We start from the raw sequence: 288,358 nt of genomic DNA on the forward strand, positions 1-288,358 counted from the left end.
AAGGCCAGAGGACAACTTAAAGGACACAGAATACTTTGGGTAGGGACAGAGGGTGGGAAGAAGAAGGGGCTTTCTCCTGAAGATAAGAAAACAGACTGGGGGAAAAAAAAGATAGCTGTTCCAGTTCATGAGAGCCAACTGCTGCATTTTCAGAAATTTTGTGGCCTAGTTGTTGTACACAACATTATGAAAAATTAAATTGTATGAATCTACAATTAAATAAATAATATTTAGAAACAAAGTTATTAAATACACAAAACTCATCAGTTCCTAATTCCTTTACTACATTTTACCTTAATCTCTGCTCTTGAGGTCATGTACATCTAGTATACCTATATGCGGAGAATTCTACGTAACAGTGTGCCGCCACACATCTTTCCCAGTTCTGCATTCAGGCTGGACTAGAAGCTCCAAGAGACCAAGGTTAAGTGTGTCTGCCCCTGTGATAGTCTCACCACCTAGCACAGTGTCTGACACATAGTAGGTGCTCAGTAATGTGTTTAATGAATAGCTAGAGAAGCTTTATTTCTCTGAAACTGTTTCCTCATTTATACATGGCAATAATGCCCACTTCACAGGACTGTTGTGAGGATTAAGTCAAATAACCCATGTTAAAGCCTTAGCATGCTGTCTTGTCTCTGATAGACACAACAAATGTTTGTTGAATGACTAGAAGCACTAAAGCTTCTAAGATGGCACCTCTTTAAATCTGTCTAATATAAGGTCTAGGTTAATAATTAGCACCTGTGAAGGTTTCTTTATTAGGTGATTAATTTAATTTAAACCTTGTGTGTTGAGGCTAAGGGATTACTAAGACATGCTGTTGATTGACATTTGCTGGGCAAGGACAGTGGCCTGGTGCCAGACTGGCACACACAGCAAGGTTGTCCCCTGGGATGGGTTCACAGTCAGAAGGAAAGCTACAGTATAGAGCTGGGAAATTCAAGGAGAATTCTGGGGTGTGGATAAAGGCACGAAGATGCTTCCAGGCTGGTAATGTCAGCCTAGGACTCAAAGAAAAGACCTCTGCTGTGCTCTTAGTAAGTTACTAGGTGTTGTACTCAATCACAGCAAGAGACTAAACCCAAAGACAGAAGGACATGAGATCAAGGACACAGTTGCTCAAACACAGGACATGAGAGACTAGAATTCCCAGGAAATGGGAAAACCCAGGAAGATACTTGACCGGCCCGCCTGCATGGCCACCGCCTGGCCAGGTTGGAGGGCTCTGGCAGAGATGCCAACGGTGGAAAAGGCGGAGGTGAGAGACTCGGATGGGAGGATCTTACTGAGAGATGTTTACAGTTCTGACTGGAACAGTAACTGGAGTTGGGAGGAAACTTGGTGCCAGGCATTTAGGAAGCCAAGCAAAGAAAAAAATGAAGTAGTTATGAGCTCTGTGGGTGCAGGCAGGGGATGGGGGACTGAGAAGTAGTAAAAGGAAGCGAATATAATCCTAACACATTATATAATTCAGTTGAGAATGACAGAATATTTTGAGGAATATTTGTAACAGCTATATAACAAAAATACTGACCTCTAACACACCCAAAAATGGTGCTATAACTAACTAGAGAAAGGGAAGGGGGATTGCATAAATGAAGAAGGCACCATAAGTGATCTAAGTCCTTATTTTAAGGGCAACAAACTCAATAGATAATAAATAAATAGTAATAGATGTATACAAGAATAAACAATAGAAAAAGTCAGAAAAGCTTTTTAAGCTTGTTATTGAGAAATACGGAGATAAAGACGAGAAGCAGCAACTGAAAGAACTGAAGTGCAAGGCTGGGAACAGTGACTGGCGTGCATTTTAATCCTGTAGCACTATCTGAATTTTTAGCCTATAAACATGTATTTCTTTAATTAAAAAATAAAGTAAGTTTAAAAGAAACAAATAAAGAGGTGTGGTATACTGTTAACAGTGTTCGAGTGATTTTTTTTAATTTCTGTTATTCTCAAAAATCTTGTTAAAATGCCCACCTTTATATTTTATACAGAAGAAATATAAAATCAGATTTCAAAGAACTAAAAGAACATCAGACATAAACAGAGAGAAAAATCAGAAAGATAGCCTGGCGAGAACTTGGGCAGGGGAAAGGAGATTCGCCTGGATGGGGTGGGGCGTGGGGCTGAGCCTCGGCTTGTTCACCTCGGTCATGCGTTTGGCATCCTCCCAGAAGAACCCCTTCCTTTCTCCCACATCCCCACCAGCCGCTGCCCCCATTCCCAAATCACGTTAGCATCCAGGTCCCCACACGACAGGGCCCCAAGTCCCTCACTATGTCCCCGGCAGAATCCGAGGGTAAGGCGTGGTGTGTGTGTGTTTCCTTTATTTCTGACCTGTTGTCATCAGCCAGAGTCACAGCACACACTGCACCTGTGTCGGTCTCCTCTACAGCTCCCAGCACAGGGCACTGGCAGATGGACACTGAAATATTTAAAGAGCATTCAGAGGAACGGGAGCAAAACTGCACGCTTAAGCACGTGGGCTGTGGAGTCTCGGAGACCTGATTCAAACCCTAGTTCTCCACCTACAGCTCGTGGCTGTGGAGCCCTGGGCAAGTTGCTGGGTTTCCTCGTCTATAAAACCGGGAGAGTAAAAGAATCCACGTCACAGGCTTGTTGTGAGAATTAATTGAGATAATGCAGGGGGCGTGGCCTGCCTTAAATGCCCCATAAATGCCAGCTGTTTCCTTCATCTGCACTTAGGATATGCCATCCAGGCAAGCCACACACCACTGACACACTTGACCCCATTTTTGCTGACTAATATTTATTTGGATTTTCAACATTAGTTAATGGTACTACAAGGATTACAGAAAGAAAACAGCGGGGCAAGTCCCTGCTCCCCCTGCTCTCACCTCCCAAGTCCTGACGGTAGAAGCAAACACGTTCACCGCTTTTGGTGTTTCTTCTGGTATTTGTATCCATATTTCTACGTATTGTACAAAAACTACTATTCTTTGACATTGTGGTAAATAATATAGACGTAACACTCTTACGCCCCACCACCTCTACCCCTTCCTCCAAACGTCTCAGTTTTGGGTTAAATCAGTAATCAGTGTTTGTACATTAAGGACTGTGGGCATATTTGTTACTCACCAATTAGTCAAGTAATGCACCATGATGGCATTTCCTTTTTTGAATGCCTTTGTGTTTTTCCAGGGGTTAACAATCACCTCGTATAGGTTTTATTTGTTTTCATGTTGGAATTTCATCAGTAGCGATTCTTGTCTTTCTATAATGAAGACTGAGGTCCTATAAAACTGATTAGAACTCTGGGTTCTGTGAGGGCCTGACTGGTGGGCATCCCAGAAACCAAGCAGGTGGAGAGCTGCCTCTTCCCTGGGGAGTTCTCAGACATAAGGATCTGGGGCTGTTTTATCCTGGACAAGTCCGTTTCCCCAGAAGGAACCTTCCAGTCTTCTGCCTGGGGCAGGGTGTAGGGGCTGATCAAAGCCTGGCTGCATTCCTATTCGTAGACTCACGTTTCTTCCTTGCTTTCGGGATGGTATCTCAACCTGCACTGAGTTGTCTGTAGGTCTCCCCCACCCAGCAGAGGGTGTAGGCAACGAAGTCTCCTGCATGACATGGGGGAAAAAAAGGCCTGAGCATGCACATTCTCCTTTGACTTCCAACAAATTCCCGTGTTTACGTCTACTTACTGTAGTCCCTGCTATCTCCAAGTTTCTTTGTTCTGCACAATAATGCAGCTCTGTCTCTCACTGGTACAACCCACACCCCTGCAGTCACTTAGGTTATTGCTTTCTCCACCCTGGTAAGTCAATGACCACTTCTCCATTAGTCTTCCATTTTCTAAAAATTTCTCGAAATCTCTCATTCATTGATGTCTCTTTTCCCTCTTTCTCTTGGTACTTGTCTATACTTTTTTTAAAAATTGAGGCAAAATTTGCATAACCTAAAAATTCACCATTTTAACCATTTTAAAGCATACAATTTAGTGACATTTAGGCATTCACAATGTTGTACAACCATCACCTCTGTCTAGTTCCAAATCATTTTCATCACCCCAAAAGGAAATCTCATACCCATTAAATGGTTCTTCCCCATAGCTGGACTCCTCTCTACCCCACCACCCCCCAGGTAGCCCCTGGAAACTACTGATTTGCTTTCACATTATGGAATTGTCTATTGTGGATTTTTCATACAAATGGAATCATACAATATATGAACTTTTGTTCCTGGCATAGTGTTTTTGAGGTTCATCTATGTTATTTTATATATGTGTGTGTGTGTGTGTGTGTGTATCAGTGCTTCATTCCTTTTATGGCTAAATAATATTCCATTATATGCTATGCCACATTTTATTTGTCTATTCATCAGTTGATGGATGTGTTTCTACTCTTTTATTCATTTCCTGTCATGAGGGTAGAGTAGGGTTGGGAAGGGGAGATGAAAAATGTGAATGATCAGGAAGCAGACTTGGCCCAGTGGATAGGGCATCTGCCTACCACATGGGAGGACCGCGGTTCAAACCCTGGGCCTCCTTGACCCGTGTGGAGCTGGCCCATGCGCAGTGCTGATGTGCGCAAGGAGTGCCCTGCCACGCAGGGGTGTCCCCCACCTAGGGGTGCCCCACGCACAAGGAGTGCGCCCTGTAAGGAGAGCCCCCCAGCACAAAAGAAAGTTCAGCCTGCCCAAGAATAGTGCCGCACACACGGAGAGCTGACACAATAAGATGACGCAACTAAAAGAGATACAGATTCCCGTGCCACTGACAACAACAGAAGCAGACAAAGAAGATGATGCAGCAAATAGACACAGAGAACAGACAACTGGTAGAAATCTCTTCTTCCCTGGCCTGAGGTCCCTCAGCCAACTGAGAAGAAAACTTCCAAAAACTGGTGCTTGAGAAGGCAATCCCAAATTGTTTGGAATGCTAGGATGTTTTCTTTTTGGGAAAGTGTGTATTGACCCCATGAATATTTAGAATTAAGTATAGAACTGACAAGTATTGAAACCGGAATAATATTTTTTCATTAAAGAATAGCTCTTGTGTAGTTAGCATTTTAAGGACCTATAATCTAGTATACATCCTAGAATTGGAGCCAGGTAATTTTAAGACACAGGCAATGACCCACTGGCATGAAGAGATAAGTGTTCTTAGATGTTACTACTCATTTTCAGAATATCCTGGGTGACTACCAGGTTGCCTACAGAAGAAAGTAAAATATAAAGGGTTACTATGCACTGCTGTGTTGCAGTGTGCTGAAGAGATTGATTCCCAGGTCAAGACCTAGAAAGAGAAAGTCTGGGCAAGTTGGGTTGCAGTCCCCATCTTAGACTCTTGAATTTCTTAAAAATATAAGATCTGAACTCCTCCAGAGGAGGGTGGGGCATACTTTCCAAAAGTCCAGCCAGTAGGAGTCATGGGAAAACACAGCCCTTAGAAGAGCTTGAGGCAAATTCTTAATTTAATTCAACTTTAACTTTTAACATCTGGAGAAGCATCCCTAACCCGCCTTTGTCTTGATCATGGTAAAAGTCTTTTCTCCACAGCTTACTTGGGATCCCCACTCCAATGGACTGAGTTCTCCCCAGGGGTTCTCTGAGATCACGTGGGAAGCAGAGCTGACGGCAGATTTCCTGGCACATGTATTGCAAGCTCTTCTGCCTGGCAAGGTTTGGGGATTCACCCCAAGTCTGCACAAGCATGTGAGTGTTCTCCTGACGACATCTACTCTCTCATGACAGGAAAGGCAGAAGCCTCATCTTGCATAAGGCTCAGGAGACCACACCGTAGGTTTGTAGCCCTCTGCCCACAGTCCTCAAGACTGAGAGGCAGGTTCCTTGACATAATGACCAAAGAGACCAGATGAGTGTCCCCGCAGAGACCAGAGCTCCAGTCTGTCTGATGGGCCCATGTACAAGCAAGCACAGCACCAGGGCTTATAGAAAGACACAGGCTCATGAGCACCAGAAGCCAGCATACCAGCAAAACAGATCAGCGAGGCAGAGGCCAGGAAGGCAGGCAAGATGGGACCAGTCAATCAGCACTTTTGACAGGTGGCTAAGGGAACAGCTCTCAGCAAAGGCAAGTGTACTTATGGATGATGTAGTTCAGGCAGGAACTGTAGAAAGGTTTCCATTTCCAATCTTATCCATCACCCCCAGTGTGACCATCCCTGTCACCACCATCATATCATCACCATCACTGCCACCATCAGGGCCAATAAAACTTGAATAATTGCCGATGTGTACGTCATGCTGGGGTACTCTGTAAAATGAAAGAAAAAAAATTAGACACATTCCAGTCCTCTAGGAATGCATTATTATTGTTATTAGTTAAAATGTGTTGTATGCTTCCTATGTACCAAGTACTATGTAAGGATTAAACCTTATAATACTCTATGAAAGTTTTTTTTTCTGAGTTACAGTCAGATATTTATTAAAATCTGATTTGCCAACTTAGCATTTCCACCAACTCGAGGCAGAGACCTTCACAGGCTTCACAATCTTTGGTTTAAGTGCTGCCTTTGTGGGAGCCTTAGCAGCAGCCATTGCTGTCTTTTTAGATGCCTGCATAGCCTTTTTCACTTCTTTGGCAGCCTTGATAGCTTGTTTTCATTGAGCCTTTCTAACTTTGGTTTTCTGATTCTTCTTGGCCATACTATCAGCAAGCCATGCACCAGTGAGAGCTCCTGGAATTTGACAGCATGGTGAGTTCTCTTTTTTTAATTTCTTCCGACTGTCCCTTTTTATGCTTTTTTCTGTAGAAGACAGTCCAGTTTATCTGCTGAGGGTTCCTCTTGGCAAGGAGTGCTGATTTGCATTTTGCATTAAGAAACTAGAAACCTTCCCGTCAGTCCTGGCATAGCACCTCCCTAGTCCAGGATAGATCTTGTACCCGCTAAAACTGCAGAGCTTGGTCTTGATGGCTGCAGGTGCCAGGGAACAAGGAAGATGGTGAAGAACCTATGAAGTATTAGCACCCTTATATTACAGATGAGAAAACAAATTAAGAGAGGTTGAGTGATGTGTCCCACACAGCTAGGGAGCAGTGGAATTGGGATTTGAACCCACATTCCTAACTATTATATAATAATTGCCTCCCATAGCCTTCCTGGTGGTTTCCAAACTGGAGTACATGCAAGAGAATCTACTGAGGCAGGAAATGTTAGAACCGCTATTCATTTTTACTTCTCATTTCATTTTTCTTAGTTTCTCTTTTACATGTGTTTTATAATATACTTAATTTATCAGCATCATGGGACACATAAACCATTTAGAAATAATTCATATTATGGTCACATGCTTAATTATCTGCTGATAGAGGTGTGCATTCTTAAAAGTTTGGCGACTACTGATCTGGACTGACCCTGTAGCTAGGCAAATGGAAAATTATGTAACTTGGATGTAAGCTTACCTCCGAAGCAATACATTCAATGTATATAACCTGTAAAGTGATAATGATTGTGTTCTGCAGAATTAAAGTCTTGGTTTCAGTGACTAAAAACTGATATGTCTTTTTTCCTGAATCCTCTTTGAGTTTATCTAATAAATTGAGTTCACCTGCCTATGTACAACAGTATGATCCTATTACTAACATACCTGTATTAGAAACAATAAATATGGATTAGATGTCTAATACGTTTTTTCATCATAGAGCTATTGTTTCCATTCCATTCTAAGTTCCCTTTGAAAATTCCCCCAACTTTTCTTCATTTAAAAAGTCAACAACAGTTTTAAAGGCATGCTTATATTTTAGAGATGCACAATACAACACTTATGTATAAAAGATATAATGTCTGAGATTTTGCTCCAAAATAATCTGGAGTCAGGGAGTAGATGGGGGGTGAGAAGAGGCAGAACTGGCCAATGGTCAGTCATTGTTAAGGCTCACAGATAGATATCTAGGGCACATTATGTTCTTCTGTCAACTTCTTTGTATGTTTTAAGTTTTCCATAAAATAACCAAAAATAAAATGTAAAAAAACAGTTGCAAGTTGATTTTCTTCCATTGAGCACTGAAAACCCACATTTCATTTGAAAAAAGAGAACAATGAAGGTGGATTTTATGCCCTTTTATATTTGGGATATCATAGTTTTATCTAGCAAATGTTCACCATTGCTTGGTATTGTGTTAGAATCAGTCATATACTAGAAATACAAAGAGGAAGGGAAAAAGGAGTATCGGATAAAAATAAATAAATTTATCTCTACAGGGAAAAACTCTGAAAGGAAACAAACTTTGTGTATTACTAAAACGAATGTTCTTTGACAATATCTTCCAGATTATGTTATTGGTGTGGGTTCCAGTGGTATGACTTTCCCCCCACAGGGTCATGGATAATCTCTGCCCCCTACTGGGGTTCTGAAGGTGAGAACATCTGACTTAGAATCTGGTTGGAATCTGAGTGTCATCATTCAGAGGGGCACGAAGCCATTTAAAGGAAAGCCATTTAAAGATACATTTCAAGAGTAATCCACTGAGGCACAGACCTGAGTTCCCCTTGGGACAAGGAGAAGCAACAAACAGGGAACCCGCAACCATCAGAACTAAACCATGGAGCAATTCAACCACACACTCATCAAATAATCCGGAGAAGGCAGCAACGGTGGTGTTCGCCATGGCCCATAGCTACTGAAAAAGCAAATCACTCCCGAAAGAAACACCCACCTTTTGGCCATACCAAGTCTCTAAGAAGCAAGAGCTGGCCCAGCCAACAGGCCTCGGGGGAGAGTCCTGCCAGAGCTCAGCCTACGCGACGCCTCAGTCCTATGTTCTGAGTAAGAATTTCCACACTGAGAGCTCAATTCCAATTACAGCCCAAGATAGTATCGAAAGGATAGGTAAAAATAGGCCTGGCTTTCTGACGGAGCAGCCAACGCACACAGTGCCACAGGGAGAAAACGGCCTGATCCAGATCTCTCACGGCAATGACGTCTCCTCGGAGTGCAGCTGAGGACGCCGGAGAGCAGTGCCCATCAGCCTGTGCTACCAAGAAACTCTGGGGAGAGGCACAGCAGAGCTCATTGGGACGTGCCTTTCCCTGGAAGTGAAAGGGTGGGCCCACCTCCCAGTGACTTTGGGGATGGAGCAAAAGAAAGGGAAGAGGCACAAGGCTGGCATGGGAAAGCTGAAGGCCACCATCCAGCAGGTGGTCTGGACAGTGGCAGAGTCCTGGAGTCACAAAAAAAGCAGAGGTGGAAGAGGTTTAAAAGTTTCCCAGGTGGCAGAGCCAAGTGGTGGTTGGGGTTTTTAGACTCTTTCATCTCCATCAGCAAACCACAAGTCACCCAAAGAAACACATAAACTAAAGAGAAAACAGTGCTTGCTCAGCACCTGCTGCTTCAAGGAAAACTTCTGTGTCCCTTGTAAGAGCTCACCCTAGCCTCTCCTATACAGGAATTTTGGAAACACTGTGACTCTTCCTACCCACCCCTAGATATTCAATGCTGGACTCTACCCTACAAGTGGTCAACATCTTTAGATCTACAGCTTCATTGCTCCCTGACAGCACCCACCCATCTATGAATGGCTGTATCTAAAATTATCCCCAGCCATTTGGAAATAGAGATTATGAGCCTGAAAATGTCTCTTTCTTTTTGAACCAGTAATTAATTTCTTGAATCTGCACAAAGGAAATGTTCTTTAATAGGAAACAATTCCTATACAAAACTTTGTTTTTCATAAAGTGCTTTTTTTCCCTTATTTATTTTTATTTATTTATTCCCACTCCCCCACCCCCACCCCCAATGCTTGTACCTCACTGTCTGCTCTCTGTGTGTGTTCGTTGTGTGCCATGCTCTTTGTCTGCTCATCCTCTCTCTAGGAGGCACTGGGAACTGAACCCAGGATCTCCCATGTGGGAGGGAAAAGCTCAATCTCTTGAGCCACCTCCAAACCCTGTCTTTGTGTCTCCCCTTGAGTTTCCTCACTGTATCATCTCACTGCATCACCTTGGGTCATCTTGTTGCATCATCCTGCTGCATCGGCTTGCCATCCTGCTCAATTCCCTAGACGGTACCAGGAACCAAACCCAGGACCTCCCATAAGGCAGGCGGATGCCCACCTGCCCAAGCCACATTTGCGTCCCCATAATGTGTGTGTTTTTTTTAAAATTTTTATTTAATTGTCTTTTTTAAAAAAGTATAATGTGCTTTAAATAATCAAAATTTGGAAGCAATGGAAAAAGAATAATGGACGATATATTCACTCAATTTAATAGTGTTCAATTAAAGTAATGTTCATATAGAGAATGGAGTAATATGAAAAGATGCTTACAAAGTTAAAATATTAAGAAAATATGGGAAACTAAATTCAATACTCATTAGGCTAAATCCATTTTTTAAAATCCATAAAAAGTGATGAGAAGGAAATAAACAAAAAGTTAGCAGCTTTATTTGGGTAAAAGAACTTCATGTGTTGTTTTGTTTTCCCCCATCTAGTTTTCTGAATTCTCTAAAATATATTCAAGGAATATAATTAGTTATCATGGAAAATTCAATAAACCTTATTTTACAAAATAAATGTCAACAAAATATTAAATGCAACTATGTCTAGTGTCTTTCTACAAGTTTTCAGAGCAATCATAATGCACTTTCCTCACTTAAGTACTTTGCCCTGCCTTATTCCCTGCCCATTTTACAAAGGAGGAAACTGAGGCTCAGAGAGGGTAAGTGATCTCCCAGAATTACACAGTGCATTGGCAGTGGCGACTCTGACGTAATGACTATTGTAATCTCAGACCATTTTTACCCAAATCATCAGGATCAAACTGTTTTGCCTCACAAAGCTGGTCAAGACACGGAGAAAAGGTGCATCCATTAGCTGGAATTTCAACTATCCTTTACCTTCCATGAATTTTCCAGCTCTGCTGAGAAAGAAACAACTGATTTTAAAATACACACACATAGTTATCCGGGATTTAATCCAAAAATTACAATTTCCCAATGGAACCGAAAGCCAGCCGATATTCAGCTAACTTCCTGCACTCTCTGCTTCTCCGGAGAAGACCCCTGCGGCTGGTAATTCTGACTCATGAAGGACTCAGTTATGTTCAAGAGATAGGACACCCTGGTAGGAAACTTAGGCTCATCTCTTTTGGAGTGGTTATTTACAGCAAGGGCTATTAATGACTTAATTTCAGTTTTGTTCATTTTCATCAAGTAGATTATTATGCTGCCTGAAACATCCATTCCTCCCACATTCTAGTTGTTGTTTTTTTTTTGTAATTATTATTTTAAATAAATCTGCAGAGAATCAAGAAGACTTGTGTCAAAGGATCTGAACACAGCAATAACTATTTAAGACAAATTTCTCATAGGTTGATGCTTGAGGTCCCGCTTTGCAGGCAGGTCGCCATTCACTCTAATTTGCACCTAATTTTCATCTGACCTGATGGTCAGCTCAGTGACCTCTGTGCTCACAAAGAATGAAAAATGTCAGAGACAAGAAATATTCATGAGCCCTTTGCTAAGTCCATTGAAACAAAGGCAAGCAATTTAGATATCCAGCACCTAGTAATTAAGGAACAACGCCTCATTAGTAATAGAAGTAATATGGAGCCATGAGTCTCAGCGAGCACTCCTGCCTAGCCTAGAGAACCAGCTTGGTCAGTAGAAGAAACAAATAGATACCAGTGAGTCAGTCAAGGTTAGTAGGCACTGAAAGCTGTCAAGTACAGAGGACATCTGTGACCCAACACGAAATTGTCCATTAGGTTTCCAAGTTCTATGGAAGTCACCACAATAAGACGGGACTCCTCAGGAGTAAGAAACTATAGAGAATGAATGGCAAAAGGTGGAATCAGGAAGAAGGAATGGGTTTCAGCAGATTGAGGGAAGCTGCAGGAACGCTGCATTGAGAAGGATCCAAGGTTTCGATCACATCCAGCAGGAAAAAGGATGTCATCTCCAAGAGCAGGGGAAGCAGGGGTGGGTGGCAGCAACCATACCAGGCCTTTGCCATCCCTGGCCCAAACTTCATGAAAATTACTTTTCCAGAAGGAGGCTGCTCAGGCAACACTGATCTTAAGCAAGATTGAGAGGAAGGTGAAGTTTGCTTTTTGCAAAACAAGTTTCCCCCTAAGATTCCACCTCTCTTGGTCTCCAGCACCCTAATAATTTTCTGGGTAATTACTTTCTCTTTGCTCCTCCATTTCCTCCAAAGAGCTAGTGGCAAATAACAGTTGAAAGGATTTATATTTTACATTTTATCAAAATATCCATCTAAAGAACTAATCCTGGGAAGCGGATTTGGCCCAGTGGATAGGGTATCCGCCTACCACATGGGAGGTCCACGGTTCAAACCCTGGGCCTCCTTGACCTGTGTGGAACTGGCCCATGCACAGTGCTGATGTGCGCAAGGAGTGCTGTGCCACGCAGGGGTGTCCCCCGTGTAGGGGAGCCCCACGCGCAAGGAGTTGCGCCTCGTAAGGAGAGCCGCCCAGCGGAAAGAAAGTACAACCTGCCCAAGAATGGCATGGCACACATGGAGAGCTGATGCAGCAAGATGACGCAACAAAATGAGACACAGATTCCCTGTGCCACTGATAAGAATAGAAGCACACAGAAGAATACAGCAAATGGACACAGAGAGCAGACAACTGGGAGGAGGGGGAGAGTAGAGAAATAAATAACAAATAAATCCTAAAAAAAATAAAGACCTAATACATGGTAATTGGGAGCACTAGTTCTGGGAAGGAGGAGAGGAAAAGAATTCTCCTGACACCTGAACTCACCCCTTACCCCACAGGTGGTGGTAAGCTCTGGCTCCTTTAGAAGGAAATTCTTGAATCTGAAAAAAAAGAAGAAATGAGCATTCCCTCTGCTCATTTCCACTAGCCCTAATTCTGACTTCCTTCCTCTGTTACAAGCACCAAGATAAAGACTCTTTCAGGAGCCCTGGAGGAACTAGGGGACGAGCCCCAGCATCCACATAAGCTGAAATAGAAGCATCGCATGGGGACAAGTGATGTGGTCTTTATTCAGGTTGGTTGGTGGCCTTCCTCCAAATAGCTATGACCTCTTCACCCAAACAGTCCTTTCTCTCACCCCTACCCTGGGCTCCAGGTGCCAATGAGGATGGGAGGTCCCAGAAGGAGAAATCCAAACTATGGGAGAAAAATGGGCATGGTGCAGCAGACTTAGACACCAGCCTTCCAAGGCACGTGTTCATTTTGGTTCTGTCCTCCATAGAGATGCCCCGACAATCTCTCTTCCTCCTCAAAGTCCCAAGGATGCCATTCCTAGGGGACAGTTTGGTCGAGGCCCCAGAAGCCCAAGACGCACACAGGTGTATCTGGGGGTGAGAGAAGGGAAGACATGCAGAAGAACAGGGGACAGACACCCAGACATCATCTTTCTTCCTTCCTCAAGGTGGAAGCTTGGACAGGAAGCAGAACTTAGAAACTCTCCCACTCATGCCTGGAGTATCATGGCTGGCCCCAAGACAAGACTCAAGGTCATTGCAATGAAAACTAGATCCTACCGGAGCAGCGGTGAGCTCAGCGGAGGACAGCACCATCTCTATTTTTGCCGCACAGGCACATTCTATTCAGGAAACTGACCCAAGGGCACCTGACAGCCCTTTTCATTCTCTTCTGAACCAAAGGTGTTTGGAGGCTCAGCTTGGAAAATCTTTAGGTGCCTGGAACTACTTCTCTGCTCCCGAACATAGCTAAGACATTTACTAAATGATAAATAAATGACAAATATGAGTGAATGGACAAACAGCTGACTCCGGTCCTTCAAAGCAATAAAGATAGCCCCAGGATAGATCTCTCTGAGTAAAGAGAATAAAAGGCCGGTCCTCCCAAACTCTCCGTGGAGGCAGCAGCTGTCACCAAGCTTCCCTCCAGCTAAATCAGGCTCACAGAGAAGGTCCCTGTTACCTATGAGCCCTTTCTAGTCCACCCAGTTAGGAAATGGTACCTTTTACTAGGTTTCAATTAACTCTGACTTTGCCAACCTGTCTACGCCCTCCTTCCCATACCCACCCATGAGAGAAGGGCAGGTACATGGCACGTGTGAAGAGCAAGGAATTCAGACCAGGCAGGCTCTGCTTTGGATCCCCATGCAGTCGTTTTTGGCTAACAAGTTCTGAGCAAGTTACTTAATCCCTCTGTGTCTCCTTCTCCCAGACTGTCACGGGGGAATAGTCCCTCTTACCTTGTTGGTATTGTTACCTCCACTGGGATGGGAGCTCCACAAAGAGGGGCTGCCAGGCTGCTCAACTCCGAGGCACTCCATCTGAAACGTACCCCATGTGTGTGGTGTGCCACGAAGTTGTATATTATTAATTGCAGATTGTAGCCCTGCCTGCTACAATCCTAGACAAGGGTCTTGTCGGTCATGTCCCTTGATCTACCTTAAATGTCTGGAATAGTGCCTGACCCATAATAGGAACACAATAAATGTGTGCTGAATGAGTGAGTAGGACCTTTGTAAGGACTTAAGTAAATGCTCAATAAATAGTAGTAGTTATTACTGTGGATGATGAAGTCACTTGTACAAGGGGGAAAACCCTTTTCTCCTGCATGGCTCTTATAAAGCCATGGGGGCCACTGAGGGGTGTTCTCCACCAAGCCTTCAACTTCTGACCAGAGTTGCTTTTCTCACATCCTTCTACTAGGTTGCTGAGAAGCCACCATTCTCCCCAGCTTGGCCTGGCCTGTCCGCTTCCTGCCACAGCCCAGCTCTGACCCCAGTCTAACCCCAAGGCTGCTGCAGAACAGGGCTGCCATCTGGCTGGCGCAGCCGGCTCATCTCCACATAAAAGTCAGAACTTTCCTCTCCTCTGCCTTTACTTGGCTCCCTCATTTGGCACCAGGGCGCCTATTCAGTGGCCATGGCTCCTTCTTAGAAACAGCACAGACCTGAACACAAGGGGCCCAAACACCCCTGCCACCTGGGACATTGCACAATGACTGCACCATGTTCCAAGTGAAGGGAACCCATTTTCAGAGAGAAGAGTAGGAACCACTCCCCACATTCAGGGAGGCTGCAAGGATTTTTAAATCATTTCTCATTCAAAGGAAACTATTTGGTTTTGAGATTCAGATAACCCTGGCTTCAGCCTGGAGATGTCACTCCCCACCCTCTCCCACCACACCCACAGGGACAACCTCCTTTAGGGGGACAATAGGTGGCTGCCACCTTTGTATAATATCAGTAGTCTCAGGAAGGAGCCCACCCCAGAAATATGACCTCCCTGAATGCTTGGGATTCTACTATTAGTGATTCACTCCTTTGGCCTCAGCACCACCCACTCCCTGGATGCCTTGGAAAAAACAAATTGTCCTGGGATGGGTAACATATTATTGAGTTCCTAACACTTTGAGTGAATAAATTCATTAGATGTTTCTTTTCCTCCTGATAGAAGAGCCATCTGAGTGCTTAGCCCATGGGGTGAAGTGGGTCTCACAGGAATCTAAGAGGAAGGGAGACTGAAGTCAAGCTTTGTTAGTGTCACCAGGCCTCCTAGAGCCAGGCCTGCCTACACCCTCCAAAGATGACTGACTCTGGAGTTGTTTATTTGCATGAGTTAATCAACAAAGGATTAAATAAGGAAACACACACAAAGGGCTTACCTCAGTACCCCACATGTAATAGATACGCCACAAACATCAGCCCTTCACATCCCTTTCAATGGATGGAGGGAAAATATTTATACTGGGGGAGAGGCCTGGTCCACACCTATCCCCCTCGTCATGGAGAGGGCAGGTCAAAGAAATCAGGTTTCTCCTCTACTGCCCCATAGAGTATGGGTAGTCCTCTACCCAGCTAACCACTTGGGTCCATGGCTCCTTTACCACCCCTGTGGGAGAGAGAGAAAGAGAAAACTGCTCTGTGGGTACCCAGTTCATTGAGGCTATGAGAGTCTGAAGAGCCTCGTGTTTAGTGTTGATTCTGCCTTGCAAAATCCTTCTGGAAAACTCAAGATGAAGAGTGGGGCATTTCATGTTCCCTCTCCTAGTTCCCCATGCCTAAATTGGAGGCCCCACCAGTGCCCATCATGAATTTCTTCTTAAAGTACCATTTATTATCCTGAATTCTAATGGCTTACTTGCTTTCTGTCTGTCTCACTTATCAACGAGTGTCCAAATTTTGTAACTGTTCTTTCCTCGAACAGAAAGTCCCAAGTGGGATATGCCAGAAGCAGAGCATGAGATGAGGATGTATGTGGACCTGGTTTCTTGGGGAAGTGTTCCAGGAAATTAGAGGAGTAAGGCAGGGAAGGGGAGGAGACAAAGTAAAAGGCACACTAGCAGGCAAAGTCCCACAGAGGGGGGCTTCACCCCGAGCCCTCAGAGTTGTGCTGCATGGAACCAAAGGAGCTGGGATTTCTCATTCCTGCTCCTGCCAGCCATTGGGTAAGGTCAGCCCCAGGAACATCTGTGGATGCAGGCAAAGTGGGCCCCAGAAGTCCAAGGTCGAACAGTCCCGTGACAAAGATCCTCCGTTCCTAGCTGCTGGAAGTGAAAGCAAACGAAAGCCAGAGGGTACACAGAAATGGCAATAGAGTCATCCAAGAAGATATGGGCAGAGCTTCAGCTCTGAACTTCATGCCTACTTCAAACCAGATATTTCCAAGTAAAGTTGGCCAAAATTGGGGAAGATACCTTGTCCATGGTATTTTTAAGTTGACATTCATGGAGACATGCATATAACTGTCTCTCCTGGTCATTGGTAGCTGGCCTCATCTTCTGCTATCTGAAATTTTACCATGACCTCAATTGGCAGTACCATATGGTCATTCTTTGTGGTGAATTTCTCTCATTTTGATAGTTCTCTGTATTGGAAGTCTTACCTTCCAAATAAAGAATTGGGAAAAATAAAAAACCTACATCACAGCCTTCCTTGCTGCTAAGGTTCAGACGAGTGGTTTAAGTTCGACCCATTATGTAAGAGGCAGCCTTGGAATTGAGTTATGTGGGGAAATGAAGCTAATCGTGAGGCTTCTCTTTTGCACATCCAGCAGAGAGTGTGATTCTGGAGTGAGCAGCAGCTTCCTGGTGGGACAGGTTCCTGACGGTGGCCAAGGCAGTGTGATGTGAGAGTCCTTCCCAGATACTCAGTCTGGAGTCTGTACCTTTAGCCATCCCAATAATCATGTGAGCACTCTTAGATTCCTTATAAATCCCTTTCAACCTAAATTATCTCACGAGTAGTGGCTCCCAATTTTACATCTCCAGGTTGGAACACTCCTCTGAACTACAGGCTCATGTATCAACTGCCTACCTGACAGTTCCACTTATACTCTATCAGACACAGTCACCATGTCCAAAACTGAAGTCCTGATCTTCCCCCGTGCTGGTTATTCTCTATCTGTCCTTTGCCTTTCCTTGTCCTGCTCTGTGTCTCAAGAGGTTGACCTCTGTGGACTACATGGCCAATCGCTTTTGCCCTCGGTTCTAGTTACTCTCAAACAATGGGAAGCACCTGCAGGGGGCTGAAGGATAGGAGGAGAGAAATGTAAGCCATTTATTTCCTCTGCTCCCTCCTGCTGAGCTAGGTTTGGCAGTAGCTATATCCCCGAGCTATGGCCATGGCTCCAGTCAACTCTGCCCTCTCCCCTGGCTCCAACACCCACTGGGTTCATCTACCTAGGGGTGGTGCAGGCTTCCTCCTACTTGTCCCTGGGTGCTCTACTGTCTCTTACTGGTTGTCATGCCTTTACTTCCCACCCACCAGGGTTGCTGTAGAGACCAAATAAAATTACAGATGCAGCTTCTTCACAAATACCTGCCAAAAAATGGAATGTCCATGAGAAAAAGCCTCCCTCTGGGAGAAGCCTAGTAGGTTAGGACCAAAATTAGCCCTCTGCTCCATCCACAGTAACATTTCATCTATCTGCAGCATAGGAATTTTAAGGAAAAATTATCCTCTCTTATGGTCATTTTAGTCACCTCTCTGGGCAATAAGCATTTCCCGTGGAAGTCTCCATGTTGGCCGAATCAATGATTATTTACTCAAATATGAATTAAACTTTCTCAAAGATGGGCAAAAAAGTAAATAAATAGAAACAAGCTTATCCCATTTAACCATTTAAGCTCTTTCTTTTTTAAAATTATCTGAGTCATACCTTGAACCAGAATACCCGTTGTTCTCCCAATCCAGGAGCCTATGATGACAAAAATAATAAGTGAGAGTTAAAAGGACCTAAAGAGTACAAAATTGGGTGCAAGTCTCCTGTTTCCAGACGGGGAAACAGAAGCCCAGAAGTGGGAAAGATCTTCCCAAGGTCACACCAGTGGCAAAGACTGGACAGAAAAAAAACAGTCACTTGGCCTGCAGAGTCAGCTGCCTTCCCTTATCTCCAAGAACATGGGCAGCTCAGCTCTCCTTTACCCAGTGGAATCCGTATTCTACTGAAATTACTTGTAAACTCTGAAAAGGCAGATGCCACATTTTGTTACTTGTTTTATTCCAGTTTCTCTTTCTCTTTATGGAGCACCAATTCTTTCTTGAATTAATGAATATTCTATGTGAAGATCTGTATGTTGTCAGATGTTGGACATTTTAAAACATGTCCACTTCCACCAGCCCTTTTTTGCAGCATCAATTAAGGAGCCATTCAAAGTTACAACCCCTTAGAAAGAGCCCCAGGGAGGCACACCTTGTGCAAACCCCTCAATGGGGGGCCACACCCCTGAATTTCTGGGTCACATTTCCTGCCCAGAATCCCAAGAAGCACTGAAAAAATAATAAATGGACAGAGATGGCTTCAAAGACCACTTTGATTAGTCTGTTTTCATGGAGGGCAGCTCTGTTCAGTGATGACTAGTTATTCATGACTGACATTTATTGAGTACTTACTACCTACCAAGCCTGTGTTGCATCTCTACAATGAACCATACTTTTTTTTTTTTTTTTTTGAGACAAGTGGAAATCTGAACATTTATTAGATGCCTGATGTTCAGGATTATTGCTAATATATTTTTTAGATGTGACAGTCGTGAGGTCATCTTTGTGACATAGAGAAGAAATGAGGCGATGCCTGCGGTCCACTTCAAAATAACAAAGGAGGGGTCGGGATGGCTCCTGGATGGCGGTGGTCAGGCCCCCGTACGGGGGACACTGCGATTCATTGTTCGTAGATGCTGTGTGTGTGCGAAATTCTTCCTAATTCAAAAGTGGAGAGACTTCTCGCTCCCTGACAGTCCCACCCCAAATCTCGTCCGCATGGGCCGGCCCTATGCTTTGGGGAGCACTCGCGTACCGTCCGCGCTCCCCAGCTCGCCAAGCTACACGTCAGGCGCGAGCGAAATGCTTTATCGGAGGTCCCGCCGGCAGCGTCGCCCTCCTCAGCGGCTCAGCGACTGGCGGCCCTTGCGCATGCGGCGAACGATGACCTGGACGCCGGCCGGCGTGCGCAGGCGCCGGATCCAGCCGGGCGGGGCCTTGCGGTTGATGTTGCTCGGCTGAAACTCTTTCCCGCGCGCCTTGCCGCCCGCCTGCTGCAGGGCGGGGAAGCCCCAGGCGTCCGGGAGCCCCGGCCAGGCCCGGGGCTGGAGCCACCTGCGCCCCAGCAGCGCAGCCGACCTACCGCCGGGCGGCACAGGCGACCCAGACATTCCCTGAACCATCCTTATAACAATCCTACAAGTTAAATATTATGTTCCCTGATTTATAAATGAGTAAAATCAGACTCAGAGAGGGTAAGCAACTCACCAAGGGTCACTCTGCTACTACCAGACGTCCATTTCTGTGCTTGTTCCACTACATGACAGTTCCCTTTCCAAGAATACCTTGGATTTTCTTAGAACATCAGTGTGTAATGTCACCTGCATTTCCCTTCCCCTCACCCACACAACTTCAGCCCTAAGATGACCTAGGGGCGAGGAGGAGATGCTGGCAAAGTGCAGCGTTCAAGGCAGTCAATCTGCTTTGCTCTAAATGAGGTGACTTTGAGCCAACCAGTAGGTTGGGGTAGGGGGGGAAAGGGGATAACTTGCAAGAAATGGTATGAGTCCAGCCCTCTGAATCCTCTTTTTCTAGTTCCTACCTCCTTGTCTATTAAAACACTATGTGGGCTCATAATAACAGCTCATACAAAAGGCTTTCAATTTATTATATCATTTGAGCTGCTCAACAAACCTGCGGTGAGGAGCGATTACTATCACCATTTTAAGATGAGGGAACAGCCGCTCTGAGAGGCTAAGTGACTTGCTCAAGGTCACGTAACTAGTAAGTGAAGGAGACAAATTCAAACCCAAGTCTTCTTGTACCAGGATGAGTACTCATTCCCCCACACTGAGCCTTGAGGAAAGAAATGAGAGGGGCATGGATGAGATAAAGCAAAAGTATCCTTGGCATTCACCCAACTTGCTTGTAACCACAAGGTCAGCCTTCACCACTAACCTTCGTTGGATGACTTACTCTTTGTTAACTCCAAGCAAGATGGCTGCCAAGCTCAGGCCACACCTGGTTGTTCCACGCCTCTGACAGCCAAAGGGTATTCTGGGAAAGGCAGGCAGTGTTAGTTGGCAGGTTTTGAGGCTGAGCATAGCTCCCTTCTGGCAATAGAAAGTCCTGAGGTGCTCAAGTTGGCCACACGGCAGAAGTCGGGCAACGCTATACCAGCTTGAGGAACCCAAGGCCAAGCGTGCACACAGCACCCTGCATTGTTGAGGTCAATACTGTAATGTCCCACTGGTCCTGGATGTCTGGAGGACACAGAGGAGACAAAGAGTAGGAAATTGAGGCGACAGATAAATTCCATTTTACAACTCCTCCAGCGTTCAGTCTGGTTAAGAGAAAGAGTAATGTTTAGACTCAAATCCCAACAACACCATCTCCCAGATCTGACCAGTCTTTTCTGCTTCCTCTTCTGAAAATGGTGGTAGTAACACCTTCTTCCTAGGGTTGTTGGGCTGACCTAAGGTAGTGTGCGTGCATGTGTCTTTGAAAACTTACTATAGTCCAGGCATTCTACAAAGCTACATATTGATTACCTCTTTTAATCTTCGTCAGGACTCTGTGAGGTAGAAATTGTTTTATCCCCATTTTACTAGGAGAACACTGACTGAGAGAAGTTAGGAGCTTACCCAGGGCACACGGCCAAAATACGCTGGGGCAAGGGTAATAAACACTGGCTAGTATTATCAATCTTAGCTCCAGCCCGTGAGCTCCAGGAAGGTAGGCATCGGGATTTAGGCTGATTTTTTTATTTTATGATTTTTAAATTATGAAGTGTTTCTAACTTACAGAAGTATGTAATTTTACAAATACCCATGTAACAGACGCTCAGCCTAAGAAATGAAACGTTAACATTGAAGTCTCTGCACACCTCCCTGATCATTTACCTCCTCACCCTCTCCAGAAAGAACTCGTTGTTCATTCATTCAACATTGTTCACCCATTCATTATTGATTCCCTAGTGGTTTCCAGATGCTGAATCGTTTTAAGTATTTTCCTAAATAGGGGTTGATCATTCCCGTACATGTTTTTATACTTTTACCATTTGTTTAGGTATCCACTAACAATATTGGCATTTGTTGCATGTTTTGAAACTTTATCTAAATAGTGAAACATTTATAAATCCTACTGCAACATCAGGTCTTGATAATCTTTTTCCCTGTGAAACAGAGAAACAGACAGTGATGGAAAGAGAGAAAGAGAGACACAGGGAGGGAAGACCCTAACACTGTATTAGACACAGTACATTATTAAATACGGGTTGAGTAAAATTGCAAAAGCACACCCCTTCCCAAGAAAAGAAAAGATAGGAGTTTCTTGCCTTATCTGTGAACCATATCGTTTTAAAAGGGTTTCTTAATATTTTGGTGACACTATTGCAAAGGGTTATTGAAGCTGATACTGCTACCTGTTCTGATAAAAATTCAAGCTAAGATCATAATGAAAATGATCATGGTTATAATATAGCTGCGCATTTGGATAACGTTTTGCTATTTTAAAAGGCATTTTCATGAGTATTACTATGTCAGTGGGGAGAGATTCCAGAAATCACCCAGACCAGAGGATTTCAGAGATCATTTTAACAGCAGAATACATTTTTTCCCCCAAACCAAATCTTACTTTGGATGGCCCTAATTTAAAACAAGAGTCAAGACTCCAGAGCCTTCCCCTCAACTCAGCATCCTCCTCATCATTTCTAAGCCTTGCCGCAACTTCAGAGCCTTGTAGGCTTCAGAGACAGATCTGGTCCAAACACTCTGCTTTATAGATAGAGGGAGTACAATGGAAAAAAAGGAGCTTGGTTCCATGGACTGTCTACCATGAGCCTCACGTATTTTCTCATCTAACCCTCCCAGCACAGGTGCCCAAGATCACACAAGTTGTGTGTATGAACTTGCTTAATTTCTAGACTCAGCAAAATGTCTTGGTTCTTTTGCCAACCATTACCTCCTTCCCTCTGCCCCTGAAGCACTCAGGGGAGACACTATAATCCCACTTTATATAACAAGAAATTAAGGCTCAGGGAATTACACAGCCTGCCCAGCATCTCACAACCAGTAAGTATGTGGCAGAGCCAGGGTTCAAAATCAGTCTTCAGACTCAAGTGCAGAGCTGCAGACTTCGAGCCAGGAAAGAATAGTCAAACATTCCACTTCGGCCTCACTTCTCTTCACTACAGGTTAGCTAGATAGGTATTACTGAGTTTATCTTCCAAACGTGGGCTCGGCCCAAAGAGACATGTGTGACTTTGTTGGATGAAGTTGAGTAAAGATGTAGATGCCCAGGCTCCCTATCAACTCAAGCTCTTGGCAAAGAAAGGATGCCCCCTTCTCCTATTCCCTGCACCAGATACTTGGTGAGTGATAAGCCATTTATTCTATTAAATCACTGAAATTTCAGGGATGTTTATTACTGCAGCATAGCAGAATTTATCCTGATTAATACATTGGGTAAGATGACAGTTGAATAAAGTGTACTGAATATGACTGCTGGAACTGATTTCCCATTCCCTGTACCTCAGGATCTAGAAAACAAAGCTCAACATTTCTCAGGCATCTTTGAAGGCATGGTTCTGGAAGAAAATTAGGTTTCTCCAATAATATCCTTGTATGGAGCAGCAATATAAATAGAGACATGAGTTTTTAGGGGCACATGAGCAGCTGGATCCTCATTCCAGTGTCCACTTACCAGCTTCACGAGTGGTGAAACCAGTGGGCAGCAGCTTCTTGTTCCTTGGGTCACATCTACAGTGGTATGACTTCGAAATAGTGCAGGGCTACCCCACCAAATTTCACACTGCCAGCCTTTACAACAGTTCTCTAAACTCCTAATTCTCTGCATTGAATCCCTTTCAGCTTAAAATACCTAGAGTAGTGTCTATTTCCTTCAGTGAACTCTGACTGAATTCATATTGTTAGAAAAAGTTTGAAACCATGGTAAAAAAGATAACATAGCAATGATTTAAATTATGTGGTATATTCTCTGACCTGGAAAAAGGTAGAAACTCTGAGACATCAGAAGTTTGGATAAAAATTGTTCTGGATGAATTTTCGCAAAACCATGAATCCATTTTAAACATAACATCAATGATGGAATGCAAATCCCCCACATCAGAGTGGAAGATGTGGAAGAGCCCCAGGGAATCCAAATTCCTTCCCTGAGGTGGACCAGCAGGCAGAGCTACAGTCTAAAATGAGATCCCTGAGACTCTGACCAACGTTCCTTCGGTCATATAATGCCAGTTTTGAATCTTGGTAGATGTTACAGATTGAATCACACCCCCGACAAATACATGCTCAAGTTCTAACCCCTAGTCCTTTGGATGGGAACTCATTTGTAAATAGGATCTTTGAAGATTCTGTTAGGATAGGATAGTTAAGATGAGGTCAAACTGAATCAGAGTGAGCCTTAATCCAACCAGACTGGAGTCCTTATAAGCAGAGGAAATTTGACCACAGAGAGGACAAGACAGAAGGAGACAGATGGCCATGTGATGGAGGCAGATTGAGCTAAGGATTGCCAGCAAGTTACCAGCAGAACATTGCGGGTGTCTGAGAAAGCATGATCCCACTGATACCTTGATTGTAGGCTTCTAGACTCCAAACCTGTAAGACAATAAACTCCTGTTGTTTAAGGCAAATAGGGTGTACTATTTCTTACAGCAGCCCTGACAATTGAGAAGGGAAGGTCTCTGATGGTTCAGGAAGTTAACCTAAGAGGACTGTAGAACCAGCTACTCAGAGCAGGGGAGTGTCTGTCACATCCCCAACAGCATTTAGAGATGATGAAAGACATGCTTGAAATGAAGTCTAATGACCGGTATTCACTTTTATGGCAGGGTTTATAAAAATATATAGTCCTCATAAAGGGCAGTCATTGCCATTCAAAAGCCTGTTAAGTGCCTAGAGATTTTATTCCAGAGCCAACAACCTGAGCTCCTCACATGTCCCCACTAATGATGCCCCCACATGACCTCAAGGTTCTGGCTTGAACTTCTTGTACCTCATTTTCTCTGTCTGTAAAAGGGAGATAATGACACTAGCCACTGGCCTGTGTGGGTAACATGCATCCCAGATCAAAGGTGCCCAGCCTGGACCAAACAAGATGATGAGGGGGCTCACCATCATTAGTGTTGTTATGATTATCCTTGTTGTTTGGGGTGGCCATGCTGCAGCCAGGAAGGAAGGCATGACTTCCATGCTGATTCACACCAGAAGAGACCAAGGAAGCATTTTAGCTCCAGAAACATTGATAGTAACGTTTGCCCCTTCATTGATATCACATGACAGTACATTCCTAGAATCCCCAGGTGGTGCCAGGCATCCTTCTCCCTCGAGGTAGGACATGCCTCCAGCATCTCTACGAGATAAACATCTGTTACTGGGAGAAGGAGGCCAGGAGGAAGACTCCATTACTTCTTTGGCAATATGGTCTCCAACATCACACTGCCAGCTACAGAACCCTGGGATCACAGCTGGGAAATTCTTTTTTTTTTTTTTTTTTTTGGTCTTTATTTATTTTTTTAATATTACATTAAAAAAATATTAGGTCCCCATATACCCCCCACCCCCTTGACCCCACTCCTCCCCCCGTAACAACAATCTCCTCCATCATCATGAGACATTCATTGCATTTGGTGAATACATCTCTGAGCACTGCTGCACCTCATGGTCAATGGTCCACATCATAGCCCACACTCTCCCACGTTCCATCCAGTGGGCCATGGGAGGACACACAATGTCCAGTAACTGTCCCTGCAGCATCACCCAGGACAACTCCAAGTCCCAAAAACGCCCCCACATCTCATCTCTTCCTCCCATTCCCCACACCCAGCAGCCACCATGGCCACTTTCTCCACACCAATGCCACATTTTCTTCGATTACTAATCACAATAGTTCATAAATAGAATATCAGTAAGTCCACTCTCATCCATACTCTATTCCTCCATCCTGTGGACCTTGGAATGGTTGTGTCCACTCCACATCTATATCAAGAGGGGGCTTAGATTCCACATGGATGCTGGATGCAATCCTCCTGCTTTCAGTTGTAGGCACTCTTGGCTCCATGGTGTGGTGGTTGACCTTCTTCAACTCCATGTTAGCTGAGTGGGGTAAGTCCAACAAACCAGAGTGTAGGAGCTAAGTTAAGTGCCAGCACTGTCAGCTCAAGCTGTGCAGACTTGAGCAGTCTGTCATTTCTCAGGATCTCCATTCCCTCATTGTAAAATAAGGCATTTCATAAAGTGAACCCCCTGGTTTCCTAGTTCTGATATTCAGAGTTACCTTTTCATTCCTCTGAAAATCACAACAGGGGTTTCTGCCCATGGGAGGTCTGACCCAGCACATTTCTCCCTGGTTTAGCAGCAGTATCAGTCGTTCCCATTGCTCTTCCAGAACAGCCTGTTGGTCCCTTGCCCACATTTGAGCAGTAATGTTCTAGGTCTGGGACAAGGAAACGTACTGAACTTGTTTTGAAATTTACCAGCAAACTGGGGACTCAGAATAGAAAGCCAAATTCTAGGTACTGGTAAACATTTATTGATTTGTCAGTGATTTTCAAAGTATACTCCTGCAGGACCATCCCCTGCCTTTCTGTGGCCTATGTACAAAAGGTGCCCCAGCTGGGTGGGTGAATTTGAAAAGAAACCTCCTCTGGGTGAAGGCTTTTCTGTGGGCACATGGTTTATAAAAAGAATGCACTTCTGTGCAAAGAAGAAGGCAATCCTTTCCTGATGGGCACGACTCTGTGCCAGACCCCAAGACTAAATGAGCAATACATGGGCTGGATTTCTACCCTCAAAGGATCCCTTGGTCACTACTGGCAGCCTTGGATCTGTTGAACCTCAGGAGTTTCATGCAGCCCCATCATGAACTTCAGGGGGTTTGTGAGAAGCCTTCTCCCCACCCCCCTGGCTGCTTTTTACTTACTTTATGTAATATTAGTGATTCTTAGAGTTTTTGTTTAAACAAAATGGGATTTTAAAAAGTTTGGTAACCACTGTGCATGTATAACATAGAAATAAATAAAATGTGGGTTTTGTTTGGACATTGCAAAGGCTCAATTCTGAAAAGGATGTTTCCTGAAGAATGGAAGTTTAGAGAAGTATAGTCATCAAGAACTTTCACAATCACATAACCTTTATTTCTCCCACCTTTCTTTCTAATTGAATGTTTCTGTCTGCAACCCCTATTCTAATCAGTGCAGAATAATTAGCCTAGCTACTTTTAAGTAAACTAAGTCAAAATAAGTAGTTTTCTCACCATTTTAACTCAGTATGTGTGGGTGACAGGTGTGTGCATGATGTGTGACTTGTATGATGAGAACATCACCCCTATGTACAGTAAGAGGAAGCGGCTACCTCTCTATCTTCACCTGTCTTGTCCCTTGCTGGTCTCTAGTTTCAAATCTATCCCACCTGGCCCTAGGCCATGCCTCAGGCTGGCAAATCTCCACCAGAGGATCGGAAGTCAGTGATGGGGAGGAGGAACTGACCACATCTATTTCTCAAATCTTGCTGTCTTACATCTGGACCCTCAGCACTTGACCTTGAAAGAAAAACATTTGCCATCTCTCTTCTGAAGTTTCAACATGCCTTGAATAGGGAAAGTTCCTCAGGATGCAATCAAGTGGAATATGGAAGGGGTGGCAACACATGTATTAACTTATCATCTGTCATCCTGCCACAAGCTAGCACTTGTGGACAGAGAGAAGGAAGTTACAGGTGGGACACCATTAGTGCCCTGTGAATGAGATCACTTGGGAGTGGAATGAGAGTCAAACAATGTGACTAAGACAAAAAGCTGGGTGGGAAGTCTATGTAAAGATATGTATCAGAAGACTTTTAGCAATGTGCATCCCCTACAATGCAGCAATTCCATTTCTAGAGAGTTACCTTAAGATAATAAGACAAATATACAATGATTATCTACAGAGATGTTCCATGTAGCATTGTGTGCAATGGGAAAAAATGGCAATAATCTACATGTTTCATAATAAGGAACAAGTGCATAAATAACTATGCCCCTCCAGTGGAATATTATGTAACCATTTAAAATGGATACTCTAAAACTGTATTTATTGGAAGGGAATATATTAAAGTATCTGGCTAAGTGAAAGGATGGGTTACTAAACAAAAAGTACGGCATAATCACACCTTTATTATACATAACAATATATATAAACATTAGCAGCAGCTACTCTGGTATGATATGTATTCCAATTTATTTATCTGTATTTCTACTAAGAGCAAGTATTACTTATGTAATAAAAAAGTAATGAAAAACGTTCTGGTTGTATTCAGAAGACAAGTTATATGGTTTGGAGAAAATAGGGAAAAGCCATTCATAGGCAAAACAAAGATCTACCATTTCAGGAAATTTGTTGACAAGACCAGTGTGCCCAGCTTCAGGGAATAGCTATTCTCTGTCCTTGCCCTCCACTAAGGAACAGGAACAGTGTGTCAGTGTTCTTCATTGCAAACAACAGAGCACACTGTGGCTAGATTCAGCAGACACAATAATAACTATACTTATTAAAGGATAGTAGGACTTCTGCATCTAGAAAGATGATGCAGACATACTTTTTAATATTTTTCTCACTGAGTACAACTAAAAACCATAGACATGCATAAAGAAGCATAAGACGACCAGCTGGGCCTTACAACTCAAAGAACAGCATGGTGATGAGTTTCCTGAGTTTTCTTTTTGCATCATATAAACCCGACTTCTGGTCGATGAAGCCCACAGTTCAGAAACACTAATAAAAAAAAGACAGGAAAAAAAAAACAAAAGCCTATTCTCTCTAGCCAAAGGACCAGGATAAGGGCAGTACAGCAAGGCAGAAAACTTTTAGACAATAACTCCTCTACTCCAGCCAAACATCACAAATAAATCTGTGCCTGAATGGGAAACCAAGACTTCCAACTCAGCAAGCTATAACAAGGCTCCTCAGCTATCGTCCTCTACCAGATGGTGTCAACTAGGGAACTGGGACTTTAATCTCCAGCAAACAGTCAGTGGAGATCACATGAGGAGCCTGGACTTCAACCCCCACCTAGCAGTAATGAGGGGCCCTGTCCCATCCACATCATGGTGATATCAGAGGAGCCCTAGGGGAGGTAGGACCTCACCACCACCCAGTGCTAACAAGGCCACCTCCTTTCTCTGTGATGTCAGTAGAGGTCACACGGGGGCCCTCCAGTCAGTTGAAGGCCTAGTGGAACCAAAACTCCCACCTCCATGCAGCAGTAATGAGGACCCCTTCCCCTCCTCAGATGTCACTGAAAGCCAGTGGAGAACCTAAACTTCTACCACCATCTGGCAGTAATAAGGCAATGTCCCCCACCTTCTCTTGATAGAGCAGTGTCAGAAAAAGCCACCTAAAACAGGTTTAAATAAGGTCCAGAGTATCATAATATAACACTCAAAATGTTCAGATTCCAATAGAAAATAACTCTTCATACCAAGAACAAAGAAACTTCTAACGTGGCTGAAAGAGAGACATTTAATAGATGTCAATACTGAGATGACAGATTGGTAGAATTATCTAACAAAGACTTAAAAGCAGCTATCACAAAAATATGTTAAAATTATAAATATGCTTGAAACAAAAAAAATATGAAGTTTCAACAAAGAAGTAGAAAGTCTCAGCAAATAAATAAAATAAAAGATATAAAGTAGAACCAAATGGAAACTTTAGAACTGAAAATTATGGTAACCAAAATAAAAAACTCAGTGGATGCACTGAAAAATGGAATGGAGGGGATAGAGGAATGAATCAGTGGACTTGAATTTGGCAAGAGCCATAAACATACAGATTAAAGAAGTTGAGCAGCAAATCCCAAACAGGGTATATTTCACAAGGAAATCCATTCAAAGACTCATCATAGTCAAAATTCTGAAAACAAAGGACAATTTTTTTTTTTAAAATCTTAAAAGCAGTGAGAGAAATAGCACCTTCCCTATAATGGAAAAACAATTCAAATTACAGCAGGTTTCTTATTAGAAATTCCTCAGTCCAGAAGAAAGTGGGAAAACCATATTCAAGTGATGAAAGAACTGTCAACTCAAAATACAATATCCAGCAAAAAAGTACATTCTCAGATGAAGGAAATGAAGAAACTACATCAACAGCAGACCCTCTCTAAAAGAATGGCTAAAGGAAGTTCTCTTAACAGAAATAAAATGTTAAAAATAAGGAATCTTGGAACATCAGGAAAAAGGAACACAGTAAGAACCAACATGTAGGTAAATACAATTGCCTTTCCTTCTCCTCTTCAGTGTTCTAAATTATATTTTAAGGTTGAAGCAAAAATTATAACACTACCTTATAATTCTAAATATATGTGGAGAAATATTTAAGTCAATTATATTATAAATGGGGACTGGTAAAGGACCATAAAGCGAGATAAGTTTTCTACACTTCACTCAAATTGGTAAAATCTCAACACCAGCAGAAATTATGTATATATAAAATGTTGTAAGTTCTGTATACTCAATGTGATATCTATAGCAATTACTTAAAAAATTATCAAACAGATAATTTAAAAACAGCGTAGATAAATCAAAATGCAATTCTAAAAATTGTTCAAGTAACCCTACAAAAAGAAAGATGCAAAGAAAATGGAGAAGTGAAAAACAAAAACAGAAAGAAAAAAAAAAAAAGAAGATTTAGTCCTAACATATGAATAATTACATTAAAAATAAATGGTCTAAATACACCAATTAAAAGACAGAGATTGCCAGAGTGGATTTATGTACATGCCATAACTCAATGCTCTCTCAAGTCAAATAAAATGTTTAAGTAGATTGAAAGTAAAAGGCTGGAAAAAATAAATGATGCAAACTTTAAACAAAAGAAAGCAGGGTCACTATATTAATTTCAGATAAAGTAAATTTCAGAACAAAGAAAATTACCAGAGGCTGAGAAGGACATTACATAATGCTAAAAAGAATCAATCCACCAGGAAGACATAGCAAACCTAAATGGTATGCACAAAACATTGTAGCTGCAAAATATGTGAACTGAAAACTGCTAGTACTATATGTTTGGAGGATATAGAATGTGTTAGATAGAATTAATTTTTTTTTAAAACTGATAGAACTGAAAAGACAAAATCTACAATTTTGGTTGAACACTTTAATACCCCCTCACAATAATTGATAAAACAACTAAACAGTTTATCAACAAGAATACATAACTCAAAAACACCATCAACATATGTAGTACAATCAGCATTTATAGGAAACCACCCAGAAATTGGAAAATGCATATTCTTTACAAGCAGCCTTGGAACATATGCCATGATAGACCATATCTTAGACTATTAAACAAACTTCAGCAAATATAAAGGCAATCAGGTAGCTCACAAATCTCCAGAAGAGTCAAGGAGTCAGACCTGGAAGTTCTAAATTCAAGAATAATCTCAATTTAAAAAAAAAAAAAAGGAGAACCTCAAGCCAAAGCACAGGCCTGCTGCCACAATGATTCCACTGCCACCACCACTGGCCCCTGAGGACACAAATTGCACCACTGACTCTGCCAGGACCATAACCATTGCTGTCCCTGAAAATGGATCCCTTGCAGAACCAGTGTCCTCATATGAACTAATTCAAAATTAAAATCTGTTTTGGAGATGTCTCATTGAAGGAGCCTAATTCACAATCCTCACTGAGGTATAAGGGAGGTTGAGAAAGCAGGTATCTGGCTCATCCACCAGGGAGTCAAGACTCAGAATGCAGTATCCAAAGAAGCTAGGTGGCCACAAACATGGGAAATATCCACTACAGAATGAGTGGTCCCCAAAACCTGCACCAGCAACCCCACTCACTCTCTGCTCCTGGCCCAGGGTTTGGGATCCTCAGCATTTGCATTGGGAAGTCCTAGGCTCTCCCTAGAGGTCTTGACTGCTTTTCCAGCTGCCCCCTGCACACCTCTGCAGACTGAGACTCACTTCTCACACATAAGAACTCTTGGCTGCAATAAGTCACCAGTTAAAATGAACTCATTTCAAGCTGCACATTATCTCACACTGCAATCTTGCTTGAGTGAATTCTTATCTTCAAGTTGGGATTGTTTTTCCCTAGAAATGAATCAAACTTGGGCACAGGACCAGCTATCTGTCAGGAGGAGCAAGTAAGAGCAGGCAAACACGCATGTGTACACGTACATTCACACAAGACAGGGCTGTTCCTGTCAAACTGAGAGAGAGGGAGACAAGTGACTTCTTTAACACACTGCCCAAGACGTACTGTGCAGGATTACCCCTGGTCCCAGATTTAAGAGATACGAGGGCACGTAGCTTGGGCAGAGAGAAAATATAACTAGAGAAGTTCCCCTTCTCACACAAATAGAACAAGTTCCTACCCAACCACTTCAGACTTCAGGACAAAGGATAAGTAGGGCAAAGAGAGAAGTGGGAAGGCACAAGGGATAATGGCTAAGAGTTTTGGTGTCAAACTGACCTGGGTTCAAGTCCTAGCTCAGCCACATCTTAGTTACGTGTCTTTGAGCAAGTTAATTTCTCCACGTGTTTTTTTTTTGTTTTATGTGATTTTTAAAAATATAATAAACTTTATTATTTTTACACTTTTTAAATTAAAGTTAATAGATCACAAAGAATGCTACATTAAAAAATATAAAAAATCATAAGAGGGTCCCATATACCCCCTCCCCACCCACCCCCACTCCATCATTTTTGTAAATTGTAATTTTTTTTGTTCAGCCACAGAAATGTAATAATCAAGCCTGAGCCTTTAAAATTGTCCACAGGATTAAAATCAGAGGATGTTTATAAAGTTTGGCACATAGCAAGTACTCAGTAAATCATTGCGCTCTTGTTATTAAGGCAGATATATTTTTAAGTAGAGAACATAAAGGGCAGAAAGAAGGCCCTTTAAGGGGAAACCAGAGTCTCCCTCCCCCCCAAACAGTAAGCCCCAGGTGCATAGTGGAGGATGCAACACAGCACCCAGGTTAGAATGCTTCACCAGCATCAACCAATCTCTCCAGGGCAAGAGCAGTGCTGGGGTCCCTGCTTGGCCAGAGACCCACAGGCGTCCTCCAGCCATCCAGGGCAGGATCTGAATCCAGCTGCCAAATCCAAGGGCTGGGAAGAGACGACCTACAGAGGCACGTGCTGCCCAAGAAAGAGCGGAGGAAGCATAGGCGACCCACCTGCTCCTGCAGTGGGTCCTCCCACCTCATTAACGGAGCGCAGTGACCTCTGCCCTGGGGCTTTGAGGGGTGGCGGGGCAGAGGGCCTGAGAGCCCAGCTGAGTGAGCGAATCAGGGCCAAGTTAAACAACACCAATTCCTTGGAAGCCTACAAGCCGGAAGGAGTAAGAGCCCTCTCAGTTTCTCTCCGAAACGCCGCAAGCCGGCAACAATTGTTGCCTCAAAATTAAGTGGAATAAGAGGCAGTGAATGTTTCCCACGGAACCCCTCCCGTGGCAGCTGCTAATCCATCGCAGGTCAGGAGGCACAAAGAGCACAACATCTTCCTGCAAATTCTGCCGAGGGGCTTCTGGGTCTGACCACGAGGATCAAGTCCCGGATCCACCATGACTAGCTGTGTGCCTTAGGCGAGTTGTTGAAATGACCCATACCACGGGTTTCCATCTGCAAAAACAGGGAGAGTATCCCAACCGTACCGGGCGTGACCGAGCTTAAATGAGATAATAGATGTCAAGTTCTTGCAACATGGTCTGGAATATACTGACACCTTGGAACACAGTGTTCAGTCGATGTTAGTTATAATTACAGTTATGACTACTAGTATCAGTGTTAGTGCCCCTCTCCTCCCAACGCGGCTGCCAAGGATCCAGCCTTGGAAACCACCCTCTTCTGACTTCTGTGAGACCTAGCGAGTGAGGCTGAAATCCTGAAGGAAGGGAGCAAGTGAACCAAAAAACACCTAGATGACCTCATTTCTCAGGGTCAACAGGACATACATAATGAGGCCCGGGCGAAAGGGCAGAGCTTTCAGGTCAGACAGACCTTGGTTCAAAGTCTGACCTCAGCACCTGCTATGACAGTGGGCCTGTTGCTTAACTTTTCTGAGCTTCTGCATCCTCATGTCCAAAGCAGAGATAGAAATGTATAACACCTCCCTGGGAGATTCCTTCCTGGGTATGAAATAGGACATACAAAAGAGGCTTTGCACATAATAGGTCCCTGGTAAAAATAAGTTCCTTTTTCCCTATTCCCAATATACAACTGCACAGCTCTGGCTTAAGTGCAATGGGTCTGAGTACAACTTCCAAAGTAATAAGAAAAGCCTTCCCCACTCCCATGCCATCTTTTCTATCCTCACATCAGAATTCTGAACATCTAGTAATACAATGCTGACCTCTCAGTGTGAGGCCTGAGCTCACAGGCCAGCTCCTTCTTTGACTGTGTAACAGTGAACATGTTACCTTGCTTTTCTGGTCTTCAGTGAGCTCATTTATAAACTAGGGATAAAAATCTACAAGATCTGATTGGCTGATACAGATCTATGGATCAAATCACATTATATTTATATATATATTGCCTGAGCCTAGCAATTGGTGCATAATTGGTGCCCCATACACTTCACATACATTATATTATTTCATCTTCACGACCATCCTATATCCTCAATTTCTCAGCCTGAAACCAGGGCTCAGAGAGGTTATGCCACTAATCCAAAGTCACACAGCTACCTCCACTGCCCTTCCTGGCTCAAAGAGACTCAGGCTTTGGGGCAGCCAGATAGAGAAAAAGCCTTGACAGCCTCTTGTGGGACTGCTAATCCAAGAAACCCAAGTGAGGGCTCTGAGCCCTCCCAGAGGCTGTCCTACTGCCAGCAGCTTTCCCCTCCGGGTGTCAGAGCGGCCCCAGCTCTCAGGGGCACATCGACCACGTGGGGCCTCTGTCTCTCCAGGCATCAGTGTTCACGGCTCATTTTCAGAAACAGGTGCTTGCCAGTTTCACAAGGAGATTGCTGGCAGGTACTGTGGTCTCTGTTACTAGAGACTGAATTGCCAGTGAAAGAGGCCCATTGTGCGTCCTCTGAATGAAGAATACCCTATTTAGAGAAAGAATTCAACTGTTTTTTGGTTGTTGTTGTTTTTTTTTTCCACAGAGAAAGAAGACAGCCCCAGTGAAAAGAGAGAACAATGCAGATCATTCACCACCTTTTCACTTCACATCAAAGCCAGGTGACCAGCCAGGTTAAGGGCCAGCAGCTCCGAGCACGGCTGAGGCCACGGGGGTAGAGAAGCCAGGGCACTGGCCCAAGAGTCAGGTGACAGAGGCCCAAACCCAGCGCAGCCGCCGTCCACCTCGCTGATTCAGCCCCCTGGGCTCCAGGACTCTCGTGGATAAAACAAAGGGGCTGGACTGGCTCCAGGTTTCAGCCAGGTGGGTTCAGGGGAAATACTTTAGCTCACTAGATTGCCTATGCTCAGCTGGTTCTCAAATGGAGCTGCTCATTGACATCACCTGGAGAGGTTATAAAACTATTGATGCTTGTTTCCCACTGCCAGGGATTCTTATTTCATCGGAATGAGGTATAGCCTGGGCATCGGGATTTTTTAAAAACTTCCTGGGCGATTTTAATGAGCAGCAAGGTTGAGAATCGCTGAGCCTCCGGAGCAGAGTCTGTGTTTCATCCACAGCAACATTCAGAGCCAAACCTCGGGTCTGGCCTACATTTAGTGCCCAGTATCTACTGTGGGGGCGAATGGGTGCACAGGCTGCTGCAGGAAGTTTGGGAGAACCCGCCCAGCCCTAGCTTCAACGCGGCAGCGCTGCGCTTAGCCCCGCGTCCTGTTGGGAGCTGGCACACGCTTTCGCTGTTCTAAAGGACTGTCTGCTTTAAACCCTTCCCCCCTTTTTTTTTCTGTAAAGTATTGGGCCATAAAACCTCTGAGATTCTTTCCAACTCCAAAGCACGCTGATTCCGAAACCATAAATCCCTTCTTGCCCTTTGCGAGCAATGATGTTTTTCAGGTAAGTTATCAGGGCAGTAAGTCCCAGGAAGGGCCCCTGTGAGGTGGCTCTGGGCCCCGTCTGCTCGGGCGGAGGACTCGGCCCAGATGGCTGCCCTCTCGTATCTCCGTGTCGACCCCTTCCTCAGTGAGCCCCTCGTCGCCGGTGTTTTCCATCGCTCCACTCTTGTTCCTCCTCTCCTGTCACTTCACACACATTCCCTCAGTGAACTCAGCCACTTCCACAGTTGCCACTCATTTATAAGGTGGTGACCTTCCAAGTCAGTACGCCTAGCCCTGCCCTTTCTTCCGAGCTTGACCCATCCATCCAACTGCCTTGGGTACCTCTGCCTCAGTTTCTCTGAGCACCTCAACTTTACCCTGCCCCAGAAATGAACTCATCACCTTCGCGGATCTAAACCTGCTCCTGCTCCAGGCTCCCCTACTCGGTGAACATACCCACCCAGCGGCCAAACCAGGACGTCGTTCCAAGTCATCTTGGACCTCTCCCTCTCCCTCGCCTCACACCCCACTCCCTCACTTCTGCCTCGAAAGGAACTGAGCCATGGACCCAGCCTTCTCTCTTCCGCTGCTAATTTCTGAAGACTCCATAGCACAGCCAGAGTGTCTTTCTAACACCCAGATCCAAAGATGTCACTAAACATAAAGTTCTGGTTCCTTAGCACGGCAGGCAAGATACATCCATGTCCTCTGCAGTCATTCCTCATTGCTTGTTATGTCTTCTCAGCATTGCATTCTGACCACACTGCCTGACATAAATATACGCCATAATACACATAATATAATAATATCATATTTGCCACTTATTTTGCATCTTCTGAGTCCTGGGTCCTGGCCAGTTACCTGAACATGTGGTCTTTCACCCTCATTCTTCCAACTAAAATGCCCCGCCCCTCTCCTCATGCCAAACATCGACTTTTTCTTCATGACCAAGCTCAGTTGGCACCAGTCTTCAAAGTTTGCCTTATGCCTTACAGGGCATGCTTGTTCACAGAGATTCTTAAATAGTAAAGAGCAAACCCTTGCACAGCATTTGTTATATGCTAGGCACTTTTCTAAGCACCTTCCATATTTAAACTAATTTAATTCTCACAACAGCCCTGTGAGACAGGTACTGTCATTATCCCACTTTACAAATGAGGAAACTGAGGTACATAGAGGTAAAGGGATTGGCCCAGGAACTGCCTTAGCCAACTCTCCTAATCACTGCCTTCTGAGAACGCATATCTGGATACTCACATTACTTGCCATAAGAGAACCACGGCCACACCTTTTAGCAGATATCTCCTTCCTCAGACAAAATCTTACCCTGAAGCTCAACCTGTTGCACAGAAAACAGGGGACTGAACGTGGTAAGTGGAGTCCTGCTCCACCCAGGACTAATCCTTGAGGGAACGGGAGGGAACCCCAGGGTTCCAAAGAGGAGAAATTGAAAAGCAATGTCTGAAGACATCTTTCATTTATCATTCCCTTTATTGGCAAGATGCCCTCCATACCCAAAAGTAGTTCTGAGATGGCAAGTCCTCCTCCAGACCTCAGCTAAGGTTTCTGTGCTAATTGTGCCTAAAGTAAAAACAAATAGGCTCTGAATGAGAAACAGAGAAGCGTTCCCCTTAGTAAAAGGAATGTCCTTTAGCACAATGACTCTGCAGCTTCTCTCTTGAGGTCTTCAGAAGTCTTTTCCCCTGCTCTCCATTCGGTTAACATTTACTAAGAGCTTGTTCGGTACCAAAAACCTGCACTGGGTGCTGAGGATGAAAAGATGAATAAAGTGTGGTTCCTGCCTTCAAAGAATTGCCAGTTTAGAAGAAGAGAGCATGGAGACAGAAGCGATGATACTACCATGCTGTAAGTCCTGTGACAATGGCATCTATGAGGCACAAAAAGCACTTAACTCTGCCTTGGGGATTTGCTGTAGTCAGAGAGGTCTTCCCAGAGGAGATGGCATGTGATTTAACACCTGAAACGTCTATCCATAGGAGTTCCCCCACCTGACCCACAGCAAAGGCTGGGGAGAGTGTGTGCTGGCCAAGGCACCAGCAAACAAAGGCAAGAACAAATGAGAGAGCCTGAGGAGTCCAGGGAACTCCAGATGGGTTGGTGAGGCTGAGATATGTGTGCGTTTGTGAGAAGGGATGGGAATGGCAGCTGAATCTGAAAAGAAAATTGGGCAAGTAAATTGCTAATATATTTTAAATGCTTGAAGGAAAGATAATGCAAAGTTTCCAGGACAGATTAATCATTGACTTTTTTTTTTAAGATTTATTTTATTTATTTCCCTCCCCTCTTCCCCTCCCCACTATTGTCTGCTCTCTTGTGTCCATTCGCTGTGTGTTCTTCTGTGTCCACTTGCATTCTCGGTGGCACTGGGAATCTGTGTCTTTTTTGTTGCGTCATCTTGCTGCATCAGCTCGCCGTGTGTGCAGCACCACTCCTGGGCAGGCTGCACTTTTCACATGGGGCAGCTCTCTTTGCTAGGCGCACTCCTCGCCCTTGGGGCTCCCTATGCGGGGACACCACTGGGTGGCATGGCACTCCTTGCGCACATCAGCACTGCACATGGGCAGCTCACCACATGGTCCAGGAGGCCCTGTGTTTGAACCCTGGACCTCCTATATGGTAGGTGGATGCTCTATCAGTTGAGCCACATCCACTTCCCAATATTTGACTTTATCATGCCAAGTTAATTTGCAGTGATGGGAAAAAAGAAATAATAAAGTGACACTGAGCAATTACCACTTGCCAGACACCACTGTAAGTGGTTTGCAGATATAATCTCCTTTAATTCTCCCAACAATGAGGTGGGAACTAATATTACATTTATAAATGAGAAAACTGAGGCAAGGAGAGGACCCAGGCCGAGTGAAAAAGCAACAATCTGACTACAGAGGTGCAGTATTGTTGTTCCCGGCATTGAAGCAACTGAGCTGATGAGGTCCAGGCTGTGAAGAAGGAAAGGAGACAGGAAGAAAGAGGAAGAGCAAGGTTGTAAGCAAGAGTGAGTGAGAGACAGAGCGACAGCGTGGGAGAGAAGGGGGGAAGATGGAGACATTGCCATCGTTGCCTGTGGGAGACCCCCTGAGCGAAGATCCAGGGCTGGAGGCGCCACTCTTGGAAGGTTCTCTGGCTAAAGCCAAGGGAGAGTGCAGCAAGCCCAGGATTCGCATGGGCAGGGTCAAGGGCACTGGCATGTAGGTGAGAGAAAAGCTACACGCAGCCAAAGCAACGGGCATGGGACCGAAACAGGAGCCAGCCTTCCACCTCCACAACCCAGGAGCCAGTCAGAGGAGACAGGGCCACGGAACTCGGGGCTGGAGGACAGGCCTTGCAGCCCCATTTCACACGTGATGTAACCGAAGTACGTGCTTTTTCCCCACTTGCCTAAAACTACCCAGCTGGTAGGGGTGGAGGCAGGACTAAAACCCAGGTTTCCTGATCACCACAAACCCTTCCTACCTACTGGGTTAATTTCTCAGCCAAGGTCTGGAAAGTAGAAGACTAGGAGACTCACGGAAGAGCTATTACTCCAGGGTTAGGGCTCCAAGGGCAGGAGCAAAGGGAGTTAGAGGCATCGTCAGAGTAGCTGACCTTGGCCACACTCCAGAGGAAGTTACTTCCTCTGTCAAGTACAAGATGAGCATCAATGTTGTTTCTCACTTTTTTCTTGAATAATTTGGACTGTCATTGACTGAGCGATAGGAAGAGAGGCTTCTGGAAAAATATGTGGGAAAGGCTGGAAACTAGAAGAAAACCATTTGTAAAGATAATGCGCCATAGAGGGAAACAGACTTGGCCCAGTGGTTAGGGCATCCGTCTACCACATGGGAGGTCTGCAGTTCAAACCCCGGGCCTCCTTGACCCGTGTGCAGCTGGCCCACGCGCAGTGCTGATGTGCACAAGGAGTGCCCTGCCACGCAGGGGTGTCCCCCGCATAGGGGAGCCCCACGTGCAAGGAGTGCGCCCCGTAAGGAGAGCCACCCAGTGCGAAAGAAAGTGCAGCCTGCCCAGGAATGGTGCCGCACACATGGAGAGCTGATGCAGCAAGATGACACAACAAAAAGAGACAGATTCCGTGCTGCTGACAACAACAGAAGCAGACAAGAGAACACGCAGCAAATAGACACAGAGAACAGACAACTGGGGGGGAGGGGGAAGAAATAAATAAAAATAAATCTTTAAAAAAAAAGGTAATGCACCATATTTGGTCAAGGAATGAATAGCTACCAGGGGGTCTCAAAAAAGCTTTCTACACTGCACCCCGCACAGTAGCCACTGTGCCATTCAGAAGCATCTTCTAGTCTGGTTGTTAGAATTTGGTTGATCAATAGATGCTGTCTCCCAACCCTCTGTTGTTCCCTGCCTCCCTGATCCCTACCCATGGGGTGCCCTGGGCTTCCCCTTGGGTCAAGAACTAAGGATTGCTGGTACATCAGGGGGCCTCCAGAACCTCTGGGTTAAGTTCCTATCGATCAGTGGTTGTACAAGTATCGTTTGTTAAATATTTTTAATATGGCCCCTCTGTACAACAAACTCTGCAGTTCAGTTTAACTAAGTTATGCAAAATTAATGATACATTATATTCTTTCCAACAACCCAACACAGATGTCTATTAAGAATAGAGCAGAACGGATGTAGCTCAAGTGGTTGAGTGCCTGCTTCCCATGGATGAGGTCCTGGGTTCAATCCCCCGCTACCTCCTAAAAGCCAAGCTTTGCCCAAGCCCCAGAAGACAACAGGGAAGAAAACCAGACATGGTTCAGTGAAGGGTTTGTGGAACTTCCAATTTAGTGGGGGACACAACTCTGCCCAGTAGTTAAATGAGGAGACCTCCTAGAGACATGCCGAACCCCATAGCAGCTAGTGGTCCTCAAGGAGGGATGGTGCTGTCCCCTACAGGACATTTTCCATTGCTCCAATAAAAGGAGAATGCTACTGGCTTTTAGTATTAATGTAATGCACAATATCAAAAAGGAGAATTGTCCCGCCAAAAATGCTAATTTGATTTGATAGCGAGAAAATTATGAATAATCAACACTGAAACACTGTTAGACAAAATGTTCTGTGTGACAAACTACACAGCCTTTCAGAGTATACATAATGCATGCCATTCAACAGTTGGGAAGAATCTAAGGGGTAAATGTTCTGTTTACAGAATCTTGTACAGTCAAAATGTTGCCTATAACCCACGTTCCTCCACCTAGTGTCAGGCAAAGGGTCTTATATTCTGAACATTACACCTGCAGTACTAAATATGTATTTATTGAAAGCTATACCACAACCAGCCAAGGACTGTGGGCCATGAATACTGAACTTCAGCCCAGGTACGTAAAGGGTTAAGTCCCTAGCCATGTTCATGTTTAAAAAAAAAAAAAAACAACCTACAATTTACCTCCTAATCCTTGTGGTTTCATTCCTTACCAGCCAGAAAGCATTGTCTGAGCCCACACACTTCTCCCTTAAGCTTCTTTACAGTCCCTTCTAATTGAGAAAGAGCAGAAACAGGAGTATTATTTTCACCCTTGGCATTCCCCTAAAATGAAGCAAAAAAATCTCTTGTCCCTATTAGCAGGGCTGGGAGCTGGTAAAGTAAATTCTGGTGAAGAAGTAAATAGTCTAGAATGCTAATCCATCATTCAGCCTAAACTACAAAATATTTTCCCCACATTGATCCTGATTCCCACATGACCATGGGACCTGTAGTACTTTATACATAGTAGACAGGTAATGAATATCTGTGGAGTGAAGGAATAAAATGATGGAAAGTATACAATGGTTTGCTGTGAGGGCCAGATACTATTTCAAGTCATGAAGGTCAACCCCATGTGAGACTCAGAGGCTGGAACCTAAAACTCCAATCTATCTCTTATTACCAAAACATTTTTATTGGCATAATAGTAACAACAGCTAACGGTTACTGCATTTTCATATGGGCCAGTCATACAAAATGCTGTAGCTAGATCATATTATTTAATCTTCACAGCAACCCAAAGTAGTAAGATTCATCATTATCCCACTTCAAAGATAAGGAGAGTGAGGTCATGAGAAACTAAGCTTCAGCTAGGAAGTGATGGAGCAGCTTTCAAATCCCAGTCTCATATCTTCAGAGTTAGCCAACCTGCTTTACAGGAAGGAGGGAGAGTCAGTTGCTGATTTCCCATTAGCTGGAGCCTACAGAATTCATTCCAACATTCCTATTTGGTGCATAGTTTTTAGAGGCTATCCGAGAGAAATGGGGGTTGAAGAAGCTGTGCCTGAATCCTGAAGCATCACCATCAATATTTCAAGACCACTGTGCTAAACATTATGCCAAAACTTAATTAACCAAAGGATGTATAAAGAGTTCCGGAAGCTCCAAGGCTGTAGGAACTAAACAGGCCTTGGTGAGAGAGTGGGGTCAGGGATGGGTTCACAGAGAAGGTAACATTTGATCGCCTAGGAAGAAGATTGGAGTTTGGAGAAAGGAGAGATGTATGCAGGGAAGAACATTACTGATCACGGGAATAGCTTATTTGAGTGCAAAACTCTGATATCGCCACTTTCTGCTAAAAGAAAGAAGAGCCAACAACCTCAGAGGAAGAATTTTATCCTCCTGGCTCCTCATTCCTGCTGTTAAGATCAAAGAGCCAGGTCTAAAAGTGCTAAAAGTAACCAACATGAGCCCAGGACCAAATCTCTGGAGGAATCCTTAGGAAGGCAATCCAAGTGTGTTAGGAAAGAGTCTGCAGCTGGTCACCAAAATGGGAGGGATTTTGTTCATACTAAGAACCCAAGGAGCAAGAGTAGGTATGCACAGGTGTTCAGATCAGGAGAGGCTACCCCTCTGCCCTTTGAATTTAGGGGATTATACATTAAAAGCGTACTATCACTCTAGAGGTTCAGCTTTCATGGGATCTTTTAATCACTCCAAATTGGCACTGTGGCCCATTTTATTTATTCATGCATACTCTAGAGTTTCTCACACAACTCCTCAGAAGCACCCAGGAAAACTTGGTTCCATTCAAGATGAGTCACTCAGGAGCTCCAAGGGGTTTCTCTGAGTTGAATGAGTTCTGCCCTCTGCAAGGAAATGTATAGGAGGGTTATGCTGGAGCCAGGGCAGCCTGGGAAACATCAGGGACAATCAATAGAAGGAAGAAGGCATAAATACCTGATGAAGGTGCCTAGATCATCAAAGGGCTGGCATTTGAAATGTGCTCATTAGTAATAATTGATGGATAGACTCCTCAAGATATTCTTAGGGAAGTTGGATTAGCAATATCCTTCTATTTTTATAGCACTGAATGTTTTTCAAAGACTAGTTTCCCAGACTGCACATGCCAAGAATATTGATCATGACTATTCTGATTGCAGGTGACAGAAACCCAACTCTAAACAGCTTTTTAAAAAATGGGAAGATGATGGAGTAAGAAACTTCAGGGCTCTGTCACCCCACAGAAGCTTTGAACAACCAGTAAGAACTAGCAGAAACATCTTTCTCAAAGCTCCAGAAAACAGTTAAAGCATTGCAGTAACAGGGACAGTATCAAATCAAGAAAAAGACTAAAAGTCATAGGATCTCATGGCACCCTGGCTAGTCCCCAAAGCCCCCCACAGGCTTGGTGCAGGGCTGGCCCATGCCCCCAGTGTGGGTCCCTGGTCCTGGTCCAAGAGGAAGCAGAACAAACCATGAGCACACATTAGGAGCATGTATGCCTGGCTCAATCCCTCTACTGGTGGCCTGAGAAACTTGATGTCCCAGAACTTGCCCTGCATCTAGAAGGCAGCTCACAGAGCTCTTCTATAGAATACTGTGGGAGAGCAGTCAAGTGGATGCCTGGGGCAAGAGATTGATGGCTGTAGGACATACAGAGCACTGCCCCATGCAGTGAGGAAACTGTTTCCTAGGGAAGAGGGGCATTCATATCTACGTAAACTTCTGGAGGAATTCCTAGAGTCAAATTTGCACACCTAGGATAAGATGCAAGTACAAAAAGGACAAGAGAGGTCCCTATACTTTGGCCTGGAGCTATTATCTAAACTTATGGTATAAATAAACCCTGAAGGAGAGCATTCCCATGGGTCAGTCTTCAAAGACTAGGAAAGTTGTTTTCTTTTACCCTTTTTTTTCTTTGTTAGATCTTGGCATTCAAGGAAAGTGCTGTTGTAACACTAGCTGGATACAAGCTTAAGAAACAGATAAATCAGAGTCTAAATTCTAGTGACAACATGCTAAAATATCGAAATGTCCAAGTTTCAACAAAAGGTTATGAAATATAGAAAGAAACAGGAAGCAATTGCCCAGACAAATGACAAGACTATAGTATTAGAAACCGTCAGTGAGAAGGATGAGACCTGAGACAAAATAAAGACTCTTAAAAATGGTCCTAAATATACTCAAAGACCTAAAGGAAAACATGGACAAAGAACTAAAGAAAATCAGGAAAACAATAGATGAACACAAAGAGAATATCAATAGAGATACGGAAATCATGAAAAGGAACAAATAGAGCTGAAGGCCACAGTACCAGAAATTAAAATTTCCCTAGACAGCTTCAACCACTGATTGGAGCTGGTAGAAGAAAGAATTAGTGAAAAACAAGAAAATTGAAATCATTCAGTCTGAGGGGCAGAAAGAGGAAAGAATAAAGAAAAGTGAACAGAGCTTGAGGAAACCATGGGACATCACCAAGCATACCAATATATACATTGTGGGAATCACAGAAGGAGAAAAAAGAAGGAAAAGAAGAGAGAGATATTCAAAGAAATAATGGCTGAAAAATTCTCACATTTAATGAAAGACTTGTATACACACATCCAAGATGCTCAATGAAATCCAAACAGGATAAACCCAAATAGACCCACACCATGCCATGCTATAATCAAACTGCCAAAAGCCAACGATAAAGACAGAATTCTGAAAGCTGCAAGAGAGAAGCAACATGTCACATCCAATAAAGTTAAGTACCAGTTTCTCATTGGAAACCATGGAAGCAAGAAAGCCGTGGGAAAACATGTTTGAAGTGCTGGAAAAAAAATTGTCAAACAAGAATTCTGTACCAGCAAAACTTCTTTCAAATATGAGGGAGGGATTAAGACATTCCCAGATAAACAAAAGCTGAGGAACTTGGTCAATTAGACTGGCCCTACAAGAAATGTTAATGGGTGTTCTGCAGGTTGAAAGGAAAGAACACTAGAAAGTTGAGTGCAGCCATATGAAAAAATAAAGATCTCTGGGAAAGATAATGACATGGATAAATATAAATGCCAATACTATCGTATTTTTTATTTGTATCTACACTTTTGACCCCCTACAAAACCTAAAAGGGAAATGCATAAAATGTAATGATAAATCAGTGGGTTTGGACTCAAAATGTATCAGTACGTAATTTGTGACAAGAACTACATAAAGGTGGGGGACAGAGATATATCCTATTTGTGTATACTACTGAAGTTAAATTGGTATCAAAGCAAACAAGATTGTTATTGATCTAAGATGTTAAATTTAAGCCCCCATTATAACTACAAAGAAGATATCAGAGAATATGCAAGCTTAAAGAGGCAGAAATTGGAGTACAGGTTGCCAAGGGAAGGGACCAGGGGAATAGGTAGTTAATGTGTAATGGGTATAGGAATTCAATGGAAGGTCATGTGGGTACTGCAATGTTGTGAATGTGAATAATCCCATTGAGTGGTATGCTTTAGTATGCTTGAAATGGGAAAGTTTATATTGTATATATGTTCCCATAATTTTAAAAAAGAAACAAAAAAGGTACAACTAAAGAGATAATGACAATTCAATTCATGATCCTAGATGGGATTTAGCAAGGGGGAAAAAAAGGCTCAAAGAGTCATTATTGAGGGAAGCAGATACAGTTCAAGCAATTGGGCTCCCATCTACCATATAGGAGGTCCAGGGTTTGATACCCAGGGCCTCTTGGTGAAGGCAAGCTGGCCCATGTGGCGAGCTGGCCCACGCAGAGTGCTGGCCTGAACAGAGTTTTGCCTCACACAGGAGTGTTGCCCTGTGCAGGAGTGCTGGCCCACGCGGAGAGCTGGTGCAGCAAGATGACATAACAAAAAGAGACACAGAAGAGAGACAATAAGAGACACAGCAGACCAGGGAGCTGAGGTGGCACAAGAGAATAATCACCTTTCTCCCACTCTGGAAGGTTCCAGGATCAGTTCCCAGAGCTGCCTAATGAGAAAACAAGCAGACACAGAAGAATACAAAGTGAATGGACACAGAGAGCAGACATTGGAGGGAGGGGAGAGAAGTAAATAAATAAAATCTTTAAAAAAAAGTCATTATTGGGACATACAAAAACATTGGAATATTGACTGTAAGTTTTGTATCAATGTTAAATTTGTTGAACTTGACAACTGTACTTGGTGGTTATATAAATGAATATTCTTGTTTTAGGAAATGTACAAGGCTGTATTAACTCTTCAAAGAGAATGATATATACAACCTATGGTCACATGTTTAAAAATGCATTTATAAGTAGATAGACAGGCGATAGATGGATGGATGGGTAGATAGAATGATATGGAAAATGTGGCAAAAAAATCAAAATTGGTGGATCTGGGTATCTGGAAGAATGTTAGATTTCTCAGTATGGGTTTTGTATTATTTTTGCAACTATCCCATGCATTTCCAAATTTAAAGTTTTTTAAAAATTAACAGGGATCCCCTATACTATCTGTTGGCTACTTGCCCTGGGGCAGAAGGCAAGAATCTAAAAGCTAGGCTCTGTCTTTCTGGAACCAAGATTTCATTGCAAATGACAGTTCCATGACCACACCCTACCCCGCCTCCATGCCTTACTCTGAACAATGTTGCCACCTCTGTGAGGCCTCACCTGGTTCCCCCAGGTCAAAGGTAAGCATCCTTCCCACCTGTATTAAGAACTTACTATGTGGCAAGGACTGTGCTAAGCACTTTACTTGAATGGCCTCATCCAATCCTCACATCTCCATGAAATAGATGCTATTATTGCCTTCCTGCTTCCTACTTTGCCAGGGCTGCTATGACAAACCCCACATGCTGGGAGTTTATTGTCTTGTGGTTTTGAAAGCTGGAAGCCCAAAATCAAAGTCTCGACAGGCCATGCTTTCTCCCAGAGCCTGTACCATTCTGAAGCTGGTTTGCCGCAGTGCTTGGGGTTCCTCCGCTTATATCTCTGCCGCCATCACGTAGGATCTGCCTTGTGTCTGCCTCTCTTGTTCCCTCTGATTTTTGACTTCCACTGCCTGCATCCAAATTTCCTTTGTTTCCAAGGACTACAGTCACATAGATTAAGGCCCACCCTGATTCAATTTGATCTCCTCTAAATAGGATCTTTAAAGATCCTATTCACAAATGAGTCCAGGCCTTAACTAACAATATTTACAAAGTGGCTTCACATGCATAGGACCAGAGGTTAAGATTTGAACATGTCTTTTGTGGAGCACATGAGTCAATCTCCAACACATGTTTCTTTCGTTTTTCGCATGAGGAAACTTGAGTCTCAGAGGATTTGAGTAATTAGCCAGGGCACTCATCCAGTAGCACTGATGCCTGGGGTCTTAAAAACTCCAGTCTGCCTCTATCCTTGTCCTTCTCCAGAAGTCTCATCTCTCTTCAGGACAGTCATCACTGTTTGCTTTGTGACCACTGTTTCAAGGATTTGTGTATATTTGCATCACCCTTTCACATTGTAATTTCCATAAAAGCGGGAATTGATCATATTTATTTCCATTTCCCAATGCCTGACACCTAGCAAGTGCACAGTCAGTGTCTCCCTGATTAATAGAAATGAACATGAAGGTCAAGGGTAAAAGCTAATCCCTGTTCTTTATAGATCATTTCATTTATCAAACAGGGAAGGCTTATCTTGGAGAGTTAATAAAAACCTTTCAGTTGTCTCTCTGGTTTCATTCATTCATTCCTTTTGCAATTACCTAATAAGCCCTTCCTACAAATTGAGCCCAGTGGTAGGCACTGAGGCAATACATAAATCAGATATAGCCCACATCCCCTTAGAGTTTGTAATCTGGTGGACAGGACACATGAATGAATAAATCACTGTGATACAATGTCTTGAAGGTACATTTCTTTCTCAGGTAAAGCCTGTCTTGGTGTCAGGAGTCCTCAGAAAAATAATGAAGGCAGGCAAGGTAGGGCTCACACAACTTCTAAGAAGTTGAAGAAGAGAGCCAATAATCCAGGACTATCATAAAATAAATGATAACATAAGAGGACACCAGCAAATAATTTTCCCCTCTTCTGTCTTGGTAAAGAGCCAGACTGAAATGAGCATGCATGATAAACTCTACCCTACCCCTACGTCTGGCTAAACTAGTAGGCCATAGGTTTCAAACATGGGTTTCAAATCCAAACAGAACTAGGTTCAAATACAAGTTCTGCTACTCATTAGCTGTATACAGTTAAGCAAACATCCTAACCTTTATATCTTAGATTCTTCATCAATAAAATGGGGATAATGATGCCAATTGACCAGGTTGCATTACAGATTAAATGAAATAAGCAGAATATACCCTAAAGTGTTGACAGCTCTGTAAATGTAATCAAAGAAGGTTCTGGACATACCAGGCCTAAGTTTGAATCCAGCTCTGCTCTAGTGCCACATTGAGAAGCTACTAGCACTCTCAAAATCTCAGGTCCCACTTTTGTAAAATAGGGAACACAATAATTCTCCTCACAGAGTTGTAGTGGCGATTCATAAAATGAATATACTGTATAAAGGTATATGTTAGGTACATATGGTATATATATATATGTTAGCACATTCCCAGACATGTAGTTACATGCTCAGTAATTTGAATAGTTGTTCTGTTATTCTCGTCTGTGTAGTCCTTTGACTCCCCTATTAACTTCTGTTCATTTCTCTCCTTCTTGCATAGAATTCCTAAAAGAGTTCAAACCATTTCTTTGTCAACTCAAGTCCATTTGTTTTTCCCTCCTCCATTCCAGGGAACCACCTCCCCCCAATGGAAACAGAGGGATACAACAACCCAGCGAGTATGGGGAAAATAAACACAAAATGTTTTTTTCCTGATTACAAAAGCAATGCCTACTCCTTAGTATGAGATAGGACGCTTGGTGATCGCTCAATATCCTTCCGAAGGCCACATCCTCAGCCATGGCCCCTTGGAGGAGAGATGTGCTTCCTGCAGGAAATGCCTTTACTAAACTTTGCATTCCATAGGGTGGGGCAGTGCTGAAGCAACAAGCAGCCAGTACCCAACATTTACTCCAACTGATCCCATCGCAAACCCACAAGTCCATATTTGCTATGGTTGCCGCTTTTTCTAGATCCAAAGTTGAAAACATCCTCCTGCTCTCTTTGGTTGGGTCATAAATCTCTCCCTAATCCTATTCATATTAAAAATCATAAAAACATGTTGTGGGTGTTGAAGCCACTCCTTCATGCTAATAAGCTTGGCATCCTGGTCCTGGCCCCACCCCCGGAGCCTCTGCACATCACTGGTTCACTGGAGCTCTGGGACAACTCTACTCTTCATGGTGGGGAGAGCCCCTGAACTGCCCAGCCCCCATGAGCCACTATCAAAGAGATCAGGCAGTGGTGTTTGTAATGGTGAAAAACTGGAATAATCAAAATATCTAACATGAAGAAACGAGTTAAATAAATTACAGCACATGCATAAGACAGAAAAGGTACAAGGCATTAAAATTACGTTGAAGAGAAGTGGTAATAGCAATAACTCTCATTTTCTAAGTGCCAAATGTATCCCCTTTTTCCAGAAGAGGAAACTTACAGCTCAAAGAGGTTCCCTGGACATAGCTAGTGAGAGAGGAAAATTTTCCCTAGTTGTTCCCATTCTCAAGCTCACTCCCAAAGCCCCTTCCCTGCTGGCCACACAAGTAAGACTTCAGAATGTACAAGGTAGCCTTCAAGACTATTTTGTCCAACTTCTCTCCTGCTTGCCCATTGCACAAACACTCTAGTGAGTAAATTTTGTTGAAAAATTGGATCACAGTCATGTAAGAAATGCCCCTAGGACTACTGCTAGCAAATGACAGATACTGATGTGGAAGATTGTAGTTGCCAGACCATGGAGGCAACATTTGAACCTTGTGCAATTAACTTTTGGTTATGATTTTCTGCCTACATTATCTTTGCTCCATTAGTAGCTGAATTTTGTGTTTTACAACTCCTCTGTTAAAGCAGAAGGGTGATTATAAGTAGGTCACAACAGCTGTTAAAATCTGGGCCACATGAATGAGGATGGACCATTGATACACCCTTGATACTGAGGACTTTACTTATGACCATTTACTTTTGAAATTGAAACTTAGCCTAGTATTATAAGGTGCCTAAGAGTTACCTCCTGAAAGCCTCCTTGTTGCTCAAATGTGGCCTTCTCTAAGGCAAACTCAGCATATAAATGTATTACCTTCTCCCCAGTGTGGGACATGACACCCAGGGGTGAACGTCCTGGGCACCTAGGGATTATTACTAAGCACCAACTAGCAATGCAACTGGAAAAAGACCATGACCAAAATGGGGAAAAGGTAAAGACAAATGAGTACATATGACTAAGAGACTTCAAAGTGAGTTGGTAGGTCATCCCAGAGGTTATGCTTATGCACATCTCAGCAGAATCTCATTGACAGCCAAAGTAAATACTACCTCAAATAGTGGAGCCCCTGGTGCTCTGGAGACATCCAGACACTCACTATAGGCAGGGAAGACAGCTCAGGAGTTTGGTGTCCTGCCAGTGGGCCCTACTTTGGAATTTATGCTCCCCAGTATGACAGAGTTGGACTCAATTGTGGTTTCCCTACACATGGCTCTTCTGCCCCTTCTATTTGAACCTATAATCAGTACTAGAGTTGATAGGTGTACATCCAAGAGACTTAAATCTTTGGACTTTCCATGTGCAAACTGGGTTCTAAATCTCAACAGAGTTGCAATACCTACTTTACAGTTCTTTGGACTCACCCAGGACAACTAGGAGATGATGGACAGCGCCCATCCCAAGGGACAGAGAGAGTCTACAACTGCAAGCAAGTTAGTCCCATCTATCTGCTCTATGGGATTGAAGTTCCCTCTCAGTTAGAGGTGGAATGGGCATCACCATCCCAGAATCCTCAGTATTGGTGAATGAACTATAGACTAAAGTAGACTTACTGGTATTCTACTATAGACTTATTGTGATTCTAGCAATGGAAGACTTAAATCATTGATATGAAGGCAGTGGCCACTGGAGAGTCTGAGGGGAAGGAGAGGAAAAATAGGTGTAATATGTGAGCATTCTTGGGACTTGGGAATTTCCCTGAATGACATTGCAATGACAGATACTGGCCACCATGTATCTTGCTATAACCTACAAAATTGTACAGCAGAGAGTGTAAACTACAATGTATACTATAATCCATGCTTCATGCAATGCTCCAAAATTTGTTCATCAATTGTAATGAATGCACCATACTAATGAAGGATGTTGTTAACGTGGGAAAATGTGGGAGAGCTAGGGAGCAGGACATATGGGAATTTCCTATGTTTCTTATGTAAAGTTTATGTAATCTAAGTATCTTTAAAAAAAAAAAAAAAGGACCAGTCCCTCAAAAAAATAGTGCTCAGCTGTTACTTGCTGAGTTACATATCCCATGTATGAAATACAATTCTTGAGAAGCCTCCATTTCTGCACATTAGCCTGTTATAAAATTATCTATTTTTACCTTTAAATTCTGAACTGACTGAAAGCAGGGAATGATGTGGAGTTTATCTCTAGTGCATAGTCAATGGCATCCTTGGCACACAGCAGTCACTTGATAAATGTCATAAAATAAAATAATAATTCTTCCATTTAAAAAAATGAAGCAAAACCAAAAAATAAAAAATCATTTTGAAGAACAAAATGGAATGGGAAGGTGTTCAGAAAACCCCATATTTGTAAAAATTTTTATTATTATTACTATTTTAATAAAAGCTTACCTATTGCAAGGGTACTTCCTGCTCCTGCATATATATATATATAATTTATTTTATTCTATCTTTTTAGGAGGTATCAGGGATTGAACTGGGACCTTATACCACTCAAACCACTGAGCTACACCCACTGCCCTATATATATATATTTTAACACATGCACACACACACATTTACACAAAACTTGGGTGAAGTAGAATTACAGGTGACTTTTTCTTCTTTGAGTTTGTCTGCATTTTCTACAAAGAATACGTATTACTTGATGCATTTGTTTCCTGAGCCCATCATTATAAATTACCACAAACTTAGTGCCCTAAAACAACAGAAATTTATTGGCTCACAGTTCTGGCAGCCGGAAGTCTGGAATGGAAGTATCTGCAGGGCCATGCTCCCCGCAGAGGCTCTAGGGGATGTTCTGTTTCTTGCTTCTTCTGGCTTCTGGTGGCTGCTGGCATTCCTTGGCTTGAGGCTGCATCACTCCAATCTGCCCCCATCTTCACATCATGGTCTCCTCTCCTCTCCATGCCTGTCTCTAAACTCTCTCTGTGCCTCCTCTTATAAGGACACATTGTGGCATTTAGTACCCAACACAGAAAATGGAAACATTTTCTCAAGACCCTTAGCTTACTCACAACTTTTGCCATATAAAGTATTCACAGGTTCCAGGGTTAAGACATGGACATACCTCTGAGCGGCGGGGGAGGGGGGAGGGGGCACCATTTAGCCTGCCACATTTTGTAATCCAGAAAAAGAAGTTTTATGTTTTCCATTTTTATGTGTTATTTTAGCCTCAGTGCCCAGAGCCCAGCTCATGATAGAGACACAGCAAACACTTGTTGAAAGGATGAATGAGCTCCCCAGAGTAGTTACTTTGTTCAGGATGAGAAATTATAGGTAACTTTTTTCCTTTTTATTTTTTTCTTTGTTATTTTTGTTACTATAGTTTGTAGATGCCACTAAAATCTATTGCCTTCTTTTTCACCCATATTCAAGTATTTGATCCTCTGGAGTTAGTACACTAAAACCTTCTTCTAATCAATTATTATGGCACGGAGGGATTCAAGATGCCATGACTTGGGCTTTCTCCTAAATGGTTGAAGGACTGAAGGACCCCCACCCTCACTCCCAGTTCCCTCAGGCAGCAATTTCTTTCCTGCCGCCACCCTAGGCAATGTAAAGCCAGAGAAAGACATTTTTAAAAAGGCTCTGTCCAATCACTTTGCCTTCCTGCCTGCCATTTGGCACTGGGAACACTGACCAGACCCACACCCAGAGCAGGACACCTGAGACCAAGATATATTACCAAGTCTCCTACCTGAGAACTACCACGACCCTACACTCAACATGATCCCATTCAAACCGGGAACACTGAACCTCTACAGGGTCTAGCCCAAGAATAGCAAATAGGTGTGTCTCTGCTCTGCTTGCCACAAATACACACATCCACACACCCATCGAGGAAACCTCGCTAATGGATTGTGGCACTTGTCCCATACAGCATGAGGATCCTTCTCAACACAGCTCCTCGGCAGCCATCAGCCAATCAGTCTAAACTGGCACTGAGATAAAAACCATTAGCCATCCTTCATCTAGCCAATGGTAAGAATATATCTTTATCATTGACAAACACTTATTGTGCTCCTAATGTGTGCAAGGGGGGTACAATCTAGGGGTAGATTTAGGGAGGATACAAAAATGAGATACAAGGCAATGACGTTTAGCCTGGGCTAAGGACCAAATACGCGATGCAATCAACATCTTTGGAGGAGTTCGGAGGTGGGCCCAGGTCCATAAGGACTCAGAAGGCTGCTGGAGGACGTTAGACTAGAGGGGACTGTTGGAGGGAAAATCAGATAAGTAGAAAAAAATAGAGAGAAAAATCCACACTTTAAAAAGAATATGACCTAAAGCGCAGAGGTGGGCAAGAACACCTGGAATGTCTTCAGGGAGCAAAGAGCAAGCCAAGGAAGGTAGCACTGAGGGCATTCAGGCCCCTGCTCAAATGTCCCTTCTGAGAAAGGCCTTCCCTGTGCTGTCCAGCCCAAAGAGCCCCTCCCCATCACTCTCTATTCCCTTACCTGATTACCTCTTTCTTCATGGAACTTATCACTGCTCATCTATAATGTGAGCTCCATGAGGGCAGGGACTTTGTCCATTTGAACAGGTCCTGGCACATAGTAGGTTCTCAGAAAATATTTACAGAATGAATAAATGGACAGGAGTTCCTATTGGGAATCTTGTGGGAGCTCAATTGGGGCTGGGGCTCCCCGTGTCACTGTCTTGAAATATCAAACTAAGAACCTTGGTCTATTGAAGAGTATTTCCAAAGTGTTTCCCTTCGAATGCCATATGATGTACTAGACCAAAACCAGAATTTCCATGTTCAAATGCATGGCTGGAACACTGGGTTTCTTTTTCTGTAGTTCTTTCTAACACATCTACCTTATCATTGCGAATATCCAGGTGGTCTCCAAGTATTAACCCATTGAATGCTTTTTCCCTTTTTTTTTTTAATGTATCACACTGTATTAGTGTTCCCCTGAAGACACATTGGATAATGGAGTTGAAGAACATGGGAAGCTTTAAATATGTAGGAGCGGAAGTTTTATATATATACGATGTTTTAGGAGGATTAATTTGGTAGAATAATTTAGAAAAGGGAAAGAGTTGAAACTAGGAGCCCAATTTGGAGGCATAGCAGGAGTCATTTCCTCAACCATTATCCAACAAATACTATGTGCCAGACCCAGTTCTAGGCACTGGGGATAAACTAAAGTCCACTGCTCATGGACAGGACAACCGTATGTTTCCGTATGCCCAGGACAGTCCCAGTTTCTGTTTGCTCTCCCGCATAACTATTAAATGGTGCCATTTTTATTCTTCAAATTGCCCTGTCACTCTCTTCATGGAGCTTACAGGTATGCATGAGACTGGGAGGCTAGTCCCATACGGCACCATTGTGCAAATTAGACAAGGCTTCCCGTCTGGGTGGACACAGCCAGCAAATACACAGTTGAACGAACAGATCTCACTCTTGGGCAAACTAAAAAAGACATCAGGACACTGAACTTGGCAGGCAATGCTGCATTTGGATTTCTGCCTCCACTCCCCACTGTATGCAAAGATTACAATCTAGAAATGGATTCAGGAAAGATTGAGAAAAGAGAACTCAGGCAATGCCTGGCCCAGCCCCCTTGTACAGTGAACAACCTGCGCAACAATTACCTCATGTCCTGGAGAGGATCAATAAACAAATAAATGAATATACTAATAAATATAACGTCAAGCAATGAAAAGTACTGGAATAAAAATAAAACAAGGTAAGGGGATTGAGAGTTGTGGGGCAGCCACATTGCACAGCTCTGGCAAGCACCATTCACAGCGGAGTCTGTGTAAACACCACCTCCTGGAGTTGAGCAACAGGGTACTATTTTAGGCAGATGGTCAGGAAAGACCTCTCCGTGGAGATGGTAGATAATTTAATACTAATCTTAAGACAAGAGGAATAGATGTGAGAGAAACATCACTGGGTAGGAGGGGAATCAAAATGACATGGTGGCTGCCTTCATGCAAGGGGTTTGGGGGAAAAGTAGTAAAAATGATTCAAGTTTTCACATATCATTCAATTTGATCATTGATGTGGTGCTTAAGTTCTGCCCAGCTCACTAAGCATTTACACCCATCGTGTGTCATTGGCACAGAGAACACACGGGTGAAAGAGGCACAGTCCCTTCTCTTAGGAGTTGACAGCCAGGAATAGGATTTCCCAACATGTCTGATGGAACACTAGCTGGATGGTATGCTAATTGGGGCGACCAGGAAAAAAAGTTGCTCAAATCAGGTTGAGAAGTGCTGGGTTAGGCAAAATTAAGCAGGTCTCTTTACTAGAAGACTTCTCAAGTATTTTTTTTTAAGATTTATTTTATTTTATTTATTTCTCTCTCCACCCCCACCCCCCCGCCCCCGTCCCAGTTGCCTGTTCTCTGTATCCATTTTGCAGCGTATTCTTCTTTTTGTCCACTTCTTTTGTTGTCAGCAGCACGGGAATCTGTGTTTCTTTTTGTTGCGTCATCTTGTTGTGTCAGCTCTCCGTGTGTGCGGCACCATTCCTGGGCAGGCTGCACTTTCTTTCATGCTGGGCGGCTCTCCCAACGGGGCACACTCCTTGCCCATGGGGCTCCCCTATGTGGGGGACACCCCTGTGTGGCAGGGCATCCCTGGGTGGCGCGACACTCCTTGCGTGCATCAGCCCTGCACATGGGCCAGCTCCACACGGGTCAAGGAGGCCCGGGGTTTGAACCGAGGACCTCCCATGTGGTAGACGGACGCCCTAACCACTGGGCCAAGTCCGCTTCCCTCAGGTATTTTAATAGTCTCATATGCTTTGATCAAGCAGGGGATATGGACGGCAGCCTCTCCAAATTTAACTGCCCAAGAAAATCTTTCTTCACCCAGTATTTCAGGAGACTTCCATTTCAACGGGGGGTAACTGTGCTCCAGACAAATGCCCAAACACCAGAATAGAAAGCAGAGCCAGCTACCCGGTAAGGGGAGAGTGACAAGGGGCCGCCATGGAGCCTTTTGCACAGCCCCAAAGAGGGTAGGCCTCCACGGCTGTGGGCTCACAACTGGTATCGGGGAGATCTGCCCGAGGCCGTCCCCACAGGTCTGGCTTCACCCAAGCTCCAGTGGTAACGTCTGAGTCAGCCCCCCTCAGGGCTAAGTTTAGCCTCTGACTGACTGGCTAAAGTGGTTGTCTGACCTCCCTGGGCCTCCACTTACCCTTCTATAAAATGGGCACAAAAACACTACCCTCCCTCTCCTGGGTGGCATGGTAATTACTATTGGGCAGGGGAGCTGAGGTGCTGACAAGCCCCGTCTGACACATTTCTCCTCGGCTCCTCCGAAGCCGCACCTGTCTCCACAGGAGAGCGTGGACCCGGGCGGCAGCACCCTGAGGTGTGCTCAGACCTCAGCGACGACCAGCCTTCCGGGTGCCCGTCTCACCAAGACTCGCCTAGCCCTCTGCTGACCCCGGGGCATTGTGGAGGTGGGAGACCCCGCTGCCGGCTGCCATTCCCGGGTCCGGCCACACCTGGGAGGCTGCTCCGGGCCGGGACACCCAGAGCAGGCATCTCCTGCCTGGAGGCAGCCATGCCATGTCCTCGCTGAGGAGGGCGGGCTCGCCCAACCAGGGCCGTCCTGGGGCAGGGCGATGACAACGTCGGAGGACCCGAGCCCAGCCCAGCATGGCGGGACCAGTGAGCTGAGGTGAGTGCTGCTTGCACCTGAGTGTGCAGAGAAGAGATTGGGCCGGTGGGAGGTTGCCTGGAGTCCACCAGCAGAGCTGACCTGGCTCCAATCCCTCCACCAGAGAAAAGGGGGAAAAAGTGCCAAGGAAACCTGGAGGTGCCTCTGCACACAGCCTGTGAACCAGCCCCTCATCACCACTCATAAGAAGCTCATTGGGCTTTCGTAGCTACCTGTCCCTTCCAGCGTGCCTGTGAGATGTATTCTACCTAATTTCACCTGGACAGGGAATGGCAGGGAGTCAGCGAAGCGGCACATGGCATGCTTTACCTTAGGAGGGAGCCCCTTGGGGGCAGCTCAACAGATGGCCAAAGCAATGCCTGCTCCCAAATAGAAGGACAGAAAAGGGGTGGCATGTGGGGTCTCCCTGTGTGTCTTTGAAATGCCAGTATGCTCACTGCAGAATGGAATCAGAATGTTGAGTTCTTTCAATTGACTGGTATAAGAACTCATTGCTGTTTATTGGGCATTTTATGGTGATCCAATTGTTAAATATTGATGCACACCCTGCTTATTTGTACAGTGGCGGCTTCTGATCAGGCCATTTGTTCTCATTCTGGGCTACATTCAGCTGCTATACGTGTCTAACACAGAGCGAGCCCATGCCAATTTCCCATCCAAATCGCCAGCCCCTTGGCTTTGAATGCCAGTTTAGATTCTGGAGATCTCTTGAAATCCCTGAAAATTGGGGGGAGGGGGTAACCTCAAGTAAAGCACGATTGGAGGGTCTTGTCTGACTCAGCTTCCAGCTCCTGGGTTCTTTAAAAGCTGTCCCTGTCTTTAGACCTAGCATATTACCGACTGCCTTGTCAATGTCAGAGGAGTCATGCAAAGAATCTCCGGCATGTCGTTAGCCTCGTTCCAACATGTAATTAGCCTAAAAGGCCCCCTCGCTGCCTCCATTCAGCGTTACATCATAAAGAATCAACTATTTTACTATTTGCAGGAGACCATGAAGACTTTAAAGAGTTAATTATGGCTCACTGGAGCCTGTCCCAAGAGCCCCACATCCAGGAATTAAACTGTTTATTTCCAAGTGTCAGTCGTCAAGATGGCATTCAAGGCTACTTCCTCCACGGAATCTGAGACTGGCACTAGTTTGATAGTATAGCCACCGGGATATGCAGGAGTGGGTGGAGGAGGTAATTTGACTGCTCCAATGTGGGCCACGTATTTTCAGCGCTCTCATCATCCATCCAGCCTCAGAGAGAGAGAGAAAGGAGCCAAGGAGAGCTGGAATTCTGCTTCCCCTCCTCCTTTGGTAATCTCTGAGCTGGAGAGCCCGCAGTGTGGCCAGAGTTCAAAGGGAGTTCAGCCCTAATCTGGAGGTTACAATCTGAACCAATCTAACCATGCAGGCTCCGAGGACATTATTATCAGTCAAGTGTAATTATAGATAAAATAGTTTTATTAATCAGCTTCCTACAGGGAATGTGTTTATCTGATGGGTGTGTGTATAATGGGAGCCTGGGGAGGGGGCACGGTGTATCTGTAGCGAGGGGGGCTGGTCTACGTGGCGGCAAGGCAGGGTGTCTGGCAGAGGAGAGAGGAGCTGGAGGAGGGAGTGTGGCTGGGAGTTCTACTCAGGGGCTCCGTGCCCCCAGCCGGGGGCGGGAGCGCGCGTGACGGCCCTGATGGCGAGCACGGGGGGCGTGCGAGTGCACATTTGCCCGTGGTATACAGCTGCACTTGAAATTGGGCCTTTTTCACCACTATTCCTCGGATCTGTCATAACCCTTTTCCCAAAAAACAAATAGGCCTTTCCACATTTGTGCTTAGCTGGAAAGTATAGAGCTTCCAACTGCAGAGTCCACCCGCCGGTGCCCTCTTTGGCCACTAATTGTCAGCCAAATTTTCAAATCTTCTCTCCAGCCCTATTGGGACATGTCTTAGGTGTCCACCGCCTTAAAGAGGTTTGCCAGTTGCAGGGGCCTCCTGAAAGTGCCGCACCCCTCCTAAGCGTCACCGCACCTGACCTGCGGTCCACTCCATCCTTCTCCGGGGAAATGACCTTCTTGGGGCCCCCTACTCAAGACCTCCTCCATAAAGTTTCCAGTTGCAATTCAGTCTCAGTGGTGTGGTGGGTGTCAGGTAACGCTCCGAGGCTGCATTCCACTTAAGTGAGCCGGTGGCTTGAGCAATTCCCCAGAGACTGTGGACCAGCCCCCAGAGCCAGCCCGGCCATCTCAGCCCTTCCCCCGCCATCTACGTGCAGCATCAAGTATCTGAATTGGCCCCTCTCATGACACAGCCCATGTCTGCTGGCCGGTTGTGCAACTCTCCGCTTGCTTTGGCTGGAACACTTGACCTGAGACGATTATTTCTCTCCTCAGAGGGCCTTGTGCAAAAATCTGCTCTTGGCCTTTAATGCAGGGGTGGCAACTGAACTTTGCCCAAAGTAACACGGGGTTCAACACCACATGACAGCCAGGCGGGCTGAGAAGCTGTGCTCCCTGGAGGTAAGGCAGGTGGCCTCCAGAATGCGAGAAGGCCCACGTGCAGGCCTGTGAGAGTTTGACTGCTTTTATAGAAAGATGTGAATTGTGCCAGGTGCGACTTGCATTGCTGCACAGCAGACCCATCAGCCGCTCTGTAAATTAAACTTTTGGGATTAATGGAGCCAGAAAGGCACATTGGAGCCTCCCCTCACCCAAATCAGAGTGAGGGAATGAACATTTTAGAAAACTATTGCTCCATTGAAGGTCATTAAGGGTCATTGGCCAGATGCAGTGGCCTTCTTCTAATTCCTGGGCTGATACATTTTTAACTTTTTGTTTCATTTTAAAAAACTTCATTGAGTATACCATTCATACCTGAACATACATAAACAATAAGTGAATAGTAGAAGTTGTGAACTTGTGAAACAAACATGCATATCTTCATACAGGGCTTGCATACATCGCCCACCACCACCACCTTGCATTGTTGTGGAATATTTGTTACAAACTATCAAAGAGCATCACAACATTACAATTAACTATCCAGGGCTGATAAATTTTGATGAAGGTCAGATAGACCGAAAAATGAACAAATGGATGAATGAATACTATATGCTAGATATCTACATCTGTACTATATCAATTAAACTAGTGAGTAGCTAATACTATTCTTATTTTACTGTTCAAACTGGGGCTTGGATAGCTTTAATAATAATAATAATAGCCATCTTTTACAGAGTATTTAATATGTGCCGGGCATAGGGCTACATTATACATTACATCATTTAATTCTCACCAAAATTCTATGAGGCTCCATGAGGTAACTATTTATTTATCAGCTTTTCAGATGAAGAAGCTGAGGCTTAAGGAGATAAGTCACTTAGCTACTGAGTGATAGAACTGAGATTTGAACCCACATATATCAGACTCAGAACACAGTGCTGTCTCACTTTCTGGTTTTTCTTTTTTTTTTTTTTCTGCCTTCTCTTTTTTTTTGAAGTACCAGGGCTGGAGATGGAACTCAGGACCTCGATACGTGGGAAGCAAACTGGCACCCAACCACTGAGCCCCACGTTTTGTTTGTTTTTGTTTTTAGGAGGTACCAGAGATCAAACCTGGGACCTTGTACATGAGCAGCAGGCATGTACCCACTTGAGCCACATCTGCTCCCTCATTTGGCTTTTGCTCTCAGCGCCATTGTCATCGGTTTAGTTATTGCGTCACCTGAAAATGGTCAGCCAAATCCCATTATCTCACTGGTTCCTTGGAACCAAAAGGCTAGCTGACAACTCAAAACGAAACTGAATCCTGCCCATCAGCCTTCACAAATTGAGAATGAATTGAAGCACATTTTTGTGAAAGGGGATGTGGGTGAGAGTGATATTCAGGATGGTAGAAAACACCTGTCTTCATTCGCACTCCAATAGCTCAGTGATGACTTCCAAAAACACCAGCCACAGGGGCTCCCCTTGGGGAAGGACAAGTTCCTAAGAGGATTGAACAAGAGCTCAGCGAGCCCCGTGGTGATGAGCCCGCAGGCCTCTTGGTGAGGCTGGCAGCTTGCCAGCTTTGAGGGCTCACCCCTAAGATTTCTCCATTACCAGGAGTCCTGTGGCTTCAACTGGCACACAGTGACAAACTCGGTAATAAAGTGAAAACTCGGGAGACTTCATGCTACCGATAGAGGGAAGTTTTGTTAAAAGCACAAGGCCTGCTTATTCCACGATTCTGGGTTTACAACAAAGACGCTCTCTAACTTAGTTCCTGAACAGAAACGAACTTGGGAAATTTCAGTGTGTAATTCAGACCCTGTTGCTTTTTAATGGCAAATGAAACTGCATGAGAGAGTAAAGTGTTGCCAACACATGACGAAGAGGGAAATTATTTCAGAGTTGATGAAAGAAGGAATCCCAAGCAAAAACCTCCGAATGAAACAACAGCATGACTCCTGGAAAACATGTGGCAAGGAGAGAAAGAAAAAATCAAAGCTTGTGACCAAGTCTCTCCTTTCTGCCATACCTAAATTTGCCCCTGAACAGCAGGCAAATTCCAAGGCCTCCTGAAACCGAAGTCCCTGTCAGCTGGCCAGAGGCCCTCTTGTTCTAAGGGGCCAACAAGCAAATCAAGGCTTGCCTAGAACTGCATGCGGGGACGTATGTCAGGCTGAGCCGGCTGTTTGTGGGTGCTCTTGGGTTACCCCATACTCATTCTGTACTCCCACTCACCTCCTTGTGGCACCTCGATTGAAAGAGCTTCCCCTTCTAGCCATCCCAGACCCTGCAGTGCAGAGTGGTCAGAGGCTAGGCCTCCATTCAGGCGATCCAGGAATGGAGTCCTGGCTCTGCCACTTGTCAGCTGTGTGACTTTGGGCAAATTACTGAAGCTCTTTGAGCCTCAGTTTCCTCTTCTGTGAAATGGGGGTAATAATAGTCCTTACTCCTACACTTGTTGTACTTGACGTATAATAAGCATCCAGTATCAAAAGGTCAGCCCAGTTCTTCATGGCCCAGCTCAAATGCTGCCTCCCAGTGAACATTTTTTCTTATAGTCTAGACCTTACTGACCTCCCACTCACTTTGAAGTCCTACCTTGGCTTGGAATTGTATGCAGCTTCTTGGTGTTTCCTCTTGGAATTCTCTGTTAGGGTGTCTATTCCTTGAGGGCCACAAATCACTCTGACTTTTTTATATTCCTGAAAATAGTGGCCTATTATATTTATTGATTTTTATTACTATATTTGCCAAATTAATTCTTTAACATTTCTGAAATCAGGATACATTTTATAATCTATATGCACATTTAACATAGTGTTTTTCCCCCAAAACAATGATTTAAATCAGTGACATATCTTATAACCAATAGCATCTGAAGAATAAGGTTTGGCTGATTGGTGAGGATGGATTTGCATGGATCCAATCATACATTTCCCCAGTTCACCTTCATCCTCCATCCTCACACCCTTCTACTCGATCCCTTGACCAAACATGCCTTTGAATGACAACTGGCTGAAGTGAGTTCACAGAAACCAGTCAAACACATTGTCATGTATGTTCATTCCCACCTGGCATGTGAAGAAACTGAGGTTCAGGAAATTAAGTTCACCTAGCAAGTCAGATATTAGCTCACCTATAGGAACATTAAGTTCTTAATGATCAATTGGTTGAGTGAGTGAGTGATTGTCAGTTTTCGACCCTTCATTAGTGCAGTTCCCAGATTAATCCAGTCAATCAGCTGTAACTGGGGCTTCTGGCCCATTCAATACCCACGATTTCAATGGCAGCACCAAGTAGCAACACTCTGTCTTCCAACCAATGGCGTGGATTGTTTTGTAACCCAGTTTTCAAATTTCCACCTCCAACAACTCTCTCAGAAAAGCAAGCCCTCATGCCTGCCAGGCACTGATGTTTGGTAAGAAAGCAATGAAAGGAAATTCATCGTCAAGGTCCCCTCCTTTGAGAATGGGTTTGTTTCCTTGGCTGGGCCTCTCAGAACTGTGCCTCTGTACAGCCATTAATGCTTCAGATTCATCTGGCTGACCCAAAACATGGGAACCTGGTTAGATTGACTTCCAATGTCTTTACTGGAAGTAGGGAGGCTAGATGCAGCCATGCAGTTTGTGTCAACTGGTTCACAGACATCAACAAAACTAAACCTTCTGGGAAGCGGACTTGGCCCAGTGGTTAGGGCGTCTGTCTACCACATGGGAGGTCTGTGGTTCAAACCCCGGGCCTCCTTGACCCTTGTGGAGCTGGCCCACGTGCAGTGCTGATGCGCGCAAGGAGTGCCCTGCCACACAGGGGTGTCCCTGTGTAGGGGAGCCCCACGCGCAAGGAGTGTGCCCCGTAAGGAGAGCCGCCCAGCGTGAAAGAAAGTGCTCAAGAAAGAAAGTGCACACACGGAGAGCTGACACAAAATGACACAACAAAAAGAAACACAGATTCCCGTCCCGCTGACAACAACAGAAGTGGACAAAGAAGAACACGCAGCTAATAGACACAGAGAACAGACAACTGAGGGGGGGAAGAGTAGAGAATTTTTTTAAAAAAAACACTAAACCTTCTAATTCCCCTATCATTTCCACAATGCCTCTGCTACCATAGACTTAGCCATTGTTTTGCCTCCTTGATGGCTTCAGATGACACAGAGATCCATTACGTCCATGAGGCTCATAGCCAAGGAAGGGTTATTGGAGGAACCACCTCCCTGTTGCTATCACCTGAATTGGGGTACCTGACAGCATGAAGCTCTAAAGGATGAGATGGGAATAGAAGAATGAGTAAATATATCTAAAGAGAAATAAAGCAGAGAATAAAACCTGAGAATACACAATAGACCAACAAAAGTTGCTTGACTACAGTGGTCAAAACAGCATGGTATTAGCATAAAGGTAGACACATTGATCAATGGAATCAAATTGAGAGTTCAGAAATAGACCCTCATCTCTATGGTCAACTGATTTTTGCTAAGCCCACCAAGTCAACTGTAACGGGGACAGAAGAGTCTCCTCAATAAATTGTGCTGGGAGAACTGGATATCCATAACCAAAAGAATGAAGGAGTACCCCTATATCACTCACTATATAAGAATCAACTCAAAATGGTTTCAAAACCTAAACATAAAAGCCAGGACCATGAAACTCCTAGAAGATAATGTAGGGAAACATCTACAAGAACTTGCAGTAGGCGAGGGTGTCTTAAACCTTACACCCAAAGCATAGGCAACAAAAGAAAAAATAGGTAAATGGGACCTCCTCAAAATTACACTTCTATACCTCAAAGGACTTTGTGAAGAGGGTAGAAAGGAAGCCTACTGAAAGAGAGAAAATATTTGGAAATCACAGATCTGACAAGGGTCTAAAATCCATGATATATAAAGAGATCCCACAACTCAACAATAAAAAGATAAATGACCCAACTGAAAAATGGGCAAAAGACTTAAATAGACATTTTTCTAAGGAAGAAATACAAATGGCCAAAAAACACATGAAAAAAAATGCTCAGCATCACTGGATATTAGGGAAATGTAAATCAAAGTTACAATGAGATATCATTTCACACTTACAAGAAAGGCCACTATTAACAAAACAGAAAATTCTGAGAGGATGTGGAGAGATAGGAACGCTTATTCACTGCTGGTGGGAATGTAGAATGGTACAGCCACTGTGGAAGTCTATTCGGCAGCTCCTAAGAAAGTTAGATATAGCTCTACCTTGTGGCCAGCAATACTGCTATTAGGTATATACCCAGAAGAAATGAGAGCAGTGACACAAACAGATATGTGCACTCCATTGCTCACAGCAGCATTAGTCACAATTGTCAAAAGATGGAGACCACCCAGGTGCCCATTAATCGATGAATGGATAAGCAAACCGTGGTGCGTGCACTCGATGGAATGCTATTCAGCTGTAAGAAGAAATGAAGTCATGAAGCATATGGCAACTTGGATGAACTTGGAGGACCTGATGTTGAGTAAGGCAAGCCAGGCACAATAGGACGAATATTGTATAACTTTGCTCATCAAGCCCATCATAGTATTTGTAATTACTAGTGCTTACATGTGGGTATGATAGTGGTTTGTTGTGTTCAAGCAATGAAAATATTATAATATTGATTGAAGTGATGAATGCACAACTTGGTGATTATACCAAATGATATTGATTGTACACTTTAGATAAATTGTATGGTTTATGAACAAAAAAATAATAGGATGGGTTGGAGGAAAAATAGACCAAATGTAAAATATGGACTATAGATAGTAGTCATACTTTTATGATGCTCTTTTATAGTTTGTAACAAATGTTGCACAACAATGCAAGGTGTCGATGGTGGGGTGAGGTGTGGGAGCCCTGTACGATGATATGCATGTTTGTTCTGCAAGTTCACAACTTTTGCTATTCACTTATTGTTTATGTATGTTTATGTATGAATGATATACTTCAATTAATTGTTTTTTAAATGAAAAAGAAATTGCTTGAGCACTTACTTGTGCTCAAGTGCATATTGGGTGCCTTAAGGGAATCTAGGTAAACAACTCTTACTCCTTGCTATCAAGGATCCTTCCAGCAATCAAGAGGTGCCGCAGAAAACTGGTATGCCTTCCATCTGTATTCTGCCTTCCCCAGCAGCATCAAGTAATAGCCTAATGGTGAAGCTGGCGGACTCTGGTGCCATCCTGCCCATGCTCAGATTCTGCTTGGTGTCCTACTGGCTGTGATATTGGCAAGTTATGTGAATTCTCTATACCTCAGTTTCTTCATCAGTAAATTATAGATGATAATAATGGTACCTACATCATAGGAATGACATAGGATTAAAAGTCTTAATACTCATAGCATGCCTAGATGGTATCTGGCACCAGTAAATTCCTAACAAATGGTAACAATTAGGATTATTCATTGTAGAAAGGCAACATTATCCTACATGATACAGTAATGCCCTAAGGTCAGGGATCTCAATCAATATCTGCATGTCTCCTCATAGCCCATTACAACAGCCACCACTTGCTGCATTCTCACCAGGCACTGGGTACATCTCAGATGAGGAAACTGACACCCTGAAAGGTCGGTGCCTCATCTAATGTCTCTCAGATGGCAGGTGCCAGAAACAGGAGTCTGAGCCCAAAGTCTGAAACACTCATGCATTTCACCATCCCCCACTGCAAATCCTCTCCTTTTAGCAGCAGCCTCTATGAATTTACCTAAGCTTATTCTTTTTTTTTTTTTAATTTTTTTATTTTTTATTGACTTTATAATAATATTACATTAAAAATATATATGTGAGGTCCCATTCAACCCCATCCCCCCACCCCCCCTCTTCCCCCCCCAACAACACTCGTTCCCATCATCATGACACATCCATTGGATTTTGTACCTAAGCTTATTCTTGAACTCACTTTTGTTCTCAGCATATGCTGTTCTTGGGTGGTGGTGAAGTGGAAGGTTAGGGGAGAAAAGAACTGGCATAAAGAAATGTTGGCCTTGGGAAGCAGATGTGGCTCAACTGACAGAGCATCCACCTACCATAAAGGAGGTCCAAGGTTCAAACCCAGGGCCTCCTGACCTGTGTGGTAAACTGGCCCATGCGCAGTGCTGCCGCGTGCAAGGAATGCCATGCCACACAGGGATGGCCCCTGCATAGGGATTTCCCATGCGCAAAGAGCCCCCAAGAGGCTCCCCACGAGAAGAGCCCCACCCCCGCATGAAAAGCACAACCTGCCCGGGAGTGGCACACACAGAGAGCTCATGCAGCAAGATGACACAACAAAAAAGGGACAGATTTCTGGTTCTGCCAAGAATGCAAGGAGACACAGAAGAACACACAGAGAATGGACACAAAAAAGCAGACAAGCGGGTGTTGGGGGGAAGGGGAGAGAAATAAATAAGTTAAAAAAAAAAAAGAAATGTTGGCCTAGATTAAAGAGGGCAGGTTCTAGGAAAAGCAGTTAAGACATGGAGCCAGTAATAGCTGACAAATTGGGCAGCTTCTCATCAGGTGATTTGTCCCTTAATTCACTTGCATGTACTGAGGGTCATCTTTGTCCCAAGAACCATCCTAGGCCCTGGGCATTCAAAACTTCCAGTCGACAGTGAGAGACAGGCTGTGTGAGCAATGGCCATAGCACCCAGGGCTCTTGAGCCAACAGAGAGGGAAGGGCTCCCTCGGGGCCAGTGCTGAGCCCAGACCAAAACGAAGGAGGCCAGCTTGCGCTCCCTTGTCTATTGGGTGGTTCTAAGGGTAGGCAAGCCTGAGGTCAGCCCGAGCCTGGCCACCAGCCAGCTGGTGACAAGCACCAGGGAAGGCGCCTGTTTCCTCATCTTAAAAGGAGTAGTGACAGCTACCTCCCAGGGTTACTGGAAAAGATCACCAAGTAAGACAGGTGAGCGAGCCCACTGCAACGCTTAGCACATGGCAGATGCTCCATGAGTGTGATTCCCTCCTCCCTTCCGCAGAGAACCACACATAAGCACCCAGGGAGCAGTTAGCACAGCAATTAAGAAAACAGAGCCAGGCAACCTGGTCAAAAATATTTGCCCTTTCACTTAGCTGTGTGACCATGAGTGAGTTACTTAACCTCTCTGTACCTCAGTTTCCTCATCTGTAAAATAGGGATAATAAGTAACTCCCTCATAGAACGTTTGAGAGGATTTAAGGCGAGTGATGAAAGTAACAGGACTGGCACGGAGACAAGAGAGTTCATTGTTAGGGCTCTCCGCACTTGGCAGGTTTTAATTCATCTCATTCACACAGCAGCCCTATATGAGCTGTATGCTTTGTGCCCCATTTTACAGGTACAGTAACTGAGATGCAAGGATGTTCATTAACCTTCCCAGGCCTACCTAGCTACCAAATAGCAGAGTGAGGTTTCAAACCTAGGAAGTCTTCCAGAATCTGTTCTCTTAGCTACTATGTGACCATTTAAAGCCCAATTAGTGTTGCCTGTTATTACAATGTGATTGGGACACCTGAAGGAGAAGAGGCTGGGAATTCTAAAATGTTCCATTCCTTTTTCTGTCTCCACTTTCCTTATCCTCAGTCCTTCTTTTGTGCCTCCTACTTCCCCATCCTCAAACCTCAGCTCTTGTCTTCCAGCAGACATTCATAATAGTCTTTATAAGCTTAGTGTTTGATATCATCCAAGATCACCACTCCAATTACATTTAGGTTAAATGTGATGGCTAAGCTTAATTAGAGTCAAATTCCTCTTTTATTTAGGTTTAATCTTAATCATCTCTTTTATCCACTGGTCCAGAAGCCTGTAATTTCATGCACAGGCACCCGAAGATGCTATATTATACATTCGGGTCAATAAGACAAACAGAGTTTGTTGTCATACACACCCACTGCCAGAAAATACTCATTCTTAAATATTTGCGCCAATAGAGCATAGAAAAATGTAATTACTCCAATGAATCCTATTCTAAAAATAATATCAGAATAAAGCTTTCCTTGAAAACATCTCCACTGAGCAGAGGGGTATGTCAGACACAAACCGTAGAAGCATTGCAGAAACCAGAGACAAGATGGGAAAGCATCCAACACCAGGGAACACGGTGTGTAGGACCAAGGAGGAAGAGGAGAAATCACAGAATTTTAGAGCTTAAAGGAATCTCAAAGAGCATCTAATCCAGTTATTTGCAAACTCTTTTGAAGTGCAGATTCTTTTGTTCAAATGAAATCTAAAGCAGGAGGTTTATATAAAAGCTGAGATGCTCTTATGGAATCAGGGAGGAGGGGTCCGCCGCCTAACCCACCCTGCCCCCATCCTCTCACCCTCAACAGCCCCAGTGAGGGTTCCAGGGAACCCCTGGGGTTCCTCCAAGCACAGCTTGAAAATCACTATTCTAAACCAACCTCCCCCTTTTATCGCCGGGGAAAAGGAAGCCCCAAGAAACGACCTGATTTGCCTGAGGTTGTCCAGCAGGTCAGGGGCATAGACAGTCCCTTATCTTCCACAACTGTTCCATGATGACACCCTGAATCCTCTAATGAACTGCCTTTTGTTTCCCCAGACTGCACACACGTTTGTATTCCTGTGCTTGTACTCATGCCCAGGGTTCCCAAGAAAACCTAACCAACCAGTCCCTGCTTTCGCTTCAAAGCTTGAGCCTGTAGTTTGAACCCAAAATCTTGGCTGCCCAAAAGGGCTGGAAACACAGTGCGAAAGGCAGTGGGTTATAACTACTACCCCCTAGAAGACGTGGGGATGCTGCCTGCCACAGCCTGAGCTAGATGGAGTTTCTGCTCGTCATGGGGAAGTAGTCAAAGACGGAAGGCTTCGGCGAAGCACCGAGAGCTGGTGTCTGAGCGCGTCCTCCGGGCCAACTGGCCTTGGACACCTGACTGCCTGCTAGGCCTCTCAGTTTCTCCCCCCAGAAATAGGGGAGGGGAAAGGGAGAAAGCCACCCCAAGGCTCATGGCGCCCAAAGACGTGAGAGGCTGAGTATGTTAATGCGTCCAATGTCTTGATAGTGCCTGGAGTGAAAAGGTGGAAGAAAGGCCCAACATGGGTTCAGTAAGCTGACTGATGCCTTCCTCTGGTTTGAAGGTTGGAAGGCACTTTCTGATTCCTGAGCTTTACCAAGGATCATAATAGCTGATGAAGGGCTTGCACATGTTTTACGTACATTAGTTCTAAGCCTCACGGCAGTGCCGTCCATCAGTACTACTATTTGCCAAAATGAGGCTCAGAAGCACTACTTAAGTTGTTGGAGGTGATCCAGCTAGAAAATGGAGAACCCAGGATTCGAATCCAAAGCCACCTGGTTGTCAAGCCTGTGTCCTCACCCACTGCCCCACACCGCCTGCCCTTCCTGCTGGCCGCACGGGAAGAAGGGGTAAGGACGTGATCTACAAAAGTGCAGAACTCGGGCAGCCCAGGAGGGAGACCGCCTCGTCCAGCGCCAGGGTTGCTGGGGGGCTGAGTTCCTCCTCCAGCCCGCACAAAAGAGAACTCCCCAGCAAACGCACAATCCCGCAAAGCTCCAGAGGCAAGAATTCTTGGCTTGTTTACCGAGCCCCCCGGGCCACAAGGCTGGTGAGCTGGGCGCAAAAGCAGGATAAAGGTAAACTTTCTGCATGTGAGAACCATTCCCCCCCCTCCAAGGAGCCGTGTCACACTGCATGTCACCGTCATCAAAGGGGCTGTGCGTAAACCTGAAAAACTCCACGGACCTGTCTGTAGGTGTTACTTATATCACACGGCTCCAGGTGCCTTTATTTCCACTGGGCGCCGGTGCCGGGAGCCCCTGCCTTCTCTTGCCCTGAAAGCCTCCGCTTTGGACCTAGCCACTGCTGTCCTCACGTAAGCACCTTTTCTTTGCTTTTTTGGCTGAATTGTAAGGGCTGTCAGGGCTCAGAGGCTCGGGCTGGGACCTGGAGAGGGCCCCACTGCGGAGTCCGCCTCCGGGAGCAGTTGGACCGGCTTTAGCTGCTTGCCTGGGAGACATTGTTGCCTTTTCGGGTTGCGTGGTCACCCCAGCCCTCACCCCTCCCTCTCTCCGAATCACTGACTAACCCGGGGGAATCTAAAAGGGAATGCGAACAGGCACTCAGTTCTCTGCCCTGCCAGGTGTCGTGAGGAAAGACAGCCGGATTTCACCCTGAAAGATACTCTGCTACAGGAAACCCAACGCCCTGGCTTGACTCTTTTTTTCTATTGGCCTGACTGCTGCCCCCTTGATACAGAAAAAAAACAGCTGCCTTATTATAGTTTGGGGCATTCTTGAGGAGTTTGTGCAAAAGAAACCCTTGTTGTCCTCTCATACCACCTCAGAATAGAATTCTTCCAGAAAAGCAATGGTTAGGGGTTTTCCACTGTGTTCTCAGCCCTTATCGAAGGCTGCGGTGCTTGGGCTTCCTGTGGGTCTGCCCCCCGCTGGCAGGAACAGGTAGCGCATACCCCCGTCTCAAACGGAAGCTGCGGGCCGCGTGAGGATGCGGTGAGGATTTTACAAGCAGAAAAGGATGTCCGATATCATTAGGTACAACCTCTTCATTTTACAGATGAGGAAAGTGAGGCGCCGAAAAGTCAGCTGAGTTCAGGAGTCAGCTGGTTTTAGTTCAAAGACCCAGGGAGAAGGTTTGTTTGTGCATCTGAGGGAGAGCTTAATTATTTTGTCCTCACATTCTCCGTGAGAATGTTTTTCACGGTTCAAGGTATTCTTACAGGAGTTTTCCCCATTTGATTGCCTTCTTTTCTCAGAAGCCACCAGAGTGGCAACCTTTGAAATTGAGTGACAATGGTTATTTTTCCCTGTTAATGCAGGGAATTATTATGTTGATAAACAGGAATATCTAGGAATTATCCTAGATATTGCCATCACTCCTCTGCATATGCTATCTATTTTATTAAATCTCCTGGACATTCTGATGAGGAAACTGGAGCTCAGAGAGGGTCACGAATTTTTATATACCATACCATAACATATGGAAAAAAATAGAATTTCAGTAGGAGGATGAGTTAAGAAATTTGTCCCAGGTCACTTGCCTTATGGATGGCAGAGGTGGCATTTAACCCAGATATGTCTAATCCAAAGCTGGTGAGCTTTGCATTGCGCCCACAGTGTGGCACACCTCCTACCAGTCTTAGCTGTGCCTTCAGAAAAGGAACTAAAAGCAAACAAACTCCCTCAGCGAGCTCAAGGAGATGAAGACTCACTTGAGAAGACATCAGCAAGTCCATTCTCACAGCTGCTTTGGTTTCTCCCAGAAGAACAGACACTAAGCACCCAACCTACAAACCTGGGACAGCAAGTGTGGAAATACTCCTTTGGGTTTTCTTCAGTGTGTCCCTTCTTAGGGAGGTCCCAAGGCTGAGAATAGAATCTGCCTGTTCCCACAGGGACCCAGGGCTCGGGACCCAGTGGGCAGTCCCAGGCCTGGTATCACTGAGGCTTTGTAGGAGGAAAAAATAGTTTTCTTCTCAATTATACCGCCCTGATGGCGAGAACACGGAAAGCTTTTCTTGGCCCACCCTTCCATGTTTTCCATCCTCACAGTCTTATTCTGCCCTGTGATGTTTTGGTGCATAAACCGCCCATGTGTAGATGCTTAATTGGGTGGACTTTTGGTCCCACGCCCAGAGTGAAGTTGATGATCCCCGCCAGGGTCAGGAAGGAATTTTCCTCCTCGGGCAGCCTGGCCAAGGCTGGGTGGTTTGCTCCTTCCCCTCTCTCTGGAAGGCTGAGCAGCGGTGCCTGGCTGCCCAGGCCATGGCCACAGCACCTGCCATTGCTGCCTCTGAGCGGGGTGTGGGCGAGAAGCCCACAAGCCTGTCCCTCTGACTGGGTGGACCTCTCCCTGGGCACGCGTGGTGAGTGAGCCGGCTCTGAGAAGGGTTAGGAAGTTGCCGAGGTGTCTGGAGACCTCAGCTGGGCATGCCATGGCTGTCTCAGTCCCCAGGGGCGGCTGTAGCCAGCCCGTCTTGTGCGTAGAAGGGAACCTACCTGATTCCTCCAACCGTGTCTTAGTTATATTTGAGCCTTTCCTACTTACTGGGTAGCTGGAAAGGTAACCACATTTTGGGGAAACTGACTCCAACCCTCTTGAGTAGACAGTGATTAAGGGTCCAGAATGCTGAAGGGACCTGGCTAGCTCAGGCAAAGAATGCCCGCATACTCCTGCCCTCCCAGAGCCCACACTTGGCTGGAGTAGAAGCTAATTGGTGTAGGAGGTATGGGAGAAGAAGGAATCAGTAGACTTTTTCGGAGCTTAATTTAATGTGTTTGTACTGGCTGGGTTTTGCTGCAATTTGGTGAGCTTGCTTGTCTACAGTATCCAAATACAATGAATATACATGCATATGTGTATGTGTGCATATCTCTGGAGGTGTTGGCCCTATAGGGTGGATACCTGCGGAAAAACATGGAGTTAGGGCAGGCCTTGCAGTGTATCTTGTCAGCGTCCCCATTTGGTATATTAGTAGACGGAAAACTGAGGCTTGTAGCTGTGCAAGAGGCCAGACCGTGACTCCCTACCCAGGGCTCTTTACTTGATGGCAAACCAACCAGCCCCTCGAAAAATAAAAGTATGGCTAATAACAGCAGGCCAAGGACCCTTCCCAGACACCTAGTCCTTATCCTATTGCAGACTCTAGGTCTAACAGTGCTGCTTCCCACCTTGTTTTCTGTCACTCCCCTAATGAGCATGTTTAGACATTTTTCCCCTAATCCTACCCCTCATAAAAAGTTGATACCGCAGATATACTGTATAGCTGCTTACATGCTGTGGCCCTTTGTGGGGCCACAAAATACTTAGTATTTAAGTTTTTTCCTTTTAACCCTAAGAACCAAATGTGGCCTGCTAGGGCGCAATATTACTTGCATCGAGACGGTACGATTTCACCTTAGGCAAATGGCTTTGTATCCCTGGGACTCAACATCCTCACTGAGAAATGGGACCCAAACTGCTGCTTCTTCCCACCCACCCTCTTCTACCTACATTAAAGAAATCTTTAAGAGTTAAAGTGTTCAGTGATGGCCAAGCCCTTAGAGGGCCTAAGAAGAGGAGCTCCCGAACACAAAGCAGCCGTTCTCCTGAGCTCTCACACCCAGTGTGTGCTGGCAAAGTGGCAAGGCCCTTTGTGGGGAGCCCAAAGTCAATAATAGCCCCTTCTACTGTCAAAGGGGGAAAAAAAGACTGCCTTTATAAAGGACATTTTCCCAAAAGGTAAGAAATAATTACAGAAGGAAAATAGCACCCTGTACACCTGAGAGAGCCCTTTAAGAAAACTTGGTGGATATAATTTGCCATAGAAGGACTTACCAAAGGGAATCAGATACAGCCTTGTATACAGCACTAAGGAGATTACAGATCAAATGAGTGGGCTGGGATAAAGAGGGGGAAAATCCCTTAAATATCATATTGATCAAAAATATTTCTAGTCTTTATATAATCAAATTCAATTTGCCCAATGATTTTTGAGAGCTATTTGTCAGGCGCAAATGGGAACGCGCTCACGCCTACTGCCGAGCCTTGAACTTGGAGAATGGCTTGGTGATCCTGAAGGCCTGGGCTCTGTTTCCTGCGGTCTGCCTTCTTGGGGTCTGCCTCTCCTTTCTCCAAACCCAGCCAGCGAAGGTCGTGTCCGCCCTGCCATCCTCTTCCTCAGTTTTCTGAGCCTCTGTCCCAGAGAGGAAGGGGGCTCTTTGACCCAAGCCCCAGGCAGGAGAGCTTTTCTGCAATCCAGTCCGAAACAGAAGCAACTGTGGGTGCCAGGCCTTCTTTCCTCCCTCATAACCTCCCACGCTGCTTCTTCCGCCTGCCTCCAACTCAGGATCTGTGGAAAAATCAGAGCCAAAGCCGGGCAGCCCTGAGCTCTGTCGGAAAGGTCTCCGGCTCCCAGGGGAGATCCATGGCTGTGATAACCTGCCGGGCATGACCCCTCTCCAGGTGCTTCCTCGTGCGGGCTGGTCGTTCTGGGGTGGTGGCCCAGAAAGGCCACCGAAGCGTGAGAATTCAAACTTGGTTACTTGTTTATGTCCGGAGCGTGCTTCTCATGCAGGATCGATGCTGAGGATGGTGGTGGATTTAAAGGCACCCCCGAAGAACTGGTCTTTGGTCCTAGAACCATGTAACCCTAGCCCTTCTTAGTAATGAGGTCTCACTTAATATCCAAGTATGCCTGGGAGGGGCATGTGGGTACATATGACTGTGAGGGTTTCGAGAAAGGAAAGCAGAAGGGCCAAGAGCTGGAAAACTTGGGACCTCTCCACATCTTGGCTCTGTCATCCAACGGCTCTGTGACCTTGAGCAAGAGTCACATTCCCAAAAGCAAAAAAAAAAAGAGTCACATTCCCTAGGCCTTAACTTTCTCGTCTACAAAATGTCAGGAGGAAGGGGAGAGACTGAACTAACTCAGTATTTTCCAACATGTCATACTCACACTGCTGGTGATGTACAAAATGAATCAGGTCAGGGGTTGGCAAAGTTCTTAAACGACCAGACGGTAAATATATTAGGGTTTACAGGCCAAAAGGCAAAATCGAGGATATTACGTCAGTACTTATAGCCACTTAAGATTAATCTTTAAAAATGTGAACTCATTTTTGTGATAGGCTATACAAAAACAGGTAGTGGACTGGATTTAGCCCATGGCGTGTTGCTTACTGACCCAATCTAGGTGTACACACGGATGAATAATTTTTATTTAAATGTTCATATACTTATTTTTATGTATGTCAAAAGAATATTGATTTTCCATGTATAATAGTGATATAAAGCTTTCCTTTATATCACTATATATCCTAAATGAATGTATTTATGTTAAAACAAAAAGGGATTTTTTAAATGTGTTGAGTAAATAAGAGTGCTCAGTTATCATGGTAACAGACAAATGACTGAGGTTTGAGAAGCATGAGATTAGATGATTGCTAAACACCTGACCATCTTAAAATTCCATGCTTTTACTCTCCCAAGACCCAAGTCTGGTTTCTGTGCCAATGCTCACCAGCTGTACCGTCCTGAGCCACTGTGTCCTCCTGTGCAAGTGGCAGTAGAACCACCCTATCTCATTTCATTACTGTGAGAAGTGAAAAGGATAAATTGAATAAACAGATTTTTTTTCAACTACCAAACATAGATTTTTTTTTTTTTTTTTCCTGAATTGTGGGAATGGGGGAAGCAACAAAAAGATGATTTGAAGGATGAGACTGGCCAGGCTGAGTGAGCCAGGGCCCGATCCCATCTTCTCCTGCCCTCTTTCTAGCCTCAGCCTGACATGGTCCCCCCAATGTTTCCTCATTGCCAATGGGCATGGGGAGGGGAGTAGAAAACAGTGATTGGGGATGATGGGCTTTTGAAACAGACAAACCTGAATTATCACCCAAACTCTACCACCTTCCAGCTGGGGGGTTTTGCACTTTACCTGGGGTTTCAGCGTCCATCCTTCACCTATAAAATGGGACCATCCCAATACCTACCTCAAGCGGTTGTTCAAGAGGCCATGATAATGAACATGAAGGATAAAGTGCTCAGCACAGAGTCCACAGCCTGGTGAGCGCCCTGTGAGTGTTAGTTCTAATTATCACAAGTCCACACGCTCTTATCCAAAATCCTGGGGCCTAATGGGTGCAGAAATCAGAATTCTCCAGATCCTCAGAAGAGGATACTGCAGATGCCACAGAATACAGAACACCCCTGCAGGGTCTAGGACACCTCAAATACATTAATGTTCCTGCAGTGCATCATATGAATATTGGCTGAGTGGGAAAAATGAAAGTATAACTATAGTTATAAAACCATATAACATATATAGAAATAGTATGTAAAACTGTGTAACATAAGTATCAATCCAGGACTGGGTATTTTTTGCTTCTAAGTAAATTTGCACTGAACACACACATATAGTTTCAGTTTTCAGAACGTTCAGATTTCAGAATTGCAGATAAGGGTCTGCAGGTATATTCATACTGAGCAATTCTCGCTGCTTCCTGAAGCGTACTGCGATAAGGCAAAATTCAGGCGGTCAGGTGAGAGTGAAAACAAAAAGTAAACAAACCAGCAGCCTGGCATCGGAAGAGCTCAATCCACTCCTAGCTCTGCCATTTACTGGTTTACAACTTTGGGCAATTGTCTCAACCACTCCATGCTTCAGTTTTCTCACCTGTACAACGTCACAGCATGTGGCGAGGATTAAAGAATATCCTGCGCAGACTGCCCTGACTAAGCGTTGGCTATTGTAGTTCAGAACCACGCGTCGCCCCGCAGGGCGCCTGCGAGGCGTTGCTCCCGGCGCCCGCGCCTCCTCACAGCCTCTCCCACCGTTGCAGGGTGATGTTGGACTCCGTGACCCACAGCACCTTCCTGCCCAACACGTCCTTCTGTGACCCCCTGATGTCGTGGACTGATCTGTTCAGCAACGAAGAGTATTATCCTGCCTTTGAGCATCCAACAGGTGCGTAGCTCGGCAGTTCTGCTGAGGGCACCTGGGACGGGATTGGAGGAGGTGGTGCTGGCCTAGGGGGACGGCAAGGCAGTGCTTAGAGCCTGGAAATGCCAGTGTCTGGGGCAGAGGCCAGTGGAGGCCTGGGCAGCCGGCAGGGCAGCTCTGCAGAGAGGACGGCCCTGGGCTCCTCAGGGCAGCCTCCTCCCAGCAGCGTGGCCACGGGGCTCAGCCAGCCGCTCAGAGCCTCATTTGCTAGTAGGTGAGATGGAGGTGATAATGCCAATATCTTGGGGTTATTGTGATAATTAAACAATGTAGTGGAAAGAAAGTCCTTAGCCCAGTGCCTAGAACACTATGAGTGCTTGGTCATCGTGGTATCAGCTAACATTTATTGAACCCTAGCTACTTGCCAGACACCGTGGCAAGCACCCATCTCATCCTTACAGAAGTGCCATGAGAAAGGAATGATGATTATTCCCATTTTAGTATAAAAGAAACTGACACAGAAAGGTTTAGTGACTTGCCCAAGAACACACAGTTCAGTAAGTTCCAAGTTGACCTCAGCACCTGGACTCAATACCCATCCTACATGGTCACCTTTACAAATGATGTGACGCTGTGGTTAGTGCTGTTAATATTATCTTTATTCTCTGAGCTTCTATTTCTCCCACTCTGAAGCAGGGATGATCAGCTTCACTCTGAGGATTAACAGGGAGCCAATGTGTGTAAAAAATATAGACTGGCATAGAGCAAAGGCTCAGTAACTAGCAATCGCTGTCTCCAGGCCTCCCCCGCTCATCTTTCCTCCTCTCTGTTGGCCCAGGTTTCTCCATCTGAGAAGGAGGCACAGTACTCTGTGCAGATCCCAGGGCAGAGGAGGGCAGCTGAGCTTTGCCCCGGAACCCCTCCGAGGGCCTCTGTCCCGAGGTGCTTGGGTGACAGCACATCATGGCAAACCTGGCTGCCTGCCGGGCCCGCAGGTGCACATCGCATGGGTGGTGATGCAAGTGCTAATCGAGCAGCACCTGAGCCTGTGCACCCAGGCCTGGTGGAGCCCACCCTGAGGGAGCAGGCAGGCAGCCAGGCTCCCAGGACGCTGTGAAAGGTCTGCCACCCCAAAGAAACCGAAAGCGGGGGCTGCACAGCCACAGGCCACTGCACCATCACCACCACCCAACCACACGCACAGGGACGTCTCACGCCCTCTTCTGAAGTGTCCCGAAAATTGCATTTGGACTTATGTCAGGCAGCATATATATTGCAATTCCCCATTAGGCCTACAAAGCCCCTTGCTTCCAGACAGACAATGAGAAACATCCTCAATCTCTTCCCCTTGCAATCTGGCTACAGGCTAAATCTGAAGGAGGAAAATGAAGGCTTTGATGTCCCAGGTACCCGCCCATGACCCAAGATTGTGGGGGCCCAGGTCCCCATCCTTCTCCGCACTGGTGCAAATGGCCCCGGCCTCTCCTAACCCAGACCTGCCATCCTGGGGAGCCCCTCCTTCTGCCTACCCTGCTGGGCAGCAGTCGGGGTGGTGGGGAGGAGGGATGGGCTTGACCGCCCAGCTGCACCCCGAATGGCCCAGACATTGGAGAAGCAGCTCCTTAGGGTCCAAAGCTTAGACTTTGGAACCAGATGGCCCAGTGCACAGTCTGGCTTTGACACTCGCTGGCTGGACCTTCATAACCTCTCCTGCCCCTCTTTTCTCATCTGTAAAATGGGGATAATGATAAGAATGCCTACCTTGTCGGGTGGTTATGAGGATGAAATGAGTTAATTAAGTCTAATGTGTTTGGGACACAATCTGGCACATGAGAAACACACAAGCGTTTCAAAATGAAGAGCCTAACAGAAGTGAGTTCCAGAAGTGTTGCCAGTGTGGTTTAAAAATCCAGCACAGTCTTAGAGATATAGACACAGCTTTGCCCATCTAAGGCAAGGCTTCTTAACCTTTTTTGTTCCATGGACCCCTTTGCCAGTCAGGTGAAAACCACAGACCCCTTACTAAGTCTACATTATACTGTGTATTATTAATAACTACATCACACCTGCACCAATACATCTCCACAAGAATAATGTTTTTTTGAATTTCAATTCAAGCTCATGGACCCCTTGTTAATGTTTCTTGGTCTAAGGCCTCCACATTTCCTTCAGTGTAAGGAGGAGATTGGACCAGGTCATTTTTAGGATACTTTCCAGAATCTTCTCTAAGTCCTGCATCAGCCAACATCACAGGTTTAGCCCTCTTCTCCACCACCCCTTGAGAGGATAGAAATTCCCAGCAAGGCTTGAGGCCAGTGAAAATAAAATATCCTCCAGGAGTTCCCAGAGTCCTCTCATTCTCTTAGGACGAGCCAGGCTTTTGCCCTGCCACGGGCCTCTGGTGTTCAGAAGACACTGTATGTCTCTGACCTTCTGAAGGGCATGAAATTTAGTCTTGAGTGAGCGCCTCCTTCAGAGCTGCCCCGGGCACTGGCAAGCCTCTTAATTCCCTGGCTCCCAGGCCCACTGGTGCCTTCTGTCTTTTTTGGACAGGGGCGCTGCCACTCAGAGAGGTAGTGCATGGACTCTCTGCAAAAGCCCTCTCTGCCCAGAGTGCATGAGGCTGGCGGCTCGGTGTAAGGTGGACTCAGAAACTTCTCCTCCGGTCCTGGCCTGCACCTCCTGGGAGGCTTCATCTTGAATTCGGGGCCCCCTTAGGGGGTCTTCTGATGGCAGTTTCCTGTTGGAGTGTGGGTTCGAGTGCTGGCGCTGCCGCAGCCTAGCATGTTACCTCAGGCAGGTGTTTTCCTAAGGTCTCATCCACTTTCCTCAGCTCTAACAGCCTCTGCCTCCTCGAGTGGAGAGGCTTAAATGAGACTCAGCAGACAAAGCGGTTGGCAGAACGCCCGGCTCCTGGCAGGGGCCGTGGCAGCCAGAACACCTCGCACCCCCTGGCAAGGCCGGAACTCAGTCTTCTCTTGCCTCTCTTCATTTTTCATATTGAACAAAAGCAATGCAGGTCTCAGTTTCAACCTGTCCAATTCAGACTTTTTGACAGCTGAGATACTTTTAGACCAATGGGAGGGAAAGGGAAGAAGAAAGGAGGTGTCCGTTAGACAAATCCTAACCACAGGAAGGTAGGAAAGATCACTTTAACCCTGTTAGGAAAACCAGCTGTCCTCCAACCTCTTCGAATGGCTCTAGCAGAGTGCTGCTGAGTCTGTGCCTTTGACATGCTGCCCGGTGCTCTGCTGGCTGCACTGCAGGCTGGGAGGTGGACTGTCACAGATTGCAAAGAGCAATAGAAGTGCATTCACTCACCCTGGCCTTCCCTTCAGCTGTTTCAAAATAAAGAAACATGAACCCTGGAAAATGTACCAAAGTGGGGTGACGGCCTAGGTTTCACATACATACGAGGTTTTTTTTTCAGAAAGGTTACTTCTCCAATGGAGTTCCAGAAGCCAACATCTGAAAGGTCATGAGGGCCCTGACCTCACCCCTACCTTCTGGAGCTCCAGCCTGCACCTCCACAAACCTTTCCCCCCAATGTCGAGATGGCCATCCCAACACACAGTGCCTCCTTTGCTTTGGAATCTTGTTTAACTTTGTCGCAGCAGAAATTTCTAAATTGGGACCGCTTTAGGGGTTCTTGGGAGACCCCTCAGCGGCCACCGTAGAAAGGGTGGGTGACAGTTGAGAAGGCTGGACTCCACCCCGCCCCAAGCCCTCAGGCGTGGCTCTTCCACTTGATCTCTTGGGATGGTTTAGCACAGTGATTATTAAGGCTTGGGAAGCTAAAAGACACCTATGTGACCCACTCCTAGCTCTGCCACTTATTTGCTTTGACCTTGAAAAGAGATTGCATTCCTCCATGCCTTATATTCTTCACTCATACGCTGGAGGGTGTGTTAAATGACCTCAGAGCACTGTGCTGAGGATAACACGAGAAAACACGAAGCATTTAGCACAGCGACTGGCACATGTGCAGCACTCGATAAATATGTTAGCTATTATCGTACACTGCATTTTCTAGCAAGATTTTATTCAAAGAAAGGGCTTTTTTTTTTTTAAGGTGCAAAACTCGCTGATCTTGGGTACTAATATCCAAAATACCAGGGAGAGTGATTTGGGTCCCACATGGGGTTTTCTCAGATCCATGCCCTGGGTGTAGAAGATTGACAACAGGTGCAGAGGAAAGAGGTTAAGCATTTCTAAATCAAAACCAGATAAACAAATATAAAATTGCTTGGGAGTCAGCAGGGAGTCCTGTGGCCACAGTCAAATGCCGGGAGCACCCCCGGGGTGGAGCCCTCCCACCAGCCACCTCCCCTGTCCCCTGCAGGTGACAGGGAGCTTTGTTCTCTGCCTAACTCTACACTCCCAAGGCCACGCGTCTCTGCAGATAGCCAGCCTGCCCTTCTCGTGTTTTCTCCATCCGGTTACTTATACTTCTCCTGTTTTTATTTTTCCATTTCATGGTCTAAATCATTCTACAGGCTTCGAAGGAAAGCCAAGCAGGGCTATTCAGACCAGCTCCCAAGGAAACTGGAAACAATTTATCATTTCAGATTTTCACCCGTAAAGTCCTTCCTGTTAGAGACAAATCTACAATTGATGGTGCTGCTTGGTCCACTCGCCCACTCTCTTAAATGCTGCCCCAGGCAAAAGACTTTCCCAACTCCCTATGCTAATAAATCATGCTAATTATGGTCCAAAATTGTCTAATTCAAGCCTCCTCTGACCCAGACTGTCTGCCTCCTCCTAGCCAGAGTCTGGGTCTTGTTGTTCGACCAATGCCCCAGTGAAGGTTTCATTTGTCTGAGAAGCAGCGTAGTCCTAGATAGTAGCTAATAACAGCGCACTTACACGGGAAGTTTACTGTCTTCCAGGTCGTGGGGTAACTATTTTACATGCATCATTTCATTTCCTTTTCACATACACAAAAAAACCTCCTAAGAGGTAAGGTACTATTATTATTCCCATTTTACAGATGAAGGCAGCTGAGGCTCAGAGAGGTTAGGACACCTGGTTAGGATTACACAGCTAATACGTTAAAGAGCCAGGCCTTCAAATATGAAAGGTCTATCTGTGCTCCAAGTTCAGTTACACCATGCAGACCTGCGGCTCTCATCAGAAGGTGCCTTCTTCTCCAGGAGGCCAGATGGCAGAGTCGTGGAATGGAGGGATGGAACAACAGTTTGATTAAATCTCTGTAGCTGGCAGGTTCATCTAACTGATCAGACTTTCCCATCAGTGCTCCCCGATCAGCAGAGGAGAAGAAGACACAGACTGTCTGCCTCTTTCTTCCTAGCCAAATCCTGGGCTTGGGCCAGAGAGTATAGGGACGTAACTCAAAGCTCTAAGCTCAAACTACTTTTTCCGCAAGTCTGCATGTTTTGCATTCTGTGGCATATCTATTTTGTTGTCATGTCAAAATCAAAATTTCCCTTAAAATCCTCACTTCAAGTGAGGCCCCAAGAGAATGAACAGTGTTGGGTCTAGAATTTCTATACAAGAAGGGCTTCGGGACAGCAACCCAGGAGGAAGGGATGGCCAGGGGACTTATTTTTTTAAAGAGAATTTTGCGTAAGACTGAGAATATGTCCTTTGTCTATCGCAAAGAATGGAGGTGGAAATCAGGGGACGCGCCTTCTGGCATTTCTCCTGAAGAGTGCAATGACAGGCATCTGGCTTCACTTATCCCCGGCACTCTCTGTACACACTGGGGGGTACAGCCCCTGCCCAACTTCAGAAGCATAGGCCTAGTGTGCATCGCGATTATCAAGCACTTCGCAAAGTCACACAGAATCACGCCTGTCCCCACTGGTTGAACTATAGAGGACAGCATTGACCACCTAATACAAGCTGGCAATACAAGCGTGGTTTCTAATACAATTTCCTTATTTTTCACAAAGAAAATAAGGCCAAAGCTCTGGAAAGGAACAAAGCTAGGAGGCCAATGTGGCTCAGTGGTTTGAGTGCTGGCTTCCCATATATGAGGTCCCGAGTTCAAACTCTGGCCCCAGTACCTAAAAATAAATAAATAATAATGACTCAGCAACAAAGCTGCTGGCCTTAGAATATACTGAAAGTATTTGAGGAAATGCAATTAAGGTGGTGGTGTAGGAAACCCAGCACATAACCCCAATCTTAACAAGTATAAATAGATGGTATTAAATGAGCACTTACTACATGCCCAGCCCTATTCTAAGAACTTTGCATGTATTAATCTACTTAGTCCTTTTACCAGGATATGAGGTAGGTCTTATTATTCCTGTTTTGCTGGTGAGTCCCAAGGAGGCAGGACCACTACGTGTGAGACCACACATTCTTTCAACTTTGAGGGGGATTCAAAACCAGAAACCCTGGGTTCAAGGTCTAGAACAGTGACTTTTCAAGGAGCCTCCTGGAGCTAAGGAGGCAAAGCCAACTAGCACCTTACCCTCACTCCCAACAAAACAGCTCTGTTTTTGTTCTGGATAAGTTTTAATTTGAAGAAGATACTTTTCAACTAAAAACAACAAAAAGTCCTAGCATGTCCACTCTAAACAATAATTTCAAAAGAGACAACTGTCCAAAAGCATGTGGAATGCTACATTTTAAAGTGGCAACCAGGAGTTTTTGATTGACCCTCAGAGTTGTTGTTGTTATTAAATAAGTTGCCAGCACTTCAAAACCAAAGTCAGGAGATTTCAAATAACAATCTGGGCCTGGCAACACAGGGTCTAGCATCCTGCGTGGCAGCAGTCAGTTGGAATTGGGCAGCCACTGTCCACTTTGGCACGAGCTTTCCAGTCCTCCCCAACCCCATCTGGGGCATCTTGAGGCATAGGTGCCACCCACTGGCCCTGCGAGCATTGAAGGGCACCAGTCCTGCCCGAAAAGCTAAATCTCTCCTTCTAAATTTAAATAATTCCCGATGATAGCATCACCCATGAGAATTTACCCCAGAATTGCTGAAAACTCCCTCTAGCTCCCCAACACTCCTTCCCAATGTGTCTGGCCCTTAGAGGAAGTGTCCTGACCTACTTCAGACTTCAAAGGAGCCGGCAAAGCCTGCTGCTTAATAGCGACCCATGAACATTTGGATTGGGCCTGTGGGCGTGGGATGCTGTCCTCAAGTGGTCTGCAAAATGGCCAGCTCAGCTTCCCCAAAAAGTTTCAATTATTTTATGAGTAGATGTATTAAGGGAGGCACTTCCAGACAATGCATAAAGATAATATGTTCTGTAGGCGCTCTTCCTCTTCTCTTATTTGCTTAGAATTCGTGTTTTCCAAGTAGCTAAAGAGTCTTCTTCATGTCATTCACTGGAGTTGCAAACACTGTCATCATTGGTCTCTCCATCCTCTTTCTGATTTTCCAAACCTAGAAAATATAGGTAATGTGTATACATGTGCGTATGTCAGTAGGCATAGATACAGATATGGACATAGATATAGAGAGAGATATATCTTCTTCCCAGTCTTGTTTCAGTCAGTCTTTGGGACATCTGCCCAACTGAGGCCTCCTCAACCAAGAAAGGTTAAAGCATGATATCACGCAAAGACGGAAGAGTTGGTTTGGGGCCTAACTCCCTTACTGACTAACTGTGTGACCTTAGCAATGTCACGTAACCTCTCAGAACCTCCGCTGTCTCCCCTGTTAAGGGGAGATCATAATCCGTCATTTGGTCAGTCAGTCACCATCACCAAGCCCCTGGAATGTGCTGGACTTGGTTCGAAGCACTCCTGATCCAAGTTGAGCAAAACTAGCTGGGTGGGCCTCAGGGTTCCTCATGGTCCAGGGAGGAAGGCAGCCATGAACCCTTTCTGAGAAGGACACAAGGGGGACTGGGGGTGGGAGGCTACTCTCTGAGAAGGGGTAAGAGAACTGTGATCTTAAGGATGAGCAGGAATTAGTTAGATGGCAGGTGGGAAAATACATCCAAGACAAAGGAAGCCCTTGTTGAAAGGCTCTGAGACAACAGGTAGTCTTGAGGGAAGGCCAAAATGGCAGGAGCTTAGGGTTGACAGGGGAGAGTGGAGAGGTGAGGACAGGCTGGGTGAGGTAGGCCTTCTCAGCCTCACCTCTGCTGCCTTCCTCATGGTGGTTTTTATGAAGCACAAAATCAGATAGGGCTGTGGAAACACACCACAACCAAGAAGCACCCCATGGATGTTGACTTTTGTTACCCTCCTTGTTGCTGAGGGCATCCATTTTGTTTTCAGCTCTGGGGCTTGTGGGAAAGGCTTTCCTGATGAATAGAGAATGCCACCACTTGGCTCTGGCTCCCGGCTTCCCTCCAGGAGCCAGAGCTGCACACAAAGCCTGCTCTGTGGGCAAGCTTCAAAGGAGAAAGTGAGGAGAAGAGATTCTGTGCCAGCAACACCTTCCCAGTGTCGGTGCCCACTTGCTACCCCAGGCATTTCTCTGAATCCTGAAGGTCCTCTTGGCTTCCAGAAACAATATGGCCCTCTTCAAACACCAAAGAAAATAACGAGGGGGTAGAAGTGGAGGGGGGAGGGGACGGAAACTTGGCAAAGCCTTTCCATGGAAAGGAATAAATTGTGGCCTCCGACCGCAGCCCACTGATAGCCATCTCAGTCAGGGCCCAGCTCAGAACCAGTGACTGAAGAATTTCAAGGCTTATAACCATCTTTCATCAGAATACCAGGAAAGTCCAAAAGCTCCCTGGGTTTATTCAAGCCAGAAATCAGTAGATGTAACCACAGATCAGGCACAGGAATGGCCACCCCATTTTTCCCAGGAGTCCCTGCTTAGTCACAAAACAGCCACCATGGGCCAGTGCAAAGCTCCAGCCAGTGGCCGGTGGGCAAGAAGAGAAGCAACCGGCCTTGTCTGCCCCCTCGCGCTCCTCATCCACAAGGTAGAGACAGCAACAGTGGCCTCCACCGGCTCGTTAAAATATCGACTCTTTGATCTAGGAACATATAGAATTCCAACTTAAAATCTAAAAAAATGAAAATGAATCCATTGTTAAAGCGATGCCTCCCCTCAATTCACTCCAGGGTTGAAAAAAAATTTCTGGAAGGCTCTGAGTGTTAGGGAGCCTGTTAGTGAAATGGCCTGATCACACCTACTGGATAATTGCTGGAGGATATGAGAAAATGAGAATATGTAGCCAAGGACCGTGGGCCCGTGGCGGGCACGTGGTGGGTCTTTGATCAGGAGTGCCTGACAGGGTAGAGAAGCCAGGTCCTGCCTTGCTCCCGGGATTGGAGGCGCTATGTCTCTGTCAGAGGCAGTGGCAGCAAATAGAGTATTTAAAGGGGGATAGTAAAAGACAAATTGTGGATTTACAGAACAATCATGCATAAAATACAGGATTCCCATATGCCACCCTATTACTAATACCTTGCATCAGTGTGGTCCATTTGTACAATTGACCAAAGCATATTTTTATAATTGTACTACTAACTATAGTCCATGGTTTAACATAGGGTTCACTAATTGTGTAGAGAAGAAGTTCCATGGGTTTTATTTTATTTTATTCTATTGCCATATATATGACCTAACATTTCTCCTTTTAACCACATTCAAAAATATATGTATTTCAGTGCTATTGGTTACATTTACAATGTTGTGCTACGATCATGACCATCCATTATTATTAAAGCATTTCCATCATTTCATACAGAACTCCACACATTTTAAGCCTTAACTCTCCATTTCCTATCCCTTCCCACCCCCTGGTAACCTGTGTTCTAGACTCTGGATCTATGTGTTTGTTTATTCCAATCATTTCATATCAGTCAGATCACACAGCATTTGTCCTTTTGTGTCTGACTTACTTCATTCAACGTGATGTCGTCAGGGTTCATCCATGTTGTTGTATCAGGACTGGAGGGAATATTATTCAGCTGTAGAAAGAAATGAAGTCCAACTCCTGAGTGACACTTTCTGTGCTCCACTCAGCCTAAACGAAGCACATGTGTACTCTCCTCTCTGCCTTTCTCCTAGGGCATTCTCGTTCTCTCTAGCTCTCCTTCTGCCTCTGTCCCTGTCTCCGTGTTCATCTCTTCTCTGTGCTGACCCTCTGAGGACCAGTATGATGGAATGGAAAGAGCAATGGCTTTCAAGTTCAGACTGGGGTTCAAATCCCAGCTCAACCACATACTGACTGTGGGATCTTGGGCGAGTCCTCCATGACCCTCTAGGTCCTCATCTGTCACTCCTGGGATAGGGACCAAATTTTAGTCACCGTGAATCCTTGGTACCAAATTTATTGCTTCATACATAGTAGGTTTTCAATAATGTTGAATTTAGCATTAAAATCATAAGGCTCTGTTTTAAGTGTGTTTGTGTGTGTGTGTGTGTGTGTGTGTATAATTTAATTCACAAAACAACCTTATGATTTAGGGGCTACCAGGATCCCCGTTTTACCATAGAGGAAGCTGAAGTCCTCCTTTGCTGAATGAGTGAATGATTGAACGAATGAATGGATGAACACCATGGTGGTTGCAGGAATTATTTGTGTCTGTTGAAGAGCCTAACCAAGTACCTGACACCCCACCTTTGCCATACCCTGTGTCTGCCACCTTTTCTGTTTCTCCTGGCATTGGGGAGGGCTGTTGAGGACCCACTCTCTGCCCCTGGGCCAGGAAGAGCCACTTCCCAGCCCCAAGGCAGGGTGGTACCCACCTCTGTGTGCTTACAGGATCCCTCTGAAGGTATGAAGGGCACTCCCCTCAAAGGTAGAAATTTCTCAAAATACCCAAAAAACTCTCAACAATGATACAACCAAGGCTCCCTTCCCCCCTTCCTCCAGAGGAGCCTGCTTTGGTGATCCAAGGTCTGCCAGACCCTGGGCCTTGGCACACGATGATGGGAGGCTGGGCACAAACCAATAGCCAGCCCGTGTCGGGCGGCTTTCCACACAAGCAGAGGGACTCCAGCAGGCTTCAGACGCCTGGCACACAGCAGGCGTTTAATAACTATGGAATTGATGTTTATGGGTACTGGGCAGTCCACTAGACCTTAGTCCTAAACTCCATAGCAGCTCTGTGAGTTGAACAAGTTATCCCCATTTCACAGATGAGGAAACTGAGGTTGAAATGTTTGAGGCTATGACCCTAATGGAGAGCGGCAGAACCAGGATCTGAGCCCAGGCCCTTCAGATTCCAAGGCCTCTGCCCCTCACACCATGTTTCCTAAAGCTAAATAAGTGAAGGAACTTTTCCTTTCCTTCTCCACTAACCCACCTCTTTCTAAGCACCAGAGCCAGGCCTGGGCACACCCAAGTCACAACCGAGTCCTCATCCTTCTCACCCTTCTCCATCCCCAAAGTCCGCCCTAGCATCCAGCCCCTCTGGTTTTCCCTGCGGAACAGAAGGCGGCCTGGAGGCCCTTGCAGCTCACTGGACAAAGGGTCCTAAGAGGGAGGGGTGTGACCATGACCAGCGCCTCCCTCAGAGGGCCCGTCACCCCCTCTCCTCCCTCCTCCGCTACAGCCTGCGACTCCTACTGGACCTCCGTCCACCCCGAGTACTGGACCAAGCGCCACGTCTGGGAATGGCTCCAGTTCTGCTGCGACCAGTACAAGCTGGACGCCAACTGCATCTCCTTCTGCCACTTCAACATCAGCGGCCTGCAGCTGTGCAGCATGACGCAGGAGGAGTTCATCGAGGCCGCGGGCATCTGCGGGGAGTACCTCTACTTCATCCTCCAGAACATCCGCACGCAAGGTCGGTGTCCCCGGGGCTGAGGCCAGAGGCCAGGCCTGGTGCAGGGGCCGGGGACAGGGCGGGAGGGAGCGGGGGTGCTGCGGGGGGGATTCCTGCTGTAGGGCGGGGAAAACCACGGAGGGCCCTTCCAGGCTCCGACTCTCCCACCTCTCGCCCGGTGCCCCCTCCTCACGAGTGCTGAGGCAGGACAGCTAAGGGTGGTGGCCCTCGAGTACGGCTTAGTTTGTGCCTGGAGGCCACGCACTCTGAGGGTGAAGGGGCCGACAGGCCTGCCTTCCCTGGCCCCCAGTCCCTGCTTGGTTGCGTGCATGACAGTGGCCTGCCAAGAGCTGGGAGCAGTGGCCTGGGCCTACGGCCCTTCACCAGAGTGGGTGCTTCCTTGAGAAGGAGCAGCTCAGGGAGGCTCAAGGCTCCATTCCCAGCCCTCCCAAGGGAATGCCCTTGCACTAGAATCCCAGGAAAGAAGGAATTCCGTCATGCAAGCATCAGCTTGGCATTGCCAGAGCATGTCTCCAGGCTGTGGGCAGCCCCTCTGCTGGGGCACTCACCCACAGGCACCTGCCTTCTTCAGCAACTGTCACATGAAATAGCAAAGGCTCCAGTATCTCGGGGCTCTGTGCAAGACTAACTAAACTTAAAACCAACTCTTTTTTCAAAGACCATGAATTGCCTCTTCTTATCGTAAGAAATCCCTGGGGTCCAAAGCCACGAGCAATGGTGAAACTCCAGGCTGTCTGTCAGGCCTGAGGGAGTGCTGTTTTGAGTAAAACTGTCTTTTCCACTCATCTGTTCCATCTGAATTCCCCCTTTAATGTTCCTCGAGTGTGACCAAAGTTACAGAATGTCCCAATTCTCCCAGGACAAATCCTATTTTCACCTGTTATACTGGAGTGTATTATTAAAGATCAATATTATTAATTATGATTAATGTAATGCTGCTGCCGTCCATCCTCAAAAGAGTCTCTGTTTGGACAGTGAATTACCGAGTTTAGGCCTTATGTTGCCCCACCAAAAGGGCTCTGACGGGGTAGGACACAAACGTGTGGACGGCGGGAGCTGGGGGCATTCCAGGCCCAGCATGCTGGGCTGGCACGTGGGGTTTTAGGGCTCATGCTGCTACCAGGGGACACTTGATCTAAAACTCTTCCTTCAGCTCCACTCCGCAGAGGAGGAGCCGAGGCCCTGACAGTCTTCCAACTCCTCGTTAGGCTTGGCCTTCGTAGAGGTGCTTGCACTTAGAGTGGCCTCGTGTTCGCTTTCCCTCTGACCAGCACGCGGTAGGCATCCAAAGCACAGAGGTCAACTAGCCCAGAGACTGAGTGGGCCAGTGGCCACATGGGGCCAGTGGCCAGCCCAGCTCAGAAGCCAGCCCTTCCAGGTCCTGGGCCCAGCCTCACTCCCCACTTGCCCACTCAGAGAATCCACGGAGGCCGCAAGATACCTGGCCCCAGGTGCCAAGTGACCTTCAAAAACGAGGAGAGCGTCACCCCTCGAGTGTGTCTCCAGGGTGGCCATGTAAGGGCCCGGGGGTCTCCAAGTTTCCTTCTGAAGTGAAACTACCCCTCGATGGGACAGTCGCTGCCTTTCTCCCCAACACGTCCTTTTTTGGCCTGGTAGAGGAAACTGGGCCTGCATGGCATGGCTGGTGGATCTCTTTCTCTTTCCCAGGTTACTCCTTTTTTAATGACACTGAAGAGACCAAGGCTGCCATCAAAGACTGTAAGTAACCAATGTCGGGAGCGTTGCCTTGATCCCTCTTTTAGGACCACACTAAAGGTTGATCAACTGAGATAACCACAAACTTGCAGAAGACAGCACAGATAAAAGTGGTGGAAAGAGCAAGGAAGGGGCTTGGAATCCGACAGGTCTGAGGCTGCCCCCTGGCTTCACAGGTTACTTATCCCCCCCGTGACTCAGTTTCCCTGCATATAAATGGTGTGACCTTTGCTGGGTAGTGGCAAGAAACAATGCATCCAAGTGGCTGGCATGTGCCAGCAGTACAGATGCTCTCCAAACTGCCAGCCATTAGCAATAATAAAAACCACTAAAGGTCAGAGGCCTTGCGGCTGATAATGTTTATGAAGAATTGAGCTCACTAAGCAGGTCGAGTTTATAATTCTAAGGGGATCAAGGATCTCAAATGCCCATGTTGATTCTGAATGTTAACCCTCACTGTTTCACTTCTGCCAGTGGAGAAGGTTTAGAAAAGGGAGCCTGGTAGCTTTTATTTTTTAAAGATGATCATTACTGTTGCTATCATTTTGGGCTCACATGCACAGGCCCTGTCCTGCTGGACAGGAGGACATGCATCCCGGACAGATCTCCTCCCTCCACGGACTTCAGCTCATTCAGCTGCAAAGAGAGGGCAGGGATCTCTAAGGCTTCTGAGAGGTGTAAGCGTGAGGGGCAGGGACAGAGGGATTGTTTCTTAAGATTTAGCTTTGCTTTCCTTAAAATAAAGTCCCAAACAATCAGCTGAGGATTCGGGTTTAGGGACTCCATAGTTAATGAAGGTTTTATTGTCTGGAGTTTTAGCACAGGGATAGCCAAGTCCATGAATCACATCCTGCAGGTTTTAACGGGTGCTCCCGGCCCCTCCGACCCCAGCTGCCCCTCACAAGAGCCACTCTGCCTCCTGAGAGGTTTCCTACCCACTGGCCCGCAGGGCTTGCACCTCCTCCCGTGGGTCAGCAAAGCTCCCACACCATTTCCTGGTTCTGGTGAAATCCCCTTTTATGCTTTCGCCATAGCCTGGGGATGCAACCCCGGGTTTTCACCACCCAGTCCAACCAGGCTAAGCTCCCAGGAAAAATGAGCCTTCCCAGGCCCTGGCGCCATTACTGCGCCTCTGTCCACCCGGCAGGGTGGCTGAGGCCCGGCGTTTGCTCTTAGTCTCTAAGTAGTGGTGAGTTTGACCTGACCAACATTTTTTCCAGATGTCAGCATCTTCACTTCGTATCAATGGGAATCACTCACCGGCCGGCCTTCCTCGTGGCATAAGGAAGATAATGAGCTAGGAAGAGATATTCTGTCCCTTAAGTTCTTTATTTTACTGTCTTTTTAAATTAAAGATAACTTAAGCTCTTTAGAAGTAGGTGTTACCTGAATATATAACTAGCTACAATAGATTCAATGCTATAATAATAATAAGAGCAACAACAATGATGGACACTGTCTAAAGTAGCCCTCCCACTAACACTATGAGACAAGGACCAGCCCCTTCCCTTTCCACGGGTGTAGGAGGTAAGGCTTCAGTGTTAAAGGTGACATGGTTAGAAGGTGGCAGATGACCCAGGTGTGTCCAAATCCGAAGTCCTTAATCCTTTTGCTCTCCTCATCAATTTCTTTCTGTATTCATTCATTCATTCATTCAACAAACTTTTATTGAACACCTACTATGTGTCAAGCCCAGAACTAGGTCCGGTGGCTGCAATGATGAGGCAAATTAGATCCTGCTGTCATGGAGAAAGGCGGGCGGGGGAGAGAAACACTAAACAAATATCACAATACTAAATATGTACATACAAACCATGATATTACAAAGAAGGGCAGAGTGGTTTGTGTGTAATGGAGGAAAGATCACAATTTACCTGGGGTCTGGGGAAGACTTCTTGGAGAAAGGGATATTTCAATCAAGCCTAAAGCATGAGCAGAAATCAGCCAGGAAGAGATGGGGGCAAAGGTGACAAGGAATGGCAAGTGCAAAGCACCTGAGGCAGGAACCAACTTGGGACTTTGAGCAAGAGCCAAAAAAAGACCAGAGGATTGAAGAGCTGTATTGTCCAATTCGGTAGCCGCTAGCCATGCATGGCTATTTAAAGTAATTACAATTAAATAAAAATTCAACTCAGCCACCCTAACCACTCTTCAAGTGTTGCGGAGCCACATGTCATTAGTGGTTTCCATATTGGACATGTTGAGCTCTCTTTACGTCATGACAGAGTCGGACAGCGTAGATCGAGCATCAGCAGAGTGCGCAGTGGGAGCCGAGGCCAAGAACAGGCCAAGGCAGATCCTGCACAGCTTTATGGGCAGCTGAGCTTGCAGTTCATTCAGAGTATGCTAGGAAGCCACTAGAAGGTTGTAAGCATGGAAATGACAAGATCCAGTCTACATTTTAAGAAGATCCCTCTGGCTGCTGTGTCTGGATCAGAAGGGAGTCTAGCGAGGAGGCTACTTATTCAGCAGAGTCCTGATGGTGTCGTGGGCCAAGAAGTAGGGAGGGGATGGAGAGAAGCTGTTGCAGGTAGAATTGGCATCTCTGAAGCATGCAATCATACAGACAGACCTACTGACGGAGGCTGCCCTAGGCACCCTGGTGTGGGCACTGTCCGTCTCCTGTGACTGAAAGAGGCACACTTTCTAGCCTGAACTCAGGCTAAGGCATCTGGTGAGTCCACCTGAAAGCCAGTCCCTCAGGCTCTGTCATCTTCCAGCTTCTGCTGCCAGTAGCTCCAGGACACCATGGCCATCTCATGGGCACCTGAGGCCAGTCTCTGACTCTCCCAGACCTGATGGCCACACTTTCCCAAAATTGAAGCCCTCACATGTAGTTCAATGGACACGAGGGTAGATATGAAGATGGCAGATTGGTAAATTACGTGAGTCCATCCTAGAAAGCCCAGAACGTAGGGTCAGCACGCCTAAGGCTCCAAGTCAGGCAGATGATGCGTCACGGTCTCAGACACCCCCCTGGCCCAGAACCAAGAGGCCAGCCAGAGGCGAAGGCCTGGCCAATCGAGGACAAAGTCTGCCAAAAGGGGCCGATGCAAAATACCAAAATCTGTTGGCTTTATAAAGGGTATTTGGCATAAAAAGCTTACAGTTACAAGGCTGTAAAAAGTCCACCTCAAGGTTGCTTTCTCACCAAAATCAGCTGCAACGTGCTGAAGCAAGCTGGTGGCTGAGCTCTGGCTGGTCTCTGCCTTGCCCCCGGGCTTCCTCTTCCTCTTGAGGCTTCGCTCCTCTGCTTGCTCCTGACTTCAGCTGCAGTTGGCACAGGGCTTCCTGTATCAGCCTCAGCTGTTCTCCCCAGTCTCGGCTGTAAACTAACAGGCAAAATGACTCATCTCTCCCCAGGGCTTCAGCTGTTGGAAACTTCTTCTTTCTGTCACATTGCCAGATAAAAAATGACAGACCTCTCTCTCTTCCTGTGTGCGTGTGGGTCTGTGTGGATGTCCATTTATATCAGACGCACCCAGGGGACTGGGACCCAACCTGAGTCACACCTGACTGGCATGGTCAAATCAAAAAGCCCTCAAAGCAATCTTAACGGGTGATCTAATCAAAGACACCTCAACTGAGTTTAATGCAATCAAAGAGTATCACACCCAGGGGAATAGATTAGTTTACAAACATAATCTTTCTTTTTGGGGGATTCATAAATAATCTCAAATGGCCACAGACTCCCTGGGTTTCAAGCAGTGTTCCCATTGGGTTTCTAATGGAAATTAATGGCTATTTTTACCATTTATTAAGTACCTACTATGTGCCAGTACAGTGCCAAGTACTGTGATTACACTAAATCATTTACTGCTCATCACAACTCCATTGGATAGGATTGTTATCCTCATTTGCTTCTGAGGAAACCTGAGGCATAGGTGCAGTAACTTGCAAGTAAGTACAGAGCTGGGATTCCAAATCATTTTCTCAAAAACTATGCTCTTAAACCTTGTGCAACCCACGTGTATGCACATGCACACACATGCACACGGAGTACACACACACTGCCAGACCCTTCTGTCCACTCTGTTGCCCACTCAGATTACAGCCAAGGGCTGGGGACACTTCTAGCTCTGCGCCCAGCTCCACCATGATTCAGAGGTCAGGATGATTTGCACCTTAGTACCTGCTGACAAGTGCCCAGGTCCAAAGAGCCATGGACCGGTCAGAACAGGCCTAAGTGAAGCACACCAGCCCCTTTCTACTTCATCTCTTCTCTCTATCAGTCCCACACACACCTCCACAGAAGAAACGCCAATGGAGACCAAGACTGAAAGCAAAGGCTGCAGTCCTGGATTCCCTGCAGAACCCTCCATACTTCCGAGCCCCAGAGCTTCCCTGCGCCTTCCTGACCTGGGGGTGCTGACTGGGCCAGCAGCACCAGGATGGGACATGGTGAGCTTGTTCAGGAGAGCCTGCCAATCAGGCCCCCCAGTCCTGCTTCTGGAGGACAGTCGATCATGATTTCAATCAACAACTGAGAATATAGCCTTCAGCCATATTTAAAAAGTCTTGGTTCTTGGGGCCAACCAAACCTCTCCAAATCACACGGACAACAGAGAGCCGAGGGCCACGACCCCACCAGGCTGCAGGCACTCATTAGAGATGAGGACAGTTGGGAGCAAGGAAGAAGGCTGCCCCCAGAGAAGCACTCACAGGAGGAATTCGTGGGTTCAGGATGCCACTGGTGCCTCCAGCCACCCTTGACGGAGGTTTTGATCTGGGAACCTGCCTCAACATCGACACTGAGCTCATGACTTCAGCCCCTTCTGCCCCCCACTCCACCACCAACACCACCAGCCAAGCAAGGCTGCAAATCTAGTGCTTTCAAACCAACATGGCAGAACTAGGAACAGATAAACCATCACCTGCAAGGAGAAACTCCCTCCGTCCCCATAACCCCACCCGCCTCTGACCCAATCTGGGCTGGTCCTGTCAAGCCAAATAGCCTTCAACCAAAACACATGGGGAAATTACAAACATTAAGTCTTTTTTCTTCCTACTTTGTTCCATTTTAGCATTTCAATGAAAGCTTATTGTCTGTTCACAGGTTAATCATTCATCTTCTTTTATTTCTATGACTCCATTTGTTTTCACTCTTTAAAAAAAAACAAACAGATAGGTCTGCTGTGCAGTTGATGCAGTGTAGCAAGGCATTCAATCAGACAAAAGGACAAAATTCTTTACCAGGATGAGACACTATCAGCCCTTCCCATCTGACTCACCTCTCTCTACCCGGGGGCAGTCTCCTTTTGCAACTGATTTTACTTGGGCTGGCATTTGTGGTTGCACACACTACCTGTTTATCCACATCAGTTCCTCATTATAATATATGAAGGTCCGAGAAGTGGCAGAAGGACCCCAGAATCCAAAGGCATGCATTCAGGTCAGCATACACCCCAGTGGGCCGGACAGTACCTCATTAGCACCGAAGGGGCTGACCTCAGAATGACTGGCAGCACCTCATCTCCACCTCCCGGCAGGCACGCGATGTGCTGGGGCTTCCCACACACACCCCCAGGCTCAGGCCTGTCCTGCTTCAGGCGTCTCTCCATCAGAGAAGCCTTCCCTTGGTCCTACTCCACAACAGACCTTCACCACCCCCTGCAGCATCACTCTCTCTCCCCCCACCCTGCTTTATTATTCTCCATAGCACTTAATACCAACTGCAATATTGCCTATTTGTTTGTTTGTTGACTGTTCCTACCTACTTGGATGTAAGACCCTGAGAGTAGAGACTTGGTTTTGTTTCCTGCTGTGTCTCCAGTGCCTAGAAAAATCAGGCATAAATAATTATGAATGAACGTGTGAATGACCTATAGTGAGCTGCCTAACCATGCAATGCCTTGGTTTTCTTACATGTAAAATGGGCATAATAAAATAAGTGTGCATCGAAAGGGTGGTGAGATTAAGTACGTGCCCAGCAATGTAAATGCTCAATAAATCTTAACTAATAATAATAATATCAATTCATTCGTTATATAGCTATTGAACATCTATTATGAAAAACACAATAGAGTAGTAATTATGGACAATAGCTTTGGAATGGGACTATTAAGGGTTCGATTCCTGGCTCCGCCACTTTGGATGAAATTCTTAAACTCTGGGCTTCAGTTTCCTCCTAATAACAATAGAACTGAATACACAGAGTTGTTGTCATGAGATACTATATGTGAAGAACATTTACATTTAGTAAATGTTCCATGAATATCACTTGTTAGTAGAGGGGAAAAAGAGGCAAGATGAATCTTGACGGTAGAGTGGGACCAGTGCTGTGATTCCAAAGAACACACAGGTGCTGGGGGGTGGAGAGGGCTCTAATTCAGACAGAAAGTTCAGAGAAGGCCTCCTGAAGAGGCCTTGGGAGAGTGTGAGTTGGCCAGGTGGAAATGAGAGGGGAGAGAGTCTGTGCAAAGGCCCTGAGGCAGGAGAAAGCCAAGCCCCAATGAGAGAACTGGTCCTGTTGGGACCATCTTGCCCAGAGGAAGGGAAGAAGTTGGAGAGCAGCAAGAGATAAGGCTGGACAGCTTGGTGGGGTCAGTTTGTGAAGGTCTAGCATGGCCACCTTCAACCTGACACCACAGGGAGCCACTGCAGCATGGTAAGCCCAGAGAGACAGGGCCCAATTGCTCTGCGCTGGGTCACCCTGGGCAGGGCTGAGGTGCACAGGACTCACAGTCCACGCCATTCCTTCCCTTGACAACACATTCACTCCTTCACTCATTCCACTACTACTTACTAAACACCTACTACATGGCAGGCACCGTGCTAGGTGCTGGGTGGATACGCTGGAAACACAGATCCCTCTGCTGTCATGAGAACAAACAATGAACTAAGTAAATAAGGAGGTTACGCACGATGCTCAAAGGTGATGAATGTTACAGCCAAGAAAACAGAGTAAAGGAAATGGACTTGGAGTACTGGGTAGGGGTGAGTGTGGGCAACTTGGGTAGTCAGAAGGTGATTGTGAGCAAAGACTGAGGTGAGGGTGGAAATACTGCAGACAACAAAGGCGAGAGCCTCCTCGGTTTAGGGACCCCTGAGGTGAAATGTGCCTGCGTGTTTCAGGAAAAAACCGGAGGAGTGAGGCAGATAAGAGAGCCGAGATTTGACATGGGGCAGCGGAGAGGAGACCCGGTACCCCCTTTTTGTTTTATATCACACTACAGGCATCTCAGATGGTTATTTACAGCCTGAGTTATTATTGAACGTAGAATTAAGCTCACACCTCGCTGTCTACTGTTCCTAAGTTCTAGTCCTTTTGCTTTTTCTGGGTCCCTTCCATTCTGTTCACAACACAGTAGCCAGATGTATCTTTTTAAAATGTGGATCATGTCAAATTCCAAAGTCTTCCCTTTACACCTTGAGCAAAACCCTAAGACAAGGAAGGCCCTCCTTGACCTGCGAGCAGCCCCTCCCAGCATCCTCACCTACCACTGTCCCCAGGTGCCCGCACGCCTGCCCCACCTGTACGCTCAGCTGGCAGGGCTTTGCGTGCGCCGTTCCTTCAACCTGGAACGCTCTCCCCCCTCCTCATCTCTACCATCCCATCCAAAGTCGGCCCTCTTCCCCACCCTCATTCTCTGACAAATTGTTTCTTTCTTTGCACTTCAAACAATGAGTGATTCGCTTGTGTCCCCTCATCCCCCTTAGTCCTTTAATTCCTTGTCAGCAGAAACCATGGTGAATTAACTTGGTACACAGTCCGTGGTGGACGTTGAATCCACATCCTTTTTAAGGCAAACACTGTGTCTTAGGCGTCTCTGCATCTCCATCTACTAACTACCCCAAAAGTGCCTAGCACAGAGCTTTCCCACAGCGAAGGCAGCCAATGAATATTTGGTTACTTTTCAGTGTGATTTGAGGCCCTAATGTGGCCTCCACAATCCTTTCTACCAGTATAAATCATTCTATTTCAGATGCTGATTCCAGTTGCTTGAAAACAAGTGGCATCAAGAGTCAAGACTGTCACAGTCATAGTCGAACAAGTAAGGGCAAAGATGCTATTTTTCATTCCCAACTTCTCCAAACCATTCATGGACTGAGTAATCTACTTTAGTAAGCTTGGAAACTAAACATCTGCCTGGGACCAGTTAATTAAGGAAGATAGTGGAGAAAGAGATGGTTACTTTAAAAAAATATTATTAAATTCAAATTTACTTCTTTTCACTTGGAAATGGTATGATACCAGTTAAAGTGAAGAAGTAAGACAAATATTCAACCCATGTTGCATTTCTGAATAAGTGCTTATTTTTCTTGGGTTAAAAGTCTACTGTGGGTCCTTTTCACTGAAGTACTCAGAGGAGGGTAGTAAAGAAACCACAGAGAGCAGGCAATGCTGCTAGCCTTTCCTAACACAAAGGCAGGCCTGCAATTTCACAAATTTGGTGTGTGTAGAGAATGCTTTCTATCATATGCTTCAGCATAATCACTTGATATATATGGAATCACTAAATCTTCACACCTATCCTATGAGATAGGTACTCTCATTATCCCCATTTTACAGGCGAGGTAACTAGAAAGACTAAGTAACTTGTCAAAGTTAAGGGTTAGGAAGAGGCAGATTCAGAACCCAAGGCCAGTCTTAAACACTCTATAATAGAACAAGAGAAATATCAGCTTTTCATCAAAAGCATAATTGTGGGATTGGTCTGCCCAGACAGTTGTGGCTATGAAATCTTAGTACAGCCACACTACCTTCAGAAAGAAAAGTGAGAAGACCATCTGACCATCATTTCTTCAATTCCTTAAGAATCAGTTCCATAGTTCCAGAGAGAAAGGAAGGCCTGTGAGCCACGATGTTGCCAATCAATGTAAATTACAACTACTGTGATGGAAGGAAGCCATTTCCTGGCTCCAGAAGGTTCCAGGTAGAATGTTTGTTGATAACTACAGGCAATATCCCCACGTGGCAGTAGTTCCCACAGGTTAACGAGAACTTGCACAGTTCTTCTCTTAAAAATAAAAAGAATTCAAGTAACTAACTTTCTCCCCTTCTCAAAAGGCCTCCAAAGCTCTCATCTATGGGAGTTTGTGCGAGACCTGCTTCTATCTCCTGAAGAGAACTGTGGCATTCTGGAATGGGAAGACAGGGAACAAGGCATTTTTCGGGTGGTTAAATCAGAAGCCCTGGCAAAGATGTGGGGACAAAGGAAGAAAAATGACAGAATGACGTATGAAAAGTTGAGCAGAGCTCTGAGGTAAGTTAATCTCACGAAACACCACAAGCCTTCAAGCAGTTATATAAAATGGCCGGCCATACAAAATTACAGTGTTTTCACAGCTTTTTACTTGATAATCAGAAGGTCATGAGACAAAAACAGGCAGGATTATGGTTTGTGAAGTGACACGCCCCCCTTTTCGTGCTTGGCCGTGATCCCTGGGGATCACTCTGAATCCAGGCCACCTCACACAGCCACACACAAAACACGTTCTGAACCGAGCACAGCCAGGTTCGGCCTTCAGGGTGTCTGGGAAAGGTTTAAGTGTAAGTTGATAACAGGGTGTGAAAATTCCAGCCTAACCCAAGAACAGTCCTGTCACCTGAGAGGAAAGGGGCGAGGGAGTGTTTATGGTTCTGTTGTTTTGCCGGGGTGCAAGCCCTCCCCACATTTCACTTCTACTGTCTCCCACAGATACTACTATAAAACAGGAATTTTGGAGCGGGTCGACCGAAGGTTAGTGTACAAATTTGGAAAAAACGCACACGGGTGGCAAGAAGACAAGCTATGATCTGCTCCCTGCATCAAGCTCATTTTATGGATGTCTGCCTTTTACAACAATCAGATTGCAATAGACATTTGAAAGTTTTGTGTACTTTTTTTTAACTTGTAAACATGCTTACATTTGGATTCAGAGTTGTTGCTATCTACTTGAGGTGATGGTAGCAACCCTTAAGAAGTCCTTTTTTTTTAAAGGGAGGAGAGGATGATCTGTTATGGTACCTTGATCAAATATATTTCCTTAGCCAAGAATTGCAGAGCCACAACAACCAATATCATTGGTGCTGCTCAAAGAAAAAGGATCCAATTCCGCCATTAGAGACTCATCCAGTGCCTCTATCCCAAAGGTTCAAAAGTTTTCAAGTGTTTACCTGTGGCAGCTCACAAAGGGAAAAAAGTGATTAGTTGGTAGCTAATAGAGTAGAAGAGGGTGAGATGTAGGTAAGACACACATACTTTAGATTTTAAATTGTCAAAGTCAGATTCCACAGAAAAGTGTCTTTAACGAATGAACTAAGCCATCAAGCTGGGACACTAATTGGATTTAGCACAGCTGGTTAGAACGTTTCTGAACCAGAACATCTTTCAGGCCACTCAGCTAAACACCACGGCCATCCTTCTGGAGTCAGACTCGTCCCATTAGTCTCGTTAATATTTGTTACTGCACTTCTTCTCCCTTTCCTAACTGGTGGCCGGCATCAGCTATGCAGTCAACAGACACTTGCATCAATTTCAAAATCACCGCTCTTTCTATAAATCAAGCCACCCTGGTAAAATCATAATTCATTAATTCTGTCTCTGGCCAAGATATAATTGGAAATGTCCCAAAACTCTGTAATGGCCAATGAAATTGCATGTCCATTTTCTTCTGTTTTCCCCCCTACTGGGTACTCGCACTCTAAAACATACTTCCTTGACAAAAAGTGACAGTGAATCGACACCAATAAACGTTCACGGGTTAAAGTCTGCACTGACATTTTCTCATCAGTCCCTGGTTTGTAAGTCACCGACGACCTCCAGCCAGGTGGACTGCCCTCTGGCTTCTACTTCCTCGGAGCAGGAAGAGTCAAGTGAGAGGCACTGAACCGCGATACAGGCCGGAGACTTCAATGCTTAGAGTTTGACTTCAAAAGCTGACTTCTTTTAAAATAATGTGAATTGCTGTAAAATAACCTATTTTTGGATTCCTGTGTTTTCCAAGTGGATAGAGTTTGTAAACAATGTGAATAAAATATTTAACAGGCTCAACTGTCTCTGTATTGTTAAATTCAGCAAGGCAGACTCAGCAAAACATTGAGAGCGGGCAAGAGCTTTGATAACCCTTCTGTTTCCTAGTGGTTAGGGAGATTGTTAAAGAGTCCAAAGATTCAAGAGATTCATGGATTGGTCCTACCTACCACCTTTCCATCATACATCAGGGGTCCCCATCACAAATCAGGACCCCTCAGCCAGCAAGGTCAACAGGTATGTTTGGTGTACACATTTTTTTGTTTTCTTTTTGCTTGTTGTGAAGTTTTGTTTCTTACTATGAATTAAGTGTCTTCTTTAAAAATCAGGAAATTTATCTAAAAATCCAAATTTCCATCTTCTCTTTAAAAATCTAAAGATCTGGCAACCCTAGTTTTCAGTCACTTGTGGCCTAATTTCTTGGAGCTAAGTAGAAGCTGCCTTTGGATAGAGCAACTCTCTGGTAACCGCCTTCTATTCCCTTCCTGGCATGCAGGCTGCCCACTGCCATCCAGCTTGGTTTCATTTTATTTTGTTTTTCAAACATCCAGAATGCTTTTACATTCTGAATTTGGGATCCCCATCCTGGTCATCTGAAGAGGTAAGTACCAAGTTCATGAGATGGACTTCAAACCCTGCAATCCTGGTTGAAAGAAGAGATTTTCCAGGACAGTGGATATTAGCCGACAGGAAGAGAACTGGAGGGTTCGGGCAAAGGCCTTGGCAGTGAAGGAGAAGCAGAACCAAGAAGCTCAGGGGAATGGCAGGGCCTGAATGGTTCCAGAACAGGCAGAATCGGGGGCAGAGTGGACTGGCTGGACTGAGAAGTAGGACACCGCAGAGACACGCTGCTCCCCCCACTGCCCACGCCCCACTCCCCATCTCTGGGGCATCAGGCAATTCAGAGAACAAGAAATTATCAACAAGTTTTCATTTTGCAGAATCATTAAACCAGCATCCTCTTCCTATCAGTTTCCGAGGGCTGCCATGATGAGTTGCCAACACACTTGGTGGCTTAAAACAACAGAAGCAGTATTCTCTCCTGGTCCTGGAGGCCAGGGGACCGAAATCAGTGTGTGGGCAGGGTCACGCCCGCTCAGAAGACCCTGGAAGGGGATGCTTCCTCACCGCTTCCAGGCTGCCCCACTCCAACCTTTCCCACCGTCTTCTCATGACCTGCTCCTTCTCCCCTGTGTTTCTTATAAGGACCCTTCACTGGAAGTAGGACCTACCTGGAAAATCTAAAATGATCTCATCTTGAGATCCTTAACTTAATTACATCTGCAAAGACCCTTTTTGGCAAATAGGATCACATTTACAGGTTACAGGGGTTAGGATGTGGACCTGGAAACCACCATGCAACCACTGCAGTCTTTAAAATGGGAGTTTTACTAAAACTCATGGCTTCATAACACAGTTCATTCAAGGGCAGAAAATATAAACAGCTGTTTAAAATACACTTTAACAATACCAAAAGCAAAACAACAAAAAGTAAAAACAACAGACAAGCAAAATTCACCTATCAAACACTCAAACAAGGGAATAAATCTTTCCTTTGTAGAAAGGATTCACAAGAGAGCTTTCCATAGCGAACTATTTTAGTATATTAATATGTGATTGTTTAAAATTTTCAAAAATTCAAAATGATAAAAGAATATTTGGAGCATACCTCTTCTAACCCTGGACATATTTCAAAGCACTGATGGGGATTTTAAAGCATTCAATTTGTTTTATAGAAAGCTTAGAGCTGAATTTAACCCTTTGCCCTTTAGTAACACCATGAACCCAGAGGCCAAGAAATGGGCCGAGTAGCTTTCTTATTGCTTTTCTTTGGTAGTAAAAAAGATAAGGACTTTATCAATTATTCTTTTCTCAATGAAATAAGAAGCAGTTGAGAAGGAAAGGAAAAGGCAAGTGGGAGAGGGTACTGTGAAAGGAAAGACAGGTGGATTCTAAGCAGCGCTGAAGCCCCACTCACGGGTTGTGATAAAAAAAATTTAGAGAGCAAAGTCAGCAGGACGGTGTTTTGCTCCAACAATGTTCATCTTCTCCAATGCATGACGTGAGCTGGTGAGAGGCAGATTTTATGAAGCCTGGGTTTTGGAGTAATTAACCTTATGAACTACCTAAAATCTAGAGACTAGTGAAAATGTGGTTGGGCCAACGGATTGAACATTCTACTAGTATTGAAGAAATGATAGGAAGTGTACTCTACGGTAGGCTCTTTTCAGGTATATTCACACACGCACATGCTATCTCCATGGGCATGATATATTTCCTTGTCCTCTGACTTTGGGCTTAGCCATGTGACTTGGTTTGGCCAATGACATATTGGTGGGTATATTAGCCAAAGAGGTGCTGATGCAAAGTACCAGAAAGCTGTTGGTTTTTATAAAGGAGATTTATTTGGGGTAAAAGCTTACAGCTACAAGGCCCTAAAAAGTCCAACTCAAAGTACCATAAGAGGTATTTCCTCACCAGAGTCTGTTGCCACATTTTGAATCAAGATGTAGAGGGACCTCTGTAAGGCTTCAACCTGCCTCTTTCTCTTAAGCCTCTGTGGGCCCAGCTTCTTCCAATCTCAGCTGTAGGCTCGAGGGCTCATTTCTTTCAGGCCTTCTCAGCTGCTCAGAGGCCTCTGGTCTCTTCAAATGCAAACAATCAGGCAAATGGCTCTCCCCCGGGGTTTTAACTGTTTGAACCTTCTCCTTTCTGTCACATGGCTGGACCAAAATGACCACATTCTCTCCTCTTGCATGAGTGTCTGTTTATATATCCCACCAAGGGGGCAGGGAATTAACCCTGAGTTACACCCTACTGATGTGGTGGAATCAAAGCCCTAATCTTCACATAATTTAGTCAAAGGCATCTCAGCTGAATCTAATACAGTCCAAGGGGATCATGCCCAGAGGAACAGATCAGTTTACAAACATCATCTCTCTTTTTGGAATTCATAATCTCAAACTGCCACAGTGGGTATGAGGTGAACACAGGATTGAAAAATCCTTTGCAATTGGGCTTGTGCTCTTGCACTTCTACCATCTCCGTGGGATTAGTCATCACCTTCTCTCATCCAAGGAGGATGAGAGACACGTGACATAGAGCTGCACCAGCCACCCCGCCCCAGCTAAGACCAGGCAAGAGCAGCCAACCCCCAGCTGACTCAGACACATGAGTGATGGAAGTGATGGTTATTTTTTAAGCCACCGAGTTGTGAGATGGTTAGTTACCAAGCAAAAGCTGACCAGGATTGGGCCCAGGGAAGATTGGGCTAGAAAAGTGTGGGGGTCAGAGTCAAGTATACTGAATAATCAGCACAAACCCCAAAAAGGCAAGAAAAGTTATTGCTGCACTTTATAGATAAGGAAATTAGTACTCGGAGGGGTGAAACAACTTGCTCAAGTTCCCACAGGTAGAAAATGACAGACCTTGGATTTGAATCCAGGTCTGTCTGGTTCTAAAACCACTATAAAATACTGCCTTTCACTAATTTTATCCTCCTTATAAATTTGATTCAGAAACTCTTAGGATGTATCTTAATGTCATTTAAGAAGAACATAATTACATACTCCCTCCCAGGAAGTAAAATCTAACTGGGGTAAGTTAATGCCTTTAATATTTATCTTTGAAAATGACAATAAGAGGTCTCCAGTGCAAAACTGGGACACTTCTATGTGTCAAATTTTTGTATATGGGAAACATTTAGATAGTGGGATTGTTAACTATCAACTTATTTTAGATTGCAGAAAAGAACGAAGCAGAAAATCTCAAAACTCTCTTTACTTATATAACCAGTATCCCCCATTGTCAAATTATATTAATTTTTATGCATTAGTTTTATATATTTAACACTAAAAAGTTACTGTAGGGGAGTGGATATGGTTCAAGTGGTTGAGCACCTGCTTCCCATATGGGATGTCCTGGGTTCAGTCCCCAGTGCCTCGAATAAAAAAAAACAACAGGTAAAACAAATGAAAAAACCAACTCAGAAGCTGATGTGGCAAAGTGGTTGAGTGCCAGCTTCCTGCATACATGGTCCCGGGTTCAATCCCCAGCCCTACTACCTAAAAAAAAAAAGTTACATTAACTAAAGTGTTGTTTTATTATTGAGTATAAATGGATAACTTATTTTCTATGTCTGCAAATACAAGTTTTCAAAGCACACTTGAATACAGCAGGAATTTAGACAGGAGAGTTTGAGCCAAAAGACCGAGAGCTCAAAATTGTCTCGTAGTGGTCTAATGTTTTCCTGAAGTTCAAGATTTCAGGAAATTCCTAAGAGTAAGTGCAAACTGGTTTTGAAGATCTGAGATGAAGGGAACAGGGATTTTCAAGGAAAACAACTTTTTATTTAGTATTCAGAATTGCCACCACCTTTAAGTCTTCCCATGAATCAAGCACAAAAGGCAGCAAATATGGTTTTTGTTGTTGTTTGTTCTGGTTTCTTGCACTTGGCATAATTTTTTTTGTTTTGTTTTGCCTGATACTAACATCCATATCATTAACATACTTTTGTTCAGTTTGAAAAAAAACAGTCCTAGATATGCAATATTACCCATATTCATATTTCACATGAAGTTTTACTATGCTATACCATCCCATTATACATGTTTTAGCTCTCCTTCTAGTAACATACATGACCTTAGACTTTCCCTTTCAACCATTGTCATGGCCATATAATAGCACCGTTAGTTACAAACACTCTGTTGTGCTTTCATCTTTTCTATTCATTTCCAAAGATTAACAAACAACCTTTCTACCAACTCTCTTCACAACTTAACCCTCAGTTTTCCATTCTCTACCCTCATTCTATTTTCTGGTGATCCATATTCTAGTCCATGAGTTTACACAAGATATTTAGTTCATAACAGTGCAATCAAACAGTATTTGTCCTTTTGTGCCTGGCTTGCTTCACTCAACATAATGTCCTCCAGCTTCACCCATGTTGTCATGTGCTTGACAACTTCGTTTCTTCTTACACTGCATAATATTCCATCATGTGTATGCACCACAGTTTATCCATTCATCAGTTGAGGGACACCTGTGTTGTTCCCATCTTTTGGAAATTGTGAATAACACCACTATGAACATTGGTGGGCAGATGTCTTGTTCATGTCACTGATCTCAGTTCTTCTGGGTATATACCCAGTAGCGGTATTGCCAGGTCATGCGGCAAATCTATATTCAACTTCTTTAGGAATTGCCAAACAGTTCTCCACAATGGTTGTACCATTCTATATTTCCACTAACAGTGAATGTGTTTTTATCTCTTCATATCCTCTCCAATATTTGTAGTTTAATGTTTTTTTAATAGCAGTCATTCTAATGTGAAACGGTATCTCAGTGTAGCTTTGATTTGCATTTCCCTAATCACTAGTGTAGTTGAATATTTTTTCATGTGATTTTTAATAAGGTTTTTTAAAATTTATTTTCCCTCTTTCCCTCCGCCTCCCCCACCCTGCTATTTTTGCTATGTCCATTCACTGTGTGATCTTCTGTATCTTTTTCTCTTTTTTGTCTTCTTTTCTCCTCCAGGATTTACCGGGATTCGATCCTGGAGACCTCTGATGTGGAGAGAGGTGCCCTGTCAGCTGCGCCACCTCAGTTCCTGGTTTCTGCTGCGCTTCACCTTGACTCTCCCCTTCATTTCTCTTTTTGTTGTGTCATCGTCTTGCTGAGTGACTCACTTGCATGGGCACTGGCTCACCACATGGGCACTCACACAGGCACTCGGCTCACCACACGGGCCCTTGGCTCACTATGTGGGCACTTGACTCACCTTGCAGGCACTCATGTGGGCACTCGGCTCACTACACAGGCATTTAGCTCACCACACGAGCACTGGCTCGCTGCGCAGGTATGCTTTCTCTTCTTCTTTTCTCACCAGGATGCCCTAGGGATCAAACCCAGGTCCTCCTAGATGGTAGGTGGAAGCCCTATCACTTGTGCCACATCCACTTCCCTTTTCATGTGTTTTATTTTGTCATTTGTACTTTACCTTAGGACAACCTGTCTATTCAAGTATTTTGCCCATTTTTAATTCGGTTATTTTTCTTTTTATTGTTGAGTTGTAGCATGTCTTCATATATCATAGATACTAAACCCTTATCAGATACGTGATTTCCAAATATTTTCTCCCACTGAGTCGGCTGCCTTTTCATCCTTTGACCAAGTTCTTTGAAGGTGCAAAAATGTTTAATTTTGAGGAGGTCTCATTTACCTGTTTTGGTTTTTTTTTTCTTTTATTGTTTGTGCTTTGGGTGTAAGATCCAAGAAACCACCACCTATACCACAAGATCTTTAGGATGTTTCCCTAAATTTTTTTCTCGTAGTTTTATGGTCCTGGCTTTTATGTTTAGGTCTTTGTTCCATTTTGAGTTGATTCTTGTGTAGGGAGTGAGATAGGGCTCCTCTTTCATTCTTTCGGTTATGGATATCCGGGTCTCACAGCTCCATCTGTTGAAGAGCCTGTTTTGTCCCATTAATGTGGACTTGGTAGGTTGTCAAAAGCCAGCTGACCTTAGAGAAGAGGGTTTATTTCTGGACTCTCAATTCCATTCCACTGATCAACATATCTATCTTTATGCTGTTTTGACCACTGTAGCTTTGTGGTATGTTTCAAGGTCAAGAAGTGAGAGTCCTCCCACATTATCTGTCTTTTTCAGAATCCTTTTAGCTATTCAGGTGCACTTTCCCTTCCAAATTAATTTGGTAATTGCCTTTTCTAGTTCTGTAAAGTAAGCTGTCAGAATTTTGACTAGTATTGCAATGAATCTATAAATTAGTTTGGGTAAGATTAATATATTCATGATATTTAGTCTTTCAATCCATGAACACAGAATGCCTTTCCATTTTTTATGTTTTCATTGATTTCTTTCGGCATTGTTTATTGTTTTCTGAATATAGGTCCTGTACTTCTTTGGTTAAATTGATTTCTAGGTATTTGAGTCTCTTTGTTGTTATTGTAAATGGAATTTTTTTCCTGATTTACTCCTCAGATTGTTCCATACTTGTATACAGAAATGTTATTGATTTTTGTGTGTTGATCTTATATCCTGCCACTTTGCTGAACTCATATATTAGCTCAAGTATTTTTGCCATAGGCATTTCAGAATTTTCGAAATACAGCATCAAGTCATCTGCAATTAGTGAGAGTTTTGCTTCTTCTTTTCCTATCTGGATACCTTTTTTTTTTTCTTGTCTAATTGCTCCAGGTAGAACTTCTAACACGATATTAAATAAGAGAGGTGACAGTGGGCATCCTTGTTCCTGATCTTAGAGGGAAAGCTTTCAAACTTTCCCCATTGTGTATGGATGCTGGCTATGAGGTTTTTTTTATATACCCTTTATCATATTGAGGAATTTTCCTTCTATTCTCATCTTTCAAAGTGTTTTTATCAGGAAAGGATGCTGGACTTTGTCAAATGCCTCTTATGTATTGATTGAGATGATCATATGGATTTTTTCCCTTCAATTTGTTAATGTGCTGTATTACATTAATTGATTTTCTTATTTTGAACTCCCTTGCACACCAGGAATAAATTCCACTTGGTCATAGTGTATAATTCATTTGATATGCTGTTGGATTCTATTTGCAGTATTTTGTTGAGAATTTTTGCATCTATGTTCATTAGAGAGATTGGTCTGTAATTTTCTTTTCCGGTAGCATCTTTATCTGGCTTTGGTATCAGGGTGATATTGGCTTCATAAATTGTGTTAGGTAATTTTCCATCCTCTTCAATTTTTTTGGAAGAGTTTAAACAGGATTGATGTTAACTCTTCTCAGAATGCTTGGTAGAATTCATTTGCGAAGCTACCTGGTCCTGGGTTTTTCATTCTTGGGAGATTTTTGACGACAGATTCAATCTCTCTAAATGTGATTGGTTTGTTAAGTTCTTATATTTCTTATAGCATCAGTGTAGGTTGTTTGTGCCTTTCTAGGAATTTGTCCATTTCATCTAATTTGTCTAGTTTGTTGGCATACAGTTTCTCATAATATCCTCTTATGACTCTTTTTATTTCTGTGGGGTCAGTCCTAACTTCCCCCTTTCATTTCTGATTATATTTATTTGCATTGTCTCTCCTTTTTCTTTGTTAGTCTAGCTAGAGGGTTGTCAATTTTATTGATCTTTTCAAAGAACCAGATTTTGGTTTTGTTGATTTTCTCTATTGTTTTTTTGTTCCCAATTGCATTTATTTCTGCTCTATTATTTCCTTCCTTTTGCTTGCTTTGGGAATGTTTTGCTGTTCTTTTTCTAGTTTCTCTGGTTGTTCAGTTACATCTTCGATTTTAGTGCTTTCTTCTTTTTTAATACAGTCGTTTAGGGCTATAAATTTCCCTTTCATCACTGCCTTCACTGTAGCCAATAAGGTTTGAAAAGTTGTGTTCTCGTTTTCATTCATCTTAATACATTAATTAATTTCACTTACGATTTCTTCTTTGACACACTTTAGGAGTGTGTTGTTTAGCCTCCACACATTTGTTAATTTTTCCCTTTCCCAACTAGTATTGATTTCCAGTTTCAGTCCATTATGATCTGAGATGTTTTGTATAATTTCAATCTTTTTATGTTTTTTGAGACCTGCCTTGTGACCTAACATGTGGTCTATCCTGGAGAAAGATCCATGGGAATTGGAGAAGAATGTATAATCATGAGTTGGGATGCAACATTCTGCGTATGTCTGCTCGCTTGTTTATCATATTGTTCAGTTTCTCTGTTTCCTTGTTGAACTTCTGTATAGTTGTTCTACCTAGTGACGTGAGTGGCATATTAAAGCTTCCAACTATTATTGTAGAGATATCTATTTCTCCCTTCGGTTTTGCCAGAGTTTGCCTCATGTATTTTGGGGCACCCTGGTTAGGTCATAGATATTTATGTCTCTTAATTCCTCTTGATGGACTGTCCCTTTTATTAATATAAAATGGCCTTCTCTTACAACTTTTTTGCATTTGAAGTCTGTTTTATCTGATGTTAATATAGATACCCCTGCTCTATTTTGGTTACTGTTGTGTGGAGCCTCTTTCTCCAGCCTTTCACTTTCAGCTGATTTGTATCCCTGGGTCTAATGTGAGTTCTCTTGTAGGAAGTATAGAGATGGCTTATGGGGTTTTTTGGTTGTTGCTTTTTGTTTTGTTTTGTTTTTAATCCTTTTTGTTTTGGGGGAGTTTAATCCATTCACATTCAGTGATATTACTGTAAATGCATTATTTACTTTCACGATTTTTCTTTGGTTTTCACATGTCATATCTTATTTTCATCTGTCTTGCCCTTTTTTGGTTGTCCTTTCTGCTATTCTTGCCTTCTACTACACTCTCCCCCAAGCCTCTCTCCTGTCTTTTTTCTTTTAGGCTATAAGTCTCCCTTTAATACTCCCTGCAAAGGCAGATTTTTTTTTTATAAACTCTCTTAGGTTCTGTTTATTTTTTAATATTTTAAACTCACCTTCATATTTGAAGGACAGTTTTGTTGGATAAGGAATTCTTGACTGGCAATTTCTCTTTTTCAGTATCCTAATTATATCATACCACTGTCTTCTCACCTCCATGGTTTCTGATAAGAAATTCACACTAAGTCTTACTGGACATCCCTTGTATGTGATGGTTTGCTTCTCCCTTGCTGCTCTTGGAATGTTCTCTTTATCTTTGATGTTTGACATTCTGAGTAGGATGTGTCTTGGAGAAGGTCTGTTCAGATTTATTCTGATTAGTATACACTGCATTTCTTGGACATGTAAACTCATTTCTTTCATGAGATTTGGGAAATTTGCAGCCATTATTTCCTCAAATACTCTTTCTACCCTTTTTCCTTCTCCTTCTGGAACTCCCATGACATGTAAGTTGTTGCACTTTGTGTTATCAATTAAACTCCCTGAACCTTTGCTCAATCTTTTCCATTCTTTTCTCTCTGTTCTTTTTTCTTCCATTTCAGCTGTTCTGTCTTCTGTATCACTTATTCTTTCTTCTTTAATTTTGAGTCTGCTGTTTGTATGCCTCTAATGTGTTTTTGAACTAACCTATCATGTCTTTCATTCCCATTAGCTGTTTTATTTTATTCAGGTTTTCAAATTCTTCTTTGTGCTTGCTCAGTGTCTTCTTGATATAATTTACCACTTTGGCCATATTGTCTTTCAACTATTAATTTGGTTTTGGAAATTTGTGTAAACCTGATTGATTAGTTGTCTTTAATCCTGGTCTCATCTGGGGCTTTTATATATTCCTTTGCTTGGGCCATTTCTTCTCTCTTATTTACTTTTAATTTCCTCACATGCACTTCCTTGGTCCATCAGCAAGTGACACTCTTCAGCAGCCCTCTCATTTCAGAGCCTGGTCAGAGCGTTTTTGCTGCAACACAGACTAGATCAATGTGATAGAGGATCCTACTTGGAGGATAAAAGCTAGCAATTTAAACCTTCTCAGAGGCTGTTCTCCAAACTTTGCTGGCAGCCGCCACCCTCTTCCTGGGTAGGAAATAATTCTGCTCCTCTCCGCATCCTCAACAACCAGTCCAGGTCAGTAAGGAGGGCAAGTGAGCAGAGCAGATCTCTTTAGTCCCCTACCTGTTCCCAGGGCAAACAATGGTGCAGCCCATCCAGACTGGAAGGGCTCGTGGGACACTGGAGACCAAATTGTTGGCCAAAAGCTGAATCAACCTTAGGCTGTGTCCCTCTCTCTCCCTATCTGTAGCTGCTGGCCTGAGGCCCAAGAATTTTTAATTGTCTCTCGTAGGGCAGGGGAAGGGTGCCAGCAGCTCCAGATGCAGTTTCTACTCATGGTCTTTCTGTCAAGAATTTTTTCTTGTGCTCTCCTCTCTTCTGGGTGGTGACCAGACTTCCCCTGGTGTCCTAAACCCTAGAATATTTTTTCCTCAGGCCATTTCTGCCTTTCCTCTAGCTATTTTTCTGGGAGAGAAAAAAATTCCTTGTCTTTCTAATCTACCATCTTTCTGGAAGTCAAATACGGGTTTTAAAAAGGAAAAAAAAAAAAAAAGGAAAATAACTAGTAGTTCTGAGCTCTTACTAATAAAACACAGTCAGGTAAGTAAGCAATAAGAGAGTAGTCACATTCAAAGTATGGAGTTTGCTATTTTCCCAACATAAAGTTCTGGTCTTCTGTGTTTCAAAGGCTGTCCAAAAGCTATTAGTTTAAACAAATGACCTACGATTCTCGAGATATTGGTATTTTAAGAGTAAACATCTGAAAATGTTTTTGGCAATATGGCAGGGGAGGGTTACTGGTTTAGGGTGTTGGATGTGGGGAGCATTCAGGACAGGGCTCACCTGGGGCAGGCTTCTAGGGAGTATGTGAGTGTTCATCTTGTCATAGTATGTTTTATCAGTGGGTGGAGACACACATAATGAGAAGCTACTGGACTCCCATCCTGGGGAGTCCTGTTATATTCTCAAATTGAGGGGCACGAGTCTTGTGAGAGCATAAGCAGTGCCCAATAGGGGAGGACAGGCCATTATGTCAAGCCCTCAATGTTGTTGCAAGTAACTATGAATCTTGTTCTTCAAGGAGTGAAGCTTGATGAACAAGGGGAGGGAGATGGAGGAATAGAATAGATGGAATATGGGGTATTGTGGGGACAATGGAAGTGTTCTACATGATCTTGCAATGATGGAAACAGGCCATGTTAAATTTCATTAAAATTTATAAAAGTATATGGTCCAAAATGTAAACCATAATGTAAATTTTGACCATGGTTAGTAGCAATGTTTCAATATTTATACACCTATTTTAACAAATGTACCATGCACTTGTAAAATGTTTTTTTTTTAAGATTTATTTATTTATTTCTTTTCCCTTCCCCCCACTCCCACCCCAGTTGTCTGTCCTCTGTGTCTATTTGCTGCGTCGTCTTCTTTGTCCGCTTCTGTTGTTGTCAGCAGCACAGGAATCTCTGTTTCTTTTTGTTGTGTCATCTTGTTGTGTCAGCTCTCTGTGTGTGCAGCACCATTCTTGGGCAGGCTGGGTGGCTTTCTTTTGTGCTGGGTGGCTCTCCTTACAGGGCGCACTCCTTGGGCGTGGGGCTCCTCTACGCGGGGGACACCCCTATGTGGCAGGGCACTCCTTGCACGCATCAGCACTGCGCATGGGCCAGCTCCACATGGGTCAAGGAGGCCCGGGGTTTGAACCGCCGACTTCCCATGTGGTAGACGGATGCCCTAACCACTGGGCCAAGTCCGCTTCCCATAAAATGTTATTATTAAGAGTAAACATCTGAAAATGTTTTTGGCAGTATGGCAGGGAAGGGTTACTGGCATCAAGGGATTACTAACAAGCACCAACTAGCAATGCAAGTGGAAAAAGATCTTGACCAAAAAGAGGAAAGAGTAAAGGCAAATGAGTTTATATGGCTGTAGCAGTTTGATGTTATTGATGAATAAAAAGAAATATTGATTATGTTTGTAAACTGGTCTGTTCCTCTGGACTAGTGATACCCTTGGATTGTTTGGAATTCAGAGGTTTCAGTTTTACTTGATTAAGTTATGACTAGGGCTTGGATTGGGCCATGTCAGCAGGATGTCGAGTCTCCACCCCCTTGATCGGTGGGGACGCACAGATAAAATGACAAGTAGAGGAGACAGTTGGAGTTTTAAAGCTGGAGCCCCGGGAAGTAAATACACAGAGAAGCAGGTATGTGAGGAAAGAGAGAAGGCTCCATTAGACATGGCAGAGATTCCAGGAAGAGAGACAAGCCATTCGCCTGGTAGTTTACAACTGGCCTTGTAGACAGAGCAGAGCAGCTGAGCCCAGAGAGAAATGAGCCCCAGGAGAGAGATGAGACTTATCGCAGCCTATAGCTGATATTGGAAGAAGCTGGGACCACAGAGCTTTAAGAGGAAGAGGAAGTCTGAACCTTTGCAGGTATTGGCAGCCATCTTGTTCCAACATGTGGCAACAGACTCTGGTGAGAGAAGTAACTTATGCTTTATGGCCTTGTGAATGTAGCTTATATCCCAAATAAATACCCTTTATAAAAGTCAACAGAGTCCTGGTATTTTGCATCAGTACCCCTTTGGCTGACTAACACAATGGCTAAGAGACTTCAAAGTGAGTTGGGAGGTCATTCCAGAGGTTACGCTTATGCACGTCTCAGTAGGATCTCATTGACTGCCAAAGTAAATATTGTCTCAACCAGTGGGAGACATCCAGACACTATAGGCAGGGCAGACAGCTCAGGAGTTTGGTGCCTTGCCAGTGGGCCCTACTTGGGAATTTATGCTCCCCAGCATGACAGAGTTGGAGTTACGTGTGGTTTCCCTACACATGGCTCTCCTACCCCTTCTACATGAATCTATAGTTAGTGCTAGAGCTGATAGGTATATGTCCAAGACACTTAAATCTTTGGGCTGTCCATGTGCCAGCAGGGCCCTGAATCTCAACAGAGTTGCAACACCTACTCTCCAGTTCACTGGACTCACCCAGGACAACTAACAAGGAGATAATGATGGACAACGACCATCCCAAGAAACAGAGAGAGTCTGCAACTGCAAGCCCTATCCATCTGCCTGAAGGGATCTAAGGCCCCTCTCAATTAGAGGTGGAGTGGGCATCACCATCCCAGAATCCTCAGGATTGGGGAATGAATAATGGACTAGAGTAGACTTACTGGTATTCTACTATAGACTTATTGCGATTCCAGCAATGGAAGAAATTATATCATTGATGAGGAGGCAGTGGCCACTGGAGGCTCTGAGGGGAGGGAAAGGGAAAAACAGGTGTAATATGGGGACATTTTTGGGACTTGGGAATTGCTCTGAATGACACTGCAATGACAGATACAAGCCATTATATATTTTGTCATAACTTACAAAATTGTGTGGGAGTATAAACTACAATGTAATCCTCACTTAGTGGCAATGCTCCAAAATGTGTTCACCAATTGTAACAAATGTAAAACCACACTAATGAAGGATGTTGTTAATGTGGGAAAATGTGGAACGGATTGGGAGTGGGGCAAAAGGGAATCCCCTATATTTTCTATGTAACATTTATCTAATCTAAGTATCTTTTTTAAAAAATTAGAAAACATATTTAAAAAAAAAAAGAGTAAACATCTAAAAATAGGTGATGTCCAGATTAAGAGTCTGGTGGCCCATTCCAAGTTACATACGGAGCAGAAAGAAATCAAATACCATTTCTTCTATTCTTAAGTATTAATACAGATTATTTTATTGTAAAAATGTAAGCACTTACAAATCAGTCTGTGACAATATCAGTGCTACATCAGCATCAAAGTAATTCCAAAAGAAAGAAATAATGGATCAATTCCAAGCAGGAATAAACTTACACCATGTTAGTGCTAAAGTTATTTTCAGATGACAAGGATGAATGAAATGTGTTTTTCTTACAAGGAACTTAGAAAAATAAAAAATTCTGGGTGGATTATCTTTTTTATTTCTCCTTGTATGATTATAGCCATGTTTTTATGTAATAGGCCATAAGGTAATATGTAAACATACCCATTTCCCCAAGATGTTTTCTTTCAAATAAAATCATATTTCTGCTAGAAATTTTCCTTCCAGCTGTTTTAAATGAATAATCCATCAAAAGCAAACACATTTCTTTCAAACAAGCATTAAGCCCTAACTTTCATTTTCCCCTCAGCAGATAGTATTAAAAGTTATTAATGGATTACTTCCTATAGAAACCTGGATTATAATTTTAAAGACATTAGCTTGTATTTGCTCAACTAGCATAGAAAAACCCTCTCTCCTGAGATGAGTGGTTGTGTGAGTAGACAAAAACGCTTTGCTTCGGCGGTAGTCCCAGACCCTCAGAGATTGGCTTTTTCCCTGGAAGCCACATGAGACCCATGCTGCATATAGGTGTGAACCGCATTCTGTTTTAAAAGAAAAAAACAGCAGGTTAATTAAGTCACTCAGCGGCAACAATGCCACATTTATCCTAGCTTTCATTTAGGCTCAAATGAAAATAACAAGTCAGCATTCACTCACTTTGAACTGTCTTAAACTGTCCATGGGTGAAGAGTATGTGTTTTACAGGTGAATTCTTTTATCTCAAATGAGTTTCTTAATGGCAGCTAGCAAGTCCAGCAGCTGCAGGTAATGGCCCCTGAGGAGAACAATGCTAAACGGAAACCAGACTTCGCCTTATCTAATCAGGACACTCATCCCTTGCCATGACCAGGCTGCCCTGGCTCACCTTAGGCTTCTCAGCATTGTATTTGTCCAAAAGAGCCTGTACACGGGCCCCGTAGTCAGGATGGACATCACTGAAGTTCTTGACCTGAAACCAAATGAAAATAAATGTGAAATCACCCCAAATCCCCACTAAGCCACTCCCCAGTGTCTCTGTTTCACAGTGCTTATTTGATGGGGGCAGAGGTAGTCTGACAACACAAACCTCAGACTAGGTAGGACTTGAGGGTCCGGTGAAAACCATATCGTATACCGGCAGAGCAACTTTGGCTCACTTTGCCTGCTCCACTCCATAAAATGAGTGAAAACAGAATACTGTGAGAAAGATATATATAAGGTGAACTGCATTTACTACATATGAAGAGCTAAGAGCAAGTATAAAACAAGTTATAGTGCTTTGTATTAAGAAATGGGCTCAGACACTGAACTTAAAATGAAGCATACAAAAACACTGCCACCTGCTGGGTCAAGCAGGAATTTCCAGCCACCGTCTGGGCCCGCCATCATGAGCCCAGATGAGCCCTTACCCTTTTAGCACTGGTGAGTGAAGAATGCCAAGGGTCTGAGCCTGGTTCTGTACCTACAAGCTACTTTACCCATTCTCATCAGTGAAACAAGGTAAGACCTGCCCAGTCTACCTCACAAGCAATTACCAGGCTCTCCGCTGGAGAGAGAGATAAGTAAACAGTGCTACTTTAAAGGATTATTTTTTCACAGCCACACACACCCAGAACAGACATAGGTCTTTGCCTGCAGAGAGCCCTACTGGCACCTGTCCCTAGGCCCCCAGATGCTCCTAGGCTGGCTGCCCCCATGAACAAAAGGCAGAAGCAAAGGACAGGGGAAGTGGAATTTCCTAGCTTTACAAGAAGCCTCCTCCATGGCAGATCAGGGAGGGGCCATGGGAAACACACCAGCATGTAGCTCTCAGGGTCAGCCTGATTTTTAGAAGTAGCTGGGTTCTCAGGTCAGAGCATGTGCACGTTGCTGGTTTGCTTCTGAGGGAGGGTCAGGTGTCAGGACAGTGAGCCTTTAGACAGGCTTCGCACTACAAAAACGCAAGCTCCACTGCTCACTGTCAGTGTTTAAGGGCAAGTGTGGTTTGCTCCACATTCTGATATTGGACATCGTGCCCAGAACCTGGCTACAGGCAAATTAAACAACAAAGAAGCAAATTCACAAGGAACTCAACTAACTATTACACACTAGTCAAAGAGCTAAGGATCAATGGGTATACTATACCATATAAAACGTGGAGAGAAAATAATCAAGGATTTATGGAGGGGGTATTATTATTATTTGTTAAGTTCCCTTAGAAAAATTACAATACAAATGCCACTTTTCCTTTCAAGGGTTCTCCCACACAGCTGCATAATCTTCTCCTGCCAGTAGAGGGTGCGCTCTGGCTTACAAAGAGCATCACTCACCGCTTTCTTCTGGATGAAAAGTTGTGCATCTTTCAGATGGCCAGCGATGTTCTCACACAGGCGTTTCCTCTGCTCTTCATTCAGCACAACTTTATAGAACACTCGCACCTGCTCATTGAAAACAGGGACAGTGATGACAACAGAACAAAACTCACCCAATATGCCACTTTTTAAATCACCAAAAAGTTTTCAAAATTTAAGAATAATTTTAAATTATGGTTGAAACTGTCATTTGTTATTTGAGTCCTTCATTATTAGTAGTAGTAAGAAACGAGGAGGATTTCCGCTATTGATAATAGCTCATAACTGCCTTTTAATATTACCTTTTGTAGTCACTGCTTATTACATAGAAGGCAAGAAGGCCTACAATTTAAACCTCCCCCACCCTCAATACTGACAAATCAAGAGTGTACAAGCTATAGTCTAATATAAAGTTATCTCATGAAAAGGAATAAAACTTTTCTGCTGGTAAGAGATTATATACAAACTTATCACAATATAATCTTTGTTCAATTCACCCAAAATCATGGAGAAAAAATAACCAATTCATTGAAATACATATCCTTACTAAGAAGCCAAGATTCTTGGGCAAGACAGATACTAGCACAGTGATATTTTGCTTAGATTGTTACTGGGTTTACCTCTAGAATAAAGACCAATAGATTAACAGGAAAAACAGGAGCTTAGTATCCACTATATGAAAGAGTCCTGGTATCTATCTACTGCCCATTCCTGAAATCAACCATGTCTAGGCTGTAGCTATGATTTCAGGCTAACATTTCATTCATTAGTTGATTTTTAAAATATTTTGTGCCAGGCTCTCTTCTATGCATTGTTCTCTTACTGTGTAGAAGATAATATCTGATTATCCAAAATAACAAGTTCTTAAAATATTGAGACATTCTTAGCTTTTCTAAGCAAGTCATCAAATACCTGGCTTATATATAGTTGCATTTTTACACTCTGGGCAAAGTTTAACTCTGATACCAAAGTTTCAAAATCAGACCTTCTGAATTTAATAAGTATTAACACAGTCCAATTAAAGCACTGCCTTCTGGGGGTTTCATCATACCTATCTGCCTAGTCACTAATTTGCTCTTCGATTGTATCCAACATAATATTTAACACGTCCACTGAGTCACTATCTTTGGATTTTTATTTCAGACTGTATTCTTCCTTTCTAGAAATTTCTGTTTGGTTCTTTTTCAAATCTACTTGTTATATTTTCCCCCCATAACCTATTCTTGTCTTAGGGTCTATTCCCTTCTGTATCTCCTGAAAAGTGATTATATCCATGCTCATTTCAAAGCCCCTTTCACATTATATTATCCATGCTCTTGAGGTTATTTGTGCCTGCTATCTGTATGGACTTCTCAAGTCCACAGGATCAGAGACGTGTGATAGCTTGAAATCAGCCCTGAAGGAACAGTTCCACCATGAAAATCAACAAATGATTTCCCCCTAGAGGATTTTCTTCCCCTCCCCCGGGAGAAGCAGTTGTTAAAGATTTACTAATATGCCACTGATTAATACACATATAAAATAATTGCTCACTATTCCACGAATGTGGTTCATCTACAGTTTTAAGAGGTAAACTATGTACATGCCCATACCACACACACATAGACAGTGTACCTATTTCAGCATGTGGATAAGACTACACTGTAAATTGTATTTAATTCTTATCCTCTAACCCTTGCTTCAGCATTCACCACAGTACAGGTAGAAAGCAAGTGCGACTTGGCCCCTGAAGACTCCAAAGCAATTTCATTTGTACATTCTTAGGTCTGGTTGACAACCAGACGTAGATCAGCCGTATATGGATGTAGATCACCCGTTCACTGTGGGAGGGCATGGATTCCACAAATGTGCCCGTTGTTCTATCTTGCCAACCAGATCAGGTTTCTGAACCATTTTATAAGCTCCACACTTCAACCATAGACCCTTCATTGCAGGATCAAATTCTTTTTAAAGGAAAAGTGACATTTTTACTGGCCAATACAAAGTAAGGGAATGGCTTTTTTCCCTCCCTTTAGCAAAGCTTTTTAATTTTGGTGTAGCACGCCCACAGCAAAGGGCAAAAAACCCTAAGTGTGAAAGCTCAAGGACTTTTCAGTGAACACAACTGTGTAACCACCACCCAGAGCAAGAAACAGACTATCACACGCAACCCACCCCGTCACCATCGCCTCTCTCCTCACCAAAGGGGAATTTTTTTTACGTCTGTTGTCACAAATACATTTTGCCTCTTTTTGAAACTTATCTAAATGGAACCACACGGTTTATATCTGCTGTCTGGCTTTTTTGTTCAATGTTGCTTGTGACTTCATCCATGCTGTTCCTTGCTACAACCATATGTTACCAGTACATTTTGTGAATATATACCTATTTATTTATCCATTCTACTATTAGTGAACATTTGGGTATTTGGATTATCCCCAGTTTGGGAAAATTATGAACACATTGTACATGTCTTCTGCTATACATATGTATACATTTCCGTTGGGTACATGCTTAAGAGTGTACTTGCTAGGTCAAAGGTCATGCATATTTCAGCTTTACTAGATATTGCCAGAGTTTTCCAACCAGCTGAGTCAATTTACACTCATGAGATTTAGACCTCTCTTTTAAATTCTAGCTCTACTGGTGGGGGTGCAGTGGTATTTTTCCAAGATTTTATTTTGTATTTCCCTGAGGACTAGTAAGAGAAAGTAGTTTTTCCAAATGATTTTCAGTCATTTGGATATTCTCTTTTGTGAGCTACTTATTCAAGTCTTTTGCCCTTTTTAAAATTCAGTTGTCTTTTAATTATTGTTTTGTAGGAACTCTTCTTATATTCTGTATATGAGCCCTTTGTTAGTTAGATGATTTGCAAATATAATCTCACTCTGTGGCTTGACTTTTCAATCTCTAAATGGTGTTTCATAATGAAAAGTTTGCAATTCCCCTTGAGTCAATTTTGATAATATCTACTGCTCTCTCTCCATTTCACTACCTGCCCCTTCAGTTATATTTAAGTCCCTTTTAAACCCATCTACTGAGTTCTTAAATGCTGTTTTTGCATTTGTTAGCTTAATATATCCATTCAATTCTCTTTTTTTTTTTTACACCTTTAAGTTCTCTTATTAAATTACCCATGTGTCATCTCTTTTCCTGAGTATATAATCACAGTTATTTAAAATCTATGCCTGGCAATTCCTTTATTTGAAATTTCTGGAGGTCTCCTTCTGTTTTTCTCCGCTCGGCTTTCAGTCATTAGATCTCATGTGTGGGGCACACCTGTTACTTTATTATTTATTGTTGGACATCTGTGTATGCAAAGGTGGAGAGATAATTTGAGGTTCCATTTTCCTCCAAAGAAGACTGATGTTTGCTTCTGGCAGGCAGTTAGGATAGATGGAGCATCTTCATCCAATTGCAGCTAGAGCTGACTCAAAGCTGTATTCCAGTGGATGGGGGCAGGTTTATTTCAGATTTGCCCTTATTCTGAGGTGCAGCCCTTCAGGGATTCCAAATGAATGCGTGGGGTAATAACCAGAGGCCTTACCACCTGAGCAGACCCTGAACTCCAATTTCTGTCCCTCTAGAACCTGAGAGTGCTCTAAGCTCCGCTCAGGATCTTGGCCATTGCTTCTGAAATGATTAAAAGCCTCATGAGGAAAGGACACCGTCAAGCCAGCCTCTCTGCACTTCTTTCCGTCTGGGATCTTGGCCCCTCATATTCCTTCCTGTTCCTTTGTTACCTCTCCACAGTCTTCAAACAGGTGCTTTTTGTATTTTATCTAGCTTCCCAATCTTCTCCATGAGAAGACAGATCTCATATAAGCTACTCTGCCAGAGCCAGAAGTTGAGGTCCAAGAGAATTCTTTTTTTTTTTTTTTTTTAATGTACTGGAGCAAGGGATTGAACCCCAGACCTTGTATATGGCAAGCCCATGCTCAACCACTGAAACACATCGGCTCCCCTGAGTTGGTTTTTTCTTTTGTTTTTTACTTGTTTGTTTGTTTGTTTGTTTGTTTAGGAGCCACTGGAACCAAACCCGGGACCTCCCATGTGGGAAGGAGGTGCTCAATTCCTTGAGATACATCCACTCCACCAAATGAATCCTTTTTAAAAGCACAAATCTGGACCTTCTTGTTTCTTTCCCATGCAGCTCTGATAGTCACAAAATTATGCAATGAACCTATAACAGCATTATGACTGCTTAAAAACGTAAGTCCCATATAGTAACAAGAATAAAATAAAAATGATCATATATAAATTATAATGTGTTAGCAAAAGCCTCATGACTAAATTAAGTTGTGCAGGGGTTATATAAGCTGACTTAACCTCTGTATAAAGGTCATGCAGGCAAAATTCTTTGAGGCAGGGAGCATATTGTAAAATACTTGGTATGACAGTAAGCTCACGTGTCAACTTGGCTAGGTTATGGTGTCCAGTTGTTTGGTCAAGCAAGCACTGACCTGTTACTGTGAGGGTATTTCATGGATTAAAATCATTAGTCAGTTTTTATTGCATCTGTGGCTGATTACATCTACAATCAACAAAGGAGACCGCCTTCAGCAATGTGAGAAAGCTCATGCAATCAGTTGAAGGCCTTCATGGGAGAACTAATATTTCAAAAGTCAGAAAGAAGAATTTCTATGTCTACTTCATCCAGCCCAGCTTCACCTGGGGAATTCATCCAAACCTTCGTCAGAGTTCCCAGCTTGCAGCCTGCCCTACAGAATTCAGACTTGCCAATCCCCATGGTCACATGAGCCAATTCCTATAACAAATCTCTTAACATTTACAAATAGTATATAATATTGGTTCTGTTTCTCTGGAGAACCCTAAATCACTTGGCATCACCTGCATCACCAGGAATAATGCACTAATATAAAAGGCTCCTAGACATGTTTAAGTCCATCTAAATGTGGTTTATATCCTATAATAAAGTCCTTTCTTTTTATATATGCCTATACATGTATATTCATAAATGTCTCCCAAACAAGGATATCTTCACAGTGAATTAATGCATGTATTTAAGTATATTTTACTTGGAATTTACATTCACAAACTGAGGAATTAGAAACCGGTCCTCTCTAATTTAAATACTAAGTTTAACACCAACTAACCAAGCAGACGTCTAGGACAACTATACTTTTCAACTGTATTCTTTTCTTCTATGTGGTTTAAGTTACACTGGACACACGAATGAGGTGGCTGCACAACCACAGGTCCTTCTAAGTTAAACGGCCTCTTTCATAGAATCTACTAAAAAAAATAGCGCTTGGGCAGCCACAGGAAAGAGGATGGGCACTTGACCAAGGGGCAGGGGTCACAGGCTGGCCAAAGGCCAACAATGTAACTTGGGGTGAAAAATGAAGAGTCAATCCAACTCCCTCTCCCAGAATCTGATATAGGAAGTACTGCAAGAAGGAATGAAGGGCAGTCAAAATAATAATAATAATAATACATAAAGAGAGAAGCCATAAGACAGAGACAGACCACAGTCACAGCAAAGACACAACAATGGTGAAAACAGAGGCTATGAGGCAGAGCGGAGAAAAACAGAAGGACATGGTAAGAATTAGCAATTGGAACTGGAAAGCAGAGGCAGACAGATGCAGAGTAGCAGATTCACAGGAACAGCACACCCTGGAGAGGAAATGCCCATACTCTTGTTTGCAACTGAGGATCCTAGAGCTATTAATATTTAGTATCCAGTTCTAGGTTCCCTTGACTCTGGGCTGTACTATACTTACCCACTTCTTGAAGTTCCATGTGATCACTGCTTACCCAATGGCCCCCACCTATGTTCCTTCAATAAAACTTAGGAAGTCCCTGGTATAATTATGCAAAAATTTTGTGGGCTATCTAGGCATCCATCTTACTTTGGTTAAGCTATATGTGGTGGTTTGGAGCTGTGTGTACCCAGAAAAACATGTTCTTAAACTTAATCCATTCCCATGGGTGTGGACCCATTGTAAGTAGCACCTTTTGATGAGATAACTTCAGTTAAGGTATGGCTCAACTCAGTCAGGATGGGTTTTTATCCTGTTACTGGTGTCCTTTATAAGAGAATGAAATTCAGGCACAGGGAGAAAAAAAGCCACAGAAAGCAAAAAGATGGGAGGTCAATGGAAGCTGGAAGACAAGAGAAAGGTCAGGGGAGGCCGCCATGTGCATTGCCATGTGACAGAGAAGCCCAGGACCAAGGATCACCGGCACACAGCTCCAGAATGCCAGTCTTCAGGGAGAAAGCATCACCTTGATGACGTCTTGATTTGGACTTTCTCTTAGCATCAAAACTGTGAGCTAATGTATTCTCATTGTTTAAACCAATCCATTGCATGGCCTTTGCTTGAGCAGCCCAGGAAATTAAAACACCACATGCCTTACCACTGAGCTATCGCCTAGTAAATAAGCAGCTTTCCAGCCCTCGGGCATAAACTCTCCCAGAGCCCAAACCTGCATCTGCAGCCACCACCCACACCACCCATACCACCCACACACCTCATCCAAAACCCACAGCTAGCCCCAAATGATAAGCTAACCCTCCCCACCACCCTTGGACCCTTACTTCCTTTCCCTTTCAGCATGCATTTACTTTACACTAATCAGGCCTTGACTCCCAAGGGGAATCTATTAAACTCCACCCCTGGACCACAATAAAAGTACAAGCCCCCAGGTCCCTCTTGCTTTCTTGTGCTCCCTGTCTGCTGATCAAGCTACCTGATCCAATCTCCCACCAAGCCCTCATGGCACCTCAAGGACCCTCTGGGACCTGTGAGTGAGAAACTCTCTTTTCTTGGGTATTATAGCCCCCGTTTCCCATTGTGTTACACCTGACCTCCACCTGTACCCAAATGTAAAATCAAACTTAATCAATTTGGAACAAGTGGCACAGCGAGCATGGAGTGTTGGTTATGACCTTGGGATATGAGGCATCATGCCTTGGGGCTGCTCCTGGCTTACTAACGTGCTCTCCCAGGCAGTTAATATTAATACTATGTGGGAAGGGCCCCTGGCTTGCTGACGGCTGTCTGTGATGCTCTCTGCTGCCGCCTATCACCCCTGTTGGGTGTTGCCTAAGCATCCCACCCTAAATTGGTGATCCTGTAGATTTGAGTCCTCCCCAGGAGTCGCAAACAGCCAGCCCTAGGACAGGAAGAGGGGACCCTGTGGTTTCCCGCGCTTCCCCAAATGGGCTGACTGGCATCAGGTGACAATGACACTGAGTAACACTGACAATATAACAAAGGTCTTGGTACGGTTCTCACAGTAGAGGTCAGCAAGGCATGAGACAGGCTCCCCCTGGCGCCGTGACTCGCGAGGGAGGCAGGTAGGGCTAAAGACGTGGGGGAGCCCAGGCGCAGCTGCGAGGCTGCTGTGGAGACTCCATCATGTCAGTGGACCAGGCGATCGGGTCTTAAGCTCACTCCCAGCTCAAGGGACACCCCCACCATGGAAAGCCTAATGGCACCCGCAGGCAACAGCACTGCTGGGGGCTTGGTCCTTATGTTGCTGCTGACTCCACTGTCACTCTTCACCCCTCAGAACCATGAGATATAAAATCTAACCCCTGGCATGAGGTGCCCAGGAACCACTGGGCAAAAAAAAGAGGGGACACTAGAGGAAGGTAAAGAAATGTTAAGACCCCCATGAGATGTGCATGGCCCCACTCAGTGCTGGTGCTTCTCAGCACGACAAAGCTCTGGGGCTGCGCTCCCGTGACTATGCCTGATGATCCCACCATCACGCTAGTAAGAACCACCCCAACCCCTACGAGGTCGACTGGGACACCCTAGAGAGAGACGCAGCTGCCTGTGAGTCTGGTTGGTGGGAACTACAAATCTTCTCCATCCCCTCGTGTAGGGTCAAGCAGGGCCCCTAACACTCAGAATTTTACTTTATTGACGATTCAAATCATACTTGAAGATTTTGTTCTTCAGCGGGACAAGAAGAAAGGGGCGTAGTAGTTGCTGACTCTTTAATAAGGGGTCTGAGTTGCCACTCTCATTCCAAAACAAAGTAAATAAAGGCATCTGGCTGGAAGCACTGACTCTGAGCACCTCCCCTACTGGCAAAAAAAAAAAAAAAAAGATACAGTGACATCCTTCCATAGTGGGTATTACACCAAGGCAAATGCCTCTTGGTAGACAATTAATGATCCCGAACAATGTGCCTAAGAATTGGCACAAGAGACCATTTCCCAAGCCATGTCCCTCGTCCCTCCAGGATAGATTTTAGATTAGAGGCCTTGGCCACCTCCAAATAGGCCTCTTGGAGTCCTTGGAATAAGCTTGGCAAACAACAGCTCTCTATGGGTTTTTTTGGACTAAGAGTTTCCCTTTGTCTTCTCACCCAATATACTCCATTAAAATGGGAAATCCTGGCTGCTCCCTGAGATTTTCTAAAAATGGAGGTGTGCTTATGGGGCCACAGCTGGTCAGCCCGCACGCACACTCTCATAACCCGTGGATGAGAGAGAACTCCCAGGAGGAGGGTAGCACAGCCACCGCAGCCTCACTGCTAAAATGGCAGTGAGCTAAACCTGGCAAACCTTCTAAATTACAGGAAGATGTGGCTTCCCCATTTTCAGCCCCTTGCCCACAGATCTTGAGACACTGGTGATAGCACACCCACTGCCTACTCCTCCAGCCAAGTGGTAGAGCCCTTGGGACCAATCATCTGACATGCAACCGATGGTGATGCTATCATGGTACACAGCACAGCTTATTTTACCTGGCAATACCCTGCTTACCCCAGCTGTTTGGGATCTATAGTTAGCAGAGCTAACAGAGGGCCAGTTAGCCTCCAGGATGCTCTGAGCCACCAGCTGCCCAGTCTCCACATCTTCACTAATTCTTGGGTGGTAGCCCAAGGACTGGCAGGGGGTGTCAGACCAATGGAAACAAAATAATTTTCTCATACAAGAAAGGCGCCCATTTCTACACATGCTCGACTCACCACACTGGAGTACATGCTGAGAGGCCACCTAAAATCCATCCCTTTACTACTTTTCTGGTGGGTCGCTCAGAGACTGCCCACTCAGCCCCCCACGCTTCCCCTACCACAGCCCCTCAGGCCTCAGAGGCTCCTCCCGCCCGGGGAAGTATGCAAATAAAACTCTAGGCCCATCACTGGCCAAAAGTTACTAAAGGCTGTGACTTGTGCTCCAAAACCAAACACTGGCATCCCACATATGGGGTCACTTTCCACGGGACAGGGATAAACCCTCCCGTTGCCATATTCATAACTTGCGACCAGTTCCCATCACTGCCAGAGCCACCAGAAGTAGAGATTATAGCTCCCAAACCAAACAACAAAACAGTCTGGGTCACCTTTAGAGGTGAAGAAAAGCTAAGTCTGGTGGATGCCAGTCACATCCAAAAATGACCTGCTTTTACCCTGCCATTAGGGTCCACTAACCACACAAAGACAATGCGTGCACTGGCAAACACGACCCAGCGCAAGTCCTGAGAGGAATGCATTATGCAGCCTTACAGCAAGGAAGAAACACCAAGTCCGAATGCCAAGATCCAAGCAGCAGCCGCAGAAGCCAGTCCTCACCGAGTGGCATGATGTCAGTGTTCACCCTGGCTCTGGGTTTTAGTTATTTCACTGGCTGTATGGGTCTTAGGCTTGCTTTCCAACCTACAAAGTCTCACCTGCAGGCCCAGGAATGCTCAAACAACTTTTGGTGAATCCTGTAATTATAACCCAGGCATGGGACAGAGGGAAATGCTGCCTGTCACTCCTCAGTCACCTGCTCCCAGCATGTCACTGAGCACGGCTGAGAACCCAAAGCCATCCAACCTATGTAGCAAATGGGCACCAAGGCATAAATGATTCTCTACCTAGGAGTAATCTAAATAAAAGTCTTGGGAAGCGGATTTGGCTCAACTGACAGAGCATCCGCCTACCATATGGGAGGTCCAGGGTTCAAACCCAGGGCCTCCTGACCTGTGTGGTGAGCTGGCCCACGTGCAGTGCTGATGTGTGCAAGGAGTGCCCTGCCACACAGGGGTGTCCCCCGCGTAGAGGAGCCCCACACATGAGGAGTGCGCCCCATAAGGAGGGCCACCCCACGTGTAAAAAGCGCAGCCTGCTCAGGAGTGGCTGCCTTGCACACGGAAAGCTGACACAGCAAGATGACGCAACATAAAGAGACACAGATTTCCGGTGCTGCTGACAAGAATACAAGCGGACACAGAAGAGCACACAGCAAATGGACACAGAGAACAGACAACCGGTGTGGGGGGGTGGTAATAAATAAAAAATAAATCTTTTTAAAAAAAAGTCTCATATGGCATCAATGGCTTCACAAGTATAATCAAATCAAACCTGCATGGCTAACTGTCCTCTACCCCAGCCTGCAGGACATACTATTCTTAAGACAAGAGCTTAGATTGTGAAGAGGACCTAAAGAATTAACCCTCAATTGACATGTGAGTATGAACAAAACATAGTGGAAGGAAAGGCAGGGGTCTGCATGGTGGGAACAGGCAGCCAAAGCCTTTGCTTGGTAAGTCCTAGAAACACCCCTAAAAGTCATGGAGCTCTGTGATGACAACTGTTTTACAGAAACCTACAGAGACATCATGACTAGAGCTGCCCGAGGGTATTTAAAAGCCTCTGGCAAAATTCCCATCCTTCCTGTATTACTACTTTGGATACCCACCCTGAGGGTGGCCTCCAGCAATCACCTACTAGCCTCAGACAGCTTCACTCCAGCCCACGAGTCTGATGATAGAGAAAACATCCCCCAAGGCCACCCCTGAGGTTCACCCACTGCTGCTCCTGTCACCCTGACAAAACAGAGCCACCCCTATGTTCCAGCCAGCTGGTAAACCCAGATGCTGCCTTGAGGAATGGGGAGGAAATGGCAGGCTGCCTAACCACGGGCCCCTCTTCTTTATGGGATGCCTGTCGCCTGTCGCACTCCAAATTGTAAAGCCACCTTGCTCTCTGCCACCTCCCTTCTGGCATGCTAAATGTTTATCTTTAACATCACACAGGGAAGCAGATTTGGCTCAACTGATAGAGCATCCACCTACCATATAGGAGGTCCAGGGATCAAACCCAGGGCCTCCTGGCCTGTATGGTGAGCTGGCCCACGTGCAGTGCTGCCATGCGCAAGGAGTGCCGTGCCATGCAGGGGTGTCCCCCATGTAGGGGAGCCCCACATGCAGGGAGTGAGCCCCACAAGGAGAGCTGCTGTTTGTGAAAAAAGTGCAGTCCGCCCAGGAGTGGCGCCACACACACACAGAGCTGACCCGGCAAGATGATGCAACAAAAAGAACCACAGATTCCCAGTGCCACAGAGAATGCAAGCAGACACAGAAGAACACAGCAAACAGACACAGAGAGCAGACAGTGCGGGGGCAGGAGAAAGGGGAGAGAAATAAATAAAATAAATCTTAAGGCAAAAAAATAAATAAAAAACCATCAGACAGCAGGGACAACCTTCCAACATCTAGAGGCCCACATATGCCCTCAATTCCTTTGCCTAAGTTCTTGTCACCTACATGCTAATAATGACTAATACAACAACAAATAGTTTCTCTAGCCTTAGACTGTCCAATGGTCAAAAAAAGAGGGTGCCTGTACCATTAGCAACATTTCCTGCTGCATGCATATTAATAATTTGGGAGAAGGTCAAAATCAAGGTATAAAAGATTGGTCAAGATTTCAAAGTATTTTATAACATAACCAAGGTTTTTGCAACTAACACCTCAGACCCAAAAAAACCACCTGACATTTCTTCCTAGCTTTCCCCTGAAATGTGGGAGAAACGGCTGTGCAAAGGTTTCCAGCTATTGGTTTTACTATTTATTGATATTTTTATAATAACCAATATCTTCAAGTACCTCATGCACTGGCTCAATAATGCATGCCCCTGGCACTAAATATTTTAGCCACCCAAACTGCCACAATCCTCTAGATAAGTGATGCCAAGTTATCAAGGGATGGATTGTTAAAACTATCAAAATTTTGTGGGTGCTGCCTTAGCATCCACCTTGCTTTGGCTAAGCCCCTCACCTCTACACTGACCTCTGGCCTAGTTAACAAGCAGCTTTCCAGCGCTCGGCCACAAACTCTCCAAGCCCAAACCCGCATCTGCGGCCACTACCCACACCACCCACATACTCATCCAAAACCCACAGCTGGCCCCAAATGATAAGCTAACCTTCCCCACCCCCCTCAGACCCCCAGTCCCTTTCCCTTTCAGCACACTGTTGCCTTAAACTAACCAATCCTTGACTCCTGCAGGAAAACTACTAACTCCCACCACGGGACCCCAATAAAGGCACAAGGCCATGCACCTCTCTCACTCTGCTTGTGTGCCTCCAGGTGCTGGCGGAGCCACCCAGGCTGCTCATGCTTCCCCTCAACCCCTCATGGCACCCCACTTTCTCTGGGACCTGTGAGTAACAAATTCTCCTCGAGCATTATGGCCTTGTTTTCCCACAGTGTCACACCTGATCTCCACCTGCACCCAAATTTAAAAGCCAACTTAACCAATTTGAAACAACTCCCTTACCTTGAACTGAAAGAGCTTAGTAACACAGCTCTTCAAATCCACCCAAAAAAGGGACTGATTTTCTATAAAGATGTCTTCACTGAATTCAATATGAAACAATAGATGCTTTATGAGAGCAGAAATATGCAGACTTTTGATGCAAATTAGCAAGTGACTCCCCCAGCTGATAAAGAAGCCATTACCTGAGTGACATTATCTTCATTGGCGCTGTTGAAGCGCTGGGCGTTCCCAGAATAGTGGGAGATGTGGTCCTGGGAGAAAGCCTGTTGTTCTGGGGCACTAAAGCTGTTGGGGTAGTAATTTGGAGCACCACCTTTAAAATAAAGACATGTAGAGTCACTTAGGGAGATGAACCATGAAGGAAATCTGCAAATAATCGATGCAATACATAAATTCAAGTGGCAATAGCATAGATATCAATATACACCTAAATAAACACACATGCATTTAGTTACAGGCGAAACGAAGATTCTTCAAGAAGACTGTCATCTTCTGATTGGGGTGTCTCACCCTGATTCTTAATGAAGAGATCTCAAATTCCATTTGAACACTTAAAATAGTGTCATCTATAAAAATCTTCGGATTCTTACCAGCCCAAGGGGTAAATCTATAAACATTTTATTTGACCACCATAAAAGATTAGACCCAAAGACACAATTCAAATTTGAGGGTTTCATTTAGGCTTGGGTTCAACTCAAACACTGAATCATTACATCTTAGAAGCAACCATAAGTGACTGGCTCTGCTCCCCCAATTTACAGAAACTAAGCCTTGAGATGTTAACTGACTGTTGCAAGGTCACACTAGGTTAGTGGTAGATTTGGGACTAGAATGCTGATATTTTTGTCTCTTTCAGTCCAACATATATGCCATTCCAGGACTCTACTTCTCTTTCTTAAATATTTTTAAGATTCTCAGGGCACCTCTCCTTTACTATGATGACTTCATTCATTTCTAGATTCACTTTCACCTCTCAGCAGAAAAATTCAAAAGGGATTGTTTTAAATTGGTATTTCTCCTATGTCAGCTCTTGTTTATCTGGACTAATAAAAAAAACCCAATAAATATAATCAAAACATTTTTATGACTTCTGGAATAAATTGTGAGACTTTTTGTTATCGCAGTATATTTATTTTCCTAACTATACTTCACTTAGGCTGATACTAGATAAAATTAAATTAAACAGAAGGAGTGACCTAGAAACGTATTAAAGTGGTTCAGCAAACCAGTCTGGGTTGGACTTTTATCAAGATCCCTGCCAAGTGGATGATGCAGAGCTGCCTGCATATTACATTAGTTAAGGCACGAGTGAGTGCTGGAGGAGGGATTATTAACCGGAAAAAGCTGTTCTAAGCCCAGACGAAAAGCAAAATACTCCAACCACCATACCTTCATGATATTTTCTGTATTAAAAATTAGCCCTCTGAAATGTGCCTATTTGAATATTTTTAAATTTCTGTTTCTAAATAAGCTCTGACTTTTACTCAAAGTGGGCGTTTTCTTTAAGTCACTGCCCACTGGAAACGATTACACTCTTCTTTCATCAAGCTTCAAGAGCACAGCCAAATCTCTACATTTAAAATAATGCAAAGGGTGTGTCAAAACACATCCTGAAATTGTTTTCATACCTAGACCACTATAATGGCAAACAGGAAGCAAGCAATTATTTATTAATGAATTCCAAAATGTACATGAACCTCTCTTCTATAGCCAGCTTTAGTAACCAAAGAACCAAGGAATGTGAATGAAAACAAGAGCTGAAGAAGAAAACTAGAAGATAAAACACAAAAAGTCAGACATGGGAAGTACAAATTACACCCCATGCCTTTGTAAATTTCAGACAGCAAATATATTGCAACTTGTTAAATACATAGGAAAGGCTTTTAGAAAATGATCTTCAATGTATATAAAACATTCACTGAATAGATTGGCAAGAAATAAAGCAAAATGTAACAGTGGTGATCTTTGGGTATTAGGTATAAACAGGTTTTTCTTTTCCCTGCTCTTTTTCCCCTATATTTTCCAAATTTGTTTTGGAGCACATGTATTATTTTTACTATAGAAAAAATAAACTTTATTTATATTACATCCATATATCTATGGCAATAAATATAAATCATGAGTAAAATTTCTGAAGGGATTGATGTAAGCAACCTATAACTGAAATACATGAGTCATAAATATGTAAAGAAAAGAAAACTAAGATCTAAATTAAACTCTGGAATATTAAAAGGAGAAAACATTAAGAATTCTTGACTAATTAGAATGCATAATTAGAAATAGAAGATAGAAGATGTCTGCACATGGCACCAAAAAAAGTGATTAAAAGAAAAAAAAATTACAAATTTAGTAAATGAGCTACAAAAAAAAGCAAAAGGCAATGGAGTCCCAGCTCACCAACTAATTTACACAAATTAAACCATACTCATTTAAAAAGCAAGGTAGGGGGAAATCTCTTTATGTACCCCATTATCCCCTTTTCCTCTCTCCTTCCCCTCCAAATTCTAACTAGACTTGTTCCTCAAGGTCCCAGCAGAACTGCAGAGAAACAAAGATAGGCACTCTTGGCTTCTGCACTTCCAAGAGTTAAGTCCTGATGATTTAAGAGTGATTTAAGGACTGCCCATTATGTAAAGAGTCTTGAAAACTTAACCCCTAACTGGGCTCCTGCTCTACCACGACCAGTACCCAAGATCTTTCTCCCTGCCTTTGACTACCAGGTGAGTGGCAAGTAAAATCTGATGTAGGAATGCTCATTAAAGTATATTAAAAAGATATAAGCATGGAGAGTGTTGGGGCAGTTTAAACTTCACAGAGTACAAGGTCTGTCCCACAGGGACCGCCATGTGAAAACCACTGCCTGGCATCCATCCCGTCTGCCCTGGCGGTGCCCTCCCCTTGCAGGAGAGGGCGCCAACAGCCTTTGGCTTACCTTGATTGTCAAACATGCACATGGGGCCATCCCGCTGGTAGTTGGCCGGCCGAGCTCGGAAGGGACAGTTCACAGGTATCTGAAGATAGTTGGGTCCCAGGCGGTGACGGTGAGTGTCAGGATAGGAAAAAAGGCGGCCCTGCAGTTATAAATGAAACAGACACTGACTGTCTACAGCAACATATAAGGTAGAAATGGTCTATAAACTTCATTCTCAAATTTAAAGTACAAAGCACTTTGTACATGGACACCACAAAAGCCTGCCTATCTCATACCCTACTAAAGAACAAAGTCTCTTCTCTCCCTAACTGAACATTCCTTAATTTTCCCTGGCAAATGGCCATATAACTACAAACGTTCTAGATAAGAACTCTTCTTTTTCCCCCTATTATAACTAGTGCCCAACTTACATTATTTCCTATTCCCAAGGAAAAATAACATTGCCAAATAAATAACCTAACAGAACCCAACTGTGGTGGCTTGGAGCTATGTACCCCATGAAAACATGTTCTTAAAGTTATTCCACTTGTACAGGTGTGGACCCATTTGAAGTTGGGCATTTTGATGAGGCCCCTTCAGTTGAGATGTGGTCCACCTCACCTAATAAGTACCTCAGGATGGGTCTTAATCCTATACTGGAGTCCTTTACAAGCAAAATGAAATTCAGACGATAGAGAAAGCCACAGAGGGAGCAGCCAGAAGCTGAACATAAACGGAACCCGAAGACGAGCGAGAGGCCGGGAGAGCCACCACAGGCACTGCCACATGACAGGGGAGCCCAGGGCAGGGTCAGCAGCAGCCAGGCCAGAGCGCCAGTCGCTGGGAAGAAAGCACTGCCTTGGAATGCCCTGATCTGGACTTCTTCCTAGCCTCAAAACCAACAGCCAATAAATGCCCATTGCTTAAGTCAATGCACTGCATGGTATCTGCTTTTTCAACAAGAAAACTGAAACACCAATGAGCCAAAATCCTGAATGAATTCTGCTTCTTCTCACTCATTCACCCCAGGGGAGGGAAAACCATTTGCCCTTAACAAAAACAAGAAGGGAAGCGGACTTGGCCCAGTGGTTAGGGTGTCCGCCTACCACATGGGAGGTCCGCGGTTCAAACCCTGGGCTTCCTTGACCCGTGTGGAGCTGCCCATGTGCAGCGCTGATGCGCGCAAGGAGTGCCCTGCCATGCAGGGGTGTCCCCCGTGTAGGGGAGCTCCACGCACAAGGAGTGCACCCCGTAAGGAGAGCTGCCCAGCATGAAAGAAAGTGCAGCCTGCCCAGGAATGGTGCTGCACACATGGAGAACTGACACAACAAGATGACGCAGCAAAGAAACACAGATTCCTGTGCTGCTGGCAACAACAGAAGCGGACAAAGAAGAACACGCAGCAAATAGACACAGAGAACAGACAACTGGGGTGGATGGGGGGGGGGTGGGAAGGGGAGAGAAATAAAATAAATAAATAAATATTTTAAAAAAACAAAACAAGTAAATTCATACAAAACCAATTGTATAGGAAATTACTTAAAAAGTACCTCCCATGTTACATTCTGAATTATCTCAGATACAGCTGAAGCTCTGAAACTTTCTGGATATAAACAAAGAACTATACAATGGAGGCTTAAGATTCAAAATAATGACCCAACAATGCCAGAAATTGCTTACTTCAATTACAGTACATATTTACCATGGCAGGACAGTAAGCATTTTGAAATTTCTTTCATTTAGAACTGAAACAAAAAGTTATATGATTAACTCTGCATTAATCTTCTTATCTAATTATTTATTGCCATTATTCAAAGATCTACTCTATGAGCAATTTTTCTTTCATTGACTTTTATTGTTGGTCTTAAATCTGGAAGAGTATTTTTATATGCCTAATTTTATGAGGCAATGTAAAAACCAAGTGACTAGAGCAACCTGGCAATATTTTGTGCCAAATATTCATACCAACATGCTTACTCCAGTCCCACTGCTCTATCGATAATTCGCTCTTGGCTGAGTGACTCTACCTCCCGTAATCATAGACTCCCAAATAGTCTAAGATAATATTTAGGTGACTAGCTGTGCAAGCATGACTAAGACTCACCTCTAGCTTGGAAGCTGTTTACCTCCTTTGGTTTAAAACACTAAGCTGTGCTCTCTTGCTACCAACAGGATAGAGGTACAACTGGGCCATTAGCAGCCCCTGGGAGGTAGCCTCTATCACATGATTCTGTTCTTGTGTCACCTTATGTTTATCAGGCAACCCTACCTCGCCTGTGGAGAGACACCCACAAAGCCATTACTGGGAATGGGTACAGGGAGGCCATGCCCTGACACCCACTTGAATCTAGGCCCTGTGCCTACACTCCTCTGCAGGGCCTGGGTCAGAAAGCAGAACAAGCTCTTGCACACAAGCCACCAGTTTCTCCTACTCTTCTCAAATTCCTGGTAAATGGCAGTGTTAGGAAGTGAGGAAAGTCTGTATCTGCTCCACTGAGTAGGGCAAGGACAGTCTCTCTCTGATAACAGGTTACCCACCCTTGCACTACACTATTTTGACCATTTCACTGTGGCCTGGCTTATCACTTTGGATAACAAAGTTTTAAGATGTATTAATGTGACCTCATTGAAAGGTAACTTCAACGACACCCACAGTAACAATCCCTGCTGTGCCCTTCACAATGTCATCCCCTGGCAAATGCCATTAGCCTCTCCTTCCCCAGTTCTCCTCCCTTCAACCAGCAGGAGGGTCAGGACCCAGCAGCACACTGGCTCCACTCCCCAGGTTCAAGGCAAGCACTTCTGCTTATCCTCTCTAATCTGCTTGACTTCCCTTCTCTATTCCCAACCTCCAGTGTGGTGGCTTGGAGTTATGTACCCTAGAAAAACATGTTCTTAATGTTTTTGAGTGTGAACCATTGTAAATAGGACCTTATGATGAGGTTACTTCAGTTAAGGTATGGCCCAGCTAAATCAGGATGGATCTTAATTCAAGAAAGCTCAAATCCTGATGACCAAAGGAAATTGGACACACAGAGAGAAGCCAAGGGGAGCAGCCAGAAGCTGGAAGCCAAGAGAACCCAGAAGAGAAGGAAGACGCTATCATGTGCACTGTTGTATGAAGAAAAGCTAAGGACCAAGGATTGCTGGCAGCCAGCCCCAGAATGCCAGTTTTCGGGGAGAAAGCATCACCTAGCCGATGCCTCAGTTTTGGACTTCTCCTAGGCTCAGAACTGAACCAATAAGGTCCCACTGTTTAAGCCAACCCACTGCATGACATTTGGTTTAACAGCCGGGAAACTAAAACACCCACTTCCCTTTAATCCCATTTATCACCAACAGTGATTCCAGTTGGTATAGACCAGATATTTCTGAAAACTTTTACTTTCCTAGAAGGGACAATTGTACAAACTTCCCATTCAAAGATTTCTGGTTTCCTCTGACATATGCATATGGTACATGCCCAGTCTCACGGCTTCTAATTCAGCAAGGAGAGACCGTTTAGTTTGTTCATAAAACTTCATTCCGCCTCCCTCCAAACCGATTTCTCATTCTGATTCACAGTGGCACTCTACCTTACATTATATTTATCTTGTGTTTTTATACCCCTTATAGACCCTTCTGGTCTAGCATACACAGTAGATAGGCACTCAGTTCATACTAGATAAATTGAACTAAAAGCTATTGAAAAACCTACTTTCCATAAAAGCCTCAGATGTTCCCAATGCATTTTTTTAAAAAGTTTCATAAAACAAAACAAGGGGCTCTTAGCTTGCCCTCCATGGAAGACTGGCACCTGAACCAGAACCAGATGCTTACATAAGAAGCAACCATCAATCACTATGGCCTGATCCAGGGTATAATCTTTAGGGATAACCTTTGTTTCGTGGTCATAGTTCAAAAATATAAAAGATTGACTTATTCAGTAATTATTAAACCAATTATTTCTCTACTGATTTCTGGTCCAAGTAGACTTTTTCACTCTTTATACACCTGAATAAACATATTACAGAGCAATGCAAAACATACTGAATACATAGGAACAATAGACAGGCAAACGGGTTCAATTCACCCACTGCCTTCAGACACTGGCAACTAAATTTAGTTCATAAATATCACCTCAGAGGTCTTTTTACAGATGTAAAAGTTCAAATATCACCATGGAAGAGGAAATTAATACAGATACCATGACCAGGGAGTTACATTCAAATAACTACAGTTCCTTCAGCTAGACTCAACAAATAGTGCTTTACTCCACAAAATACCTAAAGCATTTCTAATAGTCCCTTTCTAAAGTTAAGACACTAAATGCCCAAATCTTAACATACTGAGGGACTGTGCTTTGGAATTTGGTTTAGCTTGGTTTATTCAAGTAATGCCCATCTAAGGATGACTTCACCTCAATCAGTCCCACAAGGAACCAAGAACCTGCCCTAATTAAAGTTTAAGTGCTGTACCAGTAAATTCTTCATATAAAGACAGTGCCAAATTACACTGTGTGTGCATAAGGTGTGCTCAGCGGATGCCCCCTCAGACAGTCTCAATCACAGACTTACCTGAAGCATCTTGTCAGGGCTAGGCTCAATGCCGGGAGGCATGTTGCTTGGGTCAAAGGCCAACTGTTCAACCTCAGCAAAGTAATTGACAGGATTCCGGTTTAAGACCAGTTTACCAACTGGGATAAGAGGATAGTCCTTATGAGGCCAAACCTGGAAATAACATCATATTCACAATTACCATACAACCAAAGGAAGAAAATTAAAACTACCCATCAAAATACCAGAACTCCAATCTAATGAAGCTGATGATGGCGAGTAAAAATAATTTTTTAATCCAATAAAACTTAACAACTCAAGGCAAGTACATTGACTGAATCTTGCACAAAGGTAAACAGTAAATGATACTTTTCCTGAGCAAATACACCAGTTTTTCCCTGCTAGTAACAATATATCAAGCCACGTCCCTGAACTCATCAGACATTGTCATGGAACTAAAATATTAACGTGCACCCATTCACTACTGTGTTTTGTATATACCTTCCCTACCGTTATGAATGTTTGGCTGAAAAATATTTTTTAATTACGTAAGAGTGACTTAAGAAAGAAAACAATTTCATTATTAACTGACTCACCTTGGTGACATCAAATGGGTTAAATGGAAAAGTTTCAGCCTGATTAAATGTCATGACCTGGATGTAAAAAGTCCAGGTGGGGTAGTTGCCTGTGGCAATGGCATTGAAGAGATCCCGTATGCCATAGTCAGGATCATCCCGGGAAAGCCTTGCTGCATCTTCAACAGAAAGGTTTTTGATGCCCTGGTCGGTCTACAGAATGAAAGAAAGAAGCTCAAACTGAAGCTTATTTGCAAAGGTATCCAACTTTAATCAGTAATTCATTAAAGGATTATGAAGCTCTACCATCAATTCTTCACGGATGTATCCCTCCCCCAAGACTCAATTTTCCTTGCAACAGTATCTCCAGTGCACAAATCTGACACCAAGACAAACTTATCAATAAGAAACTCTACTGGACTGTCCTGATGCTTTTAAATGTTCAGGGATAGGACATATTTAAGATTAGCCCTATCTTTCCTTTTATGAACTTTTATATTTTTTTGAACTTTTACACTCATGTTCTTTGAATCAGAGAAAAAATTAGAATGCATTTTAAAATAAGCATATGATTGATAAAATTAAAGGTCCACCCCTTATTTTTTTAATGAAGTAATTTTTTTTTAATTCCCTATCTCATGATAGTTCAAATTAATTACTGAGATTATATTCAGCTACAATGCCTTTTACCCTCACTCTCTTCCTCTTTTTTCTTTTTAAGAAGTCATAGAATCCTAATTCATAGAGCCGAAAAGAAGTTCAGAACAGCTGTCCTCTGAATATGGGCAGGCAAAATTTGTATTCTGACTTCCAAACAAGCCATTAAGCCCCACGGAGATTAAGTCACTTGAACAAGTACTCCTATTATCAGACCAGACTGCTCTTCAGTGGATTTCCCACCTTTATCTCTTTTGGAAAGATCCCAACAGGCCAAGTGCCATGGAAAGATTTTTCTTAGCAATAGCCAACTCTGGACAGCTGATCCGTGTGTACCACAGAAATCCCAACTCTCAAGCCAGTGGCAAGATATGAACCTTCTTACTACCTTACAGCAGTAAGAAGTGGCAGAAATGAAGCCACCTTCAGGATTAACAAGGGACGGTCACTATTGTCTGCTGACCACCCAGAGAGCTAATACATTAAATTGTGCAATCATATTACAATAACTCTCTGATTTAAACTAATTCCCTTGGGTTTAAGAAGGGATAATCTTAGGTTAGAAAAATCCAGACTGGTGAACCCATGCAGATCTCAGGCTACCTCAGGGCCCTCTGCTAAACAGAGTCACAAGCAATTCAATATTGCCAAGTCATGGGCAGCTGGTATCCTATGCCAGTTTTACAATGAAAACACTGGAGCTCAGAGAACTTTTAATAATGCGGACAAGGTCACAGTTATGTAAAGAGTTTAAATTGGTCTCACTCCAAAGATCCAACTGTGCTGGTCGTCCCCAGTACATTTAGTCTCGTTCTAGGTGGCCCTACGCTGCTCTTTTTGGCAATTACCAGCCAACAGGTCAACATCTCTTTAAACTGTTCCTAGTCAAAGATAATAGATTCAATTCCCAGGTATAAAGAAGGGTGACAGTTTTCCTGTTTGATATACTTACACAAGCTGTTCAGATAAATATTAAGGCAAGATAAAAGAAAACAGTCTTTTTGGATATCAAAAGGAGGACTGACTACTTGTTGTAAGCCCATTTCTGTGGGGATTGTTGCCATAATTTTTGGAAACAGAAGTTCTTAACTTCCGTTTTTAACAAACCGTCTGAAGTTCTCTGGAAATATTTTTTAATATAATAAATGTCAAGATCATACCAAGACAGGGCCATTTAAAACATTTCAATTAATTAAAAAGTTTTCAAGTGCTTCCCCACAGGTAACTATTTGATATAACTATGAAAACAATGAAAAAAATACTAGAAGAATTTTGTTGTCTGACATTTGCAATCAATCTTACTTAATTTGCCTAATTCATAATACACCCTCAATAAATGCTGATGAAGTATTTGGTTAGAAGAAATGTTTGTGGAAAGAGAGCACCACATGTTGGAAGTGATGGTGAAACTGGTATTACAGAGACGAAGACTCCAATTCTGCCTTAGTCTCCTCCAGGACCCCAAAAGATATCTATGCTCAAAACAATGACGCAGGACTAGGAAAGGCAAAGCAACAAAACATTTTGTTGTTTGCTAGAACTCGATCCCAAACTCTAGCAATGAATTCTAGAAAACTAGACTAAACCAGGTAAAAATTTCCTTCTGCCTAGACCGGAGGCCTGCATTATCTCCTTACCCTTGAGGCCAAACCAAAATCTTAGCTCTCCGCATACAGCAAGTAAAGATTCCCAGGGTGTACCGCCAGCCCCAGAAAAATTAACCAGAGAGGCAGCACCAAAAGAACGTTTTCCCAAATAACTATGGCAGAGCTCACAAATTCCAGAAGGAGAAGAAAGTTTGGGCTGTTGAGAGCAGCCAGGTACTCTCACCCTCTGGCCACATGGAAAGAAGGGACCACAGAGAAAGCACACACAGTTCTTCTAATTGGGCAGCATGAATCTCTCCCCTCAGGTGGGAACAAACAAAAAAGTTCTAATGCTGATCACCTCAATCAGTATTTCCCATCCTTTAGGGCAAAGGGTAGGGAAAGGTGGGGAAGCAGCCCAATCCTAAGGGGGGATAAGGTGAGGTGGTGGGAGTCTAGCACCTCCTGCCCTGAAGGCAACATCTACCTTATAATGGAATTTGCAATAAACTGCCTCCCCATTCACATTAACCAGCTTGAAAGTATGCGATCCATATCCATTCATGTGCCGATGTCCATCGGGAATCCCTCGATCACTGTACAAGAAAGACACCTGAGGAACAGAAATAGAAAGTCTAACATTTTTCAGTTTCAATCAAAAAACCCTGGATTTTTAAGACATTCCTAAGTCCAAAAAATTCCTTAAATGCATGGAACATACTAGCCAGTTACCCACAGGAAGGGTTACCAGGATTATTTTATTTACGGAAAAGAGCAAACAGAAGAATTTTAAAGTAGAATGATAAATAAATCATTAACAGCATGGCTCAAAAGTCAATGAAGGAACGCTAAAACAAATCTGAAAACTGGTTATTCAAGTATTTTAACAGAAAATGTGTTTAGGACTCCCTTTCCCAATACAAACACCTCATACTAGAGACCCTGATCCTTAATATTGCTAAATATCAATCTATAATGTTTCTAATTATATATCATCATCATTTAAGGACTGTGGATGGGGAAAATTAACAAAATCAGTCATTATAAAATTCTTTATTATCAAGATATGAGAAAGCCTACCCAAAAGAAAGAAGCCAATTCCCCAATAAAATAACCCAAATGAGGGAACTCCTTATGATGCATAATTAAGTCCCATCCCTGGAGATGATTATCAAACAGTGGAAAATAAATGCTCCACCTGATGCAGAGACTCGGGGCGCAGGCTCCAGAAGTCCCAGACCATGTCCGGATCCTTCAAGTGTGTCTGAGGGTTTCTCTTTTGGCTGTGGATAAAGGACGGGAACTAAATGCAAAATAAGAAAAAAATGTGTAAGTTATGTTTACGGGAATTACAGCATCTCAGGCTACACGCTGCCTATTACTAGGTTTATGGATAATTCTAAACATTATGACCCTATACTGTTAAATGGTCAAAACCCTAAATGAAATTTACCCAACAGGTACAGCTAGTGCCTGTAATACCCTAAAGCATTTCAAATACACTCAGAGATTCCGCATCTCTTTAAAGAAAAAAATGTACACACATACACACTCCCTTCCTGCTGACGCAGAGCATGTAGAGATACTCTCTACTCGTTTCTAAGGCAAAGGCCCTCTTTTTTTGTTTGTTTTTATTTTTTTAATATTACATTCAAAAAATATGAGGTCCCCATATACCCCCCACTCCCCTCACCCCACTCCTCCGCCCATAACAACAATCTCCTCCATCATCATGAGACACTCATTGCACTTGGTGAATACATCTCTGAGCACCGCTGCACCTCATGGTCAATGGTCCGCATCATGGCCCACCCTCTCCCACGTTCCATCCAGTGGGCAATGGGAGGACATACAATGTCTGGTACCTGTCCCTGCAGCACCACCCAGGCAACTCCAAGTCCCGAAAATGCCCCCACATCTCATCTCTTCCTCCTATTCCCTACCCACAGCAGCCACCACGGCCACTTTCTCCACACCAATGCTCTGCAAGAAATACTGGGCTAGGCCCATTAAGTCAATGAATCTTGAAAATGCCAAATCTAAGACTACTGGTAATTGCAGCTATTTAAGCAATAAAAAGGCATTACGCACACACACACACACACACACAAAACATGTTTAAAAAGGCAATCCATGGGAAGCAGACGTGGCTCAACTGATAGAGCATCCGTCTACCATACAGAGGGTCCACGGTTCAATTCCCGGGCCTCCTGACCCGTGTGATGAGCTGGCCCATGCACAGTGCTGCCACCCACAAGGAATGTCATGCCACACAGGGGTGCCCCACGTGCAAGGTGTGTACCTCACAAGGAGAGCCGCCCCGCATGAAAAAAGTGCAGGCTGCCCAGGAGTGGCGCTGCACACATGGAGAGATCATGCAGCAAGATGATGCAACAAAAAAGAGATGCAGTCTCCCAGTGCTGCCTGATAATGCAAGCGGCCACAGAAGAACACACAGCGAATGGACACAAAGAGCAGACAATCGGGGTGGAAGGGGAGAGAAATAAATAAAATAAATCTTAAAAAAAAAAAAAAAAAAAACAGCAATCCAGCTAACTCAAATTCCCTTCTTTCTGCCTTTCCCAGGGATTCTCCTCAAATGCCAACCTATACAGAGTATGTGAAATCAGTTCAGGCCAATAATCCTTTGCAGAGTGCAAAAGTACTATATCACCTACCAATATGGCATCCCTGATGAAGAAAATGGGTGTGTTATTTCCAACAAGATCCCAGTTACCATCTTCTGTGTAAAATTTCACTGCAAACCCACGAGGGTCACGAACGGTGTCAGCTGAGCCTGATTCTCCAGCTAGAAGATACAAATGGGGAAAATGAAGCATTAGCCAGAGTACTTTGTATCCAAAAAGCTCAATGCCAAAAAGAAACATCAGGATCTATGCTTTCTGATCCATTTTCAAAAAGTAAATTAGGTGTCTAGGTTATTATTTCTACCACCTGCCAGCTAATTGGGTCAACAAATTACACAAAAGAATTAATTGAAAGTAATAAGAGAGTACATGTAATAGCAGCCAGAAAGATTACCCACTTAACATAATAGGATAGCTTTGTTCAAACAGGTAATTGAAACAAATTAAAATAGTAGAAGAGAAAAATTACGAAGATTTAAAATTAGTGAATAAAAAGAAAAAGTGAGTTGTCAAAATTATGTGGTTAATATTAAGAAAAAGAATTAAAACACAGGTTCTCATTCTTAATTTTGGTTATTTTTGCATTCTATGGTATTTTAAAAATACAAATACACAGACCAATACAGAAACAGAATTAATCATACATTGTGGGGTGTGTCAGGATACAGTCTGATTGATCTTACACTCACCAGCTCTGTGACACAAGCAAACCCACTTAACCTCTCTGAAATGGAAATAATCCCACCTTGCAAAATAAATCTACAGTTTAGAGACAATATCTATAAAGCATCTAACCACGGTTGGCAATAAACGACAACTAGTATCATGGTTATTGACTAAGATCTCCATTCAAGCAGTTCAAGGTGATCACTTTGAAAAGGGCTTTCCAAATGTCACAGAATTGCATATGTGACCTCTGTGTAAATATCATTCCCTAAGACCTCAGCAAACAGAAACAGAAGTAACTTCCTCCATCCCTGAAAATATTTTTTTCTACTGTAAAATCTTGTTACAATCTGGAGAACTGCTTGCTCCCTATTTTCTAGGGGTTTTTCCATGAAATTAAGTTATAATGCCCCAAATAAGATAGAGAGCTGAGTTTATAAAGCAGACTAACTTACCAACAGTGGAAAATCGTACCGCAATGGGTGTCCTCTTTCCAATATGATCAAAGACCTTTGCCTTGGAGTATCTGGTAATGTCATGAGTGACCTCAAAGTAGCCGAAAGCCCCTAAGGAAAAAGACACAAAAACCCTCCCCATGAGACCATCGCTTCATCCATCAGGCCCTCAACATTTCCAGGCATCTGGGTGACCACGAGAGAAACTGAAGGCTTAGCACTTGTCTTCTGGAAGCTTCCACTATAATGAGGGAGGGGAAGATATCCAAACAAATTCACGAGAGTAAAATACAAAGGCCTCTTACCACACAGTGCTAAACTGAGCTCTGCAAGGCTGAAGCCAGGAGGTAGAGGAGTTGGCAGGCAAAGCTGACCAAAGGACCCAGGCCTGAGGGGGTCCTGCAACCCAGGCAGGACCCAGGAAAGAAGGGGAAGAACAGGGAGGAGAGGAGGAGAAATTCAGGGAAGGAAATCATAGTTGAAACAGTTAGTAAAGATGCCACAGAGCCAAACAACAAACTGAATAGCATATCAAAATCATGATGAAAAAGATGGAAGAAGATAGGAAAAAAATCTTATGTAGGAAGAAGAGATGTGGAAGTCCAAATCAGCAGACTTCAGAAAAGGATTATCTTCTTTTCTTTTATCAAGCCTTCTTTTTCCTACTGAGTTTTTAGCTTTCTCTTAAATACCAGTCTCATCTTTTGTTTCAGTTATAGAAGATACCGGTTTTTGTTTCATAGAACTTCGGACAAAAGGGAAGGAAAAATCACCCCAAATCCACCACCCTAACACAATTATCCTTAATTTTGTGCAGTTCCTTCCAGTATTTAGCCAATAAGTGCTAGGTGCAATTACAGTACGTGTGTATCTGTGTGTCTGTACTTCAATATTTTTATTTTTTCATTGAACTACATAATGGGAGAAATGTTCCTTATTACTATTTTTTATTCTGAAAAAAAAATAAACTATCTTATCCATAATATTCTATACAGAGAAATAACCATCACTTAATTACTAACTCCTTTATTGATGGACATTTTTCCTTTCTCCCAGGGATGGAGATTTGACACTTCTAGTAAAGAAACAGCAACCTTTTAGGAAATAATTTTTGACCCAGGTATTATGAAACAATCCTTTTACAACAAGTAAACATAGCTCTCACCTGCTCCTTTGGCATGCACGACTCTCTCTGGAATTCTCTCTCGGTCAAAGTGAGCCATTTCGTCAGTAAAAACCACATCCTGAACAAGAAGGGGCCCCTGGGGTCCTACTGTCATAATGTTAAGTTTGTCTCTTATGGGGTTACCAGCTCCAGTGGTCAAAACATCGGGTTTCTAAGTGAACACAAAAAGGAAAAGAACAGATGGGTCAGTACAATCAAACTTTTAATTTACATATCACAGAATACATCATTTTCCAATTTGTATACCTTCTCTAATTCTTTTAAAATTTCCTGCATCCAAAGTATTGAAGTAATACCATATATGCCATTGCTTGATTTTTATAGTGAGGTCTCAGAAATCCTTTAGAAATTCCAACACCAATCTGCTAAGAAACTTACCCTAAAGAACAGGAAGATGACTAAATAAACTGCCCACTGCTCGGCACCTCTTCCAGAAACCTGGCTCCACACAGGAAGCCCCCCAAACAGGATCACATTGAGTGTCCAATAGTGAGAAGACGGCCTTTAGGAAAGCTGTATGATTAGTGCTTTTCTCAGAACTTAAAACATGTTTTGTTCCTGCTGTGGATGTTAAAGTGTGTCACCCTGTATTCTGCATTCATCTCTCTCAGTCAATGTACATCTGCTATTTGCAACATCTCTTTTCACCTCAGAAAATTAAAAAAAAAAAAAAGGTCAATGGCCTTTATTGTCTCTGCACAGAACCTGCAGTAAGATGGACTGTAGTTTTATTTCTCTAAAGATGTCACATGTCCCTGAAATGGGATAGGTTATTTTACCTTAATAAAGAACTAGTTTTTATCCACCCAGTTCTCTAATTTCAGTTTCATCAGAAGCCCTCAGCTGTCCTTCGTGTAGGGTGAGGGCAGCATTCTTTAAGCCCCACATAATTCTGGGCAGCTCTTCATCACTCTATTTTTATCCACTGTCTTCCCTTAGCCCATGGGAAATCTGGGCAAATATGGAGGTGAAGCAAAGCTAAGCCATCTCCACCTTGGGAGAAGAGCTCAATAATGTCCCTAAAGGGACCATCTTCACACACCCAGAAAAGCAATATTCTCAGAACTTCCATAGACTTGGCTCCCTGGGGTGGGCTGTACATACGTCATCTGTCTATGCACAGTCCTGCACATTAAAATGACATTAAAGCCTGCCTCTTCTCTCAAACAGTAAATGGAAGAGTAGGTTAAGGGGCTTGGAGAGATCCTTTAAAAACTATAAAGTACTGTGAGCTATTTGGGAAAAGGTCCTGAATAAAAGAGATCTTAGAATGTACAAAATCCACACACCAGACTCTCACACACCAGTAAATCCCCATTGCCTACCAGGGTTCTATTCACCTCAAAATGGGAAGAGGCCAGTATGGTAGCATGGAGAAACCAGGGATGCTGGCAAAAGGCAGCCTGGGTGCAACTCCCAGCTCTGCCCATTACCAGCTGTGTAGCTACTGGCAGGTTACTTACTGTTTCTGCATCAATGGACAGAACACCTACCTCATCAAGTTCACCCAGGAGATAAAAGAACTAGAAGTATGCAAAATGCTGCCACACACTAGGCCCATTTGCATTACCACTTCACTGGCTGGGAGAAAGTGACCTAATAGCAGAAGATGCCTAGCATTTTATGTTTTATTTTTCTAGCAATCATAACAGATAGGCACTCATCCAGTCAGACTCTCTCCTCATATCCCCTTACCCATCTAGCAGCAAACCTTTCCAGAATGTCAGAAAGTTTAAGGGACCTATCAGCAGGTACCAAGCAGTCACACCACTTTGCTTTGCCAGTACATTACTCATACTCATGTACTTTGTTTTTATTTATTTAAAGTAAAGCAGCAATCAGAAAAAGAAACAGTCAAGTTGTATAATTTCACCTCTAGTTTAAACCTAAATCTTGGTTTTCAAACTTGGCTCTACGTTGGGATCACCTGGGGAGCTTTAAAAGCATACTGATGGTGGAGACTTACTCCTAGAGACTGGATATTATTAGTCTGGGGCGAGGTCTGGGCATTGGGATTTTTTAAAGCTCCCCAGGTGATTTCAAAGTGAAGGCAAGTGTGAGAACCACTGACAAAGCTTTTGAGATGTTCGAAAATTAAAATAATAAAACAGCTCGAGCAAATTAAATCTGTCTATTTCTCAAATGCTCTTTTCACCAGATGAACAGGCATTAAAGAAAACCTAAGAAAAAATAGAGAGGACAAGGGTACTCGAGAGAGTATCAAGAAGCTCAATAAAGTAACAGCTAGAGGTCAGTTTCATTTGCTTGCTGGTATTCCTAACGCAGGAAAGGGCGCTGCCCTTAGGTGTCAGGGGAGAGGGGCATTAGAAGAAAGATAAAAGTAATCACATGCTCCCTGCCATGACTGGGCCAGGGTGATAGTCAAGGATGAAAACCTCAGCCAAAGGAGGCAGACACAGAATAAGTGTCAATGAGTATCTGCGAGATGAATGAATGGAGAACTGAAGGATAAAATGGTCTCGCCTGAGGACAACGCATCACGAATCTTAGAGCTGGAAAGCTAGAATTATGCCCCCATTAGCCCTACCTCCCACCCAATGCAGGACTCTCCCCCATAAAGTCAACGATGTTAGGAAATGAAGCCTGGGTTGAAAATAGTAGTAGGTTAAAAATGCAGCACTCAAAACAAACAAATGCAGCCCTCAGCATCTCTTCTAATTCCACACTTGACAAAATCATTGTGTCCTAATTTACAACAACTTTCTCACACAAGTATATGTATACACAATTGGCCTTCAAAACAAGCATGGCAGTAAAAGCTTCAAGAGGTCAGCAACATAGAAGGGAGGCCACTGGGCAGACTAGAAAGGAAAAGATCCCCCAATTCCAGGGGATATTTAAGATAAGGGTAAGAGAAACTGGCCTAAACTAAAAGATAAGAAGCCATTTATTAGAAGGTGAAGAGAAGAATGCAATATATTTGTTGAGATGATAACAGCTCAAGCAATGAAAATTTACGAAATAAAATGAGAGTGTGATGCTGGGGAATGGACGATAGAAAGCAACTTTTAAAATATTTATGAAAAAACTGCAAGGCTTTAGAGATGTTTCTAGAAAATAAAATCCCATGTGACCAGAGGTATTGCCTCATAATGCCTTCAGAGCTGAGTAATATCTTCATGTTGGAAGTAAAAAAAAAAAAAAAAAAAGACCCTCTGAGGCTAAAGATTCTTCTCCCACAGAACCCTAGAAAAAGGAAAAAAAGCATTTATGTATTTAGTGCCTCTGCTTGCCTCACAGCAAGCCATATTCCAACATCTCCAGAAAAAACTCTAAATAGGCAACTTAATCACCTCCTTAAATTCCTTTTTCTACTAGGAATACTTAGGAAGAAAAATCTGAAGTGCATATTAAGATTTAAACTCAAATTCATTCAATAACATTTTTAAAAATATTTACTAAGTGCCTACTATGTGTTAGGCCTGTTCTAGGTGCTGGGGATTACAGCAATAAATTAAGATAACCACTCTCAAGGAGCCTACATTCTACTGGAGTGGTAAATTATTTATAGCAGCAAGCTTAGGGAGAGCGTAAGTGTTCAAAAACAAGGGAATAATTAATTATATCCATAAGATGAACTATTATATCATCATCAAAAAAACTGCACTCAGAGAAATTACAATATAGCATTGAAACTCTTATAACATTTAGCTGATATAATTAAAGAAAAGCCATTTGAATTTTCTTTATACTCTTCTCTATTTTCCTTCCTAAAATAATTTTTAAGTCAAAAAGTACTTTTCCCTATCTAATAAAATATCAGAAGCTTTCAAAGTATTTATACTTTTCTATATTGACTCAACAAAGGCAATGAGATTAACTTTCATGTAATGAATAGAAAAAATTCCTGAGAAAAATATTTTTAATGAATATATTATTTCACTACAAGTGTCCACTTCTAATCACTTTTCTCATCACTTTCTACAAACTCCCTAAACTATGCTTAGTTTTCACTTGCCTGTATAAATTTAGTTTAATTTGAAGTTATGCACATCTTCAGCTTGACGTGATTTCACATAAATGTGTATGTAATCATTTTTAAGGTTGCTGTCCCTAAACAGGACCCCCTTCCTCCATTTTATTACTGCAAAGAAATAATAAGAAATCAAGCCACTGCTGGGCACAAGCTCTTAAACAAATTTAAACCACCATATTTCATCAGTTATATTTTTTTACACTTTTAAGATTTCTGAAATTGGGGTATGTCTTACAACTGCATCTTAATGAGTCATGATTTAAATTGGCAGAGTTATTGCTTTCTTAGAGTATATTAAATACTAGTGTGTTTTACAACAGATGGAATCTTAGATTCGATGAAATATGGTACATTAGCTCAATGCTGGGGAAAGACTGCCTAAAATATATACAGCTCAAAAGAAAATTAAAGCATAAGAAATTCTTTTTTTTTACTGTTCTATTCAACTCTTGCCTACAATTCTTGCAACTCACAAAAATATCTATTTGGCAAAAAGGAAATATTAAACACAAAATTTTATTTACAAAAGCAGCTATATTAAAAGTGTGTAAATGTTCTCTTTCCAAAATATTACTCTGTAACTGTGGCCACTAAACACGGGCTGCAGTCGCAAAGGGCGGGGAGTGTGTGCTCCTGACCACGTGGAAGCCTGGCTGGGAGAGGTGCAGGCCAAGGCAAGAGACCCTCAAGGAACAAGCACCCAGGACCTGCAACGACACCACGCACGGAAGAAGAGGAGAGTCAACAAGGGAGACGGGACATGCGAAGGAGGGAGGAGGAGAGCAGGTGCCTGCCAGGAATCCAGGGACAGAGACTTGCAGGGAGGGGTGCCAACAGAGGTGCTCCGTGAAAAAAGGTCACACAGAGGGAAGCGGATGTGGCTCAAGCAATTGGGCTCCCGCCTACACATAGGAGGGCCCCAGGTTCAGTTCCCCGTGCCTCCTGGAGAAGACAAGCTGGTCTGGTGGGCAGGCAAGGAGAACTGATGCAACAAAAGCGACACAAAAAGGAAAGACAATGAGAGACACAACAAATCAAGGAGCTGAGGTGGCCCAGGTGATTAAGCGCCTCTCTTCTACATGGTAAGTCCCGGGTTTGGTTCCCAGTGCCTCCTGAAGAGAGGACGGGCAGACACAGAGAGCACATGCAAATGGACACAGAAAGTAGACAGCGACCCCATACAATGAGAAGGGGAGCAGGATGAACAAATAAAATTAAAAAAAAAAAAGTCACGCAGAATGAGGACTAAAGAGAAGCTATTGAGCTTGGAAATCTGGGGGGCACTGGTGACTGGTGCCATGACAGTTTCAGTGGCAAATACAAAACAGTAACAAAACAAGGGAGACCTGGACAAAGACCAACAATGACAGAGAAACATGAATCAGAGACTATGATTAAGCCTACTGGGTGCACCTAAGATCCTACAGAAAGATTTTTTTTCACTTTAAAGTGTAAGTTCAAGGGAGCAAGTTGAATTCACAGGAGGGAAGGAAGCAGAGGTTATAACTGGGTCTCTTTTGAGGACTGTGCCAATCAAAGGATGGAGAGTGGTGGAATTCAGAAAGAAGGCAGTGAGTGCCCCGTGGTCTATTCTATGGTCAGTTCCATTCAGTGAAGCACTGCTCTCAATTCCAGTATAAATACAGTGAACTTCTGTTTTTTTTTAAATGTGTACTGTAAAAACAGACATACAACATGAAAATTCCCATTGTAGCCACTTTCAAGTAGACAATTCGGTGGTGTCACAATGCTGTGCTGCATCAGCCCTACCCATCACCAAAACTTTCCCATCACCCCAACCAGAAACTCCATACCATTAGGCATTAACTCCCCACTCCCCTGTCATCTACTTCTGTTCTCTAGGAATCTGCATATCCTAGAAGCTTCCCTCTTTTCAAGGACAGACTTCCAGCAATCTCGCACATTTAGAATAATTTGCAACTAGCAAGTAGAGCGCAGTGGAAACAACCGCCCCAGACCTCTAAGCAACAACAAAAATCTCCAGAAAAGGAAAGACTTGGCAGATGATACCTGATTAGATGAGTACAGGCAGATGAAGCCACTGCCTGCACCAGCTGAGAAGGGCAGAGATGAGCAGAGGGGGAGAAAGGAGAGAAGAGGGAACCATGCACAGTGCCACCAATTGCAGATGTGCCTGGCAGTAGCATGAGAGCAGCAGGGCTGCAGGCTTCAGACTTGCTGAGAGAAATGGCTGAAGATAAAGATAATATAGAGTTCTGCAGGCCGAGGACACACAAGTAGCCCTCAGGGCAGCTGGGTGTTCTCTGAAATCCAATAATTCCAAGATGGACCCCTCAGCAGGCTGGATGGTAGTGTCCAGAGGGGGCAGCATTTGAAACGAGGATTTCATTCATTCATTCACTCATTCACCAGTCACGGCCCATCCCCCCTCTGCCCATGGACCGTACAGCCTGATGTCAGGAATCCACATGTGACGCACAAACAACAGCATGGGTCTGGAGAACAGGGACTGACAGTAAACCATAATGCAGTTACACCTTGTAGTCTGTGCCCTTGTTTTTAACAAGAAGCAGGCAAAGGACACAGTGTCCCATGAGGCAAACTCTGAGCTTTCTCTAGTGATAAGATGCCTCCATTAAGATGCATGAGATATGGCTATTGCTGTATCTGAACTACACATAATTTCTAACGTTCCCTTTTTAACTACCCCTTTTTCTGGGGCACCTAGCCCTCTACAAGGCATTATCCCAGGTGCCTTCACACAACTTATCCCATTCAAGTCTCCTAATAATCCAGTGAGATAAATGTCATTATTCCCTTTTAATGGATGAAGAAGCTACATGCTCAGAGAAATTAACTTTGAACAGGTATCAGTTTTGTAGCACAGCATTTCCTGTTACAGAGAATGAGTATAGATAAGCAAAGATATTTCTTCTGACTTGCCAATTTTTTTTACCTCAGTGAAGGATCGTTTTTTTTTTAGATCAAAACAAAACAAAACACCTTTTTCTGTTGTTGGATAATTTTAAGAGCTCTCTCTGAATAGGGACCATTTGTCCTGCTGAACATTTATTTGATCCATGCCCTTGGACATGATTCTGCTGAAATGCTCTCATATGTTCCCCCACCTCACATTACCCTTTAAGCTGGGCCAAGGGCATCTGCTGGTACCCCACAGAACAAAGCACACTTGCCTCTTTACCTCACTGTTCTTCCACTCTAGACACTGTCCTCCTTTCACATCTACATTCCTGAGATCAGGTGTAATGCCAAACAAATGCACAATAAATGCTTGGGAAGTCAACACGAAAATAAACTTCAGACCAATACGAAACAGCCAGGAAAGATTATGTCTAAGTTTAGGAGGAGAAAACAGCAAAAGTCTACCCCTCTCTCTGCATCCCCTTCCGACTCCCTCAAAAAAGTGGAAAATTTTTACTTTATAACTTCAAATTCTGATCAAACACCTTTTGACAAACCTGTTATGAAAATTGTTGCAGAAATTGGCAAAGAAGCTATTTTGACTTGGCTAAAAACTGGCACCATGTCTGGAAATAGGGACTTGAAAAGAAAAGGAAAATTCCATTTTGGCTTTACTGTTTTTATAAGCTTCATTTGGCTGGAGCTAATATATAAATGAGGAAATTTTCCTAGGAAGAATAAGATTGGCTTCCTCTGGTGAAATATTTTATCAGCAGTTTCCATATATTAGTACCCTTTGCTCACAGAAATTCCAAGTTGTTAACAATTATCACATTCTTCCATTTTGAAATTGAAAAAGATTGGTAATGCTAACCAACCCTAATTCCCAGTCTCCAAAGAGTGATGAAGACAACTTCTTATATTCAGTGATTAATACAGGATGTTTCTAATGTTTTCTAGCAAATCATTACACTCCAGTGCTATAATGTTACACCTGTGGACAGGGAATCAAAGACTGTCCTGCTCCTCAAATTTCTTTGTCTGTGAGAGAGAAAAAATAAATATACAAACAATAATGTGCTGAGGATGGGGTTGGCCTCCTGTTTTAGAGGGAAGAGAGGGCCCCTCCACCAGCGCACCCTCTGGGCCTCCCCCCCCACTCCCCCCACGCCCTCTGCTCCCGGGTAGGGGAGAGACTTCCCTGACTGGGCAGTTCGGAGAAAGAATCCCATCCTGTTAAAGGGCTTAGGTCCCCTCGGACACCCAGCAGTCCCACAGGTAACACACATTCTTCCTGCTCCCCCAGAGTTGCCTAAGGCAGGACTAAGGTAAATTCACCTCAAGTGTGCAATCTCAGCAAGCCTGCTTGGCCAAACCTCCTAACCCACATGTTCCAACCAATCCTCAACCAGTAATAAAGGTAGTATTTTGATCTCCATCTGTCCCATGGACACCTTGTTTCTCTCTCAGCTTAGGTATCAGGGAGGAGTGCATTATTTATTAGATGCACTCAAACCTCAAAAGAGTAACAATAATAGCTTAATAAGCGGGCTCTTGGGTTATATTTAATCTACTCAACAACTCTCTGAAATAAGTACTGCCATTATCCCCATTTTACACAAGAGGAAACTGAGGCATAGAGGTTATACAACTTGCTCAAGGTCACACAGCTAGAAAGGGACAATATCAGGATTCAAATCCAAGCAGACTGGCTCGAGAACCCAAGCCCTCAACCACAACAATACACTGCCTCTTTAAACAACACAGCTTACATATACAGCCATATTTTCCTTATCCCTAAGGTCAGATGCCCAATAAAGCCATTCTAAGCTCAATGGCCAAGACTAAATTTTTATTGTACTTTATTCAATGTCTAAATCATTCCATATATTCTATATAAAGTAATGCCACTCCATAAAAATTAAATAAAATATAACGGAAAAAATAAAATCCAATAAGGGTAAGAAAAATACGGCTGTGTTCAGTATAAAGAATACAAATGGTTACTGGTGGCACTAAACAGAGAACAATGAGAGTTTAAAGCAGGCCATCTCAGCAGTACGTTACCTAGATCTTCAACCTGTACTGCCTTTGAGATCAACAAATAAGTTATATTGTAGGCAACCAAAGAATCGATGTCTAACTGCATGTGGGGAAGGGAAGCAAACAACAGAAAAAAAAATCAAAACGAATTCCAAAGATCCCAGGGAAGACAACTTACGAATAGTTTTAATCCAGAAAAAATAAAATAGAATAAAGTCACAAGGCTGGGTATCTGAATGCCAACAGCGCAACACGTCCTCCCTCACCCAAATGTGAAATGCTTATTTTTCAAGAAAGGCTATTTCAGACTACTTTGTACAAGAGTAATCATGTGACTTAAACCCAGTGTTAATATTTTTTCCTCTCTTCTTGGTGAATTGCCAAGCCAGTCACTTTGTTTCTTAAATGTTTCCAGCAAGAAATGGTCAAAGCACTGCTACTGGTTTTCAATAATTAGTAAATATTTAGAATAATCCTATCAAGAACAGAATCTTGACAATAGAGAATAGTTATTGCAAAAGAAGTCTCCCCTGCCTCAAAACTGTGTTAAATCAATCTGCTAGCACTGAGAGGTGGCCTAGACTTAAGCATAATCCACAAATGTAAAAGATTCCTTCACTCTTTGTATCAGAAACTGCAATAGTCACAGTACTCAGAAAAGAGATAAGAACTAAAATGAGGGGGAAAGATACAAAAATAAGAATTTGCTTGTTTCACATTTTGCAACCAGCCTGTCTTTTCTAACCTTGATAAAAATTATGGTGTGGTCTCAATATTGGCTATGAGATAAAAATAACAGCTTAGAAATTTGGATTGTGCCTTTCATCACATCTCTCCCACTGCAACACCATGACCCAGCAATTCCACTCAAGTATTTCCTAAGAGAAAAGAAACCATGTGTGCCAAAAAGTTACATAACCCACTGACCCCTCCTCCAGCCTGTACATTGGCAGTGTTACATTAATGCCATTATTATCAGATTACCCAGAAAAGTATATAATGATTCTCCCACAGGCTCTGTCTTATGACTCACTGACACGAATGCTAGGCTAAAACCCAGCCTCTCTCCCAGGTAGTAATTGAGGTGTATAAAAAAGGAAACCCTGTAATGTCCAAATTTTCCAACTTTAAAGAATTAGACACTACTAATGAAATGTAAGCATCCCAAAGGAAGGGCCCATGGCATGCTAAGCAATGAGAATCAAAGTTCCCACTTAAGTTCTAATCAAAGTGATTGGGAATGTCTGTAGGACCACAAATCCCCCACCCAATGTATACTGAGAGCAAGACAGAAAGATCTGTAAACAGATTCAAGTCATAACCAGGAATACATGGTTCATTGCTGGTTTATTAAATTTTACAGACCTCCGAATTCACCTGTCAGCAACAAAATCTGACCACATGGTCAGATGCCCAATAAACTGCTTTCACGTCAGGTGACACTGGTTCCAAAGGAGGATATACCCAGCCTAGCATTCTGCATCTGGTTCTTAAGAGAGGAGACAACAGCTTGGCAATCTACATCTGGTTCTTAAGAGAGAAGACAATAGCCTGGCATTCTGCATCTGGTTCTTAAGAGAGGAGACAACAGGATGCCCTCCTATTATACTTCCAAAACTTAAAGATCTCATATTCCACTAATAGATCAAAATAAATGGAGAGAAGACTAGTAGGACTTCTGGCCAACCAAAATAGCAAGAAGGTAAGACAGTCCAGGCTGCCATTCCCCTACAGAATCTTTGAGCAAGTAGCAAAAAATGGGCAGACCCATCTTCCTCAAAACTCTGAAAAGTAGTTAAAGGGCTGCAGTAACTGGGTAAGTTACAAATCAGGAAAATACAAAAAAATAAAATAAATTAAATTTTAAAAATAAACATTTTTTAAAAAGAAAATAGCGTTTCAAAACTGGCAGGAAAACCTCATGGTGCCTTTGCTGGTCTCTTGCCCAGCCCCTCCCCAGTGTAGTATGGTGCCAGCCTGAGCTCCAATTGTGGGTCTCTGGTCCTATTCCAAAAGGAGAAGAGGATCCCCCATGTGCATACTGGCGATGCCTGTATGTCCCTGCCAATCTACTGGGTAACAGCCTGTAAGACTGAACCAGGGAAGTCCTCTCTGGCTCATCCTCCCAGAACTTTCCCTGCAGGCAGACATAGGTGCAGACAGCTAAAGAAGTATAAGAAATAATTATGTCAAGGAGGCCTAGGGCAAAAAATCACCTGCTTAAAGTCATACAATAGAGCACCCAGGAAGGGGAACAAGTGCATTTCATATGGTGTAGAAGTGATATTCAAATTCCTGTAAACCGGGGAATTCCCAAAGCCATGAGCAAAAACAAGGCCACAACAAGATTCACGCTCAGAAAAGAAGAGGACCCTGTACTTAACATTCAGCTCAGGCTGATCTTCTTGACAGGCAGACTAAATTCCCAAGGAGAGTGCCTGCCAACACAGAGCCAGTTTTCAAAGAATGTGAAAGGTATTTTGGGCATTGGTTTTTTTGCTTTTGTTAGCTCCCTGCACTCAAGGAAATCTCTATCATATCACTAGCTAAATACAAACTTAAGGAAGAGACAGCTTAGGGACTAAATCCCAGAGCCAATACTTTAAAAGATTAAAATGTACAGTGAACAACGAAAGATTACAAGACAAAGAAGTATGAAACGATGACCCAACCAAAGAAACTGAAGTAACCTAATGAAAAGGCCCTACTTAGAACAGGTTTATACTGACAGGAATGGATGAGCTTTAAGAACATACTTTTCTGGGGGTACATAAAGCTTCAAACCATCACAGGTGGGGTACAAGATCAACACACAAAATGCAATAGTATTTCTCTCTCTTTTTTTTTCTTTTATTTCTCCCTGTCCCTTCCCCCTGTTGTCTGCTCTCTGTGTTCATTCACTGTGTTCTTCTCTGTCTGCTGGTATTCTCATTAGATGGCTCCAGGAACCGATCCTGGGACCTTCTGGAGTAGGAGAGAGGCAGTTACTCTCTTGTGCCACCTCAGCTCCCTGTTCTGCTGCATCTTCTTCTTTTCTCTCCTCTGCTTCTCTTGTTGCATCATCTTGCTGCACCAGCTCTCCACGTTGGCCGGCACTCCTGCACGGGGCAGCTTTCCTATGTGGGGCAGCATTCCCATGCAGGGTGGCACTCCTCACAGGGCCGCATTTCTGCGTGCGCCGGCACTCCGCGTGGGCCAGCTCACCGCGTGGGCTGGCTTGCCCTCACCAGAAGGCCCTGGGCATCAAACCCTGGACCTCCTATATGACAGACAGGGGCCCAGTGGATTGAGCCACATCCATTTCCCAACAGTAATATTTCTATACACTAGTAATGAACAACCTGAAAAGGGATCAAGAAAATAATCCTATTCACCATAGCAACTAAAAGAATCAACTATCTAGGAATAAATTTAATCAAAGATGTAAAGGACTTATATACAGAACACTAAATATTGCAAAAAGAAATTTACAAAACCTAAATAAAATAGAAGGAAATTCCATGTTCATGGACAGGAAGACTATATATTGTTAAGATGTCAATTCTACTAAAAGTAATTTATAGATTGAATGCAATTACTCTCACAATTCCAACACCCTTCCTTGCAGAAATGGGAAAGTCAATCATCAAATTTATATGGAAAGGGAAAGGGCCCTATTGAATAGTCAAAAACATCTTGGAAAAGAAAATGAAGTTGGACGACTCTTACTTCCAGATTTTAAAACTTATTACAAAGCTATAGTAATCAAAACAAGTTACTGGTACAAGCACAGACATATAAACCACTGGCATCAAACTGAGAGTTCAGAAATAAACCCTCACATCTATGGCCAAATGATTTTTGACAAGGGTGCCAGGACCAATCAAAAGGAAAGAACGGTCTCTTCAACAAATAGTACCAGGAAAATTGGATCCATATGAGAAAGAATGAAGGTGGACTCCTACCTCAAACCACATACAAAAATTAACTCACGACGAATCAAAAGCTTAAACATGAAAACCAAAGCTAAAAAATTCCTAACATATTCAGGACATTGTGCTAGGCAATGATTTCTTAGATTTTAAACCCAAAACATAAGCAATATAAGAAAAAAATAAATACGAATTTATCAAAATTAAAAACTTTTGTGTATCAAAGAACTTCATCACAAAAGTAAAAAGACAAGTCACAGGATGGTAAAAAATATTTGGAAACCATATATCCAATAAGGGTTTCAGATTCAGCATATATAAAGAATTCTTACAACTCAGTAACAAAAAGACAAACAGCCAAATTTTTTAAATGGACAAAACACACATTTCGCCAAAGAAAATATGGAAATGGCCAGTAAGCACATGAAAAGATGCCCAATATCATTAGCGATAAGAGAAATGCAAATCAAAAGCACAATGAAATAGCATTTCACACTCAGTAGAATGGCTACTATTTAAAAAACAGAAAATAACAAGTATTGTAATGATGCAGAGAAAGAAACACTCTAATGTAAAATGGTGCAGCCACTGTGGGAAAACAATTTAGTGGTACCTCAGAAAATTATGTGTAGAATTACCATAAGACCCAGCAATCCCACTTCTAAGAATATATCCAAAAGAACTGAAAGCAGGGACTCAAACAGACATTTGCACATCAATGTTCACAGCAGTATTATTCACAACTGCCAAAAGATGGAAGCAACCCAAATGTCCATAAATGGATGAATGGATAAACAAAATGTGGTATATATGCATAATGGAATATTATTCAGCTGTAAAAAGAAGCTCTGATACACGCAACAACATAAATGAAGACATCACGTCGAGCAAAATAAGGCAGACAAATAGTGTACTATCTCACTGATCCAAAATAATTTGAATAAGCAAATTTCAGAGTCAGAAACTAGAATACAGAATTTCAGAGGCTGGAGTGGAGTTAGGAATAAGAAGTTAATGCTTAATTGGTACAGAGTTTCTCTTCGGGATGATGGAAAGTTCTGGAAGCAGATGGTGGTGATGGCAGCAAAACATTGTGAATGTAATTAACACAACTGAGTTATATATTTGAGTGTGATTAAAAGGACATATTTTAGATTGTATATATAACTAATTTTTTTTAAATCATAGGACTTATAACACCAGTGTAAAGTACGGGATATAGTTAATAGTATAATTATAATATTGTTTCATCAATTGTTATTAAGGTACCATACTAACATAAAGTATAAATAAAAGGGAAATTAATTATAAATATAGGGAAAACTGAGTGTGTGAGGAGGGGTGTATGTGAACTGTGTATTTTCTGCATGATCTGTCTGTAAACCTACAACTTTCCTAATAAAAAAATCTTCAGAGGAGGAGAGGATATTGATACAGAACTGTAGACTAACATAAAAGCTTTTACCAAGCAGAGATTTTTCTAAAAATCCATTACTGTCAAAATTTTCTAACAATGAATATTTTAATGTCAAAAAGTAAAAAACACAATCTTTAAAAATAGACTGATATCTATTTGTCCATCACATCGTAAGAAAATGACTGGAAATATTTTCAGCAAATACCAAGTGTATGTTTTGGTTAATGTGGCAAAGCCTGGTTTCTGGAGACAGAAACAGACTACATTTCCCAACCTCACTCGGCATAGCCCCGTGACAGAGTTCACCTAATGGAAGGAGTGGAAGAAGCCTGCACCACTTCCAGCCTGGCTCTTAATCCATCCACATACCCTCCTCCAAGCTCTTAAACCCCCTGCAGCTAGATGGTGATGCCCAGGATGATCTTAAAACCCCTGTTCTGACTATAGAGGATCCCTGAATGACTGGCGGAAGCAGAATACTTCCCCCTCATAACTCAAACCACTCTGGCCCCTTATACAAGAGAAAAACTAATTTCAAATGTGCTTATACTATCTTACATTTTGGAATCTATAATTACAGCACTTAGTCTACATATGGTTTAACTTAAAATATGTGCTATAAATCAATATTGAAATGTCAGACCAATTTTTAAAAGGACAAAAGTTTGAACAGGTTGGTATTTCAAAGAAACATATATAAGTGGTCAATAAGCCCATGAAAGGCTGCTTGGCATCCCTGTAACTAGAAAAATGTAAATTAAAACCATAGAGAGATACAACATCACACCCAGAATGGCTAAAATTATAAGACTGACAACCCAAAAGTCAGCAGGATGAAGAGCATCGTGAATTCTCAGTGTGGATGGAAATGCAATGGTACCAGTACTTTGGAAAAAGGTTGGCAGTAACTCATAAAACTCTCACCTACCCTATGATGATCCAGCAATTCCACCCCTAGGTATTTCACAAGGGAAATGAAAGCATATGTGCACAGGAAGACTTGTATTCAAATTTCACAACAGCCTTAGTCATAAGAGTCAAAAACTGGAAACAGCCCAAGTGACCAGCAACAGGAAAAACTAGTGGTGATACAGTCACACAATGGAATACTACTCAGCAATAAAAAGGACACAACTACTGATAAATGCAGTAACATGAATGAGTCTTAAAAATATTTTTGCTGAGTGAAAAAAAAAAAGTCTTACACAAAAAAATATGTAAGCAATCAATGTTTATTTTTTTAAAAAGGTGAAAAAGAGTGGTTGCCTGGAGCAAGGTTGCAGCGTTACAGGGAACGACTGGCAAACAGCAAGAGAGAACTTCCCAGGATGATGATAATGTTCTATATTTTTAACAGAGGTGTGGGATTCACAGACGTATTTATTAAAACTCATGGAACGGTACGCTTAAAATCTGTGCCTTTCACTGTATGTCAATATTACCTTAAAAACACACACATTGAACTCTGTTCAAAATATACATGCTTGGTACTTGCAAGGGTGTTCTTGCACAATTATTTCAACTTTTCTGAATGTTCAAAATTTTTTATAATAAATTTAGAAAATTATATAGGCTAGGTGACATGTAAAATTTCCTTTGATGGGCCCTGGTGGGGTGGGGGGGTGGGGGGAGACGGGTCACCTCAAAGAAATAAGCAGTTATCACTCACAGCAGCTAAAACTGAGGAAAAGAAGAAGACACCAAAATGTGCTTGCCGATCAGGACGGATGTGCACAGGGCACTATATGCTGTGAGCAGAGGAAACAGCAGTGTTCAACTATGAGCCTCCTAAAAAAAATCATAAAGGCAGCCCCTTCAAGTTACAGCTGCTTCTTTGTGTGTCAGTTGTTTCTCTCACTGGCAACTAGGTAATTTAACAGCAGGATCTTCATGATTTAACAACAGTTAATTATTCCCCCAAGCAATGAAGAGGGAAGCTAGTCTCAGCATCAAGAGAAGCCTTTTAAAGTAAGTTTTGCTTCAAGAAAAACTCTCTACATTGACCATATTTTCCTCAACTCATTGAGTATTCATGAAAAACTGAGTGTGAACCAGGACTTGGCAATCACTGGTTATAGCAAGAGACAATGCCCGTGGAAGCCGAGTTCTAATCTGGACTGTCACTAGCTAGCTAGCTGTGTGTCCTGATCAAGACTCTGAAGTCTCTCTGGTTCACTTTAAAAACTGCATGAAAAATTTATCTTAATGGAATACAATAAGGGACAAGAGTAATCCACAAACACTGTAGCATTTATACCCCAGTTCATGGGCACTAAAACGCTTTTGAGAAAAAGCACTAGGCAGAGGGAATGCATGATTCAAGTCCTCCCTCCCATGCCAGGTGAACTGGGTAAGTCCCTTCGACTCTCTGGGCGAAAAATCCATGTGACAAAATAAGACGCCCTTCTACCTAATCCAGCCTCCCAAGAAGTATGAGACTGCACCCCTTGGCACATACCAGAAATGCATCTTTCACCACAACGGGGCTGAAATCCTACTCATCTTTAAAGCTCCCATTCAGATGTCACCTCGACTGGGAAGTCTTCCAGCCAAGCCTTTACAGTTTACCAAGACCCTGTATGAGAGCTGGGGGGTAATCATTTATCTGCCATGTCTGGGCAATTAGACTTTGAGCTACACCGAGGCTTGGTTCTCGGACTTTGTCCACCTCGACCCAACACAGGGCCTGCCACATGGAGGCAATCAAATACTAAGTACGGAATAAACGCATAACTTAATTCCTAGGTCCCTTCTAGCTCTAAAATGCTAGCCTTGACGTTTTTGCGTGCAAATAAAATAACGGATATGAAACTGTTTTGTATTCATACGTACTACGTCTCAGTCACGGTACTGAAGACACTGATAAACACGGTCGCTGCCCCTGGGGCACCCGACAATTCCGAAAGCTTGTTGTTATTATCCTAGTAACGTCAAAGCTGGAGTCTCTGCCCACTGCCCTCCCACGCCTGTCCCACCCCCACTCCCTTTCTTGCACTGCAGCTCTCTGCCTCTTTCCCCACGCGCCTCCATTCCTCCCGCAGACTGCGACCTCTGGCCCAGATGGCAACACTGCAAAACCCGGAGCCAACCACTAGGGCCTCGTCTCACGACAATTCCTGCAAGATTCGCCAGCAGCGTGGGGCTGGCTGTCCAACGCCCCTGAACCCTCTCCCCTCTTCCCCGCGAATGTAACAGTCCATCGGACCCGAAAGGCAACCCACCACCCCCCAGCCCCAGGATCAATGGTACAGCCCCTCAGGACGCCGCGGCGCCAAGGAAGCCGGGGCCGTTAGCTGGGAACACCCGGGCTCCCGGCTCGTCCCGGGGGCTGGTACGTGCAGCACCGGATGCACCTGCGCGGACCGCTGCTCCTTCCAGAGCTTCATCTGGTCGCTGGCTGGGTCCCGGGAGTCCGCCATGGTGACCAACTGGACTTGCAGGACGTTACAGGCTGCCTCAGCTCGCACACCGCCACCCTTAGCAGGCGAACGCGACTGCAGCCGGGTGCAGGGAGTAGATGACCTCCAGCCGCGCCAATCAGCACCGCCCCTCGTCCCGCCCTCTTGGGAGGGTGGCCTCCTGGTTGGACGCTGGAGTGCTAGGAGGGATGGGATTGGAGGAACGAGGAGCCGGGCTCAAGGAGAGAGGCGGCCTGGAGAGCAGGGACCCCAGCACTGGGAGGCTGGGGAACCACGTGAAGTGGAAAGGAGGGGAGGAGAGCCCCGCCCCTCCCAGGCCCAGCTCCCACCCCAGGGTCCCAAAACCAGGGCGTTACCGAACCAAGGGCGGTTCCGCGCCTGCGAGGACTTGACGCTCGCCTCGGGTTCTCAGCCTCTTTCAGGCTGCCGTGGGACGCGGTGGTTGGTGGCTTGCCAGTTTTTCAGAAGGAATGCTTAGGTCCTGCGGGTGGGACTTTGGACTAGAGAAACTTTCTAGGTTTAAAAAGCCAGAAATCCTAGGTTGAATTCTGAGCAAAATTGCTTTGTTCTACCCTCATGTTTGATGTACTGTTACATCATGGCCAAAGCCAAGATGAAGAATAAGCCGCTGCCAAGTGCAGGACCTGGTGACCAGTGACCACGCACAGCCGGCTTGCGGGGTAACCTCGGCCCCCCTCCCCTCCCCTTCCTCACCTGCTGGACTTCCATATATTGTAGGCAGGGAGGAAATGGGCATTGAGTCAGCTCTTCTCAGCTTGCTAGCCAGAGATCATTGGTTTTGCTGGGGGCTGCTGAGAAGGTGGTTGAAGAGGAGTGCTGAGTTCACTTCTTTGGTTAAATTGAGATTTCTACTCCCTCACTGAAGCCAAGGTAGAGACCCAGAAATAGATTGGATAATGCTGCAAATTCTCTTGTATACAAGAAACTGGAGCGATGTGATTTCTCCTTTTGAAGGAGAATATCTCAAAATTGGTTAGGCTGAGACTTGAGAATAATATAGCAGACTTAACATTCCCAAGGCTGACCTTGGGAAAGGTAGAGTGAATGAGATATGTTTTCTGTGCTTCTGAATGTTTTGTTGCTTGGGCTGGCAAAGCTCCATGTTTCCATTATAGTAAGTTTAGAGAATCCTCAAAAAAGAAAAACTGATTTGCTTGCCTAAAACTTAATCTCATTTCTCAATATCTCTTACAGTTTGCCCTGACTCTCAAATAAAATTAGGATTGATGAACATTATTCATTTAAAAACTGTAATATTCTTCCCCAAATTTTAGCTGCAGATGATTAAGAATTTTTTTAAAACTCTGTGTCTTTAAAAATCATGGTGAAAAGTAAAATATTTAGTAAGTCCCTGTTAGTCATAATCAACTGGATCGAACGATTACTACACATAATGGGTACCTATATGATTATAGAAATTTCAGGTGTCCAGTTTTGCTACATATAATGGGTGGATATATGACACTGGGAATTTCAGATGTTCTTGATTTTACAAAAGTGTGATAAGAATCTAATTTGCAGATTGGGAAAGCAGCCCACAGATTGATCTTTACTGCTCTGTATTTTTTTCTTCATTACACTTAACACAGCAGATGCTGTTAGATTTGTTTTATGTTTTGTTTTGTTTTATGTCTTTCATTAACTACTCCATCCACACTGCCATGAGACTGTAAGCTCCATGAGGGCAGGGACATGTTTGATTTGCTGGCTGTTTTGTTCTTCTACACCCCACATTTACTGAGCACTTTTTCTATGTGATAGAGATTGTTCTAAACTCTTTGTGTGTATTTACTACTTTAGGTACCAAGTAACCCTATGGGTTAGGCACTATTATTATCCCCATATTACAGATAAGATACTGAGGCACAGAGAGGTTAGATAAATTGCCCAAAATTACACAATTGTTAAGAGAGAGAGCCAGGATGATAGCCCTATCCATTCATCTCCAGGGACCATGGTTTGTTGAATAAACAAATATTGAAAGAATCAAACTAACCGTTTTTTCAATAAGATAAATATCACTGCAGTCGTGTGTTAACCTTTGTTCTATGGTTTTCCCTCTTTCTGTTACTGTTGGTTTGAATTTCTAAGGAAGCATTTTAAGTGAAGGAAAACTGGAGAAACAAGAGTTTGTTTTTGATCTCGTATCTTGTATGTTAAAATAAAATACAAGAATGGCAATGGATTTATGTTGGCTATATAACTAGAATTCTATTATAGAATTCTATTATGGCTGTGTAACTATAATTTAATTATAGTTTAGGTGAAAACACTTTTAAAAATCAGCCTTAGATTAAAAATACCTGAAGCCAAATCTGTTTGATTTCTAAAAGTAATTCCAAGTGGTTGGTCCAATAAACAAATTTGGTACCAGAAATTGGTATTTAATTCATTTAAACACATGGGTACTTTTGATGGTATTGAATGAAACTGTTATTTAGAAAACGCTGTACTCCGTTCAGAACTCAATGAAATAAGATGTAGTGGCACAAATCATAATGTTATTAATCCTCGAGTCACCAGATCTAAAACCAAGCTTTCAAAGTAGACCATACAATAAATGTTTAAGAGAAAAAGTTGGACATTCAACTAGGAATCTTCATAGACAAATTTTCTTTCATCAGTATTTGGAAGAAGAGAATGAAGAAATAAATTGTCTTTTGTTGCATGACAGATATACAAAGCAGCACAAGAAACAACAGAAATCGAGATAATAATTAGAGAATTATTTACTTTGTTCCACATATTTCAATGTGGTTTTTTTCCTCCCCTGAGATGGCTTCCTCTATTTGCTTGTTGTTTTTGCTCATTGTTTGCACTTGCTGCTTGCTCATTTTTGCTTGTTGTTTGTACTCATTGTCCATTCTTGTCTGTTTGTTTTTTCTTTAGGAGGCACCAGGAACCTAACCCAGGACCTCCCATGTGGGAGGCTGGTGCTCAACTGCTCAAGCCACACCCATTCCCTCACGTATTTCAATTTAATTCTCTTCACAATGTCCTTGTGAGGTAAACTCCAAGATAGGGAGAGGGGAGGAAAAAATAAAACAATCTTAAAGAAAAAAGATGTGTCCCCATGAAGAACCGGCACTTGGCCTTGAGAGTAAGGCAGTGAACACCACCACAGCTCTGTGATTCCCACCCACAGTGGCCCAGGCCTGAGCAGGCAAGAGGAGTAAGTGGAATTTTGTATTAAAAAGTGACGAGCTTTATGTGTGGTGTTGGCATGTGCGCTCTGCTCTGCCTATTTTGATACACCATGTCTTACTCCTGCATTACTAAGAATAATTATATCAGGAGGAGGCAATCCAGATGTCCCCTGGTGTCTGATAATGGCCATAGTTAGAACCATCCCAACAGAAAAAAATCCATGTGTTTTTCTTCCTCCTCCCACCCCCACCCTCTTGTGCCGTGCTATTGATCTGGGTGCTTGTGGGAAAGGTGAGAAACACAAAAGCAAGAATTTGGAATTTGTTTTTTTGTGTGTGTTTTTTTTTAAGATTTATTTTTATTTATTTCTCTTCCCTCCCAACCTCTCCCCCCTGCTCTCTGTGTCCATTTGCTGCATGTTCTTCTTTGTCCGCTTCTGTTGTTGTCAGTGGCACAGGAATCTGTGTTTCTTTTTGTTGCGTCATCTTGTTGTGTCAGCTCTCTGTGTGTGTGGCACCATTCCTGGGCAGGCTGCACTTTGTTTTGCACTGGGCGTCTCTCCCCATGGGGCACACTCCTTGTGCATGGGGCTCCCCTGCACAAGGACACCCCTGCGTGGCACGGCACTCCTTGCGCACATCAGCACTGCACATGTGCCAGCTCCAAGTGGGTCAAGGAGGTCCGGGGTTTGAACTGCAGACCTCCCATGTGGTAGACAGATGCCCTAACCACTGGGCCAAGTTCACTTCCCTGGAATTTGTTTTTAACGTTAACATTTTCTTTTGTAATTTTAACACTAATGTATGTTGGAGTCAGAGTCAGTGACCCAAGGGTATCGGGAATGAAAGACAAAGAAAGACTGGGCTCAGGGGATCTGAGAGCATTGATTTCTCAAGCTCATCAGACAACTTTATTGAGTCAAGGGGCTAGTATATATACCCCTAACTTACGTGACATTCATCAGCAAATCAAGTTACCTATTACCCTTACCTAATTCTATATTAACTAGTGATTGATGAACACCAACAAACTTTACTGGAACTATTATTATAAAAATCAGTAACTATACTCATAAATCTTGTTACTCAGGTCGTTCTGTTCTATATGTTATTGTTCCACCTGTAGGTGTACTTTCCCAGCCATGATTGTGATCTGCACCGATAATCATTGGGGACAGCATGACTCAGTGGTCAAGGAAGTTACTTGCTTCCATGGAAACAACACGCATTTGTTTCCCACATTTCCCCCTTTTTGTTTTAGTCAGGGTAACTGTGCCTGTCTTAGGTTGCCCCCCAGGGGGTCTTACCCGTCATTGACTACCAGCCAAGCTCACTGACTACGGGGTACTATTGTAGTGTTTTAGCAAGTACTAAGTTATTAGCCTGTCCCATTTTGTCCACACGGTGCAATCTCTGGCAAACACCTTTACCCAGGCAAGCGACAACCATGAGCAACAGGACTAATACACATATCCCTATTCCTAAGGCAGATAAGAAATGCTGAGACTTCCACCAGTCAACAGGATTAAACTTATTTAAATGTGAAATCAAATCATTAAAGATGTCCTTATCATTATCTACGTATATCTGAGTATGAGATATTTCTAAAATCTTTTTCTGCAATTCTTCAATTTCTAATGACATATTTCCTTTGTGTCCTAACAAATGATTTCTGATCTTATTCCATTGAAACATAGAAATGTTATAATCCTAAGGAGTAATACAAAAATTACTTTCATTCCAATCAAATTTCAATCCTCTTAACAAATTCAAATTATAAACTTGATCTCCTAAGTGTAAAACAGCAGATTCCAAATCACTAACTCTGTCATTAAGTCCTTCATCGATATGCTCTTGACTATGCCATAAGTCACTTGCATTCTTGTGCCAATCATGCATGTATTGCTGTGTTTGCACCATCTCATGCAATGCAACAGCAGCAGTGGCAGCAGCAGTGATGACACCAATGAGGCCAAGAATGCCAGCTATGAGAAGTCCCAAAAATCTCTTAGATCGTTTCAACAGTCCTTGAGGCAGATGGAAAAGAAGATTACTCTCAGGAGATGACTGCCACATCTGATTCATTTTCACCGGGATCCACACTCCTCGTCTTCGTCAAGCCATGGTGATAATATCTCCATTCTGTAAAATATTCTCAGACAAGCAAGTATACAAAGCACCATCCTTATAGAACAAAGCATTTTCAGTTATGGTAGCCTTCCCTACCACAAACACATATGGATCTCTGACACATGATTGAAAATGATGAATTTGATCCAAATGTAAATATTGTCCATCCATACTTTTATTACCTTTCCATTCAGAAGTAGATGCTACTCCTAAGAAGACTTTCCATATTAGTTTTTGATCACGGACTCCAGTGCTATTGCACCATGGAAAAGGAACTCATTTCCCTATATTTTTCCAATTACTGTTATTTTTAGTAAAAATTATTTTTTCATCAAGAAACAAAGATTCATGGAAAGGATATTGTACATTACTAACTTGTTGTCCTTTGCTATTTAAACCATACTAAATAAATCTGCCCTTATATTTGTTGGGATTCCCCATACGGGCACTTTCCCAAACTTTTCCATAGGAATCATTAAAAATGACAGATCCTCTTCCCATATGGCATTCATACCATCTTTGCATATCACCAGCATTCTTCTTAGGACAACTATAACTTGGATACTTATATTCTTGGTATTGATAGGATGGGAATAAAGTTGCCAAAGATTTAGTATTATTATGGCTAAAATTGATCATAGTTCTATTTTTCACAGCCATACATGGTGGGTGATTGCCAATGCAAAGAGGTAGGAAATCAAATGGAAGAAGGAGATTATAAATCTTTTGTCCTTCTTCTTGTGACTTAAGTGGTAGTCTATCATCCACGGGTCCAGGAAATATATGAGTTTTATTCAAATAAACAGGAAAAGAAGGATCTTTCCAGGTTAACACTCAAAGTAATGGGGGATTAGGGATATAAGCCCAATATGTGTAATTATCATTGCCAGTTTCACTTACTATCAGTAGGATCCATATGTGTAGAAGACTCCACTTCTTCAGTCCTAGGTTTAATCCTTTTTGCTGGAAGCCAGATTTCTTCTCCATTTTCTGAAATGATAAGAGCATAACCTCACCCCCATACTTTAACCCTGCCTTTTTTCCATTCATTACTTAAAATATCTTTCCAAAATACTGGTTGATTCTCAGATTCTGCAATTTCTGTGGATGTTTGAGAATGTCCAAAATGACATTCAGCCAGTGTCATAGAATCATAAACATTAAGAAAATTTAAGGTAAATAAAGCTTTAGCCAATTGATCTTTAGGTGATATCATACCATCATCTCCCCCTTTTTGTTTTAAAAGCATAGTCTTGAGAGTATGATGGCATCTTTCAACAATAGCTTGACCTGTAGGATTATGGGGAATGCCGGTAACATGTTCGATAGCATATTTCCTACAAAAGGAAGCAAAGGATTTACTAATGTAAGAGGGTCCATTATTAGTTTTAATTTTTAGAGGGCATCCCATCACAGCAAAAGCAGACCAGAGATGTGAGCGAACATGATGAAACCGTTCCCCACTTTGAGCAGTAGCCCACATGAAATGAGAATAAGTGTCAATACAAACATGAACATATTGTAGTTTACCAAAGGATGGAATGTGAATAACATCCATCTGCCATAATTGATTAGGAGTCAGGCCTCTGGAATTAGTTCCAGCCTGAAAAGGCACTGCTGTTAGTGGTCCACAGTAGGATAAGTAGGAATAATTTCCTGCGCTTGTAGTCTTGTTAACTTTTGATATTTATTTCGCAGGCCTTTAGCATTAATGTGAGTTAAAGCATGGTAATCACGAGCACTTTGTAAACACCCCGCTAATAAATCAGCTTAAGCATTACTTGCTGTCATAGGACCAGGCAAAGATGTATGAGAATGTATATGTTTAATGTAAATAGGATGCTGTCTTAATCTAATGAGATGTTGCAAATCAGCAAAAAGTTGAGATAATTCATCAGTAACAAAGATATGAGCCGTTTCAATATGCTTAACAGTAAGGCATACATATTCAGAATCAGAGACAATATTCAAAGGTTCCTTAAATATTGTTAACACCTTAATGATGGCAGCAAGTTCAGTACACTGAGCAGACATGAATGGAGTCTGCCAAGCCTGTTCTTTTCAAGAAGTAACGTATGCTGCTTTTTTATTATTATTACTATTAGTAAATACTGTACAAGATAGTTGGGCTATGCACATAGCCCTGAAAAGCACTGCAAAACTTTGTTGTTGGGTTTTTTACAGATAGAGGAATGCAGCTGGCTTGATTCGTCTAAGAAGATACTAAAGAAAGTCTTAGCAAGTTTTAAAACAAAGTGATAGCAACACAGCTGGACATTAACTTTTTGCAACAAACTAGCAGTTTGGGATTGCTGCATACTACAGTGTTGTTACTTTAATCTATGATAAGAGGTTGTTTCTGTGACACACACTCTTTTATAATAATTAAAACCATAATTAACCACATTGTACTTTTCTTTTTAATATTATGCTGAAATATTGGTAACTTTATACACTTTTAAGCATTTATAGAAACCTTTTACTCATACAACTTTAATTAACAGAGGGTTAAAGGAAAGAAAAAACTTGTTAATTTTATAACACTTTAAAACACCTTTTATTCAACTTATAATTTTTCTTTCAAGGTAAAAGAACAAATCTTTTATAATTAATTTGGAATAAAAGGCTACTTTTCAGGATTTGATTTTGAGAAAGCAGTTTTGAACATTATGTTCCTTTAAAAGAGATAATACTTTTCCTTCTTGGAACACTGAGGAAATGATGAGGTTAAAGCACAAGAAGCTATTTTGATAAAACAGATTTTCTTTGTATACTGATTATTGAGGATAAAAACTTTTACCAAAACAGATTAATGATTTGAGAGGCTTTGAGAAAGAACAAAATTTTAACTTTGCATTAGTATACTAGTTGATATTAAAGTTTTAAAAATTTTTTAGATAGACCCATCAAATTTTATTTAACTTTAATTATAAAAATTTCTTTTCTATGAACCTTCTGCACTTTCAGTATTCACTCAGGTTTTGTTCCATATTTTACTCTTTCTTAATAACCAATCATTTTATCTTAGGACAAAATCATTTCCTGTTTCCTTAATAATAAAAACACATTTCATATAGCCCATATACAAAGTTATCAAGCAAACTTCTTATAACATAATACCATCAACACTTAACAAGCTTGTTAAAATAATAAAGTTTTCTTTACTTTAAATATTTAGTACCATGCAATATCAGAAACAGTTTCCTAGAAGCAAGTTGTCAAAGGAGGCTGGCTGTAGCCAAGCTTTTCTGTTATAAAATTACCTTTCATTATTATTATTAATTCAGGTTTGTTTAATAATGACCTTTTGGAATTAGCCACTTAATCACTTTAATTTAGACAATGCTTCATAAGACTTTTTATAATTATTTATAACCATATAGACTATAATTATATTTTTAAGACAAATTTTACTTTTACAGAACGCGTTTTTTTTTTTTGTTTGTTTGTTTTACTTAAAGTTACCACAATACTTTCTATAACTTGCCACATGCATTTAAGTTCCAAGAGTTTATGAAAATTAGCCATCCTACTTTAGGGCAAAACACACTTTTTTGCAAAAACTTATTAAATTTCAGTTAGCATTCTCACAAACTTTTAACCTTTTTTAATATTCATTTAAGTTTTACATCCTTCATATTATCCTGTGAAGAAAAATAAGCTATTCATTTCAATCTAGGCAAGAACAACTTTTTATAAAAAAGACTTATAGTAATTTTGTTAATCAAGACTCACAATTTTTATCATTGTAGAGATCTTATTAACATTTAAACTTATGTATTAATAAAAGCGCTTATTTAATTTTTGGCCATTTGAATAGAGCTCTTTTATAAATTTTTATTAATTTATATTACCATCCAGAGGTATCAAAATATACACTGACATTGAATGAACAAACACAGAACAATCACAACACAGTAACAGAAACATACAGTTTACAATTAACTCATAATTCTTACTTTCTTGGTATAGCTGCTTTTAAGCTCTCCATTATATCACATTTTAAATATCACTTCTTAAGATTTCTTCTGGAATCCATGTTGCCTGTAGCATGCAAGCTTGTGCTTGGAAACATTTTTATTAGTTATCAGCAATCAGTTAGGATAACTTGAGCAGCATAAATGTAGTTAAAACTCTAATTTAGCACTTTAGACAGACCATTAACACACATTTTTGGATTATTACTCTGTAAGATTATACTGAGACTTGAAGTTCAGGAGTAAACTATTGATTTAAAACTGAAAATTCCTTTTTAAAACTTGATAAAAATTTTGTACTAATTTTATTATCTTGGTTAAATAAGCCCAATTAGAATTAGCATGGAAATAAAACAGAACACCAATGTTGCCATGTTTTTCTCTTTTTTCAGTGGCTTAACTCTATTAACCCCCACTAGCCCACAGCTACGCTGTTATGTAGACAGCAGGGGGGTTGCAGAGTTGCTGCCAGAATAGTTTCCTTATCTTAGTTAATACTTTAACAGAGTTTTCTTATAAGCCTGATTTCACTAACAAGGACATCATTTAGTATCTTTGCCTGTTTTAAATCTATCAATAGTTTAAAAGTTTTTGGCTCAGGATGAAACATGACACCCCCTTGCAGATTCTTGATGGTATCGCATGTAATGTTACAGGGAAAGCAGATAATAATTATTTAACATAAGGCAAAGAATCGGCAACATCTCAAAACATTTCTAATTTAGGCTTAGTAACAGAAGGCAATTCAGTAGGTGCAGAGGGTTGTATTGGATACACAGAAGATATTTCATTAGGACACTTCACTGAGCTTTTATTGATGAAAGGGTTAATATCAGGATGAGGGGGAAAAAAAACGTGATGGTTCCCCATTTGCCTCAACCTCCTGTTCTTGTTCCAATTTACTTTCTTTCATTTCAAATTTACTTATGGGATTAGAAAATATAGTAATTTCATCTTTCTCTCCTTCTTCAGACAGTAAAGGATCTAAGGTGGCAGCAATTTGCTGGCACAAAGCCCACACAGATAAAGGAATGGATTCCTCTCTTTGATATACTCTTCCTAAAGCTTTCATTACACATTTCCACTGTTTCAAATTTAAAACATTATGCCCCTGAGGCTGAAACCAGTAACAATGTTCCTGAATTAAGGCAAAAAGCTCATGTAAATCTGCTGTTTTTATTGTGACACCAACCATATGTAAAAGCATTTTTAAAACTTGTGAATATTCTTCCAAGCGTCCTGGCTGATTACCCATACCCTGATGCTAGCAGAAAGCAAAGTTTAGTAATATGAAGCAGCAATCTACCTGGGTTAACTAATTTCGACGCTCCTTACCTTAAAAAAGGCTTTTCAGCTTTCCGCGTTCCCGATCCAGAGGTGGGAGATTCTACACTGCCGTGTCTTGATGAATCCTCTGCCTCGGGCCCCATGTTTGGAAAGCACCACCTGACGGAGTCGGGGTCGGTGACCCGAGGGTATCAGGAATGAAAGACAAAGAAAGATTGGGTTCAGGGGATCTGAGAGCATTGATTTCTCAAGCTCATCAGACAACTTTATTGAGTCAAGGGGCTAGTATATATATCCCTAACTTACGTGACATTCATCAGCAAATCAAGTTACCTATTACCCTTACCTAATTCTATATTAACTAGTGATTGATGAACACCAACAAACTTTACTGGAACTATTATTATAAAAATCAGTAACTATACTCATAAATCTTGTTACTCAGGTCGTTCTGTTCTATATGTTATTGTTCCACCTGTAGGTGTACTTTCCCAGCCATGATTGTGATCTGCACCGATAATCATTGGGGACAGCATGACTCAGTGGTCAAGGAAGTAACTTGCTTCCATGGAAAAAACATGCCTTTGTTTCCCACAAATGTATGCTTACTATAGGAGGCTTAGAAAATACAAAATAGTATATAAAATTAAACATCGTATTTGCTTTCATTGGAATGTAAGGGCGAGGGAGAGAGAGATTTAAAAAGGATCATATAGAATTTATAATTAAGATGATATGATGGAAATGTTCCTAAATTGTTAAATATCCTCAATAATGCGACCCCACATTTTTGTACAATACACAAAGAACTGTTATTTTTATTTACACATTACCTGATAGGGAACACTTAAATTTTTTTAATTTTTTTCTAGTAAATAACAATTGTTAACATCCTTCTTCTATTTCTGTTTATTTAGAATCTATTTCTAAGAAGTACTTTTTGGTTCAAATCATATGAACATTTGAAGGCTCTTGTGACATATTTTCAATTGTTTTCTGCAAAACTTGAGCCAGCTTGTACACTCACTGACACTGAGAGTATGGATTAGAATTAAAATTTTAAAGATAGGCAATACTAGCTTGCCTGGAATGGAGAATGCCTCTCAGGTTATGTGCAACCATCTCCACTACCCCACAAAAGTCATTCGAGCTACTGAATACCTACTACATCCTAGGCAGTCTGAATACTGGGCTCTGAGAACAAACAGGAAGGAGTTAGCTATAGGAAAGTAACTGTAATACATAGGGTGCTATGAGGGGGTAAGGATGGCCACTATAGAATGCCTAATACAGGCACCTAACAGGAACTTGAGGGGTCCTCGCAGGCTCCCTCAAGAAGACAATTGCCGAGTGAGCCTTGAAGGATGAAGAGGAGTTGGTCAGGCACAGTGCCAGAATGAACATTATACCATCCACCCTGTCACCACAGAAATCTGAAGAAATTTCTTCAATTTTTCCTTAAAAGTCTGAATTCATTAATGATGCTATTGGGAAATTTGGAGTAGAACTGGGATAGCAAGCAAATATTTAAAAACAGACTTAAGCCTTTTTCAAGTTTGTCCAAGTACACTGGTCTCTGTATCTGACTGGCTTTGACTCCTGCTATTTACCTAGTTGCCCTCCTCTCAGCTGGTATCCTGCAGTCATGTTTAGCTACTGGGATTGCTATGCCTGGCTGAAAGTTATTTTTCAGTGCTTCCATCTTTGAGGTATTTTGATTGCATCCTTTCTATGCTGCCAAGTGTTGTACCTTTGCTTGACAGGGCCTTAAAGCTTTATGCCAAAACTAGACATGGTTTCTGACAATCTGACAATCAAAAAAGAAAAACTACAAACGCAAACCAACACATTCAATATAGACAGAGACTACACAAGCATAGATACATGAAGAAATGATTAGTCATAAAATGTATACCTACTGGGTGAACCAATTGGTCACAGCTGAAGATGACCCTCTTTTCCCATAAACACAGATCACAAACTGTTAGTGCTTCAAGAGGCAAAATAACACGGTGCACAGTCAAAAGTCTCAGCTCTAGTGTCAGAGCACTTGGGGTTTGAATTCCACCACAGTCACTCATAAACTGTGTGATCTTGGGAAAGTCATTTAGTCTTTCTACAATTCCACTTATCTTCTGTAAAATGAAGAGAGTAACACCTTCTGTAATACGTGTGGTCTAATCTGCTATAACGAAAGGTACCAGAAATAGAATGCCTTAAAAAAGATAAAAATGTATTTCTCTCCACAAAATATCTTAGATCTAAACAGTACAGGACTGGTTAGGTGGGTCTGCCATTCCCAATACAAAGCTTTCATCTCTGGGTCCTAAGTGACTGCTGCAGTTTGCACAATCACAATTGCCTGTCAGCCAGTGGAAAGAGGGACAGAAGAGCAAAGGAGAAAATGGGGCACATGCCCATTCCTTTTATGGGCACAACCTGAAAGTGTCCTGCTTCATTTCTGCTCACATTGCATTGGCCAGAGTTTGGTCACATGGCATGCCTAGCTGTAAAGGAGGCTGGGAAGTATGGTTGCTGGTTGGGTAGACCCTGTGCCTTGGCAAAACTCAGGCATTCTATCATAAAGGAAGAAAGAAAGAAATGGATAACTGGTGGCCAATTAGCAGCATCTGCCACTCCAACCTACTGGGGTTGTTGGGAGGATTAAGGAAGATGAGGCACAAAGGCAAGTGTTCATTATCAATATTTCTTAGACATTGCTCTTGAACCACAGCTCAAGCTACAGCTGCTGTGAAAATACAGCAAGCTCTATATTGGCATATTATATGATACCACTCTTACAGGGTGTGCAATAGTTAAGAACCTGTTTTGACCTCTGGCCCCTACACATGTGAATCCAAGGTCACATTCTAAGGAACAAGTACCAACTTCTGCCCTAAACCAAACTTCCTATTTCACAAACCAACCTCTGGAAACATTTCATTTATTTAACAAACACTTAGTATGTCTCTAGGTTCTACTCAAATCCGTATAACAACCCTATAAGGTATGAACTCTTATTGGCTTCACTCCATGAGGACACTGAAGTACAAAAAGTTAAGCAACCTCCCAACGTCACATAGCTAGTTAGGAATGCGGCCAGGATTCAAACTAGGCAGTCTGGTTCCATAGGTCAGGTCACGTCTCCACTTCTGCATTGTGCTAACTATGAAAAAGTATACAGGAATACAGGAAGATCTGGGTGAGTGTTCCACAGTCTTAGAATACAACTAAAGCATTATACCATCTCCTACCCATCTGAAGACCCAATTTTATGGGAAGCACAGTAATGTAAAACCAGTGGTTAAATCCATGCCTTGTACCTATGTATTTGAGAAAGACCACAGGAAAATAACATTACAGACTGTCTTTGAAAGAAATAATGGGCAGTGGTTACAGATTTGTGATACAAAGCACTGCAGGTCTAGTGAGGCACGTGGGATTGAGGGACAGTCACGCGCTAACAATAAAACAATAACAGGCAATAAAAGCACTGGAGAAGAGGCAGCTTGCAGAAGCAGCAAGGTGAAGGCAGAGGTGTAAGCTCCTCAGTTGCCTGACAGCAAAGGGCATGCGAGACTCAAACTTTCAAGCAAGTATGATAGATATTTCTTGGGAAAACAGGTTCTTAAAAAGGCAAGAGTTTGTTGACCTTAATCATCATGAAATTCCTGCTCCAGGATATGTAGACATAGATTCAATTCTTAGACATTGTGACATGAAGCAAACTTCTCCCTAATGTGCCAACTGACAAAAACAATTGCTTCATGCAAACTGAAAACAAATGCCTACTTGCTGCCGTAAAGTATAAAATCTTACAATGCAACATATAATGTATGCATTATGCATTTATTGTCTAGCTTACTTTCCGCCAGTAATCAATCAAAATTTGTCCCGTTTATCCATCCTAGGCCTCCTTCTTTTTTTCTCCTTTACTATATATATTAGTCAGCCAAAGGGGTGCTGATGAAAAATACCAGAAATTGGTTGATTTTTATAAAGGGTATTTATTTGGGGTAGGAGCTTACAGATACCAGGCCGTAAAGCATAAGTTACTTCCCTCACCAAAGTCTATTTGGAGCAAGATGGCTGCCAATATCTGTGAGGGTTCAGGCTTTCTGGGTTCCTACACTCCTGGGACTTGCTTTACTCTGGCTTCAACGTTCCTTCCTTCCTGGGGCTGGCTTCTCTTTCCTCTGCGTGCTGACTTCCCAGGGCTCTAGTTTAAGTCTTCAGCATCAAACTCCAAAATCAAAACTCCAAAATCAAAAACCCTCAACTCTGTCCTTTGCCATGCCTTTTATCTGTGAGTCCCCACCCTTTCATAACTCATGCCCTAATCATAACTCATGCCCAGGTACAGATCAGATTACAAGCATAATCCAGTATTTCTTCTTGGAATTCATCAATTATATCAAACTCCTACACTATACCTTTCTTCCATTATTTTACTTATGAAACACTAATTTAATACTCTGGAACTTTTTTTTTTAAGATTGAGTTATTTATTTATTTTTCTCTCCTCCCCCTCCCCCCGCCCCAGTTGTCTGCCCTCTGTGTCCATTTGCTGCGTTCTTCTGTGACCACTTCCCTTCTTGTCAGTGACACGGGCATCTGTGTTTCTTTTTGTTGCATCATCTTGTTGTGTTAGCTCTCCGTGTGTGTGGTGCCACTCCTGGGCAGGCTGCACCCTCCCTCGCACTGGGTGGCTCTCCCTACAGGGTGCACTCCTTGTGCGTGGGGCTCCCCTACGCGGGGGACACCCCTGCATGGCAGGGCACTCCCTGAGCGCATTAGCACCACGCATGGGCCAGCTCCACATGGGTCAAGGAGGCCCAGGGTTTGAACCACAGACCTCCCATGTGGTAGGAGAACACCCTATCCATTGGGTCAAGTCCTCTTCCCAATACTCTCGAACCTTATACTGGGATTGCATCTTTCCCAATCCCATACCACCCCAATATTCTATAATACCACTGACAAATATTTACTGTTACCTTTCACCTCCCTGCCCTCTGACATGTGAAACAACTTACTTTATGGAAAATTAGAGATAGTTCACTAACTGAACTTGTAAAGAGGAGAGTCCTTTAACCTAATCCCCCCCACACACTTTTTTTTAAGGTGGTACAGGTACCGGGGATTGAACCCAGGAACTCGTACATGAGAAGCAAGCGCTCAACCACTGAGCTATATCTGCTCCTGTAATGAGAGTTGGTTTTTTAATTTGTTGATTTTTTTGTTGTTTTAGGAGGTACCTGGGATTGAACCCAGGACCTCGTACATGGGAAGCAGGAACTCAACCACTTGAGTTATGGCCACTCCCACCTGATTCCCTTGTAACCGCTTCAAGGTACAGAAGCCACATTGTTTGACCTGTAGGCCTGTGGTTTACCATGTTCCCTTCCCAGAAAGCCTTCCCTGATCCTATGTATTATTACAGATGCCTCCCTAACACACCTATCATTTTTCTCTCCACAGCACATCTCACCATCTAACATAATACGTAACTGACTTAATTTGCTTATTATATGTTACCCCCCACTAGGATGTGGGATCTTTTTCCTGCTTATCCTAAGAACCTAGAACAGTTGTCTGACACTTAGGAGGGATTCAATAAACATTCGTTGACTAAATGAACATACAATTTAATTAATGGGTTAGCTGATACCAGGATAAACCATATTACAAATAAGCAGAATAGGTAGCAATTTGCCTTAAGGAGTTTGAGAAAGAATATAAGATCCCTTGCTGAAATTTATTATATCCTTCCATTCATTTTAAAATATATATTCCTTTAGAACTTGAAAATTTGCCCATATTTAGGAGTCCTCATCTTTAAAAGTTAATGTTACCACAGCCACAAGCCTCCTCATATGATATATCAAAAAGGACACAACATTACTTATGTGGTGTTTCTGCCAAAAATGCATAATCTGAATCTAATCAAGAGGCAACATCAGCCAAACCCAAAGTGAGGAACATTCTACAAAATGACTGACCCTTACTTTTCAAAATATCAAGGTCACGACCGACAAAGACTGAGCAACTATTGCAGTTTAAAGGTAAATAAAGAGACACGAAGACTAAATATAATGTATGATCCCAGATTGGATCTTGGAATGGGGAGCGGGGAAGGGGGGGAGAAGTGGGAGGGAATGTTTAAAGATTATTATTGGGACAACTTACAAAATACAATATAAACTTTAAATTGAATATGAATAATAATATTGTATCAATGTTAAATTTCTTCGTGTTGATCATTGTACTGTTGTTATGTAAGAGAATGATTTGTTCTTAGAAAATACACCTTGAAAACACATTTGGTGATAGAGGGACTTGAGATCTGCAACTTACCCTGGATGGCTCAAGAGGAAAAAAAAAACATATATGCACCCACACAAAGAGAGAGCAAGCAAATGGGGCAAAATGTTATAACTACTGAATCTGGATAAAAGGTTAATGGAGGTTTTTATACTATTGTAACTTTCTATAATTTTCATATTATACCAAAGTAAAAATTTACCAGGAAATATAAATATATCCTTAGGAAGGGTCACATATAAGAATTTCTCAGCTAATTATTTCATTATCAGTTGTTTAGTAGCTGACTGAGAGCTGGAGTGGGTATAGGTTAGAGCTTAGCCGAGGCGGTGGCGTGAAGTAGCAACAGTGAGGAAAAGAATGAGGAGAGGGAAGTGACCCCAAATTCAAGGTTCACCTATGTCACAATTTTGCCTTGGACTCAGTGATTATTTGTAGGAACAAGTTAAGACACAATGCTAGAAGTTTAGGCGGTCATGAAATTTTCTTAATTCTTACATGCATTTCCAAATTTAATGGGTCAACCCTTATAAAGCCCTGAGGTCATCTGACAAAAAGTATTATAAACATGGGAATCCCCTATGTTTTTTATGTAACATTTATGTAATCTAAGTATCTTTTTAAAAAATAAAAATTAAAAATATATATTTTTAAAAGTATAAGCTTATTTTAGATTATCATTCTGGGGTAAGGAATTCCTTGAAAATGAACACTTTGTTTCTGAATTTTTCATTACTAATTATTACTGATATTAGTTCAGCTATTATCCTCACAATAGTCATCAATGTTATAGCCATCCTTGCCGTGGCATTTGGAACATGACTATCTTACAGTAGGATCACACTGCTAGGTTCAGAGACTGTTACGCATCATGCTTTCTTGGCAGGAGCCCTGACAACACAAGTTGTGATGTCTAAAGTTAATTAAGTGTAAGAAAATAACCCCACCTTAAAACAGCATGCATTCTTCAATCTGAGCTTCTGTTGACAAGAGTCTGTAGCAAAAATTGATCATAAGGGAGCAGATGTGGCTCAAGTGGTTGAGCACCTGCCTCTTACATGGGAGGTCCCAGGTTTGGTTCCTGGTGCCTTCTGAAAAAACAAAACAAATGACAAGCAAAACAAACAAAATAATCAACTCAGGGAAGCTGGTGTGGTTCAGTGGTTGAGTGCCAACTTCCCACATAAAAGGTCCTGGGTTCAATCTCTGACCCCTGGTAACCTTCCCCCTCCCCGGCAAAAAAAAAAAAAAAATCAATCATAAGTAAACTTTGAGCCGAGGAAACTATCATGTTGTTGGAAAGGGGCCAGGGAAGCTGAAGTCCACAATTAACAAAAAGTACTAAACAGTCACATTCCATAATGAATCCCCCAGGGAGCAACACAGTTGGGAAAATGATTTAAGTGTTGGGTAACTGTAGGCCATAGGCACAGGGGAGTCAACATAACCTTATGATCAAAAACATTGCATTGGCGATGGCAAAGAAGATATTATATCAATTCTAAGGGAAAAAATTGGGGGTATAAGAAGGTATGGGATTTTTCCTTTTGGAGTAATGAAAATGTTCTAAGATTGACTGAGGTGATGACAGCAAAACTCTGCATTGAAAATGAGAGCCACTGAGTGTACACTCTGAAGAGATTACACAAAAACAAAACATGGGCTGTATAGCACAGTGAATCCTGTGGCAGAAGTGAATCCTGGGGCCCAACAACTGCTCCAGCATTTTTGAAGTTCAAGAGGACAGGAAAACCTGAGGTGGAACTGGCAGGCACTAAAATAGCCGTGCAGTTGCCCCAGTAGAGAGAGATACAGGAGGGTTTCTAACATGGAGAAGAGGACGTGTCCCTGGAGAGTGCTTCTGAAGGTATCTGAGCGACCTTTAGGGTACACAAGGGTTTGAAAAGAATGTGACTTGAGAGGAATTGGGGTCATATCTCATGACCAACCCACATCCCATCCTCCCTGGGAAAATTGTGAGGTCGGAGATGGTGATGACAAAGGAGCACAAGGTGGGGAAAAAGCAGCTAACTAGTGTTAAGAGTGACAAGGGGTGGTTAAATGAGATCCACAGGCTCAGCTGTTTATAGTTGGACCATGGATGGGCACAGAGACAACAAAATCCCCTGAATGGTGGGTTGGGCAGTGGGGACCTGCTGTGTGGAGGAAGAAGCTTGCCATCTCAGAACCAAAGGGCACATCTAAGCTGAGAGAAAAGGAAAGTCCTGAGTAGTAGAAAGAGAAAGCGGCAAACAGGTTAGGAAAGTGGCTGGTGCACTCCTTGACTCTGGTAATTTCCCAGCCAGACCCCCATGGATGGTGCTGGCCATCACCCACAGGGCCCGTGAAACTTCACGGCATGAGGACCAAGCCCTCACCACCCCCAGGGAGGGGAGCCATGGCCAGGCGGGTGGGTGGAGATTATGTTCTGTGGCCACAAGGACAGAGCGAGAAAGCATAGGTAAGAAAGGCCAGGGGCCCTCAGCCTGATACTTCTCCTGTTCCTTGGTCAATTGTCAAAATCTGATGTCGGAGAAGCCCTGGGAGGTTTTGGAGAAAGACCTCAACCTACGGTAAGAGGGCTCTTGACACAGCTCCAAGGAAGAATTCAAGTGCTAGTCATATGGTAGCAGGAGAATTTAATGTAAAGCTAAAGTACACACTCAAGACAGGAGTGCAGGCATGCTCATACAAGTTGCACAAGTTGCCTAGTAATATTTTGACAATGCTCTCTCATAGTTTGTAACAAATGTTTCACAATAGTGCAAGGTGGTGGTGGTGGGGTGATATATGGGAGCCCTGTATGATGATATGATGATATGCATGTTTGTTTGGTAAGTTCACAAATATTACTATATACGTACTGTTTATGTATGTTCATGCATGAATGATACACTGCAATAAAATTTTTTAATGAAAAAGCATTGCATTGGCATTATATACCTCACACAATATACAAAAATTAACTCAGAATGGATTAAGGACTTAACTATCATAACCAAAACTGAAAAATTTCTAGAAGAAAATATAGGGAAATATTCTCAGGACCTTGTATAGGCAATGGTTTCTCTGACTTTACACCAAAGCATGAACAATACAAGAAAAAATAGATAAATGAGACTTTGTCAAAATTAAAAACTTTTATGCATTAAAGGATTTTATCAAGTAAAGAGACAACTCACAGAATAGGAGAAAATATCTGAAAGGCATATTTCTGAAGACAGTTTAATAGCCAAAATATATATTTTAAATTCCTATGGCTCAACAACTAAAAGACAAACAAGCTAATTAAAAATGGGCAAAAGACTTGAATAGACATTTCTCCAAAGAAGATATACAAATGGACAATAAGCACTTGGAAAGATGCTCAACATCATTAGCCTTTAGGGAAATACAAGTCAAATCTACAATGAGGTAATATTTCATACCCACTAGAATGGCTACTATTTAAAAACGGAAAATAAGAAATGTTATAGATGATACAGAGAAATAGGAACCCTCACACATTGTTGATGAGAAAGTAAAATGATACAGCCATTGTGAAAAACAGTTAGGCAGTTCCTCAGAAATCATACGACCTGGTAATTCCACTTCTAGAAATATATCCAAAAGAACTGAAAGCAAGACCTCGAACAAATATTTGCACACCAGTGTTCATAGTGGCATTATGCACAATTGCTGAAAGGAGGATGCAACCCAAATGCGCACCAATTAATGAATGGATAAACAAAATGTTGTATATACATGCAGTAGAATATTATTCCACCATAAAAAAGGGAAGACATTCTCATACACGCAACAACATGAATGATCCTTGTGAATATCGTGTTGAGTGAAACAAGCCAGACACAAAAGGACAGATATTATATTCTTTCACTTTTTTGAAATAATTAGAATGGGCAAATTCATAAAGTCAGAATCTAGAATACACTTTACCAGGGGCCAGGTGGGAGTGGGGAATGGGGAGTTAATGCTGAATTGTTATGGAATTTCTGTTTGGGGTGATGGAAAAGTTTTGGAAAAGATGGCAGTGATGGTGACACAACCTTATGTCATATAACACAGTTATATTTCATATAACTGAAAGTGGAAATGAGAAATTTTAGCTTGTATATGTTACTAGAATACATTTTTTTTTAAAAATCAGAGAACTGTGTAACACCAACAGTAAACCCTAACGTAAACTATGCACTATGGTTAATATCATAGTTATATAATCATTTTGTTTCACCTCTTGTAACAAAGGTACCACACTAATGCAAAATGGTAATAATAGGAAAAGCTGCATGTGTGGAGGGAATATATGTAAACTCTACTTTCTGCATAATTGATCTGTAAACCACAGCTGCTTTAATAAAAAAAAAGTGCGTGAGAGAAATAAGAACTTACTTAAAGTAAAAAAGTTACTTTGTAATTATCATATGTTCAAGGAACATAATGTATACAACCTATTCACAAATGTTTGGAAAATAGGTAGATACATAGACACATAGGTGGATAGATTATGACAAATGTGACAAAATGTTAAAATTGGTGGATCTGGGTATATGAGGTGATATGTTGGAGTTTTCTTCATGAGTTTTGTATTATTTTTGCAATTGTCCTGTAAGTTTGAAATTATTTTAACATAAAGTTTAAGGGGGGAAAAAAAAGCACTGTAAGCATTGCATCGGGCAGAGGTAGGTGGAGGGGTGGTGGAGGGTGGAGGGGTGGTGGAGGGTGGAGGGGTGGTGGAGGGTGGGGTTCGTGCATGAGCTAAGGATGTAACCCCCCCCTTGTTACTATTATTTGTCCCTCCCAGAAATACCACTATGAAAGCCCTATGCCCTAAAGAGGAAAAAAAATTATTTGTTACTGTTAGAAATATTATGTAGCATGAAACATGATAGTCTATGAAATCAGCCTCATAAACCGTGAAATGCAGGTCAACCGTCTCTCTTCTGTGCCAGTGTGAAAAGGGGGGAGGGGCATAATGTTAAAGATAGAAATGAAAACTCAGAAAAAATGATGAGTGCAGACATGTGGAGGGTCCTACCTCCACCTTGTCAGATGAGCCCCACACTTCACTCCAAAGAAATTTTGCCTCCGCTTATGACTTCCATTTCTTTTTCTAAGAAATGAAAAAGCAGATCGGGGCATAGCGTCTCTGGCCAATTTCGTAGCAAATGTCTCTTGCCTCCAAAGTATTAGGGATTTGTGAGCATAGAGCCAGGAAGACTGAATCACAAATAAACACAGGTGTGCTATTGTTTTATACTTTTGTGGATCTAAAACAACAAGGACCCAAGCCACTGCCTCCTTGAGAGAGCCCCAAGCCAAAAGGTGGGCTAAAGGCAGGTTTGATTGTGTAGATGTGGCTGTAAAGAAAGACAAGGAAATTAAAGAGATAAGGGTGAGGAGTGAAATTAAAGTCAGCATTATAGAAAAGCATGTGTTTATTTTTAAAGACAGAGAAAACAACTGGTGATCAAGACTAGATACCTCTGAAATATTGAGGAAAGTACTCTTTGTCCAGAATAAAAAGAAAGAATTTGTATTGGCAAGGTCCAAGCAATAGTGACTGAAACAGGGATTAAATGGCTTCGGTAGGAGCACCTCTATTTTGTAGCAGTGAAATCTAAGCCTCCTCTTGACATAGATGTGCAATGGACACAACCAGTCCAAGGTCCACAGAGAAAATGTGGCATTGGTGTGGGAAAAGTGGCCATGGTGGCTGCTGGGTGCGGGGAATGGGAGGAAGAGATGAGATGTGGAGGCGTTTTCAGGACTTGGAGTTGTCCCGGGTGGTGCTGCAGGGACAATTACCAGACATTGTAGATCTTCCCATGGCCCACTGGATGGAACGTGGGAGAGTAAGGGCTATGATGTGGACCATTGACCATGAGGTGCAACGATGCCCAGAGATGTACTCACCAAATGCAATGGATGTGTCATGATGATGGGGGAGAGTGTTGCTGTGGGGGGAGTGGTGGGGTGGGGGTGGTGGGGGTGAATGGGGACCTCATATTTTTTTAATGTGATATTTTTAAAAAATGAATATATATATATATATATATATATATATATAAATTCTTTCTGCTCCAGATTAGCAAAGTCTGCTTTTGACTGTAAAGAGGTATAAAAGGAAGACTATCCACTTAGAGCAGCACTTGCTGAGAAAGACATCAAAATTGAACCCTGTATTTTATCAAACCATAAATGTTGACCCCAGACCCTCAAGGAACCTATATAAAAGCTACTTCCTGACCAATGCCCTACAGACCTATAAACTCAATCCATCCTATCCAGAAGGCTAATTTTCAATCCTTAAATTGAATAGCCACTTGGAAACCCCCTTTCAAGCCTTTAATCCCTGACATTCTACCTCAGCAAAACAACTCAGTGAAATTCTCCTCTAAGCTCTGTTCCCTCACCTTGCAAGTTTAAAAACTTGGCTTTTTTTTTTAAAGAGAGGAACATGAACAAGAAAGATTAGTGATGATGTGTGTGAGCTAAAGGTGACTCCAGCCCCTAAGAGCCAGGTAAAGCCAGGCAAAGTCTGGAAAGGACCAGCCAAGCCTTCCCAGTCCCAAATTTGGGAGAAGGACAACTGGGGGTGGGGGATAGGTAACAATGTGAGAGATGTGTGGTCTCAGTGAATACAGTTTCTAGAGTCCTAGCCACCACCATTGGCCCTCCAACCCCATTCCAGTGTCTTTGCTTTCCTGGTTACAACAGCACTGGAGAAACGAAAACTTCTTGCTAGAGCCATCGGCACAGCTCTACAGCTGTCGGCACAGCCCAGGTCCAGGCTTCCGAAGCACCACCCTGCCATGTCTTCTAATGGACTGTACCTTGTCACCATGACAACAGATACCTCCTTTTGTTTGGTTGTCATTACCTCCACAATTAGATGTAGATGCAGATGTAAGTGTAGATGTAGATGTAAGTGTAAAAGTATGTATAGATAGAGATGTAAAATTAGATATAGACATAGACACAGATATACATGAAATAACTTATTTTCACTTAACATGTCAGGAACTTCTTTTCATGTCAATAAGTAATGATCTGCATCATTTTTAATGGCTACTCGGTATGTTATCATATGGATGTTTATCCTAGGAATTCTTTAGCTTGAGTAGGCAGCAGCATAAATTTCCCAAGGAGAAGCTAGTTCAGCAAGTATTTTCCTTAGGGACTACTTCCATTCCATCCTAGTGTTATACTGCTATACTGCTAATAGCAGTATAGGGGTTTCCCGGGCAGTCCATAAAACAAAATATCTAAAAGTGCATCTTTATCAAACATCATCAAAAAGAGAAAACAGAAAACTCGCAGTATGATAGGTTCTTCCTGCAGAGGCAGTCTGGAATAATAGGCAGTGATTCGTGTCATGTAGGAAGGAGAACATTCCAGAAAAGAGAAAGAGAAAAAGTAAATTAACTGCCAAATACTGGACATGTGATCCAAATAGGTGAAAAACAAATTCACAAGCACTGAATAAAGAAGCTAACACTCAGGAAGGAAACATAGGCAAAAATCACAGGAGAAAACAGAGGGGCAGCCCCTAAGATAAGGGGAAAAAAAGCAAATAAGAAGAGGGCTCTCCAGAACTTGGAGATTATAGGGGATAAAAACAAAAAGCATTAAAGGAGAACTAAGGAATAGGAAATAGAAGCAGGAATGCAAATCAACACTTAAATATCTTTTTAAGCCATCACAAACTTCCAATTGTAAAATATTTTGTACTTAAAAATTTTAACAGGATATAATTTATGTATACAAAATAATATGTGTATATATATATACTATAAAGAATAATAAAATCAAACCCACCACTCAGCTTAAAAAAATAAAAGATTACCAAGATGGGTAAAACCTTTTGTATATCATTCTCTGACCCCTCACTTTCCACTGCTTTCCTTTATAGTTTGACTAAATATGTATGTATCCGTAAGTAATATATTTGGGGAGATTTGCTTGTTTTTAAACTTTAAACAAATGCTATCACACTGTATAATATTTCTTTGTAAATGTGAAATCTGCCTAAGTAAAACTATCTTTAGGATGTAGACTGTCAGAATATGTCTGATAAAGTGGTAGCACAGGCAAAAGGGAAGTATTCTTCAAAAAGTACATCGGAGGTTAGCAGAGGTTGGGGGGGTGAGGGAAGTTATTGCTTAATGGGAAGAGTTCTGTCTGGGGTAAAGAAATGGTTTTGGTAATGGATGATGGTAATATTAGCACAACATTGTAAACATAATTAATGCCACTATAATGTACACTTAAAAATTACTTTAAAAAATGCATCAAGCTGAACTCTTAGTATTTGTACACTTATATATGTATGCTAAACTTCAATAAAAATGTTTTAATACAAAAAGGATTGTTAAAATGGCAAAATTTATGTTATATATATGTTACCATAATGAATTTAAAAAATATATCAACAGCAAAAAAGGAAAGTCTCCTTGCATGAAGACTAAGATCTTTCCTATTAACCTGAGTTCCCTGCTGGGAAGTCAGATGTACCTGGACATTTCTAGTAAACTGGTAGCAAGACCCAACACAAACCTATTTGCAGAAACCCCGAGAAACCTCTTACTGAGCAACTGCTTCTAAAAGAAGAAGCCAGGCATGAATTGCTGGACCCAGGAAAAAACCTTAGTCATGAAAGAGGAGTTGTGATTCTGAGAATAACATAGTAGCCGTGACGCAGCTTTTGGGTACAAGTTTAGTTCCAAGGGAGAGGCAGAACTATAAAGTAAAAGAAGAAAGCCCTGTTTTTCTACATTCTCTAACATATCGGAGCCCAGCAGCACTGCTTTGATTCTGCACCAGCAGCGTATGACATAAAGGGGAGAGTCATTCATTCTTACCGTGCACCAGCCAACCTTGGCACCATGAGGGTTCAGAGTGGACAGCAGGAGGACACCCCAGCCCAGGGGCACCAACCAGAACCAAGGCAGGCCTCCCTGGTGCCCAGCAAAGCAAAACAGGTGTGTGCCTGGTGATGAGCTCAGGTACATCTCAGTACATAGGCAACACCCTACTGGAATTCTCAGAAATATTTGGTAGGGAACTTGATAAAGGTTTGGACTTCTGTGCCTGATAAGTCAGTGAAATTTGGGTACTGATGATAATGTGACTCCATTTTTATCCTCAGGATGGTAAGAGCTGAGGAAATTTCAACTTACAAGCCTAATGGGTCAGAAGGTAACCCAGGGTAACAGTAAAAGTATTGCATGGGGAATACAGGGGTATTTTAGTTTGACTGAAACTTAGGGTTCATAAAAGTGATTGGAGGATGACCCTGGAAAGGTGGATCTACCAGATACTATAGGATCTTGAAGAGCAGGCTAAGGGGTATGGAATTTTAGGAAAAAATGTTTAACGTAACAGTGGCACACATAGAACTATATTTTAGGAAGATTAATTTGCCAACAAGATAAAAGAGAGATCATGAAAGGGAGAAACTTGAAATCTGAAAACACACTAAGAGTCCAGATAAACTGGAATAAGAGTCATGACCATGGGATGGATTCTAGAGCAGTTATGAAGTAGAATTGATGAGTAGTTGGCACTACATCAAATAATAATGTAACATGAAACTTTTAAAATTACATTTCTCAATTAAATGTACTGGATTTCTATTAAAAATACTTTGAATCTTACAATATGTTACACAATACATTTTGTTCATAGTAATGCAACCATACTGTATTTGTCCTTTTGTGTCTGGCTTGTTTCACTCAACATAAGGTCCTCCAGGTTCATCCATGTTGTCATATGCTTTATGATTTCATTTCTTCTTATAGCTGCATAATATCCCATCATGTGAATAGACCACAGTTTATCCATTCATCTATTGAAGGACACCTGGGTTGTTTCCAACTTTTGGCAATCATGAATAATGTCGCTATGAATATCAGTGTGCAGATGTCTGTTTGCATCACTGCTCTCAGTTCTTCTGGGTATATACCTAGTAGTGGCATTGCAGGGTCATGTGGCAACTCTACATGCAACTTCTTTAGGAACTGCCAAACAGTCCTTCACCTTGGCTGTACCATTCTGCAGTCCCACCAACAGTGAATAAGTGTTCCTGTCTCTCCATGTCCTCTCCAACACTTGTAGCTCTCTGTCTTTTTAATAGTGGCCGTTCTGATAGGTGTGCAATGATATCTCATTGTAGTTTTGATTTGCATTTCCCTAATCATTAGTGATGTTGAGTATTTCTTCATGTGTTTTTTTGCCATTTGTATTTCTTCTTTGGACAAATGTCTGTTCAAGACTTTTGCCCATTTTTTAATTGGGTCCTTTTCTTTTTATTGCTGAGTTGTAACATCTCTTTATATATCCTGGATATTAAACCCCTATTGGATATGTGATTTCTAGAAACTTTTATATGTATATTAAACTTTCTGAAATTTAATGCCATTGAATTGAAACCATAACACCACCTAGAAAACAGGTTACTACAGAATTATTTAGTGTTGTTATAGCCATATTACAAAAACCTCTACATCTTATTCTATTTTATTTACTTAAGGAAAAATTGTTCTTGAAGGAAAGGTGGGAATATGTTCTTTTCCAGGCCTTCAGATTGCTATGCTGCTCATGTGGGAAGAAATCTGGAACTAGCGATTGAAGCTACTGGTCCCTTATTCTAAGGAATCTGAGAAGTCAGAACTTGTCCTAGTTTGCCAGGCTGCAATGAAAATTATCACACAAAAGGTTTATTGACTCACAGTTTTGGAGGCTGGAAGTCTGTCATCAAGGTATTGGCAGAGCTCGCTTTCTCCGGGAGCCTGTGGCATTCTGGCACTCTCATGTCACATGGTGCCCTCCCTCTCTTGGTGTCTGCTCCTCTGGTTTCCACTGACTTGTGGCTTCTACTTCCGTGCCCAATTTCCTTTGCTTGTAAGGATGTCAGCCGTTTTGGATGAAGGCCTGTCCTTATTCAGTTTGCTCATGTCGTAACTAATAGCATCTTCACAGACCCTCTTGACAAATGGGTTCACACCCACAGGACTGAGGGTAAGGACTTGAACGTGCCTTTATGACATCCCACGTGATGGGATTGGAGGTGGGTCCCTGATCTCATAGTCTACTAGACATCTGGAGTGAGAACTGCTAATCCCACAATAGGACATGCAATAAGACTATTTTATTTTATTTTATTTTTTTTATTGATTTTGTAAAAATATTACATTAAAAAAATAATATGAGGTCCCATTCAAACCCACCACCCCCACCCCACCACTCCCCCCCCCAGCAACACTCACTCCCATCATCATGATACATCCATTGCATTTGGTAAGTACATCTCTGGGCATCTCTGCATCTCATGGTCAATGGTCCACATCATGGCCCATACTCTCCCACATTCCATCCAGTGGGCCCTGGGAGGATTTACAATGTCTGGTGATTGCTCCTGCAGCACCATCCAGGGCAACTCTAAGTCCCAAAGGCGCCTCCACATCTCATCTCTTCCTGCTATTCCCCATACCCATATCAGCCTCCATGTCCACTTTTCCCACTCTACTCCAATGCCACCTTTTCTCTGTGGACCTTGGATTGGTTATGTCCGTGGCATCTCTATGTCAAGAGGTGGCTCAGATTCCACATGGATACTGGATGCAATCCTCCTGCTTTCTGTTGTAGGCACTCTAGGCTCCATGGTGTGGTGGTTGTCCTTCTTCAACTCCATCTTAGCTGAGTGAGGTGAGTCCAATAAATCAGATTGTAGGAGCTGAAGTCTGTTGAGGCTCAGGGCCTGGCTATCATATTGTCAGTCCAGAGATTCAAATCCCCTAAATATATCTTAAACCCCAACACCAACTACAATTCCAGTAAAGTAGCATGAAAGTCTAATGAAAAGAGATTCCATCTGAATCCAGTTTCATCACACAGAAACACCAGCTCCAAAGAAGGGCCATCTGACATGGCAGTGAACCCCATCTGCCATGACCATAGAGCCCATGGGTCTCTTTAGCCCTCAAAGGAACCAATATCTGGGGTTGTATCTACTTCATCTGTCTCTTAGATTCTGCTCAGTTGTGCATAAGGGCAATCCTTCTGACAGCCTCCAGACTCTTTTTTAGAGACTCGTAGCCATATAAACTCATTTCTCCTTTCCATTTCCCCCTTACATTAGGTCAAACAGCATTTTAAAGTCATGTTATTATATGTAGACAGGGATATTCTGCTAGATACACATTGAACCTTCAATTCAAGGTCATTTTCCAGTTGCATCATCAGTTGGTACTTGATAGTGATCCCTCAGTGCCAGGGAGGCTCATCCCCGGGTGCAATAAGACTATTTTAGGTACTGCTGTGTCCCCCATGGCTCTGCAAATAGGCCGAGCATGAGGGACACATGGAGCATCTTTCTGACAGAAGACTATCGCCCTGTTTTGAGATGGTAGTTCTCCCAATTTAGGGAAAAGGGTGGTAGACATCAGTTGAATAATGTGTGTTTCAGCTAAGTGATTCAAAAAGGAGCTGAACAAAATGGCTTCAATAGTTACACCATTCAAGTGACTCATCTTGCCTGTTGGAAAACAAACACCAAAGATTAACTGAATAACTGATGCCCACCTGCTAACTTAGCATCCATCTAACTCAGGTCTCAAGATTAACATGCTGTGAGAATACCAGTCTGTAACAAATTGGCTAAGGAGAGAATTTTCTACTTTAACTTCTTTGAATTTTAACCTTCAGAGGTAGGGGATTTCATTTCTGAGCACTGATTTCTTCCTGGAAAATTAATAATAAGAGAAGGTCTGAATTTGGAGCAATCTTCGTTGTATATTCTTTAATAAGCTGTGAGACAACATAGCTAAGTATAACCTGCAGTAGGATAGAGAATAGGAGGTGAAATCTCAGCCTAGTGTACAACATGACCTTGGAGTTACAATAATGAATGTCCTTCCTGACCACGGGTGACCTGCCTAGCCCATTGGTTCATAATGAGACAAAGGAGCAATAGTAGGTATTGGGGGAGCAGGACTTCCCGGAAAAGTTGCTCTTGCTCTTGTTGCTGTGCGGAAGTCAAATTTTGGGAAAAACAGAGTGCCAATGCCTTGCGGCGGATACTGTGGATTGGCTCACTTAACACTCATTCCAATCTTTCCTATTAAGCAGAGACTAAAAGTGAAAAATTATATTCTCAGGCTCTTTGTATGGGTGTATGGGTTCCCAATGTTCTAGCAATCAGAGGCCTTGCCAATGTGCCATAATCTGAGCCAGCAAAATAAATCTTTAGCTCGAACAAAGTGACGGAGAGGCAGGGTACGAAGCCTCTATGCTTTGGGACAGCGGTTGCAGCTTTCTGACTTAGTGGGAAGCTTCTGCTTAGACAACTCCCTGACTGCAGCAGCTGTGAGATCATTGTTCTGCTTCTGCCTCTTCCCAGTCCTCGTAGAGGCAGCTGCACCCTTAGCTGCCCTGTGCTATGATGTAGTTCATGGAGTTGTCACTGAAAGCTTAGTTTGGAGAGTTTTTCCTCAGTCCTGTGTAAGACACAGTCTCTGTGTAAACCAGCTGGACAGGATTCTGTTTCTGCAACAGAATCTTGACTGGCAAAACCACTTTATTCTGCCACTCAGGGGTGGGGAGAGGAGAAGGAACCTGGTAAATGAGAATTTGTCACGCCACGTTTCTGTATGGAGGCAGAGCCACCGCGCTAAGGGAGAATGAGGTGTGTTGGTTCTCTCTGGCTTTCCCCGTCGCTGGCTGGTGCCTGGGTTGGAGAGGTAGACTGAGGTCCTGCAGATGAACGGGTGAGCCAGAGGCTGCTCTGCAGCTCTCCTGCTTGCACAGACCATCCTAAGGCTCTCAAGTCCAATCCAACTGTATTAGGGAGCCCCATTCCTCCAGCTTTGGGGCCCTTGACTGACACATTCGTAATGCACTGTGCCTCACTTATTTGGATAGCATTTCTTTGTTGTACTCTCTAGCAGCCAGAACCAGGAGGAGACGAGGGTGAGGTGCTAGGAGCCAAGCACCAGGCCCCATTCCAGGTGCCAAGATGCCAGTCACCTTAGAAGAAGGAGGGAGAGCAGGTGCGCGTTGCCTTTCAGTGTAGTGACACCCAAACCCTGGCGAAAAATCAGGACCAAAGAATGGCCGTGACTTCTTTTGTTTTTATAAGATTGTGCTACTTGAAAAACAGGATACAACATAAAAAAGTATGTAAAAAAGGAGAGTAGTTTTCTTTATTACCCACACTCCTGTCTCCCTTGTTCCTCTTTCTCTCTCTCTCTGATCAGATGGTACCAACTGTTCTAGAACTTATTTCAGTCAAAAATACTTCATCCTGCGTTTTCAGGACGTGGAGTTGTCCTGGATAGTGCTTCACGGACAATTACGGGACACTGTAGATCCCCCCAGGGCCCACTGGATGGAACGTGAGAGAGTCTGGGCTATGATGTGGACCATTGACTATGGGGTGCAGTGATGCTCAGAGATGAACTTACCAAGTGCAATGGATGTATCACGATGATGGGAGAGAGTGTTGCTGTGGGGGGAGTGGGGGGCGGGGGCGGTGGGGTTGAATGGGACCTCATATATATTTTTTTAATGTAATTAAAAAATAATAATAATAATAAATAAATATTTAAAAAAAATACTTCATCCTTTCTTGTTAATATGTACAACTCCACCTCATTCTTTTGGTCACCACATAATATTCTAAAGTGTGAGCACATCATAATTTATTTAGCCATTCTCTTTGTCTGAGTCGGAATAGTATCCCTTAACTGGCTTTGGCATTCAAGTTTTCTATGCAGTATTAAATGGAAATTTCCTGATTTTGCAATCCTGTATTTACTCTTCACTACATTTTGCAATAATACCCTGATTTTTTTGAAGGACTTACTCCTTCTCTACCTACCTCTTCTTTACACCCAAAGTCCACATGTTTCAAGTAAAAGTGACGCCTAAGCCAACTGGCCATCTCTCTGGCCACAGAGATTGGTTCAGAGAAAGGCATATGATCTAAACCAGTCCAGTCGGAACCAATGAACCTCAACTACAGGACTTTCCTCTACTATTCAGGAGAAAACATTTTTTTTTCTCAGATTCTACTTTGAGAGGATGTGAGGCTGAACCTGCTGTAATCGTCTTACTGCCACATAAAATCTGACAATAAAACAAACTCATGAGAGAGCACAAAATAAAGCCAAGATGTGAGAAGACACCAAGAGCTGTTGATGATTTCTTTATTAAAGATTTATTTTATTTATTTTACATTCCCCCTCGTTGTTTGCGCTCACTGTCTGCTCTCTGTGTCTGTTTGTTGTATGCTCTCTATCTGTTTGTCTTCTTTTTAGGAGGCACTGGCTGCCCAGGACCTCCCAGGTGGGAGGGAGGCACCCAATCACTTGAGTCACATCTGCTCCCTGCCTGTTGTGTCTCTCTTTTGTGTTTCCTTGTTGTGCCCCCTCATTGCATCATTTAATTGCATCATCTTATTGCGTCAGCTCACTGCACCAACCCATCACATCAGCTCGCTGTCTTGCTTGTCTTCTTTAGGAGGCACTGGGAACAGAACCCAGGACCTCCCAGGTGGTAGGCAGGTGCCTAACTGCTTGAGCCATATCCACTTCCCTGATATTTTTTGAGTTCTAAATCTAGCCAAATGTGATCTACCTAGATACACACCCTAGATTTATTATTTATATTAGCTAATGTATATTCTTTTTTGCTTAAACCAATTTAAGTTGTATTTTTTTGTTTTTTTCTTTTTCTCTTTCTTTTTTTGGTCACTTGAAACTGTGTAAGTCATAATTGATACAGATATTGGTACCAGCAATATGGAATTTTAGAATTTCAGATGTGGAACTAGAGAACTGAGATGAGGTGGAATACATTGTACTTAAATTGCAGCAGTAGAGTTCTTTATAAGAAATATTCAGGGAATTGGAATTTATCTTCCAGTAAGTTTCAACAAGAAATAGAAAAGCTTAGGTTGAAATTGGCCTTACACAGATCTGTGGTAACTGAAGACACAAATCTAATATGCAAGAGTTTCCATTAATATGGTATCATGCAAAGAAGGGACTGCTTATATTTTAGAATGAACAAAATCAAAGAGAGAATTCGTGTATATTGGGAGCTAGTACAGAAGTCACTGAGAATGGATCACAGACCAATAAAGATATTAAAATATGAAAGACAAATTAATGAAAGGAAGATTAGATTAAGTGGCTATCATATATATAAAGTTCTCCAGAATGGAAGAGGGAGAATGACAAAGAATCAAAAAGTGAAGAAAAATGTTGGTTTTTCAGATATAAAAGAGTACATATTAAGAGATAAGGATGTAACTAAAAATAAAACTCACCTTGACACATGGTAGTGAAGTTGTGGGACAAAAGATAAAAGGAAAATCATAAAAACTAACAGAAAGAAAAGAAAAGTTATTCACCAAAGTAAGAATTACACTAATAGCAGACTCCCCCTCAGCAGTAATGATGCCAAAGTTCAGTCAAGTAGACTATAGTTAGCAGCAATGTTTTGATGATATTTTTTCATAATTTGTAATAAATGTTTCACAATGCAAGGTGTTGGTGGTAGGGTGATGTATGTGACCCCTGTATGATGTTATGCATATTTGTTTTGTAAGTTCACAACTTTTACTATTAAAAATTAATTAATTAAAGTCAATGGAGTAAAATGTGTTTAAAGAAAATTACTAACGACAAATTTTTATACCAGTTTAAAAATCATTCAAGAGCACTGGCATAATGAAGACATTTAAAGCATACTAAATTCCACAGATACTTAAAGAAAGTATGCAGTATATTCAAGTATGCAATTTAGCAATTGTTCCAGGAGATAGGCAGCTATTGATCTAGCAAATGCTTTTTTCTCAATTGCTGTGATAAAGACCAGCAGAAACAGTTTGCTTTCAGCTGTCAAGGGCAACAATATACCTTCATGATATATCAATTCACCAGCCCTATGTCATTAGTTCACAGGGAAATTGACCGCCTCACCCTTCTACAAGATAGCACACTGGTCCATTAGATGGTTGATATCATGTCTATGGAACTTAGTGGACAAGAAGTAGCAACTACTCTAGACTTACTGGTAAGGCATTTGCTTGTCAGAGGGTGGAAGATAAATCCAACAAAAATTCAGATATCTTCCAACTCAGTGAAATTTCTAGATATCCAGTGGTACAAGGCATGTCAACATATCTAAGGTGAAAGATAAGCTGTTGGGTCTCTCCCCTCCTACAGTCAAATGAAGTACAATGCCTAGCTGGCCTCTGGATTTTGGAAACAACTTATTCCTCATTTGGGTGTGCTACTCGAGCCCATTTACCATGTGACCATAGAGCTGCTAGTTTTGAGTGGGGAATGGAACAAGAGGAATCTCTGAAACAGGTCCAGGCTACTATGTAACCTGCTCTTCCACTTGGGCCATACAGTCCAGAAAATCTAATGATGCTAGAAGTGTCAGTGGCAAAAAGAGATCCTGTATGGAGCCTTTGGCAGGGCCCTATAAGGGACTAACAATGCAGACCCTTGGAATTTTGGAACAAAGCCCTGATATCTCTGCAGATAGCTACTCTACTTTTGAGAGGCCAAATGTTTAACTATGGGCCACCAACTTAGCATAAGATCTGAGTTGCCTATCATGACCTGGTTGTTGTCTGACCCACCAAGCCATAAAATTGGATGGGCAAAGCAGCAGCACTCCATCATAAAATGGAAATAATATATATGAGATTGGGCTCTAGTAGGCCCTGAAAGCACAAGTAAATTACACAAAGAAGTGGCACAAATGCCAATGGCCCCCACTCCTGCCACATTACCTTCTCTTTTACAGGCCACAGCTATGGCCTCTGTGGAGTTCCCTTTTATCATTTGACTAAAGAAGAGAAAACTCAGGCATGGTTTATAGATGGTTCTGCACAATATACAGGTACCACCTGAAAGTGGACAGTTACAGCACTGTAGCCCCTTTCTAGGCTACCCCTGAAGGACAGAGGTGAAGAGAAAACCTCCCAGTGGGCAGAACTTTGAGCGCTGTATCTGGATGTTCATTTCGCTTGTAAGGAGAAATGGCTGGAGGTATTGTTTGTATAGTGATTTGTGGGCTGTGGCCAATGATTTGGTTGGATGGTCAGGGACTTGGAAGAAACATGATTGAAAAACTGATGACAAAGAGGTCTGGGGGAGAGGTATATAGATAGACCTTTCTGAGTGGGCAGAGAAACATGAATATATTTGTATCCCAAGTGAATGCTTACCAAAGGGTGACTTCAGCAGAGGAGGATTTTAATAATCAGATGGCTAGGTTGACCTGATTTATGGATACCAGTTGGGCTCTTTCCCCATCCAGACCCGTCATTGACCAATGGGCTCATAAACAAAGTGTCCATGGCAGTAGGCATGGAGGTAATGCATGAGTTCAGCAAAATGGACTTCCACTCACCAAGTAACCTGGCTACACTGCTAGGTGCCCAATCTCTCAGCAGCAGAGAACAACACTAGTCCCCAATATGGCACCATTCCCCAAAGTGATCAATCTGCTACCTCGAGACAGGTTGATTACATTAGCTACTTCCATCATGGAAGCAGTAATGCTTTGCTCTAAACAGAATAGATACATACTCCACACATGGGTTTGCCTTCCCTTCATGCAATGCTTCTGCCAAAACTACCATCTGTGGACTATAGAATGCCTTGTCCTCCTCATATTATTCCACATGGCATTGCTAATGGTCAAGGAACCCATTTCATGGGAAATGAAGCATGGGAATGGACACATGCTCATGGAATTCACTGGTCTTACCATGTTCTCCATCATTCTGAAGCAGCTAGATTGGTAGAACTGTGGAATGACCTTTTGAAAACTCAGCGGTGGGAAGTGGAGTGGTCCAATGGATAGGGCGTCCATCTACCATATGGGAGGTCCAAGGTTCAAACTCAGGGCCTCCAGACCCATGTGATGAGCTGGCCCATGCGCAGTGCTGATACGCACAAAGAGTGCCATGCCATGCAGGGGTGTCCCCCACACAGGGGAACCCCATGTGCAAGGAGTGTGCCCTGGAAGGAGAGCCATCCAGTGCAGAAAGAAAAAACAGCTCAATTGTAGTTCCAACTAGGTGGCAATACCTTGAAGGCTGGGACAGTGTTCTCCAGGACACTGTGTATGCTCCAAATCAGCATTCACTCTATGGTGCTGTTTCTCCCATTGCCAGGATTCATGATTCCAGGAATCGAGGAATGGAAATGGAAGTGGCATCAGTCACTATTACCCCTAGTGACCCACTAGAAAATTTTGCTTCCTGTTCCTGCAACCTTAAGCTTTGCTGGTCTATAGATCTTAGTTCCAAAAGGAGGCATATATCCAACAGGAGACACAAAAATGATTCCATTGAACTGGAAGTCAAGACTGCCACCCACCCAGCCAATTTGGGCTCTTCATGGCTTTGAATCAACAGGAAAAGAAAGGAATTACTATATTGGCTGAGATTATTGGTCCTGATTATCAAGGAGAAATAGGACTGCTACTATACAATGGAGATAAAGAAGAAAGTTTGCTGGGAATACTTTAGGGCAACTCTTAGTATTACCATGTTCTGTGTTTAAAGTCAATAGAAAACTGCAACAACCCAATCCAAGCAGGAATACTAAGGGCCCAAAAACTTTACCAGCCAAAGAACCACATACAGTTAAGGTATTTGCTGAGGATAAAGGGAATATGGAATGGGTAGTAGAAGAGGGAGTTATGAATATGAGCTATGACCATGTGACCAGTTGCAGAAATGAGGACTGTAATGGTTATGAATATTTTCTGTGTTTTGTTATAAATGTTTTTCTCTATATATAAAGCAAATACTTTTTCTTCTTACCTTTCTTATTCCCTTATTATATAACATAAGTCATATTAACCTTATATCATAGTATTTAAGTTATAGTATATTAAATTTAAGAGTGAATATTATCCAAGGACTTGTACCCATCTCTCCCCCCTCCACAGACCTCCCTATTTCCTGACACACAACAGTACCAAAATTAGGCCAATTAATAAACCTACAATGGCCTTTAAGTTTTCATGTGAAAGGAAGAGCCCCACAAATCTCACTTTAAATCAAAAGCTAGAAATGATTAAGCTTAGTGAGGAAAGTATATCAGAAGCCAAGCTAAGCCAAAAGCTAGGCCTCTTATGCCAAACAGTTAGCTAAGTTGTGAATGCAAAGGAAAAGTTCTTGAAGGAAATTAAAAGTGCTACTCCAGTTAACATATGAATGATAAGAAAGTGAAACAGGCTTATTGCTAATATGGAAAAAGTTTGAGTGGTCTGGGTAGAAGATCAAACCAGCTACAGCATTCCCTTAAGTCAAAACCTAACCCAGGAAAGTGGACTTGGCTCAGTGGTTAGGACATCCATCTACCACATGGGAGGTCCATGGTTCAAACCCCGGGCCTCCTTGACCTGTGTGGAGCTGGCCCATGCACAGTGCTGATGTGCTCAAGGAGTGCCCTGCCACACAGGGGTGTCCCCGCATAGGGGAGCCCCACGTGCAAGGAGTGCGCCCCATAAGGAGAGCCGCCCAGCGTATAAGAAAGTGCAGCCTGCCCAGGAATGGCGCCGCACACACGGAGAGCTGACACAAAAAGATGACCCAACAAAAAGAAACACAGATTCCTGTGCCGCTGACAACAACAGAAGCAGACAAAGAAAGAACACGCAGCAAATAGACACAGAGAACAGACAACTGGGGCGGGGGTGGAGGGAAGGAGAGAGAAATAAATTTTAAAAATAAAATAAAATAACCTAATCCAGAGCAAGACCTAACTCTCTTCAATTCCATGAAGGCTGAGAGAGATGAGGAAGCTATGGAAGAGTTTGAAGCTAGCATAGCAGAGGTTGGTTCATGAGGTTTAAGGAAAAAAGCCATCTCTATAAACATAAAAGTACCAGGTGAAGCAGCAAGTGCTGATGCAAAAGCATCAGCAAGTTGTCCAGGTGTTCTAGCTAAAATAATTGATGAAGGTGGTTACAATAAACAGTAGATTATCAATGCAGATGAAACAGCCTTATATTGGAAGAAGATGCCATACAGGACTTTTATAACTAGGAAAAAGTCAATGCCTGACTTCAAACCTTCAAAGGGTAGGCTGACTCTTGTTAGGCGCTAATGCAGTTGGTGACTTTAAGTTGAAGCCAATGCTCATTTACCATTCCAAAAATTCTAGGGCTCTTAAGAATTATGCTAAATCTATTCTGCCTTTACTTTATAAATGGATAAACAGAGCTCGGATGACAGCACATCTGTTTACAACATGATTTAGTAAATATTTTAAGCCCACTGTTGAGACCTACTGCTAGAAAAGAAAATTTTCCTTTTAAAATATTACTTCTAATTGGCAATGCCCCTGATCACCCAAGAACTCTGATGGAGAAGAGCAACAAGATTAACGTTGTTTTCATGCCTGTTAACACAACATCCATTCTGCAGCCCATGGATCAAGGAGTCCTTTTGACGTTCAAGATTTATTATTTAAGATAACATTTTGTAAGGCTATAGCTTTCATAGATGGTGATTCCTCTGATGGATCTGGGCAAGGTAAATTGAAAACCTTCTGGAAAGGATCCACCATTCTAGATGCCATTAAGAAGATTCATGATTCATGGGAGAAGGTCAAAATATCAACATTCACAGGGGTTTGAAAAAGTTGATTCAAGCCCTCATAGGTAATTTCAAGGGTGTCAGAACTTCAGTAGAGGAAGTAACTGCAGATGTGATAGAAATAACAAGGGAACTAGAAATAGAAGTGGGACCTAAAATTGTAATTGAATCGCTGCAATCTTATGATAAATCTTTAACAGATAAGGAGTTGCTTCTTATGGATGAGCAAAGAAAATGCTTTCTTGAGATGAAATCTTCTCCTGGTGAAGATGCTGTGACAGTGTTGAAATAAGAACAAATGATTTAGAATATTGCATCAACTTAGTTGATAAAGCTGCAGCAGGGTTTGAGAGGATTGACTCCCATTTTATTTTATTTTATTATTATTATTTTTATTTAATTCCCCCCCTCCCCTGGTTGTCGTTCTCTATGTCTATTTGCTGTGTCTTGTTTCTTTGTCCGCTTCTGTTGTCATCAGCGGCACGGGAAGTGTGGGCGGTGCCATTCTTGGGCAGGCTGCACTTTCTTTCGCACTGGGCAGCTCTCCTTACGGGGAGCACTCCTTGCACGTGGGGCTCCCCTATGCGGGGGACACCCCTGCGTGGCAGGGCACTCCTTGCACACATCAGCACTGCGCATGGGCCAGCTCCACACGGGTCAAGGAGGCCCAGGGTTTGAACCGCGGACCTCTCACGTGGTAGACGGACGCCCTAACCACTGGGCCAAGTCCGTTTCCCTGACTCCCATTTTAAAGGAAGTTCTACTATGGAGAAAATACTATTAAACAGCATCACATGCTATAAAAAAAATATTTCATGAAAGGAAGTCAATCAATGGAGCAAACTTCATTGTTGTATTTTTTTAAGAAATTGCCAGTCACTCCAACCTTCAGAGCCACCACCCTGGTCATTCAGCAGCCATCAACATTGAGGCAAGTCCCTCCACTAGCAAAAAGACTACAACTTGCTGAAGGCTCCGATGATGGTTAGCATTTTTTAGCAATAAGGTAATTTTTAATTGTTGTATACATTGTTTTTTAGACATGCTATTACATACTAAATAGACTATAGTAGTGTAAACATTATAACTGAGAGTTAAGAGCTAAACAAATTATTATAGTTATTGAATGATTATATAGATATCTTTTTACTTTCTAGTATATTGTAGAATAATCAAAAGTAAATACGTGAAACTACAGAAACTCACTGAACTATAACCCAGATGATTATACAACTACATAATCTTTACCTTGTCACTGTAAAAGCCTCATGATAACTTACGAATGGCCCCATTTGCTCCTCCTTACCTTGTTTTACAACTCTGAAGTCTTGTGATCATGTAGACAGCCTTTTAATGTTTATTAATGAAGGAACTGAGTCAGTCTAGTAATGACCTACCCTAACTCCTAAAACATCTCACTAGACAAAGCTTGTTCTAACCAAAATTGGCCACCTGACCTGTGCAGTAGCTTAAACCTTACCCTATAAGTGATCTATACCTCATTATAATACTAAAAGGCATACCCATCATCATATTAAGGCCACCATTTTCTTACATACCTCTGTTACTAGGCATGTCATCAATCTGCTCATGCTTAATAATTAGACTATCTGTAACCTTGTTGCCCGAGCCATTATACTCATTATCCTAAACCTGCCTGCCCTTGGATACTATAAAACTCCCAGAGTTACTGCAGTTTGGAGAGACAGATTTAAGACCAATAGGCCTTCTGTTCTTCTTGCTTTGTACTTGGCAATAAACCCTTTTCTCCCTTCAAAACCCTGTTCTCACAGGAATTGGTCATTGTGCACATCAGGCAGAGAACTCCTGCATTGCACTGGGCAGACAACAAGTTTGTCTGATTCACTTTATTGCAATATTTACTTTATTGTTGTGGTCTGGAACCAAACCTACAATATCTCCAAGGTATGCCTGTTCAAATATAAGCAAAAGGAACTACCTAGGGCTACCAGAAGTTTTTTCTAAGTCACAATAAAATTACCAGACATGCTAGAGAACCCTGAAAAAGAAACCAAAGAAGTAAGAAGGAAAATACCAAAGCCCAGAGACATCCCTTGGGTATCCAATAACGGACATGGTTTCTCTGGTGGTTCTTACGAAAATCTCTACCTCCTGTTTCCCCTGCAGCATATCTTCCCCTATTTTAAAGTCCTTGGTTTTCCCAGGCCTCCACAGCTCAGTGGAAGAATTTTGATTTTTCTCTAGTTTCCATTGTGAGTTGAATCAACTGCAATATATCTCCAGGTCATTGCCTAGCTCATTTGTGTCACTTTAAAGGTAGACATCCTCTGTTTGCTCCTCCAGATCCCCCTCCACCCTACCCCATCCTAATATGTACTCCAAGAGTCTTGACTTTATGGACAAGATCCAGCTAGCTCTATTGTCCTTTTGCTTCTTGTTGGGTTCAGCTAATGGGAAGCTGTCAGGAGATGGGAAGTCAGGAGGAGAGAGGACCAAGGTGTTCATTATCTCAGCTCCAAATTTGGATTTACCATGAATCTAATGAAACAAACTTTAGGGTTCCTCACTTGCACAAAGTTCTCACAATTTTTTTATATGGTCGTTTGATTCTGCAAAATTAGAAGAAGATATTTTAACCACAATTAAATATGACTATTGTCTCTTTCCACTCTGAATTTCCCTCTATCACACTGCTTCACTTAGCAAGGTATCATTGGAGTGGCTGCAGATAATTGTGGCATCCAGCTAAGGAGACACTGAGTTGGGGATTCATTTAGTTGGGTTTGGTAAGATATAATTATAATTATGTGGTCTGCAGGCTCTTCCATGTATAGTTAAATTATTGTTTATGAGGCTTCACAGACTAGATAGTGGCAGAACTTTGTCCAACGCTATGCTAAGTGTTTGTGTTATCTTTCCCGACTGGTGATCACCAATGAGCCTTGGATTCTGCTTCCTAAAGGCAGAGTATTCCATCCTCATGTACCCCACTACAGCTTTACCTGTACGCCAACCTCTATCCAATTTGGAATCCTTGCCTTTGCTGGACCTTATATTACCCAAGCTCTTCTCTTGGCCTTAAATGGTCTTGCCCAATCACAATTACTTAGGTAGGTTTTATCAGTTTCTCACTGATTGACACAAAGTACTGAGGTGATAAAGGTAATGTAGAACTCATAATAAGGCATCACAGCAAAGATGATGACTGGTTAATATGTCTCATCACTTCACAGAGGATTTAGGATAAGCCACTGCTCAAGAAAACCTGAAATGCCGTAAAATTTATGTCCTGTCTGAATGAAATTTAGTATTGCTTTTCCCAGATTTGACAACATTACAAAACTTTAATGACATTACCAAGAGTAAATTATAAAGGTAAAACAAAAAAGTTCTAAACTATTAACAACCAAAAAAACTTGATGAACTATGCTAGAGGAAAGACTGGATTTCCTTTTGATTCTCTCCCACAAATTATGAAATTTTTGGTATATGAAGAGGTGATCAAAGAGTACACAGTCAAAAAAGTAGAAAAATTATATTTTAGAGATGTGTCAGGTGGCTAATAAAATATTGTGCTATTTTTCTGGATTTTGTGATGTGCAAGATACTTGTCAAATTATTAGAGTTTGTAAGTTCTGATTTCTTGTTTTGTTGTAAATAGAAATTCACTTTTGCACCTAATTTATGTTAAAAGTACACTGCAGACTGTATAAGTGGCAGACCACAGAAAATCTGCCAAGCTTGTTCACTAACGTGCCCAGTCACAGCTCCTTAAGTATAATAGAGCAGCTGTAGATATAACTGTTTCGGAAGCCACTCCTTCCCGTTCCCCCCTCAGGCCCAGGAGTGGTAAAACCTACCTTGATAATTAAAGACACTTCACCCTCTTTTGCTGGTTTCCCTTAACCCTGTCCACATTTTTTATATAGTTTCTTCATGAAAATTTACTCATAGTCCCTTTAGAGTATGCCATCTCCTGTTGCATCCTGACTGGTATAATTTGTAAAGAGCAAGATAATGTGATACATTTAAAGGACAGTTTCTGGAGATATTACAGTCTTATCTTGCTTAATGCTTGTCCACCCAGCATAGAGCAGCATTTCTCAAACTTTTGGTCTTATACTCTTAAAAAGTATTGAGGACCCTGAAGAACTTTCTTTTATGTTGGAGACATATAAACATATATTTACACTTATAATTAGAAATTACAAAAAGAAATTTTTTGTTTTTATTTGGTCATTTAAAAATAAAAATAGACCTACTATATATTAACATAAGTAGTATATTGTGAAAAATATGTTTTCCAAAATAATTGTTTAAAATAATGGCATTGCTTTACATTTTTGCAAATGTCTTTAATGTCTGACTTAGAAGACAATTCTCAAATTTCATATTTCTCATATCAGCTTTTGCATTCCATCTGTTGTGATACATGTCACATAACTTCTGGAAAACTACTCTGAACGTTTGTCATAGAATGAAGTGAAAAGGGCAATTAGCAACTCTGTATTATTATGAAATAGTTTTGACCTCATTGACCCCTGGAAGGACTTTGGGGATCCACAGGGTTTTGTGGACCACTCTCTGAGAATCACTAGTACAGAGGAATGAGCACTGGTTTGAGAGCCAAGACTCCTGGGTTTTAGTCCTAATGCTGCCACCTCCCTGCAATGTGACCTGGAGCTACAGGAAATAACAATCCTTTTTAAAACCCAGTTTCAACATACACTAAAAGAAGGGTATGGACAAACAAGCTAAGACTATTGCTAATACTAAAATTCTAAAGTTTCTTAATTTGTAATTTGATATTTATTAAAAGAAATAATAGCTGTCTTCAAGTCACTTTGGAATTTGGCTAAACATATCGGTATGTTCCATCTGGATGGGAATGGATGTCAATTGCCTTGGTGTTGAACATCACATTTGAAAATAATAGCCAGAAAAATAATAATCTAATTATGACTTATCTTGTTGAGAATTAGAATGTACATTGGAACTCTCAATCTCAACTTTGTCAAACATCATTCAAAGATAGGATGCAGTTACCATGAGGCATTGATGTGGGCTATGGGTGGGAGGCTCTTTGTCTCTTCAGAGATAACCTAAGTTGTTTGACTTGTGGGTGTGGAACGGTGAGAGGCTGCAGTCCTGTCCTTAGTGACAATGGCAATGACTCCAGTCCCAGGAAACAGCTTAAGAATGCAAGGTCTATAAACTTTAAGTATTTAGGGGAAATGCAAACCAAATATGTTAAAAGCTTACCTAGAATGTCTGAAGTCCATGCTAAAAGATTACCTAAGATGTGGAAGATATACATGCTAATTGAAGCCTATTGAGAACTGAAACAAAGGGACCATTTGGCCTTTCCTCTCTGTATAAAAGGGATTCAAAAATCTTGTTCGGGGCTCGGGATTCAAACAGAAAGCTCCTGAGTCCAGCCAGCCATCAATAAACCATTTTTCCTTCTCGAAATCATTCCTGAGTCCTGGCCTCTCTATACACAAATAATTGAGCCTCTCTCAAATTCTACAACATTTTTGGCGACCACGAAGGGACAGCAAACGAAGGTCAGAGATGGTAGCATTTTGTTGCCCCTTCCAAATCCCCGAGGAAGCCAGGAGGACTCGGGTGAACCCCAAATCTGGGCGCCCCTGGATTAAATTTAATCCAGAAAAGATGTGGGCTCCACCAGAATCTTCCCGACAAAAATCGAGGGCAATGGAAGGTCTGAAGAGAAAGATTCTGGGAATGAAAAGAACTCCGAACATGGAAGAAGGTAAGACTCCCCAGGTGAGCACAGTCTGGAAAGTCCTAGCTTTAATTGCTAGGAAGGGGAGGCTGATCACCTCCTGAGAGAACCCTAGTAGCCCCAGAAAATGGGGGGGAAGCCGTTCTCTCTAGGCCTGGGAAAAGGAGAAAAACCGGGGAAAAGCCCTGGTGTTTTGAAGGAGTGGAGTCTTGATTTTAATAGGAAAGGCTTTTTATAGGTTTGAGTCCTAATGTCCTGGAGAAAAACCGCGAAAAAGCCCTGGTGTTTTGGGTTTATCTAACTACATGTTAGAATCTGGTACTAGTCTTATATCCACTAAAGGAGTGGAGGCTTGATTTTAATAGAAAGGGCTATTTATAGGTTCGAGTCCTAATGTCCTGGAAATTGGTCTAGATTGAAAAAAAAAAAACAACTTGGTTACAGGAAAATGGATCGGCTTTTCTAGTGGAGCTTGGTCTGGGTGTAAAGTTAAACAGTGGGAAAAAGTCTAGCTGAAATCTTTTGATATGGTGCTAAATTGTGAATGAATTCACTTTATACCAAATGTTAAGTGTTCTAAGGTTTGTGATGGCTGTGGGGGCAGCCATGCTGAAAATATATATATATAGAACTTGTGGGTCAGATTAGTGACCTTTGTGCTTCTATGTCAGCTCAATGCTACTGTTGGAGTTGTGTCATTATATAAAGTAGAATGCAGTAGAGCTAGAACCCTCCCTTGCCATTGGCAAGGGGGTGAAATGATTACGGGGCAAAACTGAGGAGTCTGGATGTTTGCAGAGTCTAGATGTTTGTGCATGCTCTGCTGTCTTGTCTCTGGTCTGGCCCTTTGCCAGGGCTTGGAGGCCATCTGTGTCTGCACCACACACCCAAGTTTGTTGGGGCTGCCCCAATCAGGGTGGCTGGGTCCCCGGGAGAGTTGCCAAATTTGAGTAGGTTCTGTCTGCTCATTTTGGCTGAAAGCTGGAAAGGGGGGAGGGGCTTGCTCCTTTCCAGTGAGTCCACACCTTCTATTCATAAGCCACATTCCTGTTTAATTGTTGTGCACCCGACTGCCTGGAAGGGGGGAAGTGAAGGGGGTGAAAAGCAGAATCAGAATAAATGCAGTAAAGTTCCCTCCATAGGGTGTCAAAGCCAAAATACGTTTGCATTCTGCCCAGGTTCTTAGGTGTCGTAGTAACTTTAAGTAAGAGAATGTGTTCTGTGAAGGTAAAATTTGTCTTAAAGGTATAAACAGTTATAAAAGTTTTAACAAAGCATTGTTTAAATTAAAGTATTTAAATGGCTAATTGCAGAAAGTCATTATTAAACAAAAACTGAATTGATAATACCAGCCTTCCCTGCCAACTTGCATCCAAAAAAACTGTTTCTGGTATTACATGCTACTAACTATTAAAAGCGATGAAAAGTTCATTATTTTAACAAGCTCGTTTAGTATTAATGGCAATTATATGTTGTAAGAAGTTTGCCTGGTAACTTAGTATGTGGGATATATGGAATGTGTTTTTATTGTTAAGGAAACAGGATAATTTTGTCCTAAGATAAAATGATTGATTATTGGAAAGAGTAGAGTGTGGGACAAAACCTGAATGAATACTGAAAGTGTGGAAGGTTTGTGGAAGGAAACTTTTATGATTAAAATTGAGTAAGATCAGTATACAAAGAAAATCTGTTTTATCAAAATAGCTTCTTGTGCTTTAACCTCATCATTTCCTCAGTGTTTGAAGAAGGGTCTTATCTCATCGAATCCTGAAAATTAGCTTTTATTTCAAAGTAACTGCAAGAGATTTATTTTACCTTAAAAGAAAAATTAAAGTAATGGTTAAGTTCATTTAATATGTTATAAGTTGAATGAAAAGTGTTTAAAAGTGTTATAAAATTAACAGGTTTTTAAAAATTAATAAAAACTGTAACTAAGAGTTAAAATTATTTATAAATGCATTTATATTATAAAACAGTGAAAAGATAATAACTGAAATTATAGCTGAGTGAATTTAGCCTGAAACTATTATTTAAGTGTAAATTCTAAACTAACCTTTCCTTTGTTTATGGTTACTTCAAGCCTAACCTCACCCCTTGCCTTTGCTTATGGTTATTTCATAATAGCTTCTGCCCCTACAGGCCAGAGAAGAGCTGGGACATCACTGTCTCCTGTCCTGGTATTAGTAACCCTTTCTCTCATGAATTCAAGTGTAAACTAAATAAATTGCTGCCTGATAGTATAAGGTTAAATGACCACTGGGGTTTTATTATCTCCAAAATCAAAAAGGGGGGTGGAGGGGGAGAAGTCTCCTGCCTTGATGGTCAGTGTTCCTAAGAGTGGCAATTCATGAGAGAAACCAGTCTGTCTCCCTGAGGCTTCAAATAGCCTCAGTAAATATATATAAAATTAATATTGTTGCTTATCCAAAATTCTGCTAATTTCAAAGTAAAATATAAAGTTCTAAAACAAAATGGTGCTAAAGCATTGAGAACATTTTAGTTACAATCCATTAATTAAGAAAGAAAATTCTTGTGTAAAACTGCATGGTCATAGTGTAAAACTGCAGTCATAGTGCAAATTAAGAAAAGTTTCAGGAGTCTTTGAAATGTTTTGAGTCACACTTGCTTTGTAAAAATTAAAAGTTTAAAGTAACTAAAGTTATGTTTTTGTGTCAAGCTATTCATGTCTGCCTATTTGCTCAAATTGTTGAGGTTAAATATGCAGTTATATAAGTAATATATATTTCTGGACCCCAAATTAAGCTAAACAGTATATAAAATAATGCAAATTATAAGTAATATCAATGAGTTGTGTTTCTATGTCTAACTCTTTTTCTGCCCATTTGCTCAGTGTATGTCTTCATACATCAATAATATCAAATTAACAAATGAAAATTCTTAAAAGAGCTCTATTCAAATTGTTAAAAATTAAATATGCAGTTATATATGTAAATATTCTTAAAGCCCAAATTAAACTAAGCAGGATGAAAAAGTCATATAGAAATCTGATTATAGAAACAATTGGGAAAAAGCCTCCTCTTTGCAAGAGCTTTAAAGGCAAGACTAGGTGTGGCAGATTAAACCTATCTACTAGGCTAGGGAATTCAGAATCAGTTTACCCTGTAATTTCCCAGTTTAAACCTTTCATCAGCCATAAAATGTAAAAAAAAAAACAAAGATTAGGTTAGTTTTCACATAAAGGAAAAAAAAAAATGTTGATTGGTGTAACCTAGTGGCCTGCTGCCTCAGTCTCCCACTCCCGGGTTGGACAGCAGTGGAGGAGACCAGCTTAGGCCAGTCCTACAGGCAGTGAAAGGTTGCCCAAGAAGGAGCTAGGTCGGTGCCATTTCAGCACTAAATTCTATTCCTTATTTAACAAAGGGGAACAGGTAAAAACTAAAATGGCTGGAATGTGATAGAGGAAGCAGTTAAATCACAAACTTTTGCACAGGAAAGTTAGATCTCAGATAAGCTTTAACTTCTGAAGTATCCAATCTATGGAAAAACAGAGGAAAAGCTTGTGTGCTAGGCTTAGGGGTATAAATTGTGTCGTTTTTCTTTGTTCGGGGCGCCAGCCATTTCTGGCTCTGCACCCCTTCTTGCAAGATTGAGAATAAATTATTTTCTTCTCCACAATTTGGTGAGCCTTATTTACTTCCAGAAGATTTCTTTCCAACAAAATAAAGGTAATTAGTGGCTCTATTAACAAATTTCAGTAAGTAAAGAAAAGTCCATAAAAACTATGGAGAGATCTTTCCTGGGTTATGATTAAACAAATTAAGTAATTGTGTAATGTGTTTTAAAACCTGGTAGTCAGTATGCTTTTAAATTATTCACTTTCATAACTTAAACAAAGAAAAGAAGTTTTTAGCTTCCTGTAAGGGAAAAAGAGAACATTCCTTGCATAAACTATAATGGTTTCAATTTTATTTAACTTGAGTGTAATCTCCCATAGTTAATTTATAAACTAAATTAACATTATATGTACGAAATCTTTAGAGTAATAAAATTATAAGTTCACATTGGTGAAATTAGGCTAGAAGAAAAAATTGTAGGGAAACGGACTTTGGCCCAGTGGTTAGGGCGTCCGTCTACCATATGGGAGGTCCGCGGTTCAAACCCCGGGCCTCCTTGACCCGTGTGGAACTGGCCATGTGCAGTGCTGATGCACGCAAGGAGTGCCGTGCCACGCAAGGGTGTCCCCCGCGTGGGGGAGCCCCACGCGCAAGGAGTGCGCCCCGTAAGGAGAGCCGCCCAGCGTGACAAGAAAGAGCAGCCTGCCCAGGAATGGCGCCGCCCACACTTCCCGTGCCGCTGACGACAACAGAAGCAGACAAAGAAACAAGACGCAGCAAATAGACACCAAGAACAGACAACCAGGGGAGGGGGGGAAATTAAATAAATAAATAAATCTTTAAAAAAAAAAGAAAAAATTGTAGATATGCTCTCTTAAATAGAGTAAATATCTTTGGTTGGTAATTGTAATTTAATAAGTTTATTTAAACATGAGGTGGCTAGTCAATGTGGTTATAGTCAATTATAAAGAGTTTGTAAAACATCTTCCAAACTAAAAACGTTTAAATAGTTCTAGTTCTAAAAGTCATTGTTAACTAAAACTTAGATTGGTATTGGTTGCAAAAAATAACTTCGTGATAATAAAACCTGTCTGAAGGCCACCGCAAGGCACATATTTAAGTAAATGGTATTAAAAATTTATCTTAATTCTATTGGAAATATTTTGTTTTCATTTTAACAATGAAAAATAATTTTTTCCCCCTCTATTACTAAAGTAATACTGTTATCTTCATGGTAAAATTCTCTAAGTAAACAGTCATTTGATATATGATGTGTTGCATTAAATTGTTTAAAATATATATATAAAAACAAGGAATAAACGTTAACATTATCAAACTCTTGTGCATTCAAACCAGGCCTTGTATACATTGCATTTTGCCTTTCCATGTGAGTTATTGGCTAGGCTGGTCACTGACCCCTCAATTAAAAATATTTGCTATATCAGCCTCTGGTTCTGCTCCTGAAGTCGATGGAAACTATGTTGCAGTTTCAAGCTCCTGCAGCAGCCAATAATGACTCGGTACAGCCAAGTGTACAATGGATATCGCCTCCAGACTGGCACTGTTCCATGGTGCCAGAGAGCACTATGCACCAGGCTAGTAGAATACTGGAAAATCTCTCTAAGATCAAGGATGCTGTGACTTGCTCACTGCGTTGAAGAACATGCTAAGTGGAGCCATGATACCAGGATACTGTAAGTGAAACTTAAACACAATTGGCATTATGGCCTGCTCTCATGGAGAGATAACATGTAAAGTATTACAAACCTGAAACTCAAAACTAATAATTGCAACTCTGAATCCTTATGCATTAAGTAATACATTAGTTAATATTAAGTGCTGTACTTTTATCCTGTACTAAATATATGCCTAATAATTATAATGTTATCTTTTCTATTTTGGATCAAGTGCAGAAGTATATTAGACATGTTAAATTCCTGGTAAAATCATTTTCTAAACAGTTAATAAACATGTCTATAGAATAAGGTGGCAGTCTCAGCCAGTCTCAGTCAACTTACTATATTCTACTGTACTCTGCTGTGTAGCAAAGGTGAGGCGTGCTTGCTGATGGTGAGTCACCTATTGAACAAGTCAAAATTGCTAGAAATTGTACAATTAAAGCCAAGGTGTAAAAAAAAACCTTTATTCTGTAGTTCTGATCACTCCCACAGCTGAAAACTAAGAGAATTTCCAACTTAGTGTTCTAATCCTGAATGAAGCCAGCTGCCCAAGGAGTGCCAGTTCACCAGGAGTATCTGATGGAGTGAATAAGTGCCAATAATTGAACAGCTTGGAATGTGTCTTCAGACAAAGCTAAGTGTCTGTTGCAATTTCTCTCTAAAGATAAATAACTTAAAAAAGAATATATATGCTGTTCCCACCAGCTTTTAAGGAGTGCCATCTTTATAGGCACCTAACCTTGTCTACCTCTGTAATCCAATGTCCTCTTTTAAAAACAGGTATTCCAAATTTTTAATTAAGTTTGTTTCTTTCAGAGTGAACATCTTATTAACCATATGAAAACTTCATCCAACTTCGTACAGAATGCCAGATCCATCTTCCTCCAGTTAAAATAAATTAATAAGAGTTTTACACCATATTAGGCAATGACTACAGCCCATGGCCAGCAGGAAGCAGTTACAGAAAAGAGATCGTCTCCCTTCAGCACCCCTTTTAAATTAAAGGTGTAAACTCTTCAAGGGTAACATAAAATTAATAGATGGATCTGGAACCTGACTGGAAATCCACGTGAGCACCGGTGGCCACAGGATGACTGCAGGAGGCCCCCGCCCCAAGATTCTGCTGTCCAGAATGAAAAGTTCTAAACTTCTAAAGATAGCCCTGGATGCTGCACTAAAGACTGATAAATAATCAATCAAAACAACAAACAGCCATCCACCTCATAGCTCCAACAATAATTATGCCAAAGCTTAGCAAGTTAAACTTTGGCAAAGGGGGGAAATAATGTGGGCTATGGGTGGGAGGCTCTTTGTCTCTTCAGAGATAACCTAAGCTGCTTGACTTGTGGGTGTGGAACGGTGAGAGGCTGCAGTCCTGCCCTTAGTGGCAATGGCAATGACTCCAGTCCCAGGAAACAGCTTAAGAATGCAAGGTCTATAAACTTTAAGTATTTAGGGGAAATGCAAACCAAATATGTTAAAAGCTTACCTAGAATGTCTGAAGTCCATGCCAAAAGCTTACCTAAGATGTGGAAGATATATATGCTAATTGAAGCCTATTGAGAACTGAAACAAAGGGACCATTTGGCCTTTCCTCTCTGTATAAAAGGGATTCAAAAATCTTGTTCGGGGCTCAGGATTCAAACAGAAAGCTCCCGAGTCCAGCCGGCCATCAATAAACCATTTTTCCTTCTCAAAATCATTCTTGAGTCCTGGCCTCTCTATACACAAATAATTGAGCCTCTCTCAAATTCTACAATAGCATCATAAAGCTTCCTTGGAAAATTACAACACAGATTCCCAACTATCCATTAGCTAGGAACTTTACAAGTTATAAATATGTGGCCAACCTCAAAGATACTTGGCATTACTGTTTTGAGCTCTAAGAAAAGTAACTGTGGACAAAACAATACTATTAAAGTGCTGAGGGAAGAAGTTCTCCTATTTTAAGAACTGGGCTTAGGAAAAGCAATCCCCTCTTCTGCTTACTGGCCGGGTTGAACTAAGAGCAAGGGGTGGCTTTTGTAACCCTCCCCAGACTTCCTGGGATGTGTGCAGCCCATTGGGCAGCCCTGTTCTTAGAACATCCAGTTAAACTGGCTCTCTGGGGTTGGGGCTAGGGTTTTACTTTGTCAATCTGAGGGCAGTGTACCAACAACACAATCTTTGCCTTTCCTTAATTTTATCCTGGGGCTTGATCTTATTATCTGGACCCACAGAAAGATACCACCAGCACATAGGGGTGTTGGCGATGGTGGTAACTGTGAGGGATAAAAGGGAAGGAAGAGTGTCAGGATCCACTGGAGAAGTCAGTTGTTAGGTAAATCAACATCAACAACAGACCTTCTGTTCCATTGAGAAAAGACCTTTGTTTAATTGACCAGCTCTCAGTATGTCACGCTCTTTGGGTATGTCATAAAATGATCTAACCTGCAGATGGTAGGCTGGAGCGTTGAAATCCTCACCCCTGCCCTCCATGGACGCTCTCATTGCAGAATTTACTTCCTTTCATGGTTTCCCACAATGTGCACTGATTATTAATTTTGAGATTCTTGCTTGGAGCAGTAAGTAAAACAAGCTCTGAATTGGAAGTTATCAAATCCAACTGGCCAGCCAGTCCGCATTTTATTCAACATTCAACAGGTTTTTATTGGGGATCTATCATTGTGGGCACGAGGGTTTCAACAATTAATAAGGCAGCTGTGATCCCTGCCCCTTGGCCTGATGATCTAGTCTTCTTCCAGTTAGTAATATCAAAGTTTCAGCAATTAGTCAATCTACTGTTCCCAAAGGACAATTGATGGAACTGGAATGACACTTTGTTTTATTCATTTAAAATAGCTGAAGTGGAGAGTGTGTAGCTCAGTGGTAAATCACCTGCTTCACATATATGAGGTCCTGGTTTTAATCCCAGGTACCTCCTAGAAAAAAAAAAAAATAGCTGAGGTGCCCTCAGTGATTACATCTGTGTGCCTGGGTTTCAAAGCTAGTTAGAAAGCCAGGACTAGGATCCAACTCTACTGTCTCCAAGAGCATCCTTCCTTGGTGATACTCTTTTCTCCTTTTCCTTCATCCTTAAGCCTAGTTTTACATTTTAGAGTCCTCATGCCAGTAAATATCTGCTGACACACAGCAGAAGTCAATGACCATTGCCTCTGGCAAAAATATTTTATTGTTTGTCTGGCATATTTGCCAACTGCTAGAGCACAGTTGTGACATAAATTTGTTTTCGATGAAATTCTCTCTGTTTTTAAAACCAAAGTCCAAAAGAAAGCTAACAGTAGGAAGTAATTCACATAAAATTTTGATTGATGCATGGATTTAAATGTCATATTAAATAATGACATTAAACTCTATTTTATATAAAGAAAGTTTCATCAAAGCTTACCTTTTATAAATTTCATAATACTCTTTTAAATGTTTTTTTTTTTTTGGATTACAAAAGGAAATTAACATAACCTTTGTAATAGTAATTTAAAGAATGTGCTAGACTGAGGCAAAATTATGGAATGTACATAGGAGTGGGAATGAAGGCTAAAATTTCCTGTTTCTTCTTTCAGTCACCTAGTGGGTGCAATGCCCAGTAGAACAGATGCATTCAGAAGAAAATTGTCAAGTTGTCAGTTTTCTAGTCATTTCAAAAGATTTCTTTTTAAAAAGAAGATCCAAGAAGACCATTATCATTACAGGACACTGAATGCTCACAAGAAATTTAAGCAACACTGGGAAACTGTATTTTTTTTTGAGGGGTAGAGGGGAGGAGTAGGGAAGTGGAAAAGAAGGAAAGAGTAGAGGAGTCTACCATATGCGTGGTACTGGGACTATCTCCACATGTTCTCTCAATCCAGTGGAGAGGATACCGATAACATCTCAATGCCATGGATGAGGAAACCCAAGTTCAAAGTTTGTCACTTGACCAAGGTCACATGACCAGAAATGCAAAACCCAATCTGATTTATAATCTTCTGATTACAAACCCCATGTGCTTTCCAACACCCATGCACTGCTTCTCTACCAGTTGTGCTATGTATCATATCAAACACAGCATATCCAATGTTGTGCTTAATTCTCACAATAGATAGATGTTATTCCTAATTTTAAAATCAAGAAATTGCCTCAGAGAGGCTAAGTCGTTTTGCTCAAGACTCCACAGTAAAAGAGAGCATTTAGTAAATCAGCAAGCACAAAGCTATGCATTTTCTATCATCTCAGCGTTTCTCAAACAGGCTCTGGGAGCCTGTGGAACTGTCCTTCAGGGCCTGAACATTCTCTTTAAGAACTTTTAGATTTTGTATTTTTATTTTCATGAGGATATTTAAAAATTTATAAATGTGTACTTTGGATAGCCAAGGAATGCAATGTTTCAGTGTGCACATTTGTATATAGCACAGGCATTTAACCTTTGCTGTGCTGGCAAACATGTCTGGTTGCCATTTGGTTAGCATGCCCTCAGAATGACAAGTCTCCTAAAAATTTGCAACTGTACTTACAGTTAATTTTTTTGCCAGTTATAAAGACCATGCTTCTCTTTGCAATGATAATTCATCATTGAAAGATTATTAGAATATCAAGCTATTTTATATATCAAGATGTGGCAGCTCCAGAATTTCTATATAGGAGAGGCTTTAATAGCTTTAATGGATTAAAATGAGGAGCAATAAAAGTTGTCTTGAAGCTTCATTGGCCAGGGAAGAACAATTTTAACTTATTGGTATGCTCATTTGGGGTAACTAGGGCAAATGGAGAGTATGGTAAGACTAAAGTTCTCCAAGTCCTCCTTGGCAATATTACTAAATAGAGTTTGGTTTGACATCATGAAAATGTCATAATAATGTAAAGACGTAATTTCGTAATGGTAGACTAATGAGGAAAGATAAGGTAGACTTCATACCTGTTACGTTTACACAAGGTTAAGGCCAAACAATGTCAGGGTAAGATTGTTTCACCATAGTGTGAACAGAGAAAATTGCTGGTTCATCACCTGGCATAGAATAGTAAGGATGAGCTGAACTCAAGATGACCCATTGCCCAGAGAAAGGCCATTGCACTAAAAATCAAATAACACAACTACTCTATATAGAGGACTTAGTAGCTAGAAATGTGCAGAGACCATTGAAAGCAATTTTTAAGAGTGTATAAAATTGTGACTTTCTTTAAAACTTGTTTGCTTCATTCTCACTTCATTACTAAATTTTGTAAATCAGTGGTCAGGGACTAGAACTAGCTTTTATTATATTTTGAGATATATTGTTTATCTCATGGAAAGAACCTCACAGTGAAAATCTGCTATTTTTACCCATCAAGCATCCATTTCACCTGTTGGGAGCTGTATCCTGATTTTTATTTTGAGCACCTACCCCTCCTCCAGCTGCGTATGTGGCAGGTGGCTACTGTGTTGACTAGGACAGAATAGGCCCTTTCCATCCTTGCGTAAGGTTTACAGAGCTGATCTAGATCTCAACTGAGATGTTATAAAATAATACTAGTTTATGAAATTTCAAAGTTCTTCTAAAGAACCCTCAATATTATCATCATCATTTTCAGTCGCAGAAGGGAAGTCAATTTCTGCCAAGAAGATGAGTCCTCTATAGAGCATGACTATCTTCCAAGAAAATCTTTGAATACTGTTGGAAACTGAGGCATGGTGGTCTCGCAAAGGGAGACAGTGCTGTTTCCATGGCTACGCTTTTAACATAAGAATGTAGCAGTTAAACCTTTCGAGTCAACAGGACAGAGCTGTCCGGGGCAGAGAGAAATATGAGCAAACACACTTTGTAGTTTGAAAGGAATACTACATCTTTGTACTTTGAGATAAGTTCTTTAATTTACAAGTCTTGTTAATGGGTAGTTACACTGCTTGTTATCTCGATAGTTTGAGTTTAAATAATGCCACATGTAGAAAATAAAGATGTCTGAGGAGTGACTACTCGCAGACCCCCTGATCCCAGCTCTCTCTTTCTTTCTTTCTTTGTTTCACTCTCTCTTTCTTTCTTTCATTCCTGATACCCTTTGGGTCCAAATCTCCAACAGAATACTTTAATAGAATGATCATTATTCAATTACTATTTAATCTCTTTCTCTCTTGCAGACTTGTTAAAAATAAAGTGCCCTTCCAAAACTTACTGAACAGTGAAGCCCCACAGAGCATTATGTAATTCCCTATCTCTAGTAACTTTGCACCTTTCCTGATAGCTTAATTTAAATTTAGGAAACTCTAATTATACTTAACGAAGGATATGGGTATAGCTCTGATTAAGGCTTTGTCATCAGGAGTTAAATCAGCCTTGAATTTGGACTGCCAAATGGAATAGGAATAATACAGATTTTAAGGGTTAAATCATAATTTTCTACCATAGAATTTTTTTAAAGATATGTTTATTTATTTCTCTCCCCTCTCCCTTTCCGCTCCCGTTGTCAGTTTTCTGTGTCCAATTCACTGTGTGTTCTTCGGTGTCTGCTTGCATTCTTCTCAGTGGCACCAGGAATCTGTGTCTCTTTTTGTTGCAACATCTTGCTGCGTCAGCTCTCCATGTGTGCAGGGCCATTCCTGGGCAGGCTGCACTTTTTTCGCACTGGGCGGCTCTCTTTACTGGACGCACTCCTTGTGCATGGAGATCCCCTACGCGGGGGACACCCCTGCGTGGCACAGCACTCCTTGTGTGCATCAGCACTGAGTGTGGGTCAGCTCACCACACAAGTCAGGAGGCCCTGGATTTGAACCCTGGACCTCCTATGAGGTAGGCAGATGTTCCATCAGTTGAGCCACATCCGCTTCCCTATCACAGAATTTTTAATTTCAGAGTTATAACAATACAGGTTTCTCTTGTTATCCAAACTTACTATAGGAAATTGCTAACTCTTTGGTCTCTGTCTATTTGAACCCAGGAACTGAATTCATTTGGATAGCAATGGATAATTGGATACAGAATAAAAGACGGAGGGGGTAAATTTCCCAACTCCAGGAATTTATAGTGGAGAAGGCAAATAACTGCTGCCCTCCTGAGACCAGATGTTCCCATCATGTTGAGGCAAAAGCAGCATGTCAACTCCAAGGAGGACCAGGGCAAGCAGCCACAGTAGCTGACCCCCAAGCTTGCAGAGGTGGCCCCCGTGGCACCGGCAACCAAGGAATCTCTGAGTTCTTAGAACATAAGAAAAATTGCACTAAAAAATCCACCTGTCCTCATTATGAATGACAGTGAAGGGCCCATACCATCAAAAGACTTCTCCGGAGCTGTGCTGAGCCACCAGCTATATACTCCAAGCAGTAAGGACGGTCACGTAAAGAATGAGGACAGCTCAGGGATGTGAAAGAGAAGCAGGGCAACCACTCTGTGGTATTCCTAAAGACAGAGACTGCCCTGCCGCCCACACCCCAGGACATACCCAAAGGCAAAGTCACCAACTCTAATGTGACTTTACAAGCACCACAGGGCACCAAGATGGCGGTGAATCAGCAGGGTGCAGATGTACTGCCAGCCCCCTTGCCTGGTGCCAGCAGCCTGCCATGGGCCTTCAAGCAGATCCTGTGCCAGTAGCAGCAGCTATAGCAGATCCAGCTCACGGAGCAGATCTGCCTACAGGTGAACATTGGACCTCCCATGCCAGGTGCTGAGGTGTGGCAGGAACAGACACAATGAAGACATTAGGCAGACACATGCCCCAGCAGTAGCTTTGCTCAGCCAGAAATCCAGCTTTCTGTTTCTTGACTCCCTGAAACAAGCCAAGCTACCTCATGCAAACATGCCTTCCACTGCCAGTTCTATGTTCCTGGAGCTGACGCCCTACACCCTGAAGCCACACAGGACAAGGATCCTCCTGAACTTCCCGGGGACTTGTGCTTTCCCAGAGCCCTTTCTCCACTGCAGTACTACCCATCCAAGAAAGCAAAGGGGGAGGACTCTGAATTCTGTACTTTAAAGCATATTATCTAGCTACAATGGTAAAAAGACCATGGTACTGGCATAAAGACAGATTGACCAATGGAATCAAATGGAGAGTTCAGAAATAGACCCTCACATCTATGGTCAAGTGACTTTTGACAAGGCTGTAAGACCCACTCAGCTGGGTCAGAACAGCTTATTCAACAAATGATGCATAGAAAACTGGATATCCATATCTAAATGGGAAAAAAAGAGGACCCTTACCTCACATCTTATACAAAAATTAATTCTAAATAGATTAAGGACCTAAATATGAAAACTAGAACCATAAAACTCCTAGAAGAAAATGTAGGGACACTTCTTCAGGATTTTGTGGTTGTGGTGGTTTCTTGGACCTTATACCCAAAGCACGAGCAACAAAAGAAAAAAATAAATAAATGGTACTGCCTCAAAATTAAACAGTTTTGTTCTTCAAAAGATATTATCAAGAAAGTTAAAAGGCAGCTTACACAGTGGGAAAAAACTTTGGAAACTATCTGATACGAGATTGATCTCAAAGTTATATAAAGAGATCATGCAACTTAACAACAAAATGACATTCAACCCTATTAAAAAATGAGCAAAAATATTGAATAGACAGCTTTCTAAAGTGGAAATACAAATGGCCAAAAAACACATGAAAAGATGGTCAACGTCACTAGCTCACACCATTCAGAATAACCATTATTTAAAAAAATAGAAAATTACAGGTGCTGGAAAGGATGTAGAGAAATAGGAACACTCCTTCATTGTTGGTAGGAGTGTAAAATGGTGCAGCCTCTACAGAAGAGGATTTAGCAGTTCCTCAGGAAACTGAACATAGAACTGCCACATGATCCGGCAATTCCATTACCAGAAATATATTCAGAAGATCTGAAAGCAAGCATGCAAACAGATATTTGCACACCGATATTCAATAGCAGGCATTATTCACAGTTGGTGAAGGATGGAAACAACCTAAGTGTCTTGTCAACCAAAGAATGGATAAACAAGATGTAGTATATTCATATGATGGAATATTATTCAACCATAAGAAGAAATCAACTGGGGAAGCACATGACAGCATGGAACCATGAGAACATTATGTTGACTGAAATAAGCCAGGCACCAAAGGACAAATATTGTATGGTCTCACTGATATGAACCAAATATAATGAGTAGACTGATGGAGTTGGACTATCAAGTGCAAGTAAGTGGAAGATGGAATGTGGGATGAGAAGGGGGGAGAGTTTGCTGGGTGTATGTACAATGTTTAACAAGGTCAAATGCAAATATGTGGTAATGGTTGGACTTGATGGTAACACATTATAATGGATGTAACAAATACTCAATTTATGGACATGATTGGGGCTGAAATGAGTAGTTTAGGGAGATTAATGTTAGTTACAGGGCAACTGGAGATACACGGAATTTATGTCAATAGTTTTAGCAGTAGATGAGGATTGTGGTTAATAATATAAATACAGCATAGTTCTTCTACTACAACATATTAAGAATGTGGTAATACATGGGAAAATATAACTAATTTAATTTATAGACTATAGTTAACAACATTGTAATTTTTTGTAGCAAAAGCAAAGTTGGTACTGTATTAATGCTAAAGGTAAAAAAAGAATAATTTGGTTTTGTTAGATATGGATATGATTAAACATTTTCTTCTCCATTTTTTTACATCAATAAGAATACTTTGACTATGTCATTTAACTAATCTGTGCTCATCTGTGTATCTTTCTGAACACTAAAGGAAAAACTGAGTTAGTAGTTGGAATTAGATGAGATAAAAAGTTCCTGGATAAAATTTATTGGAAAGGAAGAAAGGGAGAAAGAGAGAGAGAAGGAGGGAAGGAGGGAAAATGGAAGAAAGAAAGGGAGGGAGGGAAGGAGAAAGAAAGAAAGAAAGAAAGAAAGAAAGAAAGAAAGAAAGAAAGAAAGAAAGAAAGAAAGAAAGAAAGAAAGAAAGAAAGAAAGAAAGAAAGAAAGAAAGAAAGAAAGAAAGAGAGAGAGAGAGAGAAAGAGAGAGAGAGAAAGAAAGAGAGAGAGAGAAAAGAAAGGGAAGAAGGAAGGAAGGGAAGGAAGGAACGAATGAAAGGAAAGGAAACGGAGGAAGGAAGGAAGGGAGGGAAAGAAAGAGAAGGAGCAGCTGAGGCCATTCTCCACAAGTACAAGTGTGGAAGCAGTCTCCCACCAACTTTTATCCCAGAGTAGCCAAACGTTTACCGAAATCAAATTTCCTGGCGCCCTTGTCGACTTGCCCCCGGGCAGGACACCTTTATTGGCGGCCCCGCCTCGGTCAGGCCAAGCCCGCACCGTGGCTGCACGCGCTGCGGGAAGAACGTCCCCTCGGTGTGCGCTCTGCACATTCACGAGCCGACGCCCACTGGCTTTTGTGGGCGAGCTTTTACCACCAAAGGCCACTTGAAGGTCCACTCTGTGACACACGGGGTGCACGCCGTGGCAGGAAGCTGCCCAGCGGGAGCACCATGGCTCTGCTGGGTATGGCGCTAAGAGGGCCTCGGAAAGGTTGCCTGAGGACACCCTGTCGCCTCCGGGGAACGTGGACCCCGCGTGTGGCCCCAGAACACCGCCGTGCTCAGTGGCGGCGTGGCCAAGAAATACACGAGACCTGGGTGGTCCAGGGCCCGGCTTCCCTGCCCTCCGGGGTCCCAAGACGGATGGCTCCCATTCAAGAATCAGTGCCGACGTGCAAAAGCCAGGTGCCCCCGGCCGGAGTCCCCAACACCGGTTCCCTCGCTTCCTGGAGTAAACAAGGTTGTGGTCAGCCAAGCAAAAAGAGAACTCGCGATGAAGAAGTGCAGGCAAAGTGAAATCTCTAGCATCTCTGTACTTTTTTTTTTAAGAACTCACCTGTCTTCTTCGTTTTTGGTTTTTGCCCCTTTCTGATGTGCAAATGAAGTTTACGGTTTATGGCTGTGACAGCAAACTCAGGCAGTCCTAAAATGACGTTGCTATGCTGCTTTGCAGACCTTGCAGAGGTCGCACCGTTGGGCTGTTGCGCGGAGCTCCCCTCCTCTTCCCCCCACGCCCGGGCGGCGGCAGGCGCCCCTGCAGCCTGCGAGTTCCCGCGCCCGGCTCGGCCGGGGTCTGGCGGGGCAGCAGGCGGCGGCGGGGGCGGCTACGGCTCAGCCCCCGCGCAGTTGCGCCCGGGCGCGGAGGCCAGAGCTCGCGAGGGGGTGGCCGGGCTAGTGGTGGCGCCCGAAGACGGTCGCCAGGCCGCGGATCCGAACGGCCGGCGAGAAGCACAGCAAGACCGTCAGCGGCGCGGCCACGTCGCCGAGACCTCCAGAAACGCCCCCGAAGAGAAGGCATCTGGAGGACCCTGGCTGCTGGCTCGCTTCACTTTTCCTCGTTGTGGCTCTGCAATTTTCCCGATTGTTCAAAACATCAGGATGGGCATGCGAAGTGACTGATCTTAAGATGTTTCCATTCTCCTGTGAATTTTTACTTGAACTCATTCCTGATGTTTGATAAACCCTGGCTAAAAACAAGTCAGTAAAAGCATCCTGCCTCAGAATGACTTTTCCTATCATCCTTCACGAGTCATTCTAAGGTGTCTTCACCAGCCATTCCGAGTAGTCTAATCCATACCACAGTGCCTTACCAAAGCGCCGCATGAATAAAGCAATAAAATTTGATTGTTAAGCTTCAGTAGCGGGCCCTATTTATTCAGTCAGTAAAGAGTCAAGTTTTTCTATGTGTTTAAAACAATATGCAGTATTGATAATTAGGTCAAATCTGTGTAGACAGGGTCTAGATTTTTAAAAATCTAATGTGTCTACGCCATTACTTAATTTAAAATTTGGAACCTATGGTTTTTATCTAGCTGGGCACTTTATTACTATCTCTTGAATGAAAGCACATTCCCATATAGGGTCAAGTACCTTTCCTATAATAAGGTGCTTATAAATGGAACAGCTACACAGCCTAGTTTTACCACAACCTTTATACCTGAAGATTTTAAAAGCTTCTAAAAACCTAATATGAAGGGAGATGCTTATACCCACATCATCTATTTGAACAATAGGCTTTCTACTACATACTACCTTGGATTTAGCATGACTGAATATACTAACCTAAGATGCCATTTTTAAAAAAGCAACTTGATTGAGTATTTTATAATTTAGTCATTGCAGTTTCACTAAAAGCTACCATGGAGCCAAGTCAGGGAAGGTTGTTTACATCCACATTGGTTTCCACCAGAATTATTTTAATATATCAGAGGAGTTTACTATACTAGACAAAATTTAAGGAAAAAATACTCCTAAAAATGGATGCCACATCAGGACATGTGGTGTGCCATAAAACATCTTAGCATGCTACTAGCACTTTTAATAACAAAAAGGGACATCAACTAAACTAAAAGTTACACTTAGTTTAGAAATGCTTTTCCTGGATTTATGACTAAAATGTTATTAGTTACCAGATATTATCAGAGTGAAAACTGAAATTAAATAGACTTAATGATAAGGATCAATCTGCATTCTTTCCTTTGTTGTATGATACCACAAGTTTTAATTGATCGAATTCCTTTTTACTAATAAAAGTGAGGGTGATAAGGCAGGTTTTGTGTTTTCTAGTGCTGTTGAAAAACCGCAAGTATTGGCTATTTATATTTTTAGCCATAACTTGGTGATAAAAAGGCTGAGGAGTCTTTTTTTTTTTTAAAGATTTATTTATTTATTTAATTTCCCCCCCTCCCCTGGTTGTCTGTTCTTGGTGTCTATTTGTTGCATCTTGTTTCTTTGTCCGCTTCTGTTGTCATCAGCGGCACAGGAAGTGTGGGCGGCGCCATTCCTGGGCAGGCTGCTCTTTCTTTTCACGCTGGGCGGCTTTCCTCACAGGTGCACTCCTTGCGCGTGGGGGCTCCCCCACGCGGGGGACACCCTTGCGTGGCACGGCACTCCTTGCGCGCATCAGCACTGCGCATGGCCAGCTCCACACGGGTCGAGGAGGCCCAGGGTTTGAACCGCGGACCTCCCATATGGTAGACAGACGCCCTAACCACTGGGCCAAAGTCCGTTTCCCTGAGGAGTCTTATGTGTTAGTGAATTGGAAAGAAAGCTGCTTCTGTGCTTTGTTAATAGTGTCAGGATATCTCTTTTAAATGGGCAAAGAGAATAGAAGGGAAATCTACTACCTTATCTATACATGGTGTGAAACTTATAGAGAGCTTCTGATACCCCCTGACAATGGGGGAAAGCAAGGGAGAGGAGTGGTGAAGGACATGACTTCTCTGGTTAACTGAGCTGATCCAAATGAAGGAATAGAAGTCAGCTGACCTTGGGCCAGGAGGTTTTTAATCACATTGCTACCTGCCTTTCTCACCAAGTAAATCAACCTCTATAGTTGGTTCCCTCTTTGAAACAGGTGTCTTGGTTAACTAAATCTATTTTATGGACTTTAAAAATGAAAGTCATTGCTCTAAATTTATAGGAGGTGCCTTAATTTTTGCTTTGCATCAAACCATTCCATATCAGAATTTCCCTTGGTTTATTATTGATAAATGTGTTTTTTAGAAATGTACAATGTCTTAATTAATTTGACAAATAGGTATAGATGCAATCACTTTACATATGTAAAATTGCATTCTCTTTGTATTTCATGTGTAATTTACCAATTAGAGTACATTTTATATAAGGACGGATTACACATTTGGGTAAATGAAAGCTGTATCTTATTTGATTTGTCCTTTACAAAATAAAGTTCCCTGAATATTTCATGCCTTCTAAAAACAGACAAAAAAAAAAAGATTAAAAAAAGAAAAAAGAAAACATACCAAAACAAATCAGGCTAGATTTTTTTCATTCATTTTGGAAAGCAGGTCTTACAAAGTAGTTTTGTTACTTGCAACAAACTGTACATAGAAACTTTGTTCAACCCCGATTAACTATTTCCAAGGACTGTCACCTCTTTCAAGATGGAACAACAGAAATTTATTGATACAACAGTGGAATAGACAATTACTTAACCTAAGGTGGGGGGTACTGTATCCTTAACATGGTAACTGTTTACAGGGTAAATGGGCAAGGACTGCTACATATTTGGGTTCAAAAGATTATGTAGCCAGTGCTAAATAATCTAGTAGGCCCAATTTGAAGGCACCCATCCTAAGCCCTGTGTCAGAAAACCAAAAACCTAAGCTAGTTATTATTTCCTGTAAATGCCCAGCTTGTCCCCCAAAACAAATTTAAATACAGCCTGTCAGTTATTGCCAACTAACTTTCTCATTCCTAAGCAACCACCTGCTCCCCACTTGGTAAGATCCATTTAAGTGAAATGGAAACTTAATGTCAATCAGAACATTTCCTTCCTTGTTTCTATATTCATCCTATGTAAGTTCCCCTCCATGGAACTCCCTCATACTTTTTTTTTTCTAAGATTGATTGATTAGTTGATTTCCAGACCTTTGCAGCTTGTTTTGCTATCTGTTCTCTGTGTGCATTCGCTGCCCATTTTTCTGTGTCTGCCTGTCTCCCTTTGTTGCATCATCTTGCTGTGCCAGCTCTCCGCAGTGCGGCGGCTGGCTTGCCTTCAAAAGGAGGCCTTGGGACGTGAACCCAAAGCTTCCCATGTGGTAGATGGGAGCCCAGCTGATTGAGCCACAGCCGCTTCCCTCCTTCCTAAATTGCATGAAAAGTTTTTCTTTTATCATGGGTATAAAGTTGAGGTTTTAGCACTTACGAGGTTTATGCACCTTAAGTGATAAATGATTGTAGGGGGAAAATACATGCAGGCTATGAAATCGAGGTTATTTTGAAGTAGTCTTTACTCAGGCTTACCAATTTGAAAGGAAAACAGTTATTTAAAACCTCAACTGAACAACCTCTCTTTTGTCTCCTAAAAGGGAGGCATAATTTATATTAACCAATTATAATATGAATCATCATACCTCTTTATCACAGTGATGGGGAGAAAGAAGCTGACCTAGGATTTAGCAAAGATATCAAGTCTTTAGCTAGGTAAAGGGGGGCTTGAATTGAGTTTGGAGGCAGTGGAGAGAGCTGAATAGGAAAGTAAAAGGGATTTTTTTAAGTGGTTGGAACCCAGTGGTGGGGAGGAGTGGAAGGAAAGAAACCTAGAACTGATCAAGGGAATTTTGAAGAGCAAGAGAATCTGAGTTTTGTTATATGCTGCATAAAACTGCAGCATAATCGACCTTACCCCTTTCTCCAAGTCTTTAATCACAATTTGGTTTTACGCACGCCTTTTTTTTTTTTCTCGTGAGGGTAAAAGGAATCAAGAAACCAAGACTGAAGTCTTGGGGCAGTACTGAGAGAGAAGATAGAAAGGCAGTACTGCCCTTGACCCTGGGCCAGCGCGCCAGACCCCAAGCTCTCACCTCTGGTCTGAAATGGTGCTTCTCACTTTGCGACGTGAATAGGCTCACCCAGGCTCATTATTCCGTAGGTCTGCAATTGGGGCCTGAGAGTCAACAGTTCCCACAAACTTCTAGGAGGTGCTGATGCTGCTGGTCTGAGGACCACACCCTCCCCTTCTAGACCTTGCTCCAAGTTGCCTGCCCAAACAGCCCAGTCCCTGCTCAGGGCCTGCACAAGCTTTGTCCCTAGGTCTGTCCTCCCACATAGCTGGTGTGCATACCCCAAGGGCTACGGTTTGCCCAAGGGGTGGCTATTTGTGGATGAATGGGCAGAGTTTAGACATGCCGGGAAATCCATGGTTGCATGTGAGGCACCCCAGGGTATGAGATGAAGGGAAGAGGAGGATATGGGAAGAACAGAAGGGGAGTGGGCTGGAGATAGGAGGGGATGGTGAGCAGGGCCTGGTTTTCCCCAGCCTGCCACAGTCCAGGTGGAACTAGGAGGAGTCCAGGAATTCTTTCAACCTGATTCTCTTGACTGTTGTGAAGTAGTATTTGTCAAGGTCGGAGAACAGTACGTCTCTTATTTAATAGCTTGTTAAATGTTCAGACAAGTATGAAAGCCTCTGTTCTTCCTCCTGTCCTGACACCTGCAAACATTAGGGGCAGGCCCATCCAGAAGACAGGGAGTTCTGTACAGCAGGAACCAGTCCCACCAGCAATGTGCAGAAATCCTGGCAAGGATGTACAATCAGAGGCCTGAGTCAACTGCTGGGCTATGTTGACCTATTTGGATGCTATCAAGATATGACTAGGCAGACAGTACTGGGTAAAAGATGGCTTCATCCCCAGAACACTTAAACCAAATTAGAGAACCTGTAAACAAAGTCAAACGATAGTTCAGCAACAGTTTATGAAGCATGAGAGAGACTACTGATACTCAAGAAAATTCAATAATATCTAAAAAGTTGAGGGGCCTTGCAGCTTATTTTAGATTTCCAGCTAACAGAGAATTGGCAAAAACTAAATCTTAAATCAGCAGTACTATACTTGAGCTTTCAGCATGAAGGCTTACAGTAAGATCATGAAATCACTGTCACACCTCGGTGTACACAGAAAACCACGGACCCTGATATTTTCCCAACAAGGCCATAGGAAGTCCTGAAAAGTCATATGTGGAACATACTTGTTTTTAATATCCACCAAATATTCTTGATTATTGTCTAAATCTAGGGGCTATTAGGGACCAATATCGGCCAGGTTAATGAGGGGCAGCTTGAAAGTGTAAAGGGCACTGGCTCAGGAGTCAGACACTCTGAGTTTTAGTCTCAAGACTGGACTCTCATAAGATGTGTGACCTTGAGTAAGCTGTTAAACCTTTCTGTGGGTTCATTGTTACAGTAACATGATTACAAGACCTTCCAGCAGTCTATGGTATCAATAAACATATTACTATTTTCTCTCTTAAAGTACTGCAGCAGGCAGTATTTTTTTCCATTATCAGAGGAACTGACACACACATGACAAAGTAAAAGAGAAGACATACACTCAAATCTCATTTTTACTAATGAGAAAATTGAAAATAGGGTTCAGAAGGGATCTATATCAGTTAAGCCTCTCTTTAGCAGAAAAGGGGATTTATTGTCTTGGGACTAGAAAAATCAATAGTCAAGCCTTCAGATGCACATCCTTATAGGTTTCAGTTGTAAAAAGGGGAGCTTGTCCTTCTCAGTCACTCACTCTGAAGTCCAGGATCTTGTTTTAATTTCTCAAGAACCCCATGAGGTAGGTATTATTATTCCCCTTTATTGAATACAAGAACATACTCCATGGAGTTGTGAATTTAAAATAAGACCATGCAGAAAGAAAGCATTCAGCATGGTCCCCAGCACATAGTAAGATCATATTATATATTTTGTTACTATAGTTGATTATCTATATTAGTGGTTTTTAAATTGTGCTCCAAGGGAACAAAGTTTTAGAGGGTTCCACAAATAATGAAATATCTGCCACCCAATAATGAAGAGCCCATTAATTGGTTTTTAAATATGTTTTATATATTTGTATGTTCCATGTAAAATGGATTTCACTGCTAAAAATAGGTTTAAAAGTCACTGATCTATTCCTATCTATACATTTTTTTGAAGCAGAGAAAGCTGAAATTCTTACATTCTTGGCTTTGGGCGTCTTAATACATCTAAGATGTATTTGGTTGCAAGCAATAAAAAATCCAAGTCAACTGACTTAAATAATAAAGGGAAATGGTCAGTCATATAAGAAACAGGAAGGTCCAGAAGTAGGGCCTATTTCAGAGTTGGTTCGATTCAGCAGCTAAATGGCTGCTGCCTGCCACCACTGGTTTCATCCTAAACCAGGCTTCCCTCATCAATTCAAAATGGCTGCAGTGTTCCAGGCTTTAAGGCAATTACATACTATTTGGAAACAAAGAGTGCTTGAATGTCAGCATTCCAAGGGAGAATCCTGATATTCAATCTGATTGAACCGATAGGACATGTGTCTACCTCTGAACCAATTATGTATCCTGGGGACTTGAAATTGCCGTTCAGGACTCACTCTTGGAGATGGGTGGTATGTTGTCAACTTCCTCCAAAGCACATGGGCTGTCTGTAGATGGGATATCTGCTCAAACAGAAAACTAAAACTAGGTGCTGTTAGGGAGTGAGAAGGACAGAATGAGTGCTTGGTAGGCAGCCAAAAATTTTGTCCTGTGTGTCCGTGTGGCTTTGGGCAAGTTATTTCCTCTCTCTTATATATAATATAAGGTGTTGGACTTGATTGTTGATCTCAAACATTAATATCCCTAAGAATTTACTGGGTCACTCATTAAAAACTGCCAGTTCTGAGGTCTCACTCTACGTACCTTACTTTTTTTAAAATAATCACCACAGATCACTCTGTTGTGGTCCAAGGACTGGTGCCGGTTTCTGTATTTTTACTGCCCTGGGATGAGATAAGATTGTTCCAGAGTACAAGTCATCTGTGACACCAAGCATACTAATTCAGTTGAATTTTTTTTAAGCAAGACTTTCTTAATGAAAATACCAGTGCCTTGATATCAGGTGGCACTAGAAGTTTTTTCTCTGGTTATAATGGTTATCATACTGCAGCATTTCTGCCAGACCCTAATAACCATAGAATAGGGTAGGTCAAAATGGGACATACGGGGTATAGAGCAAGTTGCTATAATGGCACATTGTGGCAGCACAGGTTCAAGGCAAAACAGAAACTTTCAACAAGTGATTCCTTTCTCCTTAAACAGAATAAAGGGTCCAGAAAGGGCAAATAATTGCCTTGTCACTTACACAGCACAAAGAATTCAAAAGAGCAGGGGAAGAAGTCCCATCACAGCCAGTCTCCTGAGGTGGCTGAAAACTGCTCTGGGACGGGGTAGATGGATGGCAGCTCTGCACACCCCACTTCATGCCAGAAAAGAGAGACAAATATGGACTGAGTGTGGTTTTTATGCATCTCGGTGGGAGGGGGCCCTGCCCCTGAGAATTCCCATTCTGATAAGCACCTGGGGCTGCTTGTTCCTGGTTTCCAGGTTTAAAAACTGGTCAAGCCTTTTCGTTAGACTTAACATCTCCCCCAGATTGTGGAATGGCACACAACAAAAAAGGAAGTGGGCAGAGGATGACTGCTTAGTGTGTGTTCAAGACTTCCTCAGAGAAGAAGGTGGAAACAGAGGAGGTCTGGGAACAGGTGTCTGTGATTTCCCTAACATGGGGGTCCAATCCATGGGACTCCACAAGGCATTAGATGCTGCAAAACCTAGCACTTCAAGAAGCAGCATTGAAGGAATGAAGGCATGGGTATTTTACATGGCCCTGGGTAGTATTTGCCCTCACTGTGCTACTGTTGCCAACCGAACAAAGCACTAACAACTTCCTGAATGTAAAGTACTGAGATTAGGCAGTTTATTTACAGGGAAGTTAAATTCGGAAATAGCCCCAGGCCATTGACAAAGGCTGTGCAACAGGGCAAGCTGGTACTGATCCTTCTTTAATGTAGCCTTCTTGTCAACCTACATCTTTCCACTTGTACTTTCCTCTGCTATACATTAAAATTACAACATATTATTCGGGGATAATGTTTCAAAAGTTCTGTTGGAATGAGTAAAGAAGCAAAAATACACTATTATTGATTTCAATATCCGTATATTTTAGAGTTACAGAAGCAATGTTGTGGTTAATATAAGGAACCTAACTTGGATACAAAGAGATTTGAGCTCAAAACCCCAGTCCCACCCCTTCAAATGTGTCACTGGGCCTTATTTTATAAATGTGGGTAATATTCATACCTACTTCTTAGGGTTGTTGTGAGAATTATAGGAGTAATACACCTAAAGCAATTATCCTAATGCCTAGTACTTAATAAACCAAATCAAATAAACCTAGTTAAACCAACTATTAAGATTGACCTGTAATTGATGTAGCAGGATACTGGTAGTAGCAAAGTTCTGGACTGGCGTAAGAGACATGTTTTTGTTCTACTTCTGGAACCGTGCTCCAATTGTCCTGAGAAACCACCTTTACCCTCCCCCACTCTCAATCCACCGGCTTTAGGCGGAGTTGTGCCACCCTCAGCTCCAGGAGTGGACACGTCACTAAAACCTGATGGACTAGATCATTGTATTCCACTGGCCTCGTAACAGTTCTAGGGATGGGAATATGACCCAGTTAGAGCCAAAAGACTGCAATGACAGTTTTTCTGGGAAGGCAGAGAGAAAGAGGTCTAATTTTATTCTACTGAACTTAAGGCTTGAAGAATGTATTATGGCTTTGAGCAATCCCCCTGCCCACACAAGGAAAAATAAAAGCCAACGAAGAAAAAAGTAGAGCACAGCAATTAAAAGAAAGAGAGCCCTGATAACATAAATTGATGCCTAATTTCACCTATGTTGAAGTTATGATTAAATGAGACAATAGATTCCCTTTGTGGCTTATACTATTTTTTTAGTTTTCTCTCATTTGTAATCAGAAAAGGCTGAAGAGATGCATATTTTAAAATATGTGTATTAGAAAATAAATCTGGAAACTCCCAAGTCATTTTCTGAGGATACCATATAGATTAAGGGAGAAATAGCATATGATCATTTTGATAGGTACAAAAAAAGGACTTAGTAAAATTCAATATTCATTAATGATTTTTTAAAAAAAGAACTCAACAATCCAGGAATAGAAGGAATCTTTCTTAATCTGGTAAAGATTGCCTGGAAAAAACAACACAGAACAGAAAATAGACTTAGAAGTAAATCTTTGAAAGCTTTCACTTGTAGATTGGAAACAAGACTATGATGATGTCAATAAAACCGCTATTTATCATTCTTGAATATACTGGAGGTCCTGGATAGTACAGTAAAGCAAGAAAAAGAAATAAAATCTATAGTAACTGGAAGAAAAGAAATTAAACATCACTTGCAGATTATATAATTACATAATTGCAAATACAAAAGAATCTACCTGTACATTTTTTAGAGCAACAGATTTTAGAAAGGTTGCTGGATACAAAGATAATATACAAATATCAACAACATTTTTATACCAGCAACAAAGAATTAGAAAATAAATTTTTAAAAATGATACTATAAAGAATAGCATCAGTGATATTAAATATCAAGAAATCAATCATTTTTAAAAGTGCAAAATCTCTACAGGGAAAATTATAAAAACTTTTTTGAAATATATTAAAGATGACCTGATTAAATTAAAAGATACACCATATTCCTTGGTTGGAAGACTCAACAGGGTTTTGGGTTATGTTTGTTTTGTTTTATTTTCAGTTTTTAGAACTTTAGCTGATTTTAAAACATATGATGGGGGAAAACGCAATATCATCTCAATTGATGCAGAAAAAGCATTTGACGAAATTCAGCACTCTTTCTTGATGAAAAATACTCAGAAAACTAGAAACAGAGGGGAACTTCTTAACATGATAAAGGGTATATGTGAAAAACTCAAAGGTAAAATGAGTGAATCAGTGAAATAACCCAGCTCTCAAATGATGGCACAAAATGAAAACAGTTGGACTACATGCAAATCTTCAGAATTAAAGAACATTTAAATTCAGATAAACAGCCACTCCACACACGTGAATTTCAAGGGGGTGGGGAATGGGTGACAGAACTCATGGGTGCAATTTCATATAGCTGTATCTACTCCCATCCTCCCATATCACATCTTATACCTTGATTCTGGCTATTCTTGGCCTTTGTTTTCTCCACACTCGCAAATTACTTCATCTTCTTCAGACATTTGATCCCTGGTTCCCTGATTTTTTTTCCCCAGAGCCCAACTTTAGTTAGTTTGAATTTCATTCACAACTTGAATGAAAGCTGATAGAATTCTCAGCTCTTTTTTCACCAGTATTCACAAGAGAGTGTAGTTACACTGGCTTTTCCCTATAGTTATGTTCTCAATTTTGTTTTCTGGTTTATATAAACTAAGAATAACTCTGAATTATCTACCGTTCGGGATTGAGACATGTTCTGCACAAAAGGCATGTTCAGGTCCCAACCCCTGTACCCATTTGTAAACAGACCCTTTGAAGATGTCATTCAGTAAGGTGTTCTCAAACTGAATGAGGGTAGACCTTAATCCAATATGGCTGACATCCTTATAAGCAAAGGAAAGTGGACACAGCATGAACCTGAAAGACAAAGGAGAAGATGCTGCCATGTGCATTGCCTTGTGATGGAAAAGCCAAGGACCAAGAATCTCAGGGAGCCAGTGCCAGAATGCCAAAGTATTCAGGAGAAAGCATAACCTTGTTGACACCTCAATGTTGGACTTCTCTGAGCTTCAAAACCATGGGCAAAGAAATTCCTGCTGTTTAAGAGGGGAAAAATCCCAAAACTCACAAGTAACATCATACTCGAGAATGAAGGACTTAAATCTTTTCCCATAAGATCAGGAACAAGACAAGAATACCTGCTCTCACTGTTGCCATTCAACATTGTACTGGAAGTGGTCACCAGACCAATTATGCAAGAAAAAAGAAATAAATGCCATCCAAATTTGTAGATGACATGATTCTATGTATAGAAAATCCAAAACAAAATCTACAAGAAAGCTACTAGAGCTAATAAATTCAACAAAGTGGAGGGGTACAAGATCAAACATACAAAATTCAGTGGGCTTTCTGTATACCAGCAATGAACAATCTGAAAAAGGAAATTCAGAAAACAATTCCATTTACAATAGCAACTAAAAGAATCAAATACCTAGAAATAAATTTAACCAAGAATATAAAGGACTTGTTTATGGACTACTATAAATCATTATTAAAAAGAAATTAAAGAAGAAATACATAAATGGAAAGATATTCCATGCCAGTGGATTGGCAGATTTAATATCAAGGTTTCCATAATACCCAAAGCAATTTACAGATTTAATGTGATCTCAATCAAAAGGCCAACAACCTTTTTCACGGATTCTGTTTCTTCATCAAATTCAAGTGGAAGAGAAAATGTGGAATGGGTGTGGGAAGGGTAGCCATGGTGGCTGCTGGGTTTGGGGAATGGGAGGAAGAGATGAGATGTGGAGGCATTTTCGGGACATGGAGTTGTCCTGGGTGGTGCTTCACGGACAATTACGGGACATTGTAGATCCCCCCAGGGCCCACTGGATGGAATGTGGGAGAGTGTGGGCTATGATGTGGACCATTGACTATGGAGTGCAGTGATGCTCAGAGATGTACTTACCAGGTGCAATGGATGAGTCACGATGATGGGAGAGAGTGTTGCTGTGGGGGGCGTGGGGGGTGGGGGCGGTGGGGTTGAATGGGACCTCATTTTTTTTAATGTAATTTTTAAAAAATAAATAATTAAAAAAAAATTCAAGTGGAAGGGGAAAGTGGATGCAATTCAACCATTTAGGTGCCAGCCTACCTGGTGCCTCCTAAAAGATGAGCAGATGCTACATCTGCCTGTAACAAGCTAGGTGCCACCCCCGCCGCAACAAGCAGATGCCACAGCCCATGGGGAGTCGATGTGACACAGGTCATTGGGCACAAGCCTCTCAAGTGAGAGGTCCCAGGTTCAGTTCCCAGTGCCTCCTGGAGAAGGCTGGCAAACAATGAGCAGAGAGATGAGATGAGAGAACCATCTGGTAGGGGGTGGGGGGACAAATGAGAAAAGTAAAATAAATAAATAAATCTAAAAATTCACATGGAAGGGACCATGTGGATAGGGACCTGAATAGTCAAACCCATCGTGAAATAGAAGAACAGTTGAGGATTCACACTTTCCAATTTCAACACTTATTACAAAGTTACAGTAATCAAAGAACACAAGGCACAAGGACAAACATGGATAAATGCAATACAATTGAAACTGCAGAAATAAGCCCACACATCTTTTTTTAACAAACCAGTTTTATTAATACATGTTAGTAAAGCACAAATCCATCCAAAGTGCACAATCAATGGCACTTGGTACAGCCACAGAATTGTGCACTCATCACTTCAGTCATCACCAGAGCATTTCCATTATTCCAATAATAATAATAATAAACTTACAAAACTCATCACCTCTCACTCTCTCCATGCTTCTCCTGCCATACATAGCTGCTATTCTATTTCCCTCTTTCTAGTATATTTGTATTTACATGTTGTAAAAACACACTTATATGTGAAATATCACCCATATTCATATTCCACATGAGGTTTCACAATGTTATACCATCCCATGCCACATTTCTCAGCCTCCTCTCTAGCAGTACACACAATCTTAGACTTAACCTTTCAACCACTGTCACACCCATACAATAAATCTGCTAGCTACAAACACAACAACAAGCCTTCACTATTTCCATTCACCTCCAAAGAGCCACAACCTTTTAACCAATTCTGCATAGATTAACCCTCAGCTTTCTATTCTCTACCCTCATAGCATTTTTTTGAGACCTATATTCTAATTATTAACTCCATGAGTTTACACAGTGTATTTTGTTCATAATAATGCAATCATGCAGTATTTGTCCTTTTGTGTCCAGTTTGCTTCGCTCAACATAATTTCTTCCAGGTTCATCCATGTTGTCATATCCTTCAAGACTTTATTTTTTCTTACCACTGTATAATAGTCCATTGTGTATATATACCACAATTTGTTTATCCATTCATTAGTTGATGGACACCTGGGTTGTTTCCAACTTTTGACAGTTGTGAATAATACCACTATGTCTGTTCATGTCACTGCTCTCAGTTCTTTTGGGTTTATACCTAGAAATGATATTGCCAGGTCACATGGTAAGTCTATATTCAACTTTCTTAAGAATTACCAAACAGTCCTCCATACCATTCTACAATCCCATTCTACAATCCCACCAACAGTGAATAAGCATTCCTATCTCTTCACATCCTCTTCCTCATTGTAGTTTTTATTTGCATTTCTCTAATTGCTAGTGATGCTGAGCATTTTTTCATGTGTTTTTTCACCATTCATATTTCTTCTTTGGACAATTGTCTTCTCAAATCTTGCCGAATTTTTAATCAGGTAATTTGTCTTTTTATTGTTGAGTTGTATTTTCTCTTTATACATCATGGATATTAAATCTTTATCAGGTAAGTGATTGCCAAGTATTTTCTCTCATCGAGTCGACTGACTTTTCACCCTTTTGAAAAAGTCCTTTGAGGTGCAAAATTGTTTACCTTTGAGAAGGTCTCATTTATCTATTTTTTATTTTGTTGCTCATGCTTTGGGTGTAAGGTTTAAGAAACTACTACCTACCAAAAGATCTTGAAGAGGTTTTCCTATATATTCTTCATTATGGTTGACACTTTTATATTTAGGTCCTTGATCCACTTTGAGTGAATTTTGTATAAGGTGTGAGATAGGGGTCTTCTTTTTTTCTTTTGGATGTAGCTATCCAATTCTCCCAACACCATTTGTTGAATAGACAATTCTGGCTCAGATGGGAGGGTTTGACAGCATTGTCAAAAATCACTTGACTATAGATGTGAGGGTCTATTTCTGACTTCTCGATTTCCATTCCATTGGTCAATGCCATTTTTACCACTGTAGCTAAGTAATATGCTTTTAAGTCAGGAAGTGAGAGTCCTTCAACTTCATTTTTCTTTTTTAGCTATTCAGGGCCCCTTACCATTCTAAATAAATTTGATAATTGGCTTTTCCATATCTGCAAAAATAAGCCTGTTGGGATTTTTATTGAGATTGTGTTGAATCTATAAATCAGTTCAGGTAGGATTGACATCCTAACAATATTTAATCTCTCAATCCATGAACACAGAACATCCTTCCATTTATTTAAGTCTTCATCAATTTCTTTTAGCAATGGTTTATAGTATTCTGAATACTTTATGTCCTTGGTTAAGTTTTTTCCTAAATATTTTATTCTCTTAGTCACTATTATAAAGGGATTTTTTCTTATTTCCTCCTTAGATTGCACATCAGTAGTATATAGAAATGCTATTGATTTTTGTGTATTAATCTTATATCCCACCACTTTGCTGAACTCATCTATTAGCTTTGCTGTGGGCTTTTCAGGATTTTCTAGATATAGGATCATATCAACAGTGAATAGTGAAAGTTTTACTTCTTCCTTTCCTATATGGGTACTTTTTATTACTTCATCTAGCCTAATTGCTCCAGATAGACCGTCTAGCCCAATATTGAATAACAATGGTGACAGTGGGCATCTTTGTCTTGTTCCTGATCTCAGTAGGAAAGCCTTCAGTCTTTCATCATTGAGTACAATGCTAGCTGTAGGTTTTTTACATATGCACTTCGTCATATTAAGAAAGCTTCTTTCTATACCTACCTTTTGGAGTGTTTTAATCAAGAAAGGATGCTGTATTTTGTCAAAGGCCTTTTCAGCATCAATCGAGAGGATCAAGTCATTTTTCTTCTTCAATTTATCAATGTGTTCTATTACACTAATTGAGTTTTGTGTTGATCCACCCTTACACACCTGGGATAAAACCCACTTGATCATCATGTGTAATTTTTTTAATGTGCTTTTGGATTTGGTTTACAAGTATTTTGTTGAGGATTTTTTCATCTATATTCATTACAGATATTGGTCTGTAATTTTCTTTATTCATAGTATCTTTATCTGTTTTTGGTATTAGGGTGATGTTGGCTTCACAGAATGAGTTTGGTAGCATTCTTTCCTGTTCAATTTTTTGGAAAAGCTTGAGCAAGATTGGTATTAGAACATCTTTGAATGATCAGTAGAATTCACCTATGAAGCCATCTGGTCCTGGGCTTTTCATCTTTGGGAGGTTTTTATAACTGTTTCAAACTCTTTGCTTGTTTTAATTTTGTTGAGGTCTTCTATTTCTTCTAGGGTCAGTGTCAGTAGTTCATGTGTTTCTAGGAATTTGTTCCTCTCATCTACATTGTCTAGTTTTTTTGGTGTACAGTTGCTCATAGTATCCTCTTATGATCTTTCTTATTTCTGTGGAGTCAGTTTCCCTCTCATTTTTTATTTTATTTGCATCTTCTCCCTTTTTTTCTTTGTCATTCTAGCTAAGGATTTGTCAATTTTGTTGAACTTCTTGAAGAACCAACTTTTGTTTTTATTGACTCTATTGGTTTTTTGTTCATGATTCCATTTATTTCTGCTCTGATCTTTACTCTTTCTTCCCTTCAGCTTGGTTTGGAATTAGTTTGCTGTTCTTTTTCTCGTTCCTCCAGGTGTGCTGTTAGATCTTCTATTTTAGCTCTTTCTTCGTTTTTAATGTCAGCATTGAGGGCTATAAATTCCCCTCTCAGAATTGCCTTTACAGTGATATAGAGGTTTTGCTATGTTGTGCTCTCATTTTCATTCAGCTCAAGATATTTGGTGAATTCTCTTGCAATTTCTTCTTTGACCCACTGATCATGGAAGAGTGTGTTGTTTAATCTCCATATATTTACGAATTTTCCCTTTTTCTATCCATTATTGATATCCAGCTTCATTCCAATAAGATCAGAGAAAGTGTTTTCTATAGTTTCAATCTTTTTTAATTTTTCTGTTGACCTCCGCTGCGGCACTGCAGGCAGGTTGCTGCAGGCGAGTCACTGCCGGGGATCGGGCCTACGCCACGGCCAGACCAGGGCGGCAGCGGGCGGCTCAAGGCTTGGGGGACGCGCGGTTCGATGGAGGAAAAACCACGGAGACAAGGTCTATGCGCAGGTCTGATTTTATTCGGGAAGTACATGAGGTTTTATAGTGTCATGGAGGTGGGGAGGTTGTGGGAGGGGCATGTCCGCGGGGCAGCTGAGGATTGGCTGCAGAGGCAAGGGCGGACCTGCAGTTTATGACGTAAGCCATTGATGGCAGAGGGGGTTGTTTCCGAGGTTGTGCCGGGGCGGATACGGGATGAGGGCGGTTGAAATGAGGCGGGGAGAACAGCGATCGGCTGGGAGGGGGAAGATAACAGTGGCTGGGAGGAGGGGCGGAGGGAGGCAGCAGCACAAACTGCTGCTGAGAAGGGCCATAATACAGGGAGGTTACGAGGAACAGGCGGGCAAAGTGTAAGGAAGCGAAAGGCAGGGTGGGAGCAGGGGACATTTATCGAGTCTTGTCTTATGACCCAACATATGGTCTATCCTGGAAAAGGATCCATGAGCACATGAGAAGAATATATATCCTGCTATTCTGGGGTACAATGCTCTTTACATGTCTGTTAAGCCTAGTTCATTTATCGGATTGTTCAAGCTCTCTGTTTCTTTATTAATCTTCTCTCCAGATGTTCTATCCAATACTGATAGTGGTGTATTGAAGTCTCCAATTATTATTGTAGAGACATCTATTTCTCCCTTCAGTTTTACCAATGTATGCCTCATGCATCTTGGGGCACTCAAGTGAGGTGCATAAATACTTAGTATACTTATTTCATCTCAGTGAATTGCCCCTTTTATTAATATATAATGATCTTCTTCATCCCTTATAACATTTAAAATCTACTTTGTCCAATATTCATATTGCCACTCCAGCTCTTTTTTGGTTACTATTTACATGCAATATCTTTTTCCAACCTTTCACTTTTAACCTGGTGGTGTCCTTATATCTGAGGCGAGTCTCTTGTAGATAGCATATAGATGGCGCATGTATTTTTTAATCCATTCTGTTTATGTCTTTTGATTGGGGAGTTCAAGCCATTAATATTCAGTGTTCTTACTATAAAGACATTATTTACTTCATCCATTTTGTCCTTTGGCTTTCTGTTGTCATGTCTTACTATTGTCAGTCTTTTTACCCTTTAATTTACCCCTATTAATAATCTTCATTTCTACACTCTTTTCCTAGTCTCTCACTCTTGTTTTTTCAGGCTATAGCACTTCCTTCAGTATCTCTTGTAATTCTGGTCTTTTGGTAACATATGCTATCAGTTTTTGTTTGTCTCTGAAGACTTTGAACTCATCCTCATTTTTAAAGGACGGTTTTGCTAGATATAGAATTCTTGGCTGGTAATTTTTCTCTTTTGGTACCTTAAATACACCATACCACTTTCTTCTTGCCTCCATGGTTTCTAATGAGAGGTTAGCAGTTAATTTTATCAAGGTTCCCTTTTATGTGATGCTTTGCTTTTCTCTTGCTACTTTCAGAATCCTCTCTTTATCTCTAATAGTTGCCATTCTGAATAGTAGGTGTCCTGGGGTAGTTCTCTTTGGATTTATTCTGTTTGGGGTGTGTTGTCCTTTTTGGATGTGGATATTTATGTCTTTCATAAGGGTTGGGAACTTTTAGGTCATTATATCTTCAGATATTCTTTCTGCCTCTTTTCCATTCTCTTCTTCTGGGACTCTGCTAATGCATATGTTTGTGCATTTTGTGTTGTCATTCAATTCCCTGAGACTCTGTTCCATTTTTCCATTCTCTTCTCTTTCTGTTCTGTCTTTTCCAGCTCAGATGTTCTGTCTTTGTAATCACTAATTCTGTCTTCAAGTAATTCACATCTGCTCTTATTTACCTCTAATGTATTTTTAATCTCATCTATCATGTCTTTTATTCCCATAAGCTCTGTTACTTTTCTTTGCAGGATTTCAAATTGTTCTTTATGTTCACTCAGTGTCTTCTTAATAAGCTTTATCACTCTACTCATATTTTCTATCAATTCTTTGAATTGATTTAGGAGAATTGTGTGATTATTATTAACTTATTGTCTTAAATCCTATATCTCTTTAGGATATTTGGTTTGTTCCTTTGGCTGTGCCATCTCTTCCTGTTTCCTAGTATGGTTTGTAATTTTTTGCTGATGTCTAGGCATCTGAATATGTTGGTAAATTTACTCTGATGGTCAATTTCTCTCTCTTGCCATTATTTTGTTTGTTTTTCACAGCTCTACTTTGATATTCAGTTCAACTTATTCTAAGCCTTTAAAATTTCCCAGCTTAAGTTATCAAAACTAAGCCAGGGACTCACTAATGGGGTATAGATTTTCTCCCAGAAATTTGGGTTAAGAGAGACTTAAAAGCAGATTTTCACCATGCAATTTCCATACGTGCCAGCAGATGGTGCTCATTGGCACATCTTTCCAGGGAGGTGTTTCTTTCATTCTGTTTTCCTTGTTTTGGTCTAACCAGAGCTGAGATTCAGAGCAGGCTCTGCAGGCCTAATTCACTGAAGAGAAGTTCCCCAACTCTCCCTCCCTTTTCCCTTACAGTAACTGGCAGGGAGGAAGATATCTGTTCCCCTCTCAGACAGCTGCAGTGAGCCAGAGGTTTTATTCCAGCTTAATATCTTGGTGGTGGGAATTGGGAGACCTTCTCAGATGCCCCAGGGGTTCAGTAACCTGTGTTTATTGTTTTGGGTTCTTTGTCTCTCTCTGTCCCTCACCCTCCTTGTAGTTGTGTAGCACTGTCTTGGTCTGCAGATCCACAAAGGAGATCCCTCAGACTGCTTTTGGCCCATTCTCCATTGTTTTTGTGAGACGATTGAGCCCTGACTGCCTAGTCCAATGTCACCTTCCCAGAACCTCCCCACATATCTTTTTGACAAGGTTGCTAAGTCCACTCAATGGGAAAAGAATTGTCTCTTGAACAAATAGTATTGGAAAAAAACTTCCCACATGCGAAAGAATGAAGGCAGACCAGAACCTCACAACGTATACAAAAATTAACTCAAAATGAAATCAGTCGCCTAAATAAAATAACTACAACTATAAAACTCTTAGAGGAAAGCATAGGGCATATCTTTCTTAAGCAATGGATTCTTAAACTTTGCACCAAAAGCAGGAACAACAAAAGATATAATAGATAAATTGGATTTCATCACAACTAAAAACGTTTGTGCAAAGGACATTATCAAGAAAGTAAAAAGACAACCAACAGAATTGGAGAAAATATATGTTAACCATATATCTGACAAAGATTTTATATCCAGAATATGGTTTTTTTTAAACTTGTACTACTCAAGGACAAAAAGAAGCAACCCAATTTGAAAATGGGTAAACTACTTGAATAAACATTTCTCCAAAGAACATATATAAATGGCTAAAACACACATGAAAATATACTCAAGATCATTAGTCATTAGGAAAACGCAGGGAAGCAGATTTGGCCCAATGGATAATGCATCCGCCTACCATATGGGAGGTCAAAGGTTCAAACCCAGGGCCTCCTGACCCGTGTGATGAGCTGGCCCACACGCAGTATTGATGCACGCAAGGAGTGCCCTGCCACGCAGGGTGTCCCCCACACAGGGGAGCCCCACACACAAGGAGTGCACCCCATAAGGAGAGCCACCCAGTGCGAAAAAGTGCAGCCTGCCCAGGAATGGCACTGCACACACAGAGAGCTAATGCAGCAAAATGATGCAACAAAAAGAGACACAAATTCTGGGTGCCACCGACAAGAATACAAAGCAGATACAGAAGAACACACAGCAAATGGACACAGAGAGCAGACAATTGGGGAGAGAAAGGGAGATAAATAAATAAAAAATAAATCTTTAAAAAAAATTCTACAAAAAATTAAATCAGATTAAAAAAAAAAAGAAAATGCAAATCGAAACCATTAGATACTACCTCATACCCACTAGAATGGCCATTATTAGAAGAAGGAAAAAAAGAAAAAGAAAAGAAAGAAAATAACAAGGGTTGACGAGGAAATGGAAAAACAGGAAACTTAGTACATTCTTGATAGGAATGTAAAATGGTGCAGCCACCGTTGAAAACAGTTTACTAGTTCCTCAAATTATTAAACATAAAACTAGCATATAACTTGACAATCCTATTTCTAGGTATATACCCCAAATAACTGAAAGCACTGTTCACAATAGCCAAGAAAGTTGAAGCAACCCCAATATCTATCAACAGATGTTTGGGTAAACAAAATGTGGTTAAAAAAAAAATACAATGGAATGTTAGTCAGGCGTTAAAAAGGAATGAAGTTCTGATACATGCTACAACATGGATGAACCTTGAAGACATCACGTTGAGTGAAGAAAGTCAAACACAAAGGGATAGAAATTATATTATTCCACTTATCTAAAATAACTAGAATTTGCAAATTAATAGAAACAGAAAATAGAGTACAGAATACCAGAGGTGGTGTGCAGAGGTGGTAGGAAAATTAGTAATTAATACCTAATGGGTGCAAGGTCTCTGTGGTGATGAGAAAGTGCTAGTAATGGATGGTGGTGATGGCAGCACATGATTGGAATGTGATTGATCCCACTGAATTGTATGCCTGGGAGTAACTGACCTGAGAAATTTCATGTTGCATTCATGTTTCCACAGTAAGAAAAAGAGAGAGACTAAAGAGACAGTGACAATTAAATGGAAAGCATGATCATGGACTGGGTCTAACGATAGAGAAGAAAATGCCAAAGAGAACATTTTTTGGGCGATATCAAAAAATTGGAATATAGACTGTAAGCTTCATAACAATGTTAAATTTCTAGAATTTTATAACTGTACTTAAGGTGGTTACATTAGTGACTATCCTTGTAGTTAAGAAATACACATGGAAGTATTAAGTGTTCAAGGAGAATGACATATACAACCTATTATTAAATGCTTAGAAAATAGGTAGATAAATGGAACAGGCAGACAGATAGCTATAGATGGATAGGTGGATGGATAGATAGAATGACATGGCATATATAGAAAAGTGTTTAAGTGTTGGTCAATCTGGTATCTAGGCAAGGACTATACTGGAGTTCTCTATGGATTTTATGTTATTTTTGCAACTTTTCTGTTACTTTTTAGGTTTTTGTTTATGAATGTAATGTAAAGGGCCAAAAATGTATGTAATGTAAAGCGTCAAAAATATGCACAGCAGTGATGCTCAGAGATGTACTTACCAGGTGCAATGGATGTGTCGTGATGATGGGAGTGAATGTTGCTGGGGGGGGAGTGGTGGGGTGGGGGGTGGTGGGGTTGAATGGGACCTCATATTTTTTGAATGTAATATTTTTAAAAAATTTTAAAAATGTAATATTTTTACAAAATCAATAAAAAAATAAAAAAGTAAATATGCACAGCAATCTTGAAAAAAAACGAAAAATGTCAGATGATCGCTCTAACAGATATTAAGATACATATATCAAAGCTACAGTAATTAATAGGTGTCAAATTGGTATGTTGATCAAAAAAGAAAGCAATATATAACACAACAGAGAATGTAGAAACAGACCCACACATATACGGACCTTGATTTAAATGGAAGTGGCACTACAGAGCATGGGGAAAGTGCAGTCTTTTTAGTTATGGTGCAGAAACATATGGCTATCTATGTAAGGAAAAATTGAAATTGGACCTGAAAAGTTGACCTCTTTTAGCTGAGAAATAAACTAAGCAGCCAGGCAGCAAAGGTCTTTATTGGGGGAGGGGGGCGGTCTTAGAACGATAACTCAGGGAGCCTAGATTCAGGAAAAAACCCAAGTCATGTCATCTTGGCACTTTCAGGCAAAGATTTTTAAAGGAAATGGTTAGATAAGTTGTTTGTGCTTGGTGGATATTTGGGATACACCCGTTTTCCTTCTGGGTAGCTAGCTTACTGAGTTCTTTACCTGATGGTTTATTTATGGTATGCAGATGTCCTTATGTCCTTAGGGTTTTGAGAAGCATTACTGCTGGAGGTTTTGCATATTTGGGTAGTCTGTGATATCTGGCTGAGGGATGCACAAGATGAACCTCCAGCATGACCTCCCAACTCCACTCTAAATCTCTCCGCCTGAGTAACTCTATTTTGTTTTATTTCTTTTCACACTTCTTTGGTAAGCAGGAAAATGCTATTTTTTTAAAAAGAATTTATTTATTTATGTTTCCCCAGCCCTCCCCCCCCCCCCCCCCCCGCCCAGTTGTCTGCTCTCGGAGTCCATTCTCTGTGTGTTCTTCTGTGTCTGCTTGTATTCTCAATGAGAGGCTCCGGCAACTGATCTTGGGACTTTCCAGAGTGGGAGAGAGGCTCTCACACTCTTGCACCACCTCAGCTCCCTGCTCTGCTGTGTCTCTTATTGCCTCTCCTCTGTGTCTCTTTTTGTTGCGTCATCTTGATGTGCCAACTCTTTGCATGGGCCAGCACTCCATGTGGGCCAGCTCTCCGCTTGGGCCCACTCGCTTCGTGGGCCTGCTTAATTTCACCAGGAGGCCCTGGGTTTCAAATTCTGGACCTCCTGCATGGTAGATGGGAGCCCAATCACTTGAGCCACATCTGCTTCCCAGAAAATGCTCTTTTTTTTTTTGGTCTTTATTTTTTAATGTTACATTAAAAAAACATGAGGTCCCAATATACCCCCCCTCACCCCACTCCTCCCACAACAAAAACCTCTTCCAACATCATGGGACACTCACTGTACCCGGTGAACACATCTCTGAGCCCTGCTGCACCACATGGTCAATGCTCCACATTTAAGTTTACACTCTTCCCCAGTCCACCCAGTGGGCCAGAAAATGCGCTTTAATAATCACAATGCAATACCACTTCACACTCATCAGAATGGCTAAAATGTAAATAACTGAAGTACTGAAACTTGGTGAGAATGTGAAGCAACAAGTATTCTCATGTTCCACTGATAGGAGTGGAAATTGGTTCAAACACTTTGAAAGGCAGATTGGTGTGATCTATTACAGGGGACAAAATGCATACCCTATGACCCAACAGTTCAATTCCACTCCAGGTACAAAGCATACAGAAATGCCTGCTTATGTGCACCAGAAAACACATAACAGCATATGCACATATATTGCAATTCTAAGACCCCAAATAAATGCCCCTGTTGTTTTGCACCTTAGTTTGTTATTTCTCAGTTAACGCGTGGTTTGTCATAACCAGAAGCTAGAACAATCCAGACATCCAGCAGCAGAAGGATTGATTTTTTTAAATGTGATATATTCATATCATGGAATACTATATGGCAATGAAAATAAGCATACAACTACATGGATGGAGGTTTAGACTGTAGTCAAGAAGCAAGACAACAAAAATACACACTGTAAAATTATATTTTAAAGCTGAAAAAAAGGCAAAACTCAAAACTTACTGTTTAGTATGTGTGCAAAGATGTTAAAACTATAAAGGAAACCAAGGACATGATTACTGTAAACAAAAGGAAGGCAGAAATAAGAAGCATGACAAATAAAGAATCACATAAACAGCAGTTTGGGTGACAGAATATTCTAGAAGTGCTATGCAGTGGAATTCTCTGACGATGATGAAATGTTCCATATCTGAGCTGTCCAATACTGTAGCCACTAGTCACATGTGGCTTCTGAGCACTTGATATTTGGGTAATGTGACTGAGTTAAATTGTTTATTTCATTTCAGTTCAATTCATTGAAGTTGAAATTTAAATAGCCCCACATGGCCAGTGACAGTGTTTTGTATAATGCAGTTCCTAGTTTTCATCAATCAGGACACCAATAGAAAACAAAGTTTACTGAAAATAGAGCAACTGCAAAGGTGGTTTTGCAATCTGGGTCCAGTGGCAGCCAAACTGAACCGACAAGTCAAAGGTGTGTGACTTATTCCTGGAATAAGGAGAGAAAATTAACCAAATTCTGTCAAGTTAAGAGGAGGCAGATATGCAAACAGATAAATTGCAATGCATTGTGAAATATGCTATTAAAAACAGTTTGCAAAACACATAATGATAGCACAAATTGCTATGTGGGAACAACCAGACTTTAACCATCAGTTCATTTGTTTATTTCCTTAATTTGTAATAGAGACAGGCTCCGTACTTTTATTTTCAAATTGCGTTGTTTTAACAAAGCAATGCACACATGCTCATTTCAGAAAGATCAGAAAAGCTACTTTTAAGCAATGACTCATCTACCTTGAGCCTCTATTAATGCTTTGGTGTATGTCCCTTTTTTCTCTTTTTAACAGAAATAGTGTTGAAACATACATAATATTTTGTAATCTGCTTTTTAAATTTAATACACCTTGAACACATTTTAAGATAAAAGATACATTTCTGCAACATCATTTTAAATGGCTGCATTCCAAAATGTAGCCTCTTCTTGAAACCTTACTGGGAGACTACTTAGGATAATTTTCTGATTACCAACTCAGTTGTTGTTTTTCTAATATTTTTTCTTATATTGATGTTCCTATCTCAAATTATCTTCCTAAGTGCGCTCTTGGCAAGATTCTGCTCAGGGTAGAATTTAGAGTACATTCATCTATGGCTAGCCAAAAATCGCGGCTATGTTTCCTATCGTAAACTTGTAAATGATCTTGGTGCACTCTGAGCTGATTGCCAGCATGTTAATGACACTCAGACAAAGAGCAGCCTGCTCTCTGGGTCTTCAGTTCTTATTCACAGAGAATCAGACACAGGATAATGAGGTGGGCCCTTTGGTCAAAAACAAACTCTTGAGGTTTCTGTGGTAGGACCTGTGCTCCTCATATTGATACAAAGATTCCAGTACTGCTTGCCTAGCTCTTCTGGTATCTAGGGTGCCTGAGGTGTTAACTCGGTATCACCCAAGATCCCAGTTATCACATTTGACAAGGAACCCAGGCGCCAGATTACAGAGAACTAAATCATGGGCCTCAAGATTATACTCCAAGAAGTAATGAAATTTATTATTTTTTTAATTGCATGGTGATAAATGTACACTATTGTGATTATACTAAAAGCCATTGATTATACACTCGGATAGATTGTATGGTATGTAAATATATCTCATTAAAACTGCTTTAAAATAGACAAATAAGCAAGAACAGTCAGAAATAGCAGCTATGTACAGCTGCGGAAGCATAGAGATTGAGAGGTAATGAATCTTTTGTCTGATTATTATTATTATTATTATTGAAATAATGAAAATTTTCTAATAATGGTTGAAGTGATGAATGCACAGCTATGTGATTATACCAAATACCATTGATTGGACACTTTGGATGGATTGTATGCTTTATTAATATGTATCAATAAAATTGATTTGTTTTGTTTTTTTAAGATTATACTCCAAGAGTTTCACTTGGCCCCCTTAGTCACCAGCTTCCAGACTGTCTAAGAATGAACAAGGACCCATTTTATTCCTCTCTTTAAGGCTATGAAAATGCAGATGACAGCAAAGACAGAGTCACTGAATTTAATAATTTCATCAATTGCTCCTCAAGAATTTCAGAAAGCAAGTGTTAACTTATGAATGGGTCAAATGATTTTTACTCTCGTCATTAAGATGACAATATGGTCACTAAGATAGCCACAACCTGAATCACTGCTTTGCATGATATCACATCAAAAATAAGCAGGAATCGGGAAACGGACTTTGGCCCAGCGGTTAGGGCGTCCGTCTACCATATGGGAGGTCCGCGGTTCAAACCCTGGGCCTCCTTGACCCGTGTGGAGCTGGCCATGCGCAGTGCTGATGCGCGCAAGGAGTGCCTTGCCACGCAAGGGTGTCCCCCGCGTGGGGGAGCCCCACGCGCCGCCCAGCGTGAAAAGAAAGAACAGCCTGCCCAGGAATGGCGCCGCCCACACTTCCCGTGCCGCTGACGACAACAGAAGCGGACAAAGAAACAAGATGCAGCAAATAGACACCAAGAACAGACAACCAGGGGAGGGGGGGGAATTAAATAAATAAATAAATCTTAAAAAATAAAAAATAAAAAAATAAGCAGGAATAATGAACATTGATACTATTTCTTCTGCTCTCTAGAAAATACAACCTTTGTATTTGGGGTTGTAAGGGGCATGGAAGAGGTATTTTGTTGTTTTTTTTCAATTGTGGGCTGCTAATCTACCTGATCTTGAATCTTCTTTGTTTTAAAGAGGGACTATAATGTTCTAAATTGCACTATTTATAAAACCTTTGCCATGACATCTTAACAAGTAAAATCTATGTAGCCCTCCAAGGAAACTAGAGCTTTCTTTTTTTTAAATTTTTTAAATCAATGAGCACTGCATAATTCAATTAAACTCAATTCCCAAATACTTATTAGGGCCTATTCTGGGTTGAAATTGTATTAGACCCTGGAGGGAAGACTGTGGAGCAGAGATAAAAAACAGGGTTGCTATCTTCAAGAAACACGCAATGAAGTTGGGAAGAAAACATATACACCCATGAAAAAATAAAATCACATTATTGGGCATACATGCTAAATACTATCCATCCAACAAAAAAAATTTGAATGCTTTCCATGGACCAGGGCCTATGTGAGGTAAGAACTAGGGATACAAAATTAATTGAAATAAAATCTCTGCCTTCAAGGTGCTCATGGTGAGATGGAAAAAACCAGAGTCATATTGCACTATGACAAAGATGATAATAGCTGAGAGTTATCAAGGACTGGAGAAGGGTGCTGGGGGTGACTTTGGAAAGCTTCATAGACAAGATGACTCCTGGGAGGTCCCACTAAGAGGAATCAGGACTCTAGAGAAATGACTGACTCCAGATCTGAGGCAGGCAAAGTATGAAGTGAGCCTAAGGGTGTGGGCATAAAGTGTGTTGAATTGATACCTGTAATAAAGCACTTTTTAAAAGAGCTGTCCTATATGAACAAGTTCACTAAGCAGATTAAGGAAATTACAAATCAAAATGGACTAGACTACTAGGGAAAGTTTTGTGGAAAAGCCAGGAGAATAGGAATTCTATTGAACCTTGGAAAATACGTAGGATTTGAGAAGGCAGCATTTAATCTGGTATAACAATTTTGTGGGGAAATTTGGTGACACATCTTTTAAGTGCATACCCTGTAAATCATAATCCCACTTCTAGGAATCTCTTATCTAGAAATAATTGCAAAAGGTGACAAAAGGGGGATTATGTACAAGGAAGTTCATCATAGCATTGTTTGCACTGGAAAGAAAGAGAAATAAAGGAAAGAAGGAACGAGAGTGAGAGAGAGAGAAACGGAGAAAGGGAGGGAGGAAGGAAGAAAGAGGAAGGAAAGAGAAAGGAGGGAGGGAGGTATGGAAGGAAGGAAGGCAGGGAGGGAGGAAGGGAGGCAGGCAAGCTCCTTAATAAAAGGCTAGCTAAAAACATATACCATACAATGGAATAATTACATAGTCATTAAAAAGACTAGAAAAATATGTTACTGATTCAGAAAGACATCCATATCTTTCATAAAGCTGAGTTTAGATTATACATCTCTTGCAGAAAATATGTATGGCATAAATCCATCTCTGTGAAAATTTAAAAAAGCATACTTTGTGTGAGTGTGTGTTAAGCATAGGGAAAATTTTTGAAAGACCTAAATGTTAAAAGGCATGAGCCTGCAGGAGTAAATGAACAACTTTCACTTGCTACTTTCTATATTTTCAATGGCAGGTTTCTGGATGTTTCTTAATTTCATGTTATTTTTCCAAATAAAACTTTTAAAACAGAAAAAAAATGCAGGTACTAAAACAGAAGTTACTACCTTATATTCCTAATACAAACTTTAAAGCATCACTTTTCTAGCTTTGTTTGGGAATTGTGATGATTTAAAAACAAAAATATAAAACCTATAGATAGGAAAAATAATTATTAGAAGTTTATTCTCTTCAATAGTTATATATTCTGCCTCTTGATAAAGTTTGGGTGTATTGGCTTCAATTCAGAACTGAAGAAAACAAAAAATAGTAATGATTCATATTGATAACATGTTTATCCTCTCACAGAAGAAGAATCTAACACCTAATCATCAGAAAGGTATGAGCATTGAGTTGCTTCTCTGGTTGTAGTTACAGGTATACACGCAATTCCATATTCTAAAACAGTCCACATTTGCAAGTATCTTCTTGTTATCAGGGGCTACATTCTATGACCCAGAGATATATTTTCTTTAAGGTGACTCTAACAGGACTAGCAGGGCTCAAAAAAATGATGGCCCATTAGGACTGCCTCAAACCACTGAGTCAAAATTGCCCAGTAGGTAAAGACTTAGACAGGCATTGCTTAATACTATGATGTCTGAGATCTGCACAATAAAAAATACTGACGACGGGGAAGTAAGTGGTAGTGGAAACATGATTGGTCATAAATTGATCATTATTAAAGCTCAGGGATGGGTACATGACATTTATCGTAAACGTCTATCTTTGTATATTTTCAGTAATAAAAAGTTAAAAAGAGAAAGTATATGACTATGACCATCCAATTAGGGGTCAATAAATCTTATTAATCTGGCATCTGAATCCTGGTTTGCTGATGAAGTTGAATTAATAAAACTTCCTGTGCTTCACAGTTTATTTGTAAAATAAGGCCCACTAACATTGTTAATTCCCAGTTGCTTCCTTACTTCAATTTGGAGTGAAAAAAAGGATTAAAACAGGACCCCATTTTTTTTTATTATTCATTTTTTAAAAATATTACATTAAAAAAATATGAGGTCCCATTCACCCCCACCGCCCCCACCCCACCACTCCCCCCACAGCAATACTCTCTCCCATCATCATGACACATCCATTGCATTTGGTGAGTACATCTCTGGGCATCGCTGCACCTCATGGTCAATGGTCCACATCATAGCCCATATTCTCCCACGTTCCATCCAGTGGGCCCTGGGAGGATCTACAATGTCCGGTAATTGTCCCTGCAGCACTACCCAAGACAACACCAAGTCCCGAAAACGCCTCCACATCTCATCTCTTCCTCCCATTCCCCGCACCCAGCAGCCACCATGGCCACTTTTCCCACACCAATGCCACATTTTCTCTGTGGACCTTGGATTGGTTGTAGGATCCCATTTTTAACTCTACTGTTAAATTAAGATGTATTCCCATTATATTTGAAGCCTTAATTGCTATCAAATTAAATTTTCATGGAAAAGGCTAAAGAAGCCACTTTGTGAATTCTGAAGATCATTTCCTCCTGTCCTGTCTGTAATTCCACTATCCCTATTGCTTGCTGAATGGCAGAGACTGCTTCACATTTTGGAAGAAATTCATTTGGAATAGCTATTTGGTTCCAGATCTTTCCTTTTGGATGGGTCAAGCTTTTCTTAGGTGCAAGTTTTTAATAAAATGAACCAGGGTGCCACCTGCTGGAAACACCTGAACTTCCCGGACACACACGTTGAATAATGAGTTTCCTAGATCAGATGCATTTGAATCACCTGGGACACACTGGTTAAAAATAAAGATTCATGGGCCCTAGCCCTATTGAATCAGAATCTCTGCGGGTCGGGCTCAAGAATTAGCATTTTTAAACAAGTTGCCTTGCACTGTGAGGCTTAAGAGACTTATTTCCCAAACTTGCCTGATAAGGATCACCTGGAGAATGCTTGTTTAAAATGTTTTTGCCTGGAACAGGCAACTCCAGGTTTATTGATTTGGGATTGCCAAGAAAGGGCCCTGGGACTTTACTACTAGATTTGTAGTAAGCATACCATGTGAGTCTCAAGAGCATAAATGTTTAGTAAATACTGCTGAATTGCAGTATTTACCACTGGAGAGGTCATCTTGTTTGTTTTGTGAAAGTTTTTATTTGTGCTTGTACCCCCACCCACCCCCACCTCCTTTTCCACTGTGGACCAATGTCCAAGGTTTGGACCTACCTTTGGAATCACACGTCCAACAGATAACCAAACCCAGCTTTGTCCAGTGGTCAGATGGTGGACCTTGCCCTGTTCTGGGATGTATCTGGATTTCTTCCAACATTGGATTTTCTCTAAGTTGGATTTTTTCCAACACATTCCAACCAATTTATCTTGCCTTACCAACAAACAAGTACTGAGCAGACCCATAAAAGATAGCCATTGTCTTTTCTTCTTCAAGTGAAACAAAAAGTCCCAATTGCTTTAGAGTAGCCCTTTAGGGTGGGGTGGTCTCTGCCCAGTTAAGCCTTAGATATACTGGTTCAAAAGAAATATAATCAGACGTTTAAATATAACATGATGTATCATGAGTATACTAGAGGGAGAAATAGAATGCCAAATTTCCCTACGTGACTACCAAAATTCTTTTTTCACCTATCATCTCATGAGACTAATCTGTAGTCCACAGAACATTCTTTGGGAAATGCTATCTTAGAGTTTTCCTTATAAGTTGTTTGTTTGTTTGTTTCCCTTTATCCATTATCATCTTGGTGGCTCTTTGTTTCAAATGATCTGTATTTCTCTTTAGTCATGAGGTCCAGAAAATGCCTATGTCATGAATGGACAAACCAGGGTTTCATGGAACAGAAGGATCCCCTCAGTTTCCATATCCTAGGTTTCTTTTCCACAACAGTTTTGCTTGATTTTTCAACTACAAAGCTACTCTGCTGCCCGTGCACACTTGTTTATCCAGCCCCAATTTTTTCCAGCTCTCTTTGCATCCTGTAGGGAATTTCCTTCCTTATGTTTGTACCATTCTTGTCTAGGTGCAGCAACCCATGTGGTGAGTCAAAGAACTGGTAATGGCCCAAGGTTAGAGGTTTTCCTGCAGCTCTGCAAAGCCCTGGGGCCACCACAGAGCTCCTCAAAGAGTGCTGAAAATTGGTGGATTGGACCAGGAGTGGCACCGTTCTAGGCCCTTCCATCTCCACTCCAAAGCAAGTTGTCCACTTTTTAAAATTCCATACAATGGCCTCTGTAAGACTGGGTAAAGAATTTTCAGCTAAGCAATTTGAAAATCACTAACTTAAATGATTACCCCATTCTTAGGCATATAGTGTTAAAGGGTCCCATAATAAGCAAAAGAGTTGTACAGGATCAGGGTAGAACAAGCAACCCTGGCAGAATCATCTGCTGGGTTCCCTGCTTCGTGGCTCTGTAATCTTTGCATCTGGGGTTATCCAAACCCCACCTCTTCCTGGATGCTGAGACCAAGCCTGGCACTTGTCAGAGAACAGGGACCAGGCAAAGAGAGACCACTGCCTCCCTCAGGGGGTCATGGTTGGACCACACTGGCTGCTGCTCTTGTTCTGCCTCTGAAAGCCAGCTGCCCACGCCCCTGCCTTGAACCCCACAGTGACAATTACTGGATCCCTGTCTTAACTCTGCCATTTCTGGGCCTGGGTCTACCTCGTCCCCATGTACTCTCCCTTCAATTCAATGTGGACTCTGATGACTTGGCAATGGAAGGACATATACTCCTTACACTTGGAACTGAGCTCACATCCCATTTCAGAACTTGTATTTGCCTTTTCTGAATTGTTTTCATAAGTCAAGGTCCTGAAATTTGTCCCCTTTCCTGACAAAGCTGTCAAAGTGGCATTGAGTTCTGCCAACAATTTGGAGAAGACTCTCAAACAAAGATCATCCTTAGTCAGGTATTTCTTTCTCCCTTTGGGATTTTCATGAAGGCTATAGACCTGCACTCTCTAATATGACACCATTAGCCACTTGTGGCTATTAAGGTTTAAAATTAAATTAATTCAAATTTAAAATGCAGTTCCTCAGTGTTATGGATTGAATTGCTCAAGGCCTAATCTCCGGGCCCATGCATGTGCCCATATTTAGAAACAGGAACTTTGAGGATGTTATTTGTTATTTGTTAAACAGGATTAGGGTGGGCCATGATCCCACAGATGTCCTTATAAGAAGAGGAAATTGGACACAGACAAACTGAGAAGACACCATGAGACAGAAGTGAGACTGAGTTATGCTACAAACCAAAGAATGCCGTGGATTGCCAGCCAGCCACCCGCAGAACCCTGCAGGCTTCAGAGGAACCTTGGCCCTGACGACACCTTGATCTCAGACTTCTAGACTCCATAACTGTGAGATGATCAGTTTCCTTTGTAGCCAGCCACCCAATTTGTACCACTTTGTTACAGCAACACTAGGAGACTAAGACACTTGATCACACCAGCTATATTTCAGTACTCAGCAGCCACATGCGGCTAGAGGCTACTGTATTTGACAGCACAGATATAGAACATTTTCAACATCACAGAAAGTTCTATTGCACATGACTACATAGACCCTCTCTCCCCCAAATTATGCAAATTTGTATTCATGTAAAAAAATCTTGCAGGTAATTTTAGATGATTGACAGATCCCCTGTCAAGCCCATCTACACCTCCCCCAAGGCATAAGGAACCCCCTCAAATACTGATGGGGTACACGTGATAGTCTTGGGTCTACGGAAGAGGCAAGGGTCAGACAAATCCCAGTTCAGAGACTTTCAGTGATACTTTTTCCTAAACAAAAATTCTTAAGCTCAATGACGATTCCTTAGAGTTTAAGAAGAAACCTATTTTGTGTGATCCAGTATCATTTTTTAAAAAAAGTTAACTAAAAAAATGGAAAATAAAAAAGAGGAAACCTAGTCTTTCATTAAATTATCCCATTCACCCTTTAGTTTCATTCATTCACTTACTCAATATATTTTAACTCCTACTTTATGCCCACATTGATGCAGGCAAAGGGATAAAAGAGTAAACAAAATGGAGAAAATCCCTGCCCTCATGGAGCTTTTTTGTAGGATAGACAATAAACAAATAAGCAAGTAAAGTCCCCTGCCCTACAAGCTTAATTTTCTTCAATAAATTTATGAACCATTTCTGTAAGCCGGACCTTGCCGTTCCCCTGCTTAAATCTCTTCAATGGCTTTCTCTATGTTAGTAGAAGTTATTAAGATCATATACCAAATGTGCCAAAAGTGATCTACAAACTAAATTAAAATTTAGCCTTTCTCCAAAGTCATATTTCACCCTTCTCAAAAGATAATGTGGTCTGTACTTAAATGACTTGGAATGTAACCTCACTTTGAAGATAAATTCTAGGCTTTTTGCTTGGGGCCTACCCTGGATCAATTAACTCTGAATCTCTGAAGGTGGGGCTAGAGATAGATATTTAATAAACTTTCCTCCTTGGTGTAGCCAAGGTTAAAAATCATTGTCTTATAGGATGTAGGCCAAGGGGCCCTACTTGGCACATAAGGCCCTCTATGAACTGCTTTCCTGGTTTGTGCCTGCCTAGAGCATTATAATCCAGCAGTGTCTAGCTACTGATGATTCCACAGCACACCCTCTACTCTTCCTTGCTTCTCCTTAGACTTTGCTCACACATCTTCTTCCTAGAATGCCCCTTCATTCTTTATGTTTCAGTTCTGGTGTCCCCACCTACAGTTGGCCTTTCCTTCAGTGATGGTTAAATTTGTATGTCAACTTGGCTAGGTTATAGTGTCCAGTTTTTTGGTCAAGGAAGCACTAACCTTATTATTACTGAGAACATATTTCACAGATGGGCTTGCATCTATAGTCAGTTGATTGCATCTAAGGCTGATTGTACCAACAACCAGCAAAGGATATTTTTCTTAGCAAGGTGAGGAGTCGCCTCATCAAATCAACTGGAGATCTTAAGAGCCAGAACTGAGAATTTCAGAAGTCAGAAAGAATTTCTGCCTCGGCTTCAGCCAGCCAGCTTCTCCTAAGGATCACAACTTCACCTTCATTGGAGTTTCCAGCCTGCAGACTCACCAGAATTTGGACTTTCCATTCCCCATTTTTGTATGAGCCAATTCCTAGAATCTTTTTTTTTTTAAGGAATTCTTTTTTTAAAATTTATTTATTTCTCTCCCATTCCCTGCCCTCCCCTTCCTCCCAGTTGTCTGCTCTCTGTGTCCATTTGCTGGGTATTCTTCTGTGTCTGCTTATATTCTTGTCAGCAGCACCGGGAATCTGTGTCTTTGTTGCATCATCTTGCTGCATCAGCTCTCCATGTGTGTGACACCACTCCTGGGCAGGTTGCACTTTTTTTGCACAGGGCAACTCTCCTTATGGGGAGCACTCCTTGCATGTGGGGCTCCCCTACATGGGGGATAAGCCTGTGTGGCACAGAACTCCTTGCACACATCAGCACTGCACATGGGACATCGCATCACATGGGTCAGGAGGCCCTGGGTTTGAACCCTGGCCCTCCCATATGGTAGGTAGACGCTCTGTCAGTTGAGCCAAATCTGCCTCCCCCCTAAAATCTCTTTAAAATGTATATATGTAGGGGAGCAGATGTAGCTCAAGTGGCTGAGCACCTACTTCCCATTATGAGGCCCCAAGTTCTGTTCCTGGTACCTCCTAAAAACCAACCAACAAACTAACTCATTCATTGCGGAGTGGATGTAGCTCAGTGATTGAGCACCTGCTTCCCAAGTATGAGGTTCTAGGTTCAATCCCTAGTACCTCCTAAAAAATACCCAAAACATATGTATGTGTGTGTGTATATATATATATATATATACACACACACATCTCCAGTCAGTTCTGTTTCTCTGGAAAACCCTGATTAGTACACCTTCCTCCCCTATTTCTCTCCTGTAGGTCCTTCCCTCTGTCTGCTATATGCATGCTACTTCCTTGCATGTACCACTTGTCATAGTGTTAGATTATTTATTCCCATGCCAACCCCTGCATGTTGGCCAAAAGTTTCTAAGGAGGGTAATGCACCTCCATGATGTGTAACACAGTTTCAGCTCAGTAAATGTTGCTGAGAGGATGTACCAAAAGTGATCCACAAATTAAAACTTGGCCATTCTCCAAAATCAAGACCATAATTTACCTTTCTCATCAGTGAGTTCTGCCTGAATTTAAATAGCTGGTTTTGTAATGCCCTCACTTTCAAGATACATTTTAGGTCCTCTAATCACCAGGTTGCTTTTTAGTTTGTAAGAAATGCTATAACCAAATAAGAGACCTTGCCCAAAGTAAAGTTTCCAAATTTTATTTCGAGATAACTCCCTTAAATAATTTTTGTATGGACAATCCCAGACCTGGGTTTTTTTTTTTATTTGCTCATGCTGCTGGGAATTTTTCCCAATGTTTGCCATGGTTACATCATGTTCATCATGTCCAGCTACTTGACAGTTGTTTTTCTTTAAAGATTATGTTTGGGCCAGACCTGATTTGGGATATTTTCTCGTTTTTCAATTCAATTTGCATTCCTAAGATTCAACACATTTCTACCAGATTGGCTTAATATTAAAAATAGGAATACACACACATGCGTACACGTATATACACATATATCTAAAAAAGCCATGTCCTTTCTTGCCTTAATCCAAAGTTTTGTACTTTATCACACTTGCTAACTTTCCAAAGGATGAACTGAGGTCAATAAGTTGACTCATTTCTAGGATGACTAAATCTCTTTTCTTTCATCTCTTCCACCTTTTCATTTTCCTCCATCATATGAAACAGAAACTTAGACAAACTCTGGGTTTGTCTACCTCCAGTTATCTAAGTCTAGTTCTCAAGTTGACTAGAAGACGTTGGGGGAAAATGTTAATCGTCTTTCATAACTTTCTAGCCCCTTTACGAGGTATTCTCATAAATATTTTTCTTTTTTTTTAATGGATAAAATTATAAAACACTTATTTCAGTATGTGTCTCTAAAAGATAAAACTATTTAATTAACAGTCACACTACTGTTAACACATCAGAAAAGTAACAATTATTTTGTAAATACCAAATACCAGGCAGTGATGTGGATTTCCAATTTGTTTCATAACGTCAAATGTTTACTGACTTTTAAAAATTATCCAAATATATTCCACGCCTTGTGATTGACGTCTTTTTTTTTTTTAAGATTTATTTTTATTTATTTCTTCCTACCCCCTTGTTGTTTTTCACTTGCTGAGTCTGTTGGTTTTCCTTGTTTCTTTAGGAGGCACCAGGAACTGAATCAAGGGCCTCTGATGTGGGAGGAGGTGTCTAATTGCTTGAGCCACCTCCGCTCCCTGCTTTCTTGTGTCTCTCATTCTGTTCTTCCTCCCCACATCTATTGTTGGGTCATCTTCTTGCAGCAGCTGCTGCACCCTGGATCCGAACCAGCAACCTTCCATGTGGTAGGCTGAAGCCCAGTGATCTGAGGCACATTCGCTTCCCTGGTTAATGTCTTTTAAGACTCCTTTAAATGTTGCATAGGTTTTCCCTCCATCTCTTTCTTTCTCTGAAATTTATTTAAGAAAATCAGGTGTTTGTCCAGTAGCATTTCCTATGGGCTGAATTTTGTTGAATACATCCTTCCTGGTGTGGTTTAATAGACAGCAGGATTCTAAAATTTGGCTCTAGGCATGTTTGATTATCTTTACACTTTAAGTCATAAAGTAGTTTAAATAAGACAAATCTCATCTGCTCTTCCAAAGAAATACTTGGGGCAGTTTCCCAGATAACCTTTCCATTCAGTAAATTCCCTGTTGTAAATTTCCAGTTACGTAATTTTCGTCACTTTTGAAGGACACACACAACGAAACAACAACAAAATACCCCATACGTTTTTGGAGTTAATTTCTTCTAAACATCCATTAGAGGGCGACAATGCCTTGATAGTGTATTTCCCTTAATCCGTTTCCAATTGCTTCAATTTGTTTTCGTATTTTTGACAAATTGAACCTCATTAACTACTTCGACTTCTTATCTCACTTCTGTAATATGTAACCTTGTTCTCTGTTAATTTGTTCTCTGCAGACGGGTTTTTCACATTTTACTTCCATCCTCGACTCCGTTCCCAGTTCTAACCAAGAGGCGGCGATGTTGCATAAATAAAGACAAGTGGAAAGGAAAACATTAAGCGAAACTGCCTAATAAAAAGCAGTTTCACAAGGAAAAGGGCCATTAATTTAAGAAGGAAAGACACAAACCAGACATTTCTAGTTCATATCCAATTCTCGACCCAAGGTCAGAACTGTGTAAAATACAGCACAAAGGAGCCATTCAGGAGCCGTGCAGGCTGCTTGGGGAAACGCGCACACGATTCCCCGCTTTGATTTTGCGGATCCACTGGAGGGGCAGAGGCACGCTCGTGCACGCGCGTGTGTGAACGGTTAGAGGGCAGGAGCCGGGCGTGCGTGGCCTGACCAGCCGGGCGAATAGGCGGCTGGCTGACCGCTCTGGACACACGCCTCGAGACAGGTTTGCGCTTCTTGGAGGCCTGCCTTTGACCCCAGAGGAAACCGCGTCCTGCGGGGCGTAGGGTCACCCACGGGTACACCGTTAGCAGGGTGCCTACAGCCAGGTCGTCTGAGTGCGGGTCGGTGCTCAGGCCATTTCTCGCTTTCTCCTCGTTCTTACGGCGGTGACCCGTTTGACACACATGCACAGGCCCTCGCACCCGGGACAAGGCTGGAAGTGCACCCACCTGACAGCAAGTGGTAATCATGCAAAGATAATAGGGAAGTCACGGGCCCTATTTGAGAATCTGACAAAAGGATCCTGTCCCTGGAATAATACTTAGCACACTGCATGCAACTTCAAAGGGGAGCGTGTGTGGGGGTGCGGATCACAGGCCTTCGGGAGCGCCTCCATGAATCAGATTCCAGTTAAATTCTGTTCTGATTGGGAGTATAGATAGCAACTTAAAACCAGACGGATTTGGGCAGGAGGCAGGCGGGTCCCTCCTGGCTCCAAACACAACTCGGGCAGCAGGCGGAGCTTCGCAGGAAGGCGAGGAGAGGGGTGGGGCGCAGGCGCGGTCCCCTCCCCCTTTGTCCTGCCGGCGGACCCGCGCTCTGTCGCCGCGGTCGGTGGGGACGGCTACGGAGGGCTTCGAAGGGAGCTGCGAAACCCAAAGCCTGGACAGCGGGGCGAGGGGCCGCCCCCAGTGACTTTTTCTTTAAATTTCTCTTTAAACTGTCAGGTCCGAAGCCCAACGTCGGGACCCCTCCTTTTCCCGTCCTCGCTCCACACCTTCCAGCTCGCTCGCTCTCGTCCCCCTCCTCCACCCTCCTCCCAGGCGCCTCGCCAGACCCTCGGCCTCCAGCCCCGCCTCCGCCGCCGCAGGGTTTTACCCGCGTCGGAGTGAAATCTGCATACTGACCGCCCCTCATGGAGATCATTGGTGCAGCCCCTGCCGGTCGCGGCCGGTGATTGGTGGATCGCCCGAGTTTATTTGCATGCCGGCGGCAGCCGGGTACCCAGCTGTGCCGACGGCCGACGCGGCGCAGAAGTTTGCGGAGCGCTTACTCGCCGGCGGCTCCGGGACTCGCCCCCTCCTCCTGCTTCTTCTACCGCCGCCGCCCTCTCGGGATTCCTTTTCTGAGGAGGACCGACGCACGGCTTTCGGGGAGTTGAACTGGACACGGGGGAGCGCCAAGGAGGAGCGGCAGGGGGCCGTAACAGTGACAGCCAGGAGTCGAGACGCCGGGCGCGCGGGGCTCCGGCTCGCCGCGGATCTCGCCCGCCTTCCCGCGGTCGCCCGGCGGGCGGGCGAGCGATGCGGCCCCCGAGCCCCGCCGCGCCGAGAGCTCGGAGGGCGCCCGGCAGAGCCTAGAGCTTCGGGCGCCAGGCCCGAGCCGGCTTGTTTTTGCCCACTTGGGGAAGGGCGCATGGAGTTGTGAGCGCCCCTGCCTCGGTGAGGCCGCCCCTGGCAGGCTCCCCATGGCCGGGACGTACAGCTCTACTCTGAAGACGCTGGAGGACTTGACCTTGGACTCCGGGTATGGGGCCGGCGACTCGTGCCGCTCGCTCAGCCTGTCGTCCTCCAAGTCCAACTCACAGGCGCTCAACTCCTCGGCGCAGCAGCACCGCGGAGCGGCCTGGTGGTGCTACTCCGGCTCCATGAACAGCCGCCACAACAGCTGGGACACGGTGAACACGGTGCTGCCCGAGGACCCCGAAGTGGCCGACCTCTTCTCGCGCTGCCCGCGGCTCCCCGAGCTGGAGGAGTTTCCCTGGACCGAGGGAGACGTGGCCCGGGTGCTGCGCAAAGGCGCCGCCGGCCGGCGGCCGCCTGCGTTCTCCGCCGAGGCGGTGAGGCGCCTGGCCGGGCTGCTTCGCAGGGCGCTTATCCGCGTGGCCCGCGAGGCGCAGCGCCTGAGCGTGCTGCACGCGAAGTGCACCCGCTTCGAGGTGCAGAGCGCCGTGCGCCTGGTGCACAGCTGGGCGCTGGCCGAGAGCTGCGCCCTGGCCGCCGTCAAGGCGCTGTCCCTGTACAGTATGAGCGCCGGCGACGGGCTGCGTCGGGGCAAGTCGGCGCGCTGCGGCCTCACCTTTTCCGTGGGCCGCTTCTTCCGCTGGATGGTGGACACCCGCATCTCCGTGCGCATCCACGAGTACGCGGCCATCTCCCTCACGGCTTGCATGGAGAACCTGGTGGAGGAGATCCGGGCCAGGGTGCTGGCCAGCCAGAGCCCCGACGGCAGCGGGGCTGGAGGCGGGGAGGTGTCCGCCGAGGCCCTGGAGATGGTCATCAACAACGACGCGGAGCTCTGGGGTGTGCTGCAGCCCTACGAGCATCTCATCTGCGGCAAGAATGCCAACGGTAAGCGCGCAGGCCGATGGCGGGGTGGGAAGGGGCTTAGGGTGGAGAAGTGCATTAAATGGCTCTTCCCAGCAATTGTTCGTCCGGCGACTGACTTTTTGGAAGGTACAGTTGCGCTTGCTTTTCTCCATCCTGTTGTGCGTGGCGTTGTCACTACCTGGCGGCCCTTCACCCGAGGGAGATGAGTCTCTTGACCAAGCCATTCCTGAAGCTCTTTTGAAGCGAAGCTTACTGCCCTGCCGTTCGTCACCTTGATCGTGTCTCCAGCTGGGGCCTTTCTCCCAAGGGCTGTGGTTAGTGACGCTGTTTGTGGTTCTGCTCCTGGGTGCTTTCCAGCCCTACAGGAGTAGCCATAGGGTCCCAACTCCAAGAGCAGAGCCTTGACTGAGTTGGGAGGAACAGCGCGCCAGCCCGAGACCTGGAGTTGCAGCTTTGGGCTTTGCAGGGCTCAAGGTAGGATACTAGGAGTCAGATCCTCTGGGATGGAGGGTGGTGGTGGATTTTTAACCCCTTCTTACCTCAGGGGTGAAGGAACCTTATGACTCCTGACTTCCCCTTCTAGGAAGTGACCCACAAGCCGTGGCCAACCAAGTGAGGAATTGATTAAAACCCTGTGTTGGATTAAATGTACAACCTGGGCTTCCCTGAAGGGAGTGATGGCCCAAGGATACCACATTGTGGGGAAGAAACTTGAGGGCATGGGCAACCACATGGTGTCAGGTGGGGAAAGGAACCATCGGGAAGTTGCATCTCTCTGAAGGATGGCTTGGCTTCCGAGTGGAAGTGAGTACTTGACCAGTTCCTTGGTAAGGTTAGGGTGTGAACTGTTCAGTAGCAAGCTGCTGACTCCAATTTCAGGAGCTAGAAAATCATAAATTATTTAAAGTGGTACTATGGTCAGACTTACCTGCAATCTGTCAGGCCATTTTGGGGCAGCTTTTTATGGCAAATAAGCAGGCAGTGAAAGGTCAAGTGGGTACTAGAGAGGGATAAAGAGGTCAGATTCAAGTGTGGCTTAATATAATAGCTAAAATTTAAATGTAAATAGCAGTTAGCAATGTGCCAGTCATTCTCACTTTACGTGCTAACTCAACTCTTTTTGTTAGGTACCGGTAGTATTATCCCCATTGTATAGATGGGAAAGCCAAGTTACTCAGTGGTTAAGTAATTTGCCCAAGATTACACTGGTAGGAAATGACCAAGCTGGAATTTGAACCCAGGCACGCTCAGAGTCCAAGCATTTAGCCACTGAAGAAGTGACAGCTTTGTTTTTATTAGTCTAATTTCTGAGAGCAGTTGATATGTTTGGGCTCATTTTAAATACAGTCTGTATTTACCCAGCATGGTTTACTTTGACTTTCATTGTTTTTTGTGTTTTTTTTTCCTGGCACTGCCAAATGAGATGCCTGGAATAGAAGAGCATTTGCCTTTTTTCCCCTCCTCTTAGAACAGGGTTGAAGTCCGTCCAGAACGTCAGTTGATGATGTCACAGGTGATAATTGTGCTTTACCCTCCAGGTTTGTGGCATCGCCGGGAACACCAGCTCCAGGAGAGGAAGTGGCGGGCTGGGGGATTTCCATCCAGTTGTCATAGCCCAGGGGGAAGGCTCTGTACTTTTGGCCTGGAGGAGACCCAAGACTGAACTCGAAAGAGAAATGACGAGGCCCCTAACCATATAAAGTAAATTGAAATAAAGGTGCAAACAAAATGCCTTCTGTGCAGAGCTGGTGTCCAAGTTTTAAGAACTTCTCCCCAGGTTTTGTTTCTTAACTGCAATTTGAGGCAGTTAAGAGTAGTTGCCTCTCCACGGTATCTGGAAAACACAGTATGAGCAGAAATTACTGAAAAACCAGTATCTTCCACTATAGTGCTTACCCCAAAGGGCCATTTCTTATCTGGGGTCATCAGTCCTTAGGATTTTCGTTACAGAATGGGTTTGACCCCATTCTTTGACCTCTTTCCCATCCCTGCCCAGAACCATGCTTCTGAAGGCATGGTGGCCAGGGCAGCAGGTCTCCCTGTGTGACAGCCAACAAGGCTCCCTGGATGCTCGGAGGAAGTGTCTCCCTTTATCCATTCCCTGGTTTCAAGGGGACTCTTTTTAAGTCTCTTTAGACAAAGTGAAATGAATGTTTAGAACAGGATCAATGAATTACTTATGGCTGAAAGCTGGTTCCAGAGGGAAGCTTAAACTGCTTAGGAAAGAAATGCAGAAATCCAAGGCTTTGTTATATTAAAATTACCCCCAGGCCAGCAAACTTAGAGTGTACACAGCTGAAGAACAGTAAGGAATGGCTACACATGGGAGGGAGAATGCTTGTTAGTCTTCTTGCCCTGCTGGTCTTCCCTTTAAATTATATATAGTAGTTATGCCTGCTAATTATACAGCATGAGCACATGCAGTTGACTCAGCTATATAGGGCTCTTAAGCTTATGTCTTCCAACCAGGAATTTAAGGGCCGTAATCCATCTACTCCTGTCCATTACTCAGAACGCTGGACAAATATGGTTTTGCTCAGCTCAAGATGGATGATAAAAGTCCTATAGTGTTTATAAAACATGATCTCAGCTTCACAGAGCAGCAGGGGTTGTATAGTGCTTGCTCATGTGGTATTGATGTCCCTGCTCTCAGGGCCATGCCGTCATCAGATATATCTACATGGCTTGCTTGTGGGGAGGTAGAGAAATGACTTTAATAGAGTAGTAGTTTTAAACAGGGAGCTGACAGGAAATAGAAACCTCTCCTTTTCCCTTCCCTCTCCCTCTCTTTCTCTGAGTTTGACGCTGTGTCGCTTCTTAGTTTCTTCCTGGCCATTTTTTTCAGTTAGCGTCCGTGAGTATCCATGAAATTTCAAAAAATCCTCTTTAACTTTTAGACTCTAATTAAACATTAGGATATTAGTGAGAATATTCTTACTCCAAAGTAGTGTCCAGGAGGTACATGAGCATGGCTCTATCGTGATGGTAAAGAGCACAGACTTCGGAGTCACAGTGCAGGGTTTGAAGTTTACCTCTGCGGTATACGGAAGTGACCTGGGGCAAGTTTCTAATCATCCCAAGCCTCAATTTTGTTGTTATGAGGATTAGGTGAGATCATAGATTTAAAGCTCTTAACACGTAGTATATGCTCAATAAATCCATTCAGTTCAAGTAGCAATTCATTCAACAGTTCATTCAACAAATATTAAGCACTCACTCTGCGTTCACCACCGTTAAAAATGCTGTGGATTAAGTGGTGAACAAGGGAAAAATAGGCTCTTCCTGTCATGAAGCTTACAAGAGTGTTGGAGACAAGCAAGAAAAAGAAAACAAGTAATTTACTCTTAGCAATCATTGTTATTAAAAAAAACACGTGATAATGGGATTGTGTGACTAATTTAAATGACACTGAAGGCCTCCTCAAAATTTTATTAGTAATAGTAATATCAATACTACTACTTAAGGGCCTTCCGGCAAAAATCAGTGAGTGAGGACTTTTCTGAATTATTCAGTTATTTACCAGCTGGGGCAAGTCTCAACATCTCATTTGCAGCTGAGAAATAAAAAGGACTACATCTAGAGCACGGATGAAAACGCTTCTCCTGGTTGTGGGATTCATTTAGGGAGGAGATTATGGGATGGATTTCCATTGAGTTAATCAACTCAGGGAGGAAGGGTTAATTGAGCTAGTTGCTGTTTAATCAGTTTCCACATCTGGGTAGTCTGAGGGAGGAGGGCACCTTCCCCTTTCTTTGACATTTTACTGAAGCCAAGGGAGCTGGTAAACTGAAACAAAGCAAGCTTCGGAAAATGAAAAATGCAACTCTCAAGTAGGTAGAGGAACAAAGTGAATTGCTGTTCAGCCTCCTTTAGTTAAAGCTTTTCCTGACTGGGCGCGCCATCCCTGCTCCATGTTTCCTCTGTCCCCAGAACATGTTCTGGAATCATTACCTGCTTGTGTCTGTCTGTCCAGATCGATTGGGATTTCATAGGCATCACTGAATCCCTTGTGCCTTGCAAAATGTCTTGTGCATAATAGGTGCTCAGTAAATGTTTTCCAGGCAAATGATAGATCCACAAATGTTTAATTCCAGAATTTGCATTTGTACTCCTTTGACATTCTGGAAGAACCTTTCTCCACATCTCCCAAGGCAGAGAATCCAGTATTCAGAGTCAGTGTTGTGTTTTTTTTTTTTGCGGTACCCACTCCATAGGTATATCCATTCCTCTTCTTGATGTCCTGATTTCTAGTGGAATTTCCAAGGCTGGCTGAGATGAGTAAGATATGAATTGGTAGGGTTTTCAGGTTAGGAGGATATCTTCAGTGTGGGGAGTAGTCTTGATTTGGTACCCAAAGTGAAAGAGTGTAAAGTATAAACCAACAGGAAGATCAAGTTGAAAGAGGCAATCAGTTCCCTTAAAAATAGCAGTGCCACCCCCTGACATACACCCCTTTAGTGGGGCTGCTCCAAAGGGCAAGCTTTGTTGATGACTGTTCAGAAGAGGTTGCATCTGTGTCCCACCCCACCCACCTCTAAATTTGAAACTTAAGCAAGGTAATCAACTGCTGAGACCTTCCTGGGATGCATAGACAACTAAGGTTCTGAAACAACTCACAGATGCTTTGCCACTAATTCTCAGTTTTGTCCTTATCCCATCTCACCATTAGAATTTGTCCTTTGCCAGACAGGATGATAGGTGGATGCTCATTTCCTGTTTCACACTTCTGCAGCCATAATAATAGACCTGGTCTTTGTCCAGCACGTTTAACTTTTTCTCTTCATTTATAATATCTTGCTGGGTCCCCATTAAAATCCCTTGAATGGGATGCCCATTCACAGAAGGGGTCTCCAGGAGCCCAGAATCACAGCTCTGTAATGGCTGGGCCACCCCAAGCACCATATCACTTAAGCCCACTTATGTGCTTTTTCTGTGAAAATTTACCGAATCAGAGGTAGTGAGGAACAGGTCAGTATTTGACTCTCTGCAGAATGGCAATTAGGATCAGACTCATAGCAACAACAATACTTAGTATAGATCTTCTTTGTTAATGGCCTACTATGTCCAGGCACTTTAAATACAGTAGGGGGGGAAGCAGATGTGGCTTAACTGATAGAGAATCCACCTACCATGTAGGAGGTCCAGAGTTCAAACCCAGGGCCTCCTGGCCCATGTGGAGCTGGCCCACGTGCAGTGCTGCCATGCACAAGGAGTGCCGTGCCACACAGGGGTGTCCCCCACGTGCAAGGAGAGCTGCCCTGCGTGAAAAGCACAGCCAGCGCAGGGGTGGCACCGCTCACAGGGAGAGCTTACGCAGCAAGATGATGCAACAGAAAAGAGACACAGAGTCCTAGTGCTGCCGAGAATGCAAGCGGACACAGAGGAACACACAGTGAGTGGACACAAGTGAGCAGATGGCGGGGGCGGGGGGGATTAATAAAAATCTTTAAAAAAATTCCAGTAGGTCAGTAAATCTGCACAACAGTGAAAAACACTGGATGTGTATTTGCCTCCAAAGGATGTAATTCTGTTTAAATGCTGCTTGCTGCTCTCTTGGCCCAGGGCCATGCCCTGGAGGTGACATCAATGTTAAGGAGTCTTTATTACTGCTCCTAAGGGAATGGGGGAGCTCTGCTGCCCAGGGAGAGCCTTCCTCAGCGTAATGACTGGATGATCAATAAGCCCAGCGGAATAGAAAAGCGGCGATGTTCTCTGCAAGGCTCTTCTAAGGAGGGGTGGGTCAGCTCAGGGAAGGTGGACACACGATGGAAGGGAGAGACCCAAAGGAATCCTGTGCGTAGGGTCCTGGCTTCAGGAGCTCAGCTCCCTTACTCTGGAGTTGGTAGAAAAGCCTTTATAACGAGCCCACTAAGGTGTTTGGCTGTTGATTAAATCTCAGTGCAAGGAGCACAGGGCAAGAAATCAGCAGAACAAACTCTTAAGTCCTCTGCATTGGAAAACAAGTTGGGTCCCAGTTTGCTTTGCCTCCTACTGACCTGTGCCCTCAAGCAAGTTGCTTAAAGTCTCCGTGGCCTCTACTGCCGAGTGAGGGCTGGCTCCTCTACACTGGGCACTTGCGGTGCACACCCAGAGGCTGTCAGAGCTGCTGCGGAGGGCGGTGTTAAGAGCGCAGCGTGGGGTGGGGCCGCCTGGGCATCAGTCCTGATGACATCACAGTGAGCTGTGTGACTGTGGGCAGCTTGTTTAAATGCTGTGCCTTAGTTTCCCCCTCTATAACAAGGTTTCCCAGTCTTGGCACTATTAATGTTGTAGACTGGGTAATTTTTTGTTGTATGGGGTGGGGGAGGAGACTGTCCTGTGCACTGTAGGATGTCTAACACATTCCCTGGCCTCTCCCCCTAGATGCCAGCAGCAATCCTACCCTCACTGGAGACAATCAAAAAATGTCTCCAGGTGCTGGCGATTGTTCCCTGGGGGTGGGTGGTTTAAAATCACCCTGGTTGAGAAACACTGCTCTATAAAATAGGGCTGAAAATAGTACCTAGCTCATTAAATAAGAATCTCTGTAAAGGACTTTGCATTGAACCTGGGTTATAAACTGTTAGTTCTGATCATCACTGTAATTTTGCACACTTGTATTGGATGCACCAGTTGTGTTTGGTTTTGCCAAAGTGGGAGTCTCTAGTGCAGGGGTGCATTGTGACTGAAACTCAGGGTGACACGTATTAGTCACAAGACTTTCCTTGGTGACTAATAATTTGTGAGTGGAGGTAGGAGGAAGTTATGGCATCTGAAAAAAGTACCCTGTGCTCTGCTCAGTTATGGCTTGATTGCCCCAGAATGAAGTGAGCTGATGGTGGGCAGCGGGACCAGATGCCTCCCTCTGCGCTCTTGTTGGCACTGACAGTAGGATTCAGAGCTCCGGGCCCTGGAGAGCAGTGCTGCTGTGGATATTTGAGTCGGCTTGTTGCAGCCGCCAAGTCCTGAACCACAGGGATGGCAGGTGTTTTGTGTTTTGCTGGCCTGTCATATAAACACACTTTGTGGTATCCTTGCTTGTTTTTAAAAAGGGCCTAAATGGGTTTGGAGCTTTGGCTGTATGTGTGGAGCTGCATGTCGTATTGGGAGGAGCAGCTAAAGAATCAAAGCTGGAGTAAACCTGAGAAATGCCACACCAGCCTCATTAGTCAACTACTTACTGAGTGCCAGCTATGTGCAAAGCAACAGAGTGATTTGTGGAGCATGGGAATTGGTCTCACTCATCAAGGAGTTTAGAATCTAGTAGGGAAGGCAAAGCACATAGGTAGATACTTACAAAAGAAGTTCGTGATTGCTGCAGTCAAACTTTGACGGGAATGATGCTGGTAGTCTCCATTGAACACGTCTGTGCTTTTCATGAACTTATTTCATTTAATCCTCCCAGCCTCGTGTTGGGTAGATTTAATTTCCATCTCCTCAATGAGACCTTGAAGCGATTGGTGATTTGAGAGCTCACAGGGAAGGGATGAGTTCTGGCAGAGACGGTGGAGGAGAGCCAGGGCTTTTTTTGTGGACGATATGGCATGTAGCCAGTGGGGTTTGGACAGGCAGAGATATGACTGGGAAAAGGAGGTGGTGTGGAGAGCATGGAGGTGTCCAGAAAAGGGAACAGCAGAGACCTGGAGGCAAAACTGTGTGTTGGAGAACTGGGAATAATCTTATTTGGCTGGGGGTTTCAAATACATAACAAGGAGAAGCAAGGGGGAGATAACACAGTAAAAAAGGAAAATTTTTCCCACATCTTTTATCCAGATGTTAAGAAGCCTGCCAGAGTGCAGTATCAAAGTTTTCCAAAACTTATTTTTGTAATTCAGAAATAGTGTGTCTGTTCCCCAGCTCATCTTTAACCACAACTCTAGACCTCCCATTGCCCCTTCATTGATTGAAAGCTTGACCTCAAAAATACACCCATCCACTGTCCTAAGCAATAAAGTAATAAGAAAAAGAGCTTAATCAAGCAGACTTGGGTTGAGAGGAGATGAGGGACAAGACTGATCAGTCTTGTGTGTCTTGTTGAATTTGGCTTCTGACTCAGGATTTCTCTCATGGCCTTGAACAGAGCCTTTCAGGCCCAAGCAGTCCCAGAACCTAATGGCAAACTTGCTTAATGAGGCCATTATATTTACTTTTGCCCAAGCAGCATTCTCAAAAAAGTAGGTAGGGAGCAGCAGAAAACAATGCAGTAAGAGGGTTCCAGCCCTTTCTTTGGTGTTAAGTCTAGAGTTTCTTTTTGGGAAAAAATTCAATTCTCAGAGATGCTTAATCACTTTCTAATTCTTGGTTGTTTCCAGTGCACTGATAAAAAGTTTCAAATGTGTTAAATGTTTCATATAGTAGATCCACTTTTTTTTTCATTTCTCTCCCCTTCCCTGTCCCCCCCCCCCCCCCCCGTCTGCTCTCTCTGTCCATTTGCTTGTGTTCTTCTGTATCCTCTTGTATTCTTGTCAGCGGCACCCGGAATGTGTCTCATTTTTGTTGCGTCATCTTGCTGCATCAACTCTCCGTGTGTGCGACACCATTCCTGGGCAGGCTGCACTTTTTTTGCGCTGGGTAGCTCTCCTTACAGGGCTCACTCCTTGCGCGTGGGGCTCCCCTACGTGGGGGACACCCCTGCGTGGCACGGCACTCACGTGGGCCAGCTCTTCACACCGGTCAGGAGGCCATGGGTTTGAACCTTGGACCTCCCAGGTGTTAGGCAGACGCCCTATCTGTTGGGCCAAATCTGCTTCCCAGTAGATCCACTTTATAGCACATTGTCTTCTGGGTTGGATTCTCCAGGGTCCAGCTGAATTCAGCTGGTAAGAATAAAATGTGATAGACCAGCAAGAGCTTAACTAATAACTCAAGTGTTAGTCCTTTTCCTGACCTCAGTGTAATGAAGGATAGTTCTAGTCACTTGAAAAAGATATACCTCATGAGGGAAACGATGCGGCTCAAGCAGTTGAGCTCCTACCTACCACATTGGGGGGGGGTCTGTGTTTTGGTTCCTGTTGCCTACTAAAGAAGACAGTGAGCTGATGTGATGGGCAGGTGTGGCAAGCTGACACAACAAGATGACACAACAAGAGACACGAAGAAAAAACGAGAGATACAACAAAGCAGGGAATGGAGGTGACTCAAGCAATTAGGCGCCTCCCACCCACATTGGAGGTCCTGGGTTCTGTTCCCGGTGCCTTCAAAAGAAACAAGGAAGATGAACATACACAGCAATTGCAAACAACAAGGGGTGGGGAGAAATAAACTAAATCTTAAAAAAAGATATACCTCATGAACATACTGCAAAAGTACATATATAGTCATCTGTAGTTGATAATTGGGGCCCACTGTTTGTTTTCTAAAAGTGAGCTGAGGCAGGTCAGGTCCCATCATGGAGAAATGAATCAGAAAGGCTGCACTTGGAAGTACTGGAGATACGAGGCTGGAGTAGGGAGAGGTTAAATCAGACCTCAAATAATGTAAAACAGGCCTTTCATTTTGTGAAAGTCATCCCTAAAATTCAGGCCAAGACTTTTGTTGAAAACTTTAAAACCTTTTTTTTAGGCTGTACCTTTTGAAATATGAAAATCATATTTGCTGTGAGGAGAGTCATTAATATGCACAAACCACGGCTCACATACAACAGGAGTGTGTATGCGCAAGCCTCTAGAATAGTCCAGTGCAGAGAGAGAAGGCATTGGATCCAGCAACTCTGGGTCGGAGTTTGGCCCCTCTGTGATCTGGAGTGAATCACTCCATCTTCTTGGATCTCAGTTGCTTTATCTGTGGTGTGAAAATGTTAGGCTCTATTCTCCAAGGGCCCTTCTGTCTCTGATAATGTTTCTGGACCCCACATGGATACTGTGAAATCATTTTCCTAAGGCCAAGCCCTGTAATTAGTATCCTTGGGAAAGAAACAGCCCAGGACAGAGCTGCGGATGCTCTCTGAAGACCTGGCTGCGGAGGACGAAGCACCATCCTTTTTATATTGGGACTAGCTGTCAGTACTGTACTTAGTGTTTTTCTCCCCCCTTTCCTCAGAAGGATGAGTTCTGTGTTCTTTTGGCTGACCTAATGCCTCAGGGCTCCACAGCTGTGTCCAGGCCCTGGCTGGTCAGCGCTGTGGTGACATCCAGCCCCGAGGTGACTTCATTCAGCCGGGTGTACGTTTAAAGCCTGCCTACCCAGACTTGGATATTTATAGCAGGGGAGCAGCTCAAGAAAAAAAAAATGCTACACCCTTCTTTATACTATGTGGGACACAGACAGGCATTGTGAGGAATTTAGAAGGCAGAGCTGTATAATCCAGCAAGATATTTTTAAATGCTGTTTGTTGCAGTTGGCAGAGTCGGTTTTTCAAAGAGGAGGGAAAATGAGAGTAACTGAGGGTGATGGGTTGCCAAGAATTCTGAAGGCTGAGACGTGGAGCCCAGGCCTCTGAGGCGTATGTGTTCTAAATCCCAGTTTATTTCATGGTCACAAGGTTTGAGCAAAGATTGGGACAAGAGAAGCTAGGTAAATAGGGTGGCTTGTCACCCCTCTTTCCCACCAACCCTCCTACCCCACAAAGCCCCAAATTGATAGAATGTTCTGTGCTGGAAAAGGTAGAACAGACAGCAAAGGAGAGTGGCTTCTGTGAAAACGAGCCATGCTGGTTGCTGCTTCAGTTCATCTCAGCAGCCAGGTAGATCACATTTTACATGGGGATGCAATCTGAAAGCAAGTTGCCTGCAGCTGTTCCTCTGGACCTAATCCTCACAGGCCAAGTTGGGCAGGACAGAACTATGCTGGGACCTAGTTCGGTAGCAGGTGAGAAGGCTCAGCGCTAGCACTGCCTCTAAAAGGACATCAGAATGACTGCCACCTGTCCGGCGGATGCTTGTAACATAACCTGGGAAAGACTGACATGTTTTCTACCACGTTGGTCTGTGGGAGACAGATGGTGGTTACAAGTGGGAGGGCCTGGGGATTAGAAGCAAGGTAGAGGCTGAGTGTTCAGTTTGGGGTATAGCCATTAAGGGGAGGGCACAGGCCCCATCCATCTGTAAAGAAGAATTCATGCTGCAGGAATAACACTGGAGGCCATCGTGGCCAGAGAAGAGAGATCCAGGCAGAGCAAACAGCAGGTGCCTGGCAGTTTCAAGGAAGGCCAAGGAGCCGGGATGGTTGGGGCAGGGTGAGCGTGTGGGAGTATAGCAGGAGATGCATGTCAAGAGGGAATGGGAGAAGGGTTATTGAGGTGGGGACATGTCAGGTATTGTGTAATAGGACCTTGGCTTTTATTCTGAGTGAGCTGGGGAGCCATTGGGAGGACATCAGCACAGAAGTGACGTGATCTTATTTGCATTTAAACCAAGTCATGCCCTCTGCTCTGTTGGAAGTGGACTGTAGGGATCAAGCATGGAAGCAGAGTGACCAGTGAAAGGATTTTGCAATAATCCAGGTGTCTGTGGAGGAGGTTGGGGGTGTATTTTGAAGTTAGAGGTAAGAGGATTTGCCAACAGCTTGGATGTGAGGGATGAGAGGAATCAAGTATGGTATCAAGTTTTATGGTTTGAGCAACCAAAAGAAGGGATTGGCCATTGACTGGAATCAGGAAGTCTATTCAAGAAGCAAGATTGGGCCAAGGAGGGTGATTTGGGTTGCTTTCCCCCAGATTAGCAACATAGAGATGGCAAATAGGAGATGGGCCTCCAGATCTTTTTGACCGAGAGGAAAGGGTGCTTTCAACTTCCTTAATCGTGTGATGGATTGGAACATTGCACTCCTTTGCCCTTCCGGAGGGTGGGTGCAGTCCAGCAGCCTGATGAGGGCCTCAGGCAGTAGAGATTTAATTTTCAGTCTTACATTCTTTGGTTGATGGCATTAAGAATCCCTGAATTTTGCTTTCCAGCTTTTTCACAGGCAGCCAGCAGCCTTTAATGAAGATCATCAAATCTCTCGTTTCCTGTCATTAGCATGGGGTCTGTTTAATTAGGTCCAGTTGTTCTGTGGATCGCTGTGACTTTGCTCTTGGGTCCTTCAGTTCTGGGGAAGCAAGACTCCATTTGAAGGCTGCTTTTGACTCCAGAGGTCAAGTCGGGGTCAGAACTTTAGCCAGATAGAGAACCCTGTGGGTGGTTTGAGAAGGCACGGGGGCCTGGAGTATTCTCAGAAAGGCTTTGTGCCATCTCGGTGCCTCTGAGTTGGTTTGACTCCTGGTCCCCAGGAGGGGTATGGCACACAGCCTGCACAGAGTGCCTGAGGGATGGCAACCCAAGGAGTCCCCATCGCGTGACTGCTGGCTGGTTCCTGGGTGTCTCTCTTCCTCCTCTATTAAATGGGGATGGTTTATTGTTCCTATCGCGAAGGAATTTGTTTGAGTAAGCAACCCTAGATCCCATTAGAATTACCTGGAGAATTTTTGAGTGAGCCAGAGAGTCTCAAAGCCTGGCGCCTCCAGAAGTTCTGGTTTAAATGGCCAGGAGTGGGGCCCAGGCAATGTGGGCAGAGTTCTGGGGCACAGTGAGCACTTAGACATTAGCTGTTTTTAGTGGTAAAAGTTCTAGAGTGCTCAGTTTTACCCCACCCAGGATGGTGACATCCCTTTGCTTCACAGCTATACTGCTTTGGCACTCTGCTCATCAGGAGGGATGTCCAAAGAATATCCAAGAGAAGCTTGAATTGTTAGGTTTGAATGGAAAGGGCAAAGTTAGGTTAAGAACGGTAATGGCACCATATAATAATGTTCTTTACCCCGGCGATGCCATTATGAGGATTAATTCCATTTTAAAGAGGAAACTGAGGCACAAAGAGGTTAAGTAATTTGCTCAAGATCACATAGCTAATAAATGGTAAAGACCGTCATCAAACCCAGGCAGCCTTACTCCAGATTCTCTACTTCCCAACCATGTTATGGCCCCTCCCCAGCCAGAAAAGTCAAGAGTCTCATTCTCAATTCTGGTTCCCAGCACATACCTACCATGTATTGAACCCTTACAAAGTATCAGGCCCTATGCTCTGTGTTTCACTTGCATTTTATCATGTAACCTTTTTAAAATTTCTTTTGTTATTTTAAAAAATTAATTATACCCTCCCCCCTCATCTGCTTTCTGTGTCCATTTGCTGTGCGTTCTTCTGTGTCTGCTTGTCTTCTCTTTAGACAGTACAGGGAACTGTGCCTGGGACCTTCCAAAGTTGGAGAGAGGTGCTCATTCTCTTGTGCCACCTCAGCTCCCTGGTCTGATGTCTCTTATTGTATCTCCTCTGTCTCTCTTTTGTTGTGTCATCTTGCTGCACCAGCTCTCCACTTAGGTCAGCTTGGTACATGGGCCAGCACTCCTGCGTGGGCCAGCTCTCCACTCAGGCCAGCACTCCTGCACAGGCCAACTTGCCTTCACCAGGAGGCCCTGGGAATTGGACCTCCCAAATGGTAGATGGGAACCCAATTGCTTGAGCCACATCTGCTTCCCATCATGTAATCTTTACAATCATCCAGTGAGGTATGTACTCTTCGTATTCCCATTTTACAGTTGAGGAATTTGAGGCTCTGAGAAATGCAGGTGGCAGAACTAGTAAATAAACACAGCAGAAGAATTCAAACCAAGGCCTGGGCTCTGAAGACCTCCCTTGCCCCTCACCCTCCCTTCCTCCTTCCTCAGGAGTGGCCTGGGTGGCGATTAAGTACATGCAGTGATTTCCTGAGCAGAGAAATGAAAGGGTTGGTCCAATGGGGTGAGGAGAACTGAAGCAAGGCCAAAGCCTCCCTCACTTCTTCTGAGAAACGTTGCTCTGTGGGGTGACCAGCCAGAGAGGCATGAAGCCTGTAGGTATTTGGTTCTCGGTGTTTAAAGATACAGCCTGCTAAGTACATTGCTTCTCTTCTGGAGTGTGAATGAAATAACCTCTGAGAGATTGCATGTGTGCTTGTTGCTTAAAATAGTTTGAGGAAGAAATGTTTAGAAGCTGTTAGCTCCTCGAGTCTATTTCCTCTTGATTTATGACACCTCAGGGAATGCTGGGCCTCTTCTCGTTTACTCTTCTGGCTTTTCCTTTCTACCATATTTTAGTCCTTGTGTCCTCATAAGCCAAAGGAGTCTGTCACCAGAAAAACTGGCAACCTTTCCTAAATAATTTGATTGAGGGTCCTCTATGCATTTAATTTTTTCTTTAAAAAAAAAAATGAGGGGCCGTTTGTTTTGAAATTGGCTATTTCTCTCTTTTAGCAGCAGTGTTTCAAAATCATAATAGTAGCATTTGGTCTAGAACTAGAAGACTTAATTTTATTTATAAAGTCTGCCTTAGGAAACTGAGAGTCTTCTTACCCTTACCAGGCTTCATCCTGTGGTGCCCAGGAGACCTGAAGTCCCCCCCCCCACCCCCCCCCCACCCCCCCCCCCCCCCCGCCTTGCTGCACTCTTCAGTATGACGGCCTCTAGCCAGATGTGGCTGTTTACATTTAAATTAAGTAAAATTAAATCCTATTTAAAGCTCAGTTCCTTAGGCTGATAGCCGCATTTCAAGTGCTCTGTAGCCACATGTGGCTAATGGCTACCACATTGGACAGTGCAGATGGAGAACATTTCCATCATCGCAGACAGTCCTGTGGGCTACACTATTACGAAGTGGCTCAGTGGTCCCTCAGAGCCAGCTTTTTAGGTGTTCACACATCTCAAAATTTTAACCATTCTCTCTCTCTGAAGCCCTCTACAGAAGCGGGAAGATTCATGGAAGTAGAGATTAAGGCCATTGATTCTTGTGGCTCTAACCTTTGAACCTTTGACACAAGGTTGAATTTTATGATTTCCAAGCCACGTGGCCTGAGGCAAGTCACTTAGCTTCTCTGAGGTTGTTTCCTCGTGAGTGAAATGGTGATTAAAAAATGCCTCATAGGGAACTTTTTTTTTATCAATAGATCATAAGAAAACAATAGGAAGATTAATGAAATCTTCAAATGCTTCTGCAGAAATAACCTTTTTATGATTGTGTTGCTCAAGTCAAGGATGTCAGGTTGGGCTTTCAGAATTTGTCAGAAAAGTTATGCCTGAAAGTCAATGATTCATTCTCTGTTCTAAGAGCACATACAATTTTCTTGAATAGAAAAAAGCTTTTCATTAAAAAATATCATGGATTTTGTGAGGATTAAAGAAAATGAAAAAAATGTGTATGAAACAGCCTTATGTTACAAAGTTTACATGCATTTTCCCATTTTACCCACACAGTGCTGTCCTGAGGTAGACACGACTGACACTTTAAAGATTAAGAAACCGCCTTTGGGTGATGCTGCTGCTGCCAGCACTGCTGCTGCTCCCACTCCTGGCACCACTGGACTTGGGCTGTCCTTCCAGGGCTGCTGCTGCTTCTCTCCTCCCAGGCCCCTTTTCCTCCTGGGCCTGCCGTCTGACTCTTTGTCATAAGTCAGAGGATTTTGTTTGTTTGTTGGAACTAGATACTCCTGTGAGTTCCTCTCGTTCACAAGCTGCCTATTCCTCCCACCACTCAAGTTGCATTCTTTCCAGAGGTGTTTTGTCTGAAGCCGGCTTGTCAGGCACCTTGTGAGCTGCCAGCAGGAGAGCGACCACAGAATCTGTGGCTCCGTGGAACTTGAAGCTTAGCCAAGAGGTTTAGGCTTTTAGGGCTTCACGTGCCCTTTGCTGTGAGGCCTGACTGAGCGATCTGTGGGATCCTGCCAGAGGGTGGTTTTAAAAGGAGTGTCCTTGAGAGAAGTAGGGCCTCTTGGCGTGGTAGAGGAGTCTGAGAAGACCATTGCTCAAGTCTGGGGACCTGGGTTCAAACCCCGATTCCACCCCTCACCCAGAGCTAATTATGTAACCTTTCTGTGCCTCAGTTTTCACGTCTGTTGAGATGGGATGATACAAGAATCTACCTGACAGGGTGGTTGTGAGCATTAAATGAGGTGATGTAAAATAAAAGTACTCAGCCCAGTGCCTGGCACATAAGAACTACAGGTATGAGCTGGCACCACATCCTCGTTGCTCCCTGTGATAGTATTTGGTGTGCTTTCATTTTCACGAGTTGCTTGCTTTTTCTACTTGAGGATCTATTTCCTGTCTAATCAGAAAAAGCGACCAAGAGAGTGTTAGCTCTTAAAGTGAAAGTCCAAGTTAAATTTGTGTATCATGAGCCCAACGTTGCCGGCCTGCCTTCTCTCCCTCCCTCCCTCCCTGTGGAGATGGATGTTAAAAGCATGACGCTGTGCAGTTGTCACTTCAGTACCTCACATGGTGACCACCAGCCACTTCCTTTCTGCTAGTAACGTCTGAGCAACAAACACCATCCAGTCAAACAGTGTAAACAGAGTGATTTCTGTAGGATTAATTTGTGGTGTGATGTGCCCATATATTTGCAATTGTCATTCATTTGCCTGTCTCCAGAATGTGCTAAATCTTCTGCTTGTGATGAAATCAATATAACTTGGAACCATTTGTAGGGAATCCAGTAATTTTCATCACAATTGTTAGAAGAGATGGGTTTTAATTGGGGAATCCAAATGCCACCTGGATATAGCACTTCCCCTATTTCCCTTCCTTGGGTATTTCTACTGAGAGAGGTCCCGCTCTCAAAGAGAAGCTTCTAAAACAGGAAGGAGATGAGACCAGAGTATTGTATTACTGTGTTGCCATCTGTGTAACATGGCCTCCCTGTGGTTTCCAGGCTGACCAAACCATTGTCTTTTGTGTGGCTTTCCTGGCACTGATTACCCATGGTTAATGGGTAACTCTGGCTCTTGGCAAATGGTTGCCTTGTCAGTTATCTGTGTTGTGGTCTCCTCTACTGTCAACTGCCCCTCAAACCTCAAAAGGACCCAAGGGGTAGGCAGTGTGCTCGTTTGTGTGTGTTTTGACCTACAGCATTAGCAAATACATCTCTTTCCTAAAGTGCAAGAAACCTCTAAATTAGTCATTTCCAGGCTTGGCTGCTTACTGAAACATCTTGAAGCACTTAAAAATTCATAGTCTGGGCCCCACCTTGGATATATTGAATAAAATCTCTAAACGTGGGTTCAGAACATCTGCGTTTTTAAAATCCTCCTCAGGTGATTCAAATTTGTGAATCCCCTCCCCCATCGCTTGGAGCTGGTTTGACTCCTAGGCTCCTCTGAGAGTGAGCATCAGGCAGAGCCCCCTTGAGGGAGCACAGCCTGGGAAAGGCCAGGCAGACAGAGGCTGGTGACGGGCAGAGTCGGGCTGGTCGGGGAGGGTCTCGAGACCTCTGTGAGCTGTGGGATGAAGATTGCAGTTAGGATGACTGAAGAAGGTGGGGCGGGGGAAAGGAGTTGCTTTTAAAAAAAAAATAACAGTAGCCAATGATTATGCTATCTTGTTTAATTCTCTCAACCAAACTATGAGGTGGTGATAAGGATACAGGCTGGTATTTGTTGAGTGCGGTACTATGAGATGGGCAAGATTCTAAGTGATTTGAATGGATTATCTCATGGAATCCTCATTATCTCTATACCGATGAGGTAGGTACTGTTTATCCATTTTACAAATGAGGAAACTGAGGCCTAGAGACCCCTAAAATGACTTGTCCAAGATGGTGCCCACAGCAAGTGGGAGAGGTGAGATTTGAGATTACTGCTTCCTGTCAGATGCCAAAGCCCATGCTTTCCATTGCTGGAAGACGGCTGGAGTTTTAATCAAAATCATTAGGCTATTAGAGTGGGTCAGATAAGAATCCTCAGACGAGATATATTAAAAATAAAATGTCAGAATTTTTCCAGAAGTATCCTTTGCACCATCTCTACCCAAGGCCCTTTCCTTTGGTCCTTCCACCCCTGACTTTCTGAGTCTTGCCATTTCCCTCCCTCCTCAGACCCAGGTCCCTGGCTGAGACCAGCAGCCAGTCAGCAGAGTTCTTCATTGAGACCATTGTTTCTTCTCCCAATCCCTTCTATCTTCCCTGCTTGTCCCTGCATTCAGCTCTTCTCCCAGGACAGAGGAATATGGTTGGAGTCTTCCTCAGAGCAGGTGATCAAGAAGTAAATCAGGTTCTGGAAGTACTGCAGCCACCAGCTAGAACCCAAACTTGGCATGGGCCCCTGAAGCAGCATTCATCCTACGTCACTTGTGTTCAGATGATTGTCCTCATCTCTGTCCCAAGAGGTAGCGGTAGAGCATTGTCATTGAGGATATGGGTGTGCAGCTGGACTTCACAGGTTCAAATCCTGGATCTACTGCTTCCTTGACAAGTTACTTCACGTCTCTGTACTTCAGTTTACTTGCCTGTAAAATGGAGGTAATTCATACCCTACTTCATACAGTTGTTGCAAGGATTAAATGGATTACACCTCTGAAAAATGTTTGTGCCTGACACAGTGTTCACTATGTTAGCCATGATGATGATGACGACTTGGGAGCGGGGAGAGTGTGTGGTGTCCCTTCCCTTGGTATGGCAAAGGAGCCCACCCATCTGTGAGCACATCCTCAGTATTACAGTGGAAGATCAAGGGCTATGGAGAAAAACCTAGGTTTAATCCTAGAGAAACTTTTTTTGACAGCCTGATATTTTTCTTTTTCTTTTTTTAATTTGTAAAAGGGAGATGACAGTAATGTCTACCTTGTGGTGGTGGTATAAAGGTGAAATGAGAAAGTATAGGCCAAATTTCTTACAAGGTACCTGGACTCAGCTGGCAATGAAATTAATACAAAGAAAAATAGCTGTTGAAAGAACCTTAGCAATATTATGAGTGAAAAAATAAGAAAAAGGATTATGTACAGCAAGTTGCAATTTTTAAAAAGTTAAATATACTGAAAGAATACATTACAGGTTCAACAAATGCTATATAAAAGGAAAAGTGAGAAAACGGTAAACATGGATGACAGTCATGTTGGGTTTTGAGAGGTAGGAGAATGGATTAGAGGAGGGAGGTTTAGAAGTAGATTATTGTCAAGGCTCCAGCTTTTGTTTTGGAGGTGGATTCACTATTATAACTAAATAAAAATGGTCATGAAGCAAGCATGATGCTAATCTAATTTTGTGCACTTGAGGTTAAAAAAATTAGTCGGTTCTTAATAAGTGGTAACTGCAAACCACCTGAGCCAGCTCGAGGCCACCGTTCTGCCCCTTGGAGGTTGCCTGTCGTGTGTGGCGCACACCCCAGGACCATGCCTTCCTCCAGCCCGAGAGGCCTTCTGCCTGAGCCTCAGCGGCTTGCATGTGGAGAACACAGAACAGTAGGGATATTTAAGTTGACTTGCTTCCTAGGTTTGGCGCAGGTCTTGAGTATAAGCTCCTGTGTGTGTCTAAAATAGCTGAACAAAGACAGGGTTGTTTTTGTCCTTGCCGTGCCAGATGTAAAGGCTTTCATTAAAGTCACTTTAGGCGCATTCATGTTAGTCGGGAGATTTTCTTTCCACGGGAAGGAAACATTTGGGTTGGATCTGATGGTGTTTGCCTTGGTATGCTATTAGGCCTCTCTGCTTTCATTGCCACCACCAAGGATCATGACCTCTGCCTGTGGTTTTCCTTTACCTGTGGGTGCCTTCCCTTAGTGGAATGGAGAGCATTTGAGATACCCCAGTCCTGGGCTGCTAGGTCGGTGGCATCCGGATGTACACACTCCTCACATCTTGCCCCTCTCCTCTGAACTTGACAAAGTGGAAGAGACAAGAGCATGGGTTTGGGAACTCTGGAGACCTGAGTTCCATTTTGGGAGCTTTCACCCTCTGATTTGTGGTAGAGGCACCTTTTGCTTTAACTTTATTTTTAATGGCAAAATCTTAAGTGTATGGCTTGCTGAAATTTTACACGTGTGTCTGTCAATGAACCCATGCAGGGCAAGTTCAGGGCCTAAAACATTCCCACTCCAGGAGGTTCCTCACAGCCTTTCCGGTCAGTATCCACCCCCACCCTAGTACCCATCGTTCTCACGTTTATCATCGATTAGTTTTGCCTATTCGTGAACTTCTGGGGATGAATATATTTCTTAAAAACTATTGTGAGCCTCAGCTTCCTTATTTTTAAAAGGAACATTGTAGTTGTAGCTTGTGTTATAAGGTTGAGTTGGGAAAATTGAAGGAGACAGACGATACATGTGAAGTCACATTAAATTATTTGCAGCACATGGTAAACAATTATTTGCAGCACATGTTATTGCTGTTAGGATCATCAAGATCAACATCTTTGCCTGTTTCTCACCCAGAACAGGAGCCTTTTCCCTGAGTGCTAATTGTAATGCATTGTTTCCCATGCCCTCCTATCCCATCCATGTCTGATTGTTCCATTTGTGGCTTTCAGGTTCTCTTACCCGTTCTTCTTGCTTAATAAGTCAGAGGAAATGAGCAGGAAAGCAGAGTTCTGCTGCTTTTGCCTCTTTTTCAAAGAGGGTCTGTTTGCTCTATTAGCAGAATCCGCAGAGGTACTGCTGGAAGTGGGCTGGGCTGGCCAGCTCCTCTGGACTGGGGGTTCCCTGGGTGTTACCTTTACAGTCCTCCTCAAAACCAAACAAATAAAGTTCTACATGATTGCCCAAAGTTCTACAATTATAATTTAATTCCTAAGGCTAGGGCAAATAATTAAAATAATTAAAGCCCAAAAACTCTGAATGGGGGGGCCCGCAGAGGACCACTGTGGGAGGGTCTTACTTTATGATGTGTGGGTCCCATATCCTCTGCTGAGGGGAGGTCTTCGTGAAGAAGAGAAGGCAGAACTGAGCAGCTTATAGGTGGCAGGGAAGATTCAGGAAGGAAAAAAAGGTTGTGGAGGCAAAGTTTCCATATTTGAGCTAGGGTCTTGTAGGGCTGGCCCTGCCTGCCCGCCATTCTACACACAGTTTACAGAACACCTGCTCTCTGTCGAGCGTTGTCAGAATATAGGTGAAAAGTGTTCATCTCTGCCCTTCAGGAGCTTGATTTCGAGAGGAAGAATGAAACAGGCAATTGTAATGCAGTCTGAACTAGATTGGGAGTCTGGGGTAGTCACAGTCTTGGAGATAGTGTGATTTGGATTGGGATCTGAAAGATGAATAGAAGTTAGTCCTCAGACATCTGAAACCTGTGATTCACACCAGTGTATTCCAAGGATAACTCTGTCCATCCCATTAATGAGGTTTTGATTGTACTAGATTACTTGACACTTTTGCTAGCGGCAAGGTGGTTGATTTTTCTCACAACCGTGTAGCCCCTATGCTCCGTGCAGTATAAGTCTAAATACATGGGCCTTCTGACTTTGAAATAGATTTTCCTTTCCCTTGGAAGTAAAGGAGAGAGGCTGGTAGGAAGATCCATTTGTAAATTGAAGGCATTGTTAGTGAGGGTTTCTGAGTACCAGGGTAGCCCTGCCACAGAGCCAGAAGAGATGTTTGTTATGGAAGAAGATACCCGCCTGGCACCACTCATGTGCTAGCCATTGCTACAGGGCCAGCACGCCAAATTTCTTGTTACCATGGGACCCAGACTTAGACAGGAAATCATGGTAGGATGGGAAGGAGTCCAAAATACACATGACTGGTATATAGGCTGCGGTTAAAAAGAGAGTAAAAGAACAGTCTATCTATTTTCCTGAACGAGTACTGCAAAGTCAAGCAGTGTTGTTTTTCCAAGACTTCTTACATTTTATGAACCTGATTTTCAAGCTTTAATTTTTTCCACATTAAGCAGTACTGAGGTGATTTGAAGTGGCCCTTTTGTGTGTTCTTTTTTTTATTATTATTTTTTTTCCTTTTGTGTGCTTGTGATGAGAATTTCTTAGGCTTGTTTTGTGTGTGTGTGTATTTTTAAACTTCTAAACTAAAGAAGAGCCACAGTCCCCACAATTAAGGGGGAACAATACACATTTCTCCAAATTCTGAAAGGAGTATCTTTCTGCTTTTACCATGGCTGTCTCCTTCCTGCAGGCAGCCCATGTGAAACCCAGCACTCCCTTGTTTTATGGGAGGTGCCAGTGGAAAATAGGAGGGGTCCACTATAAGGCGGCACCTCCCGCTGTCCGGTTTCTTGGAAGTCTTTGCCGCCAAGTCCAGCAACTGAAATTTCTCATTCATAAAGAAGCACATTTTCATCCTGCCTGTGAAGCTGTTAAAAGAAATTGAAAAATCAGGAAGAGGCTCTCATTTGTGCTTTTGCAGATGTAGCTCTGGAAATGTTCAGAAGGGACCTGACTGTTCATAGCTTGGGAACAGTTCCAGGCCTCCAGAGGAACTTTTAACAGGTTGCTAGTGATACCATTTTCCATGAACCACCCTGACATATTTCTTGGGGGGTGTGCTAAATTGTTGAAGAAATGACAGAGCTTGAGGTTTGCACCCTCTGTGCCCCATTGAAAAATCTCTCTCTCTCTCTCAGCTGGCTTTGGTATAATTTATCGGCCGAATTCTTTTCATTGAGTTGATTGCCTTTACCCCACACTATGCTGTTACAACCATGACCGGTTCAGGAGTGAGAAGTGATGACGATAATCCCCCTAATACTGGTACAGTGCTATGTGGTTTTTACAAAGTACTTTCACATTCCTTCTCATTTGATCTCACAGCTATTATGGCTAGCATTTATTGAGTCTCAGCTGTATGCCAGGTATATTGCAAAATGCTTTACAAACTTTACCTTATTTAATCCTTAAAACAGTCCTATTCAGTAATACTCTGATTACTCCCATTTTACAGCTAAAGGAAACTGTGGCTGAGGGACTGATTAAGCGTCTCACCTGAGATTACATAGCCAGTTGAGGATAGACTAGGGAATCTGAATCCGGATCTAACCCAGAGCCCATGTGGTTAACTACTGCGCGTACTGCCTCTCATTCTCCCTTTATTAGACAGGTAGCTTCATTCTCTAACGTAAGAACCGATGTCCAGAAGGGTTTGTTAGGGGTCCCAAGAGCAATGAATAACCCAGCCAGGTTCAGATGTTGGGTCTCCTGAGGGACCAGTGCTTTTGCCATTACCCAGTGCTGCTCAGCATTACCCAAGTGAGGTCATTGGCATTTCCAAGCCAGCAGTTACTTGGTCAGAAATGGCCAGTCCTATACTCATTCTTTAGGGCAGGCAAAAAGGAAAGAATTTTGAGTATCTAGTGCTTATTCTCATATTCCAAGTAATTTGAAGCTCAGAAGCCATAAACTTGCCACTTAAAAATGTGTTTCTGTTTAAAACGTCTGTATTGGGACTCTTTGCAGGTTGCAAAACAGTTCAAATTGGTATAACCAAAAGGAAATTTACCAGCTCATTTAAAAGCCCTGAGGTAGGGTTGGCTTCAAATGCGCTTTGATTCAGGGGTTCACTGGTGGCTTTTGGACCATTTCTCTTGCTTGCACTTGCCTCTGGGTTCTGCTCTTGGGTTGGCTCCATTCTGTCAGGCCTTTCCATTGTGTTTGTAAATTGGCGGCTGCAGCCTCAGCTTTAAAGCCTTAAAGCAAAGGTGGCAATTTTGCTTCCCTGATTGCTCAAACAAAAATCCTGGATTTGAGTCTCATTGGTTCTGATTGGCCTGGCTTAGATCATGTGCGCATCATTGAACCAATCACTCGATAAGTCCAGAGGTCACATGATCTACCACATACTGGGGGAGAGAGCTGGACCCTCGTGGTCTGAGATCTGTCAGTGGCCTATGGCTGGAATGGGAAGAATGGATGCTGAGAAAACAAAATGCTGAGAGATCTGAAGGAAAATTAGAATGAAGAAACCAATTTCATAGAGAAGCACATCTGCCACATTAGGCTAGACAAGGGTAACTTTTTATTGGAAGAGAGCTTCAACAAACCATTACTGATAATGAGATGCTCACATGTTGTAGCTATTAGAGCAATTATTAGTTATATTCACTGACTTCAGTCTATTTCTTCCTAATGTAACCTTTCCTCTTCAGAAAAAAAGCAATTCTTTGGAGTGCTTGTTAAATATTCAGATTGCAGGTTTGAGGGAGAGAGGCATTTAGGTCCTGAATAGCTGGCAAACTAGGTTTATTTCTTTCTTAATGGTTTCTTCAATTATGTCAGATGAATTGAAATGTCTCTTTTCTTCCAGTCTATCTCCAATTCAGTGCCGCCTTGGCATGATTCAAGTTGTAGTGAGTCTGTTTGGTCTAAGCTGTGTGTTGTCAAATAGTATAGAAGAGTTTGTCTCACTGATCCTTGCTTTTAAGCAGCTGCAGATGCGAATGGAAGGTGTGATAATACTAGAGACCGCATGTTTTCAGGATTCTGTTTAGCTTAGTGGCTAATTTGCTTTCCATTTCAGAACTAAACCAGACAAGCGGGGATGCTATTAAATATTCCTTTTGAACATTTAACTAGATCCAGAGAGTGTGAATGTTTAACCAGCAAGGGTTTTTTGAATGCCTGCTCTGTGGCCAGAATCACTGTAGGCACCAGGCAAGGAGCGATTTCAGCTCCGGACAAATGAATGATCCTGTTGCAATAATAACAGGAACTGCTTGTTTAGCAGTTACTATGTGCAGGCACAGTGCCAAGGGTTTTGCATACATTGTTTCATTTAATCCTCACAACACCAGGAAGAGGGCATATTGTCATCCTCATTTTTCAGAGGAAACAGCAGAGGCTGAGAGAGGTTAAGCAACCTGCCCCAGGTCACAAGCAAGTGACTGGCAAAGCCAGGCTCCCTCTAGGCTCCTTCCAGCTGCAAAGCTCACATCCCTCCTTCCAGTTCCGTGGAAGGAGACTGTCATTGCAAGATTTCTCACAGTCAAAAAAAAAAAAAACGCTAATTCTCCCCTGATAATAAATTTCATCACTCATGGAACTGCAGGCCTGTGTAGAAAGCAAATTGCCTGTTGAGGCTGATGCCGCTCCAGAAGGATGATACTGGGGGCCTCCTGCCAACCCTTCTGACCCATCTGATCCTTCCATCTGTCTGACTTCTGACTCTGAGCTGCTGGTGCAGCCTGTCTGCAGCTCAGACAGCAGGACCTGTCCGAGCACCAACCAGATCTTCATTTTGGAAGTGGGTGGAATCAGTTGCCCAGGGCTGCTGAGACCACCGTAATCTCAATATTTTTGCACGTTGTACTAGATGACACATTTGAGAATGTAGGCCGCATTGGGGGTGGAGGTGTTAAAGAGACTGTGAGGAGTTGGGTCTAGAAGGGCAGACGGCAGACAGATGCATCCTTACCATGTACACGGGACCCTGCCAAGGTCATAGAAGCAGAAAACATAGGTTCTTAAAGTTTCCTTCTTACATAGTTTCTCTTGGGGAAAGGTATCTGGTAGTGGGGCAGGAGGCAAGTGGGGGAATTTTTGCACCAAATCCTAAATAACGTAGATGTGAGATCTCAATATGATGACGCTGTAGAGTTGAGAATCTACCCCAAGGAATAAAGGTGTAATCCTGGGCTGGAGATGACTTTTTC

The 288,358-nt window shown here is 42.7% G+C and overlaps 3 protein-coding genes, 2 long non-coding RNA genes, 1 other non-coding gene and 1 pseudogene across 8 annotated transcripts in view; 4 read left to right on the forward strand and 3 right to left on the reverse strand.

Annotated features, from left to right (window-relative positions):
* Positions 1–69,743: 69,743 nt before the first annotated feature.
* Positions 69,744–100,791, forward strand: ELF5 (E74 like ETS transcription factor 5). 2 transcript variants are annotated; one of them, XM_004446854.4, is made up of 7 exons: positions 69,744–69,847; positions 76,314–76,438; positions 87,866–88,099; positions 89,768–89,818; positions 97,741–97,809; positions 98,826–99,021; positions 99,457–100,791. In XM_004446854.4, the coding sequence occupies exons 2-7, from the start codon at positions 76,318–76,320 to the stop codon at positions 99,551–99,553; spliced, it is 768 nt and encodes a 255-aa protein (XP_004446911.1). In that variant the 5' UTR covers positions 69,744–69,847; positions 76,314–76,317; the 3' UTR covers positions 99,554–100,791. The 2 variants fall into 2 exon arrangements, with proteins under 2 accessions (XP_004446911.1, XP_012377852.1); XM_012522398.4 differs by lacking the exon at positions 69,744–69,847 and adding an exon at positions 71,683–71,857.
* A 14,132-nt stretch (positions 100,792–114,923) lies between these two features.
* On the reverse strand, positions 114,924–162,940 carry CAT (catalase). Its single transcript, XM_058305578.2, has 13 exons — positions 162,739–162,940; positions 145,093–145,264; positions 143,928–144,038; positions 142,837–142,967; positions 141,357–141,461; positions 140,646–140,771; positions 137,937–138,128; positions 137,362–137,514; positions 132,827–132,965; positions 130,077–130,207; positions 117,363–117,470; positions 115,940–116,023; positions 114,924–115,616 (listed from the first exon to the last, which is right to left on the reverse strand). The coding sequence occupies exons 1-13, from the start codon at positions 162,802–162,804 to the stop codon at positions 115,551–115,553; spliced, it is 1,584 nt and encodes a 527-aa protein (XP_058161561.1). The 5' UTR covers positions 162,805–162,940; the 3' UTR covers positions 114,924–115,550.
* Positions 162,941–166,837: 3,897 nt separating this feature from the next.
* Positions 166,838–173,947, reverse strand: LOC131280034 (uncharacterized). The gene is made up of 3 exons (XR_009187596.2): positions 173,414–173,947; positions 169,002–169,091; positions 166,838–168,113 (listed from the first exon to the last, which is right to left on the reverse strand). It is a non-coding gene; the product is annotated as an uncharacterized lncRNA (long non-coding RNA).
* A 4,546-nt stretch (positions 173,948–178,493) lies between these two features.
* On the reverse strand, positions 178,494–178,565 carry TRNAE-CUC (transfer RNA glutamic acid (anticodon CUC)). Its single transcript has one exon. It is a non-coding gene; the product is annotated as a tRNA-Glu (tRNA).
* A 40,766-nt stretch (positions 178,566–219,331) lies between these two features.
* LOC111762395 (sal-like protein 4) lies at positions 219,332–222,999 on the forward strand (annotated as a pseudogene).
* A 38,320-nt stretch (positions 223,000–261,319) lies between these two features.
* The window catches only part of ABTB2 (ankyrin repeat and BTB domain containing 2), a 184,837-nt gene continuing 157,798 nt past the window's right edge, over positions 261,320–288,358 (forward strand). Inside the window, exon 1 of one of the 2 annotated variants that reach the window (XM_058305580.2) lies at positions 261,320–263,099. In XM_058305580.2, the coding sequence (XP_058161563.1) occupies positions 262,217–263,099 (883 nt within the window). In that variant the 5' untranslated portion in view covers positions 261,320–262,216. The remainder of the gene's footprint in view (positions 263,100–288,358) is intronic. The other variant, XM_058305579.2, reaches the window with a different exon arrangement.
* Positions 263,750–264,807, forward strand: LOC139439840 (uncharacterized). Its single transcript, XR_011649922.1, has 2 exons — positions 263,750–263,882; positions 264,617–264,807. It is a non-coding gene; the product is annotated as an uncharacterized lncRNA (long non-coding RNA).

This window comes from Dasypus novemcinctus, chromosome 10 (assembly GCF_030445035.2).
Source record: "Dasypus novemcinctus isolate mDasNov1 chromosome 10, mDasNov1.1.hap2, whole genome shotgun sequence".
Classification (NCBI taxonomy): domain Eukaryota; kingdom Metazoa; phylum Chordata; class Mammalia; order Cingulata; family Dasypodidae; genus Dasypus; species Dasypus novemcinctus.

Excerpts from the sequence above, each read along its gene's own strand:
- CAT (XM_058305578.2), bottom strand. The coding sequence starts at position 162,804 with ATGGCGGACTCCCGGGACCCAGCCAGCGACCAGATGAAGCTCTGGAAG. Across the intron at positions 145,265-162,738 it reads AGGAGCAGCGGTCCGCGCAG|AAACCCGATGTTTTGACCAC; the intron begins GTGCATCCGGTG and ends GTGTTCACTTAG. Across the intron at positions 115,617-115,939 it reads ACAATGCTGAGAAGCCTAAG|AATGCGGTTCACACCTATAT; the intron begins GTGAGCCAGGGC and ends CTTTTAAAACAG.
- ELF5 (XM_004446854.4), top strand. The coding sequence starts at position 76,318 with ATGTTGGACTCCGTGACCCACAGCACCTTCCTGCCCAACACGTCCTTC. Across the intron at positions 88,100-89,767 it reads CCAGAACATCCGCACGCAAG|GTTACTCCTTTTTTAATGAC; the intron begins GTCGGTGTCCCC and ends TCTCTTTCCCAG. Across the intron at positions 89,819-97,740 it reads CAAGGCTGCCATCAAAGACT|ATGCTGATTCCAGTTGCTTG; the intron begins GTAAGTAACCAA and ends ATTCTATTTCAG.